This window comes from Buteo buteo, chromosome 12, assembly GCF_964188355.1.
Source record: "Buteo buteo chromosome 12, bButBut1.hap1.1, whole genome shotgun sequence".
In the NCBI taxonomy this organism is placed as follows: domain Eukaryota; kingdom Metazoa; phylum Chordata; class Aves; order Accipitriformes; family Accipitridae; genus Buteo; species Buteo buteo.
The window spans coordinates 34,461,986-34,744,812 of NC_134182.1; the positions used below are offsets into that span (position 1 = coordinate 34,461,986).

The following is a 282,827-nucleotide window of genomic DNA, read 5'->3' on the forward strand; positions in this document are numbered from 1 at the left end:
AAATGAGCAACTGCTTCATTATATGTGAGTGCTCCTGAGCAGGAAGAACTGCTTTGAGCTTGAAAGGGGGAACACTCACATGTTCTCAAGTGTCCCCGAGTAATCTATTAACAAATCTTCTAGTTCAAGTATGTGGTATTAAAAATATCAAACACCTCAGCTACTCCCTGTTGTTAAAAGTGAACAAGTGCAGTCAATTACATTCCATTATCACTATTTCACTAACAGAGCAGTTAATCGGTGACACCATGAGGCTAACTTCATAAAACACAAGTGTCACACAAACCTGTGTGTTCTAAACATGGTTAATGAGTAATGTACTTTTATAACATGTCCCAAATTTCTGTTGCCTTCATTTTCCTGTGTCTTTCTTGACATGCTGAAATAAGTATTTAGGGCCCTTTATTTACATGATTCTTGCAAAATCAAATCGCTAACTGTTTTTGAAAGCTATGGCCTATAGTCTGATTTCCTTTAAAATCTTTTTTTTTCCTATTCTGCACATTTCTTTTAAAAATATAGGGCTTCTATATGGCTTTATGCTAGTAAAAATGCATTAATATGTTTCCCTGGACAAAACACCTAAAAATGTCATATAGGGTTCTGCAAGACACAAAGAGATGGTACTTAATCCCAAATCAGGGCAAATTTGTACTTCTGCATTACAGCATAAAGCTATCCTAAAATGAGCTTATCCCAGCTTCTGGTGATTCTTCACAAATACCAGGTTGCACAGTGTGGCTGCCTTCTCCCTACTACTAGTGAAGAGAGCATGATAAAAGAAAAAACCAGATAGCTAGCATACAGCATGTCAGACTGGAGCCATCACTGGCTGCCAGTACAGTAGTGTAGCTTGTGGGCTTCATATTTATTCTTGGAAAAGTTCACTATGGGTCAAGATAAAGGAGTTCAATTAGAGCTCCAATGTCCCTTTGCATCACCTTCTTCACCAGCTCCCATCACTGTGGGCTAACAGCTGAGGGATGAGCCCATGATTGTAGAAGTATCCAACCCATAAATTTCCATGCATAACTGCAATTACATTAATTGACAACCATGTTCACAGGTTGAGGGCAGCTTCGGTGGAAGCTGAAGATGACAGTGTTCAGATGATGTCAGTTCTTTTCAGATGAAGTCAGCTGGGCAATGACACTGCATACAAGGAGGTCATGGAAATCACAGAGGCTTCTCAGAGCATCAATCTCCTATCTTCATGTTTCATTCGGGTTGATGGAGCCAAATTCATTGCTGCTTCAAATCGAGCTGAAGCCTGCAGCTTCCACATACACTGGGTTGCTTTCCACATCCAGCACACAAGGAACAGGAAAGTGCGGCAGAATATATTATTCCCCGTTTTACCTGGGTCTCTCCGGTTGGACTGCGTTTCACACAGCCAAAACTAACACAGAAAACACAGAGTAGTGTTAGGCTACTGTAGTGCCTTTCACATACGGCCTTGTAGTGCCACCTTCAGACCACAGCAAGACTTGGAATGCTAGGTCATTAAAAGCTGTGTCCAAATCTGCAAAGTCCTAGGTCAGGTTATTTTATTTTGGAAGAAAGAGCTTTCACAGAATACCCCATCCTGAGTCTGGCTCTGAGGAGATCTTGTGGGTCCTCTTGCATTCCTAAGGTGTCAGGCACTAATATTATGGTACACTGGTTAGTAAAAACTGGTAAAAAATTAGATTAGCATTTTTAGAGAAATCTTAACGTGACCTTCTGAGCAACAATTTTACAACCACAGCCAATTATAAGCACAATAATTCTGGTGAAACTAATCTGAGGAACAAATGATAGCATTTAAATGCCTGATCTGCAGATACAATTTGACTTAATATATCTGTTTTTACATGAGCCAGAAGTTTCTAGCAGATGTAAACAACAGAAACCATAAATCAGAAGATGAACTAAACATTTGGCTTTTGGTTTTTTTCACCCTCATACTCAAGATGGACACCGATGAGGTCAATTCTAGCTGTTTATTTTTTGATTACTCAGAAAGAATGATTTTATTAATACACAGGACCCTATATTCTCAAATTACTGAGGTATCAGCTATACATTTTCTAACCTAGTGCAATCTTTCTTAATTATTTCTGAATTTTACTCTTTGTTCTAATTTCCTCTTCAAAGCAGAAACACTGAAACACCAAGCCCTGTTCATCTCTCATGTTCTCCTGTCTTTGCTTTACTATTCTTCCAACCTGCCTTTTCCTCTTCAGTATTACTAATAGCTTTTATAGAGAGCTTTACAGTTTTAATGTATTTTATTGGCATGTGCATGTAAACTAATTGGCAGTGGTTGGAGGCAGAGGAGTTGGCATTAGCACAGTGACATATTTATCAAATTATAACCTCCATATAAGCAAGCTCATCTTGCAAGATACTCATAATAAAAAACAAGATCTGACAAGACTAATTTGTCTCTTAGCCTAAAGTACTGCTTATACAGTGCAAGGTGTCTAAATCTCCATGTTCTCTTATTGATATAGCATGACATATTTTCAGTAATCTAGTAAAATCTGTCTAATTCTGTGTTAACTGATCTTTGGGGATTTTTTTGCTAACACTTTTGGTTGGGATTTTTTGAATTTTGGGTTTTGTTTTTGGGGTTGTTTTTTTTTTTTGGAGCAAAAATAACTAACATCTATCAGGGATTTGGTGGCGTTACACCAAACTTCTTTAAGGCCCAACCTAAGCCTGAAAATGTACCATTTTGGGGGACAGCTTTCAGCCACAAAGCTCTCGTCTGTGGTGTACTGGGATCCATTCAGCTCACGTGAAGACCCCTCAGCTTCCTCCAGTGTTCTGGAGAGCAGATACCCCAGAGAAATGCTCAGGTGTGACATTTTAGACCTCAATATCCTCTGTGCATCAGGACTATGATAACTTTGGGAACCTGTGTATACAACCTCTAATTACTGTTAATACTATGAATTCATTAAGTAGTTGGTTCTTTGAAAACTGTAGCAAGTTTCTTTGCCTATATCTCTCCACAACATGAAGAATAATCAGCAGATTCTCTGAGGGGTTCTTGGTGCTGGCTCAGTGTGTATTGTTTCACTGATTAGAGATGGGAACTTAAAAGCTGACCTCTGTCCAGCAAAAGACACGGTGAAGAGGTGGCTGGGATGGGCTGAGGCAGTTTTTCCTACAGCTTGGGAGACCATGGAGAAGTAGAAAGAATGGGAAGTTGTGAGCAACAAGATTAAAAAGCCAGAAATGACGGAAGTGGAATTTTTAAAAGGACTGGCAGAAAGGAGAATGCAGAGGACACATAAGGAAGTATGGTCTGGGGAAGGAAAAGATGGACAGGCTGCTGTGGTGGAGTCTTAGTGCTCCTTGCTGCCAGACTAACTAGTATCACAGGGGAGTTAATAACACATCAGATAAAGAATAATATAAATGAGCTGCTATTGCACTCAGGAAGTTTATTCAACAATCTGACTTTCCTTGGGGTTTATCTCGGAGCTAAGAAAAGCAATGGTGAAGTCAGGAGCTCTGCAAAAAAAAAAAGCCCAAGTCCCTGTCTGTTAGCTTATAGATACCATGTCCCTCAAAGCAATTTGCAGCAAAAAGCTCAGCCTTTGGCAGAAATGCTGGCAACTGGGGGACAGGCGACATGGATGGTATTTCAAAGAATCTGGGGTAGACATTTAGGACTAAAGGTGGACAGTGGGATACAGTTTCCAGGAGGGACTGTGACAGGGAGGTTCTGCACCAGGGAAGAAACGTTTGCGTGCTCACTAGCAGGAAAGTCACCTGGAATCAGCTCAGATTCGAGACAATCAAAACGTGCCAGAATTGAGGAACTATTCCTCACGAAGCGCCCCGCTCCCTGCAGCCGCCTCCCCAGCTGCTGTCCCTTCCAGGAAGAGCGGAGGGCAACTTCTTAATCGCACAAACACCGCCAACTGCCCAAGGCAGACATCAGAGCGGCAGGGGCTACTTCTGGATGAGGGAGGTTTTTGTGAACGCGCAGACAGCCGCCATGGCCGCGCACCTCACAGCCCCTTCCCGCCTTGGCCCGGGGCGGGGTGTGGCGTGCGTGCGTACGTGCGTGCGTGGGGTCACGCAGGCCGCGCTCGCGCCCTCGCCCCAACGGCTCCACAGCCCTGCACGTGCGCCGTGTTTTGGTGACGGCCACTGCGCGGGAGGGGGGGAGGCGGGGCCTCCGGCCGCCAGCCCGCCGCGCCTGCGCGGGGAGGCGGGGCTTACGCTCCACCCCGCCCCACTCCCGCCGCCGCCGGCCGAGGGCGAGGCGGCTCGGGCGCGCGTGCGCAGCTGCGGCCGTTGGCGGCGGGGGCTGAGGCGGGCCGGGGCGCCGGTGGCCTGTCCGCTTCCCTCCCGGCCCGCTCGGCTCTGCCGGGCCGCGAGCCTCCGCCGGTCAGCAGCGGTCCCCGGGCGGGTGACGCCCCTGAAATGTCGCAGACTGCCATGTCCGAGACGTACGGTAGGAACCGGGGGTGGGAACCCTCCTCTTCTTTCTCCCCCCTCGCCACCTCCGGGGGAGCGGGCCGGGGCCCGGGCAGTCACCTCCTGAGGAGTGGGGAGGCGGCGGCGGAGCGGGGTCTGAGGCGGTGTGGGGCGAGGAGCGCGGTTGCAGGCGGCGGTTCTGCGGGCTGAGGCGGGTGTGTCTGCCCCGGGTCAGGTGTGCTTGTCTTTTTTTGCCTGTTCTTGTGAGCTGCGTGCGCTGCAGCTGCCTTTGTTGCCCGGGCTGACATGGCAGCGAGCGTTCAGAATTATCTTTCGTGGTGTGGAGGTGTTGACTCGAAACGTAAGTGAAATCTAGGCGAGGGAGCTACTTGTTAAGTGAATTCGGAAGGAAAGTTGCGGTGTGTGTCCTCTGGGAGAAGCTGCACGTATCTGTCATTGGAGTTGTGTTCTTTTGAGGGGCAAGTTAGGATTTCGGTCCTGTTGTCTTAGGTGTGCAAGCATCAAAAAGAACTGATTGTGAGAGTGAGTTGGGGAGGGGGAAGATCAGTGAGTATGTTCGTACGTCCCTGTGTTGGCATGGATGTCTAACTACTGCTGGTAGAAGAACACCTGAAGGAGTAAGTCGGAGTGCAGGCACTGACACAATGTATCTTCACTTCAAAGAGAAGTGAGGAGCTGAAAAAGTAAGCAGAGCTAGTGTTGCTGCTAGTATTGCTGGCTAGGTGGAGGAGGTGGGAAGCAACTGAATAAGTATTCATTTCTCTTCTTTATAACTTTGCTTGAAACTACTCAGCTTGAATCAATTTCGTTTTTCTCCCCTTCCCATAACATACAGTTCTGTAATATTTTGTAGTATAAAAATGCCATCATACATGTAAATGTATTCAAAGCCAAATGTGGTAGGTTGTTGGAGAGTAAGATCAGAATTGAATACTGTGACAAACCCTTTCACTTGACGTTTTCTAGTTTTTTTCTGTTGCAACATCTTATATTCGTTAGCTGTTCAGACTTTAGAGCTGGACTTGCATCCTCTTGCTCTTAGAGCAGAGTCTTGAAAATAAGGAATAGTTTGGATAATTAAAGCAAAATTGGACACAACAACTCTGCTAACTGTGAGGGAGGCTGGCATGGGCATCAGGAGTTCTTACTAGTAGGCTGACCCAATTGTTTCTGCTACGTAATTCAGTTTATTTTCAATTCCCTAGTCATCAGTGCTTAAGATGTTTTGTCCCACTTGTCAGTGCTTCAGTGTACAGCAAATGCACAGAACTAAGGGGCAAAATGAGGCAAGACTGTGGGGCAGCCCTTGAAGTGCAAACCTTAGGATTTTAAGACCCTGCTTCTTTTTTCCATACTTTCTTGGAGCATGTAAAACCTATATGTAGAAACCAGAGGGGTCTGCTTTGTAAATCTAGATTTGAGTTTGGATTAATTCTTCATGCTCTGAACTCTTGTGTTGAAGAACTGGGATTGCTTTGGCTGTGCCTGTAGTGGGATTAGTGGTCTCTAAGCAAATGGGTTGGTAGACAACCAGAGATGACAGAGGGACTTTCAGCAGTGCTCCTCTTTTGATGCTGTAATAGTAAGCAAGCTAAATAGATGATTGTATCTTAAAGAAGTACATTACAACTTTTTTTGCATTGTGCCAGAGACACAAAATATCGATTGTAAGCCCACTATAGCTGTTGATACTTACAGATTGTTTTGGTGTCCTAGAAAACAAGCCCTTAAAATTGAAGTTTTGCAGTTGTGGGTATTTCCTTCTATTTGCTTAATTCTTGTTTGGTGTATCTCTCTTTTGAGCTTCAGTGTTTGTTTTATTCATACATATGCTACAAAAATTTGAAGCTAGAATAATTGAGAATGTCAAGGTTTAGAGTAGATAGAAGAACAAAAACTAAGTTATAACATAAAATTTAACAATGGCTATACTATCTCTGACCATAACAGTAATCAGTATCTAATTTTGCAGTGTCCTGTCCACATATGTAGCAGCCCAATTGACAGTTCAAAGTAAACAGTATGATGTGATAAAATTGTGGATCTTCTGTGCTGGATGAACTCTCTGGGATTTAATGTGCTCACTGTCCTAACAAAGCATGGTTTGTTTCTGACCAGCTGTTACAGTGATTGTCAAGGATGATGGAATTATTAGGGCAGTATCCCCCTGGTGACTGAGATCAGTGGCCACTGTATTGCCTCAGTGCTGGTATCCCTGTAGCTTCTGCCCTTGTAAATGCTTATTCATGAATTGGATTTTTCTTCTTACCGCCTGGATTATGACCCATTCTAATTATGTAACCTCAAGCTTTTCATCCCATAGAGAGAGGCTCAGGAAAGTGCTTGGTGGTTTTGTTTGGGGTTTTTTTTATGTCATTTTGCTGTCTGACTTCTATGTGACTAATTTTGCTGTGAGGTTTCATTTTATCTTCCCTTTGAAAGGGGGGGTATTTTTGTTGATATTTTTCTCAATCCATGAGAAATAAAGAGCCTTTCCTGTGGTCTGTCCTTTCTGCCTATCATACTTCATTATACACCTCAGTTAATTTATGTGTCTCTTCCTGTTGTGGGATTTTTTTTTCCTCCCTGAGTTCTTTTCTCTGTGTCAAATTCTGTCTGCTTTGAAGCTTTTCTGTTCACCCAGTTTTCCCTACTGTTTCTGTACCTTACTGTCATTCCTGTCTCTTCCCTCTTTTCAAACCGAGGTCTGTAGCCTCTTACAGTCTTGGCTCTAAATTCCCTGTTCGCAATGCATATTTTCTCTCCTATAGATCTATTTCATCAGTTGTATATCTTCTGTTCTTAGCTTTCTAATCTGTTTATCTGTTTCCTATGTGATCAATTTATTTCCCTTACAAAGTGCCAAAACCAAAACAATCACGAATACAAGAAAACTCCATGAATTTTGAGTCTAAGCTTAGAAAGAACATTTTACTGCTGCTTTTGGGAGAGGAGGGTCATTCTTGACAAAGTTTATTTTATAACATTGGAAACAAATCTCTTATAGAAAAATTATTTTAACTCGAGTTTTCTGAGATGCAATGGCCTCTCTGTATATAGTTACTATGTAACAACACATGCCTTCTCCTGCTTCCGAGTGCAAAGTGTACATGGCTTTGTGTTATCGTAGACATAGACTGACATAAAAATAGCTTAGCCTTAATGGGTAAATGCAAAACAGCCTTTGGATTTTAAATAGTAGAAAGATGGAAAAAGGTTGTACTACCGTTGAGTAAATGTGATATGTAAGATTCCAGTCAAATCTCTTCAGTACCTACTTCCCTGTGTTTTCTGCTCCAATATCTACTATTCCCAGTCTGGTCACATAAGTGTATAGATCTCTGTCATCGTCAGAGAATAGATAGTCTTTTTGTCCATTCAAAAATACTCCTTTTTCATCTGGACAATTTGATTCATCCTTTTCTCCCCATCCCATCCCCTTCCACTTATCTGATGGCCTCTGCATTTATCACCCTGGCCTTCAGTTTATTTCAAATTGATTTTATTGTTTAGAGGGCATAGCTCTTTTGCTTGTAAGGAAGAAGATCTTCCCTATTCCAAGTGTTCGTTATGCAGATTGGAATAGAGCCAGGTTTATCTGTTCTACCTGTTTGTCTTGTTAACTCTTACTGCTAGAGAAAGGAGTAAGCAGGGAGAATAGCTCTTCTTTTCTCTCATTTAGAGGCAGCATATGCCAGTAGAAATGCTTCAGAACACTCTCTCCTTATGCAGACTTCTGCAAAATAGAAGATGTCTAACTACTAGAAGACTCTTTTTTTTAGGGTGTGAATGAGAGAGTTTCCAAAGGGTCAGCCTTAGTGAATATAAGTTCTACTCTTTATCAAGGAGTTGGAAGAAGACTGAGTTGAGAATGAGGATATAATTGGGTCTTCCCCCCCCCCCCTTCTGTATTAGCAAGCATATAAGAAACAATTTAATTCTCATTACATTTTAAAGACCAAGCTGCAATAGCTCAGAAGCTGTTCAATTGTTCCTTCTGCTGGCATAAACTTCAGTCAAAGGAGGAGGTTGGATGTCTGGAGATGGTTTCCACATCAGCCATGTGGTTTTGCTGGTACTTGAGTCAAAGCCCACAATTGTCTCCCTTCTCCCTTCCCCTCAGCTCCCCCTCCTTCCCACCCACCCCCCAACCACGTAGTTTAGCTGCTGGTGCATCTTGGGGGTGGAGCCACACCTTTTCCCTTATGCTAGAAAATAAGTTTTGTTCCCTGTACCCCCTACCCAGTTTGGGATCAGGTGATGCATGTAGCTCGCAGAGGGGAGTAAGTTGATTCTTTATATTGCCTTATTTCCTTTAACAGCCATGCTATGCTATCTTTCATCTCTTTATGCTTTCTCTAGTGCATGTCTTGTAACCCTTTTTCCTTTTGGCACAGAGTTCAGTTTTCGTCCTAAATCCTTTCTGTATATAATGATCTTATTTACAGGCACAGTACTTTAACTTTTCTAGACCTTTTCAGTAGCCAGCATGGTAGCAAGCATTTGTAACATCTGAATGATGCTGCTTTTCAGCTTTCCCATGAAGGAGGAATAACAAAATTCAAAAGAAAAACTTCTCTAGGGTGACAGCCTTGGCAGCTAACTGGAATGTTGGAGCTCAGAGCTGCTTTGTCAGTCGCAAAAAAAAAAAAAAAAAAAAAGCCTATGAAATGAAGTGACTTAACTCTTCTGGGAAGAGGACACAAAAAAAAAAAAACTAGAGCAATTAAGCAGTAGCGCAAACACCAGAATAGGAGTTGTGTTGGGTGAAATTGCAAATAATTAATATATAAAAGTTCTTCCCGAGTGTGAGTACACAGTGATGTTACAGTTGGGCTGAAAGAAGCTATCTGTCCAATCTCATTCAGTTTCTGTGTTTCTGAACTGTGCTAAATTTTCAGATACATCTGTACAGTTCAAAGAGAAGATATTTCATGTCCTAAATCAAGCAATAAAATAAGTTATAAAAATGTAATTCATGTGGTTCCTCTTATCATACAGAATGACATTATAAGAAGGAAGATCCAGAATAACAAAATGAAAAATGTTCTCCCTGTTCTTACCTGGTATTACCTTACTCACTAATATGCTAGGCTGTGAACCTAAAAATTTGTTAAATATGTATATTTGTGATTTTTAGCATTGGCAAATCCCTTTTCTTGTCCTTCCTTGCAGTTGATTAAATGTGCAAAGTATTCCATATTTTCTGAAATGTGTTATCCAGTGCTTGTGGATAAACTGTTAACGTAAGCCTAAAAGCCTTTTGCTATTTTGAACAATTTACATAAAATTGGCATTTAAACTGATAGAAGCACAGTTACATTTGTGAATGTAACTTGAAAGTGTTGTTTACTCTACGAGTCTACATGTGTTTGGAAACATTGCTGCAGCCTTTAGTGCAGAAAGGTTTTGATTTTTTTATTAAAAGACTTTGATATTTCCGTTCTATGGTAGAATAAAACACATTTCTCTTACTTTCATACTGTAAACAAGTGAATTGTAACTGCAGTTTAAAGTTTCACCTTAGAAAAATTGTTTGCTATTTTGCCAGAGGGAAATATATTTTTTGTCTACAAAGTAAGCAGGTATTGAATTGGCATCTAAGTGATTTATTTGTAGGAAAGACACCCTTTTAAAGTTGTCTGGCACAATAGAATCTTGATAGGAATTGGGAGTCTATTATAAAGTGCTGATAGAATGTTATCAGTGTGAAAACATTAATATAAAATCCCCAAATATTGCTCTTGCTTTCAGAGCAAAATATAAAACACCTCAACGTAAAACACCTCTGGAAAAATACACTGCTGTTCTGAAGCTATTCCAGATCAGTCCCTGACAGGAACACCATTCTCTCAAATCTCTCGCTGGCCTGCAGCCTGTCTGCACAGAACGGAGCAGTGTGTTAAATTTGCTGTTCAGCATGGTTTTTGGGGTTGTAGCAGTATGGGTTCATGAACCACATTTAACAACCAGTGCTTAAAATCAGAGAGCAAATTAGTGTAGGAATACAGTTTTGGTTTTATTCTTTTCCTGGTTTAGTTTTACTGTAGCTGTTATACTACTGTCAATAATAGGAGTCTTCCATGGAAAAAAGGAAGGCGGACTTAAATGTTGTAGTTTTTAACATGAAAAATCTGACAAACAGCATTCACCAGATACATAGGAGAACCAGTTTTAACTGGATTTCAGATTTATTTTTGGAAAAACTGCAGAGACCAGAAACAGATTATTTTAATTCTGACTATGTCTCAGAACATCTCGCATTTTGAGGAACTCTCTGAAAGTGGTAAAAACAGTGAGATTACACACACCCACAGTAGTTTAAATATACAAAAAGGTACACAAGGCAGATAACTAGTGGTATTTGGACCATAAAAGGAGAACTTGGCTTTCTTTTAGAGATGAATTTTTTCTTAACCTAACACTTTGGGGCTATTTATGATACCTACATTTCATTCTAACGGTGAAGATTTGCTAGAATAAAGCATTCTCAGCTTCAGCGTGTTTTGCAGTTGAGGTGACATGAAGGGCCCTTCTTTACAGGAGATAACATGCAAGATTTTCACAACCTGAAGTAAAATCCTTTTTGTAACTATTTTTTTTGCCCAGAAAGCATGAGCAGCTGGGTGGGGGCGGGAAGAATAAGAGGCGTTTGGAACAGAATGTCTCAAGTGTGTAAATGGTCATATTTGTGAGCACGAAACAGCAGTCTCTTTCTGAGGAGGGTAGAATACAGAATCTATACCAAGCCTGTTACAACATTTGAAACAAGAAAAATCATGCAAAGGTAAAATGTAAAAAAGAAAAATCCTCAGTAAAACACTACCTCATTTTAGATATGAATAAAATTTGGAAGACAGGTGAAGACAACGGATGGTGGACATTCTCAGGGCTCATACTCCTCTGTTTTGCTACTGACTTCTCAACAGGGGGAATTTTCTTACCATATGAGAAACTTGCTTATTGCTTTTACTGTTGCTAGGGCTTGTTTATGATGTAACGTAACAAATAACAATTCCTGCGTAAAGGGAGTGAGCATGGAGATTTGTGTGCATGTTAAATTCAATTTGTAAAACTAAAGACTCAAAGTTCTGACAGAGTAATGTATCAGTGCTTTGACTTGCTTAACATAGTTTTATTAATTTTTTTATTCTGCCACCCCCTCGGCCAATATCTGTGTAACCCATTTGGCAGCTCTGAACCCTGTTAATGAAACTGATGTTAAGTTTTTATTTTTGTTGATATTGCAAACTTAATCCTTTTCACTGCATGCTTACCTGATGTCTTCTAGAGACCTGCTATATTTATAAGAAGCTGTGCAATAAAGTGGTAAAGATGACTGTAAAAAAAGCTGCTGCTGGTATAAGAATAAATACTGAATCTTGCACAATCTGTAAAGGTTGCCTTGATGGCTATATATTGGGGGAAGCAGTTGTAAACTTTCTAATCACAGTTTATCAGTGCATATGTTTGAGAGTGGTAAGACAAGGAAGCTCTCTTCAGTCTTTAGCCAAACTGAAAGCAGATCTGGGGAGGTAGTATTAGAGCATTATATGTAACTGTTAAAGCAATACAAATGGACCATAAATCTTGAATTACTAATGAACACTAATGTAAATGGCTCATAAATAGGTAAAGTGCCAGAAGTACCTGTTTCTTAATTTGCCACATGGAGGAAATGTGAAAGCAGGCATCCCAGAATAAAAATTATTTCTTGCCTGTAAATTTTGTAGAAAAATACTGTAGTTGTTCCAGCTTTACAAGTATTAAAACAAAGTATGAGTATTAAGCAGTTAATGTAGAGAAGTTCAAATGAATATGAATAAAATAAAATTTTTAAAAATTCTTAAAAGTACAAAACCATAGATTTTAAGAAGCGGCATCATTATATAGGACATTTGTACTGACTATAGTTAATAGCTTACTCTTAAAACAGGTTGCTGGAATACATGCCAGCCATATGCCTGTAATTCAGCCTATTTTAACTGAATTCAAATTCAGCCATTTCCATCTCTTCTTGTCATTCTTGTATCGCCATAAACAAATAACATTCTTAGCTCTTACTTTGCAACATCACTATTGACTACATTGGGTTATTCTTCAGATTTATTGTTATTTTGCTAATTTTGTCATCTATTCCCTTCTCTTTGGAATAACAGCTAGTAGAGAATAGCTGGCTTGTGTACTTGGACTTGTGACAAAAATATGAGTGCATACTAAAATTTAGCTTTGGGATTTTTTTTTTTGTCTTTGACTCTTCAGATTTCCTGTTTAAGTTCTTGGTCATAGGAAATGCTGGAACTGGAAAATCCTGTTTACTACACCAGTTTATTGAAAAGAAATGTAAGTACATGTCAGCGCAGTAAGAGTTCTCCATTGCTTTACCACAGATGAAGGCTCTGCCTACATAAGTATCTATCATTTGTATGGAAGTTCCAGTAATTCTCTTATTTATATAGATTAAGATTTTGACTGAGAATTATGTTCAGAACCATGCTGTAAATCTGTATTGCTCACTGTTTGCCTCTGATCAAAAGCCTGATATTGAGCAGTATTCGCTATTACACTCAAATAAATATAAAGGGATGTTGATGAAAATACAGACTTACATTTTTAAGAATTATATCTTGCAGCTATAAGCTTCCCTAGATATATAGTAGAGACTTGGATCTTTTTTCTAAAATACTGAGCAGATAAAAGAAAAGTTGAATTGCTTGAGTAGATTTAGAAAGCCTGTAGTCTCTAAATACATAGATACTTCGTGTTCTTTAAGGACAGTGTTCTATGATAAATACTGGTAGAGACTCCATTGTAAATGTTATTTAGAGATGAACAGATGATATAAAAGAAAATTTCCTGTCGGGTAGTGCATTTATCATCATGATTAAACAAAGATAATATGCATTTAGAAACCTTTGTAAATCTAAGGTGACTGTTATCTTTCTTAACCAAACAGTAATTCACCTTATCTCTTGAGGAATAGCTCTAGGCTAGTAATGTGTAATCACTAAGGAACATAGCATGGTTCTATGATTGAACTTGAGCCCTGACCTTGTTTCTAGTAAGGGCAGTTGTATATTGCTGAGAATCTTTGATATCGACAGTGTACACAGAGCAAGTATCTTAACTTTGTGCTTTAAAGAAGTAGCTCTTGCTTATTTATGGGCAAGACTGTGTCTTTTTGTGTTCTGCACTTTTCCATGAATTTTAATTTTAAATTGCATCAAAGTATTAGAAAACACAGTTGGGGAAGAAAAGGCATACAAAAGTTATCTTGGTGTTTATGAATGTGAACTGGGAATGATTTGATTAAGGCAGGGCCTTTCTAGTAGTAATTTTGAATTGAATAAGCTGTTCAGAAATTGTAAGAATGTTTATTTCTGCATGGTGGCAGTAGACTTATGAGTGGCACTGAATTTGATGGTTCAGGAAGTAGTTTGTAATTTGAACACTGAGGAGTTTTGATAATACCTAAATTGGATTATGTAAAAACTAATTATTCACTCTAAATATTCTCCAAGTAAGTCTGGTTTTATTTCTCTTTTTGTAGTCAAAGATGACTCAAATCATACTATAGGAGTGGAATTTGGTTCAAAGATCATAAATGTTGGTGGAAAATATGTAAAATTGCAGATATGGGATACAGCAGGACAAGAGAGATTCAGGTACCCTTTTCAATCATTTTCTTAAGTGTTTGTTATGAAATTGTTGCTGTGGGTGTTGGGTATTATTTATCCCTGCTTATAAATAGGCTTAGTTTCTTGGTCAGTGGAATTGTTTGTCCAGTTTCATATTATTAACTAGGCCAGATCTTCCAATTTGGACATAGTGACATAGATAAATGTTGATTTCAATAAAGCAATGCTGCCGTGCAGGATCAGAGGTTCTGCCCTTTCTTTCATTGGGTATTTTCTGTGATAGTTAAGGTATACAAGTAGAATATTTGGCTAAAAGTTTGTTCACCAGCCAAACTCAGAATAGGTTTTTAACTATGTGTGCTTAACTCTGTGTTTAGAAGACTTTCTATTGTTTGGAATAAGTAAATGCCAGGAAGTTGTAAGCTGTTCAAAATCTGCGTGAGAACAATTTCATAGTATAATATTATTTTATTGGGGGGGGGATCAGTTGTCAAGTTCACTTGGCTAAATACACTTCTAGAAAGTCTGAGATCTCTTAAGTTTATTAAAGAAAGAGTAATTTATTTGTTGGCTTAGAACCACCAATGTACTTTTAATGCTGTATTTTAGCTGTGTCATACATCTGAGGCATAGATCAAACTCACTAAAGAACTAATGGATTCCTAAGTATGTTCACTGTCAAATAGGACATAATTTTTTATTTTTGGGGGGGTTGTGTGGGGGAGGTTTCTTTGGTTTGGGAGGGGTGGGCCAGTGGTTAACAAAGGTGAGCATGGTGGTAGAAGTCTGAGTAATGGGCAGCAATCCAGGTAAATGTCCTCTGTTAGACAAGTTCTTTGGATACATCCGTGACTAGGTAAAGCTGGGTAGTGCTGTGTAGTCTCTGTTAATGAGATCTCTTCAGTGTGTTGGCCAAATATCCTGGGATTCTGAGGAGCTTGGAGGCTCTGTACTTTCAGAGGCTTGTGCAAATTCTGCTCTTTCAAGTTCAAAGTGTTAACAGGCTTGCAGGTCCTTTTTTTCTTGTTGCTTTTTGTAATCTATCTGATTCTTTTTTTTTAAGGCTGATCACACTTCTGCGTACTTAGCAGTTTTTCTCTTCTTCCTCTACCTTTTGAAGGATGCTTTTCTTTGCTTTCCTTGCCTCCTCCTCTTCAACTTAAGGAGTCTTAAATTGTTCAGTTACAGCTACTTTGGTCGTTCTCACTGCTGAGAGTTCAAACATAAGTTAATTATGCTGTTTTCATGCCACAGATGTCACCATCAGCTCCCAGTTCTGTATCAGGCCATATAGTATGATGATATGTGTAGCTTCAGCAGCACACAGGTCATAAGGGACTTTGAGAATCCCTGTACAGCTATATTTAGTGAAAGTGCTTCATCAAAAGTCTAGTTGTAAATAGTGTGCTGCTGCACAGCTGATAATCTAAAAACCACATTTTATTTTAAATATGTAAATGAGAATTCAGTTCCATAATATAGATTGCATTATATTAACCCAGATTTGAAACAATGAAGATATTGCAGAAATGTACATCTGTAATTCTATTTCAGGTCTGTAACAAGGAGTTACTATAGAGGAGCTGCAGGTGCTTTGCTTGTCTATGATATAACCAGGTAAGAAAGCTAGCAACTCTTTTGCTTATAGACTACCAGATACAATTAATGCATAATGATTCCTCCCCAAGTACCTAATCCTCTGATGGAAAATGAGCAGGAAGAAAAGAAAATAAGTATAAAAAGTACTTCTGGTTTAGTGCATATGTAAGTTTTGGAACTTGCTTACATGAGATATTGTGAATGTCATAAATGTAAACAATCTCAAAGGATTAGACAAATACATGGGAATTGGCCCACCAGTAGCTGTTGTAATCATGGTGGACTACATGCAACCACTGGCTCAGGAAACCTTGCAACAGACACTAAGAGCAGACTTTAGTCACTTTTAACCAAGGTGGTACACCCCTGTCTGTGGAAACTGCTTATTAGTATGCTGGTGTAACAGGTGATCCTCTGGAGAAGCTAGGTCTACCTACAAATTCCTTAACTATAGCCCAAAATTCTGTTCGTCTCTGCATCTTTTAACATTTTAACATTATAGGCAGCCAATAGGAATACCTTACCATTACACATTTCCACTTTTTTTCCTGGCCACCGTTGATGGATATTTGTCAGATAAGTTTTGTGTTGATTAATGATGATTCACTAGATCTGTTGCTTTTTGTCCTGTGAGTGGACTGTTCTCCTCTGAGCAGTCTTTGAAATCTGTGGTTTGTGCTTAAGGTCAGTTGGACTCATATGTCAGTCTTACCGCTTGAAGGCTTTATCTGTGACCACCACTACAATGACTAATGGTGTGTGCAGGGTAACTCCCTGCGGTATTATTGGTCTTGACACAAATGTGAAAGTTCAGGAATGTGATTCTCCACAAGTTTAGTAAATTCTTACAATCTCACCTGAAACTTAAGTATCAGTTGAATTCCATGTTAAACAATAACTCATTTTGTTACCCCAAAATTTCATATGCAAAAGGCTGAAACTAGATTAGTGCTTAAAATTTTAGCTTTTCACATTAACAGGGTATTCTAGAATTGTGTGTATTTAATTATATTTTGTGGTTGATTTAGTTTTGCTTTTGAAAAACTTGAAGCTTTTAAATAGTTTCATGAAGGAACTTGATACTCTTCTCAGTTCATAGCTGGCATACTGAGATGTGTAGGTGACTTGCCTGACTAGCAGCAATTTGTTGTTTGCCGCAAATAGAGATTTGCCTTCTGAGTTTTAGTTTGGTGATCTGTTCATGAGAACTGAGTGTGTTCTAATAAAGGATGTCATTTTCTACATAGTCGGGAAACCTACAATGCGCTTACTAATTGGTTGACGGATGCAAGAATGTTAGCAAGTCAAAATATTGTGATAATACTCTGTGGAAACAAAAAGGATCTTGATGCAGATCGTGAAGTTACTTTTTTAGAAGCATCCCGGTTTGCACAAGAAAACGGTAAGTAGTACAAAATCTTCATGTAGCATTCAAAGATACTTAATACTTAAAATAATTTAATTTTTGTGCAGTTAGGGAGTACTTTGGCCACTGTACCTTGTCAAGTATCTACAGAGAAGAAACTTCTGTCAGTACATGAGGCAGAGAGAGAGGACAGTGCCTGCAGTGAAAACTACATGTACTATTTAAGTCTTATTACCAGTGATTCTTTCAGTCGCAGCTGCTACTTAAAGAATACCTTTTATGTGGAGATATATTCCCTAGGGAATGTAATACAACTTCAGGTATTGCCTTGCCTCTAAAGGACTGAGGAGAAAATGAAGAGCATGATTTCCTAGTTTTCAGCATCTTATAGAATCTATAGATCATAGGCAAGGTTGGATGGGGTGTGCTGCAGTTGGAAGCAGTGAGTTTTACTCATGGGAAACTGAGTTCAGTGCATGGCATGGATCCAGAGGACTGCTACCTAGTCTGTAGCATTCAGAGTTTCCCATCTGAGGACACATTTCTGTTGCAGCTAAAGCCACTCTCAGTCTGAGCTTCTGTGCTGCAGTCCTGCCATCAGTAAAATCTGGTTTTGCTTTTATAAATAGTCTTTTCTACCAACTATGGCTAATGGCTGTCCTTTTGCATATAACTTTATATTAATGGGTGACTATGTGAAGTTCTTTGGTTTCATGCACAGCCTGGGTTATTATCTTTGGATCCCAACTTTCTAGGGTTAATGTATAAATTCCAGAGGAAGTTTTTTGTGGTTTTGCCATCAAAAGCTGATTTTTCCCAACCATACTATTTGACAATAGTTCTCCTTAAGAAAATTTTTATTGTTCCTAGCTTTAATGCTTTGAATTACTACATCAGATATTCCAGACTTGTTTTGAGATTGTTTGTTTTTCTGGTGTCAAATGCAGAGCTGATGTTCTTGGAAACAAGTGCACTAACGGGGGAAAATGTTGAAGAGGCCTTTGTACAGTGTGCAAGAAAAATACTCAATAAAATTGAATCAGGTAAATTGAGATTTATTTTCTTTTAATGTTTTGGGGTTTATTTTTTCCCTTGAAAACTAAAAGTACACATGGAAGTACCGCCATTCGAAGTTCTCCAACAGAATTAACCCAAAGAACCAAAATTTCATGGTGGTAGAATAACCCATTTGGTTTATACCTGCTTCCCATATGTTTTAATAGGAATGGATGTCTAATTCAGATCTGTATATCTAAAAGGGGGGGTGCTGTGAATTATGGATGTTTTTACACAGTGTTTACCTTAACAGTTAACTTGGTGTAGGTTCTGCATTCTGTGGGTTGCTGTGTCCCTACAAACATCAAGCCTGACATTAGGCAGCTTTAGCAATGCAAAATAAAACCTAGTATCAGGGCGGACATAACTTTTAATCCTGCTTCTCATACATAGCAGGAAATAACAGTCAAGAGAATTTGAACAGTGATACTGAAAATTTCAGAGATGTTTCCTAGCAACCATGTTTCTTTGAAGTGACCTTCCTGCCTCTTGGTTGAAACCATTTTTACTTTTGCAGATCTAGAAATATACCAGAACCTTCTCAGCGCAAGTGGGCAGGTTTCTATTGGAGGCAGGCTCCTAAGTGTTAGGTGTCATTACAGCTAATTTGCATTTCAGTTTTCCTCTCATATTCTAGCTGTTTGATATCTTCAAAGTTTTAAGTATTGGCTATATTGAAAAGTCTGTCTCAGACTCTAATTACATATTTTGAATGCCAAACACAATTTTTTAGATTAAAAGAATATGGTATTTTCATAGGAATTTCCTGATTGCTACATCAAATCAATGGCAAACAGAAGCTTTAATTTTAAACAAAACAAAAAAAAAGCAAACAAAAAATCAAACCAAACCAAAAAGCAAAGTATAGCTAGTTTCTCATGATACTGTAGTGCCATGACTGATTTAAAGAGGTATTACCACAACAGAGGTAAGTCCTACTTTCAGTGAGGTCCTCCTGTTTTCTTTGTGCCAGCACACATGCATTGAATCATGGAAAAATTGAGACTGGAAAGAACCTATGGAGGTCTCTAGTCCAGCCTCCTGTTTAAAGTACATTCAGGTTCAGAGTGAGAGCAAGTTGCCTGGGGCTTGTTGAGGCACATTTTTATATGCTCCAGGAATGGAGATTCCACAGCCCCTCTGGGCAGTATGTCGCAGTGCTAGCCAATTGCTGCTATCTACCTAGTCAGCCCCCAGCCTGTACCAATGCTTGGGCTTGTTCCATCACAGATGCAGAGCTCTGTATGTGTAGTTGCTCAATTTCATGAGGTTCCTGCTAACCTGTTCCCTTGGCTTAGCCAAGGTCTTTCCTGAATGGCAGCCCTACTCTTGAGCTATCAACTGGTCCCCTCAATGTGGTGTCATCCGCTAACTTACAAAGCGCTCACATGTGTGTGATGAACCTGAATAAGTGATCTGAATTATTCACAGGGATTCTTTTTTTATTGTTGTTTGGTGGTTGGTGGTTTGGGTTTTTGGGGTTTTTTTTAAGACTAAATGCTTCTAATCTTGGCCAGTTTACCATACAGCCATAAGAACATTTCTGTAGGCACAGGGAATGGAGTAGGCAGAAATGGATACCAGAAGTAGGGAAGGTTGAGATCGTTGAGATAATTTCCTCTGGGGGCAGTGCTTTATGGAGTCCTACTGTCAGATTGATCCATTTTTGTTTGGCTTGTTGTCTACAGTACTCCTTTCTTTGCACATTAGTCTCTGAAAGCAGGTCTCTTTTAAACAGTGTTCACAGGAAACATTTCGAACATTTCCTTTGTTAGAAGCAGTTAGTGCAAATACAGTTCTTGTTGCAGCTTAACTTGGAGACAAACCGCTTTGTCATGATTAAGGGCACACAGTTGAAATTACAGGAGAAAATGATACAGGTTTGGAATTGCCCAAAAGTAAACAGAATTGCAATAGATCTCTCTAACTAAAGCAGAATATCATTATGCATTTTTTTTTAATCTAATGTTGTCAGTTAAACTGGAATGTATTATTTACACGTGATCAATCTTCTTGTGACCGTTTTGTTTCTCATCAGGAGAATTGGATCCAGAAAGAATGGGCTCAGGTATTCAGTATGGAGATGCTGCCTTGAGACAGCTGAGATCACCACGTAGAGCACAAGCAGAAAGTGCTCAAGAATGTGGGTGTTAAAGAAACAAAACACAAAATCCCAAATACTTACTTTAGATACAGAAGGTAAGGTTACAAAAATCTCAGGGTGTTGGGTAAATTACCATATTTCATATAAGTGCTGTATTGAGTGCTTGGCTTTTTCACAGTTAGCCTGTAAAGTAACATAGAATCTAGTGAAATAATGCCCAGTAGAATGGATTATTTTTTTTATACTCTGATTTTTCTTCTACCATCTGCCCCCTAAAGCAAGACTAGTGTTCTTACTGAAGTATTTCTAGATCTTTGCTTACTCTGAGTAATGCTGTGGAAAACGTTTTAAAATTCTATATTTCTGAAATGCGTTATAGCCCTAATAGTTACTTAATGCACTGTAGAGAAGGTGAATCATTTCTGTTGTATCGTGGGCAAATATTACTAGAAATGCAAATTCACAAAACATATGGTGCAATATTTTCTCCAAAGCTATTATGTAGCCTTTTCTGAAAATAGGAATTTTAAAGACTGAGACTTGAAAATTAAAGGAAATACTGGATTTCAAAATTCCACTGACTTTTTTTTCCTGCTACCTAAAAGCAGCCTGAAGTCGTTCTGATTCCTGTCTGCTATGAGCAGAAATGTAAACGAGAGAAGAGTAGTAGTTGCTGCTTAAGCAGTGTTGTCATCTAAAGTAGCTCTTCTAGGACTGTTTCAGCCTATGAAGGGGTGTACAGTCTTCTAAAAGTCTTCCAAAGACATTATTCAGAGAAAGTGAGATTTTTCCCTTTAGCAGTGGCAGGGGAAGAGACATAAAAGTCACATAACCTACTCCTAAGAACAGCTTGGTGGTTAGTCTTTCTTATAAACAGTTGTCTTTAAGACACTTCTCAATAGCCGTGGATTTTACTTAATTCCTTGCAGTATGTAAGTGACCCTTTCTCCCTGTGTAGTTAATTATTCTGACATAATTAATCCTTATTTCTGTAATACGAGGACAGTGATATCAAATTAAACAAGTACTGCAGGCATAGTTACTGCATCATTTTTACAGTATTCATTTTTTATCTGTTTGAGCCGTGCATACCAGCAGAACCTTTAGAGAACGTTAAATAAGGCAGCATACAATTCTACAGTCTCCTGTTTTGTTCTGTGTTCTGGGAGCTTAGCTCCCAATTAAAGCTCAGAATTTTAAATAAATGGATCAGAATTGTTGAACTGCTTTCCTCCCTTATTTTCCTCCTATAAAATATCATCCTTCAACTAAGAGACTGCTGGAAAAGGGCATTATTTTAGTCCAACTTTGGTATGGCTCTACAGGAGTGCATATTTATTGATCTTATTTCAAGTGTTGAGTTTTCAGAGTGATCAGATGTAGATAATTGATGGAGTTCTTGTGTATTTTACAGCTGTCCTTGCAAATGGTGTTTGAAGAAACAGAAAAGCTTGAAGGCTATGCAGTTTTTAAAAACATCCTTCCACTAGCTACAAACAGAGCAGACCACTGCTGAGAGAAAGGTGTACCGTGTGGTGTGGGGCAGGAATGTTCACATGACATGAAAGTCTGCAAAGCGAACTTGATAATTTGGTGGACAATATTAAGACTTATACCTGTATGTAAACATTTTCCATTACCTATTTTTGTTCTTTCACCTCTAGTTTAAAGCATTGCTATATACTGTAAATAATGTAACAGTAAATTTACAAAGCATGGTATACTTATGTATGCTGATAGAATGTTGCACTACAAGCAGTTTAATATTTTATTTTTTTATCATATAAACAAATCTAACTGAGGTAGGCTTTGTCATGTTTGTTTGTTGCACAATAGTTTATATTTATGACCTGGATTATAAAACCACTGGCACTGTCAGTGAAGGGTGGTTGTTTTATTTTTTCCTACTTAGTTTGCCACATTCTAACAAGCTGTTGACATGACTGATTCTCAACATATGCTTAGGACCCATACTTATGTTTACTAGTATGTCAAGTTGGAAGAGTAATTTTTATTGATGTTCACATATCCTGTTTTATCACAGTTCTTAACTTCTGAAGCTCTTTTATCGAATTTCAGAAGTTTAGAAAAAATACTTTTTAAGTCTCTCAAATGGCTGTTGACTGACTTGGATTTTTTTTTTTCTTGGTCCTGATGTTTTGTATAGCACTGACATCATGAAGGTGGAATGTATATGTGAACAGAACTGTGCATCTTCTGTGTGTGTTGCAATTCTAGGGCAGGGGCATGGGCTTATGGAGAATTATCACAGCAGGAATTCTGACCTCTTAGCACAAACAGAGCAATCAGCTGTGCAAATATGATCTCTGTTGAAGCATACATGGTGAGGTACAAACTGAACCCAAATGGGTGGTTCTAAAATACACTGAATGTATGAAATCTAAAATACTAATTTCTTTCTCTGAAACATTCATAAAGTACAGTTAAGAGCTTGAACTTTAAAATTAGACTTTAAAATTGGGAACTTAATCTGTCTTGCTGGAGCTCTACCTTTGAACTTCATGTGAGTGCACTGCTATATGCAATGCTGTCCCCATTGCCCCCAGGAGACTTGTGTGATGGAAAAAAACCAAGCATACTACTTCAGTAGTTTTTTCTTCCTGTGAAACTCATGAAGGGGAATTTCAGCCTTGGTACTGATTTTTTTTTTTTTTTCCCCCTATGTTAAAACACAATTCAGACTTTCTTTCCTGCCCTTTTTTTATTGTGGGGAAGAGGCATGGGGCAAGAGATTAGGAATCCTGTCCTCATTCCTCAGCTGGAGACAGAAGAGGAAGAGACTTGCACAGGGTCCAGGAGGGAGGACCAAACCACAAGTATTGCGTATCACTCTTACAGTGCCATGACAACTGACCAGGTAAGAGACCTGTGGCTTTTCCTTTGCCAGATAAGGAGCTGCAGAACTATGCTAGTGTTTCTGGAGGTAGCTGAATTCAACCAATTCAGTGGGGCAATTTCACATGCACTGGTGGGAAGCACTGGTGACGTTTTAACTCAGTTAGTTGTATAACTAGAAATGGGATGTCTCCTTGGAAGTGCAAATTGACACAAAATAATTAATTTGATCAGAACCCAGTATTGAAATTCCAAGGTCAAACATGCTGTATTATTTTCTATATATGAATCTTTTCTATTTAAGGGTTATTTGTCAAATGCATGTTTAAAAACTAAACCAGAAAACAGAACTGATGCTGTAGTTTAGAGGGCAGTTAAAGCACAAGAGCAAAGCAAGAATGCTACACAAAGGTATACCATCTTTCATGGAATTAGAATTGTGTTTAAAACTATTCCCTTTGCTGCGACGTTTTTGGTTCAAATGGATGCTTATCTGAAAACTATATACCTTAGGTCATCTCTGAATTAAAAGGAATTAAGTTTGCTTTGTACTTGAAAAGCCTAGGTTTAGTTTTAAAAAGGCTGTTAGATCTAAAGAGTTTTATGTTTTATCTCTCTCCTATGTATCTTGTTATGTTTAGGACTGGATTTGTTATGTAACTGGTAACAATTATTCCCAAGGAGTATTCTCTTCCTGGTAAAAGTGTATTTTTGAAGCAGCTTAAGTGTGCATTTACAAGAACTCCAAAGAAACTTACCTGTCTTAATCCTCAATCAATTTATTTTGGCTTCCAATACTCAGAGCTGGAAGTAATTTCTGAAAGCAAGTCCTCTGAAGTAGATGTTGGATGTAGTTGCCTCTTCCACCAGTCCAAATGGCAGATTATTAACTGGGATGTGTTGTTTCTGCCAGAGATGGGGAGGGGAGAGTGTTGGTTCCAAAACCCCAAACCAGTTCTGGAATGCTGGGAAGAGATGAGGTATTGGGGAGTCTGTTTCCTCCCCCTTAGCACAATCTAATCAGTTTTCTTGGTACACTGACAAAAGTGAAACTAAGCATGCACTTACTAGCTGTGACATCATAGCACAAGTAAAGCTAAAGGTCTTTCCTGTTGCTGTTAAAACAGTTGAAGTGATGTTGGTGGTGGTTGATCAAAACTTCTTTCCGTTACTACAGTAGCAGTTGAAGGGAGTGGGGGACTGTTACTTAATTCTGTTGCTTTTAAATAGAAATTTTAGGGGTTTGGCAGGGATTTTCTTATACTTCTTCCTGTCCTTTTCCCTTTACATACAAGACTGGCCTCTTTTGTATACTTGGTTCTTATGATCATTTTGGTCAACTGTCTGTGGTTAAGAAGCAGTAAACACAGTTTTATTCTTTCTGTAACCAACTGTCTTAAGCTCTCCCCCTTCCTACCTGGAAGGAAAGAATAGTATCACTATAATGAGTTTTGACAGGTTTTTACCATTTTTTTTAATGTATACTCTTACTATATACACATTAACCAGGTTAATGTGCATGTTTTGTAGTATCGCAACCTTTTATGCTGCATATCTCGCTGACATTTTAAAAAGAAACTTTCTAAAATGGCAACTCCTGAGGGAAATACTGTTGGAAGCAATAGCTCTTACCAGTACAAGCTATGTTGTTTACTTTTTTTCCTCTGAGGGCTTCTTATTTCTAAAAATAAACATCATGCCAATAATAGCCCTGGAGTAGATTTTAAGCTTTTTAGCATTATAGTTCACACAGCAAACCAAACCTAGCTCACCCAAACAGTAAGTAATAAATAGGTTAAATTATGTATGGTTTTAGTGTAAAATTCTTACTGTACCAAAGCAAGATGGCTTGGAGTTTTACATGAAATAATACTGGATACCTATATCCTAGGATTTATTGGATGTGGAGCTTTAGCTGTTCAGACCTTTACAAGATTTAAATGTCTTATTAAAGCCTGTGTCTTGCCTTTTAATGAGTCTGTTGGCCTACACTATTTCATTTAATGCTTGTATCTAGCACCAAATAAAGAATCTTTCTTGATTTTCTAGGTGTCTTACAGCACATTCTATTTACTTGTACAAGTTTTGCCTGCTAAGTGAAGTCTATGACATGACAAACCTTAGATGCTCTTGAAAAAACACAGAGTCAGTATACTGCTGGGAAAGCAGCAGCAGATGCTGAAGGAGCTGGAGTGCTTCAGTGTATTTCCCAGGAGCCAGGGCCCTTATTCCCATCTCTGGTGGCAGCTTTGCCCTGCAGCTGCTTCTGCCTGTTAGAGAAGAACAATACCTTGTTTCCCTTCTGTGTCTTCTATGGCTGCAAAGGTGCACTTTGCTTCCTTGTGTCTTTCTGCACTAATGATTAGGGATGAAATGGATCCCGTCTAGGTCTCAGAGAATGTGGCTGCAGAAGTTTAGCTTTTTTAAAGCATTAAGCAGAGGGGAAGATACTTCTCCACACTATTAGGCAACTCACATCATTGAACTCACAGCTGACCCATCTCATCCATTCATTGTATTCAACTAGGTACCTTATGGCTCAAAAGTACACAGCTCCCTCAAGACCTTAAAAAATGAATGCTATAAAAAAACCCCAATTACTCTGCAACTCACTCATTTGCATTATATTCTATATGCTGAAAAAATTAACACTATAAAAATCTCAAGAAATAGATTGTAAATCCAGAGTAAAAACACCAGGTCTCTTTCATTTACAGTAGAACCAGCAGCATATAGAACTTAAGTCTAGCCATCCTTTCATAGCTTAACTAACTCCTCCTTTTTGCAAGATTGTCCTTGTTCTTAGTGATGCAGCTTCCTGTTTTTTTCCCCATGTAACCCTTTTTCCAAAGTTCTAAATTAAGATTCCCAAAGGCTTCAGCATGCATAGCACTTTGGACAGCTATTATATTTTACACTGTGTTTGTTTTCTCCTTGTTAGTGGTAGAAAAAGCCAGGCACATTAGGAAAGGGTACTAAGAATCTGTGGGAGAGTTACAGGAGGAACATAGGAGACAAGCTCAGCTCTTCAGCTGGACTTGTAACTGTAATCCAACCCTTTACCCCAACACCAGACATTACAGAAGCCTGTCACTCACTTTACATTCCAGGAGAGAATATATGGAACAAGCAGAAGCCAGAGTTTGCGTGCAGAGGCTGAAGCACCCTGTACTAGAAAACCTGAGACCCCAAAAAACACAGTACAAGCAGTCAAAGCACTTAGTGTTACTCATTTTATTCACATATACAAGTTGACGCTACACTATTAAATACAGACAATACGGAAGCATTAAAAACAAATACTGTTTAAAAACTTTAAAAAACACATATTGCTTCAAGCTTAAATGGTGTTTCCCTATGGTTTTTAAAGTGAATTCAGTGCTAACAATAGCTGAGGCAACTTCCTATTCACTTGTACCCCTAATGTTATAGGGGCTACTGTCAAGGTGTTGAGTCAGGCTCCATATGGCTTTGCTGCTGAGTGCACTAACTGAGCTGGAAAATAAACTGGAACATCCAGGTTACCACACAAGGCCCTCAGTTTGCTAGCTTTTGGTCCCTATCACAGTCAAAAACAAAAGAGTCAGTGAGGCCTTTATAGTTCAGTGGCACTGCATTATACCATCAAATAAAAATGAGAACAGATACACACACCTATATGTTAAAAACTTGATTAAAATGTGCATTTGCTACCTGGATAAAATTCTTACCAAAAATTCAGGTCTGCCCCTTAGTTTTGTTAAGTTTGGCTCTAAGCTTAGCTATTACCTTGACTATCTCTCTCAGCTTCCAGTGAAAGAATCTGTAATTCATAGTTGCAAAGATGTGACAGCAGTGACTGAACAGGCATGCTACTGTATTGTACAGGGACATTCTTATGCAGTTTTCATTGTAACATTTTACATTGTAAACACTAGTCTTCACAACACTATAGTTAAATTGCAGCATTACACATTGTAAAAATCTTCTTTCACTTAGCTAAGTACTTTCAGAAACAAAAAGGAATAAACAGTTATTTTAATGAAGATTTTGGACAACTGAATATTTACTGTGTTCTTGCAAACAAAGTTTTACTTTTAAAACAGGACTAAGAAGTGTTCATCACTTGGCTGAATTCAAGAGTCCATACAAGACAAAGTTCAGAACTTCCTTAATTGATAGGGTGACATTCACTAGGTTTTCCATTTTTTAGTGAGTCCAATTTGATGCAAAACAGCCACCTCTTGTTAGAATCTACAGAATATAGTTAAAGCTTTTACACTTGAAAAGTTCTGCTTTCCAAGTCAATTGGCTTTTCATTAGTTAACATCAAAACACTAAAATAATGTTTTTTCAGACTTTAGCCTGCCACATGCCAAATATTTTGCATATACAACTTGCAGTGATCAGAACTATACTATTTCACATAGTCTAAGCAAACCTGCTAGCCTTTTTTTAGTCAAATAATGCCCAAATGCAGGAAGGCTACCTGATTTGCAGAATAATTTACCCCTCACTTCAGCCATTATATTACTTAAACCAAGATAGTACCAACATAGCACCCAGGACAATTTTTAGCTACAGACCATTTGAAAAAGCATGGTAGTGACTCACATGACCCAATTAGTGTCACTACTGTCTTCTAGCAGATTGTTTTTGTGAGGAACAGCTCTTGACCAGACAAGGATAAAAACTAGATCATTTCCTCAGTACACAGCAGCCTTGATGCTGTTGAAGATTCTCATGCTCTGTAGAACACCTGAACAAGCCTGTTTGAAACGTTTTCAGTTTAGTACCCAGTATCCAAGGCAGAGGATATTTAAGCCTTCTATAATTATTGGAAAACCAACATCTAATGGGAAATCCATCTTAACCAAAAATGGGTACTTCAGGCAGACACATAGTCATCTTGGCTCCTCCATTCTCTGTGGGAAGAGAGAACTGTAGAAGCCCTCTTTGAAAGCATGGCAAGATGAGTCTTGCCCTACCCAATCAAGGAAACTCTTTAATAGGACAAAATGCACTGAGGGCACAGTCCCATCTGCTGTAGTTACATAAAGCCTACAAAGCCTGTGGGCAACAGGGACAGGCCGAGTTTTTATTGAATAAGGCTGTTAAACACTACTGAGCTAGTGCTTTGATACTGTTGTTCAAAGCTAGGGTGGATTTCTGAGTTGAAACAGCATCAGAAGCAACTTAAGCGTATTTACAGCAGCTATTTGAAGAACACACAGCATAAAAGGAAATTAAAAGAATTTCATATTGAATAAAGGCATCCTCTGGAATAGTTTGCCTCAGTTTTGGGCACTGTTCTGAAGTTTTAGAAAGTTCTAGCCTGTGGTTTACTTAGAAGTTGGAATACAGTAATTTTGCTGTGTATAAAACATAATCATACTTTGCATTCCCAGACTTAAAAGCTATAAGATCTCTAGTAGGTAGCCTGAACAACAGTTGTCAGTATTTTTATAGCTTTATACTTAAAAGGCAGGTAAAAAAATCAGATTATGATTCTAGGACATCTTGGTAAGATAAAAATTGAGAGTAATAAAACCTTTACTGATGTAATGTACTTAACACTAGGAGGCAGCAGTGCTTGGTCCCTTTGCATGATTACTGTCTATCAGTAACACTTGCAATCAGGCTTTCCACTAAGCCTGTAACTCCGTGTTGCAGTAGTAATTCTAGAGTCCTGCCTACTCACTGAGATTGTGGCATGAAGCTAAGACTAGTGCAGGTTTCTGCTGCAGAAGTGCAAGTGTGCTTCCTGTGAGAAGGTGTCCAGTTGGTAAAACACAAACTTCAAAACAATTAAACTGAGATAGCCCAACATACATAACTAACACACAACACATCTGAACAAAACTTTGAAGCTCACAACTACAGCAATAATCTGCCTAAAGCTTAGTTACCAAACTGAAAAAAATAATTTACAGCAGCTTGAGGGAAAAAAACCAAACAAACCACTGAGGATCTCACAAACAATGACTGTCTTACTATGTAGAAGTAGGACCTACAAAGCAAGAGTCTTCAAACTCCATTATATGTTCTTGTTTACTGGAGGGTACACCTCTCCTTCTTCCCCTAGCCCTCACCCCCCTATAGTGAGGAGTTCTGCACCCATTTTGAGAGGCAGAAAGCTGCTCAGGAATTCATCTGCAAGTTTTATCAACATGATTTTCAAGGTTACAATCTTTAACAGTATACTTGTACAATACCACCAAATGGAATGCATATTGCACTCTGACCCCCACTGAGCATAATAGATATTCTTAAGCATTAATAATAGACTTCACGAGACAGGAGCCAGCCCTCTCCTTCAATAAACTGGCATTTACATGATTAAGCCTAGAGTGTGTCCACAAGCTTAATACAGTGGTACAACGTGATACTGGTAGAACAAGCAACTGCTTATTAGGCAGCAGCTATCAGGTAATGATTGTCTACATCAGTTATTTGGTACAACAGGCACAGCAACAGCAAAACAATCCTGTAGCTGTTTCTTGCCCTGAAAATTAGTAGTTTAGTCTGATGACCTTAGAAACAGCAATAAAAGTTATCAGCAGATTCACTAATCAAACAAGGTTTTTTGAAAGTTTCTATATACAGACAATACTTGGTATTTGCCTGCCTAAAGCATCTACATTTATTAGTGCTGTTTACTGGCTTTCCTGTTGCCTGTCTTAATACACTTATTTTGGTAGAAGTATTAAATCAAATAGTCCTATAAATGCAAAGGCACCTCCATCACACCTTTAAAGTCTTTCCCCAACACCACCTCCCCTTGACTCGGATTTTTAAAATATGGGACAACAGATTATTTGTAACGAAGTTCAAAAAAGTGTTTGCTTTGACTCCCTGTATGCTAAGGTTCCCCCCTCCTCCCCCCAAAACAAGTCAACTGAAGCATTAGAAAAATTCCCAAAAGAGGAATTGTTTAAAAGTTTGGGTAGCTATATCTAAAAGCCTCTTCAAGTGTTATGGCTCCAACAATACACCCCACTGTGAGGTAGGTAGCCAAGATAAAAATATCATAACAAATATCTTAACAGCTGGAAACTCCCTATAAAAACCTTGCATAAGTAGTTTGGTTCCTTGCACCAGTGTCCTGATATGCGTAACTTCTTTTGAAGATGCCTAAGGAAATCCAAATTCACCGAGCTCGTGCTGAGTAGCATCTCATATACTCTGTCATCCAAGGGTTATCTGGTGGGGAGGGCTTTATTCGCCAAGTTTTCTCTGCTTCTGCTGATCGCACTCGCCTCTGAGAAAGCTTCCTTTTCTCCACTTGTCTCCTGTTCTTTGCTCGCAGAGCAGATTCATGAATCTAAAAGACCAGAGTTAGAATTACAGCAGGAAAACAGCCTAGGAACCCCCCCAGGAAAGCCAAGGATCACTTTGTATTTGTCCCAGTCCCCATCCTGAAGAATCAGGGTTTGCTAGCAAGATTGTATTTTCTTCTGTAATTTGTACCACTAACAGAAGTGAAGCACAGAAATTTTTTATAAAAAACGCCTTAAATTCTATTCTGCATTATCTTTCCCACTTCACACTATTAAACAACTCCAAAAGTCTTGAATGTTTCTCAATCTTACTCTGACATATTCTAAAAACCTTGACTTTCCTATTTCTGCCATTTAAAATTCTTAAACATCCCTCAAATATGCCCAAGCATCCCTTAAAACCTAAGCCGTAATAGTAAGACCAATCCCTAGAGATTCCTTACTAGAGACTGAAGAATTTAATTTTGACAACATGCTGCAGGCACACCTACATACATTTTTATATTAATAAATTATCATATGTTCCCCAAATTTAATGTTAAGAGCCAGATTCTATGTTTGCTTGCTTCTATCTCCAGATTTAAAACCCTGTCTCTCATCTCAATTAGGGGAAAGTAACACCTTTCAAACATTCAAGAAAAGTGACCTAGCCAGGCAGTACATAGCCAGTTCCCACTTAAGGAGACACCCTTAGTGACAAAGCACTACATAATTGGAAGTGTTTCAGAAGCATCCCACTCATTCACTCCAAACTCAAGACCTGATCTTAGGGGTTCTGTAACTGTTTCCAGCATAGGAGATGTTAGAAGTCTTAGAAAGTATAAATATCTCTGCTCAACTCAGGCATCAGCCTGTTAGGCTTCAATATAAAGCACTGGTCAGCTATTTCCACCACTAACCAAAGTTTATCAATCCAGTGACAGTGTCCATTATCGGGAAGGGCAGCTTCTTGCAAGAGCTGCAAGGCCCAAGTTCCTCATTTCCCCTCAAAGGATTGAGCTGTCCAGGAAGGAAAAGACTATGCTTCAACCACCTTCCAAAACAGCCCATCAGAAGTCAGCTCTATCTTATACACCAAGAACACCACCCACCTTAATCCTCAGGTACCTTGGGTGATAGATTCAGACTCTGCATTAGTAGTAAGGTAAAGACAAGACACTGGCAGGGATATATTAATGATTATGTTTTACCAGCCTAGGAGAGTTATAGAAAAGAAAGAAATGGATCTGTTGCAACACTCCAACCTTAGCGTTTCTTGCCAAGCCAGGAAACAGACCCCACTACAGCAGAATCCTGGTGCTGTCCATGACCATATGAATTTTATTTGGTGCTATTTTCCTAATATTTACATCAACCCTGCAATCCATCAGCCATCCAATAGACCATTCTGCTGTCAGAAAAATGTTCCCTGTTGGCAACCCGCTGAAACAGGCTGCTAGACAGACATTTTAGCAGCAAAGCATTCGTACCTTCTCAGTGAGGCTCCCATTCCTAGGGAGTACCCCAGGAAAAGTCACTCTTTCACAGCACAAGCACTACCTCAGTGTTTATATACCTGCCTGCTGTGGGATGCCTGGTGCTAACTGCCTGCTGCTTTTCTCTTGTTTTCATGAAGTTCAGAATGCAGAAATAAATATATAACAGCCAGTTTTGCTGGTAGCGCTGTAACAGCCAGAAACAAGACAGCCAAGTTTTAATCAGAACTTGCAAGTATTAGTCAAACATGGGAAGTTTCAAAACTGATTAACAGTTAAGAGCTATTTGATTTGAACACATCAAACCTCCTCAGGTTTATTGCTAGAATTTTTTTTTATTTTTTTTTTTAGAATTTATTGCTATAATCTCCATGCACTCAAATAAAGGCAACGCTGAGAAGTTTTACCTAGATAATAGACATACGTCTTATCCAAGCATTGAGTCACTGCCCTTTAATGAAACAGAAGCTTTTACTTACTTCACTCGCTGAAGCAGAAGCACAGACGTTGTGAGTTTTCTGGCTTCCAGTATCTGTCTGTCTTTCTCCCCACCCATACAGAGCAAATGGATGTTTATTCTCCTTTGGTGCATCTGTCTTTTGAGGACTTTTGGCTGATCTTCGATCATTACGACTGGACAAGGCACTTCGACTCGGACGTCGTCCTGAACGGCTGGTTTTGTCGGCTTCCTTTATAGAAGTGTGTTCTACAGTTTTTTCTTGCTCTTCCCTCTGCTGCTTTTCTTGATCTTCTTTTTCTTTCTCTAAAGAAAAAAAAAGTTATGCTTTAAGCTCCCAATGACAACATATCAATGTCTCATTTGCACAGCCTCTCAATACAGCATTGAAGCTGTGCTTTTTTTAGAAGGGGAAGGATTAACTTCCTTTGCAACAGATATATACCTTCATTAAATGCTTTCATTCTTTCTTTAGTGACTACAGTATTTCTAAGCCCATCCCTCTGTACATCAGCTTTCACATACTTAAACATGCCTGTTGCTCCAGGCAGTATTTTAAAGACTGTTTCCAGTGGTCTTCTGTCTTCACTATTTCATCCTTCCATCTTTCAGACAGCAAACAGATGGACTGCTGAATGCCATGTAGATGCTGGCAGCCAGTCAGAGATGAAGTCTGATAAGAGTATGTGCAATACTAAATCCCTCATATTATCAGCTTCCACTGAAAGAAAAAAGTGGTTTGTTTTCAGGCTCCCTGATTATACATACATCTTGATTATGGTTTTCTGTTTATGGAGGAGAGGGGAGTATGAAGCAAAGGCTTACAAAGTGATAGACATCACCCTTGCTATCTGTTCTGTGAAGTATGTTTACATTTAAAGTACCACACTCTACAGGCAATACTCTCCAAGGCTCATTTCCCCCACACATGATTTTTAAACCTTCCATAACAAGGGTCCAGCATTTGTCCTCCAGGCAGTGGATATTTTAGAGTAAGGTTTGAGAGGGAGAATTTAAAGTCTGTATCATTTGCACCATAATTTGCAGATGTAGACCAACACTGAAGGCTGAATCAGCATTATATAAGACATTAAATAATAAAAACACAGGGAAACAACTGTTCATAAGATCCAATCTTCTTGCATTATAGAGCTATGGAGGAACTAGTTATCCTTTGTTTGTGGTGCCTCACAGCTAGCAGTTCTTGACCTTTCCTGCATACTACTTTTTGTATACAAAAGTTTGGGTCTTAGACTTGAGATGAAGGAAGCCAATGACCGGTATAGCACTGCAATACTTCATAAATGTAAGAGAAAGGCTGGTAAGAAAGGCTGTAAGCCTTACAATAAGGTTATAAGTTGTTTTGAACAAGTCTGTTTTATAACATCATTAAATGCAGTCAAGTGAACGCCCATGGATAACAATTACTGACTGGAAAAGAATGACCAAAGATTTTTCCCCACCTTTGAGATCTGTAAGGTGTTACAAACTGATGACAAGGCCTTGAACTATTCTGTTAATACTAATCTAAAATCTTTATCAACGATCTAGACGAGGGGATTGAGTAAGTTTGCAGACACCAAGTTGGGCAGGAGTATTGATCTGCCCAAGGATAGGAAGGCTCTACAGATGGATCTGGACAGGCTGGATTGATGAGCCAAGGCCAACTGTATGAGGTTCAACAAGGCTTAGTGCTGGGTCCTCCACTTAGGTCATGACAACCCCATGCAATGCAACAGGCTTGGGGAAGAGTGGCTGGAAAGCTGCCTGGCAGAGAAAGACCTGGGGGTGCTGGTTGACAGCCAGCTGAATATGAGCCAGCAGCATGCCCAGGTGGGCAAGAAGGCCAACAGCATCCTGGCCTGTATCAGAAATAGCATGGCCAGCAGGAGCAGGGAAGTGACTGTTCCCCTGTACTCAGCACTGGTGAGGCCGCACCTCGAGTCCTGTGTTCAATTTTGGGCCCCTCACTACAGGAAAGACATTGAGGTGCTGGAGCATGTCCAGAGAAGGGCAGCAAAGCTGGTGAAGGGTCTAGAGCACAAGTCTTTTGAGGAGCAGCTGAGGGAACTGGGATGGTTTAGTCTGGAGAAAAGGAGGCTGAGGGGAGACCTCATCGCTCTCTACAACTACCTGAAAGGAGGTTGTAGTGAGGTGGGTGCTGGTCTCTTCTGTCAAGTAGCCAGTGATAGGACAAGAGGAAATGGCCTCAAGTTGCAGCAGGGGAGGTTTAGGTTTGATATTAGGAAAAATTTCTTTACTGAAAGGGTTGTCAGGTATTGGAACAGGCTGCCCAGGGAAGTGGTTGAGTCACCATCCCTGGAGGTATTTAAAAGACATGCAGATGTGGTGCTTAGGGACATGGTTTAGTGCTGGACTTGGCAGTGTTAGGTTTACAGTTGGACTCGATCTTAAAGGTCTTTTCCAACCTAAACAATTCTATGATTCTAATCAAATATACTGCTTACAGTAGGTTAGTAAAATATGACTTTGGAAAAAAGTAAAATAAACAGAACCCTGTTTTAGCTCTCCATCCTGCAAATCTTCATCAGTAGTGTGGACAAGTTGGAGGTGTGTGCTAGACACTGAGCATGACCCCTAAGCATTGTGGGCACAAGCAGATATTGTGATCTGAAGTCTCTGTGACTTTTAGGCCAACTGTGCCTTTTATATAAAAGGCATCTAAAGCCTTTTATTAACCTAACAGCAGTCCACTAGTAAGTGATTCTCTTCAAGTGTCTACCTTTGAGCATTAGATGCTGCCTTCTGTTAGACACACACAGTGTGGTACATTCAAACTCTGCTGACATAAACATGCTGAACTTGCAAGTTTTCTGCCACACCATCTATTTCTGGTTGTGGTAGGGACCAGCTGCCAGCTACCTCTGTTCCAAGTCTCAGCACTTTCAGCCACCACCAGTGTACACTGGTGCATATGGAGGGAATGCCTCCACTGGTGTAAGGAGTTCATCTAGTTTAAGGCTTGTTTGCAGATTGATAGGCTGACCACAAACAGCTAGAACAAATTTTACCTAAGCATCTTCATTAAAAGCAGAAGTGCTTGCCAATCCTGTGACACAATATCAGTCATTCTTGCTAATTGCTATGATTTAGCTAGTCAGGCAAGTACATGCCCAGTCTGACACTGCTTTAGTTTAATTTCATTCTGCATCCATCCAGCTCTGATGAAATGGAAGTTGCCTGCCTGGCACACAGGTTAAGCATCCATTTACTCTTGCACTCCCTTTGCAGTTGTAGGGTAAAGACATGCCACATGCCCCAGCATTCCCATAAGGCAAGCCTCATGCTCTCTCTTGCTAGCTGTTAGTCTTGCCAGCACATTTTCTACTTGCTGCCAACCAGCACAGAGGCCCCGGTGCTGGGCCCTGTTCAGGCTAGCCTATACACACATGCCTTCCAAGCTGTGCAGGTGCAGCATTCAGCTACAGATGATACTGCAGTACAGCCGAGTATCTGGTTAGTAGCAGCCAGCAGCATTAAAGTATTGGGAGCTGTATTTGTTAAGAATTCAGTTGAGTGTCCCCACAAAACAACCAAGAGTAGTAGTCAAGGCCAAAGGAGCAACAGAGTGAGAACAAAAAAAGGCCAGACAAATTTCACATATCTAAATATTGGCTGCACAAAGTTTCAGTCATTATAGCCAAGGCTGGATAAAAAGCACGCAGCAGTGATCTCAATGTGGTAAAAGACCTGCTCTGCACAGTGTCCTGGGCTCTGGGACACACAGCTTCACCTCTAGCAAGGCAGCTCATCCATCACAGCTGCAACAGGTAGCAGAGCTATCCCCTTGCAAAACATTATCCATGCATCTCTCTACACAGCTGGCTAGGTCCCCTTCTTTGTAAGGGAGGCCATTATCAGAAGGAAGCACTGTTTTGAGAAAATAAAACATTGAAGAGTGACATTGCTGTCAATTCCAAAACAGGAGTGCTTTTATTTCGGGAAACTGTTTCATCCTCCATTCAAGAGAAAATGGCATCTTCCTTCTCTACAAAGGAGAATGGAGCAACACTGAGTTCATGAACAGCAGAGGTGGCATTTAGAGACTTAAAATTACAGGAGAGAGAGGACTCTGCAATTGCATGGGCACTCTAGCTTTAAGATACTACTTCAAGGCAACAGCCATGCCTGGGGATGCTGCTCACTAGGATATAGTTCCAGCTGGTGCAGAAATGATTGAGCCAGCTTGTCCCAAAATAGCAATAAAAGCATATGGGTAAATGGCACACAGAGTCCTGCGCACAGTCTTACAGTAAATGCTGTATGCCGGAGCATACTATAGCACCTTAAGAGCACCTGCTATTAGAGCAGGTATTTCAATGAATTCACTCCTACAGCACATTTATACAGAACTCAGCTGGTGAAGGCACAAGGCTGGTATCTTTAACAGTTATTTAAGGCTTTTATTTAGAACTATAGTTTATATCCAAGCCATTTTGTTAGGCATCCCTGTTCACAGGAAGGTAGAAAAGCAGCAGCTGATAGCAGGCAAGGAGTAAGACCCAGGTGCTCAGGGAGCCCAACCACCAGCAATACCTACAAATCTCCTTCCCATGCAGTGTGCCAGCTCCAGCAGACACAGGAAACTGAACTGACTGGCTGCAGCATTACAGGGATTAAACAGGAGAGGGAAAAAGCTAGGAACATTTAAAACTGCCTCATGGATGCTAAGCAGAGCACACTGGACAGGAGGGGATTAAGTGCTTAGCAGGCAGAACAAGGCTGCCAGGCCCACCCAATATGGCTGTTGAAAGCTCCTGCCCAGAAGGTCACTTAACCCTGCTGCATCGCCCAGCTTGCATAACAGCTCCTCTCCAGGGCTCAAGCAGAAAAAGCTGAAATGGAGCTTCTCACCCTCCCACAGCACTGCATGCTCTATGGGGCAGGACAGAATCCCATTTCAAGAGCTCTGCTGACTTACTAGAAGCATCAACAACCTTCTGATTAGACCCACAGGTCCTAGCGATCAACGGTATTAACCTCTGTATAGAGAGATTTGCTCCTTATAGTACTACCTCAGGTTCAGGAGGAACACTTTGCACTTAAACTGCCATGGGCAGAACTCAAGAGTTTCCTGCTTTAGTACAAACTCCTCTCCAAACAGGTCAGGCCTCCTGAGGGGGACATCCACTCAGTTGTGGGTATGAACTGACTACAGCTGGGTAGAAAGTAGTTACTACAGCTGAAACATTGCAGCATCATTGCTTCAAGACACCCCTCGTACGAGGCAGTATCAGAGCTACCAGCAGCACAGCAGTTCAGAGTTAATGAGATTCACACAAGCTTCATCTGCAGCAGAGTTCAGAAAGCAATGACTGGCTCAGCTTGTTAGCAAAGCTTGTTTCCAACCAAAAAATTAGAGCAACTTGGAATCACAGTACTATAAACCCCTAAACTGACACTGTTGCATTCTTCCCCCACCACCAGCTACTCCTTCCCATGTGCTTGGGCCAGCAAATACACCTGCAGACAAGATCAGGGAACAAGTTTGAAATTGGATCTTCTGCCAAGTTGCACTAATGCAGATCAGTTGCTTTCCAACTACTGTGTGGCAACTGCTTTGATACCAGCTTATCACTGCTGTCATTTAAGACCTCTGCACAAAAATGCTGAAGGCGAAATGGCAATAAGGATTGAAAGATGCCTTCATCCTGCACATGTCTACAGCAGTATCATTTCACAAGCAACAGGTCTGACAGCAGTGCTGCTGCCAAGAGCTCCTGTCTTTCACTTACCAGCCCACTGGGTTCTGCTGACAGTTTTGAGGACATGTCAACTAGACCAGTTGATTTAGGTCAAGATTTTGTTGGATTATGTTTAAAGCACATCTGTGCCTGGGCACATTCTACAGAACAGTCCCACAAACAGTTGCTGCAAGTGAAGGGCCAGAAGGAATTAACCCAAAGTTGCCACCAAGCATGCCTTCCTATCACTCAGCTACAGCTTAAGTGTGAGATACAGTGACAAAACACATTTGTCCTACATGCCATCTCAGGTGTTCACATTGGTAGTACTTTACACCAACACCACTAAACCTTAAAGTCAAGCTGCATACATCAGCTTTCTCTGCACATACCAGAAGCATTTACAAACTGCTTTACAAACACACAGAGGCTCATCTTAGCAAGGAAAAGGAGAAACCATGGCCACACACACCATTATGAATCGGCTTTACCTTGGATACTAGGCAACATTAGTGCTGGCCAAACATACTTGGCCACAAGCGCAGTGGATACCACTCAGCCAGAAGTCGGGTTCCCCACAGAACAGAGGGAAGCAGCAGTAGCCAGGTAACAGCCAGGATGCTGCAGCATGTGGGTGGATGTCAGAAGACAAAGGATGTCATCAACATGAGCACACTGAGCTGCCCCCACAGCACTTCAGTGTAATTAAGTTCTTCCAGAAAAAAAGCAGGTGAATAATAGAAGATTCACAGAGTGGTAGTTTCTGTGCTATCTCCTCCACATGTTTTAATTAGCCAGCCACTAAGCAAAAGAAAAATACATCCTTTTAATTGTCCAGTACTGAATGAGTTGCTTGCTTACATGTTCATGTACACACTAATATACAATAAATCTCCGTTTAATCCAGCTGCCCAAGCAGAGTTGTTTTCAGTCCTTTTGCTAAGGACTTGCAAAGCTCTTAAATACTGGCAGAATTTGGGAAAACATTTATCCTAAGCCACTTGCCAAAGAAATGCATGTTAGGTACAGATTTTTCTCCCATTGTAAGTGTAAAATTGCAAGGACCTAATAGCACGTTAAGTATTCCCTTACAGCAGCCATGGCAGAGTTGCATCAGCTAAAGAGGCACAATTGCCCCAAACGCCATGGTTTGGCAGGCTGCTGTTGCTCTGCAGTCCCTTTGCCACTGGGATAAAGTGAGGACACAGCTATGTGTGTACTGGATAGTCACACACACCATCACCGACCACAGAAAGTGCCTGCATGAGCAGCACATCCACAGCTATCAAGCTCTTATCCACTGCCAAAACTGACTCAACCAGAATCAGGCTACCAAGCAACTCCAGCCCCATCTCCCCCCAGAGAGGAGTGATGGAAAGCAGCAGGGAGCAAGGCAAGGACTGAGCAGAGTGCCCTGGCCAGCAGCCTCTAGCCTTGGCAACTGCCAGTCCCACCTAGACTGTAGCAGGCTGCCTGCTCCACCCTGCTGGCTCAATGAGCAGGCAAATGAAATTCTGGTCCCTGCCACAACTGCCCAAGATTGGCATGTGTTCAAACTGCACCAGAAAAGGTGTAAGTGCCAAGCTCCGAGTACAGCTTCAACAGCTTCCACCCTCCTCTCACTAGAAGCCAAGCCTTTAAACTGCCCATCAGGACACATCATGTTTTCCCATGCAAGCGCTCCCTGCTCTTTTGCAACTCCTTAGTGCTTCATCTCACTGAGATGCTCCCTACTTCGTCCACATGTACTCCCCAGTCTTAACTTCCTCAAAGCCTGCTTGAGGCCAGCAAGATTAAGCCTGCTAATACTTTGTTACATACTGGTTAACTGGGGTGCTTTGGGGAGGTGGAATACACTACCCTGGCAGCCAGCAGCTGTGTGCACCCCCATACGGGGGCTGGGTACCACGGGCCCACCCAGCCACAAGGACTACAGCTCCCTGCAAAACCCCGCATCTCTCGTGCTCCTTAACACCGAGCCTCTTGGACAGGTGACACCATAGCTAAAGCTTTTGTGTAACACGGTATTCCCAAGGAGAATGAATGCAGTTTAGCCTTGAATAGCAGAATACAGATCATTCTGGTAAGCTCAGGCCCCAAGGGGCATTGAAACAGATTAGTCTCCCCACTCCAAACAAGCACATCTAGCCCCAGAAAAGCCCCCAGGCAGCTTGAGGCTTAACTGAACAATTCTCAAGGATTTTTCCCTGCTGCTGTACAACAGGTATACACCCAATTCAAAATACATTGCAAAACACCAGTCAATGGCTCCAGATAAAGTTTTCTTTCATTATAGGTAAGAGATAATAGCCTATGGGATTAAAAAATGCCAATTTGGGAAGCTTGACAGTGCTGTTACACATCTACCCACTCTGCACAGTTAATTCTCAAGACATCAAAAAGCAAGATACCCCAGAAGAGAGCAAAACGTTATCAGCCCCGCACCTGCCTAGGCCTACAGAGCTGTCAGCACTCGGCTGCAAACCCCAGACCAAACCTGGGGCAGCATCAAGAACCAAGCGCTCAGCCGAGGCGGATTACGTGTGCAGATGCAGGAAAGCAAGCGCGTCAAGCGCGCTGGCACACGGTCCAACTCGACGCTGTTGGTTTTTTTTTTTTTTTTTTATTTTGCCAGAGAACCTGCTTATATAATGGCAGAGATGCTCCGCTCCCATGGCAACAGTTGACATAAGCGGCTGTGACTCAGGATGAAGAGTTACCACCGCTCGGCTCTTTGCAAGCGACGCCTCCGATGCCGCAGCTACGGCTTCTCCGCCGGCCTAGCGAGGATCCGCCCGGTTAACGGCGCCTCACTGCCTTCGGTCGGGAACAGCGGGCACTGGGGGACAGCCGCCGGGGTCCCAGCTGACGAGAGGTGTCACCCCACACCCCCCCGAGACCCCAGCCGCTCCGGCTTCCCCTCGTTGCGGGGGGGACACCGTCTGACGCCAGCGGCGGTGCCTGCTTTCCTCAGAAAACGCCATCGTCCTCCCGCGGGGACCGCCCGGCCCGGGGCCCTGCGGACGCCCCCGCACCCGAGGGCGGCCAAGACGAGCTAGCCGGTGCCCCCCGCCCCCCGGTCGGAGCCATCTTGGACGTCCCCCGAGCTCACCGGAGACACACGCAGACACCCCCCCCCCCCACTCCCGGCCGCCATTACCCCCGCTCCCTACCGGGGCTCGCCCGTCCCGCCTCGCTCGGCGCCGCCGCCTCCTCCTCGTCCTGCGCGGCCGCGGGGCTGCCGGCGCCCGGCGGGGAGGGAGACCCGGCGGTGCTGCCGCTGCCGCCGCCGCCGCTGTCCTCCTCCCAGCCGTCCCACAGCCAGGGCCGGTGCGCCTGCTCCAGGAGGCGGCGGCTGAGGCGGTAGCGCAGCAGCTCCAGGTAGCAGGCGCCGCACGACTCCCACTTGGGCTCCTTGAAACGCTTCATGTACTCCGTCTTCACCCGTCGCGCCGGCACCACCATGGCGGGGCCGCGAACCGCCGCCGCCGCCGCCACCGGGAACCGCCGCCGGCCGGGCCCGCCCCCTCCCGCTGCAACGTTTAAATCCAAACAGCGGCGCTCGGCCCCGCCCCCGCCCGCCCCGCGCCAATGGCGGCGCGCCGCCCCGCCCCCCTCCTCCCCCCCCCCCCCACGCCCCAGCCTTGCGGGCGTCACGGCACGCGCGGGGCGGGAGCGGGGAGCGAGTGAGCGGGGCGGGGGGGGGGGTAAAGCGAATGAAAGAATGAAGTGGAAATTAGAATAGAATAGATTCAAATGAATAGAATAGGATAGGATAGAATAGAATAAAATAGAATAGATTCAAAGAAAGAGAATAGATTCAAAGAAAGAGAATAGATTCAAAGAAATAGAATAGAATAAATAGATTCAAAGAATAGATACAAAGAAATAGAACAGATACAAAGAAATAGACTAGAACAGAATAGATTCGAATAGAATAGATTCAAAGAAATAGAATAGAATAGATACAAAGAAATAGAACAGATACAAAGAAATAGAACAGATACAAAGAAATAGACTAGAATAGAATAGATTCAAAGAAATAGAATAAAAAGAATATAATAAATAGGTTCAAAAAATAGAATAGAATAGATTTAGATAAGTAGAATAGAATAAAGTGGAATAGAATAAATAGTATAGAATAAAATAAGGTAAAATAAAATTGAAATAGAAAAAATAAATAGGATAGAATAGAATAAAAAAAATAAGATAGAATAAAATAAATAGAATAAAATAAAGTAAAAAGTAGAATAAAAATAAAATAAACCAAAATAAAATAAACCAAAATTAAAATAAAATAAAATAAACCAAAATTTAAAAAAAAATTTATAAAATAAAATAAACCAAAGCACTGCAGCACAGCCAAAACCCCCTTGCCCACACTTCAGGAGCAGGACCCAGCGCCAGGCTTGGGGCTCAGCCGCAGCGAGACCCTCCACACTACCCCAGCACCAAACACCCCCCCCCATGCACAGCAGCCCCCTCCTTCCCCCAGCCCGCACCAGAGCGAGCCGTGACCGGGCCCCAACGGGACGAGGGTGCCCATAAAACCGGGGTGCCCCCGGCAGCGCTGGAGCCCCCGTTGAGGCGGGAGACCCGTCCTGCCTCGCTGCTGAGGAGGCGGCCGTGGTGGCACAGCCCCGCTCCTGCCAGCGGAGATCTAAAACCACGGGGTGCGAATTAAGGCATTTGCAACCACAGTTCCTTTTTTCCAACACCGCGGCAGGGGTGATGGCCGACGTACGCTCCGTTTCTGCGAGGCAAAAAAAAAAAAACCAAGGGACGGGGAGCAGCCGTCGGCCTGCCGAGGGGACGCAAAGGCGGCTGCGACGACAGGGACTTCTCTCCGTTTTGCGTCAATCTGCTTTAAAAATCCCATCTCCGGTGAGCGCCGGCGTAGGATTCGCCTAACCCAGGCCTGCGTGAGGTCACCGCTCCCGCTCGGGAAGAGGAAACCCTTCGGAGATAAAACAGCGAGGCCTCTCCTGGGCGCCCGCGCCACGCCGGCACGGCCGGTTCTCCCCCAGACGGCTGCACCGCGAGCGATGGCTGGAGATTTCCTCCGCTCTCTCGCGCGCTCCGGATTTAAGGCTTCGCACCCAAATCCCGCTGTCCTGGGGACGGTTTCTGCGATGCCATCGCCACCGCATCGCCCGAGCATCCCAACACCCCTCGGAGAGCAGCCGGTGGGTCCCCCTCGTCCAGCCCCAACCCTCTGGCCGGTGGGTTACAAAAAACCCCATTTTGGGTAGCCCCAAACCCTATTTCCCCCTGCCATGCGCAAGGCTCTGCAAAGCGGCTCTCCGGCCGCCTCTCCAGCCACTGCTCCAACACACGGGGGCACTGACGGATTTTCAGAAACGGTCCTAGGAAACGACTTTTTTTTTTTTTTTTCTTAATAAGGAGGCAAGCGGTATTTTTCCCTTGCCTTGCCTTGTGCCTCCCCTAACTGGCACAAATGAAAAAATGCAAGCTGACGCGGGCACCTGGGATGGAAAACACCGGCGTAACAAAAGTGCTGCGGGCTTTAACGTGAGGGGCCGGTGGTTATACACAGCGTCTCTGCCTGTGCAACACATTGATGCAATCCCCAATACAGCTGATATAACCAAATTCGGTCGAAACGATGCTCAGACCGAGCAGAATGTAGCTCTCAGTTTTTACACGGACAGCTTGAGGCTTTGCAACCCCGTGGTGCCCTGGTGTGAGTGATGCTGCCTGACCTTTGCAGAAGCCCTGGGCTATTCCCCTCCAGCCCTCGCAGCCCCCCCAGCCCTTACAGTTACGGCAACGGCCCCGTGGCAGCAGGATCTTGGGCAAATCCAGGGTCCCCCTCTGCGATTCGGGAAAATGCCATCGGGAGAGAGTCCAACCACACTGGCGTCCGGAGCCTGGGGCTGCAGGTGGGCACATTGTACAGCGGCGTTCATAAACCTATTAAGCGCCGTTTTAAAACCAGTTAGAGCTTCTCTGGCTCCCTTCGGCTCCGCCGGCTGCTCTCAGGGGCAGGCGGCGATGGAGCTACAAGGGAGCGGAGCCTGGGCAGCCTATCTACCAGGAAAACGGGCACAGAAATAGCACTCCAGAAGTGCCTACCGTCACACAAACGGCTTCAAAAATGAGCGAGGAGCAACTTCTGAGCGCGACTTCTCGCCGTGCCGTGCCGTGCGTGGTGCCTTTCCCAAGGCAGGACATACAGGAGCCTTGCCTACACTCTTCGCTGGAAGACGCAGCGGTTTTCCCCCTCTCCGTGCTGTCCTGGGGATCGCATTTGGGAACTGCCTCGCTTATTCGTTATCCCCACCGAGGGCTTGGGTGGCAGCTGGGTGGGTTGTCCTCGCTACTTTCTCCCGTTGCCCTTACTGGTACCTCTGCAATCCCACTGCAGTCCAGCCATGCCCTCAGCACCACCTGCTCTAATGGAGGGTGTTTCCTGGAAAATAACAGGGGACAATTGGTATAAAAATACCTGTAACTGAAGACAGCACTAAAGAAGACTGCCGTAGAGGCGCAGGCTAGAGAGCGGAGCTGATCCCTCCTCAATTAACCAGGGCTCTGGTTCATTACTCTGATATTCTGCTCAGTCTATATGAGTGGATTTCATATAAATGGGCAAGGTCTGGGGTTTGCAGCATTTGCTTTCCATCTAGAAAATGTTATTTTGTACAAAATGTCATTTTTTGAGCCAACCGGCACAGTTTAGCTTGGCAGTTGTGGTTACGAAAAGGTTACTGCTGTTCCTAGGTATGATTTTAGAGCAACAACTGTTCGCAGCTTTTCCTTCCCAAAGAACCTCTGTCCCCAGTTTAGGAAGACGCAGCTGTATCAGAGGTACAGATACTCTCTGGTGCCTTCCCTTCCTGACAGAGAAGAAAGGGTTCACCTTTTGCTGGGCCAAACTTCTCCTTGGGTGCCCATAAACTGCTGCCCAGTCATTAACCCCTGCCTCAGCCACTGCCACACATGAAACGCCAGAACAACAAACAGCAGATCCTGGCACGCAGTCTGTCAGTTCCCATTTTCTGCATTTTTTTCCCTTAAACTCCGCACACTCCAGAGCAGGCACCTACTCTTCTTATCAGCCTGCAAGATATCAGCACTTCGTGAATAACATATTGTTAGTAGCTGCCTCCACCCATCCTCTCCATCGTACCGTGCTGGTTTTAGGGCCTCTATCCCTTGCTGGCACGAAAACGAGCCCCCAGCCGCACGTGTGCTAGGAGGTAAGTTGCACCTTCACCCTCCCGCTCCAGTTTTTCCTTTGCAGCTCAACCCTCCCATCCGACGGTTTGCACATACATCCCACAGTGCCTGGCGGATGGGCAGCAGCTAGGCTTGGGAAATGACGGGGGACCATTTGTATAAAACGACCTGTAACAGAAGCACGCAGGGACTCCCAGCAACGCTGATGCTGCAAATCACACCTTACCTAAGGCTGATGCAAGCAGCAGCGGTGGCTGCCGGGCACGTTCCCCACGGCCTGCCACAATCAATCTCAGGTTTACAGTGGAGAGACCGCCAGGCAACAGGGCCCAGTGTCCCTGCAGGCCTCCCACCATCCCAAACCAGCTCCGGAGACATTCGGCAGCTCTGGGGGAGGATGCTGAGACTGTCCTGGGTGAAGGACAACTCCTCCCTCACCCCTCCAGTTAGAGCCAAGCAGCTCCGTCTGTGCCGGACAAGAATCATTCCCCGTCCTCAACACAAGAGCTCTGGATGTTCTCAGCGTAGCTGTATAAACATCATTATTTTTTTAATCCTCAAGAGTTTTGGCTTCGATACCTCATGACAGAGATGTCCATGGGCTGAGAGTAGCCAGTTATTAAATGATTCCTGAATGAGGAACTACAATATTTATGAAGCTGATACTAAGACTAGAATTTCCTCCCTTGCATATTTTCCTGGGTTTTTCCCTTCATTAAAAAGCAAAATCAAGACACTATAAGACTGAAATTCTAAACATGCTTTTTCCTTTTAAAGCGCTTTTCCCCTGAGGATCTTAGTTATGCCTCTTAATCCTTATTATTGCTTTCCTACAGGTAGCAAACCAGGTGGCCAGGTAGGTCTAGAGTTTCAAACCAGATCCATGGCAGATGACTGATCGATGCCAAACCCCAGGAGTCCCGGTTCCCTCTGCTACCTCTGTTCGAATGGGAGCACCAGCACTTCTCACCAGGGAGGACAGCAGCTTTACTTCTGTCTGAAAGAACCACAGCAAAGTCAACAGCAGAGAGATAACCTGATTTTTATGCAAAAAGTAGTGGGTAACGAAAAACGAGCATGGATTTTATTTTGCAGAGTGTGGTCACAGAAAGACACAGGGTAATCGCATGGGTGGTTCGGACTTGCAGTCTTTTGCCATTGAACCTCTCTGTGGCTCTGGGCAATAAGGGGGGATAGTGGACAGTTTGTATGTAGTAGGAGTGGAAAATTACATGTCAACACATCTTTCAGATTGGCAGACTGGCTGCCAGCCGAAGCGGGAGCTGTCATGATCTGAAATGGGGCTGCCGAGGTATTGCTTGGGTGAAGTCCGGAGGAGAGAGAAAACAGGGAAAAGAAAGAAGCTGTTTCTCGTAGGGAACCATATTTTTAAAGTATTTAACAACATCAAATCCAAACCAGCGAGAATATTTTGCCAGTCAGGGAAAAAGCACAGACTTCCTAGACCTGTGAAACTCTGCCTTCACCTAGATCAGTGAAACTCTGCCAAATACTAGGGGTAGCTGTCCCAATCGCTTCACAAAACAAGCCATCGCGCTGTTAATAGAAGCCTGGTTAATCCCGCAGATGTGGGTTCTTTGGTTTCATGGGCTATTATCCCTTTTAGGTCTGCACCAGCTGCCCACAGGGTAACACTGTCATGAGAGAAGGATCAGAAGAGCTGGTTCAAATGCTCTCTGTGGGGCAGCAGTAGTGCACTTGGCTGCAAAAGTCCCCCAGAACTGCCTGATGCTGTTATCCAGAGCTCTGGGAAATTTGCTCGTGGCCAGCATGGGCTGTGACTGGCCAGGGAAGCCCTGCAACCCCTCTTCCAGAAGCTCTGGGCACAAATCCTGTTACTTGTGCAAATCGCACATTTTTCTTGGAGCAACTTGAAACTTTTTGCCATTAGAGCTCAGAGCAGCACTCACAGCAGCACAGTTTACAGCTCCTCTCAGCCTTGATGAAGGTCCACACTTTCCATCCACCTTTCTAAGAGATGGAAAAAGAGATGTAGTTCCTCAGGCTGTGTGCTAGAGATGTGGGCCCAGGAGCAGGGAGAGACATCTCCCGCCGCTGAGTGTCCTCCGGCTGCTGCAGCTCTGAGTCCTGGACTGGGCACCCACCTCGGTGCTGCCTCTTCACCACGTGGTGTGAACGCAGCTCAGCTCCCAGCTTAAAAACTGTTAGCACGGGCAAAGAACAAGGTCCTTACCGGTATCAGCCTTTTTTTCCCCTTTCTTTTCTTCCTGGCTCCTACTCCTTAAGGTTGCACACCATTGCTGACAGGTCAAGGGGGTCCCAGCAAGAGAAGAGATCTCACGGCCAGCAGTAACAGGGTGCTTGTCAAGGCGCTGCCCCCCGCAACACATTTGCAGGTTGCCGACTCAGCCTGAGAAAACTCCAAGTTTACATGCCGGCCAAGGAAGAGGCAGGAGAATCCAAGGAGATTTCCCCGCCTGCTCTCTTTTTATCTCCTGCTTGAGCAGCCCCAGTGACCAGCAGGCTGGCTGGGGAGACTGGGTCGCTGCCCGTCCCACGGCCGAGGCGAGGAACCGGGTCCCAGTTTTGCAGCCCCCCATGGGCAGTGGAGGGGACCCCGCTCTCGGTCGCATGCCTGAGTGTTTTCTGTGATGAATTTGGGTTTCCCTGGAGGTGGGCATGGCTCCTTAGGAGCAGCGGGGCATGGGCAGGGGTGGAGGTGGCTGCGTGCAGACAGCAGTGCTCGCCCTGCACCGACCCATCACATCCCTTCTTCCCAAGCGGCCAGTGAATGGGGTTTAAATCCAGATTCATCTGCTCCCTGAAAATCCACATGTATTCACTTGCTGTCTCCAACCTAGGGCTCTTCTAAAGGCTTGGGGCCGCTTTTCCCAGCACAGCTGGGTGGCTTTGTGAACGCACCCCCTCACTCACTGCCTTCCCAGTTCCCAACAGTCCAGCCTCTCCCCCTCCAGCAAATTAACCCTTGTTCCCCCATGTGGTCCATCAGATTTGCTTGCGTCCCCCTGGTCTGTGCAGGCTGCCCGCTTGCCTTTCTTTCTACAGAGCAAAATGTGTTTCTTCACAGCTGGACTATCGCAGGCAGACCTGGGAACTGTCACCTCTCATGGATTTCCTGGGTCCAGTCCTGCCCTGGAAAACCATCTCTGGGCTTTTTCATGCCTCTGGGCCTTTCTAGCTTGTTCCTGCATCTCTCTCCCTCCGAGGTGCAGCACAGGGGCAAGCAGGAGGAGCCTGCCCAGCACTGGTGGGGATGTGCTGATTTACTCCTGCAGGAAGAAGTTTTCTTTCCTCCTCTCCCCCTTACCAGCTCTGCTCTGCACTGTCAGCCTGGCCACATCTCCACCGGCAACTGGGAGAGAAGCTGGAGAAGGGATGGGAGGTGTAACGCTGCGGGAACCTGCAGCCACCTCTCCTTCTCTGTGCTTAAAGGGGATAGTTCAAAACAAAGAAACCCAGGCTGGGAATGTCTGGGTTCTTAATATCTGTCAGAAATAACCAAAGTTCCCCTGAAAGAAAGGATAAGCAGGGATCGAGGCAGTTGTCCCTGTGGAGGGATCTCACTTCCACAAAAAATCATCAAGATAGAACTGGATCATGTTCCAAGTGGCAGAGCCCAACACATTCACTTGCAGTTTGCAAGACGTTGTCAAGTTCATGGTCTCAGTAACACCTCCAGGATGCCACCTCCATGAGCTGAGGCAGGAGTCAGCTTGTGTGCACCCACTCAGGGAGAGGCAAGAGGTGGAGAAGTATCTGAGCCCACACGCTTTCCTCCAACATTATCCCTCAAGGTCATAATGCTGCACAAAGCTGTTCTCCGCTCATACTCCCTTGCCTCTGGAGCTCTGGGAGGGCAATCTGGCCCCTGGTCAGGATTACTTTTACTCTTGCTCCTGTTCATCTTCCTTTTTCAATCCCAGACACATCTTCCTCTCCTCCTTTTGCCCCTGGACCACAGCACAGCACCCAAGAGGCTGGTACAACATTTGCCACAAGCAAGGGATTACAAATCTCCAGCACGGGCTGGCCACCTCTGAGACCCAATCTGTCACTGGGGGAACACAAATTTTGGGGGGAGAAACGGAGATGCCTGTGCTGTAACCTGCTCCCCATCTCACAGCGGTAAGGGAGTGCTGCTGAAATGATCAGCTCTGAAAGATCAGCGCTTCAGACCATCACTGTGGGCTAGCGTCAGCCTCTAGGTGATGGGGACAGAAGATGTTCCTACGGCTTTGGGCTTGTTTTTTCCAGCATAGGAACCCACATTTCTCACCATTCCCCATGTGCAAACCTGGCACCTGCCTGTCATGTGGCCCAGTGCCAGTCCTGAATCTAATTCCAGCCTGTACAGTGATGGGCCTCAGTTTCCCAAGCAGTAAACTGAAGGGTAATAATAAATGCATTGTGGAAAATAATTTAATGCTTGAAAAAAACTTCACAGAATTTGCAGTGAGAGGGCTGAGGAACCAGCCCAGCTCAAGTGCATATTCCTGAATCTGATTTTAAACACCAGAAATTAGTGGCAGCTCAGTGCTGACTCTTGGCTGATTTCACCGTCAGTTTGTGAAACCTGTGTAACCTAATCTCATTGTTCCTCCCCCTGGAAACGGTGGGCCTTCAACACAGAATAAACCTCATCCCAAGGCAAACTCCATTTATGGACCTCGGTGGCACAACCGTGTGCTTTGAGATCGTCCATTGAAGATTGCCACAGCCGTCTACCTTTTCTCCGAAGCCCCTCCAGCACCAGCTCACAAAAGCCTGCGTATTAAAAGCTCTTCCCCAGCCCACCTAGAGAAGCAGCCCCAAGGGACCTGCTGGCTCCAGCTGAGGATGAGGGGTGGAGGAAGGCACCGCGATGGGGCAGGACAAAGGCTATATGGGGATGTGGGGAGCTCCCCGAGAAGGGTTTTCCCTGCCCTCGGCGGTACCCGGCGTTGTGCAGGGGTCCCAGCCTCTTGACGGAGCAGTGCTGCACCCTGCCAAGGTTCAGTCCCAAATAAAGCCAGTTGCATCGAGGGCTTGGCTCTGAACAGGGACAGGGCTCAGCTGCTGAGCTAAGCTGCTAAATTGCTTCCAAAATTGCACAGGGGCAGCAGGAAAAAAATGGGAAAAGGTGGTGGGGAAGGTGAAGGCAGGCTTGGGAACCACGAGCAGTAGGCTGGCGGCTCCCGCTTCCCTCCTCCCCGCTGGCACCTTGGCTCGTCCTCACTTCTACCCGTTTGGGAAGAGCACTGGCTTGGAGGATGAGCAGCCAGGTCCCATCCTCCCTGCCTCTCACCCAGAAGCCGCTGCCTTTGCTGACTTTTTAAGTCAGGGTAGGGGGGACCTCGCGGGGAGCCTTCTTATGGGGAACGTGATGGTGCGTGCAGTCTGGACTCAGGGAACGGCGTCCCTAATATGGTCTCAGCCACGCTGACTGGCTGGGGGCTCCTGGGGGAGGAATGGAGCCCCTTATAAAAGCACCCAGGTCCTCCCACGAAGGCAAACCTCCCCGGGCTTTAGCAGAGTTAGAGTGAGGCTTGCTTGATATGGGAATTTTATCCGCCCTTTGGAGATTATCCAGGCTTTCTTGGGTTTCACACGGCGCGAGGTGGTGGCCTGGGCTGTTCGTGACCTGGTGGATGCCAGCAGAGAAAGCCCCTTTTCAAGCGGCGCGCGGCTCCTGCCAGCATCGCTCTGCGGAGGAAATCTGCCGGCACCCCCCTGCAGCGGGCACCCTGCCTCGCTCCCCGCTCCCGGCCACCGCAGTGGCATCGCGCGCCTCAAAGTGTGCAGCCCGGCGCCACCGAGCCGGCCCCCACCTCGTTCCTCCCCTCCATGGCAGGACCCGCAGCGACTCTGCTTTGGTTTTCCTTCTTCTAAAAGCTGCCCGAGTGCCCGTTGGTGTACTACACCCATCACTTCATCCCATCCGCATCCCAAGCAGCCCCCTTGACCTGGGGGAGCCGTGCGTGGGAACCCCCCTGCCCTGCAGCACTGGTTGGGGCTGGACCCGACCTGCACCGGGGCTGTGGTGTGCCCAGTACACACCATTTCTCCCCTGCCTTACCAGTGGTGGGGAAGTGGCAGCACTGGGGGACCCAACCCCAGCAGCCCCGATGAGGCCGGGGAGGATGCCGGGCCAGGGATGGGTCACACATGAACTGGGGTGACTGGGGCACCCAGGTCCAGCCCCAGCTGTTTCCGAGAGCGTGCGCATGGCGGATGCTTGGAGGAACCTTTGTGCCTGGTACCTGCTGGGACGTCCACCCCAAAACTGGTACCACCATCCCACACGGCCAACGCGAACAAGTGGCAGAAAAGATGGCACTCTTCTAACCAGTCTTCCCTGCCCTGGTACATCAAAAGAAAGAAAGAAAAATGAAGGAAAGCACTTTATTCATTTACAAAGCGAATCCCTGCCTTGCTCAGAAATATAAACTCATTAGCTGCCGACTACGTGTTGGGGCAGCCACCACCTCGGCAGCAGCGGAGAGCACCACGAACATGCTGGCAATCGTGCTGCAGTTCCCCGTTTAGAACAGGGCAGTCAGGGGTGAATGCAGCCTCCCCTGAAATAGCGCTTCGAAGGGGAGCTAGCCCGGGCAGCCACAGTTTTAAAAAAAAAAAAAGGCCTTGAACAAAATGCCACCACCATGAAGGCATTTTCTCAGGTCTCACAGAGGAATGCCAGGATGCAAACAGATGAAAAGCATGGCACACCTTTAAATGGACATAAAATGTGCCATCGGCGGGGTGGGATCTATTTTTAACCCTTTGGAGTCCGCAGATGTGCAAACCCCATGTATGCAGGTCTCCACAGCTAGCGAGAGGCGTGCGATCAGCCATTTGGTTATCAGACCGGGAAACGCCAGTGTAGTCAGGGTTCATTTAGCCTTTGACAAGGAGGGAGATCAAAGTCTTACCGTGCCCCTTCCTTTGGCTCGGTAGCAACCCCAGCTCACAGCCTAAGCACACGCATACGTGCTAAGCGCTACTGAACGGACACCAGCTTTGCAGTTTTCCTTTTGGAAAGGGCCACGCTGGGTCCGGGTTTCTAACCTCGGCGTCCTGCCTGGCTCTGCCCGTGGGAGAGAACTGGCAGCGGTGATGCAAGGCAAAGGCAAAGCAAGGCAAGGCAGCCTGGGGAGGGTGAGATGCACACCGGTGACCCGCCGGTAGCCACCGGCAGTAGGAGAGCATCTGCGGCGGAGGCTCAGCCCGTCTGTCAGCATCGCTGCGAAGCCGTCGGGGCTGGATGCCAGCCAGCCTGGCCTGTGGTCTGGCATTGCCCTGAGCCCCACCGTCCCTTCTGCACCGGCAGCAGGTGACATACACCCGCCAACATGGGCCTCCTCTGTTTCTGTAATTAAACCACCAGCCTAATTTGGGGTGGGGGGTTGTCTGCAGCCCCTTACGCCACCCAGAATTTTGTAGAATCTCCTATCATGTCTTAAAGGCTTCCTCATCGCTTCCTGGGAGAAAACCTAGTTGTTCAGCAAAACTCAGTACTGATTTAAAGTACAGAAAAGCAAACACTACAGCCATTCCCCCAGGCCTTTCCAGATGAAAATTTTAATACATTTGTCTCCAGACACCTGTTTGTCCCCTCTGGTGCTCTCCATCCCAAAACACTCCAGCAAAGCAGCCTGCTCACAAGGACAGTCACCAAAAAGGCCAGCTGCTCTCCAATGGCAGCTACGGACCCTGCGGCATCCTTACAAAAAGGATACTTCAAATCCACCGTCACACGGCGGGGTGCCGGGATTTCATTTCGCAGACGGCAGGGAGCAAGCGCAACCCGTGCACGGCAGGAAAAGCCCCAGCCTGAAACACCACATCCCCCCCGAGGCACCAGAAATTATCTTGAGAATGGTTTTGACAAATGGATGCCCTTGAAAAAAACCTGTGCACCACTTGTGAGCAGCTCCCCTAGAGAGTGCTGACATCTGTGTATATTGTTTATAATGAATTATCTACTCGGCACAGGAAACCTGTTGGCTCTGGAGAGTGGTGTTAGGCTGACTTTCATCTCCCCAGCTTGCTGGTGTGAATCCAGCCCGAGCCGCCTGGGAACCAGACCTTTCCCTGCGTGACCCACTGTGGTGTCCCGAGCCCACGGCGGCACGGAGAGGGGAAGGCAGCTGGACCCCCTTGTCCCCACCACCCCATGCAAAATGAACCATCGGTGTCCAGAAACACGGCTGTAAGTGTCAGCCGGGCTGCACGTGGAGAAGTACGTGCTGGTTTCCCCTCCGAGGGGGCCAAGGGCGCTGCAGGGGGCTGGTTTTGGAGCAGCGAAGGAGCTGGCTGTGCAGCTCGCTGGCTCCTGCCCCAGCACCGACACTCGTCGGCTGCCCCGGCAAGAAAGAAATGACTCCTGCTGCACCCGCCGCTCGCCCTGGATCGGGGCGATGGACAACGTGAGGAAATTCGGGGGATACAGAACTGAAAAACTGCGCTGAGCTGAGCTCGCCGGAGAAGCTCGGTACCAGCTACGTGCTCGCTGAGAGGAAACACAAATTACCCACGAGCACGCTCGAGCTGGGCATTTTGCTAGCAACGGCTGACGAGGCGGGTGGCTTTACTCCTGAGAGAGGAGACCGCGAGTTTGGGACTCTGGCACTCCCACAGCCGTGTGGGCATCCCTGCTGTCCCCACGCTCCCGCTCCCCGACCCGCGCAAGGGCAGAGCATCTTCCTCTGGCTGTGAAATACTAATTAATTTGTAGTTGTACACCTGTCTGAAGAGCCCTATGTGATTGCTTTCGTATGCTGTCCCTGTGGCGCTCAGACCAACTGAGTGCCCCAAGAACTCTGCGGAGAAAGGTGCTCAGCAAAGCTGAATGAAAGCTACAGCAGCCCAGCCTTGCTAAGCTGGGCAGGAAAGAAATTGCCTTCCTGTGAAGTCCTTCAGAGTCAAACAACGTCCACCAGAAAGCGGTTAGCTCCAGGAGGCACACAGAAAGAAGCAAGCAGGAATAAAACCAGTACCTTCCATCACTAAAGTCTCAGAAACGGGCAACTCTGCAACCCCACCAATCTGCTTTCCAAGGAAGATTACGAATGTGCTGGACTTGCCTACCTCGATATTTGTAATTTTACAGCTACGCCCTAAGGTTCCAAGGAAGATAGAGAAGTAGGTCTCCTGCAGAAATCGCCCTCCATCCCTCCCCTATCAAACCTCTCCATGGAGAGGAGCAAGACCACACGAACCCAGGATTCTCCCTGGACATTGCTCAGGGGACAAGTCTGGCCAAGAGGTACAGGTAGAAAGAGCCTTCATTAAATGTAGTGAACATTGAGCAATTTTGTTTCCCAAGATACGGCAGCTGTGCCAACACAGGGCTCTGCGGTCAGCTGAGGCAGAGGGGCACCATGCCTGGCTACTTTTGCACAGTCCTTCTAGACGCTTTGCCTGTCCCATTGAGTCCAAATACCGATTTATGTGTAGGGAACTTTGTGTATGTCCGTGTACGCTACCAAACCGTGTTTTATTAAAGATCTTTGGGGCTACAGGCTGCTCCTGAAGCACACTGACTGCACCACCCTTCCTTCTGCGAAGGCCAACATGGCCCTCAGGCCCCAGGGTAGCTCCGAAGATGAGGATGGACATGTGTCCCACGTTCAGCCCTCGTCTCTCATTTGCCCGGTGACTGGCAGATAACCACCATGGAAAAATGACTGACAGAAAAAAGATGATCATGCATTCATCCAAACCACCCTTCAAAAACCCTTTGCATGTCTTTGTCCCTCTTTGCCTGTTGCCTGTGGAGAGGAGATGGGGAAAACAGGCCAGGACTCTTCCTTCTGCATTTAGTGGCACCGCTGCTGTGCTCCCCGGTACAATTCCCACATCAGACCCCACGCACTTTTGCCTCATCACCCCTGCCCTCCGCCCGCTTGACGGGGAGATGCGCATCACCGCATGAGTCATGGATTTGGGCGTTTGAAGAAAACACCAAAGGGGACTCCCTGCAGAAGGCAGAAGGTGCGCAGGAGGGGTCTGGATGGGGCCGGGGGGGGGCCCGTCTCTGCCCCCCAGAAGGCAGCGGCAGGCAGGGCACAGGGAGCCTTTCCCTCCCAGTTGCAGGGAGCAACACAGACAGTGTTGTGGACGCTGTTGGCGGTGGACACTGACGCAGTGTCCGGGAGGGCTTCTGCAGCCCAGCTTTTGGTAACACGCTCTTTTCCCTGGCTCCAGCTGGAGCCCCAGCTCTAAAGATGTGTCTGTCCCCCCCTCCTGCACATCTAAGCCCTGTCAGCACCAAGGCACCCCACGGCTGGCAGCCGGCCGGCAAGCAGCGACCCAAAAAGTCACTCTCGTGTGTAGCAGAGCCCTGGAGAGATGCCGGTGGGGACCCCCCCAAGACTCCAGTGGTCCCCACTAGCAGGGGTAGGGACCAGCTCCAGCAGCTCTCCACCCTCCCTACAGGCAGCGTGCACGGAGAGTGAACCACCGGCTTGATCGCAGCTGGGTTTGTGGGCACGTTTCCCTGGGATAACATCACCCTGCTCTTCCACACGTCCTAAAACACAGCCAGGGCTCAGGCGAACCCTCGCTCTGCCCTTCTTTCCCCACCTTGTGCCCAGCAGACTCGACGGCCCCTGCCTCCAGGGGTTTTTCACGGTGAAAAAGCCAAATAGCACATTAGCTCTGCTCTTCAGAAGGCGGCAGGCATTTGGAGATTTGCCGTGCCCTTTCTAACTTCCCCTACTCTTCTGAATTATTCCCCGTGTCCCATAATACGCCACCAGAATCCCTTCCGCAATTTGGAAGGCTTATTTAGCGAGTCAGATATAGCAAGGCATGACTTTATAAATAGAGAGGGGCATGGCTGGGGACTGTGCAACGTGACTCACAAGTCAAACTGCCAGTGAAGAACTTATCAGACATTCGCTTTAAATATTCATTTAGCAATACCAAACCCTGCTCACGGTTACACTTACCATATAAAAACACTGTTCCCATATGCAGTCAGTATATTTATGGCGATTTCTCCAAAACTACTCAGAAGCCACTTACTGTCTCACTGGCCAGAGATAAACCAGGGTTGGAAAGGAAAATACTTCCTCGGAGCTTGAGCCTGTCCTCACTTCCAGCTCTGCAACTCAATGCTCTTTCCCCCCACAAAGCTGATGGGGTCACGGTTATGTCATAAAACATTTTCTCCCTAAATGTTTTTTTTTCCATCCATGTATCTTATTTGTCAAAGCTGCTACTCCTACAGAATACCTGTGGTCCAGACTTGGGTCTTACTGCTTTTCAGTTTTCTTCTATACCCTCATTTGCTCAACTGGTCCTTAATTCAGACTGATTCTTCCACAGAAAATGGAGAAAAATAGATGTGAATTATGAGATCAGCAATAAAATCTTTACAGAACAGGCAATAGATTAAATGCATACATCTTACACATTACAGGAAAATAATATTTTTTTAATCTTTTTCTTCCAGATGACCATTTCATGGCCTCAAGCCATGCCAGGTTCTGGACTTGCAGCAACAAAATTAATTATTCCCTCTTCCTCCCTCTTCCTCATGTGATTGCTTTTATTGCTATGGCTTTGTTTCTTAATCTGGAACCTGATCATGCAAGCACTTAAATATTAACCAAATCCGTTGTCCTCTCAGCGGCTTCAGAGAGGATTACTTGCGTGAATCAATGCCAGCAGGTTTGCAAATCGTTAAATCAAGGGTTTGTCCAACCCAGCAGAAGGTATCTGAGACTGGATAAATGGGCTGAAAATTTTTCTGAAATAGGCCACATCTAACTCGCACAAATAATAAAAATTGATACTGAGTGTAGTGTCAATACAGGACCGCTGGGAGCCCTCTCCATCATTCCTGCGCTGCAGATCATCTCAGACGCCTTCTCCTTACGTGGCCATGCCTCCGTGTCCACGGCTCCCAGTATCTGTCCTGTCCTTGCCCAGACCCCCCTGCCCAGGCACGAGCCCTCCCCACGCCGTCTGCTGACCTTGCAATATTTTCCATGTTATTCTTTGCTCTCCCCTTTTTATTTTTAAACAATGATGCACGTTCAGCAGGTGCGCTCCCTGGGCTGCCCGCAGTCCTGCTGCAGCCTTTGCCGTGGGAAGCCGCGGCTGACGAAGAAACCGATCACCTCCAGTTTGGGCAGAGCTACACCTGGTTTCTGCATCCCGGTCGAGATGTGGCAGGGGTTACGTCGAGTTGCTTCTCCACACAGGAGCACGTGCAGCATGCACATAGGAATAATAAAGCAAGGTGTCAGCAGAGGTTAAGCACCTCAAGGATTAACAGGCACCCTTTTTAACTTGGACTTTGGATTTTAGCACCAAGTTCCACTTAATGCCATATTTTGCTGTCTAAGCAGATCAATCTTCTTTATTAACCTGTCTGGCATTTAACCCCTCACATGTGAGCAGGGGGATCATAACCCCTCGACCATGCAGTCTCAGCCAGGATGGGCTGTCTTCAGCGGGCTGACACAAATAAAGGGAAGAGGGAGTAAATCTCAGAGAAGTAGGTCTAAAATCGATTGCCATGTTTTTCCTAAAACATTTATCCCAAGAGAGATTTCTCATATTCTCCCTGAGTTGACTGGATTGAATACTGCAATCCTCCTAAATTTGCCACTTTTATTAGGGTTGAAGAATAAACTTATCCCGCAGGGCTCTTGCAGGCCAAGTATGGAGGCATCACACCCAGAGCGAGGACAGAAACCTCTGGTGTTTCGGGTTGCTGGCGTGAACAGCTCAGGAAGAAGAGGGTGGTCTGGTCTCTCAGCAAGATGAAGGACTCTCCGAAGGCACAGCCGGAGATCCCTGGCACCATCGGTGGCTACTGCAGCCTCTGGCTTTTGGCTGCTCTTGGAAAACGTTCAGATTTCAAGACTTTCTCTGGTATTTGTGCCAGGAAACTGGGCTGCATGACTTTTGGAGCTAAATTTAGGATTGCAAGTATTTCACAATCCCCAAACACCTTCTATGAACAACATCTCAAAACCCTTCATGAACATTAGCTATTCCTCATTATCTTCCTTTGAGATGGAAAACAGAAAAGCCACTTTGCTGGCAACAAACAGAGCCATGGGCATTGACTTGCTCATGGTCACAGAGGAAAACCATGATGGGCTTGGTATGGGAAAGGAGAAAAGGGAAAGAAAACCAACCTCCCAATGTAAACTGCTTGTTCCTGCCGTCACAGAAACATGGCACATCACCTGCAGTAGTGCTGCTGGGATTAGGTAGGAACACCACCAACACTACTTCAAAATAATTGGGGTTAGGGAGCTCTGGTAGCGTTTTTTGGGGGTTAGGTGTTTCCAGGACAAAAAAATCCTTATGGAGGAAATACCCTGCTCTATAGCCTTTTGAAAAGTGCCTCAATCCCCACACAACCACTCTGAATAACCGATGGCAAGAAAGTGGACGGCCTCAGCGCCTGGACCACACTTCATTTCCAGCCCGGGATGTAGTGAGGAGCACACAGAGCTCCCTCCCCGCCGCAGCTTTTGGCTGGACTCCACAGGCGGATAGCCCAGTCACACCACCGTTCATCACCGGTGAACTCAAACCGGTTTAGATCCCCATGCCTCTGTTATTTTAACCATTCCTTGTGATTATGGTTGCTAAAGGGAATTAAAAAACCTTACGGAAGCGGATACAGTTGCCCTGGGAAACCTTGTCGGCTTCTTTTGGGTTGAGCTGCTTCAGACCTCCTCGCTCTTGCACGGCCCCCATCCCTCCCTCTGCGGACAGCCATCTCCCCAGACAGCCATCTCCCCGCAGCCACAGGGAGGTTTGGGAAGGGCAGGACTGTCCCGTCATCGTCTGCTCCCCCAGCACGGCTGGCAGTGCTGTGGGTCTTGCACTGCACCGGCGACCAGCCCTTCCTCTGCAATCTGGGTGTCCCCTTCCCACCCCGTCCTGGCCAATGCAACACCAGCAACTTAAGCTCAGCACCGGCCGCTGTTAATGGCAATGTAAAGTAATTTTCTTTTGCATTTAGCTGGGTTAGGTGACGTCTGTGTCTGAGGGAGCAGTAGGTGTGAGAGGAAGGGTCACTATCTCCTGTCACCACCGCAGCGCTGCCTGTGGGAGCACCCTTGTCCCTGCCTGCGTGCGCCGGGTACCAGGGCAGCTCTTCCCCTGGGAAAAGGACAGACCTGCATCCACACGGAGGTCCCCTTACACTCAGGTACCTGAACCCCTGCTCGCAGCACTCCTGCTCTGGTGAAAGAGGACAACCTGACCAGAGGAGCTACGAGGCATGACCTCCCTTGCAAATACAACTCAGGTCCTCATGCCTCTGTGAGCCAGGGTCAAGGACTGATGCCTGTTGCCACGGGCTTTAGGCTGCTCATCTCTGAATAGGTGTGAGAGCCCTTTTATAAGGCAGTCCTCCCCCTTTTCCCTCCAGCAGTGAGATTTCTCAGCTTTAAAGCCTTGTTTTCCCTGGGAGAGAAGCTGCTGGAAGCCGAGCAGCGAGGGCACAGCGGGGCAGGGAGAGCATGTTTGGAGGGTGTTACGGGTGGGAGGGATGTGCCAAGGAAGAAAGCTGCTTCCAGGGATCTATATATACGCAGCTCCCTGAGGTGGGGTTACAGAGAAGCTCATTCCCGGGCTGCCTGCGGCAATCCCTGAACAACGGTGGCCAGAGCTGCCTCCGAGCCACACGCTTTAGTTTCAGAACATGGCCTCGAGCAGCCGAGACAAGACGGGGTTCGACCGTGGTCCCTGCAAGCACAAGAGGATAACCTGCCCAGGGTCACCGCCGTGCTGGAGGTTTGCACGCTCCTGGCCTCGGTTCTGCACCGGAGGGTGTCGTTTCAAGGTTGACAGGATGTCCTGGAGGGGGGAAGAAGGAGACCCCCTGGGTGATAAAAGTTTTCTCCATCATCTGCTCATCTCCATCACACCCAGCGCACATCCACGGTGGGAGCCAGCAATACTCCCACCTTTCTCCTCCACACAGCAGTCAGAGGCTGCTTTGTTTTTCAGGTCCCGAACAAATAATAAACAGAGCCTTTGCCAGCTGCAATTACAACTAATTCCCCAGGCATCAAGCCGGACCCTTTTGGTCCTCTCAAAGGCTCTTCTGCCCCTGCGGGACTGAAGAGGATTCCCAAAGCTGCCAGCAGTTCCCGGGACAGAGCGTGAGGCCGGGGAATGCTCCTAAGGGCCCTGTCGCTAAAGCTGCCCACCCTGCGTGACGGCATCTGTCCCACGTGGGAGCCCTCCACAAGCAGCACTGCCTGCAGTTATCCATCGGTTGATCAATAGGTTACAGTCACCCTCATGTGCTCCTTTGTCCAGCCCCAGGAGGTGCACCATGGAAATCTATACATCCGAATAGCTCTTTTAATTATTTTTTAAAGAAAAAAAATGCCTGTTTGGTTCAAAAAGAAAGAAAGAAAGAAACCCTAACAAGCAATGTTCCTTTTGATTAATTTTTTTTTGTGGATTAATGACATAGAAACGGCAAAATTTTTTCCTATAAAATAAAAGCTTTTGAAGTTTTGAACAACTGTGCTTTGAAGGGCTTCGTTTTAATGCTTCGCTTTCAAAAATAAAGATTGCCACAGAATTTGTTACTTAGGAGTTTCCTGTGAAAACTCATGGTAATTTTCAAGTAGCCTCTATTTTGCCCTTTTACTAAACCTCACTGAATAAATATTATTGGCCAAATGCCCACGGAGATTCACAGTCAACGGAGTACGTAGTAGAGCTGCACTGGTGTTGGCACTGAGGGGTTGTTAGGTCCTCTCAGCAAAGCCAAGCCTAATACATACTGTAGGTCAAAGTGCTTTTTGTTTCTGCAGTTTTGGAGCCCGAGGGGAGAACCATGTTGGGGTGCCAGTTCCCTTCCCAAACTGGGGACAGGGCCGTGACGTTCTGTGGGAGGTAGCCCATCCTGGGCCATGTTCTGCTCTCAGTGCAATGCAGATTATCACATTAGCAAAAGCTCTATTAAAATAAAATTAGAAAGCACCTTCAGTACCCTCATCTTCTCCAGGATTCCCTTTGTTCTTCTGCTCAGAGGCTCTCTCAAGCCTGTCTCTCAGAACCCAGGGTTTCCCTGCTATTTAGCTTCTTAAATAATTTTGCTAATGGCCCAGACATCTGCAGACCCTGGAGAAGCTTACATCGAAACCCAGTCATGGCTGTGCCTTTCAACCTCATTTAAACAGCCCCACATAATGTTTGTCCCCTCAAGGACTCTTTCTTTCTCAAGATTTTCCATCCCTTGGTGATATTTGCATCCAGGGCAGCTTCTCGTGTTGCCCACTGGGTGCGACTGAGGGTTGTCCGTCATTGGTCCAGCCCCAGGTGTAGCAGGCTGTGGAGCAAGCAGTCTGCTACAGCCCCAGAGGATGCTGTTGGTGCAGGCGAGAGCCATTCTGCCATTACCCTCCCTCCCGCGGCACGTCGGTGAAAATTAAATTTAATAAATTTAATTGAAATTAAAACCTGAACAGGTTTGGTTTGGTAGGCTGTAAAATTTGTTGCATCTCAGCTCATTGGTTGAGCGACCAAAACAACAAAACAAACCAGACCTTTTATTCAGCTGTAAAAATGCACTTTTTGGCACTTCAACAGGATGAAACTGGCACTAAGACTATCGAGAATACCTGATGCTGTGGGTTAGTGTGAGAAAAAACGCTGCTGTTAGAGACAGCAGACAACGAGATGCCAGTGGCAGCACCAGCTTCCCTGCGTGAGGCAGTGCCCGTGCAGTGCCCTGGCTGCCGGAGGATTACCCTCTGCCCATGGCTGCGCTTGTGAGCAGTCCTAAACCCAAGTTTGGCACTGCAAAATCCAGGTCTTGATTCAGAGGGAGCGAGCATCCCTTGCTCCCACTGATTTTGATCAGGTTGGAGGGAGGGTGGCTGGCTCAGCATCACTCCCCCCCAAAAAAAAATCAGCCCCTTCTGTTGTGGGTTTGGGACCCTAACTTTAATCACACAGGTGGAAAAAACGAGTCTGCACTGGTACCCCACAGCGAGTGCTGTCTAATCCATGAGGCTGCTTTTCTAACTTAACTCTTATCTGTGCTTCTTAAACAGCCTTTTAATCAAATAACAGAAGCAGGTCCTAAAATCCATCTCGTAACACCACTTAAGCCACAACTGAACCTGAGATCAGGGGTCAAGCACCGATGACTTAACGTTAGTTAAGCAGCTCCCCAAATCCCAACACAGAGCTGTCAGATTAAATATGTGTCACTACGCAATAACTTCCACACATGGCAAGTAAAAACTTGTGTTTGGTTTTTAAGAAGCAACCGTGTTCCTGCTTTATGGTCCAACCCCAGTCACTCAGAGCGATCTCGGCTCAGGAGCTCTTAGGGCTGCCTGGGGCCCTCCCTGCCCCCAGATTCCAGGGAAGGATCGGGCCAACTCCTCCCGCAGGCTTTTCCTTTGGGATAGAGCTACAAAAATGTATACTCAAGTATGGATCTCTCTTTAATGCAGGTAAAACCAGCCAAAATACAAAAGAAGTGCACCCTTAGCATAGTTGCAGCAGAGCAAAAAAACCTTCCTGGGCTGGAAGTTTAGCTGAAAATCATCTTTTTTTTTTCCCAGCACTGCTGTCTCCCACAGCAAAGGGACACCCCAAATGTCAAGCACTGCTTTCCTGCCAGGTCCCTGTGTTCCAGGAGGAGTCTTTCTCCAAAGGCTGCCTGCTCCTGCACATGTGCCCTGACCCGGGGGAGCTGTGCCAAGCCTGGCAGGGCTTTAGGGTGGCTCCCTGAGGGAGCCGAGCACGTGGTGGGGTGGAAGCAAAGAGGGACCCCAGACCCCCCCCACCCCCCCAGTAAAAAAGAAGTGAGACAAGCAGGGGCAGCTTCCCCACCTCCCACCCTGCTCTGCCTCCTCATAGGCAAAAAAGGCAGGCAAATCCCTGCGGCAGGGGGAAGCCCCTGGGGTTTTCCTTCGGGCTCCCAGGGAGTCCCTGCGTGAAGGATCTGGCCCTGGGAGGGGGTGGTCCCTTCGCCGGCAGCCCCTCATCCGTGACCACTGGCAAGGGCAAGCGAGTCAGGCAGGGTGAGGAAGTGGCCCTGCCTGCCCTCGGCCCCCCAGGGACAGCATGATGGCAGGCGGGTTTCCCATAAGCGGAGTGGAAAGCTCTTTATTTAACCTGCACCCGCCACCTGCCCTCAGCCCCAGCCTTGCCTCCGTCCATCACGCCTTGGAGCTGCATGAGCATGCCAGGGCTACTTTTTTGGCAGGCTGAGCCAAATAAAATCCTTTGCAAGCCAAGGTTCCAGGTAACCCTTTCCTTTCCCCTCCCCGGGTCTAGGAGAAGCACGTTGCAGAGTGGCAGGCACCCACCTTGCAGCGGCAGGATGCAACACAGAGCCACCCCCGGGCTGCTCTCAGCACCGCTGAGCTGCCTGCAACCCAAGCAAGTCACACAGAGCTGGTTCCTCCGGCTGGGGTCCTGTCCCCTCCCCAGTCCTCCTCCTGTCTGGGGAGGTCCAGCCCCACCACCCACAGCCCTCACTGTTTGGTGACGCGCCACGTCAGCGAGTGATGGAAGAACCCAGGCAAATGACGACAAACAAACGCATTAGGGGTGTGACAGAATGACTGATGATTTAATGCTTCTTGAAGTTTTTTGTTTCCTTCCACAGGGCATTGGTTTTAAAAACAAACAAAACGAGGTAAAATAAATTAATTTATGTACACTTTACATACACTGTGTCACATGGAGCTTTGCAGCAACAGTAACCAGAAACCGTTACAAAATAGAAAGTTACATGGCTGTTGCAGGTCCTTGGCAGCCTGCAACCTAGAAGGCTGTCATCCTGAGTGTGGCTGGCAAAACGATCATGTAAACGTGTTTAGAAGCATTTACGGTGGACAATGGATGGGCCAGCTTCATCGTATTCCTGCTTTGTGATCCACATCTGCTGGAAGGTGGACAGGGAGGCCAGGATAGAGCCACCGATCCAGACAGAGTACTTACGCTCAGGTGGGGCAATGATCTAGAAAAAGCCGAGAGAGCCGAGATCAGTAAACAAGCAACTGCTGCGGGTGGCAGGCATCGGGGTGCGCACAGCCCTGCACGCTGTTTGCGGGAGGGCAAAAGAAGGCAGCTCCTGCGCCTGGGTCCTTCATGCTCCAGCCTTACCTTGATCTTCATTGTGCTGGGGGCCAGGGCAGTGATCTCCTTTTGCATGCGGTCAGCAATACCTGGGTACATGGTGGTACCCCCAGACATGACATTGTTGGCATACAGGTCCTTCCTGATGTCAATGTCACACTTCATGATGCTGTTGTAGGTGGTCTCATGGATCCCTGCGGACTCCATACCTGGGGGCAGGGAAGGGGAGAAGAGCAGACACAAGTTAAGCACAAAGCGAGAGCTCTATGGGAGGACTCAGGAGACAGAGCTGGGGGGGGGGGGGAGAGAGGGAGGGGGGCACACACACCAATGAAGGAAGGCTGGAAGAGGGTTTCTGGGCAGCGGAAACGTTCGTTGCCGATGGTGATGACCTGCCCATCAGGCAGCTCGTAGCTCTTTTCAAGGGAGGAGGAAGAGGCAGCGGTGGCCATCTCGTTCTCAAAGTCCAGCGCCACATAGCACAGCTTCTCCTTGATGTCACGGACAATCTCACGTTCAGCTGTCAGGGGGGAGCAAAGGCATCAGCGATTGCAAAGGAGGAACAGGGAACGCTTGTATCTCCTCCATAGGTCTGCTGGGACTCCAGAGCCCCAACCACACGCAAACTCCCAACAGGGAGCCCTCACGGGGCTCGCCATGAGGCGAGAGGCTGCAGCACCCCGGAGGTGCAAGGTTTGGAAGCGAGGGGGGACGTTTTGGGGGAGGGAATAGTGCTTACCTGTGGTGACGAAGGAATAGCCACGCTCAGTCAGGATCTTCATCAGGTAGTCGGTGAGGTCCCGGCCAGCCAGATCCAAGCGCATGATGGCATGGGGCAGGGCATACCCTTCATAGATGGGGACATTGTGTGTCACACCATCGCCGGAGTCCAGCACGATACCTGGGGAAACAAGAAGCAGTCACCTGAGACGCAGCCCACAAAGGGCCCAGCCCTGGGGGGCAGAGCACTTGTCATCTGTGGGGGACCAGTCCTGGGCGTCCTTGCTTGTGGAAGAGGGACCAGCGGGACACTTGCACTCACCAGTGGTACGGCCAGAGGCATACAGGGACAGCACAGCCTGGATGGCCACGTACATGGCGGGGACGTTGAAGGTCTCAAACATGATTTGGGTCATCTTTTCACGGTTGGCTTTGGGGTTAAGGGGGGCCTCGGTGAGCAGGGTGGGGTGCTCCTCAGGGGCGACGCGCAGCTCGTTGTAGAAGGTGTGGTGCCAGATCTTCTCCATGTCGTCCCAGTTTGTGATGATGCCATGTTCAATGGGGTACTTCAGGGTCAGGATACCTCTCTTGCTCTGGGCTTCGTCTCCTACGTAGGAGTCCTTCTGACCCATACCCACCATGACGCCCTGCAGGGGAGGAAAGGGGGGGGGCTCAGCGACCTCTCCACGGGGCTCCCCAGCAGTCCGGGCGTCCTCCCTCCACACGGAGGGCTGGGAGGCGGCGTGGACCCGTGACCGTGGCCGGGCTCGGGGGGAGGCTCGGAGGGAGACGGTGCCGTACCTGGTGGCGGGGGCGGCCCACGATGGAGGGGAACACGGCCCTCGGGGCGTCATCCCCGGCGAAGCCGGCCTTCACCAGGCCGGAGCCGTTGTCGCACACGAGCGCGGTGGTCTCGTCCTCGTCGCACATGGTGTCGGTTGTCTGTGGGGGCACAGGCTGAGCCTGACGGGGACGGCGGACGGCCGCAGGCAGAGGGAGGAGGAGGAGGAGGAGGACGAGAAGGACGAGGCGGCGGGGCCGGGAACTTACCTGGGCTGGCTGCGGGCTCTACGCGTCGGGCCGCTGGCAGACAGGCCTCCCCGCTCCTCGCCGGGTAGCTCGTGGAGCCGCCGCCGGCCACCGAGCCTTTTATCGGGCCGGGCGGCGGCAACGGCCGGCCCCCAGGAATGCGGCCCCGGCCGTCGCCATATTTGGGCGTCGGGCCCGGCGCGGCCCCGGCCCGGCGCTGCCCAAAGAAGGCGCTCCTGGCCGCGGCCCAGGTGAGACAGGCCCGGCCGTATATGGAGCGTCTGACGGGGTCGGTCCCCCCCCGCCGCCCCGCTCCACCACCGGCGGCCGGGCACGGAATAATCCCCCCCGGCACCGCCGGGGCCGATGAGGGCGAGGCCGGGGGAGTGTGTGTGTGTGTGGATGAGGGGGGGGCGCAGGGCCGGAGCGGGCCCGGGCCCGGCGGGGTGTGAGGGCGGAGCGGGCCCCGGGGCTCGGTGGGGGTCGTTTGGGGCTGTGAAGGGAAATAACGGCCCTCGCCTGTAGGTGTAGGTGAGGGGCTGGGGGGGAGAGGGGGAGCTGGGGGAGAAGGGGAGGCGAGGAGGCAGATCTGGGGTCGGCGCAGAAGGCCGACAGGCCGCGTAAAAGCCACAGCTTTACGCGCCCAGTTAGGCCACGCGTTGTTTTCTGGCTTTGCCGGGGTTTAAAAATGGAAAACAAACGCAGGGGATAACATCTGTTAGGCAAACGCCTGAAGAGAAACCCGGCGAAGCATTAATCCCTCCGATGGCAGGAGCCTGACGCGGCCGCCAGTGCTGGTGCCATTACCCAGTGCCCTCGGCTGGCCGGGGAGCTCGGCCGGGCAACTGGGCATCCTCCGGCTATCCCTGCGGCTCACCCGTTCCAAAAGGGCTCCAGCCTCACGGGCAAGACATCTCCGACGAGCGGAAGGTACCGTGCGAGTGAAGAGGAACAGGTCACCTCCTTCAGCTACGGATATTTGAGCAGAGATTCCCCAGGGGACACGCGGGAAGGTTTTATACAGAAATTCTGGTTACTGGTGGAAAGAAGAGGCAGTGACGCAAGCGGATTCGCAGCCCTGCCGATGAGTCGATGCATAGAATTGTATCGACCTTCAAGATCTTCTCTAAAGGCACAACTGGCCACGGGTAAATCCTTTTAAAATTTAGCAGAAGGGAGTCAGGAGAGGAGGAGGAAGAAATTAAGCTGGAAGCGCTCACGCTGTGAGGAGTCTCCTGCAAGTGAAGGCATTTCTGCAGCTGATTTCCTCCACTGCACAGCAGAGCAGACGAGTCAAGAGAGAGGCAGACAACTTTTCTTCTCTATTTCACTTCTGCAGCCTCCAGTTTGGCAGCGTTCCTCTTTACCTCTGGCAGCCCTCTATTTCATTCTGCTATAGATTTTCAATTCCTGTCAAGTTATTGTATTAAAGTATGCTGGGGATAAAACATGCTATTCTCTCATACTGTTCTTCAACTTCTCGTATTATTCTTCAGTTCTGTCATCGACAACTGGCAGTACAAGAATCGGAAGCCTGAAAGCACTTAAAGGCATCACAGCCATCAAATCTGTTTACAGAACTGTAACACTCCATCGTGGTTTCCAAAATATAGTCAGTTGTGTGGAATCAGAAATCAAGTAACAACAAAGCCTAAGCTTGCTGAAAGATAAACATTCTTAATCCTTCAGTGAAACCTGACACAAGCATAAACCCACTCTATCCCTTCTATTTCTTCTAATTTTCTCTCTGCCCCATCTACTTTACAGTAAAATGCCCAATGGCAATGTTAAATTCTTAACAGTTCTGCGTAAAAGATCATTTCCTGATATTTAAGTAGACTCATGAAATGAATTTGGTTTTGGTCCCAAGTCAGAAAACACTGGAAGCTAGTGTCCGGAACAGAGCTGGGCACAAAGGAGACCACTATCCACAACCCATAGCTTCCGAAATTGATGACAAATGACAACTGATAAGCTTTCCTGCTACTCTGGCAACAACGGAGGATAGAAGCGCAGACATCCCGTACCGTGTGTGTTTTCTATTATTGAGAAAACAACTATTTAAGAAACAGCGTATACTTCCTTATTCAAAAGGAGCTATCCATACTCCTTAAGCCATTTTAACCAAAACCCCAAATCTTTTTGTCCCAAGTTTATTTGTTTACGTTACACTTGGAAACAACCTAGAGATGTGGCATGACATGCCACCATATGTAGTGGTAAATGAAGGCATCCTCCCCGTCCAGTAATCTGAGACAGGAGTTCTGCACCAGAACAGCTTATTACATAATGAAACGGCGGACGGAGAGGCGGAATAGCCCCAAATCCCAGCCTCTGCATGCTTCCCAAGAGAACAGTGAAGTGGCTCAACATTCTTAATACAAGAACATTAAACTTCAGTTTAGACACGGAAGTTATTTTAATGAGGTTTTATTTAAGTAAACTCATTGCTTGTAGCCTTCTGTTTTGGCAATAGTCGGATGGAAAGCCGTTGTACAAATGCCAAATGCCTCCCAACCCAGTAACAGAATAAAACATGAGTTGCGAAGCCTACACGGCTGATCCTGAGAACCTGCGGAGTGCTTTTATACCAACCGGAATAAACCCATCCCAGCAGAGAAGCCAGGCACTTTGAAACAGATGGACAGCTAAGGAGGAACAGAAACGCCTGCTCCTGGAGCAAGCTTTCCGGGACTCACCCTGCCTCTCCTGACAGAATACAGCTGCTCGACAGTCTAGGAAGAGATGAGATAATCCCCAAAGTGTTTTACTGTGGACAGTCAATTAGAGAGATTCCTCTTCAAGCAAAATTCAGGAGTCTAGTAAAAGTCTGGGTAAAACATATTTCGGCAAGGGGTGGCAATCATTCGTTAGATTATTCCCTTTCTCCCAAAATGTTTAAGTTTATCAATAATGTGAAACCACTGTTAAAGTGACATTTAAGCAAGCACATGGCATTCTTCTAAGGCTTTAAACGACCCACTCCTTTGAAGCCGCAGCTGGGAGTTATACCTGCACTTCTTTCTCTCAGCCATGCAAGGCTGCAGAAGAGCAAAGTTGGCTTCTTAGAACAATCTTAGAAGATGACTGCTAGTGCATTTCTTTCCCATATTAGTTAGAACCTCTCTAGATAAATCTATTCTTCCAAACATGTTCAGACTCACAGCCCAGCTTACTGTATTAGTACAGGGAGGAGGGGAAGCCACGGAAAGGGAGCTGTGCTTTTAAAACTAGAAACTGGATTCTCTTCAACCAATTTAACTTCTGACCTTCTCAGCTGTTGGATCAAGTTGTTGCAGCAGGCATCGAGCCAGACAAGTAAAACATAAGGGCATGCAAGTTGCTCTGCATTCACTCTCTGGCTGTCAAGCTACTTGCAGAAGAAAGGTGCAACATGTCAGATTGAAGTAACTTTTATTTAAAGATTAAAATCTGCTGCCAATCAGAGTAATGAAAAGTGAAAACTTAAATGGATTTTTTTTTTTTTTTATTCCTATGTCAGAGATAACTAAATGGGGCAGTGGGCTAAAAAAAAAAAGTTAGCAGCATCAACTAGCAGAACAAGTCATCGAGTAAGGAAGATCGTGCTGGACTCCTACACTTTCATAACTGCTTTCTAGGTTCAAGCAGTTGCTGTGAATGACTGCATGGTGAGCTGTTAATCTCATTTTTATATGTGTTCTAGAAATCTGGATATAACTTAAATGAAAATTAAGTAGATACAATGTTAAAATGTTTTGAAAAAGTTTAATCTTACAGACATAAAATGAAAGAAAGGTATATTTACTGGACCAGAGGGCTTTGAATGAGAACTGTGCTTTATTCCTTTCTGTCACAGACAAGCTGCATGACCAGGTATGCAAGCCAGGTATGCCTTTTGTGGCAGTAATCTTTCACGCAAAATTGAAATTACCTATTTTCTACAGCAAAAAGTGTTGTACAAAGAGGGACTAGAGTTATCTTATAGAGTAATCATTTGTTTCTTCAGTAAGCTACACAGTCACCCACCATTCATGTTTTCAGTATGTTCTCTGAATTGAAATCACAGCGCCAGTGAAGTGAGAGCAAAAAATTCCACCTTCTGCAGTGGGTCCCACATTTCACCCTGTGTGTCTGTGTATCTTTGAGTCTCAAGCAGCACTCATACTAATGAAGACATAAAACAAAACAGCAAGTTTATGAAAGGCACAGAAAATGAAAACTTTATTTTTCTTTTGCCTGAAAACACACCTCTGCCTCCCCTGACTAAAGTGTCAATGTCTATAAATTCAAGACCAAGTATATTACTCATATAGATTTTATTACAAAGTTTTAGCAAAACCCCTAACGGAACGTAAAAAAGTATACAAAAATTTAACAGTTCTTTAGAAAAAATATTTTAAAAAATAGCGAGAATCATGCTTGTCCCTGAACATAGAGTTCATAGTTTGCCTTTAACACAAATTCGAAGTAGGCACTGTATTTCAAGCTGCCAAGTTCGTTCGCTTGTAGGAAGTCCTTCACCTCTGGTAAATACTCACTTAACTGAACTCCTACAACACAAAACATTTTATTACAGCACTTATAAAAAAAGTACTTTGCGTTAGCAGCTAAGATCATTTTTAAGTAAACACTGGTGCCTGCCTCATAGTTTAATTACTCTTTTGGAGTTGAGAAGATCTAATTCTATTATACATGTCAAGAAATACAATAAAGCTTAAGTAGCCTGTAAAACCAAGATAAAAACAAAATAAAAATTTCCTACCCAAACACAGCTTCTCAGTGAACTTATTAAACCTAAAATCCTTAAACCTAAAATCCAAGTCTTCACATAACATGTCACCAAAATAAATAAATAAATAAGAAAAGAAAGATCAACAGATCAGTCATATAATAAATATTTATATCATCAGTTGCAACACTTCAGTCTGGGGTGTGAAAATCTTACAAAAGGAAAGAAATTGACAGGATTGAACACACAAAACTATGACTGTTCTGAAGAACTTCACTTTTGTATTTTCGACATGCAGCTTTCTTTGTTCTGGAAAAAGTTCATATGCAGTAATATTTAAAACAGATTTTGACTCTAAATTGCTTCTCTCCCCTCCCCAGCTATAACTTCCATGGCAATAACTTCCCATCATCAGCTTTAACTTGGGGGGTGGGGTGTGTGCGTGGGGGGGTGTTCATTATTTTTTTTGTTTTTAGGGAGGGAAAACAAAAACAAAAAAACATTTAAGCTAAAATAGATTAAGATCTTCTGAATGACAGATAAATAGTTAGTAATCCCTTGTTTTACAGAAGATATGTATTTAACTCCAGAAGACATACTTTACTGTACAGTAAGGAACTTCTAAAAATCTGACAGCTGCCCTACTGAGCAAATAATTTGAGGGTACTAAGATTATAACCAAGAAATCTGCTCCTCTCTCATCCCCTCAATATTTTACAGAGACAGAATTAGCTCTATATGATTGTAATTGTCTAGTGGAAGATATATATGGAAGTTTTTATTACTCTGAGAATTTATTAATGCTACTTTTATATAGTAGTGTTCATCTTAAGCAGCTTTTGAAACAACCGAACAATTTCAAGAAGTTCAATTATATTTAAGCACACTTTACCTTCTTTCAATAGTTTTTGTAGTATTTTCACAAATATACTATCTTTAGATGCTTCAATTGGATCATCTTTACCATCTGAACTGGACCATCTGCAAGTCAAAGAATAATTTGTTGAAAGAATTGCACAGATGAAATCAAATGAAAACTAACAAGAAAAAACACACAGGAAATTTGATAAATTACCAAAGGTGACTAATACATGTTCACACATAAGTGTAATGTGCTTGGCTACAGCTCAAAGCAAGAAGTTTTTTTCTATCTTGTGTTAATTATTCCAGGAGTAAAACTGCAATACAATTGCACTACTATAACATAGTCTAGTTAAGAAGACAATAGAAATGCTTCCCATCTTCTAAACTGTAAAAGAAAACATTTCTTCAATAAAATAAAAAAATGTTATCCATCAAGATAAGAATTACTATTGTCAGTAATTATATTTTACAATTGAGATGATGCACGTATAGATTTATTTTCTGGTAGAATAAACCAAGAGCAGCAATTTGCTAACATATGTGAAAAAAACCTCCCCACAAACAAAAAAGCAAACACTGAGAAAAGGAAGAAGGAGAAAAAAAAGTGTAAAATATAAGGTGCAGGCCTGTAACAGCACACAGAGACACAAACTAAATACAGTTTGTCTCATTTGTGAAGGTGAAGACTAATGAATGCAAGTCCCATCTGTGATAAAAAAATCCCAAACAGATTTTTCTAAGAGAAAGATTATCTTAAAGGACAATTTTTCATCCTTGCAGAGCTTTATATGTAGTAGTTTTAAGTCAACATCAACATAACTTCTGTTGTTGTGGTTCTAACCTTTCAGCTGTTAGAATTTCCTGGTTCCATATGTCAAACTGCCAGTTCTCGTATCACTCCCTAAACCAACACGAACTTCCTTGGGCCAACGGGACATGCTTGCAACAGATCTGGACCTGGCTCCCAGAAGCCATTACTGACAAATCCTCTGTACTTCACTGAAACCACAGTTTTACCCTGGATGACACTTGGATGCCTAAACTTCTAGAATTTCATCTTTAACTCTACTGGGAAGAATATGAGGGAAGGGGTGGGGGGCTTTAAGGAAACAAATCACTCTTAGGCACAGAGGAGAACAGTGATGGCCCTACCAGAACGCCAGGAGCACACTCAGCAAGGCTCTCCATTCTACCCAAGAACTTTACCACCATTTGTAGCTGTTAATCTAGAAACCAGATGCCATCCTTAAAAGTAGGTACTGTAACATGTCAAATGCTTACTTTTGCACGCAGATGAAAGTTAACACTACGATCAACCACTTTGTAAGCCTTCGAGCCTTGCTGGACTGGAAACTCAACTGGGACATCAAGTTTTCTAAACACCATTCAGTGCAAAGTTCTATTCAAATTGCATCTGGTTAGCTAGTGGAGTGGCCACAATCTTGCCAGCATTATATATGATTTGAATGGTTTAAATATTATGTCCAAAACTCTATTCTTGGCCCATGGTAGACAGGACATAAACTAATTATTGGACTGGTGCCATGTAGGAGTTTCTGGATTCTTCTGACTTGAAAATAATAAGAAGGGAAGGAAACACTTGGAATAGTGTGAACCTGTTTCTGCATATTATTTATGTCATATGTGACAATAACTTAGTCATGCAACTAGGAATTTATTTTCTACAGACCACCGTCCTTTGGAATCTATCCTATGCATAAATGTGAATCCAAATGCTGCTTATTTGCATTTTAATCACAAATGGCACAGTCTATTTGGAATCTATTCTCTCCTCATCTTTTCTTCCTTAGGTCCTCTTGGAACATGGATGGGAGTTACAAAAGCTGGATAACTTCTGAAAATTAGAAAGGGCAGGGAGGAAATGCCATTTGAGTTATTTAACCTAGGAGAGAACAGTAGCACTGCTTGATGAGACGATTCTTCTGACCAACTGAATTCAGCCTGTATTTGGTGTTGAACATCCCTAAGAGTGGCTCTCTTAAGCAGTATTTAAGGCTTTGATCGCTTACAGTCAGGAATGCAGCTTTAACTCAAAGAGGTCATGAACTTGTCAGTGTGGTTCAATGGCCAAAAATTAGTGAAATAAAAATTTGCAGGAGTGACCTCTGCACATGTTGCTCTTCAAAAGCTTCTACCTTGAGATGCTTCAAAGGAAAAAAAAAAAAGTTTCGGCACTGGTCATTCTTTTTACCTTAGCGAAGGGTTCAAGAATGAAAGCTGCATGGCTACACTTCTGTCTCAGGTGCTGAGAATGCATAGTAGGTTGCCAGTGAGCTAAGCGAACAAAGTACTACAGGGTTTTTTTTTTGTTGAGGTTTCACTTCACAAATAAAAAGACACATTCAGATCACACACTTTATACTTTACTAACCTTATACTATGAAATTCAATCTTTTCTGTGAGCTAGAGAATAGTATACTAATATGTAATTCTGGAAAAGCTATGTCACAAATACTCCCAGTAATTTATATTTATATTGGACTTACCCATCTCTTTGGAGAGCCTTACAGAGAATTTTAAGTTTCAGATCATTTACATCCACTTCCTCTTCCTTCAATTCATAAAAGGAGAAGAGACAGGTAAGTTAAAAATTATTTTTTTTTAAAGAAATAATCACTCCGTCACACAGATTATACCAATGAATTAGATCCTTCAATTACTGAACATTGTTTTTAACACATGCTATTTTAACAGATGACCTGATCAGACTGTTGAAACACCAAAGACTGTTCACTTCCATTTGAAAACATGGCTCAGACTTTCTACATCACCACACGAAGTCAAGGCTCTTTTTTCAGCATGGCCAAGCTAACTGGCATGCATTAGTGTCCACATTAGGATGTATGTTTTATGAATATATTAGTAAATGTCTTCAAAAATACATATTTGTCTTGGAAAGGGCAGTCCCTTCATTGCACAGAAACTTTGAGATAATTGGTGTGAGAGCCCTTTTAAAAATATGTCAGAAAAAAGACCCTATATTTTTTCTACCTCTCAGTGTCCCAAAGCATCACATCTACTTTAAATTCCCCTCATAAGAGATAACAGAAACCATGAACACTTGAATTTAGAAGCCTGGAAGCAAGAGGATGGGTCTCAACTTTATGCTATGCTTTTGCAAGAGAAAAGCAGGGAAAACTAGGGAACAGCTAGTTTTTAGACTCTAAACCACCATCTCTAATTTGTGCTGAATGGTTCTACACAAGTTGTTAGAGACTCAAATATCTGAGCAAAAAGTAATTTTGAAATCTCATGTTTTTAGAGTGACATTTCTTTTATTTAGATGTAAAAAAAAATATAGTTGTCTCTGTTCATGAATTGTGTTGACAAAATTTAAGAGGAAATGAATTTAAAAGAGACAACCAAATGAGTTCACTCAAGTTTATTTTACTGCAAAATATTATTATTTGGACTATTTATGTTGTACAAATTAAGGTGGAAGTTAGGAAAAAAAAGCATTGAATTTTCTTTTTAAACTAAAGAGAACTAACTCAGAGTAACATGCTACTCTAAGTAGTAATACTCTCCTCAGTACACAAAATATAATATAGTACTAAACACAGGACAAGTAAACATATTCATACATAAAGCAAAAAAAAATACTAGTTAATAACAGTAATGTTATTCAAAAGAAAGTTTGGTAAAAGAAATGCAATTAAAACCAATTTAAAATCAATTTACATTTTAAAAACAATTTAATTATAAAGTTATTTGTAGTTATCAAACCAAAGTTAGTGAAGACCAACAAAACGGCACAATGGTGTTCGCAAAGCAATACTACAGAGAGGATTTTAACTTGAAGCCCTACCCAGACTAAGAGGAATTGGGATAATCAGAAAAGAGCTCTCATTTTCAATTGATAAGGAATACTTCTGCTAAAATAATACAACTTTAGCTTTTTAGCAAAGACTGTTGCTAATTTAGGTTTGATGCTCCGCAGAAGTTGATTTATTCATGCTTAGTGAAAGTTACTCCTGACAAGATACTAGCTCATAGAATGAGATGCAGTGAGAAAGCAGACAGCAAATCTGTGGTTCAATGCTATTTACATATTAAAAAACTGGTGACTATCCCACCTTATCTCATGACAATAGGAGAATCTGCCAATAGGAAAGATACAAGAACTAAACTACTGAAAACAGATGATCTTTGTCCTGTTTGTTGCTTCCCCCCCCCTGTAGGGAAGCAAGGCTCTAAAAAAGAAACCATAGACTATAAATGGGAAGTAAAGATGAGGAGCGTCATTTTTCTTAAATTATCTAAACCACATTTGGCAGTAAGTCTCCAGTGACTTAAAAACAAACTGAAAAAAAACCACATCAGGAGTTTTTTTAATTACCGTACACTAAGCTAATATGTTAACTAACTACAGATGCATCATCCTAGCTTAAATAATAATAAGTAAAAAAGTAAGTGTCTGGGTTAGAAATCCTTCAAAAACTTTTCCTACCTCATCAATATATTCCAGCAGATCAAGTGCTTTCTTGAAGTCATACTCATTGGCCCTTCTGTTCTCATCACATATGTACATCTATGATACGAGAGATTAACGTAGAAAATTATTTTTAGCCTACAAACTAATGTAACTGATATCATGGACAACTCATTGTGGGAAGACCACCATGTATTTTCCACTTACATGACCTTCTCATGAAAATATGTCTTGATTCAACTGCAAGTATTTTTATAGTAAGGAATATACTTAAGGTTTTAGAGCAGCATTCCACCTACATGACAATGGTCTGTGGACAAATGATATTGGATATAAGGCTGCTAGGTTTCAAATTTAAATGCCATTTAAGGCTGTAACATTCCTGGACTATTGTAGCCAGAGCTCAGCTCCACAAATAAGATCTCTGAATTATTTCGGTAATTAAGCTCAAAGCAATGCTTAAGCACACGTACTGCCTTTCACCTTTTAAAAACAGATGAGTTTGCTATCAATATTTCATCCCCTCCCGCCTCCCACTTCTAAATTAGTACTTCAAAGGAAAATTAACATTAATGCTCTTTTTATTTACACTTTCCAAGTTTCATTCTCGCATTTCAAGTAGCAAGCATGAACATTTGTTTGACAATAGAGACAATTCAGAAGGAAAACTGTCATGGTGCCAGTGCTTGCCAAGTCATGAGTGACACTTCCTACTCTTCCCTAATCCCACAAATAGCCTCACTTAAAGATACAGGTAATGATTTCAGAATCTGCTATGAGCGTTATTCTAAGAAATTGCGGAGAATGTAAACAAGCACACTATCAGCTTTTGATTTTCCACAAGATTACAGAAAAGTAAGGAGTTGCAAAACTGACAACCAGACAGGAACTGATTTGTCTTAAAATGTATTCTTGTTACTCATTGAATATCTTTTGTATGCATCACTGGATGGTAAAAATATGCTGCCAACAAGGCAGAAACAGTAAGGCTACTGGTTACTGGCTACCACCAGAAAGGGGTGCAGAAAAGGACTCAACGCTGTTAGTGATCCCAGTACTGGAACAGTTCATGTTTTTGTTTTGGTATGGGTTGGGGTTTTTTTTGTTTTTGAAAAAGGAAAAAAAAGTAGAGAGGCTTTGGGTGCCTCTTTGCAATAGGTGACCAAAAGCCTCTTCCTGCTTCTAGCCCTTTCTTTTTCTAGATAGCAGCATCCTTTCTCCACTAAGGTGGAATTCTTTGGTCCATCTACCTTCCAAGTTCTGCCCTACTGAGAATGTAACAGAAGGTAGAAATTGTCTAAGCCAGTTTTTGAATCTGAGACCAGTAAATCAACTTCTAGCACTGATTTGCTTTTTCTCCTAGCAGCACTCTAAAGCACACATTCAACAGGAAGAAATTTGAATGAAAAGCAGCATTCTGAAGTTTGGTGCTGGTAGAAACTAAGCAAAGATAAACCAATTCATCATATATCAGATATTAAGGTGCTTAGCAAGTCATATAAGGGATAAAGACAGCTGTGATCTTCTCATTTATTTTATCACACAGAGGCAGAAAACATACTGGAACTTTACCTGTGTAATGAAGAAAACACGAGATACTTACATCAATGAGCTGAGATGCAGACAACACTGGCATATCATTGAGGTTCAACTGTTTTTCTGCCAGTAATTGTTCAGGAAGTGTCTCCTGATGTAACAGAAAGCGTTCCTGTTCTGATATTTCTTGTAGTCATTTAAGGAAATGAATGTTTCATGTTATTATGGCAGAGTAGTAACTGTCAAGTCACAATATTATTCAGGTCTACAAGTGTTTATTATGAAGCATTCTATTCGGACACTCATCTATGTTCCTGAAGCACAGAAATACTTACACTTCAGTATTACCATCCTGGTGAACTAGTTCTTACTTTCCACTCAGGTTCCCTGCATAATGCAGACTGATAACTCTTCTTTTTTTCTCAAAACCACAAAATGGAGGGATTGGAGGGAGGCTGTTGCACTATGCAGCAAAGTAAGTTGCTTGCAATTTTAGGAGCTACCTTTTGGCTGAAGACCTGTGCCATGGACCTGCTCCATCTCATGAATTATTCCATTTTTGATTGTTTTATTTTTCAGTATGATCTGCTTCAGGGTTAGAAACTTATTAGGCTGAAACAATCAAAAAGGAATAATTTCAGCCACACTATGTGAACCCTGCCCTGCCCACCCAGTTCCATTGCATGGTAGAAAGGGGAAAATAATTCTAAGGAGCACTTTATCTGTTTAAATGGATAAGCAAAATGTGGTAGAAATAATTGTTCTTTCTTTATCAATAGGAAACTGATAAACAAAGAGCATAGTTTTAAAAGCTGTGTCATGTGTCAATATAGAAACGTGTAGCAAAGTCCAGACCAAATTTTGAGAGTACATTAGTCTACTGAAATAAAGCTTTGATTTCCTCATTTTTCTACAGTTTTCTTATTTAAAGATGAGATTCTTCACATCGGCATAGGCTTTTTTTTTTCCACAGTGGTGAGAAAAACAAATGGAAAATTTAAGATTTTATGCAACGTTTTATAATTTAAAAGGCAGATAACATATTATTATTACAAACTAAAAATAATTTGTAAAGGCTACTTAGTTATCATAATTATCCCTGGGCTTTTTCAACAGGATTTCTTTTAAGAATCGTACATAACATACACGGATAAACTCGCAGACAAATATAAGTAAGCTTGAGTAGTAACCTTGAGTAGTATTTCAAAGCTACCCCCTGGTGGCCAGAACCAGCTTAACTATTAGTGTAGAACTGCTTTTTCACAAACTCACAGAACCACGTGCTGCACAAACAGTATTGGGAAAAGGGTATTTTCCAAAGTGATAGGAATGGCAGAGCAGTGGACCCATTGCATTTGGTAAAGAAGCAAAATAGGTATTCCTACTTTACCCGTTAACATCCTTTCAGTTAGAGCATAATGAAACGCTGTCACTGTAACCTTTCTCGATACAGAGCAAGATGCTGAGAAAGCACTTCTTGATCACAAATGTATATATTTGCAGGTATATTATTACAATACAGCACAGTTACTGGAGTTCCTTCTACAGCCTAAGAGTCTCAGGACTTGAGAAGAATTCAGAATTGAGAGCCATTCAATAAACAGACTTTATGAAATTAAATCATTTTTACCTTGCACCTGAAACATAAAATGCAGCTTCATGAAAACACATTCAGTGAGAATGGTTTACAAGTTTCAGCCACTTCAGAACTGTCTATGTCTATGACATCTCAAAATACTGTGCAGCTTGTTATGTATGCCAATATTTTGCACGTTATTAGAAGTGAAAAGGTACAAATTTCCCATGCTCATAGTCCTAACTCACAGGTGAAAGTGAACACTGAGGTTACTGCCTCACACCATCTTCCTTATCGTTCCTGCAATGAGCAAAATCATCTGCCCATTTATCCTTACCACATTAACTTAGAGCCCTCAACCTAATAAATTAAGAATCTGCAAAATTAACGTGATACTAATTCAATAGACTAATGAAGTTATTATTCTTCATTTGCTCTGTTTTTATTTCTTACCTTCTATTTTCTCTTGCAGTATGTCTTCTGAGAAGTCAGATGCCAGTGCAGCCAATTTGCTCAAGCCAAGTAGCGTTTTCTTCTTTGCAAAATATCGGGTCTCCATATTTGCTAAAGTCTGCAACGTTCTGTGAGCCTGAAATTTATAAAGATATTAGAAATCAGTTTTATAAGTTAACATCAGAAGGTTAACAGATAAGGATTTAATCTGAACTGCAGTCTCACAGCTATTTATCATTTGTAATACTATAACCCTTATTTTTAAAAGTCGTACAACTTGCTCATTACAACTTTGCATTACACTCTTCAGGAAGAGACACAGATCTTTACTCCAATTATATAAAAAAAATCTTTCCATTACTAATCAGGACAAACTATCTTATGATCAAGGAAAAACTGCAACTTTGCATATTGTACCTCTGGGATCTTATTCAAGATATTCAAGACAAGGTGGCTTTGCCATAAAAGCCAGGCAAATATGCTTTGACAGAACAGTTGTGCATGCAGTTTGATTTACTTGTTAATTCAGGAATTTGAAAAAACAGAATTGTATGTATAACTGCTGCAGTAACCAAACATATAGGTAAGAATTTGTTTGTCTATCAAAGGAACAGAAAGTTTCTGAGCACTTACTCAGAAATAAACTATCCAGACTGAATTACTTGTATATTTTAGAGTCCTTGCCCCCTCTTCATAGTGCTTTGCTATAACAGAGAAAATCTCAGTTGACACAAATAGAATATTACAATATTCTCAGGGTGGGTTTTTTTGTTCTTGTTGGTTTTTGTTTTGGTTTGTGTTTTGGTGATGTTTTTTTTTAAGGGGCATACGGTATTATCAACCTATAATTTGCAATAGGGTACACGTTTCCCTGCTCTGCATACTTAATAAATGTGCACATGGACTGAAAGAAGCCATTTTTGTTTAGAAATAGTTGATTTGCTAAAGTGAAATACATTCATAAGTCTTGCAGAAGGAAGGAAAGACTGACCAGCTGGAAGTGGGGAAAGAATAACTGGACAGCCTACAAGGCAACAAAGGATCAAGTTTAAAAACAATGTCACGTTAATCTATCCACATGCACATCTGCTATTAAAAAAAACCCAACACTTTTAAACTATGCAAGTAAGTATTAAAGTAATCAATACCTTTTTTACTTTTGTGATATCTCCAAATTCCTTTGCTTTAAATAGTAACTCTTGAAATAAAAGTTTCAGTTTTTCCATCACTGGATAATCTGATAATGTTATTGATATTCACTGTAAACCCCCACAATTCCATCAAAGTAGTGATCACATAGCCAAACAAAACTTCCTTGATAAAAATATTAGTCACCACAAGGGATGAAAAGCAGCCCTAACTTCCATTACATGGTGCAGTGGCTTATATGATATACCAGATGGTGCCCAGAGGGAGGTTATTGGTAGTCCATTAATAATCTCTGTCATCTCTCCCCTAACTCATCTAGATAAGCTGTCTTTTGATGAAGAAGAGTCATAACTAGATTATTTGCCTACTTGAATATGTACTTGACCTGTTTAACATGTGATATTTCAGTTTGGTTGTATTTAAGAAACTCTACCTTTTGCAAATCCTGACTATTGATTTCATGTAACCAGCTCAGATGCTCGTGAGCTTGCAAGAAATTGGCCAGCTGTCCGTGCTGAGCAATAGGCTGAGACAACAGCTTCCCTCGCTTTCCTTTTTCTAGATACCAGCGAAACAGGAAATCTGAAAAATTCTGAAGATAACAGGAATATGAATACGTTTTAAAAGTTACATTTAAATATTTTGTTTGTCTTCTAAGGCAAAATGCTTCATGAAATACAATTGGGAAGAACATGGTAAGAACCTGCTTAACAAAACAAGACATACACACACATAAGCACAAAAATATAGTGTTGATGAAAAAACTTAAGAGTCCTGATAGAAACAGTGTTTAAAGAATTCATGAGCTACTCTGCAACAGATGCTGATAGACACAGCATCCTTCAATGGAAGAGAAGGAAGTGCCAAATGTAAATTCTTCATGTTAACCCACAAGAATGGAAACAGATTTTGCATCAGTCACAGTTCTAGTCTTATTTTCTTACTTGTTCCTTTGCCCCCCCTCGGAACTCTGTGCTTACTATTTCCTTTCATATATGTTTACTTTTACTGTCACTGTTTTTGAAACATTCCCTCCTATCTCCAAGTGAATGTACAACCTTAATTCTCTCAGTCATTGTTAAAAAACAATGTATTTAAAAAAAACAAAACAACAAAACTATCCTCAAAAACTTCAATGTGAAATAACTAATCAGGATTTGTGTTTGAGATTTAATTTAGTCTTTTCAGAGTAATTTACAATAATGCTAAATTTTAATTGCATTAACAATTTAAAAAATAAAGTTTAAAGAGGCCACTGGTCTGATATTCTATCCATTAGACTTGATCTATTCAGCTCTACATTTGCCACAGTAACTTCTTTTCAGAAAGTGTTCCATTTTTCCTTTAAAATAAAGCATGTAAAGAGGAAAGAAAAAAAAAAAAAGATAATTTATCCCCTTCTTTGGCAGTGAGTATTTAAGCCTCACTATTAAAAACGTTTACTATAATTTCTGTCCGTTACTGATACTTTGTTTTTTCTTATTAAAACAACCTTTCTGTACTCTCCTTATTAGGAAACCTGTAGACTGCAGGATTTCTCTTTCCATAGTTGTTGTGGAAAGCTAAACAAATTGATCTCACCAACTCTCAAATTAGGAAACTTTTGTCCCAGTCCCCCTCACTTCAAGTAGTGTCTACTGCCTTTTCCTAAAGCTTTGCAATTTTTTAGCACACTTCAAAGTTTTTACACCAGATTTTAATTGACACTGGAAAAACTGTCCAAGTACCTAGCAGGACAACAAAAAAGACCACAGCAAGACCCCTACCTTCCTACTCTTCTTAACTACTTTTCTGTTTACACATTTAACAATCTCATCTTCTCTTTTGGAAATTATCCTTAAATTTCTATTGTATTAGTTTAATAAAACAGCAGTACACTGACTACAGCACCTCAGTGAACAAGTCACAAAATGCTGAAAGCTGTTAAGAGTGAGACAATGTGTTTGAGGCACAAAAAAGGACACATGAAAAGCCACTGTCCATACAGCTAGCACCCGTATTTCTGCTGACTTGCTTTGCAGGGTCAGGGTAGAATACTCAATTGAGTTCTGCACAGTGAATGTTGACTTCAATTTTCCACATTACCCCTGTATGTATATGTAAATACATGCACATTAAAAACAAACCCAGAAAAAAAAAAGCCCCAAAAGAAATCATAACTTTTGCAACATTTCAGGTGCAAACTTATTATAAAACACTATCTGAAGGAAATAGACAAAAGAGTTACCTGATCTGCAAACTGACTCATGTAACGCTGTAATCTGGCCTGGTTGTCTGTCTGCTCACACATTTGCACCAGGATATCAAAGTCACAGTACTTCTCTGCTAAAGCAGCTGCCATCTGATACTGTCCCAGGGAAACTAAGTAACCAAGAAAAAGACATTATATCAAACAAGCTCGTCTTTGACCGTAAGAGGATGACCGAGGGCAGAGACCAGAAAAACGAAAACAACTTTCAAGTGTTCACATCAAGGAGATACTTACACATTCCCAAAGAAACATTCACCTACTGTATACATATCCTGTGCATGTGCAAGTTCACATACCTACCACCTGTATCCCCCAACACAAGAGGGAAGAAGAGAAGTTTAGAATACTAAAAGGCCAGTATACATCCTATTTTCTCTGAAAGTTGGTATCATCTGCTATTTGTGCTGGGTGGGACAGGGGGGAGGATTCAACCCATGACTTATTATCTGTAATAATAGCCACTTAATTACACAAAGTGAAAAAAAGCAGCAGGCAAAGGCTTTTGATAAAAAAATAGAACAAGTAAAGACAATGGGGTTTGTGTTAAAAATATATTATTTAAACTCTTTTGGGTTCAGTTAAATATGTAAAAGTTGTTAGACTACTCAATTTTGTTTGTAAGGAAATACGAAGTTTAGATTGAACATAATGATATCAAATGTATTTACAAGCAAACGGAGCCCAGAAATGTCAGTAACACTGAGAATGATAGTTTAAGAGACTCTTCTTAAGAATGTTTAAGAATGTTAGGAAGCAGTGATTATTAGATTGTTCTATTTATATAATTAATTTTTCATCTAAAAAAATTTAAACTTTATTAAGTAACTAAAATGTATTTACTCCAAGTTATTTCCACTTCAAAAGCGGGCTTTGCTGTCAAGTACTCATTAAAGACGTGACCACATCTGACACGTTAAACAACAGGTTTGATTATTAAATAATCAAGATTCAAAAAGTAACTTTTCCCTGATAAACACTAAACAAGCTTTCAGGCAGGTAAGTTTATGTCAACTTGCAACAATATAAACATTTAGAAATCCATGTATAAGTTATTTTCAGCCAAGTGGCATGGGATAAATTACTGCCAGAAAAATGTAACAAGTTAGCAAAAGAAAAAACTTCAAGCAACAATGTGTCTTATTACAGGTATGGGCATGGATGCAGTCCTGGATGCAATTCTGTAATCTGTTTTTATTTTGCAAATATCTCATTAAATCTTAAAACCAGTCGTTTATACTCTGAAGGCAAACATGTAGAACAAATAGAAATCATACACAGATGCCATTTACTCTATCAGATTTGCATAATTTCCTCATCAAATGGAACATTTAATCCTTGCATTAAGGAAAACGGACACTACTTACGGAGAGGAGACAAGAGTTCTGATCTTTTCTGCACATACTCCATTTCCAGACTGCTGTATCGCTCTTGATCAGCAGGGCGGTCCACAGATTTCAGCTGAGAAACATAGCCATCGAGAAAACAATCCAGTAGTGCCACCAACTGTTCAGCCACAATGCTACGGAGGTTACTGTCCACTTGGGGATACACCATCTTCAGAATGATTCCATGCTGACGTATTATTGCTGTACGAAGGCCACTAGATGCTTGAGAAAACAACACAGAAAACAATAACCCTGTCACCACAGGAATCTATGCTGAAGTATAACAAAAACATTACTATGTATAATGAAAAAACAATAGAAAGAAAAAAGCTAATAAACATTTTAATTTTAAAAATCAAAGCAATATTATAAAAAAACCCCGAACAAACCAAACACATACTCCCATCTACCTTTACATATTAAATTTGGCCAAAATGTAGTAAACAAAAAAGAACAGAAATAGAACCACCCCCTGACACAACACAGATCTACACCGTCAACTATCAGTACCAGCTATGTTTCAGAAGAAAAGAATCACTTGCATGATCTGTAAGCAAAGTAGAGAATACACGAGGAAAAGGCAACTTCTGTTAACCTGATTTAAATACTTGAATGTAGTCATCAAGATATAACACACCAAAATAGCTTGCATGGGTCCTGCTTTTCAAAAGATTTTTATCTTGGGAGCACTAAACAAGTGTGTTTTATAAGTAGAGGCCACAGGGAAGCTTAAGCACCAACTGGAAAGTGCTTGCTTCTGCAAACACTTGTACTGATAATTTTTCATGTTATTAAACCATCAAAACAAAACACAATTAAGGAAGTGGAGAATCATGAGTTCTTTCAAAACAGTTATAGATCACCTTTTATGATTCATTTTAATGTTACATATCCCATAGGTCTGCCAACCAGAACCAGTGCACACAAAACAAAACAACAAAAAATTAGTGTTGTTTCCCAAACTTTGGGTTTGTAGTCAAATCTGCAATGCAAGTTTTAAAGAATTATCATCAATACTGGACAAAATAAATGTTCATTGGTTCATTCCCCAAATGAAACCTTTAGCTTTTCCTATTCTTACTGACAGCCTTGTAGCAGCATTTAACAGCAAGTTTAACATTCAGATTGAAATTAATGTGTTCTGAAACTCATGAAAAGTACTTTTTGTTTAGGATAGATAATTAATAAACTAAGTAATAATAATTTCTCACCTGTCCATGGAATATATTCAGGTTCTCTTTCTGGAAGCTCTCCTGTTTTATATAAAGAAGCTTTCGATTGACGGTACTGACAGGCAGCTTGTAGCATGTCCTATTTAAAGGCAAGTACGTAAGTATTTTTTAAAGCCTACCCGCATATACACAGACCATAAAAGACATTGTCTTTTACAATTCCAAAATGTTCTTTTAATATTGCCTTCTTTCTACGTCACTTTCTCAGCTGTGCCGAAGAGCACATACTGACTGAGCAAGACACCTCAGTGCTCCAGCACAAGCTCTTCGCTCTTTGTTACGTACTCATGCTTTCAAAACTCCTAACAATGCTGCAACTTCTCAAACTCTCTTTAGCAGTGGCTCAAGAGGAAAAGGAATGTCCCTAATTCCACGTGAGACCATCTTTTCCTTCCTAATATATCTGGACATGTGAAAAGTGCATTCACTTTTGTTCTTGTGTCAGTAACTCAAATGTGCTGCACTCAACTTGTTGATTGCTCTTCAAGATTTACCTTCCCCTCCCACAAATATTTTAGTTAATGCAGTTCTATACCTTAATGATGTTGTTCACGTTGACAACTATCTGGGCCCACTCAATTGATTCAATAGGCATATCTTTCAGGATTTGTTCCTCTTCTTCCAGTAAGCATTCAAAGATGGAATCTATCTGGGACACCTTAAAGATAGAAAGAAAAACTGCACTAAACACAAACATATCCATTACCAGCTGATACATGAAAGCCAAGTTATGAGAGTTTGTCACGGTTTTGGCTGGGATGGAGTTAATTTTCTTTCTAGTAGCTGGTAGAGTGTTATGTTTTGGATTCACTACCAGAAGAAGGTTGATAACACACTGATGTTTTCAGTTGTTGCTAAGTAGCATTTAGACCAAGTCAAGGATTTTTCAGCTTCTCGTGCCCAGCCAGCAAGAACGCTGGAGGGGCACAAAGAGTTGGGAGGGCACACAGCCAGGACAGCTGACCCAAACTGGCCAAAGGGGTATTCCATATCACGGGATGTCATGCCCAGTATATAAACTGGGGGAGAGTTGGCCTGGGGCGGGGGGGGGGGGGGCAGTGCAGATTGCTGCTCAGGAACTAACTGGGCATAGGTCAGGGAGTGGTGAGCAATTGCACTGTGCATCACTTGCTTTGTATATTCCAATCCTTTTATTATTATTGTCATTTTATTATTGTTATTATTATCATTATTAGTTTCTTCCTCTCTGTTCTATTAAACTGTTCTTATCTCAACCCACAAGTTTTACTTCCCCCCCCGCCCCGATTCTCTCCCCCATCCCACTGGGTGGGAGGCAAAGTGAGTGAGTGGCTGCATGGTGCTTAGTTGCTGGCTGGGGTTAAACTATGACAGAGTTATACAGAAAATAAACAAACGCTAGTAGAAACCACATCAATAACCAAAAATATTAAAAGGTGTCAACTACCTAAATGGATAATGATATCACCAGCTTATGGTTCATACAATTCTTAGAATACAAGAATGGCCTTCTGTCTGGACTTAAATCTTGGGGGGGTTGGAGGGGGGGAAATCTCACTTTTGAAGGCAACCCCATAAACTTTCATTAAGCATATTCCTCTGCCTTCTGAAACGTTTGGCAGTAGAACCTTTGTTAGATAAAGTATACTGGATAACATACCTGCTTTAAAATAGTAGACAATTATTTCTATTGTCTTTTATATTTATTTTTCTCCATTAGCAACTACTGTCCTCTACAGGAAAAAAAATTCCTAAGAATAAATGTTTTGTGCATAGTTCTTCTCAAGAAGGAAGAAAGAAAGAAAGACTGGGTGCTTGACTGGAATGCAGCATAAACTGAGAACTAGCTTAGATGCACTAAAGTTAGAGAAGACAAAAAATTATGAGAGACTGAATTGATACAATTCCATCCAGGACAGCTCATCAAAGCAGCCCTCCTATCTGGAAAGCTTCATATTCTGTAATTCACCCCTTAACAATGATAATTTAGCACACATTTTCTGATGTGCCAGAGCATTTCACTTGTCTCTTTCATTACTCATCCATGTTGGTTAGTTGGAAATCATAACAACTTTATTTCTGCTACATGAAATTTGTCAGAATTCATGTTTCAGCTGCAGACATAAAAAAGTATGTACACTAAAGTGAGGAAAATACTACCACACCATCCCTATTCAAAGAGAAATTGTATAAAGTTTAATTGATTTTTAAAGGGAAAAATTTCAAAGTATACATTAAAGTATACAAATCAAATACAAATCATCAAAGTATACATTGCAACTTTTACTACATGCGATACTATACAACGATTCAGAAATAACAGGTTTCTTACCTCTCGAAAGAACACATCTGCAGGCGTAAGACTTGGTGGAATGTCACACTCCCTTTTGTTTAATGCGATCAGTATAGCAGCATTCACTAGATCAGGCAGCCTGGAGTGGTGATTCTTGAGAACAATAGTTGCTGCTAGTTTCTCTGCATGCTCACAGAGCAACAATCGAGTTGCCATCGGCATCCCTCGTACTGGAAAACTGCCCAGACGTTCAAATGCACCAACCTTTTATTAGAAAAAAAAACAACATCACATGCACTTTAAACAATGTTCTAGAAGAATTACTTTAAGACAAAACAATACTCTACTGTGTGTGCTAGTACCAAAAGAACAGGAAAATTTTACCTGGTGAAGAAACTCAATGAAGAAGGAATGTGCTTTTGTCTTATCCTCTAGCTGATGAAGAAGAATGAGAGATGTGTTGCTGAAGCCAGCTGCTTCTGAAAAGAGAAAAAACTTAGATCAGAGCACTTGATGTCTTCATTTCTTTGATAACTATTTTTTTTTGCCTCTGAGGTAAACATATTTCTATAAATTTCTATAGTGTTACTGCACTGGTACTTTAAGTATGTGCACACACATTTATATATTGCTTACCATGCTATTTTTAATGTGGCTTTTGAACTCTATCATAGCTGAAGTAAAGCCTTTGAAAGAAATAAAGTATCTTTAGATCAGTACAACCATTCTGAAGCACTCAATTCATTATGCTGCTAAAATAGCAGCTCACCAGCTTGTTAAAGTTTTAGTAAGATTCAGATTCAAACTACCAAGATACAAAAACTCAGAACTATCACTACAAACAAAATTAGCAAGACTGTTTCCAAGAAGCTATCAATTTTCACTTCTTGCTTTAGCCAGGCCTAAATGCAGATAAGCCGCCGAACTAAAAATAAAATTGATCCAGAAAATACTAAGGATCTGATGTCTGACAATTTCTAACTGGCTGCCATGCAGAAACAACAGCAGGAAGCATCATCCATATGTAACTATTTACCACATGAATTTTCAAACTAAGTCTCTGCTCAGTAACTGGCAACTGCTGCCTAGAGGTCCTGGGGACAGTTTCAAATTAACACTGTGCATAAGAGACAGGGAAGTGTGAACAAAGAAGTTTCTTCCTCAGAACATGTCTGCTTCAATCCTTCATGTACAACAAATACTCCAAAATAAATTTCTCTAGTCCTCTTTTAGGCAGACATAAATACCAATGTCCCAGAGAGATACGAGCTCACTCTACCCAGGACCCAAGCCTCCCAGAAGCTGTGTAGCCACACTGACAAAGAGCGAAGCATAAGCAAATAGACTCTTTCTCTCAACATATCTGTTTGTGGAAAATAATTTAGATCTATCCAAGGAAACACTAAAGTGACATCACCTGCTCCTTGCATAAAGTACCCTTCTCAGAAATGTTTTCTTTGCTGTTTGTGTTTAGTATATGAAGTCAAGAACTAACCACAGTAGACTGCAAGTTTATCTGGTGGTCTCATAGGATGCATCTTTTAGCCTTTCTGGAAATACATCTAGTGGTAGAAGAGGGCAAGGGACATCTGTGCCTTTTTTGCAGAGCTCAAAATATAATTTTATCTAGAGTACTATAGAGAGTTTTTTCACAACAAAACCCCAAAACAAAACCCCAAGAAAAAATCCCCACACCATTATGTTTACCTTCAGGTACAGATTCAGCCCATCTTGGATCGGAGGCAGGATAATCATCCATTAAGTCCACACTGATCTGAGTCACTGCCCTATCCAATTCAGCATCAGAATCCAGCTCCGCATTACTTGGAAAGAGCTCCACTACCATGCTTTGTGCATTGACTATATCTTTTCTGAAATGAAGGAAATACAAAGTATGTGAAATAAAAACAATAGATAGGATTATAGGAACTTAGTAGGATTTTCTGATATGCTTTTTGTACAGTGCTTTAAATTATATGCATCAAGCACTGTTTGGGATATCTTTAAACTAATTATGGATAAAAGGTATTCTGACTCTACGGATAAAAGGTATTCCGATTCTTTTAAAGCAAGGGGGCTGCACAATCTATAAAACAAAAAAGTACAAACCAGGAAGTGATTCAAGTCACTTTTTATTTTATTATCCCTATCACTGTTATTTAAGAGAAAAGATTCATCATACAGAGCTAAGTCTGGATGTCTCTGGTAGCTAAGTCACCAAATTTCTATTCCTTGCATTAAAATCCTCTCTTGAGTACATGTAATCACTCCCACAAATGGCGGTAGAGTAAAAGCTCTCAGGAAAATGCTTCAGCAAATATAATGCATTATTCTTATTTGCTATAATTTCAGAGAACCCTCTTCTATTCGGGTCAATAAGTAAAAGAGTAAGAAGAATCCAAATGCTTAAACCTCCAGTGTATGAAGTTGTACTGAAGAACTCTATGTAAGAAGTATGCAATATTCACAAAAAGCACTGATTTGATTTTGTGACTAAAAATTATAGTATTCTGACTGAGAAGGGATACTGTGATTCCAATATATCATCTGCTTTTGGAAATACTTAAAATTTTTCATGAGACTTTCATTCTGAATGTTTATGTAACCAAGATATCTTGAAATAAAAACCATCAGTGCATCCAGAAATTGCACAAAGGTTTACTAAAGCAAACTATATTTTTAAAAACTAGAATATACTGAATCTTCTATTAAACAACCTTCCATTATTTGCTCTGCATCAACTGCTTGGCTATTTAGACAGGCCATTGCTACATCTGTTCTGTGGACAATTTCTCCATTCATTTTACCACACTATTTTTCTGGAAAAAATCTGAATCAATACTATACACATCGTATTATTAATTTCTTCTCATTTCATAAATACAACCCAAATTTTCATCAAAACAACATTAAACTTTCATACTGTTCCACACCGTTTTCCTTACTACCTCCTACTTTCTTCTGACCCTGTTTCTAACCCCCTTGTTCACATCTTCAGTGATACCAACTTTCATATTTGTTATCTGTGCTCTCAGACCGTAGCTACTTCAGTCACCTCAGGACCATCTGCAGCAACAGTTCTGTTTACTGACATGTCCACTTGTGAATACATGCAGATTTTCTTTCTAAAATCTGTGCATGTTTACAGATCTTGTTTTGGTATCCTTTATTATATGTGCCTAACCTCCCTTATAATCTTCTAACTCACATGCAGCTCTATGTCAAAAGCACTCCTACTTCCTGTTATCTTAAATCTGTGCTTTCCAAGTTTTAAGACTCTTTAAGGAGATTAGTCCTAAGAGGTTTGTGGGTTGGTTTGTTTTGTTTTTTAAATAAATATATATTGAAAACAATCCCCTCTAAATATAATTAATCTAAGTCTACAGCTCTGTTTATCTTATCTCTCCTCTTCCTCCTTTGTTTACATAACTTAGCTCAATATCAAACCTTTCAGAGGCATTGCATGCCCCCCAACAGCCAGGTTGCTTTTGATCAGGATAGTTTGATGAACAGTGTATTTCCTTCCATTCCCACTCCCCCTACATCAGTCAGTCTAAAAAAAGGTATCATCTTGCCACAGAATCTGCCATGCTAGTTATTCTTCATGGCCACATAAATAGTAATTAAATATATTCAAAAGTACTACTGAAAACAGCTATGCAAATAAAAATGAAAAAGAAAAGGAAAGAATGTTTTTTTAACAACAAAACACCATTTACTAAAAGAATAAAGAAGTCAAACCAACAAAGTTTAAAGTTGTTTCACTGGCAGTAATGTAACATCACAGAGTTTATGCAAAGTAATCAAAAAGTCATTGAGATTATAGAAGCCTGCTCCTTTCTAGCATGTATTACTTCTTCACTAGCTCAAGACGTATCTAACACTTTCCTAATAAAGATGTGCATGTGTCATTAAAAAAGCTTTAATTAACACAGCACAAGAGTATCTTTACCACGACAATCTCTCACTCAAATATCAGAGTGCCTTCAAGAATAACAAACAAACAAAGCCTCAAAAATTAAGTGCAATTTCTACCTGCAGTACTGTAGAAAAGCAGTTTTCAGTAATTTAGTCTTATCTTCTTGAGCTATAATTTCCAGCCTACTGGTTGCATCAAATGCAGGACTCTGAAAATGCAAAGTAAAAACTTCAGCTGAAACACAAATACCAATCTCATTATGAAATGAAAACAATTTTTCTAAGTAGCAACAACAAAGATTTAAAATAGAAATGCCAGCTGGAAGCAGTTATGTTTATTAAGCCAAACATAAGCCCGCAAGATTCATTGTAATGCAAGTCATGCTTACACCAATTTATTTCACCAGTCAAACTTTTAATGGTAATTTTAAGTATTTTAACATTCAAACCCAACATTTTAGACAGAATTTAAAAGGTATTCATGAGTACTATCACCCACAAAAACAATATAAGTGCAGACAAGTCTAACTAGAGATTAATCCAATAAGAAAAATACAGTTCCATCTGAGCAATCACCACAAAGGTCTTCCACTAAATTACTAGTTAATAATAACTGATTTTAAAAGTGATTTAATTGGAATAAGGATTGAAACTCACTATTACCACAAAGAAATAGTCTCTAATTATATTGTAACAGCTTTTGTATTCTTCCCTCCCACCCCAGGGACACCTCCACGGCACATACATTTTAAACAAAACATGTCTGATATAAAAGCTTAATAAATGCACATTGCCCAAAATATCAATAAAAATACTTCAACATAGTTTTGTAAGACTATATTAAAAATATATATAAAACAAGGCAGAAATAAAATTCAGCCACCATACAGCCCTTCTCAGCTTAGCCTCTAAGCTTTTCACGGCATGATAAGAAAAAATTGTCTCTTACATGCACAAAGGAACAGACACAAAAGACTGAGGAAACTATCCTGATCGAAAAGTGAGAACAAAGTCTGAGTCTCTGCTGTAGTGTTATATCAGGCCTAGTGACATACAGTAATACATCCACATGGAAAAAAAAATAATTCATAGAAAACTTGACTTCAAAAAAACAGGAAAACAAAAAAGTTATCCAAACTGGCAGATGTTGTAAAGTTTCTTGGGTTTTGAAAACTGCCTTTGTTACAAGTGTTTGAGTCTCTATTTAAAAAAACCCCACCACTTTAAAACTCAAAACAAGCTAGGATTTCCACAATGAAAAGTCAAAACTGCCAGAAAAACATTTTATTTCTACCCTCAGTTTTCAACCAGCCAAGCAAACAACCATTACCTCACTTCTTGGTCCAGCAACAGAAGAGGACAGGGAATCTTCAAGGTCTTCAGGAAGCACAGAAATGTTTTCCCGGGACAAGATGGTGATAAGTCCACTTTTTTTGGTAAAGAAGATGGGGAAGCTAGTACAGGAACCTGCTCCCAAAATGCTATCTCCTAAGATAAGGGGAGAGGGGGGAAAAAAGAGGAAGAAAAAAGAAAAAAGACACACATAAATGTCACTTTAATTCAAGAACAAAATGTAACAGTTTCATAGACAATTATTGAATTTTGTCATGAACCAACCAACAGCAGTTGACAACTGCACCTGATTTACAGAAGTTGTGGATACTATTTGCTACTAAAGATGCAGATTTCCAGATACTGCAAGTTTAGGGGGGGGGGGGGAGGAGAAGAAAGGAGGGGAAAGAAGAGAAAAAGGAGGAGAAAAAAAAAAGAGGACTAAAGAGAAATAAAAAGAAAAGGAGGGAAAAAAGAAAAAAAAGAAAGAAATCAAGATTCAGGTGGTTCAAGTTCTACCTAAGGACTGATGTGCACATCCTACTTGAAAACACCTCTGAAAATCAAGGATGACATACTTAGAGACATCTGACACAGGCACCTAGTATGTATTTTAGACTGAGCCTTGACCCAAAGTTAACTTCAAGAAAAAAAAAAAAGTCTATAGTGAATGTTGGAAGAAAAGAAAACCAAAAAGGGCAAATAATCCCACAAACAAAACTCCCACCCTTTCATATACCACGAGTGGGGATCTACTTCATTTTTGTCCAAAACACTGTAGAGAAAGCAATAACAATACTGAATTTCACGTCAGTGCTTTCTCCATACTCTCATGAGAAACTCCCAACTTGAAAGATTTAATAAAGAGAAAAAGGAGCGTAAATATGATTCTGCTCTCCAAGAAATCTAAATACTGTAAAAACATTCAATTAGAAAGTATCAACAAAATGTGATTATTTTTTTTTCCCCTGCATGTTACCTTGTATGCCAAATACGATTTTCTCCTGTGGTAAAGAAATTCTTCCAGTTCCAGTGGAACAAGCAAACACTTCATCTTCCTTATAGAGGTAAGCTGCATGGCTAAAGTAATCTGGGACTACCAGACAGCACAACACTTCCTCTTCTGACTGAAAGTGTTACATAAGAACAATATCACATATATAATCAAAACCTTAAACAAACATCTAACATTTTAAAGGCTGATCTGAGTTGCCTGAATTTGTTTTCATCTTTAACAAGAAGATATGGATATAACTTACAACCTAAAAAAACAAACAAAACCACTTTTAATTTGCCCTAAAACTTAAGATCCTGGGGTTTTTTTGTTCCATATATATTAAATTCTTGCTAATTTCACATGAAGAGATAAGTAAACATAATTATTCCCCAGTTTTCACACTCTCCTTCCATCTTAAGATTCAATTTTAAGATGCCACTACAGGCAGGGGGGAGAGGGGGAAGAGTGGAAGAAGTTTACCAAAGAAAGTTAATGCCCAAGTTTATGCTTCCAGAAGAGATAGCACAAACGAGGAACACTAAGGACAACCAGTGTGTCCTCCCCTCCCAGCAAGCCAACTGTCTAGCAAGGCCCAAAATACAAGCCTCTTCACTCCTTGTCCTGCTACAAGAGTCTCAACAGAGTCTGAGATCTGTTCTAAATGGATTGCATGAGTATACCATAAAATTACGCTGCAGAGACTTTCACACACAGGACAAAAATTAAAATAAACCAGTAATAATCAAATTTAGACTTCTATTTTTGAGGCTTTTTTTATGTTATACTTTAAAATGCAAAGCATAAACTTTACATACAGTTACTATTAAACATTAAAAGATGCTAGTACCCATTTTCCTCAGAATACTACAAATACATACTTCCAAGAACAACCCTAAAACAGAGAACTTGATTTTCCTTTAGACAAAAATCTGATAGCTGATTTATGTACAGGAATATTCTGAAACATTGTGCTTTTTTAACTCAGTTTCAGAACCTTCATTTATGTACCTGAAAAGATGGATTATACTGTGTGACCTCCACAACAACGTCATCAGACATCTGGTAGCCTTTATCTTCTACTGTTATCAGAGTGTAGTAGACAAGACATGGACGATCTCTGGGATGCCATGCTGCAGCAAGTATCACCAGTCCATCACTATTCAACAACAGATATCACACCATTGAGAGATGATTATTACATATGTCACTTGCTCAAACTGTACCACTCAAAGACAGGTATTTAAGTACAATCACAAATAAATATTTTCTAGTACTGTATAGTACTCCTTTTTTTTTTATAAAGAAAGACATACTATTTGTTCTTTCAAGCTGTTTTATTAGAAGTATTCATATTTCAGTACAAAACTGAACCAAGGCAGTTGTGATTTATGTAATTAAATTAAATACAAGAGATACTGAATTCTCTGCATTTTCTGGAACATGTTACAATTGCTTACTTGCTGTCTTTGTAATATCAAGGCAAAACAAACACCCAAACCTGATAAAATGACACTAAAAAAAGTGAAAGGAATTATTCTTAGGTAATTTGTAATGCTACAGAGATAATGATAACATGAAGTATAGGATAACTTAAAGTTATCTACTATGACATGCTTATTTTATCAACAGTGGCACGTCACTCAAGTAAAATTAAATTGCAATTACTCATATAAAGTTTTTGCAAGAAAACAGAATGCATTTATCTCATTAATGTTAAGTCTTACCAGATGCAACTGTACTTCCTTACCGATTCTGTTGCAAATCCATGTATTGTATATTTACTCCTCCTTTAATATCTTCATAGTTACTTTCAGAACCCTAAAAAACAATACAGCTGACATAACTATATATAAATAGGCCCTTAATTAAACAAACACACAAACACTTTCCAGGTGAGCTGGCTCTTACCCAAATTGCATCTGTAATATGTTCTTTCAGGATCCTGTTGACATCCCAGCTGAGAATATAACGTTCTGATGAATCATCGATGTCCCATTTGTTTAGATTTGAACTTGTCAGCATATAAAAGCTTGACCTCTCTTTATCCCAAAGAACGCTAGAAATCTGCATTTAAAAAAGAAAAAGCTAAAAAGGTTAAAGCACAGCCTTAATATTTGGATACAACAATCTACACCACTCTCAGTCCACAAAAAAAAAATCACTTCCTTGGGCAACCTACACAAGTTATATTACAAGATGAGAGTATTACAATAATTTCCAAGAGAAGTCTTATTTTATAGATGTAAGAACATCTGTACTAAGTATGTTTCTCTTCCAGTTTCTGTGGAGTTCGTTGACAAAGCTCAACCCAATCACCAACCCCTGGCAACCCTAAATCAGAAAAGTAAAATTACAGGTTACTGTTAGTTTCTCCAAGTAGTAATGAGGCTATTACTAGAAAGAGGCAAGACTTTGAATCATTGCATATTCCCCAGGAAGCATTACTACTTTAAAGTCTCCTTTCATTCAGATCTAAAGAGCATTCTTCTTCACAAAGCATACAGATTTATTTGGTTTCTGTCTTTCTTTCAAATTTCAAAGACATATAAGTAACATAAATGAGTTGAGTCTTGCCTCTTTTTTTTGGTCATCATACATCTTTACACAGTCCTTTTATTTTTTCTTTCTTAAACATTGAGGCTTGAAATTACAGAAAGAAACTAAAGCAGATTACTATATGAATGTTTTTCATGCTTACCACAGCATCATGTCCAGGAGACAATATACCCAGAAGAGAAGAAACCTTTCTACCAATTCCAGAAAACATGCCCTGACCCTGTGGCAGGGCATGCTGATGAATCTTGCCAGAACTATCTGGTATCAATCGAACTAGCTGGCCTCTGGAAGATGATAAAATAAAGCTTCCTCCCTAACAAAAAGAAAAGCAACTATGTTAAAAAAATAAAAATCACACTGCTTAAACAATTCTATTGTCAAATAAAATTCTTTATGTCCACTCATAAGGGTAAACACTAAACAAGAACAAGACATAAGGCATCCACAGTACTTGAGAGCTAACAAAGGAAAAAAAAAAAAAGCATTTATCAGATAAAAAGACTGTTTAAACAAATTTTCCACATTGTTGTCTATGCTTGAATCAGTGCAAGGTACAGCTCACAGTAAACTTTTTTTTTATTTTAAACCACGTTTTTAAAAAATATGAAAAGAAAATATATTTAATCAATCTCTACAGGCACTATTACATGTAACATTCATATGTTGAATTATCAATTAAATAAATGCACACATGGAAGTTGAATGTTAAAATTTGAAGTGTTATTAGGCACACCATAACTTTTTTTTTTTTAGTGGCATCCTATCCTACAGGCCACTAATCAAAATGAACTGCATAACCAGTCTTCCATCTTGTTATGTCAAAAAAGTCTGGGATAGGCAATGAAAAAATGAATAGTGCATTAGTCAATGTGTAACTGAGAAAAGATATCACAATGCTAGTGTCAGACCAGGAAAGAAAACAATACACGGATACAAAGAAATAAGTTGTTTTCTGTTGGGGTTTTATTGTTGGGGTTTTTTGGTGGTGGTTTTGATTTTTGTTTTGTTTTTTTTTAAGAAATAATAAACACTAGTGCTAAGTCAGACATCTGACTGGTACTTAGCGCTGTCAGAGACTCATTTTCTTACCATTGCATGACATTTTTATCCATGAAACTCCATTTCAGTTTAACAATGTGTCCTGGTTTTGGCTGGGATGGAGTTAATTTTCTTCCTAGTAGCTACCAGAAGAAGGTTGATAACACACTGATGTTTTCAGTTGTTGCTAAGTAGCATTTAGACCAAGTCAAGGATTTTTCAGCTTCTCATGCCCAGCCAGCAAGAACGCTGGAGGGGCACAAAGAGTTGGGAGGGCACACAGCCAGGACAGCTGACCCAAACTGGCCAAAGGGGTATTCCATATCACGGGATGTCATGCCCAGTATATAAACTGGGGGAGAGTTGGCCTGGGGGGGGGGGGGGGGGGGGGGGGCGGTGCAGATTGCTGCTCAGGAACTAACTGGGCATAGGTTGGCGAGTGATGAGCAATTGCATTGTGCATCACTTGCTTTGTATATTCCAATCCTTTTATTATTATTATTGTCATTTTATTATTGTTATTATTATCATTATTAGTTTCTTCTTCTCTGTTCTATTAAACTGTTCTTATCTCAACCCACAAGTTTTACTTTTTTTTTTCCCCTCGATTCTCTCCCCCATCCCACTGGGTGGGAGGCAAAGTGAGTGGCTGGCTGCATGGTGCTTAGTCGCTCGGTGGGGTTAAACTACAACACAACAGAACTAAAATCTCATGTAATCCTAATGATGAAAAATAGTGTTACCTTTGCACTAAGAAAATGTGAAAAGTCTTGTGCATTATGCAAAATATGCACTCTATTGTAGGTGCTTATATAGCTCATTTAGGAGACAGAGACTTCTGTTAGTGCATCTCTTGCCTGTCCTAATGGGTGCACTTACATTAGCACTTTAATTAGTATCAAAAGCCTGCTTCTGAAGTGACCTTCTCTGAGTCCCCACATACTACCTGCTGGATCACATCACATAGCAGTCTGAGTGTACCAGCTGTATACCCTTTGAATGAAACTGAACTGAAAGATGGGCTCTGACCACTAACAGACATTAATTTCATGCAGCTAGGCTGGAACTAGTTTAAAATAACAACCTCCTCCCCCAGATGACCAGTGTAGATAGTGGCACTGCCTCAGCACTAACCTTTTTACTTTATAGATTGTAAACTATTGCCTTTCGCTACTTGCTAACAGACATAGCCTTCATGTCCCCCACCACCAAGGCATTAACAAAAGGGTGCCTTCAATTCAAAACTGATCAAAGTTTGTACGTTACAGGGAACAAACAAGGCCTGTTAGGTGTACAGCAACTTTTCAAAAAAATGAATGCTAAGGGCCTGGAGGTTGCTGAAAGGATGAACTGTTTACCTGTACAGGGAACATTCACAGAACAAAATTTTTAAAAAAATTAAAAAACAAACCAAACAACCAACCAAAACACAACAAAAAAAAACCCAAACCAATCAAAAAAACCAGCGCCATTTTCATCATCATTATACTATACAAAAATTTTGCTAAAGGTTAAAACTGCCCAGTGACAGGATGACTAATGAAGTATAGTAGTCATATACATAATAGTGCAGCTTTAAGAACACTGATTAATAAAAGGGTTCTGCTCTGAAAAAAAAAAAAAAAAGTTCCTCTAGCTCTGAATTCACATTGATGTCAATGTTGCAACTACAGGTGTGATAAGACCTTGCTTTCCTCATCTTGAACCTGAAACTTGGGCACAATTCAACTCTAATAGGGTAGATACAAGTTAGTGTTTCTTACCATCTTGCAACTCTTAAGAAATTTGTCATTAAGATCACTGTCTTCTGATTAGGTTTACAAATGTTTATGACACACTGATGTCCTAAAATAATATTTATAATACAGGATATGAACAGTAAATGTTGAAAAGGCCATGAGATAAAATGTAATTTAATTGATAATACCTAGTTTTGAAGATAAAAAAAATTGTAACACACTGAATTTTTTTATGTATTCCATTTTGAGAGTTCTCCCCATTTAGGCACACCAACAGCAGAAAACAGAATTTTTAAGAATAATTCATAATATACTTGTTCATTACTTTCATACAGAAATCTCTCAAATTCAGTCACTGGTAAGCTACACCACAAGATGCCAAGTGTGTGGTCTGCAGATTCAGATGAAATAGTTCTCTGTTTTTGTGATAGCAGGGTTTTTACGTAATCACAGTAGTTAATACTGACACTCCTTATAAGCTGAGGTACCAAACCAGTCCTGTTAACTTTACGGTTGAATCCTGCATGCTTCCCCAACTTTAACTTTATTATTTATGACTACCAGTCATCTCTGCTACTTAAGATCATCACACTCATCAACAATCTCTGAAATTACTCCTCAGAATATTTGATAGTTCGCTGTGCAACATTTATTGGAGATTTAGGACTGATAATGTGGAACATGTTTTTTAATTCTTAAAACAGGAATTAGTGCAGTATTTTAATATAAATCATACTGTACTGTACCTTTACTGCTGTTAGGAAACTGCACAGAGAGCCTCCAAAGTCTGTAAAAGTCTCAATATAGGAACCTTCATGTGCAAGATTGGGCCAGTAGCGCACAGAACCTTCGCTGGTAGCAACCATTATTGCCAGAGACTTGAAGTGAGAAAATAATTAATAGAACATGCAAAACAATAATAATCAGACCGCAGCTTTAACTAAAACATGTTATTTTACATATCAAGGTTGTGGGTGACAAACACACAAAATTAGTAAATACATATGGATGCACACTGACAAACCTAGAACCGAATTGCAAAATGATTCTGTAGCATAACTTAGTACATGCATGGAATGTTACACTCACTTATTTTGCTAACCATAATATTTTCTACGGGTTCTTGTTCCTGATAGTTCAGTGTCTGCTACTGAAATGCAAACAAAACTTACAGTTGCAAGACAGAAGAGAGGCTGTGGAGAATTCCAGATGCTGAGAGTTATAAGCTACTATGGAAGACCTAAAATGCAGGCTGCAATTTAACAAAGAAACTGCTCTAGTGTCATTAAGAGAAATATCAAATCGCATGGTGGCTCTTCTCTTCATAAAGACACAAGCCCACAGTGTGCCTACATTAGGGTTTCTGACTCAGGAAATCACTGAGAGACCAAATTCAAAGCATGAAGCAAGAGACTGTGGTCAAGTAGAGATTTAGACAGAAAGCATCATACCTAATGTACTGGTTATTGAAAAAAAATCACAGAACAATGGAAGAACTGTAGCTGAGAGCTCTTATTGATCCTGGAGTTTTCTAACCGATTTTTGACTAGACACAGATCTTCACAAAGGAAAGCAGTTGGCTAATGAACATCATAACTATTAAAAAAACACCACAGAATGCAGTCCTTTGTGATTCCTGCCCATTATTTAATAATTTTCATTGTAGTGAAATATTTTCTACCACTAATATTTCTACTTCGCTCTATACAATCATAGTATCCATGTATAGCTCACAAGCTGAAGAAAGATGAAATTAAAAAAAAAAATAAAAACTTGGTTTAGGTGTATTACTTCCTCTTAAACTTCTTTGGATATGACTAAGTCATAGAGTATTTAGAGTTTTATGAGCTAATCACGAGATACTAAGATTGCTTTTCATCATCTGGAAGCGTAACAAAATAACAAGTCAAAAGAAAAGATCCTATTACATATTCTGTGCTGCTTCTTCCTTCCAAAGACAACTGCTTATCCAGTTTTATTAGAGCACCACATATATTAATTGAAAACTACACCCAAGCTGAAAATGAGAGCTTCTTTTCTTCATGAATGATAGTAACACACATATTAACATACTTTCAGAAAACTTAACTGATCTTCAGACCTCACCCTCTAGCACAGTATGTTACGAAAAGGCACTTAGGAAAGTAATCAGTCAAGACAGATTGAATCATCTGTCCTCCCAGTGCCAGCTTCCTCGTAAAGACCAGCCAAGGGAGGGTGCTGTTGTTTGCTTCTCATCCATCTATACTCAGAATTAAACCACTGCTGAACAACTTTTTCTGCCAGCATGCATTTAAACTGCACTTGCTTAGACTGAGTATTTGATTGCCCTGGTGTTTGTTAATGCAATACTACTTAGCTTACTGTATTTTTGTTATGAAAGCATACCAATTAATCCTTAGCAAAACTATTATTTAATCTGATCCTATAACATGTAAATGGTGTAATTTGAAAAGACGAGTTTATTTCAAACATATTTATTGCAAACTATCAACCCTGACCTTTTGAATAGATAGTACACCACCAAATGCAGTTTTCAAATAAGTACTTGATAAAATAGGATATATTCAAAGTTACTCTGAAAGTATTTTTTAAACACTAAAACTTAAAAGTTGATCACCTGCAGAGAAGATGCTTCACCTGAGGAACTGAGACAAGATATAGCTGCTAAACTAGAACTCCACTGGAAGTCACTGGGTGGCAGCTGCAGTTCTTTGCACAGAGATAACTGTAAGAAAGAAAGAGATGCCATAATAAATATGAGACTGGAAGAACTTATTCCTCTGCCACAAAGTCTTTAGACTTTTTGACCCTGCTAAAAATTAATTTTCAACTAGTCCCAGACACTGTGTATGGGAACCAAAAGAATGTTATTAGACATTTTCAGCAAGGTTCCAAACAGCTAAAAAACCACCTACTTGTACATTTTCAAACGTTACTGTTTTTCTTTAGTTATTTCTGAGTGTTTCTCACAACACTACAATATGAATTATTTCTTTCAGAGGTGCAATTATTTGACCATTCCTTAATACAACATGCTAACAAGGCAGCAAAACAAAATTAAACTAGAAGTGCTTGAGAAAGCTCACTAACAGAGTGGACTCCCCTCCCCCAAGTTAAACAATCAGGAAAATTTTAATCACTTGAGAAATCTCTACAAGTACCAGAATGCATATACCTGACTCTCCGCTGTAAGTGCAGAATCTGTACAATGAACATACATCACACTAATTGAAAGATACTGATTTTGTAACTACAGGTTTCCTCTGACCATACTTGCTATTCACTGAAATGATGCTGAAAGAAACACTGCCCAAAGGGAAAAAAAAATCCTTGACATAAACCTAGATGAAACATATGTTCAGCACAGCTGAAACTAACTTTTTTTTTTTGAGACCTTGAAAATCAGTGCCAGAATAATCTAAACCAATCAGTAGCATATCAACTAGTTTTTAACTATCAAAATAAGCTTTACCAAGATTATCTAACACAAGAGACATACCTATTAAAATGTAAAGAATTAACCTTAGTGTTAAGGTGACAATTAAAAATGAAGAGAGGAATATAAAAATGTTAAGCTCTCTCAAAACCTTGAGTTTCAGTTACTGTTGTTAGTATGACTTCATACCAACCCTGCTGCTTTTGGGGGAAACAAGACAAACTCCAGTTTATAAAGAAACTCTTGCTTTAAAAAAAACACAACTGAATAACTTGTTCAACTAGCATAAAATACAGTTTTTCCATCTTGATCTTTCAGTTACCTTAGCTACTGGAGACTGACCAATCTTCCAAATAATCAACCTTTCTTTATGGACTAGCCAGGCCCATCCACTTTCATCCACTTGAACGCTCAGCTGGTCATCGGCTACATAACAAGTAATTTTTTTTAAAGCATTCAGATTTTTAAAACACTGCAGAGTAACCTTAAAAACAATAAACTTTCATTCTCATATGAAAATAAGAAATATATTTTCTATTAAATTAATTTCCATGTTACAATTTCCATGTATTTAATTAAGATATCAAGCTACTACATATTGTTTAAAAATCCATTTGACAAACACTCAACTTTTATGAATGAAAAGCAAGACAATCCCAGGAGCTATTTCCATCAACTTACAGCAGATTACAATAGCTTTGTAAATTGCTCAACAATTTTTAGGATTATTTTTAAGTATGCATTTTTGTTTCCTCTTATATCTACTATAAAAAGAAAACATGCACAGGGAAAAACTCTTAGGAGACCAATTTATTGAACTCAGGGAAAGGTTTGTATCACTGGGGCTTTTAGAAGTGATAACAAATGTGGATTAAAAATATATTAAAAAAAATTTAGAGCATCCACTCTAGGACACAACAGAATCAAAACAAGTGAAAACGGTGAGAAAGAAGCAATAAGCAAAAGTTACTACAAAACTACTACTGGCTTTCTTGATAACCTTGGATTTTACGATCTACTGGTTAAGACAGCACCTGAAGGATATTTACATGCATCTATACCCACATGGGTGTTATTACAATTACAGTTACATAGTTAACCAAGTTGGATTCAAACCAATGCACAAACATTTCCATTTCCACTCTAAAGTCAGCATTTAAATGGCATCAACAACATGGTAACACTTTTCTTGCCTGTCAATTTTCATGAGAAAAATAACGGATAAAATCAGTTCTTACCATCAGCCTTCTTCAGGGCTTCCATAACCTTAACAGGCAGAGAGGATCCAAAAGCCTTAACATCATAATTAATAGTCTCACTTGCTGAGGGATGCTGGATAACCCTAGTAGGAGTTGCCCTTAAACAAAAAGTTATAGTTAGTTTTTTGTTGTTTCTTCATCAGTTTCAACAGACATTTACTTCATTAGTATCTGTTTAGAAATAATGTGATGAAATGGGTTTCTGTAAAATAAACATGCTCCCTCTGGGAGCACCATCTAAAGCAGTAATTTGGTGTCTTCCTTACAAGTTGTCAGCTGTCAGCAAATTCCTTTATTTTTTAAAGGACTGGTTTCAAACATGCATTCCTCTGCCCGCAACAAAATCACTGTTCAACTTCTCTACATTCTGGTTATCTGTAGAATAAAGCTATCCACAATGCCAGGAGAAGCTCAACAGAAGTTCTTCCCCAACTGCAGGGCCAGTTCTGACACTGCTGGGCAGTATGTACTGTGCAACACTTTGAACACCTGTGGCAGCTCAGATCAGCTAGCACTTCTACTGACCTTGTTTTACTGTGGAGACTGCAGTTCTTATCTGTTTCAATCATTATTTGTTTCACAATATAATTTATAAAAGCTGCTTTGCACCTTCCCCTACCTTCTCTCTCTGGAACAGCATAGGTCTGTCTTGTCTTTTGAATGTGATTAAGTGGGTAAATTTCTCTCCTTTTAGAAAATACTGCCCTCTTTTTATTTCTCCTCGCAAGGAAAATGATGTCACAGACCTCCCCAATGTGAAATGCCAAAAGATGATGACACATAGCTAGAACACAAGCCTGACACCTGGTTTGGGAAAATACCGTATTAAACAGACCTGAAGTAAAAGTTCCCTGAAACTGGAAATGGACATGGAAATGTTTATCTCAACAAGAAAAAGCTGCTCCTGAGAAAAGAGATTCTGAACCCTTGAAATTGATCTGAGGCTCATGTTAAATCTCATTTTTTGATTCATATGGAAAGGAGAAGGGGGGAAGCTGGGGTGAGGCGGGAATGCCTAAACTTTTACTATTTTATCTTCTTTTTAAATACAGAGGTTCTTACTATTTTCATATTTTTCCTTTACCAGGGATACATCTGAGGAACCCTGGAATTCAAATGCTAGTAAGAGATTACAACACTGGTATTGTATATTTATAATGTACAATACCACTTTTAAAGAACTTTAAAACTGTTCAACTATAAAATGTTTCAGTCAGAATTTGTTACCATGAGAACAGAGTGTATCAAATATCCTACAAAGAATCTGAGAGCACCTGAGAAACCACAGACTTATAGTGTCTTAACTAGTGTAGGAAAGTAAATGAGCAAAATGAATAAACGTAGATTACCAACTCTCATATTTTTTTCTTTTTCATACAGAAAAGTCATACCTAACAGTTGAATCAGAATTTTCTGAAAAAAGTCAGCGAATATAATCCAGACAATATTAAGTACTTAAATTTCAAAAAATCTTTCAAGAAGATCTCTTATCAAAGTTTCCTAAAGAAATCAAGCTGGGAGATATGAGGAAAAGTCTTACTGTAGACCTAACCCTGTATAAAAGAAAGCAATAAGCAAAAATAATACAGAGGAATGAAAGGCTAATTCATACACTGCAGGAAAGTTTCCATGCTATAAATCTGTACTGGTGTCTCAAATCTTCAGCACAGTCATAAAAGAAACCAACTACCAGAGTGACAGTGTCCTGACAGTACAATATTATTTAGGACAGTCAAACAGCAAACAGAATATCTGAGTTACTAAATACAGAATAAAAAGCAAAACAGAAAACATGACAACTCCACATACAGCTTCTTGCGTACTAGGATGACCTAGCATGCACACATCTCAAAGGGATATTGTAGAAAAGCTACTGAAAAGAGATTTAAGGATGACCAGAGATAAAGAATATCTTACAATACATCCCAACAGAAAAACAAATGGTAACACTGCATTTGTGAAACAGCAATGTTGTAACCTACAATGGCTTCAGCATGTAAAAATGAGGCAGGGTTTGCAAAGACAGAGGCAAAATATTTTTTTAAACCTTCTTGTATAGATAGTGGAAAGCAAGAGCTTTCAGGCAGAGCCCTCTCATTAGGCTCATTTAGAAGTATGCCTTAATACATCTACTGAGGCACAGGACCAATATGATCTAACTGCTGACTATTACACATGACCAAACGACACTTTTTTCCCCTCCTTTTACTCAGTAAGGTCAAATGATTTTATCTAACCAAAAGCCTCCATGTCTGCATCTGGATTTTGGTTGTGTTCCTAAGACTCAACGAAGAGATTCAGACGGGCAAGCACTTGGAACACTTGTCTTTTTTTTTTTTTTTTAATTATGATACTTTTTTTTGCTACTTTTTTAAATCACTAGCCTAACTTCCCATTAGCTCTCTCAACAATTACTGCTACTTCAGCAAAGAAAGAGCGAGTCTCTTCAGATCCTCAGCATCAGCGATTCCGTGTGTGACAGACCCTTTCCCCAAGCAACAAACGAGCAACACTCCCCTCAACAACGAGGCAGACGACGGGAATTGCAGTCGAATCTCCTGCAGCAAGAGGTAACGCCGCTCGCTGCTGGCCGCTGGGGAAGGGGCGGCCGGAGAGAGCCCAGCGGGGGAGCTGAGGGGGCCCGGGGGACACTCCCTCGCCCTCCCCTCAGCGGGCCGGGAGGGGGCTGACCCTACGGGCAGCGGTCCCCGCCAGGCCCCGGCTGCGGTGCCTGCCACCGAACCCCGGCAACGGAGGGCTCGGGGTTCATTCCAGAAGCGGGAAAGGAAAAGGAGAAGGGAAAACCCCTCGGGGTCCGAGCGGCGCGGCCTGAGGCAGGCGGGCGGGAGGGGCGGGGGCCGGGCCCGGGCCCAGGCGGCGGCCGGGCGGGAAAAGGCGGCTGGCGCCCCCGGGCCCCTGCCCGGGCGGGACTCACCGGGCGGAGAGGGAGCCGCTCCTCCGCGCCACCGGGGAGAACAGCACCGGGGAGCCGGCTGCCGCCACGACGGCCAGGTTCTTCCTGCCGCCCGGGCGGGAGAGAGGGCTGGGGGCGGCGGCGGCGCTGCCGAGGTTCCTGCGGGCCGACCCGCCGGGGGTCCGCGGGGAGGCGGGAGCCGAAGGGAACATGGCTGGGGGAGAGAGGAGAGGAGCGATACCGGCCCTGGGCTCCCGCCGGGCGCCGGCTGACTGCGTCACTCCGGGGCGGGGAGCAGCCCCTGCTGGGGAGCGGCGGAGACCCCGCAGCCGCCCGGCCGCTTTCCCGCCTTTCCTTCATTCAACCCAGCAGCGGGAAGCGTCCAGTTTTTACCTCAGGTGCAGCAGCGCTCCCGCCGCGCCGCAAAAGAGGATTTTTCCTCTCCGGAGCGGGGGGAGCCGAAGGAGACTGCTCCGGGCCCGCTGGCACGTCGTGACCTGCGGAGGATGGCTGCTTTACCGTGCCCTCCCGCCCGGCCCAGGAGCCTGAGCGGCCGCTTTCCTCACTCTGAGGCTTGGGCTGCCAGCTGTGGCGGGTGGTCTGGCAAAAACAGGGGTCCCCTCGCTGGGATCTTTCTGAGGAAGGGTGGGTGCGCTCGGTCCTTCAGGACGGTGCCGGTGGGATTCGCGAGGCTGGATTTGGGAACCGTTTTTCGCTGGCTTCGTGTAGTTCTGGCGCTAACCGACTTGGGCGGAGAAAGGCGACAGCACACACTCAAAAAACTGCCATCAAAAGACCGTTGCGAACCGCTGTTTGGGACTTTAGGAAGGACACGTATTCCAGTAATGGAGTTGCCTAATCTTTAAAATAGCCTGTGCTGTAACCTGTGCTTGTCCCCAAATTCCTACTAAAAAACAAAACAAAACAAAAAAAGAAAACACGTTCCATGCAAATCTGGGTATGTTTCACATCTATGGTAAATGACAATCATGCGCTACAACTATCTGATGGTATAGAATTAGATTTTAGTCTTAAAGGGGAGCTAAATGTTCCCATTGAAAGAAAATACTCAACTGCATTGGTTTGTATGAAAAAAAGAGTTTCCAGAAGGTACATATGTACCATCTCTCTGGGAAGAAGTTGAGTTATATGTACATTATCAGCGGAGCTAATTAGTTAAGATAAAATTAACTAAAAATAGAATATTCAAAAACTGCCCATCATTTGCTAAAACCACATTCTTTCATTAAAAGACTTACGACAGTTATGCTTTCTATGCGGATTGTGGTCCCACAGGACTGAACCTGAAATGCAGAGGAGAGAAACTTGAGATACTTCATCTGGCAGTACTGAAGTATGAGGCAACTGTCTGAATGTTTCAAGGCTTTGACTTTTAACTTCACTTCATCTCCCTTTTACTTTGATTTTTATGGGAAAGGCCAGATACGAACGTTTAGTGGAACATCACTATACTATTACATTAATGTAGTATCCTTCTATACAACCTTCTCTATTTTACTCCATGCAGTGATGCTAAATCATCATGTTACTGTTGTTTCATCAAGAAAAAACAAACCATCCAAACCAGAAAAAGCATGCACAAAACACGCAAATGGGGAAAAAACTGAGTAAAATTCAAGCTGCTGTCCACATTGCCCAACATCCATGAACGGTGACATTCAAATTATTTTAAAAACTGAAAGCTCCCCTTCACGTGTCGTTTCTAAAATATTTAAGATGATGCAGTGTGAGGCACTAGTTTTTTGCTGATTGGATCCTGCACACACTGTTACACTTCCTGAGGGAACTACTTGGCTTCCTTTTGCTGTCCCAGTCCTGTGTTAAGAGCTCCATCTTCAGGAGAGAGGATACAACTCAACCTTTACATCTCATTTTTGACGGAGAAAGCTGGCTTATGCTAACTATATCGGTTAAAGACTTAAACAGTTCTTGAACTGGGACTCATGTGATACTTGTTTTTCACATGAAAAGGTGACTGTCCGGCAAGCAATTTCGACAATACTGACCTAGTGGCAACTTGAACTGAGAGAATGGAAATAGTGGACTTACTTACATTAAAGCCACAACTTCAAAATATATGGGATTGATAATCTTTTTATACTTCTGGTTTTGATTTATTGATTGATGGATTGAAAACCAGGGTAGATTATCTTGCTTGGGTAGACTAGCCACAGATAACTGCCTACTTTTTTAGAAAGAAAATTAGTTTGAAAGGATAGCAGCGATCAAACCCCATCATCTACAGAGCAAAACAAAATTGCCATGTATTGGTTAACTGATTGTGCCTTATTGGGACTATGCAGATGTTTAAACAAAGATGTGTATAAAAGATCAGTAACATTTTCTTCTTCATACCATATGTAATGTCTTGCTCATCAGAATACAGAATTCCCTAAGAGGTCAGAGTATTAATCCATTGGATCACTGCATCATGAATTTAAGACCTCTTACGCAACTGGAAATACTTGTCCCCATTCAAGACAGCTGAAAATGTTGAGCTGTGGAAATGTGAAGACAATTAATTGGAGAGACCACAAAGGCAGCATGTTGTCTTCTATTACTCCCCTAACTGGAGTCCATTCCCTTTTCAAAGATTAAAGTATTGAGGGAAAAGAGGCTCTCTGTATCAGAAGATCAAAGCAAAAAGTTGCATTAACTACTTGAAAGCTGAGCCGAAAGAACTTTAGCTCTTTCAGAGATGCCGACCATTCACTGCATTGATGATGCTGTGACTGATACTCTATTTAAGCATTAAAATAAATAGTTTAATAGGTAGTTTAAGTAATAAAGTTATTCAAGACACTTTATTTTCAGTATGTTATTTCTCTCAGGAAAACATTCATGCTGTCAAGAATCAGAAAACTAATTAGGAACACAGTAAAGGGATTAAGCGTACATTGAGAGCTGACCTGTTATTTGGTCTCCAAATACTCAACCCTAACTAATACATTCAATTTAGCAAGGTAGTTTTGAAAGCCATTAGATACAGTATTTAAACCCCAGAAGTCATGACTGAGTAGCAGAAGTTAAGGAAGGAAATAGTTCTGGCCTCCAAGGCAAGAAAGGCAGTATTACTAAAAGACTTCAAAATGATGCCCATAGGTACCAACTAAAATATGGCAACTAGTGATGGAAACTGAAAAATGTTTATATTACATATTTGATATACATGTGTGCACGTAAAGTTAATTACATTTATTTTTGAGTGTCTGGGAAATCATCTTTATTACTTTTCTACACAGAGAAGATATGTTTAGGCCAAAGTTGAAGACTAGTGTGTGTGGCATAAAAGAGACATGGTCTTATATAAATGTGCTGCACCAGGGCTACACGGACACTTTGAAACCTCTAACAACTTTGAATAAGGTCTGGCCTTTCCTTCGGGAAATGTTGGATAAGTTTCATTTGATTTAAATCATATTTACCTGCAATCAAAAGAATTTCTGAGTACCTTTTGGCCTCTGGAATACACTAGGAGTAGCACAGCTGTGCTTTGAGCTGTTAATACCATCCCTCATGGAACTGAACCTCTTTGTACTGACAGTAGCTTAAACAAAACAAATAGCAGATTTGCAGTATTACTAAAAACTGAAGAAGGCAATGATGGAAAATAGGAGTCAGTGCCTCTGAGAAAGTTTGGTTTATACTTCTTTCTGATGCACAGTCAGATATTCTCATGTTAAGTCTTTTCTACGTTGCATAGCCCATTATTGTCCTATGGACCATGGTATGCAAGGCTGCAGCATGAAATAGTGGTCCTTAGCAAAAGATGCCTATCAGGTTTGTTAATAATACACCAACAGTTTCCACCTTAGACAGGAAGGTCTTCAACTCTTGTAACAAAAAGAATGCAATAGTTTAATTTTTCTTTCTCACACCTTTTTCCTCATTAATCTACTAGGGCTCCTACAGTTAAAAAATGCAACCATACCCAGTGTTGATTAGCACTGCTGTGGAAGTATACAGCATGCCACATGCACACATCATATACATCGCAGGTGCGTAAACCACAAATCTGTAGTTGTCCAGCAAAGCTTTCTACTTGCAGATTACTAAGAAACTCTGTTTTCTCACCTCGTTCAGGTCTGTGGTTTGGTCTAAGGAGTATTTGGAGTAGTTCTAACCTGAATAAAGTCTGTTATCCAATGTACCTGTTATGACAGACATTCACCTTTCAGTGGACTAGAGCTTTTCTGTAGCTTTTCACACTTTTCTGTAGACTGCAACCCTGCCAGAACAACTAATGAAAAAAGAGATAAAACATTAATTCAGTTTGGCTGCAAGTAATTCCTGTAACCTGTGTAAACACATGAATAAAGGGGTTCATTGCATCTCAGATAAGGAGCAATTACATGAGTAAAGATTAAAGTTCAAGCCCCTCTAAATACATTATAAAGAGAATAATTGGTAGTCAACACTGAAATTAAACACTGGGTCAGTGGTATTTTTGGCATATCTTTAGTACAATATCTGCTTCTAGTAAAACTATATCGGAAGATAAAATTACATCTGGATGTAATTTTCTTTTCATTCCCTAGCACAGGCATCTCTTTAGCGTTTTCACTATGTTCCAGAAAACACCATTAATGGCACATTAGATAAACATTTTAAGCTTGCCCAACACTAGGTATCTCACCTATTGCCAATAAAGTTTTCCAGCAACAAGTTTTCCTAGCATAGGTGATTTTTAATGTGACCTGGAAAGTTTCTAGATTTTTTAAATTACCTTGTGGGGTTTTGCATCTTCAGAAGTTTAGAGAGATTCTGTTGGAAAAGATTCTTCAATTAGAAATGTGAAGCCTACTCTTTACTGCCAAATGTACCCTCCTGCAGTTAATCAAATCAATGTAAAGCTCTTATTTTACTAGTTGTCCTTGAGAAGGTAGTTTCCTGGTTGTCCCTAACAAGGCAGTTAGGCCAAACTCGGGATTTCTATGAATGAAATTTTAAGCAACAATAAAAAACTTACATAGGCCTTAAAAAAGGATAAAAACTTACATATGTAAGAGTGCATTCTTTTGAATGTCATCTTAGAAAGGAAGTAAACCTAAAGGACTGGGAAAATAGGGATGGGAAGAAAATGCATGCAAATTTTAGATTTTCCTATGCTGACTTAGTGTACTAATACACTTCCTTTGTCCTTATGTAAAGTCAGTTAGGTTTTTCGTTTGGTTAGGGTTTTTTTGTTGTTTGTTTGTTTCTTTAAAGAACTTTCCTCCAGCTCATGCTTCCATACTTGCTAAAATGTGTTCTCATATGTAATTCTCTACAGTAACTGTAGATGGTGATCATAATCAGCTTTTACATTTCAGAACAAATGGTAACTGAAAGGACAGTGCAGTGGAAGTCAGAACTTTCAGAGTACGTTAGTGTCACGCATTTTTGAATTCCAGCATTTTAAGACTATTGACAAGCACAGAAAGCAAAAGTTCCTTGAAAAGGGAAGAGACAATGATATGAAAATGATAAGATTGTCCTTTAATTACCCTTAAAATACTGAACTTACTTGAGAATGCAGCACACCATCGTACAGTGCATTTCAGCAAACCAGATTCTAAATGGTCTCAATTAACATTAACACAAAGGAGAAAAATCTATACACTGAAATTATCTCAATGTGATAGACATTTTAAAAAGTTGCAATAATTATTAAAAAGCTTTCAATAAAAAGTTTAAACACATTTAAGTTTCAAAAGAATATTTTGTACATTTTGGAAAAATATAACATTTACTTTACATAACTGAAACATAAGTTATATTCTTTGTAGTTTGTAAGCTTCTGTTATTCATACATTCTCATATATTTTCTTTTAATACGTGCTTTTCTCTGGATTGTAAATCTAATGCAAAAGTATCATTATTCTGAAGAAAAGCTTGTTTCTGCATTAGTTTCCTGAAAAGTCCATTTGGATTTGCAAGTAGTTCCTCATGTTTTCCACATTCAAGAATTTTACCCTGGCCAAGGACTGCAACAAAATCAGCATTCTGAATAGTAGACAGACGATGAGCAATAATTAGGACTGTCCTCCCTTCCATCAGCCGGTCCAGAGCTTCTTGCACTAGATATTCATTTTCAGCATCCAAAGCACTAATAAGAAATGGGAAGCAGGGAGGGGAGAGAGGGGATATTTGTTATTTTAAGACAGGTTAGTTTTGTATGCATTAGGCTTATTCTGCTAAAACTGCAAACCCTTGCTATCGTTGGTGAATATGAACCAATGGAACTGCAGGAAAGTTTCAAGAATATGCTTAGTGCACACATCCAAGTTATAGGCATTGCATATTCTCATATGCAAAAACGTGCATGGAGAAATAACACTAAATTAATTCTGTGAAAAAAATTAAGTTATACTGCAGTATAATCATCTCTTTTACACTAAGATCTTCATTTAACTAAAGATAGAAAAAAGCTTTAAGTAGCTGTTTCAAAATCAATTTACATATAACAAATTTAACTCCATGAAAAATTACAAAACAGTGTACCAGCTATCCTTTCCACTTTGCATAAACAGCTTTTATCACAGGTCTCCTAACCAATTCATGCTTTCTAGAAAGCACATTCTTTTTGTGGGTAGAGAAGAATAAGGGGCTAGATAATTTTTGCAAGGGCATGCAGAGAAAGAAAGAAGAGAGAACACCTCCCAAATCTGTGTTTTACAAATACATGATTTCTAAGTTTCTACTTCTTTTCTTTCTTACCTCGTTGCTTCATCTAACAGAAGAATTTTAGGATTCTGAAGAAGAAAGTAAAATTGGTTATAATAAAAATTAAACAAGATCTGAATATTTATATCAATAGAGAACTGGATTCATACAGCTTAAAATCCCAAGTAAGTGTACTTACTTCATCAAAAGAACTGAGTGTCATTCAAAGCATTACTTTTAAGAAGTCTAAATGCTAAGAGGACAAAACAGAAACAACACTCTTCCACCTTCAAATTTTCCAAACTAAAGTAACAGAATACTATCACCTGATAACTATTTGAAAGATACAAACTAAAGTGGGACATGTTTTTTAATGCATACTTGGCAGCACTGTGGTCAAAAGTTCAATTTCCTATTTACTGCTCTTATGTGGATCTTTCACAGAGGCTCAGCTACCTTCCACTTGCAGTCTGCTATATATAACTGTCTAGTAACAAAAAATAACAAAAACCTACCAACAAACAGTATTTAACCGACAGATGAAATACGTAGTACTTAAGAACTAGCATTTAAGAAGTCTTCCCAATTAAATAAAAAAAGAAGAAATAGCTAGTGCTCAAATCCCTAACATGCTACTTCTGAATTACAGTGCATAACCCAAACTTCCTTGATAAAGTTGAGAGTAAAAGCTTTAGACTTTATCTGGAAGAGAAGGGACTCCATTGAACCTCAATCACATATATATCAACTACTCACTTATTTTTTAAAACTTTTTTTTTCCCCTCAAATAAAGTCTCTGCTCCCATGAACTGTACTTGACATGAAATGCAATCAGCTTTTCAGCATTTGCGGGAAAAGAGAACTGGTATAATGAAAAATTCCCAGGAATCTAGCAGAACTGGGCATGGTAGGATGCTATAGAGACCCATGTGGCTTAAGGTGAATGTAAGCTGGGTTCAGCTAGGGTCAAAACTTCCAGCTGAGCATCAGCACCAAAACTCCTCCCTGCGAGGCCCCATGGCTGTCCCTGAACTAAACTCCCTGTCCTTCTGATCCTCAGAAGCCTCCTCAAATTTGTGCAGCACAGAGCCCACCCTAAAGCTAGACCCGCACCAGCCCTTGAAGAAAAAAATGACACAACATCGTGCCTGAAATAGTATCTTGTCTCAAATCCAGAGCAGCTCCCCTCAAAGCCAAGACAGGGCATCTATAGTGCTAGTAAGCTGCAACCCAGAAAAATCAACCCATGAATGACAGAGGTCTGAACACAGAGACAGAGCTGTCATATATGAGTTTACTAGCACCATATTCTTAAAGTCTTCCTTCATCCTAGACCTGATCTTATGAAAGTGAGCCATTATACAATGATTTACCATCTGTCTTGGCAAGAACTATGAAAAAACATGACTGAAAGATAGGAAGAAGTACTTACATAAGTAAATTGTCTTTAGTTAAACCACTCAGCCCTTTCAAACTTCCTCATTAACATAAAAGATATAATTTTCTTTTTAAAAATCTTTTTCTACCTCTCCCATTGAAAGACCTCCTCCTTTTTAACCCTTCCCACGTCCCCACAAAGTAGTTATATAGCTATTTGGGTACTGGCTTACCTTGAGCAGAGCTCGAGCAATTGCAATTCGTTGCTTCTGTCCACCTGGGGGAAAAAGCTCAGTAAATTGAAGTAGGAAAACATATGTAAAGTAATTTTAACTGAATGCCTGGGCTGAGCAGAATTACACACATGTACTTTAGAGGGTGGGATGGAGATGAAGGAGGGATTTTTTTAATACTTATGGCAGACTATGACTTGGAGAAAAAACTAGTAACAAAAAATAATACAATTTTTACTTCACTCTATAGCATGCAGATTTTTAAAATAAGCAATATAAAGATGTACCTGAAAGCAAAATGCCTTTTTCTCCAACTAGAGTGTCAAACCCTTTTGGAAAATCTCTGATAAAACTAGCAGCATTAGCTATTTCAGCAACTTTCTGAATCTCCTCTGCAGTCACAGTAGAAGGATCCTCTGCACCATAGGCAATATTTTCAGCAATAGAACAGGAGAACAGAATTGGTTCCTAATAAATTCAAAAACATAACTAATATGATAGAGATCTGTAATCACATGCATGTATTGTCTATATCTCAAATAACATAAATCCCACTTACAAGAGCCAGCATTAATTTCTTTTATATCCATACAAAAGAATATGTAAGCTAGAGTTAATTGAATTAGAAACAAAAAAACAGAGAAGAGGACTGGCAGATAGGACAAGTGATGTACAATGGGAGAATGTCTGAAACAAGGTAAGTCTGCTCTGTTTATAAAATAGAGACATGCTATAGTATGAATACCAGTATGAATCTCCTACTGGTAACTCAAGGGGAATACATACATTCAAAAAGAAAAATGGTAATGTGTCCACAGGAAAATAATTTTTGCACAAAAGGTTTTGGTGGCATTATTACATAAAGTAGATGTTTTGAAATGCAACATGTGCTCAGTTATCCTCATGCTTTTAATCAGAACATCAACCTAACAGTTAATTGCACTGTGAAGCACCTGGGGAGAAGAGGGAAGGAACATACATATTCTAATTGTCAAATAGTTTATTTTTAAGAGACCATTGAACATCTCTCTGTATTTGCAGAGTTTAGGGGGTTGCTAGGGAGGGGGCACTACAAGATTAAGTGCCAACAGTGCTGTATTTTCATGCTTTCCTAATGGAATTGTGTTTGCCTGGAAACAACACAGAGCACAGGTGGTCAGTTTTCAAATGGTTGTGTAAAATATGATTGTGTAACTGTCATTAACACAAAACGTGATTAAATGTTAAGCCTTGTGTTACTTTCTTCAACAAATCATAGCAAACATCAAGATGGTCATACCTACACAATTTGCAACAATGTACTTTCCAGTCTCCACATGCACACTTTTCTTCTAAGCTAACACTTTGAATCTCTATAATTATGTAAAAACAGACTACAGAATAATGGGACTAGTTCTGAATACTTATTTTTAGAACAAAGCGTGCACAACAGCAGTTATGGTGACATGGAGGGATTTCACTGAGAAGCAAGATTATATAGTTTTAAAAAGAAGAGAAGTGAGGCACAGCTAATTGATCACACAAATTTATTTAATTCACTTAGAACTTTTTTTTCTTCCTTACCTGACTCACTGTTCCAATCTTTGTCCTGAACCACAGTGGATTTAACTGACGGATATCAAAGCCATCAACGGTGATAGTACCTTAAATTAAGAAACAGTAAAGTCAAATGTGTTTGACAAGTACTGAAAAGAGGCAGAAAGAACGGTTGAGAATAACAACCCCTGAGGAATCACATACTGGTGGATCAGAAATGCAAAGCTATACAGGCACCACCACAAGGTAATGAACGATACACCCCAGCAGGAAGCACGGTTCATCAGTGGAACAGTCACATCAAGACGTCAAGCACAGGAAGCCCGACTGTTTGTAAGGTGTATCTGAGATGCAAAGCACCAATTGTCATGAATGAGAGCAACACACAAAACATACCTGAGATAGGATCATACAGCCTCAGCAGAAGGGATACGATAGTTGATTTCCCTGTACCACTTGGGCCAACCAGAGCCATAACAGAGCCAGCTGGAATGGAAAGGCTAAAATCTTTGAAAATGGATGTTTCTGGGCGTGTTGGATATGCAAACTCGACATCCTTGAATTCCAAAGCACCTTTGAACGTGTCTTTGCCTAGTGTGATTCCCTCTATGAGAAAGAACAAAATACAGAAACATGAACAGAAACAAAAATCAGCTCAGCCCTCCTAGAACTTGCTTTACAGAAACCCAATAGAAATATCTATCTCCATGATAGCTGCAGGCCACAATTCAGGACCACAGGGGTTATATTTCAGCCATGACTGAATCAGTGTGGTACACCACTGGTTCCTGAATGTAATTTCACGTTGCTCACCAGCAGTGAAGCTGTAGGCTACCTACAGCAAGAGGGAGAATTTGCATCATGCTAATACCTAACAATGAACAATGTTCATTTCTGGTAGAATTATCTGAATTTTTAAACATATTACGAATGATTTAAGTTTTGTCAATTAGGAGCAATGAAATGAAATGGCATTGTTGAAGGCCAAAGTCCCGTTGCCATAGAACACATGCAAAAAGATAAACATTGCAAATCATTTACTGCCCTTTCATCAAGCCACAAAAGTCACCTGAAACACCCTCCTCTTTGGATAAGAGCAGTTCCCTCTCCACCACCTGTTAACTGGGTAGCTTTTAAGCTATCACTGGAATAAAGTTGCTGCTAGGTTTGTTGCATTAATGGCCATTTTTTAGGGTGTTTTTTTTAAGTGGAAAGTATATTTAATAAATTCAGGACAACAGTATATTCAAAGACCAATCAGAGGCATAACTCCTAGGCAACAGTTCACTGAAACTAAAATTTCAGTTTGTGAAATACCATAACAAACCATCATGAATGAACAACTGCCAAAGTTAAATAAAACCAGCTTCTTTCTGGAGCACAGCACTGGATTTAGACAATTATCTTAAAAGAATATCAGTACTAGAAAAAGCTTATAAATAGGTAAGACAAAGAAACACAATTTCTTCAAGCCTTGTGAAATCCCAGCAACACATATCCATACAAAGCAAACTACGTGGACAGTGGTGCTGCATTCCCAAAGGATAGAGTCTCACTGACAAAGTTCCTACCAGTTTTGTGAAAAATGGCAGCACCAGAGCAATAACCGAGCAGTGTTTGTTCATGCTGAAGACATGCAACTCAAACCCCTTAATTCTGTTCAGATGCAGCACATAGGTAACCCCCAACTCGCCACAGCATATGGTAGCACATGCCCGTGTTTCATTAAACAGTAACTGTGGATAGGAAACACAGACACCCATCAGCTGCAATCAAGATTTCACTACTCCTGCAGTTCCTAGACCAAATAATTTATTTTGCTTTTCTTTTTCCCCGATTCCCTCCTCTTCTCCAGTCTTTCAGTTTAATGGTAGTAGCACAGCAATGGCAAAGGCAAGAACATACAATTTCAGACTCCTTCCTTGACTTTAGTCCATGGACATACACATTGTAACTTCTTTGTTAGGTAAAAGCACAATGGCCTGTAAACTTCCCTTTGGGAAAAGAAATGTATTTGCTAAATTCTGTGCTAGCAGCATAATCTTTACTACTACCAAAGTAACAAGTAATCGCTTATCTTTATTCTCAGTTCCAGTTATTGCACAGGCTATTCTGTGCCCTGAAACACTGAAATCTACTGCAATACAGGAAGTCTGGTACCACAAGTCCTTCCTCTATATATTACTGTAAAAATATCCGAAAGCTATATACAGGATTGTGCTTGTTTCTTGTTTGGATTCTAGATACAGGAAAAAAATACATTATAATTTGTTCCTGAGATATCTGTTGTCACCAACAACAGCTGGAGTTCCATGAAAATAAAACCTAAGTAGCCAAGAGAATAGATGTTTCAGGTGGGTTTGGACAGTAGAGAAATAGTCTCTTGGCTTTATTGTCTGATGTGCCAGAAATCAACTATAATTGGGTTCTGAGACTAAGGTTTATATCCTTTCCTATTTATTTAGTTTATTCTGAAAGGCAACTTAAAAGAAGCTTTCTGTAAGCCTATGCTACGTGGACATCTGAAACTTTGTCTGACTTATGTTCTGTCTATAAAATAAAGATTGTTTTCTGGATGTCACTATTGGTGTGATTAAACAATTCAATACCTGCAGTGGGAAAGACAACTTCTGTCCCAATACTGCTGCTTACTCTGCACTGGTATCACTGTAAAGGTGAAGACCACTGAAATAATCTAGGTTAAAAATAAAAAAAATCCCACTCTGCAGTGTGGCACTGGATGTCATGGCAGGAAGTTTAAGCCAGCTTCATTGGAAAAGAGAAGAATTTGTAACTATCCATCAGTCAGTTGGTGGTTACCTTTTGGACAAAGGACCATTCTATTCTAAGTCTGCCTCCATCCACAGGAGACAATATTACTTTTCAGCGCTTAAGTCAAGTCTATGCACATTGAAAAGCATCCTACAGACAGGCTTGCAGCTGTGAAGAGAAATGAGACAGAGGCCAACTGTGACTTGGTGTCCATCAGATTAAGAATCTGAGGAATTCCAGCACAGGGAGACAGAAGCAGAACAGAAATTTGAAGCACAGCATTTCAAAAGAACCCCTCTGTACTAACCAACTCAAAAGATAAAACTCCATTCTTTCTGTGCTGCTGTGGCAAAGAAAGCCAACAGGATGCTGGGTTGCATCAACAAGGGCACCACAAGCAGAGACAAAGAAGTCATTATCCCACTCTACTCCACGCTTGCCAGACCACACCTGGAGTACTGGGTTCAGTTTTGGTCCCTGCTGTACAAAAAAGATGTGGACAGGCTGGAGGGGGTCCAGAGAAGGGCCACAAAGACGATCCAAGGACTGGGAAGCCTGCCATATGAGGAAAGGCTGAGAGAACTGGGTTTGTTCAGCCTTGAGAAAAGCAGGCGTAGGGGAGACCTTATCATGATGTTCCAGTATTTAATGGGTGGCTACAAAGAAGATGGAGACTCTCTTTTTACAAGGAGTCAGCTGGAAAAGACAAAGGGTGGGATGGGGGGGAGGGGGCAGGTAATGGGTACAACAATGCAAACAACCAGCCACTGGAACAATCTCCCCAAGGAAGTGGTGTATTCCTGTATTCCCCAACATTGGACACTTTCAAGATTTGGCTGGACAGGGTGCTGGACCATCTTGTCTAGACAGTGCTTTTGCCAAGAAAGATTGGACCCAGTGATCCTTGAGGTTCCTTCCAACATGGTATTCTATTATTCTTTACAGCCAGAGCTCACTCAAAAAACCTGTTAGGTCTGTTGGGTGTTCTTTTCTGACTCTGACTCTTAGAACAGCCCTTGCAAAGTTTCCAAATCAGAGGACCATATAAAACTCAGAGAGAAACGAGTGTTGACAGCTCACCTGGACTCTGCTATATTGCATTTCTCAACAACATACAGAGCTGGTGAACACTGATGTATGACTTTTGCTAAGTGGGATGCAGGCAATTAAATAAAACAGCAACTCACACAGAAAGTATCTTCTACAAGCAGCTTATTGAACTACTTTGATGGATACAGGCAAACGCTGTTTATACAAAATACGGTCAGTACTAGAGGGCGTTGTCTAGCTTCCAAACAATAAAACTGTAAATAAGGTGTTGCTGGCAATGTATTTTTATTTACTATATTTAAATATTATTAGGTATTAAAAATATTTGCTTCTATTTACATAATTAAATATTATTAAATATTATTTTAATTAGTAGTATTTATTTTTTATATTTGTTTAAATGTTACTATGTTTAAATACTTATTTAAAAGGCAGATTTATAGAGGAAGTTTGCATATCTTCTTTTGGGGATTTGACTAGTACCTCAGTAAGCTTCCATAAAAAGCAAAGTCTAATACGTCTCAAAAGTGAGCACATTCTTCTATAAACATACTGATAAAAATGGATGTGATTTCAGATTCACAAACCTATCTTTAGGCCTAAAGCAGCCCATGAAAAGAATTCAGGTGTGAATGACTGATTTGCTACAAAAATTGGTTGTTTCTCCTCACACAACCAATAATGTCAAACTTGATTAATAAAGGACATTACCTCCTCTTCAAAACTTCCTTGTTCATACCTAAAGAAGGGAGAAATGTGGGTAGTGCTACTGGGAAGAGAGGGGTGCAAATCATTCCAAAAGCAACACCTGCTGTACTTGCACATCCACACTCTCCCAAGAAGCTGGACTCTCCACCCCAGCTCCACCCCTTCCTTCCTTTCATTTCCCAGTCATGCCTCAGTCCCGCTATGGCTGAAGAACTCAAAAATTCAGTTTGGCATGTGCTGCTGAAAGGCCTCAAACTTGTGCTTGCAAATTAGGTTTCACATCAACATGTCTCACTAAGGAACTGTTTTCACTGGATCAGTATGAACCGTTTAAACTTGAGACACTCTTAATGAAAAACACCTGGTTTTGAAAGCATCTCTTTTCAGACTGCTAATTTCTTAGCCATTAGAGATGAGCGTCGTAAACCGTTTAGTGGAAATATGAGATACAACCATCTCGGAGCTCCTCCCTCCCCTCCTTTTTCTTCCTTCCACTCTTTTCACTCTAAAGCTGATCCAAGAGACAGTGGTGATGACATCAAAGACATATTCCAAGAAGCTAGAAATGAGCATGTCCTCAGTTACACTTTCAAAGTAATATATTTTAAAACCATATTCTGAATTAATTAAAGAAAAAAAAACACCAAATTTTCAGCTTCTAAAATTTCTGATTAAAGGAAATTTTCATCATCTGTTTCATAGTTAGGAAAATTCACAAGAATTACCACTGTATCTAGTTTCTTTCAAAAGAATGTAAGTCAGTACTACCTTTAAGTACAGCACACATCCTTCTGAAATACTGGTGACCAATACAAGAAAAATCAACCTATGAACAGTAACAAAGCAGGGACCCACCATTAAACGGAAGTTGGGGCTTCCTTTCAATAAGTTCCCAAAGACGTCCACCAGCACCTAGTCCTTTCATTAGCTCAGAATAAAAGGAACTTAGACCTAAATAAAAAGCAGAACAGTATTATGCATCCATAAGGAGTGGAAGACACAGGAGACATAAAATTTGCATTATATTTTTTGTCACCAGCACTGAAGCATCAAATGTGTAGGGGATCTTTTACTACAACACACTATCAAACATGTTGATTTAAATCCTATCTAGTCTCACTTCAGAGCTACCAATAACCCTTATTCACCATTCTTACTTGTATCTGTAAAAGAAATCATTCTGAAGAAAAAAGAAGAAAATGTTAATACACTTAAGCTTGCATATACTCAAAAGCAAAGCAACTCTTTTATCATTCATCTGTCAGGAAGAACAGCATCCAACTTTAGAGAAATAGCCTTGCATGCAACCAACTAGGACAATTTTTAAAATCATTCAGCAGAACGGAACACTCTGAATGCCCTTCTTTGTTAGACAGGGTTATACTACTACAGGGGAGCCTGGCTGAGTCAGCCACAGGGGAGGGAGGGCACAAAACCTAAGGCTGAACTGACGCTTGAGAAGCTATGTGGAGAATGAACAATGTAAAGAAATATATCTCCCAAGTCAGCATGCTTCAAACATTACTGGAGAAAGCAAAAGCTAAGGACAAGGCCTGCATATAGCACTGGGTCCCAGCTCTTAGCAGCTGTGTGAATCATCTTGGAGCTGGCTTCGCTGAAGGGCTTTCCAGCTGAAATAAACACAGAAACCAACCTAGAACCAAAAATGGAGTAAGACATAAATATAAAATGTTTTATTTCTCCAGTGTTTCTGTGTCTTTCAAAACAGAGTAACCAATTTAAAAAACTCTGAATTCCAAGGGAATAAACATACAGAAGAAACCACTTCCATCTTAAAATGCATATAGTGTTAAAAGTGATTTCAGGAGGGAAGAAAACCCAAGGTATATTAAAATAGGTTTACTGGTTTATTCTTGCAGAGCAACAAGCCCAGCACAAGGTCATGACTCTGTAAGTGTAGACAGGGCATTTCATCATGCTGCTGCTGAGGACTATCTGAAAGCTTGCAACACAAAGCACCAGCCGTGGTGAGAAGCTGTCTGCTTGGAAAAAAGAGCCAAAGCTCCTACATCCTAGAGCAGAGCACAGGGGAGAAGGCGTGAGCCTCACAGAGCACCTTGAAACTGAGACACTGAGGTTTGCAAATTCACAACCACTCTTAAAAAGCATTATATAATAAGGACAGCAAATACTACTTAGAAAATGTTTTTTTAATTTTCATAACCTGTGTTCACAGTGTTTGGTAGAAAACACAGAAAACTGTTACAACAAAAAGGGGCAAAGTCCCAAATTACACAGTGAACTTCACAGTTCATTGCATGAACTTCCGTATGTATTGATGATGACATAGCAAGCAGACTTAGCACTTTGATGATTTACATGCCTTGTAGGTGTCAAGGAAGGCAGGCTTCTTGTGGCAAGACACCTTTACTTCAGAGTCCCCATGAGAATAAGCTCTGTACAGAACTATATTCTTCAATAATCTTAAGTAGAATTTAACAAGATGTTTTTATAGCAAATAGAAATTAATTCAATGATATTTTATCAGTGCTTCTAAACTTATTCTTCGTTTATTTTACATTAATTTGTCCCATGTTTTCACAGTGCCAGGTATCTGTCTGTTGACCAAACTTGGATGACTTAACCAGAGATGAAAGGGTTTTGGTAGTTGGTATGGGTGCCACTGGAATTTTGATATTCGAGGAAGCAAGTTTTGTAAATTTTGCCTTCAGGCACATCTTTGTGCTTCCCACAATATCAGGCTTAGTCTTAGAAGAGTACAGATGAGCTGCATTGCCCTGCCAGTCTATCAGACATAGCAGACTCATTTTAAAGAGCAACCCTTCCAATCAGTTGTCAAACTTCAAAGTACTTTATCTTCACTTTTGCCTGTATGCAGTAGTAAAGACTGTTCTGTCAAAAAGATGAACAGTTTGTTTCTGGGCCAGTAGATTACAGAGCCTGAGCTTCAAAGGAGGAGCCAGTCAGTAAGGAAAAACAAAAGGTTAGCACCAGAGTGTAGTGTTCTGCTGGCACATTGTTTACTCTTCCAGCTCAAGACACTCTATACTGAGTTACAGCTAAATTCTACATGTCTTTCTAAATAGAGTAAGTTTAACACAGACCCACATATTTTGTAAAAATTATAATACCAGTATTTCTTCTTTACACAATATACCAAGTATCTTAATTTAGACCCAAAGAAAATTAAAGTAATATGTATCTGTCACATACACACATCGAAAAAAATAACTTCTGTATTCCTTTGGGAAAATGGAAGGCTTATATTAAGATTAAGTAATAAATTATTATTTTCATTAACTCTTCAGAAAAAAAAATTATGTATAATTTCTTGGGAAGATCATTTGGAAGAAACTTTTTAAGAAAGCCAGATCTTTTAAGAGCTTCTTCCCTCCCGCCCCCATACTGACTGTAATGCTTTGAAGTGAAGAAAATCTAATTTCTCATTCCATACCTCCAACGCTTATTCCAACCCAGAAAGCATACATTAGGAAAGATGAGAGTTCACCAACTGTCATGTAGGCACTGCCCATTAATAATCCTCCTTTATATAAGACTGAGAGGACAATTAAGTTTCCAGAAAGGCCAGTCTAAGGAAAAAGAGGAAAAGGCAGATTTTGTCACATATATCTTAAATTTCAACCTCTAAAATGTTGCTTCAGAATTTTCCTTCTAATAAAAGAATTCCCATATTATGGTTATCTAGATTTTTAGAAGACTGATTTAAATTTAAACAAAACCAATTTGAAAGCAAACCAAGCCAACAGCCAGCCAGACATCCACTGGCACTGCACTGTGCTATCCAACAAGTGCTCAAAAAGCAAGCAACTCTTTTCCCGTGCCCGCCCCCCCCAAATGGAAAGAACACCAAACATTATTCTCAACCATCATTAAAGGAGAAGAGTTGATAGTCTGCAGTTACATTGCAGTTTTAGAATACTGTTAAGCAAACTCACTGCAAACTGTTATGGAAAAATGTAATCCCACCCTCCCTCCCCGACCTGCGCACTCCCCAGCTTCCTTTGCATTGATGCTCATCTCATCAGGAACACAAACCTGTAAAACACTAAGGGTGGGGGGAAAGGTTTCCACTAGTTTAGTTCCCCGAATAGGAGGTATGGGCTCAGATAAATACTACCAAGCTAAGGGTGTGGGGCAGAAAAGAGGCTTAAACTGGCTTTATCATACCACTGTATCTTGAAGTGCAGTTTCACAGCAATTTAGACTGATTTAAGTCCAGTCTTCCCACAGTTTTATGTAGGTTCAATTTACACTCAATTCATTTATTTGCGGATTTATAAGTACCTTCATGAATTTTAAAATAATCGACACTTGGCAAAACATGGTTGGTTTACTTTCATCAAAATATACTTACTGCTCCAAAGAAGCCTGCCCGAGCTAGTGCCTCTTTTTTAGCCAGTTGTAGTACATAATCAACTTTATTTGTATACTTTCCCACTTCAGCCACTTCTTGTCCAAAAGCTCGAACTGTTCTTATGTTTCCAATACGCTCTTCAGCTAACTACATTAAAGCAAAGAACAAAACAAATATATGCAGACACACAATTTGGAATGTTCATATTACAGAACATTTAAAAGCTAAACAAGTATCACTACACTAATCTCCAAATACATTCCTTTGGACACCACTGGAAAATTTCTTATGTCCTCCTCTCTCCACCCCCCCTCCTTTTTTTTTTATTTATTCTATTAAGTTGAAAGTAAACTGCATGCCCAGACAGTTTAAAAAGAACTTCAAGATTGCCTTAAGTGCTAGCAGAGATAGAAAAATATAAAAGTAGCATTAAAAAAAACAACTTAATTTGATGTGAACAACACACATTAGAAAATTACTATTCACAATAACTTGCAATAACAATGTGGGGAGGGGAAAAATAAAGAATATTCTATCCTACACTAAATCATGCAAGAAAGCCTGCTGTTATTTCCTGAAACAATTCCACTCATTTGATCAAAGCAACATTGGGAATTAATTTAGCCCAACTACTAATGTCTCATTTCAATTCAGTATTTTATTTTAACTTCTAAACAGCAAAGTATTAATTCTAAAATTACCTCAATTGTAACCAATTACACTAAGTTGTTAACAGACACTGTGATGGTCTTACAAAAAACAGGGCTCCCTTTTGTGAGTAAAAATATGTTATAAAAATATAATTCTCCTTCTTCCATCCTCCATTCAACCTGAAAATTCAAATGGAACTCTAAAATTGCTTGTTCATGTGAAGTCCCACACCTGGTTTGCAAAGGCATGAGCTTCCCTTCAACACAGGATGAGGAAGATAAACAGAAGAGGGATAATCTTCCTTCTGCACAGTCAATTTGTAGAAGTTCTACAAAGGACATGCCAAGTTTAAAACAGCTGACAATGGTGGTTATTTTAACTGGATCTTTCCTAATTATATTTCTATGCTTTTTAATGATATGAGGAAAAGGTCACTATCACTACTCCTCTCTGATAGTGCTTTGCAATATTTCAGTGCAGTCAGCAAACACAATGAAAGCCCCTCTACAACAGCCTCTTTAGAAACAACAGCTTCCTCTACTTTCCTCCCAAATATCTGGATATGTGCTGAGATGCCCAGAAAAGCTTAAGAAATGTAAAACCTCATAAACTTTAAAGAGCTGACAATAAGGTCAAACGTCAAGGATTCATTTCAGAGAAGGACTTGCTAGCAAAGTTTTCTTAAAAGGCAGAACCATCTAGGATGCTTCTGATGGCTTCAAACTCATAACCATAGTCCAAGAAAAGTGTTTTTCAAACCCAGGTACCAAATTACACAGGACTTCAAAGGCTGATTTTTTTATGCTCTCACAAAGCTAAAGCCTAACCTCTTTATCCTTTCCTACATTTCCAAATTCTCAAGGCCTGCTACCTCCACATTATATTGTTATGGACAACCAAATCACCGTTGCTTTTGACATCTATGAATAAGTGTTACTGATGTTTACCTTTCATACTATTCAGGTGCAAAACTAGAGGCTCAGCATGGCTTAGGGCAATGAACAGTACAATTATCTTCAGAAGTTCTTTAACTTCAGAGATATTAACCTAAATACCCTAGAGCAACTTTGAAGTTAACTAGAAAGCATCTGTTAAAAGATTACCTGTGTTGCTTCTGCGAGAGAATCTTGGGTCATTTTAGTTAGTTTTCGCAAGTATCTTCCATAAATCACAGCCAGGACAGCCAAGGGTGGCACAACGCTCAGAACAAATGCAGCAAGGCTAGGAGACACAAAAAACTAGAAGAAAAAGGTATGTGTCAGGGGTGGTGAGTGTTCAGATTAAAAAAAAATACTAGAGTACTGCAGTGCAACTTGCCTCACTAGAGTTTTCCAAAACTAGTAGGACTGTAATTTAGTGCTGCCGTGCTTTCATTTATCATGTTTTATTTCTTCCAGACAAAATATCCATTCCTCCACAGCATTTGGGATGTATCCCATGGTTAGAACAAAGGATTATAAGCAAAGCGGTCTGGATTTCATTTCTTGCTTTCTCACTGGTTTGCTGTGTGGTCTTAACCAAATATCTTAACCTGCCAGTAAACAGGCCTACTTGGAAATCTCTTGGGGATGCTGAAAGACATAAACTACTATATAGTTTCTAAAGCACTCACACAACTTTTAAATAGACAGTGTAATGCAGGAAGTTTGAGTAGAGAAATATCGTACACTGCTTCTGGGTAACTGAGGAACAGGTGGAGTCACCAGTGCTCCCTAGCACCCACGAATGTTCATAACCTGGAATACTGGATTTAATTTACTGTTGCAAAACCTTATCACTTGTAACAATCATCATCAAAGCTCCTAAATGAGTTCTTTTAATAGGATTTATTGAAAATTGATCTAATGTGCTTTCATTTAATCTTGCTTTCAGTATTGAAAACAAAAAACTCCAGAAAAATTCAAAATCAACTTAACTGACAGGCTTTATAATTATTTCATAATAATCTCTTCTTTCTGGGCAAGCTTTTATAGTCCACCTTTTAACACTGTAGCATGGAAGCATTTTGAGCAGAATGCCGTACATAAAGTTATTCTATTTTATCTATGGTAAGATAAAACCTTAGACTCTATTTGCTTAGATAAATACAGAAAGCCATAATTCTTATCAGTGACAAAGTATTAAAGCTTTAAAGCTTCATAATGGAAACTCTTAACAGTTTCTAATAATATCAATATTGGAAACTTATTTTTATTTTGCTATCTAATTTTAACTCCGCGTAGACAGCAGAAATTACCACACCTTCATTTAAGATAATTGCCACCAACGTATCTTTTCTCAGATAAACCTAACAAAATTAATGCCACCAAAAACTTCAAGGGAACTGATGCACTGCACTGAAGCCTTCATTAACATGCTTCCTACCTAAATATATTCTTTACCAATGGACTAAAGCAGAAAGACTAACACTTATAAAAATCCTTGGCAGTAGTTTGATATTCGGTGTTGCCTTTGCTCACCTAGGCCTTAACCAGAATCAATCAACACCAATGACTTTTACATCAGTCCCTTCACACCCTATTTTACCTACAAGCATGGGAACATTATCACTGATTTTAATATCTTCAGTAAGAACAGAGTTAAGCTATTTGCCTACTACACTTTGCTTGATAAATTTGGGCAGCAACAGTAGTTCATTTCAAACCTTCATTCTCCATATTTTGGCCTGTGAGTAAACATCAAGCGGCTACAGGCACATCATCTATTGCAAGGCAGTACTTAAAAGTTATTGTAGATAACCAGTGAAATACACTTGTATCCAAGAACACACATTCAGTTTCTGGACTGAATCACATTCACACATTACCTAACAGAACTGAAACAAACTTGAAACTACAAGAAGTGACAAGCAGGGAAGAGACCACCATACCATCATTCCAACCCCCACAGATGCCTGTGCTCCTGCCCGGAGCCCATCTGAAAGGTTTTCAGTCACTGAACGGCCCAAGAGGGCTGTATCCGAAGATAAGCGGTTTATCAGCTCTCCTGTTCTGGTCTTGTCAAAGAAAGCTGTTTCTTGCTTCAGAATAGAGGAGAACATGGTTGTTCTCAAACGCTTCACTATTCTTTGTCCTGTCAGAAACAGAAGTCAGTGAAGCATGGCACACAAGACTTTACACAGACACCAACAATATAAAAATCACAGGATTACGCAGCACTGAACAAGTCACATTACAGAGTTTTAATATACCAGAAGAGAGTGAGCTTTAAGATGTCACGTAACAGTAAATAAAAATGAACAATTATTCCAGCATACTTATCTTTGCACTATTAGTTTACCTTTGATCTGGTTATAAAAGCTACTGATTCCAAGAGGATCTCTCAGCCAGTGCCAAGAATTTATTTCAGATCATTAGATATCCTGACTCTGTGAAAAAAGGTGACTCTCAGTACCACTTTTTGCTTCTGTTTTTACCTGCAGTCTGCATGAGGTAGACACGAGTAGCATTAGCAGCAGCACCACATAGAAAGATTCCACTCAGCAAGGCACACAGGCTGGTCAGGCTGTCAGTGAATTCTTCACTGGGATTTGTATAAATAATGTCAATAACTTTCCCCAGAAAGAAAGGGGCTGACATGGTAATGACACTGGAAACTGTCAGAAAGCCAACAGCAGCTGCAAATCAACAAGGAAAAGGATAGGAAAATTATTCTGCATTTGCAGGATCATTAATGGTACATATGAAATAATTTTTCACTTGAAATTTCTATTAAGCTTGCGAGTGCCAGTATTAAATAATCAGCGTTCTTTTAGGCCTAGTTCTGAATGGGCTATTTTAAGTCACTGTATAAATTAACTTGGGCAAGGCACATTTTAAGATCCTGAAAGCCTCTGTATACAATCAGTCCTGGAATTGCTTCTCTTGTCTAACCTTACATAGCACCATCCAACAAGGTTAACTTTTCACAGATGTCATCCTTAGAAAGCATTAACAGTTACCAAATTTTCCATATCTCACATATAATCCTTCAACTCCTGTTTGGTTTGGGTTTTATTATTCATGCTTGTTACTGTATTAAAGCTTCCAATGGTCTATTTCTGGGATAGCAATGGACTGAAGTAAAGATCTGATCTGAGAACCATCTAAAACATGCTATTTTATTGGGGGGAAAAAAACAACAAAAAAGCATTTGATTTACTCTTGACTGGAAAATTTATATACATTTGTTTTGTTTTACTCTTCACTATTGTTGGTCTAAAAGAAACATAACATAAATTTGAATTAGAAGTACATTTGCTGATGAACAGAGCTCTTGAATTCCAGTTGCAAGGTCAGCTGTGGAACAACCTGTGTAACTTGGTTTGACACTGTATCACAGAGAGTATGAAAATCTCACTGGACCAAGACTTAGCCTTTTGAACGTTAATCTGCAAAGAAATTTCTTGAGCTAAGGACACAGCTTGATTCTGAAAAGGCAATCCAGGCTGAGAGCTAGGAAAAACCCCATCTTAGATGAAAACTGAACAAACTTGATATGAGAACCACTGAACCACAACAAACAATGCCATTTATACAGTACAATCTTCCAACAGCCAACCCCACACTTAAAGCAACCATTCATAGGATTGCTACAAAACTACTAGCAGATAATGTCTTTAAAGGCAAAAAGACACTGTACTGAAAATCCTGAAGTTGTCTGAGTTTTAGTATCACTTCCGTGATGCAGACAGCAAAGCCTCCCAGCAGCGCGTGGCTGTAAAACAATATTTCTAACATCTGTCATTTGATACCTTTTACCACCTCCACACACAAGTGGAAAGCTTTCAGTTTTTACTTGAAGTGTAAATACAGCTGTGCATTTATCTGGGGTACAAAAAAATGCATACCTGCCACCACCTGAAGCAAACACTTCTCTGCACCTTCATTGCAGTGCCCCAGAGCAGTCCTGGGAGAGCTCCACACACTGCCCAGACAAGCTTTATCCTTACTGTTGCATCCAACCTGCAGCCTGTCAAGATTTCTTCGTGATCTTTCCGTTATGTTACACTCAGGCCAGCAAGCATATGAAAGATAAAGGACTCAGGTCCTTAACTTGAAGCTATAGAAACCATAAGAAGCCACAGCAGAAAGGGAAAGACTTCCTGCTGCCATCCTGCTTTCTGATGCCATCAACACATCTCATAAGCATATTATTTACTAGCTGAAACTTTAAGAATGAGTGACCTTATTAACAGGCTGGCTGCACTGATGTATTCAAGCTGTGAAGCAGCAGGGAAAAATCCAACAAAAGCCAGGTCATCTCCTTTCAGGAAAAGCTGGTCTATAAGGCAGCTGGAGATGGTCAAAACATTGCTTATAACCACAGTGCTGCACAGCAGCTCAGTCTCCACTAGTCCAGACAATTTCTCAGTTATGGATGGAACTGGACATATGAACTGCATATATAAATGTTCGCTGAACAAGAGGACTGTATGGCTAAAAATCCCTTATGTCTCTGTTTAGTGGTATAGCCTTCCTGGCTTGGATTTACCTTCAGCTCTTCTTCATGGATTTCACTGTAATTACTTCCAACAGCCTTATACTGAACTAAAAGCAAATACTAGTACATAAACCAAACTGAAGACTACTAAACTACTTAAACATTTGACAAAGTGTCAATAATATATTGGAACAATGCAGTCCTGAAGATGAAAGCTTATTTCATCCAGATGTCACTTAATTTTCCCCTTAAGCAATATACCTGTCTTTATTAATTTAATCACAAATCACATGCAAAATAAGGTTCCCTAATTGAAACTCTCACTTTGATTATACCAGAACAACTAGAAAATAGCACAGATGCCAAGCTGTTGCTCTTTTTTTTTTTTTAAACTGTTGATTAATTGAAGAAATAGGAATCAGCAAATACTTGTTCTATCTTCTCGTTCAAAGAAGAGCTGTCATTGTGATAACTGGCTAAAGGGAGGAGTATGATGTGTTCAGCAACCAGATATGAAGACATTTCAGTGACACTGAACGCTGTTACTGACAGAAAAAAGGTCAGAGTAAACTTTATAGTATTAGTTTCACATAGCTTACTCTGTTACCCAGAAAACTATGTCAAACAAAAGAGTATATTTTGGAAGCTTTATTTTTTAGAGTAAATCTGTTTTGTAGGCTATAAGATGAAAATAAAGTGGAACTTAAAAAAACAGGGCTACATCAAAGTGGCAACAGAAGGAAAGACAAGGCAAGCTGGCTGCAGCAGCAGCTGAGCAGTCCTCCTGGAAACATTAGGCAAACAATTTGCTTGTCTGCCTGCACAGAAATCCAGATCGCTGCACAGACAAAGTGATGTCTTTATCACTATTAAGATCAACATGCTCTCTGCTAAGGCTAATGTGGGCTTGTTTCTTGACAGCAGATCTGCAACTTCATTTCATAGTAGATGTATTCGGGTGCAAGGAATTGGTTACCAACTGATAAATCAGGACGTTTACAAGCAGTAACTGGGCAGACCTATCGGAAACCTCTCTTCAGAACATGGACTAAGTGACTCCAGAGAGTCGTAAACCAATTTTCTACATGCAAGAACACCACCACGTGAATGAAAATTTCTAATTTTGCTGGATCTTACCAGAGCATACTTCTCCCCCAGTACAGTATGTGGAAGTGTTCAAAGCAAAAAAAACTGCTTGCAAGCCTGTTGGGGGAAGGGCTATTTTAAACACAAATACATAAAAATTTGACCTCAGATGAATTAAGATCGTTCAAGCCAATGAAGGATGAAGGACAGAAAAATAAGGTAATGATGATGTTTGGCAGTGCATGGTAACACAGCATAGTTTTTACTATTCAGTAAGGTTATGAATGCTACCTCCCAGAATCTTGTAAGTATTTTACCAGTTTCATTTGAAGATCAGGGCTGGCAGGTCACAAAACAAGCTTTGGATTTGTGAGAAGTACCCTTCTACTGGTAACCAAGAATGCCTGTCCTTTACCAGTTATCTGTGTAGTTTTATTCTAATACACAGTGACTTTTTTAGCTTAACACAGAATTTCCACAAAGGCATTTGAAGTGATGAATAAAGTCTACTGCATTCTATCATATGCATGCACAGGGATCGGGCTCTTCAGTTGTTCTTTTGTGGGAGAAAGATGCACTGATAAATTTTATATTTATTAGTTAGGTAAAGTCCATTTCCACTATGTGAACCCTGGCCCACAAGGAATTTGTTTTGGAATAATATAGGGAGGTTGAAGGACTGGTATCAACCCTGCAAAGCCACAGTTCTGCAAATATTTATTTCAAGAGAGAATCTTCTTCCAGAGTATACTGTAAGCACTTAAGGATGTTCTGTATAGTTCTACATTAGGTATGACTGGTGTGGTTTTCTTTCCGTCTTAAATTCATACATGAAATCTGGACTGCACCTATTATTATGCAAGAAGAACCTTTTAGAATTGTCCTCCTTACATTATTAAGAACAACTGTAATACTGTGCTCAGAAAAAAAAAATACAGTTCGTGTCTGATGGCATGGTTGTATACTGCATTCCTGGTGCATTCTGGAAAGCTGCTAGCTTTCTGAGTGGAGTTGTCTTAATTTGCAGGTATTGTCAATATACTGAATCTTGCAAGTTACTATTTCCAGTGATGATCACAGTTTTTAGAAAATGTTTATAGGAGTATTCTATAGACAGTCTGATGTGGTTATTGAATCTGTGGTGCTTTTTCTTTTGTTATTTTTTTTAAGCATGGAAAAGCAGTTTGGGTTTTCAAATGGCAAAGACTGTTTTCTTTGGTACAATAATAATACAGTTGCACAACTTACTGAAAATATCTTCAAGACAGCTCATGAAAAGGCTGGCATACTGTGGGTCATCTGACTGACCAGGATTATACAACAGTTTGGAGAAATACAACAGTTGCAGAAAATGGCCGTGGGACAGAATTAAACAAGAGAGACAAACAATACCTTTGAGATAATATCTCAAGAACAAGACTAGTGTCCAGGGTTTGGAGGGCACAGCGAGATACCAGCACAGGAGCGAGCTCCAGAGTATTGACTGGTGACATCTCTCATGCTCAGAACATTCACAATGCAACTTACTGAAGTCTATCACCTTGAAGAAAGCCTGCTCTTTGAATGATGAGGTGTTCAGGATTGACAGAGATCACCCTCGGTAGCTCCTCAGTGAGGGTCCTATGATCAAACAGGACAGACCTGCCAGGAGTCCTTTGCTATTGAGCAAACAAAATATCAAGGAGCCTTTACGGAGTAGGCTATAGAGGGTTTGTCAGAAGAGCTTTCAGAGAAGATATTTAATAAGTGCCCTTCCAGGCAGAGCAGAAAACAGTGATTTGAGGAAGCCCAAGAAAGGGAAGAGCAAACAAGACTGTTGCTTTGCACAGGAGAGAAGAAGGAAGAGGTGGCAAGGCACACAGCCTGACGGAAGGCCTACACAGAGCTGTGCAAAACCTCTGCTTGAAAGCAAAGATGGAGGCTTGACTCACTTTTTCTTAAGAAAGATGGTATCTCTATTTTACAAATTGTTATTATCAATACAAACAGTACCACAAGCTAGTCTTTTTAAGACACTCAAAACCATCTCGTCACAAACAGGCCTGTTTAAGAACCCATTGAAATTTTTCTTTTTCACTTTTTCTTTTTTGCCATTGTGGAAAAATATTTGGAAAACTCATCACCCACACCCAAAATGTAAAAGCAGTTCAGGGTGGGGGGAAGGGGAATGCTATAATTTTTATTTCTAAAAGCTTACTATCCTGCAAAAACCCACAATAAAAGGATGGCTCAAATAGCCAGGCCAGAATCCTCTGAATGTTTTCAGCAGCTTCCCTGGACTACTGTTTCAGGACAATGCACCAGTCTGTAGTTCAGATACAGCAGAAGTATAGGGCTTACTCAGAAAAGTAAGAAAATCCTAGTAATTTCTGTGTTTTATCACAACATGTTAAAATAGCATAAACCATTAATTGTGCACTCATAGAATTCAGTTGGAGATATTTAGAAACCAGAATTCCTTTCAAAGACAAAGTATTTTAAAATGTCTGTTGTATTTTCTCATTATATTGATTTTCCTCACCCATAAAAATCAGCCGTTTCTAATCACTAAATGTTAGAAAGTAATAAAATAACTCTAGGTTTGCAGGAGAGAGGGTAGCTTTTTTTTTTACCGTGCATTTAAAATTAAAACATTTAACTTGTTCACATCTATTTTGTGTAGAATACAGTCTTTATGTCACACCAATCTAGCTATGATTCCTTCTATCTTCACAATTTACACAAATAATGCAGCAAAAATATTCCGCAGAGAAATTAAGTTGTAAGCACCTAACGGATCACAGTGGTCAGCAGCCTCCATTTCTGCAATGTCTTACATAAGCAGTTTCATTAACAGTTCACCACCAATTTAAAATAAGGAACTGTCACCAGCTAGCCACAGAAAAGCAAACTTTTTGTGATAAAGCTACAAGGTTGCTTGGACCTTTTGTGAGTTTCATACCAAACATTGACAAAATCAGAAGAAAAACTAGGGGGGAAACAACAAAAAAACTTGTAGCCTATTTCATTTCTACAAAAGGCACACTGCACATGAGAAAACAATGAGTAAGTTACCCTTGTATATACCACACATGTAGGAATTATGATCTTAAAACCACAAGAATTGCCTTCAGAAAATTCAAGTTAAGTGTGGTTGTTGAGTTGCTTTCAGATGATCAGAACCACTTCACAGTAACTAAATACAGTAACAAAAAAACAGTGGCCACGTACGTGGACTTGAGAGGTGAACCCAAATTTTGGCCAGGAATTTCCCAGCTACAGGGTGACAGCACAGGAACAGCAAGATTTACAAGACTGGGGTTCAATCCAGGTTCCAAAGAGAAGGGTATTCTCGTGCTTGTAAGCCCTGCCTCTGCTCCCACTGGCTTCCTTCCCATTGTGCACACTACAATTAATTTGACTCACTGTCAAGGTTGGAATGGGTGTATGAAAACTGATTTTTCAGAGAGATGCCACTTGTCTGACTTTAATAAACTTTTAAATGGAGGTGGGAAAAGTATATCCTTAACAGTGTGTGGCTTGCCTGTTGATGTTCAGACTCATGCTACAGAGCAAAAGTTTCAAAATTAAGCCATTCAAATGTTACTACAAACTAAATACATAGTATCTGCCCAATTTAATTTCCTAACATAACTGAAGTTTTCAAAGATACTCCTACTCAAGTACTTGACATAAGAAATGTCAGCTTATACAAGTATAAATAACCGAAAACATGACTTTATAGTAGCAATACTCACAGCTGATGCATTCTACATTTCTAGGTGCATCTTGCACAAAAAAAATTGAAGTTGTTCACTTCCTCAATCATTCCCAATCAAATGAATTATTAAAATTGTTTCTGAACTCCATTACAAAGAATACACCTAAAAAATTCAGGTAGTCTTAGGTAAAACATTTTGATTTTTTTAAAATGCATTTCTTTAAGAATTGTTTTTATACACATTTATTCCTATTAGAAACTACAAAAGATAATTCTACAGCAATCCAGTCTTTCTTGTTCAAGGATAAGAAAGTGCATCACTTGGTGTAACTTTAAAGCACAGAAAAATCAGATTATGAATAAGGCAGTGCACTTCTGATTTAACGGCAAATTTTAACCTATAGGAAAACAGCTATTAGAAATTACGCCCAAAATTCTAAAATTACTGAAATAACACTTCTTGCACATCTCTAGAGAAGACCTGTGTACAAAACAAGCCTTCTTACTCAGTGTGCAGGAAGTGTTATACAGGAAAAGGGCACACTTTGCTATTGGATTAAAAATTTCAGAGTTCCTTGTGCTTACTTTACAATTCAATAGAACTATTGTTTCCTTTGAGTGTGGTTTGGATAAAGTGCAACAGACAGATTCTCACAGGGAAAAACAAGGAGGCTGGAGGAAATAAAAGGAATCATTTTGAAAAGGCATTTTTGTAGCCTCGCACACACAGCAGGATTTAATAATGTCAACAATGGCCCTGTCCTCTTCCCTGGGAATGGAATTGAACTGAAGACACAGGTTTACCTGATCTGACTGCACAGGATCAGCCAAAGAATTCATGAAAATTACTTCTCTCCTTTGTTAAACCTGGGAGGTATTACAGAATTTACAAACTCCTAATTACAAACTACACAAAATTGTGGCCACTAACAGTGAATTCCCATCATAGCATTTAGCCAGCTTTTTTACCACTTTAAGTAAGAACAACAAAATTTAACACATATGTCCTGTTCACAACGTATTCGCAACTCTACCCAGCTCTAGAAGTAACTGGACGTGAAACATGGAACATATTAAACTGATTTTTTTTTTTTTGGTGGGGGGGTGACAGTATGATATTTGGTACATTTATTTTCATTCCTAAGAGTCTCTGGAGGGTCAGAACCTCCTTCTGCAAGGAGAGTATTGCAAGGGGTGCTGCATGCTGGAGGTGCTGGAACTCCTGGCCAAACTGCTTCTTCCTGAGCCAGCAGATGGTGAAGAGGCCCTGCGTAAAACAAGATGTGACTGTCTCTTTTGGTGTCAGACACAACAGGAGCAGGTCATCTTCACCTCTGTACCTGTACCTCCTCAGCTGACACCATTTCCCCACCACACCAAGATGGGTGAACCTAGTCTCGCTCAACCTCCTCACAAATCATCCTCTGCTCCCCAGGACTCCACTGTCATCACTGTAACTACTTCACCTTCTGTGACCGTGAATTTCAAGGTACAACTGCAATGAGCAGATTATCACGACCTGTGCCACGTGGAATCACAGAAAAGGCACATATCACTTCACAGCGGTAATGCTATACACCTATGTTACCAACTACTACCAATGCAAAAGATCTGGAAGAGCTCAACTTTCTCGCAGAATGAAACAGCACCTGTAAGCCTCTGAAGAGATCCCACAGCATTTGTTTTACCGGTTACATGAACTTGAAGAGGATATTAAATGTTTGACCCTTGGTTCATTGTTTCATACAGTGAAACCATTAACCTTCCTCCTTCTTTGAATGCAGGGAAAACAGAGATACTGAGTTTTTAAGGACTAGTTTCTTAGTACAAAGATGCAACAGGAACAAAACACAACATATTTTAACATATTTTAGACACAATGGGTAGATGTGATTTCCCTACAACCACCTACAAGGCATTTTACCCACATTTGTTATTCCTGCACTCTATAATGACCCAAAGTATTTTCCTTGTTAGCTTTTCCATTCTCCCACTTAATTACAACTTAACAACACAAGTTCTCCCTTAAGTACGATGTCAATAAAGAAGAAAAATTTCATGTAAATTCACAGAACCAAGACCAACAGAACATTGAAAAGCAGTTATTACATTTGCATATTTTTTCCATCCTCATGATTTGATATCATCAAGTTGTTGTGTTGTGGGGTTTTTAAACTTCAATTCAGGCCATTTTGTTATCTCAAAAGACAAAACTGCATGTAGCTGATTTTTAGTAACCATGATAGTCGACTTACTTAGATAAAACCATGAGCAGACTGCACAGATTAAGGATACTTAGCACTATTTTGAAACATAGTTACAACCAAGTATACCTACCCTGCCTGTGATAAACAAGTTGACAGCAAGTGCCCATTAAAGGGAACTAAATTAAGCTCATAGTTAGTTAGGAGCCTTTGGCTCCTAAAAACCATCCTTAAAATAACCGATTTATTTATTTGTTTCAATTTCAATGGAAAAAGCAAAGAACTTCACCATAAAATCAGAAGGTAATCTATCTGATCAGATACTCACTTCACCAAAATCTGAATAGATGGAACGTTAGTTACTGGCAAAGGGCTTTTTACTTTTTAGTCCACAAGCCAGTGAAGAAAAATAATCCTGAGCAAGACTGAAACCTTACTGAACATTGTACCTTTTCCCTCCTCCATCCAGCCTCATCCCATCAATTTCCCCCCACTTTTGTTCTGCACACCCAAGACAGTGGTATTAGCTGCATAAAACAGGTGTTCACAACATAGAAATAATTCTAATTTCTTACAAAAATTCATTTGGATCCAAATTATTTTGGTTACATAATGCCAACATGTAATGAAGCTCTGTAACTATCCACTGTGAATAAAATCTTGTACAAAGTATCTCCTATTTTCCCAAAACCACCTCTTTATGAAAGCCTACCTACTTCACCTCTGATCTCTCGAACACCATTTACTCACTCCATGGGAACTACCCAAGTTTTTGCAAAGGCCTACAGGCCTCACACTGCCATGATAGCACATGTGCTGTCCACTCATAAAGGTGTTTTTTTAAAAAACCAAACCGTGTAGTAATTTGTCAGTGTTTTCTTACTAGCAACTATTATCCCCACAAGAAGCGACGTCAAGAAAAGTTTGTTTCTACTCTTTGTAGATGATATCACGTTAAGGGCACAATTTATACAACGTGGTGTTTGACTTCACCATATAGATGCTAAAAAAAATAATAATAAATCAATCGTTTTCAAAACATCTTACAAAAGTGTTAGGCAAGAAATTCTTGGAAGACAGAACTCCAATTTATTTTTTTTTAAAAAGCTCAGGATTCCCACTTTTACTTTGTTCCGTATATTCTCAGGCCTGAGTTCATTGCCGGCTGCTTGTGAAGCCAGCATTGAACAGCACAGAGGCACTAACCAACACTTACTAGCAAAATGGGAGAGTCCTCTAACCTCCCAAACTTTTGCCTTCCCTTCAAAACAACGACAAATTAAGAGGTGGCAAGAGGAGAGCGGGACAGAATGCACGTTTGTAGCTTTTTACAGGCATCAAAACGCTCGAAGACTCCACGTCGTGCTCCGATGCTACCAGATGGCTCCGGTTCGGGAGGGAAATACGACCTCCTCCTCCTTCACCCCGGCCGCGGGCCGCTCCGGGCCGTCCCCCCCCCGTCCCCCAGGCGGTTGGGCGGCGGGGCAAGGACCCCCCACTCAGGCCGCTTACCTCGGCCCCGGGAGACCCTCCCGGGCGGGGAGCGGGGGCGAGAGGAGCCCAGCGCGGCCGCGGCGCCCCGCCGCCCCCTCCCCGCTCGGACAAAGCCCCAGGGCGGCCCCCGGCGCGGCGGCCCCGGGCCGCGGCCGGTACCTGTCAGTCTCCAGCGCTCGGGGTGGGCCAGGGCCAGCAGCCTGCCAGCCTCGAAGCGCGGCGGGCCGCCCGCAGCCCCCCGCGGCGGCGGTGGCGGCCCTTCCGCGCCCCCGGAGGCGCTCAGCGAGCGCGGGGCGCTGCTCGCCGCCGCGGGCGGGAGGAGGAGGAGGCGGCGGCGGCCTGACGGTAGCAGCGGCGGCGGCGGCGGCGGGAGAGGGGGGGACGTCCCGCACCTGCTGGCCGGGCGCGGCGGGGCGCGGAGGCCGGCGGTGCCGCCGGCGGCCCGAGCCCAGGGTGGAGGCGGCGCCGCCCGCCGCAGCAGCGGCAGCAGCCAGGGCAGGCGCGGCGGGTAGCCCGCCATGCGGCCGGTGCGGCGGAGCTGCTGCTGCTGCCGGTCCCCGCCGCGCGGGTCTTGCGGCAGGAGGAGGAGGAGGAGGCGCCTCCGAGCCGCCGCCGCCGCCGCCGCCCATGGGCCGGCAACCGGGGACCCGCGGCAGCCCGGGGCCCAGCCGGCCTGCAGAGCGCTGATAAGGCTGCGGTTGTCGGCCTCCTCCCGGACACCAGACAGCGCCCGGGCCCGGGGAGGGGATGGGGCCGGGGCCTGCCGAAATGGCGTCCGAGTCTGTCCCGGCCTGCCCGGTGACAGCAGAGTCCCGGCCGGGAGGGGGCCGGGGGCTGAGGCACGCCGACCCCGGGAGAAGGAAGCGGTGACTCTGCCCCCTTCCCCTGTGCCTCCCACCCAGGCCTGTGCAGGTCACGCCGGGGGAGGCCATCTCTGGCCGGCCATCAGGCCTTGTCGGCCTGTGTCCACCGCGCGTCCTGCCTCTGTCCATGCGTTTGGTCTTGGTCTGGACAAGAGAAAATCTCCAGCCAGGGCAGAGCTGCCTTTCAGAGACACCACGTGCCTGACTACGTGCCCGGACTAGAGCCTGCGGGATCCATACGAACAGCCCTTCCTTGTTACCATTTTCTTCGTGTATTACTGCTCGGGGTACAAGCCGTCTTCCAAAGAATCTGCTGCCTCCAACCCTGATTTAAGACAAGGAAACTGAGTCACCAGAGATGCAGCTTTGCTGTGGCTGTGCGGTACTGGAAGCCAGAGCAGGGGACTGACCCCGGTGTCCTGTTTTCCCCTCTGGGGAGCCCGGTATAGGGATACCTAAGCTTTACTTTTAAAATTTTGACTCAAGCTTCATTGTGAATTAGTTAACGTCAGCTTGTGAGATTTGGTTTGCTAGAGCACTGTTTCAACAACCACGCTTTAAAGTCTGCCAAGGGGTAAAATTGTGTGGAAAGAGCAGGAGAAAACACAAATACAGCCTTTCGCTACCACAAATGATATAGCCAAGTTCCCAGTATTTAGGGAAATTGAGGGGTTAGCACACCCAGCGAGCGTGCTGAGGGATGGAGCCTCATCCTGGGAAAACCACCACCTTGCCAGAGCTGTTCCCCTTGATATTTGAGTAAATTAGCGTAAACCTTCCTCACAGCCCTCAGGTAACGGCTGAAACGTTTTGAGACCCATGCTGCGAGGGCAGCAGCATGGCAACCTCACCCAAAATGTTTGTTTTTCCTCCTTTCTCACACCCGACCTCCCTGCCTTTTACCATGCCGTCCTTTGAGCCTGCGAGGAGGAACTGTACATTTAAACCAAATCCCGTCTTCATTTTCCAGCACCTGGGGCACCTCACAGAACCAAAACGAACAAAGCCCCACGACAGCGGAGCACCACGGCCAGCTTTCGGCTGCCGAGGCGCGGGGTGACACAGGGGGACCGGTGTCAGCCGTAGGCCCGCCAGCGGGTGTTTAGGCCATCGCCGACCCCCACTCCACACCGAGGCCTCTGGCAGCAGTGCCCGTGTGGGAGCTCACCCCTACCCACTCCACGGGTGCCAGGGGAGAAGCTTCGCCGGCTCCCGCCGACCAGCGCCTACGCTTTTAATGAACGCTTCGCCCAACGTTTCCGTTAAGGCCGGGCCGCCGCGCTTTTCCCTCAGCGCCCTGCGCCGCGGCGGCCCGCCAGGGGGCAGGCCACCGCCCGGCTCCCGCGCCAGGCGGAGCGTGAGGCGATTTTTCACGCCTCTTCCTCCGCGGGGAACACCTGGGGGACGTTTCTGGCGCTCGCCGCTTCCCCGAGGTTCAATCGAAATAGAGGCTCAACCAATCGATCCCCCGGGCGAGGAGCGAGACTGGCGGGACGGGGCGGGGTGGAGCTTCTCCGGGCCGGGCCGAGCCGCCCTGGGCCCGCCCGGCGCGGCCTGAGGGGGGGAGAGACCTCGGCCTCGGCCTGCGCGGAGCCGCCCCGGCCGCCGCCTCGTGAGGGGGCGGAGGGGGAATCTGGACCTGAACTTCCCCCCGTCCGCAGTTTTAGGGCGGTTTCGCTGCTTTTGGTTAATTCGTTCCTCCTTTGGAGAGGCAGCGCAGCGCGTTGCCGCTTCCCGCGGGTGAGGGAGAGGGCCCGGTCAGCGCCCTTACGCGGCCTTGGACCCACCAAACCCGCCTTTCCTGAGCAAAGGAGCTTTTTGGAGCAAAGCTGTGTGGGATAGTCTGTAAAAGGGGGAAAGACCCAATAAAATAAGATAGTTTTAATAGGAGGGATGGGTTAGTTGAGCCTGTTGTGGCCTGTGAGGAGCCTCACGAAGTGCCATAGTGCTCCCCAGAGGGGGCCAGCGCCATTCCCTGTGGCTGCAGGGACACCACGCCAGCCCCAGGCTGACCGCCCCACATCTCCAGGGGCTGGGGGTGAATTGGAGTCTGGGCTGCTGGACAGAGAGCAAACCTTCGGCCTGGGGGCAGTAGCGGGGCTCTTGCCAAACCTGCCACAGCCCGGGCCCCCTTCCCCTGTGGGGTGCTGGATGGTGTGTGGGGGGAAAGCTGGTGAATGCAGGGGAGGATACAGGTGAAAGGGAGGCAGGTGCAAGCACTGCAAGAAGGGCACGCTCAGGAAAGTTTGCAGAGATGTGAGTTTATGTCTTCCGGAAAAGCTTCAGGTGCTGTGGGCTGTCCTGCCCAGCCTGTGCTGTCCCCAGGTTATCTGGGTGTATGAAAGCTGATGGGGTTACATGTTGTACATTAAACGGCAAATGCTAAATTTATATTTGGTTATAGTTTTCTAGCCTGTTCTGCATCTGCAAGGAGAAACAACCAGGCACTGCAGGGCAAAAGCCTTTGCATTGAGTAAAGCAAGCAGTACAAAAGCAACACAGAGCATTGAAATCCCACAATACATGTTCTTTTGCAGTGCCATTTGAAGGCAAATGAAACATCTCCATCGTTAAATTAAACCTTGTTGAAGCATGCAGTTCCCATCGCCAGGTGCACAGTCCACACGAGCCAGGGCAGCGCACACAGCTCGAGCAGCAAGGCGCCCAGGGTGGGGCTCTGGCATCCTCATACGTAGATGTCACCAAGATGCGTGAGGTGATCTCTTGACAAAATTTTGCAGGTAAAGCAGCACCACATGCTCGCAGTAAAACAATCCATATGGACATAAACAGTGCTTCAGGAAGGCGGGTTCTCTGCACTGGGGTGTTTCCTGCGCTGGCTGCAGGATGAGAGCTGTTGGAGAACACAGGATTTTTTCTCGAGAGACTTTGGAGAAGTGATAAATAACTATGGATAAATAATTTAAAAAGAAAAGAGAAAGCCAAGCACCCCCTGCCTCCTCCAGGACAAGGAGATCTGACTGGCAAAGGTGACAGGAAGTTTACATGCAGCAGAGCTTTATATTCAATTTTTTAGGCTTTGCTTCTGAGGAAAAAAAAATAACGTAAAAAACCACAACCACCCCCAAACTCACCGATGGTTATAGAGTCATCCCAAGTGGCCATGAAATATTTGCGCTAGTGGAACGGAGTTGCCAGGAGGGAAGAGAGCGCCTAAAATTCTGGCTATTCTTCTCCAGTTTGTTTACCACATGCAGATTGCTCTGCTATTGCCTTAAGCAAAAATGGCAAAAGCAACAGCAGTCCAGCACAGAAGTCTCCAGCTAAGCTGCTCACCAGTACAAAAAAAATGAGCAAAAGCTGTGCAAACATGCCTCGTTTCAACTCCAGCAATGGGTTGAGGTTGTGTTAACCTAAAATACTACCAAGTCGCCTATGCACTCACAACTCCAGACCTTGGGATGCCTGAGCATCCCGAGGTTTGGGCTTGGCTGCTTTCTGGTGTTGAACTACGTGCAGCTCTGGAAGGATTTGTGCTAGTTCTAAAGGGCAACTTGTCTTTACACGAGTTTTGCTGTGCTTTTATGGATGCCAGACAAATGGCCGTCCTCCAGATGCGGTTGGCACTAGTTTGTCTGGAGTTGTCTTACAGCATGACCCCAGTTTATCACTGCAGCAAGCACACAGCTTGCACTGTCCTTTCCCTCTCCGTGAACTACAAAGCATCACTTGCTATTGCAAAGCCAGGTCCAGGGCTGACCTGAGGCAGACATCAGAGTGGACAGGTACTATTGCTGCTGTCCAGAGATCATGAAACTCCTGGCAAGACTGGTTTGTTACCTAGTGGCCTTTTTCCCCCTTAGTGTCCATCTACCTCTCCTCTACCCATCGCTTTTAGGAACTTCCCAAGACTCATGTGCAACCCAGCCTTTCGACGCTTCATTGGGAGCATTGCTGTGTTGCTGAATAGAGTTATGGCACTCACTGCTGTCTAGGTAGCCCACTTGCCTAAGTGTAAAAGCAAAAGTAAAGTCTGAACTGGCACCTTCCAAATTAGGGGTGAGGGATTCAGGATATTCCCCGAATATCCCAAAGAAAATCACAAGACCAAAGACTTCTCATGGATGGAAACAGGTGGTTCAGTATGCTGCAGCTTACCTCTGTTAAACAATTTTAAGCCACAGGAACAAAAAAATCCCAAACCACCCCAAAACAAAACCCAGGCTTGATGAAGGAAATATTTACAGGCAATTTACGAGCAAGGAAGGCAGCTTGATTATTTCAACAAGCTGCCTGACCCGCCCTGCTACCCTACCAAAGCTGCTGGAGTTGGTGGTGTTGCATGATGTGTAGCAGTGTGAACAGAAGCATTGCTACTGGGTGTGGGGGGGGGGAAGAAGTGGCAGCAAAGAAATAGAAGTGGACACCATTATGATCCTGGTCTTGTGCCCTGACACTCACAGCTTCTGCGCCACCTCCCATCCCCTTCTCCAGAACTAGATACCAGTACGCCTCCTCCCTTTGACAGCAGGGTAGAGGGATTCAGGTGGGGTTTCTTCCTCCTGTTCTCAGACAAAGTATCAGAGGAGCACTGCCCATGTGCTGATATGCTTGTACAGCACCAAATCCCATCAGTCTTGTTATTAGCTGATCCCGTGGCTGTATAGGCTAAAATATTTTTGTTATCAGGCTTGTCATAAACAGAGGATCATGACTTCACTGAAGATCACAAACCTATGCAAAGAGAAGAGAATTTTATCCTAAATGGAGCTGCAAAGATCTGGAGTAGGTAGGAAAGCAGGGCTACTGATAAAGCAGTCTTCAGAAGAAGTCTTCTTAGGAAAGCAGGGCTACTGATAAAGTAGTCTTCTGAAGAAGTCTTTTTCCTTGTCTAACCCTCATCAGCTTAATGCAGTTGATCCCTTCTCCTGTTTAAAAACAGGATGCATGTTTTAGTCATAGAGTAACACCTATGATATCAAGTTATAGAAATAGCTTCCACAGCTGCCTTGTTCAAGAATTTCACTGTCCCAGGAGAGTATTTCTGCAGGATGAGAGACACAGTGGATGATGCCTTGTCTTAAACTGGGCACTTGGAATATACCACCTTCTTTGTACAACCGCTGCTCAGTGCTGTTGTATAGCAGTGTCCAGGAAACAGAAAGCCCGATGCGTGTTTAAAATTGTTAAAAAGATTACCAGTCTGGAGACAAATTTTACCAGTATTTTGTACTTGAAATACATTGAGCGTGGTGAGCATTGTTGAGTTATTTCAGTCAGTTTGGGCTCCCATCCAGTACTTTTAAAAAAAACCCCACAGCTAACATGCAGCATGACGGGATAGTCTTTGGCGAGGGACATCCAGGCAGTTAATTTAACTGTCACATCGGTGTCTTGTAATGGTACAGTTTTAGAGCCTGGCTCACCGCGAGCAACCAGACACCACTCAGAAGGAAGGCCATTTCAGGACTTTGTTGAAGAACCCGCTGAGCCTGGAAGACTAACAAAGTCAGCAACAGTTGAAATAAGGTTAGCAAAATGGCCTGAAGTTCTTTTTATTTTTCTTGGCAAACCCGAAGGATCTGTTAATGGAAATATCATTTCTGTAAGATGTTTTTACACTTGAAAGTCACTTGTAAGAGACCGCTTCTTCACAAAGGAACCAGAATGGGAAGGAATAGGATGAACTTCACTGTTGGGAAAGTCAAGATGTTTAGACTGAACAGCGTGGCAGCATGCTGCTCAGGAGATGCCAGTGTTAAAAGTGGGAAGGGCAACTTTAACACAGACCTGTGAATGGGTGTAGCAGTTTATTAGAGCAAATACCCTTTCCTTTCATCAGTATTCAGTGACTAAGCATGGATTGTACCTCAGCTTTGTCTATATTTACCTGACACCTTTTGAATGGGTGTTTTGCTGTTCATTGCCTTTATCAATTCAAGAGGTTAGGGAACAGAACAAAATTATCAGGTAACAGATGTCAAAAACAAGGAAATACTTTTCCCCCTCATAAAATCAGAGTGTAAAACTTGCTGCAGCAAACTGTGGAAGCTACAAATATAGAGATGATTAATAAAAGGGATGAGACAAAATTAACGGAAACTAAATCCATCAGCGGCTATTGCAGATACATAGCCTGCAGCTCTGGAGGTCTACTTAAAAAAAAACCCCAACCACCAAAACCCAAAAAACCAAACCCTGCAAAACCAAACAGTAACCAAGAGGATAGGAGTGTGTAAACCATGGAATGATCACCATCTATATGCCCTCTTTCTCCAAGCATCTCCTGTTAGCCCCTGGCTGATACCATGCAGTGCCTGGTGTACTGTGCATTGTCCAGGAGGCGCATGAAGTGAGTAGAGCTTTGCAGGGGAAGGAGTACCCAGTAACATGACTGGGAACCGCGTTACACACAGACTGACAAGCAGCAACAGTCCCTGCTATGACACTTACTAATATTTGAGAGCTTACCTATGCCAACTTACATGCTTTTGTGTTTTTTTATGATATATACTTAGAATAAGGAAGGGGTCTCTGCAAATGCAGACTTATTTCTGAACTACACAGTTAATTGAGATTACGGTCCAAATTTTGCTAGACTTAATGGTACTCCTTCCTCCCACTCATACTTTCCTCCCAGTTCTGCCTTGAAATGCAGCCTGTCAATCAACGGCAGACATTTCTTATAGTCTAGATTATTTCCTGGTTTCCTGCCTTCAAACGTTTACATTCCATGAGCACCAAAAACTGTCCACACAGTACATAAAGTTTATAGGTTTGAAGCGCATTGTTATGATATTGTTTTTGCAACACCTCGGAAATAATTTTTACATCTTTTGGCCTATGTACATATAATAGGATTTGCTTCCTAAGCCTCTTTACTCCTGTCAGTTTTGTATGCAAAATACTTCAGAATAACCCAACTAATAAAAAGCCCAATTCCACTGCAGAAGATGTTAAAGGGAAACTTTGTTCTCTGCCCATCTCGCCTTTATTCCCACCCCCCGCCCTCCAGCTTTCAGTTGCCGTTTGCTCTACTTCAGTACCAAAAGTCCAGCTGTTCAACATCTAAACACTGCTCAGGACATATGGCAACAAACAGAAAATGAGTTCCAGTCAACACTGGTGAGCCATATCCTTTCTAGGTATTCACACAGGCATTCAGCCAAGCACTTCGATACTTTGCTATGATACAAGAGCAGCCATTTCACAATGAAATCTTTGGGCTAGAATCTGCGTAATCGAGCAAAACCACTCAAAACAACCATAGACATTACTGCAGGTTGAAGAATACAGTGCATTTAGTCTGCTAAGCAGTTATCAGCTCAGTAGATATGAAGGAGAAGGTCTCTCTAGAGACCTGCATAGCACAAAGCATCAGCAATACAACCACCTCTTGCACTGTTTTTTTTCAAAATACCTGATCCTGGTCTGGGATTGTTGAGCTGCTTCACACTTCTGATATCCAGCCATCAGAAGATTAGCAGTGCCATTCAATTCCAAGCATACAGAGGGTTTTCTGGTGCTCAGAGAGCTGAGCCACAGCACACACCGTTACTAATCTCAGAAAGGTCAAACACTTTTCTGATAAAAGGTTTTGGTCGTTTACCAACTTCAGTAGACAAAAAAAAACCCCAAACCAATTGCGAGCTGTCATCTAAACTCTTAAGATTGTTTGGATGTTCTCAAGAGAATTCTCTCATGAAAGTCCAGAAGCCCTGAGGGAAGCTGAAGGGAATTATTATTTAATATTGACAGCCTGTCTAGAAGACATTAGGACTGGGCCTCTGCTCGAAAGAGGCATTTTAGAACATGAAACCACCAAGTAAAGGTCATGCAGCACTACAGAATGAGGCCTTCTGGTGCACCATGTCAACCTCAGGGGGTACCCAGATCCTCCGCGTGCATTTCAGCTGATCTACAAAGCTGTGTCAATACCCTACTCCATGACCTGCCAAGTCAGCTCTGTGGAAAGCAAGTAGGGGGACATCAAAACAGCATGCACCAAGGGAGCGAGACCACCAGATCCAGCCTCCCAGTGCCAAGCGGGCTCTGGCTCAAGCAGCGTAGGAGACGCATGCTCCTGCCCTCTCCTACCCCTGCAAGCCAGAGCAAGTTTCCCAGAAAGGGACCAAACCATTTTTTTTTTTTTAAACTAAATGCTTTTAATAGAAAACAAAATACAAAATAACTCTTTCCAGAAAGCAGAAATATTTAATCTCTCCAAATGACAAACTAGAACGTGCTTTTTTCGCAGATCCTTGTTGTAAATGCTGATGATTTATCTCACAAAGCGTTCATGAAACTGATATTGCAACATTTTGAGAAAAATCCAACACTGGCAGAGCTGCCTCTGTGTACGCACAATAATTTAGTAATACTATTTTTTCCCATGTCACTTTGTGTTTGTCTCTCTCCCCCTTCCCCTCTCCCTAGACTGCCAACTTCCATTTACGGAAATATTTCTGTGAGGTGCAGTGGTGGACCGACATGCCCCGTTTCCATGAGGAGTCCAAACTTAGCCACTTCAGTTCTATAGTGCCCTCCCTCCAGACAAGGCAAGTCGTTTATTACCCTTAAAGCCACCGCTCTACCCCCACTGTCCTCCCATCCTCAAAACACAGTGCAAGCAGATTCAGAAAGATTCCTAATAAATGGAACATAAATACAAATATCACAGCTAGTACCAGGAACCAAACCCAAGTGACAATGCAGAGATGGGCCCCAACTGAGGTCAGATTTCCATCCCCTTACTAAAAAAGAAAGATGGTATTTTCTACTTAGCTAGTCCAAAATATTCCAGAAGTGCTACAGGGAGCTGTAATATTTAGGACCACTATCACTGTAGAAAATGCATAATGTTCTTTTAATAGAAGGGTCTTAAAATGCTGGTCCTCTGCAATAACAGGAAAACAAAAGCAAAACAAAACAAAAAACACTGGGCCAGTAGTTCTCCACACACTCAAGCCTCAGTTAACAGTAGGTAAGATGTGCCCATCAATCAATGCAGGATATTTAAGTGCAGGTCAGCAGCTTATCTGGTTGGCAGTTTCACTTGTCTGGACCAGGCTTTTGGTTTCCCCAAGCTACTGGATTTACTCCCCTTTTCCCCATCCCTACAAGTACAAGATTAGAATGTATATGTATTTTCATCACTCCTCCTTTTTTCCTTACTCCGTTCAACAGCACAGGCCTTTTTGTGGGCAAGACATTTTAAAGCATTTGCATCACTCTGAATGAACGTGCCTTTCAAGGGGGCAGAGGAAGAAAAGTGTTTCACAGTCAGTACTCTCAGCTTGCAATGGACTCTGACGTTCAATACACCCACCCGCTTCCCTAAGAAAAAAAAAAATTAAAGTTCCTGATTTTCTTGTGCAATTCCAGTCACTAGAAGAAGATTACAGGCCATAAACTGTACGCTCAGTACATTATTCATTTGTCCGGTATATACACCAACCAGTTCACTGGAAGACCCATCTGCAGGGGCGTTGCAGTAAGTGTTCCGAATGTCCCAGACCCGGACTGAATTGTCCATCGACGCTGAAGCAATTAAACTACTGTCGGGGCTAAAAGTAAGGCTGGTTATGTTGTCCGTGTGGCCCCTCAGTTCTTTGTAAAGAGTTCCTGATGCCAAGTCCCACAGCTTTAGCCGCTGGTCTTCACCTGCTGATGCCAGGTACTTACCGTTGGGAGAAAACGCAAGCGCGAGTACGGGGCCACGGTGCCCGGTGAAAAGACGCACCGAGTTGCCTTGCTGAGTGCTCCACAAGCGCACAGTTTTGTCTGTGGAGCCCGTCGCTAAGTAGTTGGAATTGGGGTGGAACTTCACACAGTCTACATCCGCCAAATGGCCTGCGTATATTCGCAGCGGGTACGTCCGATCAAATGACCAGAGTCTTGCAGTGCGATCGTGGGAACCACTGGCAAAGTACAGGCTGCAGGGGCTAATATCCAAATCCCAGACAGGATAGGCATGTCCTTGGTACAACACAGTGTTTGTAAAACTTCCGAGGTCCCAGTATCTGATGGACATGTCCTCAGAACAAGATAAGAGTCCCGAACTGTCTGAAAGGAACCTCGTGCTATACACAGGTCCACAGTGTCCTCTCAGGATCTTCATTTCTGTGCCTGCGCTGTCATCCTCTTCCTCCTGGTCAGGGAGGAGAAAAAGAAGCAAGAAAGAAAAGCATGTTTATCTGTTCAACAAATACAGGAACCACCATGAGGAAAACAGGGGGGTGTTAATACAGAAGAAGTTATTTTAGACGTGGCACACTTTGTGCAACTCTGAGACACAAACATTGTTAGCACTTTTGCTACACCTAAGTTAACGCTGGAAGAGGTGGCAAGATAAGGCTTTATATAAAGGTTTTATCTTCATTTTGGGTAGCTTCATGCTTACTCCAGAAGGCACCTTAACCTGGAACTGTACGCAAACAGGAGAAAAGCCCCAATATCTTATGACATTCTTCCACTTGCTAAAAACATATGCTTATTCCCTATCCACTCTCTGCTAAACTTTTGGCTAAGATGTTGAAACAGAACTTGGCATCTGCTCTTTTGGTGTGGTCATTATTGGAAGTGAATCTCACAGTAGAGAAAAAGAAACACAGATGTCTTAAAAGGCAGGAGATGGGCAAGACAAAGCATATTTGATAAACTGTCTGCTGGACATTATTTCTTAGCCCCACAAGTGAACAGAAACGCAGTAAGGCCATAATACCTCTTTCTCCATGCAAGCCCCATCAGGATGCTTTCACATCCTCACCCTTCAAGAACAGCAAACGTATGCAGCTTATTTAGGTCAAAGGATCTATTTTGGGGTAGGAGAAGATGAATAACCACAAAAATGATGGCACTGGAAACCCTTTTATCGTGTAATTCTCCAATTCAAGTAGCAGGGCAGATAGTCAACAAGTAAAGGCTTTTACGTTTAAAGACTGTTCAGTGAGCTGTGCTAATGGAATCTCCCAATGGAGGGTAAGAGTCTCTGAAAGTCTATGCCAGTAGCACCTCTTGACACTCAAAGGCTACAGACTGCACAAGTTTCAACAAATCTCACCTCGAGAGAGCGTCCTTGCCTGACAAGCTGGGGTCTCACTGACAGAGTACAAGATAACCACAGCTTGGGGTGCACCAGTGTAGTAGCTCGAGACTGCCCTTCCTCAGGGCTGTCAGGCAGACACTCTTCCTCAATACTGAATCAGTAACACTCATCCACAGACAATCTCAGCACATCAAATTCAACACACACCCTTTTGTTTGTGAGCAGCCCCTTTAACTTTTATCATCGCAAACTGGCCCGTTTCCTGCAGAAGGAACACTTCCTGCCCTGAGAGGAAACCCAGTTCCCCAGGGCTGCTGGACTGCTGAAAACCAGCAGAAGTCAGTGCATCGTGAGCAGCTCTCTTGGCTGACACGACATCTCCCATCCCTCTGACCTCAGGACCCACAGACGGTTTTGCTTCAGACTTAGCAAGAGCCCTGAAAGCCCTTTTCCTCCAGCGGTTTCACATCTCATGTCAGAGGTGAGCAAACTCTGACTTAGCTAGCTCACTGCCTTTCTCTCTCTCAGCTGCGTGTTCAGTAGTAGGCAGCAAGCCGTGTTTAGCAATGCTAATTCTCTTCAGAGTAGTCAGTGCCCATGGGAGTTTTATGATGGGGCTGTGAGCCAACTTCATCTCTACAATGGAGGTGAGGCAGAGAGAAATTGCAGGCTCTAGCAGGAAAAGCCCCATTCTTATTCAAATTGCTTTTTCTACCTCAGATAGAGTATTGCTTGCTGGAATCCACAGCATCTCTAGGCTATGTTACCACATTAAAGGAGAGAAGCTGATACCTGCAGCATTTTATACTACTTAATTATGACCATAAGATTCCTGACAAGTTACCAGTGGAAGCCCATTCAAGTTACCCACGTTGTACTATAGTTTCTGTGAATTCTGCAGGTCCAGATACTTAATTTTATGCCTTCAAATTCAAGCAGGGCTACTTAGGCTGTCTGCAAGCACATGCTCTTTCTCTCTTACAAGCACCTACTCTTTTCTTGTATTACAGTAGCAGCTTATTTGACAATGCCTTCTGCAGCATTCAAAACCACACTCCTGTATGGTCACAGGTAGCAAATCTTATCTTTGACTTCTGTTTGACACCCACTTAGCGTAACAACTGCACACTGCTGTTATAGCTCACCAAAAACAGTATACCTATAATGCTTTCGAGTCACTAAATTTTTCCATTTCTCTCCATCCAAGTTAGTCTGCTGACCGCATTAACAAAGCGGCTGGAAGTACAGCCACTGTATTACTGCCTCGCAGAACCAAGCTTCATTTCTTTGGCAGATCAAGCACACTCTTCCTTGCATCCCTCAGCTACTACCACGCAGGTGAGCATTTGCAGCAGCTACAGAAACACTGCAACCTGTGTTATAAACCAGCAGGAAGGCAGTGAATCCCTCTTCACAATATTTTTTCAGGATTCCCATTTCACACGCTGAGTATGTTTCCTGGATATAACATATCCCTGGGCACTACCCAGACATCCATTAGCTCCTTCTTAAGTGGTTGCTGCTGCAGGTTAACATAAACCGATTTGTATTTCCTTGGGATGGACAAGAAATTAAGTTATATATGCCTATTTTAATCAATAACCTACACACACACACTAAAAGCTACCTTTTATTATTTGAGCTATCCATTTTGAAAAGAACTATGAAAACAGATTTTAAGTAATAGGATAGAACTGGAAAACCTACCAACAGTACTAAAATGGGCTGAAAAAAAAAATTTCCGCTTCAACAGTGAACAGGAAATCTTCCTGAGCAAATACAAGACTCCCCAAAATTATATTACTAAGAAACTGAAAAGAACAAAAACGTTGGCATGTTTTGTTACACAGGACACCTTCCACATGATACACCTGTGGACAGACTGTCCAACTCCTCGGCTATTACTTAAATCTGTAATGGATTTTGCATGACAGTCATTTGGACGCCAAAAAAATTACTGATGATGAATTTAACCATGTGAGCAGCAAATGTTATCTAGCTGACAAAAATTATCTTGATCTTCTACCCAGCATAAGCCTCAAAGGAATGAGTGAGCTTCAAAAAGCAACAATAACCTCAAAAACCCAAAACATCCCCCCTGCTTTTTTCCCCCCCCTTCTAACCAGTAACAGGTTTCCCTGGGTGTTGTCATCTCTCATCCTGAAGTGCTCTTAAGATGTCAAAAGGAAGGATCTCTTACCTGCCTACAGTAGGGATGTCCTAGCAGGAAAAGATGAGGGAGCAAATACCACAGCTCTCTTTGCAGGACATTTCTTCCTGCTCCTTCCAAAATTCCCTCCCACCTGCCATCCACCAAAGTGTCAGCATCATGCCTGCTGATTACCACTTGAAGGACTACTGCCACTTAAAAACAGAACCTTAGAAGCAAAGCTGAAAGACTGAAGTCTTAAGTCTTCACAGAATTTCAAGGCTGCCACTCTTGCAGCTTGGAACAGAAAGCGTTTTATGATTTATGTAGTATCAGTGATGAGCATGGCAAAATTGCAGAGACAAACAATACATCCATTTGCACAGCTGCAAAAATGCATTTTTATACTGGACCTTAAGTAAGAGAGACTATAAAGTGGCATTTGTGAGATGCTACTATGAAGAAAACAGAATTACTTTATCCCAAATTAGTAAGGCTCTCCTATTTCCAAGAAGCAAGACAACACTGGTAAAGTGCACTGGGGCATCACACTGATGAAAATTCACTAAAACTACAACTAGTTGATGATTTTGACCTTAGTGGCACAAAGGTTTTACATGAACTAGCAAAAAATGTCGTTCTCTAATGCTTTTGACAAGTCTCAACCTCATTTTTTATATACATATATACAAAAAGAGTTAAACCCAATACCATAGTTTTAGTGCCACCTTGAACAAGATCCACTGAAACTAGCACAGTTTTAGACTTCTGTATCTTCATACACAGAAGGACCCACTTGCTTGCAGCAAATCAGAAACCAAGCTGAAGATTAATTATTTCAGGCACTACTATTTAAATACTGTATCCAAAGCTAATTACGCAATACAGAAATCAACCAAACCAAACAAAATTTAGAAACCTTACAAAACCCAGCCAAGTTTAACATCCTCACATCCTCTATTCTATAGAACTCACTGAAGTAATGTCAAAGCACATTCAGAATTTTTGTTCATCAGATTTATCGCTGTGAATTGTTGCTGATCAGACTGCAGTGACAGTCTGAAGCACAGCCCCCGTTCACCCTGAGCTGCATTACTGATGACTGCAGCCTGGTCAGGGTGGTCTTGTCTTGTTTGTCTTAGTATCTGTGGCTTCCACCCCTGTGGCACCCAAGCAGGTGCTGGTCTGTTCCCACCTGCAACCCCATGGGAGCCTGTGTATTTTCACTTAGGGCTCCCAGACACTGGAATTTATTTCCTTTGTAGTCAATAGGCTTTCATTTGCATTTGGGACCCATAACCAGCAGTGCACTCAGGCTGGTATCCTCCCTTAACTTTGAACTCCTGATCAGGTCACTGTTTGTTTTGTCAGTGATGGAAGTTATTCAGGGCAATGATGACTTTGATCTGTGCTGGTCTTTGACCAGTTTTTGGTTTTAGACCTGTGCACAAATACTGCAGGATACACAAAATATTAAACGGCCAACAAGGGCCATTTGTACTCAAGCTTCCATTGCTGTTTCATAATACACTTATAACATGCAAGTATGTGCCTACGTGCAAAAAAAAAAGCCAAAACACACTCCTGATAACCTGGCAGTATCTCACTTTTCTATAGTCTGGAGCCAAAGGAGGTGACCTGCTGATTTACCAGAGAAATTCTCCTCTGTTGTAGGTTATTGACATTTGGTTTCCATGACAGGCAACACAGTCACATGCCCTATGAACTCTTGCAGCTTATAATGAAAACAAGTCAGTCCATAGCTCCATCTTGGGCTAGTCTGGCCCACTTACCTGCTCACTCTGCAGAAAGGGTTAGCCTGGGAAGCAGTGAGCATGCCACTGTGCTATCTCACCTGGATGCCTGCCTCTAGCTCTCAAGCTGACTAACAAAGCAATCCCTAACCATAGATCTCTGCATACAGCAAGCTCTCTGCGCTCGTCCAAAATAAACAGAACCCTGCCACTAGATATTTTTTATAAGAAAAAGCAGTGGAAAAAAGGATGTTTTTCCTGCTAAACACTCAACACAAGAACAAATGAGGCTTCCCCCCCCTCCCCCCCTTCAAGAGAGGAGTGATTAAACAAAGGAAGAGTCACAAATTCTGATCTCTAACCAGATATAAGATGCTACGTGGGCAGCTGTGGTGAGAGAGAAGGAAGGGCGTGACTAGAAGGCAAAAGAGAGTAAACTAGAAGATGCTATGTAGCCTGGCATGTGAAGGCACACACATCCCTGTTCTTGTCTCCAGCACTCCAGAGTGGGAAGCCGCTGAAGTTTCTACACTGCAGATTCCTTAACAGAGACATTTTGCATAATTTTTCCATGCTAACTCTTCACCTCTGGTTAAGGCGATTCCTGAAATACAGTTTTGCACTTGGGCATCCCTCCTTCTTCCTGAGACCTCAGACCAGCCTCCTTTAGCGCTCTCCTTACTTTGTCTTTATTTTCCCTCTTCCTGCATCTCTCCCCTTCTCTCCACCCTCCGACTGCTTGTTCTGAGCCACTTTCCTTCTAGTTTTCATTCATCACAGTGTGTTTTTACTGCCTGCATCTCCTCATTCCATCTTCCCATCCATAAGCAGACTCCACGCTCCTCAGGGAAGGGAGCCTTCTCTAGTCACCCGTCCTTACTGGGCTGCCTGTGTAGTGCTGTCTGTTCAAGCACAGCTGGAGGAGGGAGATCAGCACCTAGGACTAACAAACTATGACCCGAGCACAAACTCATTGCAGCATTTACAGCCACTGCAGGAAAGAACAAGGATCAGAGTAGGCTATAAAATTTGTGCATCAAGGCAGACAGGTTGTGGAACAGCCTTACAGTCCCCTAAGACGTTACTAGATACTCCACAACGCATGCCCAAAATACCTTGGCAGAAAGGGTAGGGGGGGGGGGGAAATGGGTATCCAGACCTCCTCATCCAGGATGTCACAAGCCAGACGGATGTGGGACACATCAACGAGGTGGGGCTCAGATTTTAACTTCCTGGAACGCAGGCTCCACAGCTTCACACACGAATTATCAAACCCAGCAGCGAGCAGCTTGCTATTTGGTGAAATCTCTGCAGTGTTCAGCAACTGCTCCGTGTTATAGAAGGCATAGAAACAGATGGTTGTTAAGGAAGGGGGCCCGTCCTTGACACGTTTAATGCTGTCCTGCAGTAAATCCAGTGCCGCCTCGTTCTGCAGAATGGAAGCCGGCACATCGCTGGGTTCCAGGCCGTTGCTCTCGCTGCGTGAGGAGCTTCCACCGGCGTAGAGCTGGTAGTCAGTCCTCTTGGCGGGCTGCACATCCAGGTGAATGTGCAAGGTCAGGACTTTGCACAGGGCGTTGTTGTTGTCACTTTGGAGGTAGCGAAGAAGGTAGTTGTAGCTGTCCTCTTGAAGGCGGATGACGTACTTGTTGTCCAGAAAAGCCCGGAGCTTCAAGTTGGACAGGATATCTTGAATAGTCATGGTAGTCTGCAACTGCTCAATGATATCCTTCTGGCTGGCATTCTGCAAGAACATGCCATGGAAGCGGCTGTAAAAACTGTCCACTGTGCTTTTTAGGCCATTCTGGACCATGTTCAGATGGAGGTAGACAAAAAGGGGATACAGAAGAGGCATCACTTCATGGCTGTGCTGAGAATCTGAATCTATATGAAAAACAGCAACAAACTTTGAATGATTTCTCAATCCACCTTCTACTGGGAATAAAACAGAGCAAGGACAATTACTGCAAAAAGCCTTGACAGTGGCATCAGAGAGCAAGCAAGAGGAGACTTTTGTTGGCGCACCTAAGTGAACCTCTTCTGTCACCTAAAGGGGATACACAATACCTATTAGAGATCTGAACAGAGCTTTTCAAGTCAGTGAACAGTCAGAACAAAATGCAGAGATTTCAAAACTCTTTTTAGGTGTGGGTCAGCTTTAAAATACCACCTCATAAAATACATGACAGCTGAATTTTTACCATGTTTATTTAAGGAGAAAAACTATGCCCTCTGCTTATTGTAATAAATGGACTTCAAACTTTACTTATTATATTTAAAATAGTATTTAACATGTTTAAGTCAAAATTATTTACCTAGCTTGTGTGGGCCTGAACTTTGGTGGCTTTTTTTTCCTCTCAGCTTCAATAAAACTTGCATGTGATGCTTTGGATGAAACTGATTTGTCTTCAGGGGAAAGGAAGCTGCAGCTTCCAAATGTACTGCAATATGCTGTGCTCTGGTGTTATTTCTGTGCCTGCTCATGTGCATGCTTTCTCTCTCTCCCCCGCTCTCTCTGCCAAGGCAAATCCCAGCAGTAATTCCTAGTACACAGTGTAACGAACTCCTGATTAGGCTGTGCTGTACCTTGCAGAGACTAATCTGTGCCACAGCTCCACCCCTCCTTCACCAGCTTCTTGGGGTTGTTTCCCTCCCACGTTCAGCCAGTTGCAGGGAGCTGGAAGGAGCAGAGCCCTGCCACAGAACACCATGGCAACATACAGGGCCACAACAACGAGCTACCGGAGGACCAAATGGTCCAAATTACTGGAACAAAATAGGCATTGCTGATCCTCAAACATCATTGCTTCTTTTCAGCTTGTTCTTTCCTCCTGCCACTCACCAATCCATATTCTTTTTTTCCCCTTCCCATTAGGTTATTTCTCCTCTCCTGTTGAGCACCCTTCAGACTTTCTCTGGTCCATACTGTGCCTCTTCCATTTCTACATGAGTAACTAGAATGTGTGTGGTGTGCAGTGTATGCGTACGTATTTGGATACTTAGGCATCATTCTCCCTTCTGTCCCACTGAAGCTGGGCCAAAGCCAGTGAAACCAGTGGTCTGTATGTAGTAAAAGCTCTAAGCAGCCAGCAGCTGCTCTTTTCTCTGCAGGTGCTCTAGTCCAGAAATGCAACAAGGGGAAGGACCTCACTCTGCAGTGGGGGAAAAAGGGAAGACATAGGAAGTTGTCAGAAACAGGAACAAAGAAAACGTTCCCCAGGAACATACGAAGAAGAGAGGTTACAGAAGCTGGGTCTGTCTAGCCTGGAGAAGAATAAGGGGATATCCAATTGCTGCCTTCAGTATCCAGTGGGACATTATGGAGGAAAAGGAGCTAGCCTCTTCCCTGAGGTGCTCAAAGGACAACAGGCAAGCTGCTGCAAGGGAAATTCGCACCAAATCACTCAGCCCTGCAGCCGGGGCCCAGAGGTGCCAAGCAATCACCACACTTTTTGATTTTCAAAACCTGGCTGGACAAGGCCCTGAGCAACCTGATTGAACTCCGATCTTGCCCTGCTTTGAGCAGCTGGTTGAACTAGAGACCTCTAGAGCAATTCCTAAATTATTCAGTGGTCCTAGTCCCCTGCCCAGACCTCAGCACCCCTGGAGGCAGGCATCACAGAAATGGGAATTGTTCTGCTGTGCCTTGTGGCTGGCTGGCAAGTTACTCCCTTGCAGAAACAGAAGCAGTTCATGTGTGTAAAAAATCGAAACTGAGCAAGGGGGGGGGGGGGGAAGAAAAAAGAAAACAGTTGACATGAACACCAAAGCGATACCTAGCACTTCCCCAAGCAATATTTAAGCCACTGAACAGAGCAATGGTACTTCTCAAAAATCTATCAAACAATAAGGATTTACCTCCAATACTGAAGTGCAATGGTGTTGAACTGCTCTAGACGGCAAGTCTAAGACTTCACTGTTTTCTGCCTCTGCTTGCCTCCCTCCCTTTTCTTTCAACAACTATCAGGAATATTAATCCCAGTGTTATGCACACTGGGATCAAATCCCTACACTGGACAAATGTAGATGTGCCCAAAGATGGGAGGAGTGGCAACTTCGCTTTCCCTGGTACTGTTCTCTAAAAATCCTATCTGCTTTCTTCTTCCTACATTTGGGACTCATAGAATAAGGACATTCCCAGGAATACCTTTTTTTTTTTAATTATTAAAAAGTCATTAAAAAAAAAGAAAAAACATTATAGTCTTCTGCATCACACTACAGAATGAGAATTTTTTAACTTTGTCATATACCTCCAGTCTCAAAGCCAGTACAGAAAAATTTAAGGGAACAAATTCTCCCCTAAAAGGCCAGACTATCATAAAAATAAGCCAATTATGAATAAAATTAAAAACCCTAAACTAGGAGACAGCAGAGAACTATACTAATTTCTAAGTTACCTGCCTTTCACATAAAACACTAATCTTCCTTCTTGTCCTATATATGTATGCTGTTGTCTAGAAGATATACAAAGGCCAAATGCTTGAACAAGAAAAGCCAAACAGTCAGGTATCTACAAAAACCAAAGGTACTCAGCACTTGGACAACAACAAAAAAAAAAGAAAGAAAAATTAAGTATTTCTAATTGTAGTAACAGAAATCTCAAAACTAGAAATCAAAAGATTATTAGAGACATGATTTTAAATTTTATTATGTTGCCTTTTACTCATTGAAATGACAAAAAAAAAATCAGCTACTTTCTTCTTCCTTGCTTCCTGATATTTACCTGTAAGAAAATTGCGTAATCGTCCAAATTGTACTTCATATTGCTGTGGCTCCGCCAGGCAGGGAGCTGCAGACACAACGTTGGCGCAACCAGATTCAGATTGGACTGTGAAATAAAATAAGTAAAAATTAAAAAGGGATATAAGGAGTTTTGCATGTGTCTGGAAACAAAGCTTCTCATAAAATCCAAGGTAATGCAGCCATCAAGATGACGTTTCATCTTTCAAACCATCCAGGGATGACATAGTCCGAAGCATCTAAACATGGCAGTAACAACCTAGACAGATCATGAATGAGAAAGTATACTGAAAGCTTAAAAAAAACCCCACCCTAAAAATCTCAGCAACTCACCTGCTCCTCCCAGAATACATTTTTAATTTCAGAAACAACCTTATTTTCCCAAGAGATTCAGAGTAACACCGTCACAAGTCCCTTAACAGTTTTATGAGATACTCAGTGGTTTTACTACTTTGCACTCAGAAAAGATGCAGAAAGCAACCCACAACTTTCTCCAAAACAAAGTTTCTTTTTCAGGGGGACCCACCAACTATCCTGGACAGATGGCCTGCAGTGACACTACCTCAGTCTCAAATTCCTTGTCCCAGTCATTACCATTTACAACAAATGATAATCATTAGCATTTACTAGTCTCCTGGAGGTGGTGGTGAAAACACAATGCATCTCTAAGCAAGCACTTTTTAAATCAAAACATCTCCTCCCTGAGGATTTTAGGTTAAAGGGCAGCTGGTATCTGACCAAAAACCCAGTTGTATTGGTCTCCTGAGGTGGTGAACTGGTATCAACTCTGGTAAAAGTGGTTCTGAACTATTTAGAAAGGGAATTGGCTTTTCTTTCTCTGGCACCAAACCTTTGCTCTTCAGTTAACCTCTCAGAATCCAACAGGGGACTCTGCAAGTTTACAGACACCCACCAACATACCCTAAGCATATACAAGTACCAGTGATTAGAAACACAAGTTACAAAATTATAACTAATATGTTTATCTGTCTGCTCTTCTAAGAGCAGCACTAAAAGGCAAGGAGTTTCACTGTTTTCCTTTCCTAATTTTTTTTCAATTCATAACCATTTTCCCCTCCACAAAACCTGTTTTCACTACTCTCACTTTCAACTCCTTCAACTTCTTTCAGTCTCCCCTGCCCCCCACCGCCTTCCATCCTTTCTCTTTGCCTTCCTACTCCCGATTCATCGCTTTTTGTTCCAACATTTGGCTCACACACAGAGGCACAACTCTGACAGCCCTGGAAATCTATAAACAACATCATCGAATGTTCACATGCTAAAGAGAGATAGGCCAGCCTCCAGCTCATCTAAATGCTTCTAATTAGAAAGAGATCAGCACATGGTGTACAGGCAGCCTGTCGCTATTCTCGCTCTCTCTCCTTGGTAAGACACAGGTCTATCTGCCTGGAGCTTACAGAAATACAGAAGGTATGTTTACCAACTCTCCAGGGCAAGCTGAATTCAGCTTTGGAAACCGAGAGCTGGGCTGTGCTTATTATCCCCGCATGGGAAAAAACAGATTCCAGCACCAATGCCATATCTTCTCTCAAATCAATTTAGAAATAAACAAATACAACCTCTTGAAACGTACAGATACACTGCACTTCCTACAGCCTGGCTGCTCGATAAACTCAAAGCTGGCTCATATACTGGTATTACTTAACAACTGAAGTAAAAACTCTGCTATTCAGACTTAAAATTTAATATAATCAATATTCAGCATGGGAAAGTAAACTGCATGCACATACCTGTAGTAACTGAACAACGCTTAGTGACAGTTTTCAATGTCACCCATACTCCTTTATTGTAAAAGCAAAGAAAAACAGAAGTAGGACAGCCTGTCTTTTACGCTGTCACAGGGTTACATACAAGGGTCAATTCTTCACAGAGTTCTCGTGGCCTCATTTCAGCAGGAATGGGAATGACTTTCCACCTTGCTCATACCATGCAAGCACAACTTACTATCCTTGGCTTTATGAAGTGCTCCCTCCGTGCCACCTATTCAACTTTCTCTGCATAGCAACTTAATTCCAAAATTAAGACGTACGTCATGCTTCAGAAAGAGGATCATCATCTTTGGCTACCTATCCCAGAACAGTCTGGCTGGGCAATCATTATGCCCTGCTCTTTCAGTCATGATGCTAGAGCTTGTCCCCATCAAATGTTAAACAAACCCTACATACTAGACAGTTATACCAAGTTCAAATTCTAATTCTTTTCCTTCCCAAAACTTCACACCAACCAGAACTGCAAAAAGGATCAAGAGCTCAACTGATTCCAAAACAAGAGTAAAATTTTCAGGCATATTTTTCTCCTGGTGGAAATAAAACAGTGGCCATATCCTTTTCATACATTAATAAATATACCATAGTTTCTTTTCCACCTTCTCCAGTGGTGATAAGAACATCTATTGGAAACATCTGCTCCTTGACGTCACTTCCAGTAATTGCAGCCAGCTATGCAACCTGATAGCAAATTCAAAGGAACTCGCTCCTAATTCAGGGATATGGACAGTACCCTCCTGGTCTTGTGTGTTGGCTACGAGCAGCTTTCCTTCCAGCTAACAAATGCAGGGCTACTGTAAGTGCTGTTTAACAGTAACTGATTCCTCTTTTACGTGAGTGTATGATTTACATATGATTTTACATTATTTCAGATAGTCCTATGTGTCAATAGTATACTATGGACAATATTAGAGCAACCTGTTCCTTAGTCACTCATTCTGTCTTCAAATATTCTTCTAGTTTTCTACAGAAATACAGGGTAGTCACGAGGAAGCTCTGTGCTGTATTGTACTGCAGATGTGATCAGGTATAGCAAGTATATGAAGCAATGGAGAAAGGCTGAACTGAAAAGACTATGGATGAAGACAAAAAGAAATGCTGAGGTAAAACTGAGACACAAAACTACTTAAAACCAAAACCAGAGGACACTTTTCACTGTGAAAGAAGAAATCACAGAATTGAAGACAGAAGTAAGCAACTCTTCCATTTATACAGGCTGGTTAATTTAGAAGTCAAACAAAATAGAAGAGCTGAACAGAAAAAGCAAGGTGAATTTTGTTAAGGAATGAGCAAAAACATCTTCAACAAAAAATATTTGATTGCTTTCCTCAAAATAAAAGCAATTAAGGCTTTAGAATCTGGTCAGTTTTGCAAACTGAATAAAAACTAAGATGACTGCAGCAGAAAGTATTTTCAGCCTCTGTTGTCAGAGTAAGTTCAAGCTGGGTTTTTCCTTTTTGACAGTCATTCATGGAACTGCAGCATACTCACTGACAGCTTACTACAAGCATGTTTGACAAGAAGTAGTAAGCAGCTGAATACATAAGAGCAGACCATTTTCAGTTCTAATGAAAATTTATGACTAAGTTCTCAATCACTAGCCACAAAACCCTCGCACTGGCAAGAGCATACAGACTAATAAAAAATTTAGTAATAACATTTGGTGGAAGATTAGTAAAAGACAAGACCCAATCACACACTTATTCACACACTTTACTGAAACATTTTTTTCTGCACAATGCCATATGTGAATGCAAGGGCTTGCAATCCAATTCATCTCTCTTACTTCAGATACTCTTGTGTCCTCCTGGTATGGACTGATTCCAAGTTCTAATCCCATTTCAACACTGGCCTTTCTACCCACCTCTCCCATAAGATCTCCCATCAAAAACAATTTAGTATTTTACTTTGGTTTAATACCTTCCCCATCTCCCCCAGTATTATTTCAGGGAGTTGCAACAAACTTCCGATAGTTACTCTGAAAACAGCAAGGAAACGAAAAGTACTAAGATGCAAGTCACTTCTAATAATGAAATATTACCCAATTTCCTTCAGGGCCCTGAAAGAGTTAGCCTGGACAGTTACCCACAAGTAACTCATCTTTGGATTGTAACTACGGCAAAATACTCTAGAGGTGGGAAGAGCTATTTTGGCATCCAATTGTATCGACCTAGGAGCAGAGGAGTTATACAGTAACTAATGTTCTGTCAAATCAAGTTGTATCAGGAGTAAATAAGGTATCCACCATTCTTAGCCTGGGATACTGTCACAATCTAAGCAGTTTCTTTAACAGAAAACATTTCCTCCTTTCATTTTCACCCAAAGGTGATCCCAGGATTTTCTATTACTTTTACAAGTAAATTGAATCTTTATAACCTCCACATGGCTCGCATCCTTTCAATATTTGTACATGCTCAAGCAGCAGCGTAGTTTGTTGTAACAAAAATAATAATTACAATGAAGACTGTCACATACAGGATTTGAAAAGCAGGTATTGTAACAGGATTCAGAAGCCTTTAAGGAAGAGGTGAAAGGACATGCAGGCAAATAACTGTCTCATCCGCTGAAGGGTTTGTTTCCCCCCTCCGCCCAAGTGACAGAGCGGAGGTTTCACAACTAGAAAGCTGACTAGGCCAGTGAAAGAAACAGCCTGTATCACTTCTATTTCACACGATACAGCTCTCCTGGAGTACAAAGGTACAACAGATTTTCCTGCTTCTTAATTCCTCATCTAGGTTCTTCTCACCTCCGTCCCAAAGCATCACTACTCACCAGACTTCATGCTCTTTGGGATACAACATCTACATTTTCCACTGCCCTGACCTGATTATTTCAGTCTGCTGTTGCACTGACCATGAATCTCACCTTGTTACAATTTCATCCACATTTTCATTCTTCAAAAGTTCCTAACTCCAACTTCACACTGGAAAATTTATTTATTTCAAAAGGAGAGTTGTCTGTACGTGCTGACAAATTCACGTAGTTACCAACATACATACTTACACTTGTCACAGCTCTGCCAAGAAGCATGCATGGAAAATAGGATAGGATTACCTGTGAGATTAGCTGCCATCTCTTCAGCAGTCTGACACAGCCTCAGCCCTTGTTTTAGGGGACCTTCCGAGTCCACATACTGACGGCGCTTGAGGTAGCAGGACACTGCCATCTGAATCTGTTCTGTGCGTACGCGTTTCATGACCTCAAAAGAAAGGAAAGAGATGATGAGGCTCTTACTGTGTAGGTATACGCCAAGATCAATGTACACCATAGCTGTATTAAAACTGATGGAAGACAAATGGCTCAGTATTTTCATTGCTGAAGTCAAACAACTTCATTACTGAAATACGAAAGCAACAGAGAGCATTTGCCTCTCGGTACTAAGGCATAACTAGACACGTTGAATCAGATCCCTGAAGATATTTCACTACCTAATCCTACTAATTTCACCAAGGAATCAAAAATACTTTTCCGGAATCTGGGCTAAAACTGCAGTGGTGAGCTGAAGCATTTGTTTTTGTTAAAAATAACTCATAAAAAGGGAACATTTCTCCTCCTTGCTTTTACAATAGCAGTTGGGTATTCTTCAGTCATTTTCTGATTCCTCTGCTTGACCAACCAATAAAACAATTCCAGAAGAGTCAAGGGAATGAGAAAATAATATACAAAGAAGGAAATTTCAGAATCATAATGCTTTAAAAAGTACACCTATTTGGGGAGTCCAAGAAGCAATAGTTTATCACCTAAACTTAAAAGTTTAGAGCCAGACTTCTGGCACTTCAGTCAGGTAAGTCTCCAGGAAAAAAAAAAACAACAACCAAAAAACAACAGGGAAATTAAAACAAAAGCAGAGTCTTCTGCCTTCTTCACCTGCCCTCATCTATCTAGACCTCCCTCTTACAAAAGTAAAAAAAAAAAAAAAGAATGCTTTGAGGTTTCCTTTATATAAATTTTGAAATCCATCCTCACAAACACCACTTGGTAGTATCTCAAAACCAAAAAGAGCCCAACGCTAGCTTTTAGACTCTGGCTTGTAATAAAAGAATCTCAGTAAGACGAATGCAATAGCTCTCTTGCTATTTGATTAGTCCCTGACTGCCACCAATCCTTCGCAATACCCATCGATTTTACACAGAAGTTTAGATAACCTAAAAGGCTTTAAATAAAGCAGAACTAAGCGACAGTTTTATTCTAGCAGATTAACAGGTAAAGCCTGCCTCAAGATAGTTCTACACCTTACAGCCCCACTATCAACGACCTGTGTAAGTTTTACAAATGCACATCCTTTCCAGTTTGAGCAGCTAAATGTAATGAAACACAGCTTCTCAGAGAGACAGACAAGGATGCCCTTCCCCCCCTTGTAAGAACCGTATTTCTAACAAACTGACAGCTTTAAAAACATGATCATAAATGAGCCTTTTCTAATAGCCATGCACACTTCAGTGCTTATCCCAGTTGTTAGAACAATAAGCCCTCTGTGAAGTTCCAAGCGGACGGGGATGCAAGGTTTCAGCAAAAGTTACTTTAAACAGATATGTGGAATTGCAAACCCATATGCTTCGGCGAAAACCTTAAAATGACTTCCATTTGTTCTCCCAGGTGAAGTAACTGTTGAGGGTGGGGAAGGGGCATCAACAGGTGTGGAGTTTTCACAGCATTTCCAGACAGACCTATTAAAATCGTGAGTTTCAACCACAACTTTCCCACTCCAAAAGCAAACTTCCTTTTCATCTTCCTTGCAATTAAAGAAATCATATCTGAAATGTGCACGGTCTCAAATAGAACACTTATTCTGCTTCACAAAAGTGTAGGAAAGACAATTCTAATGAAGACCATGAAGAAGGGTGGACACAGAGATGGACCAGCATCTTGGCACCCTCCCAAAAACACACCCTTAACCAAGCTTTGCAATGTATTACATTTACCATGCTGCGTTTCAGCTAGCAGCATGGACTCACGTACAAGTGACTTGCCCAGGTCCACACTAACGCCTCTGCATCCAGTCTGCCATACAGCTTCGGTTTGGGTAGAAACTTAATTATATTTGAGATGCTCTCATAGATGCTTATTTCAGGTCTAGAAACCACTTTGGAGATTTTGCATCTAGACTGTTGTATTTAGCTTATAATCCAAAAGAAACTCACTCCCAAAACGGCATGCAACAGATTCAACTAAATGTTTCTGAAGCGGTTTAGCCAGTCAGAACTGCGCAAATCAGCCTCAGGTCTGTGGTTCAATTGCAAAGAGAGAGCATCCAGAAAGATCCTTGCCCATACTTTTTTGCTTCAGTTACAGGATCAATCTGCACTAGGTTAGATTTGGTGAGAAAACCCTTATTCTTTACGGCAGAGCATGCATGTACAGATAATTCCTCATAAACTCATAATGGATCGGAGAAACTGAAAACTGGTGTGTGAAAGACGCAGAACTCCAGAGGACCCTTTGAAATAACACTGACAAACAAGAGGAGTACCAAGATCAGCCTTTTCAAGTTGCTAAACAAGCACATGACCAATAGAGAAAATGGTAAATTTTAAATGATAGGCAAAAAAGGCAGTAGGTTATCCAGTAATCTCAAATTCTAACATCAGGATCAGACATTTTAGCAGCAATAGAGAAGGACCTGGGAAAGGAGCAGTCGCTGGCAGCTGATCCAAATTCCAGCTTTTTCAGAGCTCTAGGGCAATAGGGAAGCCCCAGTTTCTTCAGCCAAGATTAGCAAGGTGGCATTTGCAGCTGCTTTATGCAATCTGTACAGTTTCTTGCTCCCTTTGCATACTCTTCCCAGCAGCCACAGTAGTGGTTGTTACTAGCGGTATCTCAAGGAGATCTTTTTCCCTACTCCCAGGTGACAGAACAGGAACTACCTTACAGGAAATGCGTCTTCATGAAGAAACACCCATGGGCATCAGACACACTATCACCCCTACTTTCATTTCAGATCTTTGTTTCTTTGTTCACTTTGCCTTTATACTTCACCCTCAGCATTACAAAGAGCAATGTCACAGGAGCAGGCAAAGCGCTCATGAAAAGTGCAAGAGCAAAACCAACGTTCCTACAAATATTCTTCATCAAGCCCTCAAAATTAGACTACATCATAAAATAAACATAAGGATGGCCTGCCAAAATACCTTTAGCTGGGTTCAAGCTGAGCCAGCGCACAACAGGTCAATGATGCAGAATTTAAAGGCAAAAAAGGACAAGCCTGCCAGTTTAACCTCCAATCATTTTTAAGACTCTAGCTCCCATTGCTAAACATAATCTCCAAAATATGAAACAAACTGAAGGCATATAGCAATCCCCGTCCATGCCTGCAGAAAGCTTGAAACAATCGTTTGGAAGTCCCAGCTGCCTCGTTCTTCTCAAACAGCCAGAGAGAACAATAAATACTAATGCCATTAACTATTTTTACTGATAAGCAAAACACATAAGGAAAGAGAGAAGAAAGATCACATCAGGAGTCTGCACAGCTACTATGCAGCCTCTTCCGAAGTGTCACAAATTGGAGCACAAAAAAATAATAAAAAAAAGAATATTAGGTTAATTTTCTTTAGGAACCAAAACTACTGAAGAAACCCAGAGGAGTTGCTGCTCATACAAAACGCATCACAAGTTCCCCTTTCATAGAAAAGTTGGAAATTAGCTGTGTACTAAGCACTGGACCCAGGACATTAATTTCCTGCCTATGCTACATCTCACGTACAGGTTTAGACAGATTCCACAGCCTTGAAATTTTACCAGTACAGACGTAAGGAAAACAGCTTGAAAACTAGCATTGGAAATGCTGCTTCTAAATTACTCTGCATTCCCATCCTGATGCTGGGACAGCAGCCTCTTCCTTCCAACAGACTGAGGGAAGACCTGCGAGCGTCAGAGAAGAACCAAGGACAATCAATCCTTAAAAAAACCCCAAAAAGTAGTCAAACATCCCACAAAAGCACATTTTGAATATTCTCTACTGAGAACTGTGTCTCAGGCCTCAGTTGTGGACAGAGAAGTATCATCTTTTATCCCTTATCGCTACAACTGAAATTTGGAGCCTACCAACAATACTAAATCACCCAATTTTCAATTTTGTGACATTCACTTAACTTAAGATTTACAATATTTCAGAGTAAACAAGGATAAACCGACACGAAGATAACTGTGAACCTAGAGCCAAGGGACTTCACACACGCAGTGGCTGGAATTCAGAAAGACAGGCAAGTAAACACGACAAGTCGACAGGGAGATGCAGCGTGGTGGTGGTGGTGGAAAATCGGAAAAAAAGTGCCGCAGATCGCAGGAACTACGGAGAAGGCTTTTGCCTGGGCAGTGGCGTTCACGGGAAGAGGCAGAGGGGAAACAGCTGTGATTTTAGAAGAGCCTGCATCCATTTGCGGTGGACCTACATTTGGCTCACCGTCCGCAGATTTAAGTTTTGCCAATTCCACAATGGTTTGGTTCTTTTTCCTGCCCCCTCCCCCCAAAAAAACCACAAAGCCAAACAGCATGCTTCGCCCCTTCGATCTCCTCTGCACTACCTGGGCAGGACACGCTTTCCTCCTGCCCACGCCACGCCACCTTACGCCTTCAGCCTCCACCGCCGATGCCTTCCTCCTTCTCGGAGCAGAGGTGCCGGACCAAGCGCCACTCGCCTTTTAGGCCCCAGGGACAGTAAACCCGGGCTAACGCCAAGAGTCCTACCGAGCCCCGAGCCCGTCCCAAACGCGTCCCGGGCTGCTGCCGCCCGGGCAGCGCTGGCCAGTGGGAAAACCGAAGGCGCTGGCTGAAGGGACGCGAAAGTGAAAGTCTTCCCCTATCAGGATTAAAAATAAAAATAAAAAAAAGAAAAAGGGAAGAGAAACGCTGCGATAAGGAGCAGCTAATTAAACCCACGCGCTTTTCAAGGGGGGAAAAAAAAATAATACGAATGAAGACAACCCACCCCGCGACCCACGGGCGCAGGGCAAGCGCCCGGCCCTGTCCTCACCCGGGGCTCACCCCGTGCCCGAGGCCCGCCCCGGGGCCCGCCGGCCTCCCGGGAGCCGCCCGCCGGGCCGCGCCGCGCCGGGCCGGGCCGGGCCTGCGGGCCTCCGCCACGAGGCGGCCCGGCGGGACAACCGGGGCCCGCCCCGCCCTCCCTCACGCCGGCCCGGTGCGGGCCTCGGCCCCGCGGCCCCCTACCCCCCCGCCGCCGCTCCCCGTTACTCACTGAGCATCGCAGAGCGGCGGCGGTGGCGGCGGGAGGCGGGGGCCGGCGGGGCCGGGGCGGGGGAGCCGGGGGCGCTGTCACTGCGCCCAGCGGCACCAGGCGCTGCCGGCGGGCTCGCCGCCGCTGCCGCCTCCCCTGGGTGCCGGTGGTGGTGGTGGTGGTGGTGGTGGCGTAGCCGGTGCTGCCCGGGGGCCGGCGGCGGCTGGCGGCGGCCGCTCCATGGCCGGCTGACACACGCCGCAGCGGGCGGGCGGGCGGAGGGGGGGGTACGGGGAAGGGAGGGGGGGGGGGGAGGAAGCGGGGCTGGGGCCGCCCCGTGCGCAGGCGCCCTGCGGCCGCCAATGGGCGCGAGCTCCCGCCTCTCCCCGCGCCTGCCGGGCTCGGCGATCGGCTGGCGCTGCCTGGCGGGGACCAGAGGTGGGCGGGGGAGGAGAGGGAGGTGTGGGGAGTGCGGCGTGGGCCCGGCGGGACGGTGAGGGCCGGGCCGGGCCGGGCCGGGCCGGGAGTGGGATCCCTGCGAGGGGGACTGGGGGTCGGGGAGAGGTGGGAGCGGGGGTGCGCGGGGGCCTGGTGTGCCCCCGGTGAGGGGGAGGCCCTGAGCGGGGGGTGCGGGGCCGCCTTCCCGTCCGACTGCCTTCTCCTCCTCCGACGTTTCTTTCAGGGGTGCTGTCCCCATGGCAGCGATCTACTCTGGGATTTACCTGAAGCTGAAAAGCGCCAAGACTTCTTGGGAAGAGAAACTCAAACTAGCCCATTTTGCGTGGATTTCTCACCAGTGTGTTCTTCCTAATAAGGAGCAAGTAAGTACTTTTCAATGGTAGGCAGCGAAAGGAAAAAAAAATCCCAATAGTTAATTGGTGCTGAGGGCGAATTGATTCATCAAATCCAGGTCTAGTTGCTTAAGCAATTGAGCCTAGGTAGTAGTGCAGATACAGCTCTGATGTGGAATTGTTGGTGATTCTTGATTTCTGCGTGGTTATATGAAATGTTTTCACAACATCAGCTTTCAGGTAGCTTCAGCAGAAAGATCTGCATCAGGGCAGGAAGGAAGAGTCTTTCTTATAGAGAGGACAGTGCGTGTGTTATGTCTCCTGGGTCGACGAGAAACCACCCCCTTCAGAGCTGTCATTAGCACTGGTTATTATATCCTTGTCCTTGGTTTCAGCTGGGATAGAGTTAATTTTCTTCCTAGTAGCTGGTATAGTGTTATGGTTTGGGTTCAGTACCAGAAGAATGTTGATATCACACTGAAGTTTTCAGCTGTTGCCAAGTATAAGTCAAGGATTTTTCAGTTTCTCATGCCCAGCCATCAAGAAGGCTGGAGGAGCACAAGGAGTTGGGACGGGACACAGCCAGGACAGCTGACCCAAACTGGCCAAGGTGATATTCCATACCATGGGACATCATGCCCAGTATATAAACTGGCGGGAGTTGACCTGGGGGGGGGGGGGGGCGGCAGATGGCTGCTTGGGAACTAACTGGGTATCGGTTGGCAAGTGGTAAGCAATTGCATTGTGCATCACTTGTTTTGTATATTCCAATCCTTTTATTATTATTATTGTCATTTTAGTATTGTTATTATTATCATTAGTAGTTTCTTCTTCTTTGTTCTATTAAACTGTTCTTATCTCAACCCATGAGTTATATTTGTTTTTCCAATTTTCTCCCCCATCCCACTGGGGGGGGGGGGGAAGTGAGCGAGCAGCTGCGTGGTGCTTAGTTGCTGGCTGAAGTTAAACCATGACAGTCCTATACAGGAACACTCTAAAGTCTGATGCTTCTGGTCATAGTTAAGAACAAAAACTTCAGGGTGGGAGAACTGACTGTAGCTAGACACATGTTTTCGGGTGCTCTAAACTTGTGCACATGAAAGAGTGCACTGTGGATTCATGGGCTTCTCCTTAGAAGGTGTTTTGGTGTTCTCTGCTTGGAACCCACCCTCTCCCCTCAATCCTTTTGTTTTGACCCTGTTTCCTGAAGGTCTGCTCAGTGTTTCCCTGAGGGAGGGGTGTCTTGTGCTGCTCCTCCAGCCGAGCTGTTTTGTGGGGTCTAGGGTTTGCACCATCCGAGATCCATGTTTTGAGTTCTTGCTGCTTCAGGTACTTAGAATATTAAACCTAGCCATACACCATCCTTTTCTTTTTAAATCAATAATTTAAATTAGTAGGTTTCAACCTTTTCCAGTTTGCACACATCTAAATTCCTAGGCCTGAACTTCTGGGTAGTAAATCTAAATATACAAAGAGGAGGATGTGAAAGGAATACCAATTGTCAGAAAGTGAAAAACGATCTGATTCTTTAAGTTTTGATTTAAAAGACTACATTCGTTAGTCAGTATCGACTGTCAGAATTATGCCCTGATGAAAGGGCCTTAGGGTGTTGACTCCTGAAAGCTGTTTTAGGATGGTACAGGGGAGCACAGGGCCAACGCTGGGTTTAGAATGAAAGCTTTTAGGAATTGAAACCTGCAAGGGTGGACTTCTCTGCTCGTTCAGAGCCTATTCTGCTTGGACATAGAGCAGTTCTCAAGGCACAAGTGCTGTAATTATGAAGAGGTACTACTTTTGTCTTGTTTTCGTGTGGGTGTTACTAAAGATTATTTCTGTTCCCTGTTGTTAACAGGTATTACTCGATTGGGTGAGCCATGCGTTGGTTTCATACTACAATAAGAAATCTGAACTGGAGGATGAAGTTGTTGAGAAACTCTGGGCGTATCTAGACAACGTTATCCATAGTAGAAGACTACAGAATCTCTTAAAGGGTGGGAAGACAATCGGTCTCAGTTTTTCAATTGCACAGGTGACTAAAACTGTGGGTATTTTGTCACATGCTGGATAGCAGTGCGTGTCTTCTACAGTATGTGACTCTTTCTCACAGTGTAGGATGTTACATGAAGTATATAATAATTAATCTGATGGCTTTTAGGACCACTACTAAAAACTCCTCTTATTTCTGTTCTGCAATACATTTGTATTTGTGCAGCACTAAGGCTGAAAATGGCAGAGCATTCTAATAACAATCTTCCTCTCTGTCTTTAACTTCTTCAAACTATCAGAGAGTGAACTGGTTTAAGTATTTAAGTAAAGGCTCAGTTCCATACGTTGCTCTTCTAAATTATTTACTGCTTATATTGCCATTTTACCTGGGAGTCTTAGAGAGAGAGAGATTTTCCCTCACTGAGGGGCTCATCAGTGTGTTTGGCTTGAGTACTTGTGCACTGTGATGTGCTGTTCAGCAGACCCTGCAGCTTCTTATGATGACTCTGAACAGTGGTGGCACCAAATCATTGCTGATCTTAATCGTATCATTATTTTAGCCTCAGCTGGAAGTGAATGGGGGAGACTGCAGTTACAGTTTAGAACTGAATGAGAAAATGTAACTTCTTATTCAGCTTCCTGGTTACAGAAATAGCAGAATTAGTGGATGGCTGCAAAGGCAGTCAAAATGACTGGAAGAATGACCTTTTTAGTTGTGATCTGGTTGGAAGGAAGCAAGTCAAGATTGTCTTTACCTGCAGAAATTGAGTTGTGAAGTACAGAGAATTGATTGGATGAAAACTGTGCTTCAGAGATGATACATAGAAATTGTGCCAAATTTGAGTGTGGTCTGGGTGTGAAAAGCTGTCTGGCTGAAGATTAGGTGAGAGGTACAGGCCAGAGTACCCTGAAGGCCAAGGACAGAGGTGGTAGAGGGTCCAGTGGAAAGAATTTAAGGTTCTGTTTTAGTCCAATGGGGCTTGAGCTGAGGAGGTGAACCATCCACTACAAGGTGTAAGGAGACAGGTGCAGTTTTTAACTCTGGAACGGAGGCAGATTTGTAAATTGCTGCTGAACTTTTTTGCTTCCGGATTATCCAGAGGTGAAAAAAGGGAGCAAATAAAAAGGGGATCAAAGGAGAAAACCATAGGGAAATCAACACAAAGTTTGGGAAGAGGAAGCAAAATGCAAGTTCAAGTAAACTTTAATTCTTTAGAACTGTATATCCCTCAAAGAGGAGATAGAGTGTTCTTCACATTCCAGATATCAGCACAGGAAACTGGCTCTTTTTAAAATATAAATATGATATTTAGTCACAGACATTCTTACAGAATGAGCTTCCTGGATCAAAGTTGTGATGTGTGTTGTGTGTGGGGTTTGTTGTTGTTTGTTTGGAGCATAATTTTGGGGACCTTGCAAGAAGGGAGGAAATTCACCCCTACTCCCTTTCTGTAGGATCAACTATTCGGATCAAGTATGGATAGTCTTATGTTGTTGCCAGTAGCACACATACTGAATGAGGGCTTCCTCACGCATCCTGTGGTGCAAACAAAAGCAGGGACACAGTTCTGGCCAGAGGACCTTCTAGTTTGAGACCTACGATGTGAGAGGCCCAGCAGCAGCTGTTGGCAGGTCCCTGTCGCTTCCTTCTTGCAGCCAGAGCTGACAGAAGGTGTTGTTGGCTCATTATGATGAGCTTTATCTTTGTGTGCAAAATTGACTGTTTTTTTTTCTCTTCCCCCAACCCCTCACCCCCAATTTTCAGGTCATAAATGAAAGGTTATCAGAGGCCTGTTCTCAAAAAACACAGCAAAACATTGGCACAGTGCTGAGTTGCTCCAGTGGCATCCTTTCTACTCCTTCGCTCTCCATCATTTACACAGCAAAGTGTGAGCTCTTGGTCGATCTCCTCAGCAAGCTGTCCAAGCTGGCATGTCAGCAGCTGGCTTCTGACGATGCTGTGGGCTCCCAGTTGTTCAGCGTCCTCCAGCTTACCTTTGCTCAGTACCTCCTGATCCAGAGGCAGCAAACCAACCCGAATCGTGTGTTTGGGCAAGTGACAAGTCACTTGCTCCAGCCATGTCTGCTCCTGAGGCACTTGCTAAGTGTGAGGAGCTGGACACAAGCAGATGACAACCATGTTCGTCAGCATCTGAGCAGGGAAATCCGAAACCAAGTAGAAACTTTGCTGCAGGCTGGGTTATTTCAGCCTGAACTTTTCTCATCCTACAAAGAGGAGCTGCTGCCGGAACAGGAACTCCAGGAGAAGAAGAAAGGAGCTTTGAAAAGTCTTTTGTTACCAGTCAACACAGTGCAGACCAAGCTGGGCAGTGGCTTTTGTGAACCTGCCCTCCACGGAGCTGTTGTAGCTGGTTCAGTGTCCCTGCTATATAAGCTGTTTCTGGACTCGTACTGTAAGGCAGAAAACCACCTTGTGTGTTTCCACATGCTCAGCAGGCTTTTTGGCTGTCTCAGGCTCTCTGGCTTACAGCAGGGTATGAGGGAGGATACGCTCTCCTCTGCAGACTGGAGCACGGACCTGCTTGCTTTGGAACAACTCCTGAACTTGGTGCTTAGCAGTGATATCTATAATGTTGCCAGTGACCGTATCCGGCACAAGGAGGTACAGTTTGGGTTTTACCGCAAGCTAGCCCAGATGTTGATGAGGCACTCCCAAGCTTCCATCCCAGCTTGGTTCAGGTGTCTCAAACTCTTGATGTCATTAAACCACCTTATAGTAGAGCCAGACCTGGATGACTTAGTGGCTTCAGCTTGGATTGATGCCAAGGTCTCTGAGCCACGTACGAACAAGCCCCAGGAGGCTCTCATCAACACCGTGTTTCAGACTTATTCCAAGCTGCGACAGTTCCCACGGCTCTTTGAGGAAGTGCTGACAGTCATTTGCTGGCCAGCTGCTGATGAACTGAGGCCGCCTGTCTTCTCTGCTGGCCTGACAGTAAAGCTTCATGAGTGCCTCCTTGAACTGCCACCCAGCCAGATTCTGGACATTTTGTGCCTCTTCGTGGAGAAGTGCCAGACCCTTATTATTCCTGCTGTTGAAGGGTCAGCCGACATGGCCTTGAAGCTGCTCTCAGTGAGCTCAGTGCTGCATGCCTTTCTGTTCAACATGAGGAGCCTAGATGATGTCACTCCTTCACCTGTGGTCCTTCGCACTCAGAGTCTGCTGGCAAAGATGCAGAAGGGGGTAATTCAGCCACTGATGGAGCTGCTGCAGGCTCCTAGAGGAGAGGAAGAGAAGTCAGACCTTTGGCTAAGGAAGGCCAGTGACTCTGCTCTCCTCCTTGTTTACACTTGGGTTGAGGTAGACACTTTGTTTGGTGTTAGCTGCAGTAAATATGTGTCTCCAACAGCTGAAATTGCTGCTGCTGTTACTGAACCTGCTGCAAGGCACTGGGGCATTTCAGCTTTCCTCCCGGGTGTGGAGGAGCAGTGCTGGGAGAGAGTCATGGAACTTGCAGATAGTTTTCCCTCCACTAGCAAATATTGCTTAGAACTGCTCACACTTCAGAAAATGAAGATGATCTTAATGCAGACCAAAGCTGACCTACAGGCCTTGCAGCATGCTGCAGCTTTCATCCTGGAGTCTGGGAGATCCAGCATGAGCAGGGGAGAATCTGAACCATGGGATGGAGATATCAGTGCAATAAGCAATCTTACCTACCCTACAGCACATTGGCACCTTGTCATCTCCAACCTGACTATCCTATTGCCATATATTTCCTTGAAAGATGTGGAGTACATTGCAAATGTGCTTCTAGAGACCTTAGTATTGGCCAAAGCTCAGGAAGCTGCCACAGACCAGGAGCCTTCCATCAGCATTGGAAAGATATCTCTTGGTTTGATGCATAGCTCCTTTCTCCCAGAAATGAAGGTCCTGCACTGTGCTTTTCTGACCAGTCTTATTCATCAGATCGCTAGGGTGCTGCCCACTGCTGCCAGGGATTCAGTAGATCTGCCACTTCAATTGCTGGCTGCAGGTAATATCCCTTGGCATGAAGAAATCCTGGCTCCTTGCAGACCTGTTGACCCGTTGGAAGAACCATCCGAAAACAAACTGCTAAAGGATGAGCTCAGCTTGTCTTGGAAAACGCTGGAGAAAGTTGCCCAATGTATAGTATTGTTAGCAAAAAATGACTGCCCTGTCATCGTGAAAGAAAGTCAGCTAGAAAACTGCTTGGGTTTGCTAGAAATTGCTTCTCTTCTGAAACTAGACAGTCTTCTTCCCTCTGACTGTACCCGGTGTTTTCTGGTGCTGCTGTCCCTGTTAGTCAATACCAGGGCTAGTGTCTCTTGCAGCAAGCTGTTATTGCTGAAGTTTTTAAGTACCTGCTTCCACCTCCTGAGGTGCCTGCAAGCTGGCAGGAATGCCAACTCTGTTTTTAAGGTGTTTCATGCCAGTGATGTTCTTGAGGCTGTCATGACCTCCCAGCTTACAGCTAGCAAAAATTTCACTGATGTCTTGACGGTTCCTGTTTGGGCGCAGTATCTCCAGGAAGTCCAAGCCTTTTTGGAAAATTTTCTTCAGATGATTATTGAAAGAAGGCAAAGTGTGAGGCTAAACTTGGAGAAGTTCATGTCTTTCCTGGTGAGCTGCAAGCCGGATGTTGGTGCAGCCAAAAGCAAAGACTCGAATGCTGCAGCTGGGCAGTTACTGCTCATGGCATTCACCACACTGTGTCATGTCGTCACACTCTACCTTCAGCAGCTGCCAGAAAAGAAGCTGCAGTCTGCAGATGTACTGTCTGCTCTGTTGGAGCCAGTAGTTCTGCAGATGGTCAGAACTGTTGAACACGGTCTTCAGAGTAACACCCAAAACCAGCCTTTGCCTGTAGCATTCATACCATCTGTCACTACTCTTCTCAAAGCAGATCTGAGCCATGGTGTCAAGAAGGGCTGGCAGAAGGAGCCCAGTGGGTTTTTGGAGCAACCCCGTATTAAACTGTACCAAAAGTTTTACTCTCAGATACTGAGAGAGCTGCCCTTCGCTGGGGGTAATCTGCAGTTCCTTCAGTCTGCGTTGCAGTTCCTGACGGTCTTCTGCTCAGTGCCAGAGCTGTATCCTGGAAAAGAAGCTGCGGTCATGGTTGTTTTTACTATAAAAAAGCTTCTCACTGGTATGAAAAACCCTTTCTCCACTTCCTTTGCTAATTTTGCAGCACAGAGGCGAGTTAAAAGCCATTTAGCAAAACATACATGTTTTTGAAAAGTCTGTATCTATTTACTTGCATTAAAGCAGTAGGCTATCCTTTTATAAATGCGTAACAGGAAAATTTTCAAGGAGGCAGTGTTGTGGTACTAGGACCACAGCCACCATCTAATTTGGTAATGACCTTCTGGAAGATGTAAACATCTTAACAAAGTTGAGGTCCTAAGTTACTCATCCCTGGACAGCATTTTGACAGTAACTGGAACATGGTAATACTTCTGGTTGTAGGGCTGAAGGTGCAGTGTCCTACTCATGTCATCGGTATGGTAGGCACCACTGCAGCAGCAGGTGTGCGCCAGGTCAGATCTGGTATGTCTTATCTGAGGATCTCGGAGGACCTTGCAGTAAAATACTTATCTGTTTTTGTATCTGATAGGTGAGGTTATAGAACAATGGAAGTCGCCTGTTAAGGGTGCTGAACACCTGTAATTCTGATAAAGTCTGTGGGAGAGTGGCAGATCAGTCCCTTTTTCCCCATCAAATAAAGAGCCAGGGCTAGAAATGACATGAAAAACCTCTCTTGCCAGCTGTATGACCTAATGGCTCCTTTAAATTGGCTCATTCAGAAAGAGGAACAAAACACAGCACAGGCATAACTGTTCTCTTTGACTTCTTCAAACAGTTGGAATTTGTCAAACTTGCTACTAACATGCTCTAGTGCAGTGGTCTCCAAACTTTTTTAATTGTGCATACTTATCAGTTGAAGAAAAAAAAGGAGTTTATTTACAAATTAGCATGTGCTACTCTACTAGTATACTAGGTACATTACAAAGCATACACAAAAAAAGTTTAAAAAGCATGAGATAAAGATGAAATAAACACTATTTTAACGTATTTATTAAAGATATTTTATTTATAATTCCTACACCCCAATGGATTGTCTTGTGCGCACCCTGGGGTGTGCGCACCCCACTTTGGATGCTACTGCTTAAGTGAACTACAGTCATGATCTCAATGTTTTTATTGGCATTAGGTAGTTAAGAACAGAGCACAGCTTTCCATGGAAAATCTGATCTTGAATTTGCGCAGTTGAATTTGAGCTAGAACTTACATATAGATACAGGCTTAGTCTGTCTCTTCCCTGGCCTGCATTTTAATCCTTCAGTGTTGTGGGGTTCAGTAAGGGCACTGGGAGCAGGGATTTCATGTTAGAACTAGGAGCCAGGAGGATATGTCAATTGTTGTAATTTTTCTGCTGGCTTTTCTCTCTCTCCTGTGCCTCACTTCACTAGTCTAAGATTGGTAAAGTGCTTTAGCCAGGAGACATAATTAATCACTGTGAAAATCTGTAAGAATTTCTGATGAATAAGTAAAGTATTCAATAAGATAAAATGTGGATTCCTGTTGAAAAAGACTTTCAGCATTGCCACAGATCCTGTGGGTACTCATGGAACTAAAAAACAAGCCTTCAGAATCAATTAAGACAGAAGCTAGTCTAGGACTGTCTACGTAGTAATAATTGAGTAAGGGGGGAGTGTGACTTATGATCAGCAGAGACCTAAACTTTGTCAGTTTAATGCTTTTGTGATTTGTGATGGCTCTCTGGTCATCATTTGTAGTAAAGCCCTGTGGTTTGTTTAGCCTGCTCCCTTGGCTTGTGCACACACTTTGTTGCAGTACTTCATACTACTGAAGGCTTTTCATTGGTATGATGACTGCTCTGTGAACCCTCAGATAGGAAATACTTGAGAACAGCAATTCATTGTGCTGGAGGGGAGGGAGGTAAAGGGAAAGCGTGGGGCCCTCTATGCATTTGAGCGTTAAAAAGGTACCCATAGAGCTGTTTTAAGGTTCAATTTGCCTTGTTCTTACTTGTGGAAGGTCCTGTCTTGGGAATTGGTTAAGACATGCTTGTGTCTCTTGAATGTGCAGGTCCTGCAATCACAACCCAGGTAATCCAAAGTATGGAGAGGGAGCTGACGGAGGTGCTTGTCCAGCTGCTGGGAAACTGCTCTGCTGAGGAGTTTTATACCATAATGAGGCTGGTGCTGCAGGGACTTGAAATGAAGAATGTTTGGCAACAAAAGGCTAAAGTAAGGCATGAGTTTAGTTTATTGTCAACTTCTTTCTTCAGTCTTCTGCTGCATCTTGAAAAAATTTTGTTGGCTGAATGACATCTGATAAATATTTTTTTCCTCTTCCTGGTTTATGTTCAGTGGTGAGTTCAAATTAATTTACATGGTTAAGAGCTTGGTGACTGTGCTATGTTCCGGATATAAATTGAGGGAGGTGGAAAGATCATGGAAACCTACTGGAAAAACTTTCTGTCCAGTTTAAGGACACAGCAGTCTTAATTCTATGTGTTGTCAACAGAAACTACACAGTTGTGATGTTACAGGCCATGCTGAATTTTTTTTTCTACTTGCTTATCAGAGCTCTTGCACAACAGATGCTAGCAGTTAGTGAGTTTACCACTGTTTGTCTGTGGCTCTTCTTAACAGGGTTAAAGGCACTTTTGGAAATGCTGGCATTAAGTAAAACCAAAACTGCACCTGTGCTTTTGGGTTTTGTCTATATAAAGACTTTTACTCTATAATAACCAGATATCACTCAGTAGCTTTTTAAATACTATGCCTTTCTCCAGAGCAGCTTAAGCAGCAGTGGTGACATATGGAACACTTGCCAAAAAAGCCAGCTGTACCCTCTGTAGAAAGCTCAGTGACTTGAGAATGAAACTTGGGGGTTTGTCTGGTTCTGTCTTATTTGTCAGAAATAGACACAGATATGCTGGATCAATTCTTGATATGGCTTTTTGAAAGTGTATCTGGAATTGCTGTACTGTGCATGTAATTCCTGCCACCTCAGTATAGCTTGTAATGTTTCTTTTATTAGTCTGTCATAACAGCCAGCAAGTAAAAAAACCCCTGCTGCCAAATGCAGCATTCTTAGTGTATAGTGTGCTGGTGTCTCTGTATTACCCTTGCTTCCCTCTGTTATCTAGTGGCAGTTGAAGGAGAAGGCTTTCCTTTCTTAAGAATCACGTAAGCGTTTTTGTACAGTAAGTTGATTCTAAAATAAATGTAGCATGCAGTACATTTGGGCCAGAGCTGCTCAGCATATTGAATTTTGTTGAGCTGCTGCTTACTTCACAGTTTCCAAAGAGATGTGTTGGTGGGAGGACTTTCATGTGTCAAGGAGCTCTGGTAATGCTCAAAACTGCCGCTGCCCTTGAAAAAGCTCTTCCGCACTTGAAAGGAGCCAGTGCATCTTGTACCCGTGACTGATCATCAATCTGCTTTCTGCAGGAAGTATTGTCAGCTGTTACGCTAACCAAATTGTTGCTCAGCTGCCCATTGAGTGGAGACAAAGAGAAAGCTTTCTGGTTTGCCAGCCCACAGATAATCACAGCTTTAGCTGTAAGTATCTATTGTAACTTCATTACCTATCCCTTTTATTTGTTGGAGTCTGTAGGCGTTACATCTAACATGCACAGAAGCATACAGGAACAAAAAAATTGTGCATACTAGACAAATCCATACCAGATTCACCTGCACTTTTTTGTCTAGACCCTTTCTCTCCTCCTTCCTCAAGTAAATCTCCTTCTGTGAGTGCAGCGTGTAGGTCATCCATTTCTTATTATCAGTAATTTGCTGGGACTGCACCATGTAATCTGGAGCTTGGGAGAAACTTGTTAGGCTGCAGAGAAGAGAGTCTGAGTCTCCTGTCCTTCCTCCTGTCCAAAGGAGAAGGTAACTGTCAGCCACATGTCGCAGCAGAAGCCAATGGCAGCAAAACAAAAAGAAGTGCTCATATTAAAAAAATAATAATATAAATTCACTGAATTATGAATGGGAAACTTAACTGAAAGTAACCAAACCCAGGTTTCCTGTCCTTCCTGTACAGCATACAAACCTAGTGATTTAAGTTTTTCTTCGCTCATGGTGATGGTGTCTCTAGACCAGAATTTGTCAGAGTCTGGCTCTGCAATGCCTGGGAATTGTGAGCATGCAACTTCTGCCCTTTTTTGGTAGGTCTGCATGCTTGTAAAAGAGAGAACTGCATCAATGCATTCATGTGAAGAGGTGCTGGTTGTCAGGGGACCGGGGACCAGCTGCAATTCCACACTCACAGCAGTGCTTGCTTGAAATGCGTCATATGCATCTTCGCCCAGGGTGCAGTTGCACAAAAATGGCTAAAGTGCAGGAGTCTCCCTGCCAGTCCAGCTTGCACCAGTCTAGTTGCAGTGACTCAAGTCAGAGCATTATGGTTCCGTGGTGTGTGAATTCTAGTGATAGGTGGCTAATGCACTCCTCCTTATCTGTTTCCTGTCTTCTTGTAGATGCAAACCAAAGAGGCCTGTCAGGACCAGTCACTGATTTCCACCATAGTTGTACCTATTCTAGAGACTGTAGCAGCTCTGCTAAGGCAAGGAGAAGGGGTTCTCTTGAATCCACACCATGTGTCATTGGCATTCAGCATTCTCCTAACAGTCCCTCTGGATCGTCTGAAGACAGAAGACTATCGCAATGTCTTCCTGGGAGTCCATGAAGTGCTCTTCTCTATTGTGCAGTGTCATCCGAAGGTATATCTGTGAGGGGGTGGGAGAAGGGGAAAGAGGTAGAAAGAACCAACACAGAGGCCAGTGATGAGAATTTTTTTTTTTAATAGTGTTTTTGAAATAATTTGTCCTGATAGTATGAAAGTGCTTTGTACCACTTGTCATTTAAAAGGCTGGGTATCTCAAAATTACATCATTTATGTTGCTCTTCTCCTTTGTTTTATGCCTCCATTGTTGGTCTTTGGCAGCAAATTGCTTATCAACATCTGATGCTGGATTAGAATAAAGCTTTCCCTTTTTTCATGATTGATTTCTGGAAGCACAAATGGCTCAGGCTCTAGGACCTCATTCTCACTGGAGATCAAGATTTTGCAGGCCTTTGAAAACAGTGCTTAGACATGTTAGAAGTTGATGACCTTCAAACATTGTACCATCCTGGTGTCCTTGTCAGCTTTCTGGCATGGGAAAGTGAAGATGTGCCAGGACTTGCACAGGGTTGGAGATACTCCTACGTGGAATATGTAGGCAGAGGTAGAATAAAAAGGAAAGGGGCCTCATGCATTTGTGTTAGGACTGAGAGTGAAGAGAGTTAAAGGTGGGGAAATGGAAAGTTCTAAAAGCAAGGCAGTACACATTGCTAAAATGCCCTTACAAAAACCCTGTGGTAGAAAGCTGCCTATCCAGACTGTTTTCACAGGGTGATCTGTAGTGTTATTGGACCCTGCATTTTGTGAATCTGTCTGGCTACACAGGTTCTCTACGAGCAAGAACAAATTCCCTAGACATTAGGACACTAAATGAAATGCTGGTTTGGAGAGATGAAGTAACTCTAATGTGATGTTTACTTGTTATTTATATTTGAATATGGCCAGGACTGCAGTCCTGCTCCAAGATTCTCTTGTGCTAGATTCTGTATGGATGCAGAGTGAAAAGATAGTCTCTGCTCCTGACAGCTCTAAAAGCTATACTGTTTCCTTCACAGGAATTAATTTCCCTCAGACTATGGGGTGGTGTATGTCTATCCTCTCCATTCCTTTTGCTACATAATCTCAGATGTTTTTATTTCATATCTTTGCAGGTGCTGTTGAAAGCAGCACCATCTTTTCTGAACAGTTTCCATCGTCTGGTTGTTTCTGTCATGCATGAAGGACGTCAGAAAGGAGACAGAGGTACCATATTTTTTCCACATTTGCATTATACATGCACACTGTAATTCTGTATATTCTAGAAGAGGAGATGCAGAACAGGGCAGTCTGACACCAGGACCAAAGTCCTCAAAACCTAGCTGTGGCATTGAAACCGTTAGCCCTATCTGTCCTTTATGTAAAATTGAGGATGAGCTTTGTAGTATTGTGGGCTTATGAAGATAAGTGGGGCTCCTGAGGAGCTGCATGCAAACAGCACTTCTTTAAGTGGATAAGGTATTCTTCACTGACAGGCTGGCAAGTAGACAGGAGCTGGTAAGGTTTGCTGTGCCCAATTTCTATCAACCCCTGTGCCTGAAAGTATGGTGGCTGTGAACTCTGGTGATATAGACTAATATGCCTGAGTTATGGCTGCAAATCGATCCTAGTAAATGGAGCTTCTTGAGACTGGAACTATGGTTACTACAGACCTGAATTGTCACCATTCTATGCTAAGCATAAACCCTGAACATTACACATATCTGAAGCATCAACTGAGATTAGATGGTATGTCTGCATGGTCAAGGATTTGGGATTAGTGTAGTTCATTATCTCAAAAGGAAGAAAAAAAAAAAAAGACTTATTACTTCAAGTTATTAAAGAATTTGCATTGTTAAAGTAGCCAAGTCAAAGATGTTCACAGTAATTAAGGTAGTCATCTTGTGCTTTATGCTGGTCAGGACAAAAATACCCTGTCATTAATAGTGGTGACTTTTTGAGACAAGTTGACCTCATGGCCTGCAACTGACTGTATCCCAGCTTTCCACTGATGTCCTACAGCTTATGCCATGATCAGATTTATCTTAGGTGATATGTTGCACACAACTGTGGGCAAATGTAAGTGTATGTATGCATCGTGGAGGAATATACTAACAAAGGCTCAGTGATAGAGGAAAAGGTATGTTAAACTGGTGCCAAACTTTGAGAATTTGCTTCATTCTGCAATACGTTTACACAAGGCAAGGGTCACAGGAAACTTACAGGTACGTGGCATCCTCAAGTTGAAAAACATGCTGTTTATCTTTGCAGAATTGTTCTATTTTCCTAACAGATAACATGAAAGTAATTTCTAAATTTCTCTTCTCCTTTGTTTGTGTTAGTTGTCTTCATTCACTGCCTACTGAGTAAATTCTCAGGTGATCTCTCCAGTCGCACTTTAAGTATCTCCAGTTATGTGGCTTCTGCTGCTATCTTCCACATAACAGATCTCATCAGAAAGCTCTCTTACTCTGCTGTTTCTAAGAGATGTCTTCTGATTTTCTGTAGATAAAGAATATTATTTTTCTGTCTCCTTGTTCTCATGTCCAGAGTGCTAGTTGGGACTGAATCATGGGAGGGACCATAGCTGCTGCTTTTAGCACTTCAGCACCTGTAACAAATACTTTTTTGCCTTGCAGTGTACATGGAGTTGGAATCAGTGTGCTCTTACAAAATAACTATTGTAAGAGATGCATATGGTGTTGTGGGGGTGTGGGGGGCCTCTCAGCGGTGGCTTGATAAGAAAAGAAGTTAAAATGGGCAAGCTGGTGTTGGCTTCATGTAGTTCAAGGATCATGGAAGACTGGGTGATTCTTTGGGTTTTTTTCCCTAGTGTTTTTAAGCCTCAGATGCCAGGCTGCAACTCACTTTCTGTTTTAGGCAGCACAGATGAGTTTGAAGATATACTGAAGTGTGCACACTTGGTGGAACGGATGTATACTCATATTGCTGCAGAAATGGAGGACTTTACAGTGTTTTCTGCTTTCATTGTGGCTCAGTATGTGACTGAATTGCAGAAGGTAACATGTTCTCATCCATCTTGAAAGTGCCATGGTATTGTGTGGGCTTTGGAGTTCCTGTTCCAAAGGCAACTGTGTTTTAAGTTTTGTAAAATCTGTGAAGTTGTAAAAGTTGCTATGCCTCATGGGGATACAGGTTTGATCCAGACTCTCTGTTATTTTGAGCAAGAGTTCCTAAGAATCTTTCTTACCCAGCTCCTGAAAACTTTCTAAAGGTGTAGGCTGTGGGTTTTTTAAGGCAAAACAATGCAGTGCCTATTTACAGAACTGTTTTGCTTTTCTGTCATGTTGGGTGTTGCTTTTTCTTCATGTGGTAGTTAGGTACTTCTCCCAGCTAGTCTCAGTTGTCCAGGACTGATAGCAGTTAGGGCCCCATCTAGCAAAGTAATGGAGAAAAATTCTCCTGGAAAATATCTTTTAATCTGGTCTAAATGAGTAAGTGAATGGAAAAAGTGTTACCAAGCTGGAGAATTGTTAGCTTTTCAGTAATTCTCCTTCCGAACCAAAGATATAATTCCAATCCTTACTGAAAACAGCTACTCCTGCTATTACAGATGCCAGAGCCAGGTCAGTAGCTTCTCACACCCAGACCTAAGTTCAAATTGTCATTCTATTGAGCCTGATGGATTTAAGTTTCACCAGGGTTTGAATGCTGCTTGTGTTGCAAGTACCTGCAAATTGATTATTTGTGGCTCTGGCCTGGGCATGGGCTGAAATACAGAAAGGAATTTTAGGCTTTGGTTTTAGGCTTTCTTACCACAGAAATATCCTAACTGGTGATACGTTTCTGAAGGATTATGGTGTAACCGGTGGCACTAACCATGAAGGTTGTTATGGAGCTTAAACTCAGCTGCCTTCTCTGTTCCCCAGCTTTTTTCCAAGGTTTGAGAGCAAAACAATGGGATATATCAGTTTTTAGCCATGTTATTTAGTGTTCTGGGTAAGTTAGTTATTGTTTACATAGTAAACATAGTAGTTCAGCAAATACTAGGGACAAATTACTGTTAAGACTACTTCTGCTCTATTTAACTATCTCTGAACTCTGTAATCTGTTCATCGCTGAATGTAAGTCAGAAAGCCTGACTTGAATTGTCAAATGACCTTTTCAAGTTGAAAGGGCACTTACCTCAGTATTAGCAGGAGTACAAAGTCTCATGAGACTTCTAGGAAAGTTTTGTGCAACACTTTCACTGGGAAGTGGAAGGTGATAGATGATAGCTGAAACCACAGATCACTAATGTGTGCATGGAACCTTTGGGCATGAAAAGGGGAATTGGTTTAGCGAGCCACCAGACGCTGTGACAAAGGGGTGTTTTCTGTCTGACAGAATAGATAGATCACAAGTAGGTGATGATTTATTTGCTCATTAGACTGGTGAGAATTGATGGATATCGGAGGAAGGGGAGGCCACAGCATGCCTGTCTTAAGGGGGGCACATACCCATCTTTCATGTTGCTCTGCAGAGGGAGAGAAAAACTCCTTTAACCATTCATCTCTTCTGAGTCCAGATCAGTGGCTTTCAGCCTGTGATCTGAAGACCCTGGGGGTCCGTCCAGGGTAACTGAGAAAAAAGTGTTGGTAGATGTAAGTCTTTATATGGGCATCTGCAGACTTACTGGAACCCTTTTAAGGGTCTGCAAACTAAAACTGATGAAAGCTACTGGCCTAAACAGTCACTTACTCCTAAAGTAGTTGTGTAACAGTTCCCTCAGTGCTCCTTTTTATACCAGGAAATAAAATATTTTGTGAATTATGTTGTGTTAATCTAGAAAGATTCCTTGCTGAGGTGGGTAGCATCTAAGCATCTATAGCCTCTTTCATACTGTTGGCAGCGCTTTTCCCTTGTTGTCTATGAGCTGTTGCTTAATTCAGCAATAGTGAAATACCTCTTCACACATTTAATGTCTCACATCAAGAGCTCTGTAATGCTTGACAAATTGGTAGTGCTAACTATATAGACCATAAAACTCTTACAAGCATAATTAACTGTCAGCCAGTTGTGGCAGCTGTTTAAATCTTTGGTTCTGCTTCCCATAGTGTTATTGGAGGGTGTTTATAGGAAACTGCACTGCAAAGCAAGAATGGCCCAAATAAGGCATGGGTCCAGAATAATTTGTGATGTGAGAGATGCAGTTCCAGTAACTGCAGCTCTGAGGTATCTGCTTATCCCAGGTGGGACATCTTGTCAATAGCTGTGGGTTTTCCTGTCCTTGTTCTCTGCAGTCATTTCTCTGCCCTAGGACGGGAGAGCCCAGCCCAGTGCATTCACTGGGAGTTCTGTTACTTTAGTGCATGGTGTAGGGAGAAATAACATCTGTTATAAACCAGCCAATAGATCAACTGACATAGAGGGGAAAAAATGACAACCTTCTGGACGTGCAAACTCTTCAGGGTCACAAATCCGAAGAGGCTTATGTGCCTTAATGCCTGCTATATGTTTTTCCCAGCTATGTTAGCAGGTCCAATAAAATATATTAGCTGTTTTACATTTAGGGCAGAAAGAGAGCAGGAGCCTGTCACAGTGATTAGGAGTGCACTTCATTAGCGGAAAGTTTATTAGTTGCCTCAGGAAGAAAGAAGTCTGAATTTTAATGACAGCTTTTTATGTAATTTTCATTAGACCTGGAGTGCGGAGGCTTAGGTCTGGAGGCATAAAGCTAATTTTGGGATTCAGCAAAGATAAGACAGGGTTCTGCGGCAAAAATAATGTGATTATGCCAGAGGCCAGCACCGCCTCAGGCACTGAAGTATTTAGCAAGTGATTTGTGAGCACAGGACAAATTTCAGTTAGCCTGGAGCACTAGCGGACTCCAAAGTCAGTACTGATGTTCCTGGTTGTAGCGGGGGTTCTGCTGGTTGTGGGGTTGAGCAGGGGTAATGGCAGGAGCAGGTCACTGAGTCCTGAGTCATTCCTTGTATTCCTTCAACTTTCTGCATGACTTCAGGCAAGGTACCTGATTCCTGATGTTAGAACAGATCAAGGAAACGCACATCTCCTGAGCTTTTTGAAGGTTTCTTTTATTAAGGCTTGAAGTCCTTAGATACAAATTGTTAGATAAATATCAAGTTGTTAAGTGATCAGTTAAAATTGATTGACTACCCAATGTAAATGGTAGAGTAGCCTAAAGGAAGTGCTCATTTGAAACTGAGACTTAGCATACAGCTAACACGAGACATACAGAATCTGCTGAAATGTGTAATCCAGTTTTCTTGCCTTTTTGTCTTCAAGTTTAATGCAGTTTTGTTCTTCTTGTAGGTGACTTTGCACCCGGCTGTGAAGAGCCATCTCACAGAAGGGATATATCACATCCTTGACCTTTGCATTGAACGTGACATCAAGTTCTTAAATGCGTCGCTACCAGCAGGTGTAAGGGAAGTCTTTAAGGATCTGTATAATGATTACAACCACTACCACAAAACAAAAAAACAGGGGGAGGAAAAGTATACTGCATGATGAATCCTGCCCGGTGCTACATAGTCAGTTATGAATTGATCTTGCAGTGCTCAGAAAATCCTCCGTTGCTGTTTGGTTTGGGATGACTAGCAAGATCAAATCTGAAAAGGGTCCGCTAAACATGGATTCCATCTATCTCTATACAGCCAGCCCTCATAATGGGGAAAAGGGGAACGGGGAGGGAGGGTGTGCTGTTAGGTCTGGTCCTGCCGTGTGCCACAAATGGCACAAGTGCTGCACCTGTGCTGACCCCCAGTGAACTCACTGGGAGCCCCGGGGAGCTTGCTGCAGTCTGGCAGCAGATGTCAGGCTTCAGGCTTTGGCACATCATGGTGCTTTTTTTATGGAATCAATAGTCTGGTGTAAAAGCCAGTGAGGGTTATAACTCCTGCTCTTGCTTACACAGTAAGCAGAATTAAAGCAGTTAAAGTGCTTATTTTTGTACCCTGTTATTTTACATTTTGTTACTGAAGAAATTTGTGAATGTTACACAGCTGTGCGGTAGGTTACTGTGCAAAACTCTGGAAATACAGTAAAAATTTGAAAGTTTGTATCTCTTTGCTTGATTGGTTTTGCTCTTGAGTCCAGCCCTGGGCAACATGGTCTGACCTATTGAATTTCCTTCCCAACCGTATTATCTTGTGATCTCATGATAATCAAAAAGACTGACTACTTAGAGCTCTGGTCGATTTACTGTCATTAAGCAATTACACTTAGTCATCTGAGCTGTGGTCGGTCTCAGTGTACATTTTTAGCTTGTGATAAATGTTAAGTACCAAGACCTATCTGAGACCTTTTTGGTCTAAGCTGAGCCTTGTTGCTTTGCATTCACTCTAGGTTAAGAGCAAGCCCTGGACTTAGTGCAACTCAGCTGACAGTAATTTAATAAGCTGTGGTAAATTAATCTCATTTGAGCCTGTAAGAAGCTTTATCAAATAGCTCCCTTTCATTAGCTAAACTACAGAGGTTTATTTTCTTGAAAATGATAGAGACTAAAGATTTAAACTTTTATGTAAGTGGTAAAACAATCTTCACACATGTACGCAGTTAGTAACAACTCGATACTCTCACATGATTATCTGCTTTAATCGATAGGTAGGGGTTGGGCAGAGGAAGGCTGGAATGTGGCTTACCACTTTTACTGGGTCCGTCTGCCTCATAGCAGAGTCCAAAGGCTGAAGTTTGGCTGGGGCAGGAGACTCCACATGGCACAGACGGGAGAGGTGAGCAGGGCTGTGGGCGACCCGAGGCAAGTGGAACTGCACCTCGGGGCAGGCAGGGCAGGGGCATGGCATGGCATGGCATGGCATGGCATGGCAGCCGCTGTCTGTCATAAAACCCTAGATGCTCCCCCTGCACCGTCCCGCTGGCTGTGGCCCTGTCAGGGCGCTCCTGGCACATCGCAGACCTCCACTGGGACCTTGGTTAGGCTGTGCCATCAGGTCCCTGGCAGATGTGCCCACGGGTGGGCAGTCCCTGCCCCTGGCCCTGGGGCAGCTACCTCTGCAACTCACACTGGTGCCTGCTCACCTCCTCCATCTTTGCCATGCAGAGCCTCCTGTGCTGGGTAAACTTCATCCTTTGGACTGGAGATGATCCTCCTCACGTCCTGAACAAGAAGCTTGGAGAAAAAGCTTTGATACCATGCAAGGCCTGTTCAGAAGTAGCAACAACAGTGGCATGTCACCAACACTGTTCGAGCCACAGTGCAAAGCACAGCACCATATGGGCTGCTACGAAGCAAGTTAACTCCATCCAAGCTGGACCCTGTGTTTTTATTTCAAAGCTGAAATGCTGATGTGAGCCAGCGTTGGGAGGGACAATTACTGCTGCCTCACCAGGCAGTGGGACAGTGAACTAGGTCCCAGAAGGGCAACATGTATGAGCTGTGTGCAGCCAAAGGGGCACCGAAGGAAGGAGGTCTCCAAGGTGAAGACAGTTAATATGCTAGTAAAATAAAGGAAGGTTATGAGCGCTGGGAGAGGGTCTGGAAAGAACAGTTTAAAAAGGAGAGCTAGGTTTGGAGCGGGGGAGGAAGGAAATGAGGTAGCATCTCTGGCATGTAAGTGTCAAGACTCCCCTGATGTAGCTAGCCATATGGTTGCAAGCCACACACATAGCTCAAAAGCTTCTGAGTGTAGACCACAGAGTAAATAACATCTTACTCATCGCTTTGAAGGAGGTAAACCACTTGAAGTGATGTCAGTTTTATTTCATTAATATTAACTTTTAAGATTTTACCAATTTTAACTTTTTGGCTTGAAAATGAAAATCTGTAACTGACTGACATGGACAGGGGTGATGGAAATAACAGACTCCTACTATAAAAAGAACTCAGTGCTTGAATGAATGAAAACTTGAAACCCTGCCACAATTAAACCATCCTTTCAAACACGCTGTGCAACTGCCACTTATCCCACATCCCTCCTCCTTCTCCAGGCTAAGCAGGGGAGTTCTGAAACAGAAGGCAGCATTTCTGTGTAGAAGTTACAAAGGGGTTAAAAAGAAGGCTGTATTTCACTTGCTAATCCTAGGTCTTTGTCCAAGAACTGCTCGGAGTTTTTTTAGCTAGAATAAATTAAGTCACTGGCAGAGGACCACCTGCTGAGAAAGCAGGCTTTGTTTTATTGAGTACATTCCCATGTGGGTGCAGTGTTCCTCTTTTGTCACACGATGGAGCCATCCTGCAAGGGTACAAAAGCACCATCTGAAATCACAGTTTTGGAGTCCTTTCTCCTGGGCTGGGTTAGTTTATGAGCTCTGAGCAGCAGGAAGGTAAAGGCTTTGGAAGAAGCACCATCTCAGGGCTAAAGGACAGGATTGCGACCTTTGTTTCACTTGAGCTTACAGGCTTCTGCAACAGTTAATCTTGGCCAAATTTCCAACTGTTGATGCAGTGCATCTCTTCTGAGGGCTTCTCTTGCTGCTGCTGCTGCACTAACAGAAATATGTCCCACAGCCAGAGCTCGCAGGCTGGGATTTCAGGGTCCTGCTGGCTGTGCTGCAGGCTCAGCCTGTGACTCTGCCTGTGGCGTTCATTAGCCGTGCCCAGGCAGTGCCCAAGTCTGCTGTGCCAAAACTAGCCCAGATATAAAGTAAGAGACAGGATGGGCAAGACGAACAGTCATGACCAGCAAAAATCACGTTGGTTTTATTTATCCCTTGGTTTTGTGTAGCTGCTGTGAAAATCAGCTGATTTTTCTGCTTATCTGGGGGTGGGGCTTGATGCTTGATTTATCTTGCTATTGTGGATAGAAATGCAGAAGAAGATGATGGTGTAAGATGGTAGAAATTATTTTGCTAGTTTAGAAAGAAGTTATTTTTCCTGTTCTTACTTGCTGTGAGGAGTCAACATACTGAGTACTTTCCTTTGAGTTTGAAATGGATTAGTAACTTCCTATTTGTTTACTTCTTGAGGTGGGTCAGGGGCTGCTGGATAACAGAAGACTCCTTCCAAAGCTTCTTATGGGTTAAAACAAAATAGCATGAATAAAGGAGTACTTTGAGAGATTCCTATATCATAATTACTGAACCATTAAGTGTCTACAGTGATAATAGTTTGCTGATTATACCAAACTGAATAGGGAGGTGGACACTTTGGAAGGGAGAGCCACCCTGCAGGAACCTGGGTAGGCTGGAAGAGTGGGCTAACAAAAACCTTATGAAGTTCAACAGGATGCTGAGTTGCATCAACAAGGGCATCACCAGCAGAGATAAAGAAGTCATTATCCCACTCTACTCAGCGCTTGTCAGGCCACACCAGGAGTACTGGGTTCAGTTTTGGTCCCTGCTGTACAAAAAAGATGTGGACAGGCTGGAGGGGGTCCAGAGAAGGGCCACAAAGATGATCCAAGGACTGGGAAGCCTGCCATATGAGGAAAGGCTGAGAGAACTGGGTTTGTTCAGCCTTGAGAAAAGCAGGCATAGGGGAGACCTTATCATGATGTTCCAGTATTTAGTGGGTGGCTACAAAGAAGATGGAGACTCCCTTTTTACAAGGAGTCACATGGAAAAGATGAGGGGTAATGGGTACAAGTTACTCCTGGGAAGATACCAATTGGACACAAGAAGAAAATGTTTCATAATGAGAACAATCAGCCACTGGAATAATCTCCCCAAGGAAGTGGTGTATTCCCCAACATTGGACACTTTCAAGATTTGGCTGGACAGGGTGCTGGGCCATCTTGTCTAGACCGTGCTTTTGCCAAGAAAGGTTGGACCAGGTGATCCTTCAGATTCCTTCCAACCCAGTATTCTATGATTCTGTGATAATAGCTATACTGGGATTCTATCATCTTTGTGTGTTACAGACTTGTAAGGACACTTGCCTTGAGGTGTAACAATTGCTTTTCTATTTGAAGTAGATTCTAGCCTTTCAGGTGGAGAACTGTATTTGTGCAAACACAAACTAAATGGTGTTTGCAAGCATGGAGAAATGATTTTTTTTTTCTTATTTTTTTCAGCGAAGTGACTGCTTGATTTTTTTTCAATAAGAAACATACAAAACTGCCATTGTATCACTCTTGACAGTGCTGACATTTGCTGCTGTATGATCAGTGAAGTACTCTGCAAATGGTTAAAGTTTCCAAAATGCAAGATGCTGCTGTTAATGTATCTATCCTGTAAGATTTATGTCACAGGCAAGTCAAAGTGAAACCCGACTTGCTATAGATTAGTACTCTTTTGTATTCACATACTTTTTTTAAAGTATGAAAGGGTTGGGGTGTGTGTGTGACTTTAAAGCCTGGAAAATTTGTGAAAGAAAGTGTGTCCCTGTGACCTTCTCAGAGCTTTTAGTCTAGGAGAGCCCTCTAGCAAACCCCTTGACAGTTCTTCAAGAGAATTTGTGAAAAATAAATAAAGGCACTCCAAGTGCCTAAGCTGTATTGCCATCCCTTTCCTCCTCAAGCAGGACGCTGACTTTTTTGTACTTATTTCTAAAGATGGTAACTAACGAATGTGGCAAAATCCATTTTGTCTTTTGTAGGCATGTTCTAATGCAAGCATAGAGTGGCAAGAGGTACAGCCCTGCAATGACTTTCCAGCAGTGGCTGCTTGGTCCTTTCTAGGTATAGAGCTGTTTGTGTCAGAAGAGCCTTGTTCTGACACATAGTTCTGGGTCTTTTCTTTTAAGATTGATGGAGACCAACTTCTGCCCCAAAGCAATTGTCATTGGCTTGATTACTTTTTGTAGAAGTTGGATTCAGAATTGCTTCTTGAAGGGAGAAGTTCCACAGATGATCTGCTCTGAACTAGACATCTTCTTGTGGAGGCTGCTGCAGAGCCTGGTCTCTCTTTTTCCAGCAGGGAAGTCACTGTAATGCCTTTTCAGCTCTTCCCCACAACCAGAGGACAGGGCTCTTCCTCCTGATAGCTGGTGGAGAGGATTTGGAAAGCAAGCAAAGAATACAAGGAGAGGGAAATCGGGGACATGTCCCCTGTTAAGTTGTTCAGCAGCTGAGTTTTCTGTTAGGTTCAGGCACCCCTGCTTTTATTTCTACAGCCTCTACTTGAGGGATTGGTTCTGCAGATTTTCACAGGGCTGTGCTGGGGCTTCTCAGGAACGTGCACAAAGCTGAACATTGCTGTCCCGAGGATGAGAACCGTGAGCTGCTTCTGCTGTAGGAAAGGAGAGAAGAAAAAGAGCAGGAATGGAGGTCTGGGATGCAGTCAGACTACTGCCAGGGCTCTTTGTTGATGAGATGACTTCGTTAACGATCTGAGTTTGGGTAGGAATCAGCAGCTTACAAGAAGGAAAGAAACTCCTGGTAGCTGAAAGCAGAGCAGCTTTGAAAATCAGGCTGTTCCTGGTTTTCAGTGCATCTTAAACATCCGTTGCTTTATTTGATGTACTACAAGCACCTAGAAACCTCTTTCAGTGGCGGTCCTCCCTGTGTGCAGCAGTGTGAACTGCGAGCGAGCACTCGCTGTCCTAACACACTGCCAGGTGTGAGAGACGGTGGGTGGGAGAAGAAACAACACTGCAGGATTGATTTCTATTTAGTTTTTCATGCTGGTTTTAGAGCAGCGTGTGCGAGTTCCTCTTGGTAACCTCAGGGAATACTATTGTTGGGTTTGGGTTTTGTTAATATCCCAGGAAAAGAAAGGAAGAGTAAATGACCATGTTATAAAAAAATCAAATTTTCATGTTGGGGCACAAACAGACAAATCCATAAAAGACAATTTGATCAACTACCTGCCAGCGGTAAATTACGTGGCCTGCGCAAACAAAGCCTCAGCTTTATCGGACAGTGTATTCACTAGTGGAGGGAAGGCTGATTTATTACTCCATCCAGTCAGTAATTGTCAGCCCATAATCCCCTGAAGGGAAAGTAGCCATCCGTGCTTATCACTTGAGAAGAGACTCTAGAACAAAATGATGCTGATTTTAGCCTGGCAAAAACCATTGCCACTTGAGCACAGCTGGTCTGTCCGAACGCAAGTGGCTGCTGCTTGTTCCTGTTCACGAGACTCGGGGGTGCAGTTGATTCTGAGCACGCGCGGCGGGGAGTAAAGCTCGGGGCTTTTTTGGTGCGGCTTTGTTCTTGCATCTGCTGCAGGTCACCTGTGTGCTTTGCTTGCCGAGGCCTTACCTTCCTTGGCCTCTGACACAGACATGAGTCTTCCCTGTAGGGGATTCGTGAGGTTTGCACGATGTTTAATGCTCTGTGGGTATCTAGGTGAACGGAGATGATTTTTTTTTTAATGCTACAGAGGTGAGCGATACAGCATTATTTGATTTATTCACAATATTTCAAGTGATAACCAGAAAATACGTAGACTGTCAGCATCATTTCTGTCCCTTTTGCCCTCCCACCAGACGTATGTGAAACTTGCTGTTGTTTTAGTGTGCATTTTACTTTATTTTCTAAGATTTGTTGAGATTGCTCAGTGCTTTCAGGAGACAGCTATGCAAATGTGAGCTGCTAGCACCTGATTTCTTCAGACTGACATTTTAAAGTATGTTCATTAAAGTTTTCATAACCTAAACACATAATAATGAGAGCCTAGAGTATGTGCCTCCTGGTACCACATGTGAAGGAAATGTGTGTCTAAGAAACCTGTTATTAGCAGCTCGTATTTTGTTTGTGCAGTGACATCTAAGAGACTTTCTAAGCAACTTATTTTCCCTTGCTGTAAAGGCAGATTTCTTACTGCAGCAAGGGGCAAATCTGTTCTTCAGATCTCAGCCTGCACTGTATTGTCTGGATGAGGAGAAACCTGGAGAGGAGAAATACTTCAGTTCCTGAGCCATGGAAACTTCACCAAATGGAAATCTCCTTTGACCCACGTGCCCTTTCCCTGCAATAGCTAGGGATTATCATCTGTCACGGTACTTCTGCCCGCACTTCTGCCCTAAGCTGCTATTTCTCTAAAAGCATCACCAGACCTGTTGCATCTCGTCTATTAGCAAGGGGACTGTCCCAGCAGCTCTTGTTTGAAGGGAGACTCTTAGCATACTGAGAGTTGGGAAAACCCATTAGTGTGAGTGGTAAGAAATGGTAGCGTTCAACTTCCAAGGCGTGAAGTTTCAATCTGTTCTTTCTAAGTAAACATAATGGTATTATAGCTGGGCCATCTATCCACAGAGCATGGATGAACTGCATTAAGTGTTTCCTCCTGGCACTCCTCCATTCCTGGTTTTGGAGGAGAATATGTAGCTGTGTTGTCTTAACACAGGTGGTATGTGGAAGATGGGTTAACCTCGGCATGCAGATCCGGGGTGTTGAGGAGTAGTTGTGGTATGTGCATCTTTCTCCTTGCCACACCGTAGTAGTGGTAATGTTTAGAATTAGCTTCTGCACACGATTCCACAGGACTTTGGAGGGCAGAAACGTGCCCTTAGAGCTCACGGCACTTTTCATCTTCAAAGTGCATTATAATCATTAATACATTAATTAGGCATTCTCCCCTTCCTTCCTGCTAACAAGGTTTATTAAGCTGAATGTATTTATCTTTGGGCAGCTTCTACAAGCAATTGAATGAATAATTTTCCTAATAACTTTAATAGCGAAGACATGAAAGGGAACAGGGATGATGAGAAGAACAAGAGACCGAGGTAAATAAAGCTGCACTATGAAAGGAGAGGAGCAATTTCATTCGAGGTGTAACTCCACCTACCCCTGCAACTCCCAGCTGGCAGCTGTGCAGCCTTTGTTGCTTCTGTCTCCCCTAACCTACATGTAATCGCACATCTATGCAGTGTCTATGCAACATTTATGCTAGCACACACAAATGCAAAAAAAGGATGTCATGGATGACTGGGACCTGCGGGAAAGGAGAACATGAAAATAGCTTGCAATTGCAAGGTGAAGAAAGCCTATATGAAAGTTTGACTTTTACATACGCTTACAATGTCCTAGGTGTTTCTATGAGAAGCAGTATAATCTAGCAGAGTATTTCACAGTGGGTGAGTTGCTGGACCCAGGAGGTGGAGGAAGGTCATGAATGGCTATGTCAGGGAGTTTAAGGCATTGAAAACTGTAGTCTAAAGCAAATTAAAATCGTGCTTTCCTTCTCCATCTTTACCCCTCAAGCATTGTCTGTTGTGCCCTCAAAGCACACATAAATACACGGTGTGTGGATGTTACCATACGTATGCTGGTTTGCTCCTACTCTCACAGTAAATGTTGGTGGAAAGACATAAAATGTTTTCTCTGAATAAGGACATGCCCCCAAAAAAGCTCTGAGACTGGATGACTTAGTGGCTGGGATGCTGCACTGTGAATTTAGTGATTTGCATCTTAGGCAGTGCTCTGCCGTTTGCTAAGTGATTTCACCTCTGTCTTCTTCCTGTCTAGTTTATTTAGATTCACAAGCTTAAGACCAGGAGGGACTACTAGATCATCTGGCCAGACCTCTTGCGTATCACATCACAGTCCATTGAGCTTGATATAGTTACTGCTGTAGCGAACCCAATAACCTGTGGGTAGTTGCAATATATCTTCCACAAAGCCAAATTTTTGACATTAAGCTCTTCAGGGCAGGAGTTGTGTTCTAACCATGCTTTAAGCAGAGCTTCTCAGCAGTGTTATTAACCAAGAAAAACAACAACAAGGGTAATACCAATAATGTTAATTATAATAAAATCTATTAATATTTTATTGGGTAAGCTTGCAAAGATTTCTTTTTTTAAACTGTGAAACCAGCCGCTATATATGAACTGTAGCCTTCAGAAAGGAGATTGAGAGGTGGTTTTTCAATTCTGATATGCAAATACTTCTGCAGGGCAACAGACCAGCTATTGGGAGGGCTCTTTAATGCAGTGGAGGAGGTTGTAAAAAAAAAAACAAACCAACATAGCTAGGAGCTGTTCTCTGGCCACGCAGATTTGCATTAAGTTGCAAATAGTTATGTTATTGAGCTCCATACATCAGTAAGGGAGTAAAATGTTACAGCTGATGGCATACAGGATAAATGCTATGAATCTGAAATGTAGATTTTATTAAACATGGAGAATCAGCCCTGTTCTTATATCTCTTAATTCCTAATTTAAAGTTCAAGTAGTCTGCCCATGCCATTTTGATGGAAAGTGGCTTGCCAAATGGAGCAAATATTTTTTTTTTTGGTAAGAATTCTTTCAGCTAAGGTGGATTTGATACTCCCACAGCTTTGCTCAAACTCCGTCAGACCGGGAAGATGTTTGTCAGCATCCTCTTTTACTGAAAAAGCTAACCTAGCCTGAAATCTTAAAGGAAGAAAACCTTGACTTAAAATAGAAGTGTTTGTGACAGGACGGGGTCATAGGAATGGAAAGATCCTTCCTATCCACCTGCCTGGTTGTCAGAGGAGCTCATCTCTTCCCCTTGGCACTTTGGCTGTGCAGAGTTTGCCACGGACTGCCTGCAGGCTGCGAAGACAGCGCGGGAGATGAACACGTCCGCTGAGAAGTGACCGGGATTTATTTGCTGCAATAGGAGCAGTGCCCACCACCACCACAACTGGCAGTCCCTTCTTACAGCCCTCGGATGGAGGAGCTTCAGCTGGTGTAACTGGCGCAGTGGAGGGTTTTATCAATCTCACTGCACCCTCTTTGAAGTTACTTTCCCCACAGCAGCATCAGCAGAGCAGAGCTGTGGTCTCGCCTCAGACCCTGCAGCTCCGAGCCTGATCCATCACCCCAAACCACCGGTGAGGATGCCTTAAAATAAAATACCGAGTTGCAGAGAAGCTAACATGCTTCTGCTCTCTCTGGTCCCTGCTGTGGGGCAGTGGTCTTTGGCACACAGGCAGGACAAATGTGGCTGGTGAAACTCAAGGGAGTACCTGAAAGGGATGCAGCTAAGTCTGACAGCGTTGCCCCTGAAGTCCAGGGCACTGCTGGTCCTGCACGCTCAGGATGGAGCTCAACCCTGTCCCGAAGCTCCCACCCTGCCCAGTGGTATGGCTGTGCTGCACACGGAGGCACTCACAGCACCAGCGGGGAAACTACCTCTCAGCTGGCTTCCCACGGGTGCCAGAGCTCAAAAGTCAGGCTTCAGTCCTGGCTACTAATTGCCTTGCATGGGGCTACTGTCTTCCCTTTAGCCCTTATTACCCTGGCACCACAGGTACTGCCATCACAACTACCTTGATTAAAGCTGGCCGAAGCATAGCGAGAAGCACTGCAGTCATGCCTCTGATGGCAAAGCAGACATGCCTTGGCTTTAAAGCCTTGCCTTGGGCTTCAGCAAAAGAATGGATTCTCTTTGTTACAGCAGCATGGGAGTTGTTCAGACTCTGCAGCAAGAAAGAGAAAGGAGGGAGTGAAACTGGACTGGAGCAAAATGAAGTTTATGGTTGCAGGGCTTGTGATGCAGTTTCCTCTCTGTAGCCAGAACTGAGCTTTCAACCTGGTTCAGTGGACGAGATGAGCCACTAAGGCTTCATTACTTTAAGGTGCAGTGATAACACCCAGTTGTTTGGGAACCAAACAGCTTGGGAGTCCATCCTTTTGGGACAATCTTAAAAAGAAACGTTCCCAGGTTCAGATGCAAGTCTGTTTCACGGTGTTGTTTCAAAGCTAGTAGGAAATGTTCAAGTGGAAAGCATGCAGGAAGACAGCAAAGTAGAAATCCCCAGTGCAACTCAGTTCAAAGCAAGGTCTGCCCTGCTGTTTCTATTTAGAGTACCTCGAGAATGTGTTTATTTTGTTATTACAAGAGGCAGCTGGGATGGGAATTGCAGCATGGAACAGGACAGGTTAAGACAAAAAAGCACTGCGGTGGTAGCCCCTCCTTCCTTTTCTTTTGGAGCCAGTGTAGACTGCAGGTGAACAAGGCCACAATGAGAGTTATTTGCAGCTGACAGATGTTAGCTGGAGTGGTGGATTGCCAGAGCCGTGGAAAGCAGATCTTGAAGACTGTGTGGCATGTGTTACAGGGTGGGTGGTTCCATTCTCCTTGCCTTGGATTCCCACGGGAATGGCCTGTTAGCAATGGCAGAATAGGCTGGGATGGGGTAAGTGCGGGCTCCTCGTGTTGTAGCCATTATTAAAGGTAATGTCTTCCACTGCTCTTTGACTGATCAAAGGTTGAGGTGGCTTTGTGCTCAGCTTTTGTGGATACCTAGGCTCACGAGCCTTCATCTTGCCCAGGTTGTAATCCTCGGTGCTGGGCAGGGTCATCTCTGTCAGGCTGCTTATCCTCCTTGCTAAGTGCTGTATCCCAGCATCTGCAGTATTTCACCCCCTCATGCACTTCCTCTGTTTGCGTAATGATTACAGAAATAATTTTTGCCTGCTGTACAACATTCCTTAGGTTCCAGAAATGCAGGCTATTATTGTGATTGTTAAAGAAAAGCAAAGCTGCAGCTCAGTACTGAGTGTGAAATATTCCCTCAGTCAGATGTGGTAACTATGTCCATAACTCTCAGGCTTCTGAGATGTTAAACTGGTCTGAGAAATGAATGTGGTGCATAAGACCACTTGAGGGGAAGCCAGCCTCTATAGCAGATGACTGAGCAGCTTCACTTGCTCTAAACGTTTCAATTTTTTTCAACTCTTCTTTTCAATGTGCATCTTCTGAAATGCCTTCTCTTTCTCTGATTCTGCTGACAACAGTTTCCAGGGGTCTTCTGCAACAGCATGAAAATCATAAGCCCTGACACTTGTCAGTCTAATGACTGCTTTTCTTTTATGTGCCATCTGCATGAAGCCATGCTACTGTGTTGACCTTTTTGCTCCTCCTTTCTTGGGTTGGATATTTCTACAGCTAAGAATTGATCAAATGGGCTCATCTACATTTTGTGGCAAAGGAACAGTTCTCAACATCTGCAGGAACCCTGCCCTTATGGCGAGGGAGGGGAACCCCAACATTTTGTTGCCATATGGTTTTGGCTGATCTGTGGCTTTAATCATTTTATCTTGGCAGAGAACTACCCAGCTCTGTGCTCTCTACCAGGAACTGACTCATAGAAATGGAGTTTTCCCTCAGTGCATTGGGAGAGCAAATATCTGTGTGTGTTTGAGGAAACTAGTGAGCTAATGTGCAGATGATGAAGATTTCTAAATGTGGGGGGGAAACCCATATTTAGCTATTTTACATAAAGCTTCTCATTTTATGCATCAGCCGACTGGAGGGTCATCTATTTTAAATCAGAGATTTGTCTGCCTCATTGCTCACAAATTGCAAAGCTAGAGACCTGAATGTTGTTGCTTTGTAGAGGTAAGTCATGGCTGGTAGTGGATAGAGCTGATCAGATGCCATGGTGATAAGCCTGATATAAAATACAAACCTTAGTCTTGCTGTCAGCTCTGTGCAGATCTTGTATCCTGTGTTGATGTAACATCATGGCTGTAGGCATCATCATCATCATCTAGGCTTGAACCTGGGATTTGTGGATCTAAAAGCACAAACTGCTATGAGCTGGAGACTCAGGCAGGCAAAGTGCACTGTGACCAAACCTGAGGTAAAGCGTATTTGCGTAAGCTGCAATGAAAAAGATTTAAGCAAATACATTTTTATCTCACTTTTGTGATAGGCTAAGTGTGTATGCGGTCCGTCGCTGCAGCTCGGCAGATAAGCAGTGTCTTCTTGAGCTGTAGCAACTAATCAAGTATCTGAACTGTAAGCTGAGGGGCCCATCCTTCTTATTAGGAGACTGAACTGTCTCAGTAGTATTTGTGATCCAGCCACAAGAAGGAGACAGAACTGCAGTAGGCAGGGGTTCGGACTGTGTTTGCAGGAAATCCAGTTGATCATAGTGGAGCTCGGGGGGGGGCCCAGGGATCTGCGTATTCAGGGGCCTCACAGGATGGGTGCTTCTGGTACGTTAGAAGTGTCTTGGCAAGCCAAGCTCATTAAATGATGTGGTGTGTCACCTGTACTGTCAAAAAGTTGGGGTTTTTTCATGCTGTTTGTTTTCTTCTGTCATAGGATTAAGCACTCCAAACAATGGAGCCTTCTCAGTATCCTCGGGAAGTTATTTCCTACCTTTAAAGATTAATGTCATGGAAATTTTTCTTTGATCTCAAGCCTGGCTTTCATTGGCTCAGTTTTATCCTCTTAGTCCTGGATACAAGGGACAAAGGCAGGAGAAGTAGGATTTCTTGCATCAAGGTTTGGAGGCACGGTATCGCTGTTGCCGCAGCTGTGGAGGAGCTGTGGACGGCCAGGCTTCGGAGTGGCGATGCCTTTCCCTTACGAGCAGGCAACCTGCTGCGTTTTAGCTGTGTTGCCTGCTGACCCACTGACTGATCTCCGACGTTTTTATTTTGAAACACATCTCACTGTGCACGATATATGCGTAGCTACGGCCCTGAAAGATTATCTGTATGCTGTTGCACACGAGCAGCCTGTGCCCAAAGCTAAATCCCGCAGCCTAGCCGGGTATTAGCTGACAAGCAGGTGATGGGCAGAGAACAAACGGGGAGCACAGAGGGTGTTTGTTAGGCTCCTGGGGCTGAAGAAACGGGGGTCTGTGCTCAGGAACAAAGGCAATTTGCATTTAATTTCTCTGGGGCTGCAGCGCTGGCAACAATGGTAGATGTTCATCCGTAGCGCTGAAGCGCTGCACGGGCTGGGCTGAATGGCGGTCTTTGTTCAGGGCTGGAGCAGCGGGAGCGCTGCGAATCGGGACCGAAGCACTGCGTGGCCACAAGCGTGAGTGGGGGAGGAAGGGAGAGAAGCTGGCTGCTGGTAAAGCCTGCCCCATCCCTCCTCCTGTCCCAGGGGAGGCGTCCGCTAAAGGGAAGATGGTGCCATCCTCCAGTGGCTCCCCTGCGGGGTTACGGTCAATGCCCGTCCGCGGTGGTGTCCACCTCTGCTCTGCACCGAGAAGGGGAGGAAGGCTTGGATGGTGCTTATCCCAGAGGACTGTCGTGGAGGGTCAGGCAGGAGCAAGCCAGGCCATGCACGAGGTGCGTCCTGCTCCTGCAGCTCCACGCAAGAGATTGAACAGCCCAAAGTCCTGCCTGGCTGGGACAGGGTCTCCTCCCTAGATGAGGCCGTCAGAAGGGGATGGAGACGGAGTGTGAAGTGTGGTGCAGAGCCCTGTTCCTCTAGCAGACACCCGAGTTCAGCCAGGTGCTACGTGGTGGCTGGCATTCCCCTTCCAGGCTCTGCGGGACAGGCTTAGCGCTGGACCTGTCATTCAGCTTAAGGGCCTTTTGCAGGGGCCTGAGGCTTGGGAAGCCCTTCCCCAGGGAACTCCAGGCGCTCACTGGGCTGGGAGAAGCACGTCCCCTCAGCCTGGCAGCTAGCAGCCACAGAACACGTCGCTGTGGCCACCAGCGGCGTTATCTTCCCCACAGTCCCTCACCTCCTTGCTCGTCGCCGTAGTTCTGGTACAAGTAGCAAAGCCGTGGAAGTTCAGCTGAGACCACCACCAGGCAGCAGGTGACTGGTGGGGTCTTCTCCTTGGTCTCTCACCAGGAGTGATTTGCAGTCTGCTGTTGACAGCAACAGCCAGGAGAAAAGTATGAGAAATAGGATCCTATTCTCTAGCCCCACAGAGAAATGGTGTTCGGCTCGGGGATTGACTGTGCCGAATACCGTCATGGAAACCTGAGCTTCTCCCGCCTCACCTACCCCGGTGTACAGTGCTCGCCATGCCAGCTAAATGAGAAGTCGTGTTAATTGCGCTGTGTGCTCCTAAGCTTCTTTCCATGGCTTTCTGGAGGCTGATTAAGAGAGAGAAAGTAAAGTGGGGATTATTGGGATCCTGGTGGAGGCTGGGGGGGGGGGGGGGAAGGAAATTCCTTGGAGGGAGAAAAAAGAGGGATTTGAACAGCTGACGGCAAGCCTCTGCAAACAAACTGGGAGAGTTAGGCAGCAGATGGACTAACACTCCCTGGGCTTGTGCCAATGCATCAGATTGATTTTAAAGATGAAGAACCCACTGCCTGGGAAAGCAAGCCAGTAGCCCTGCGAGTAGGAGCGCTTCCTGGCAGCTGTTCAAACACTAGCTGCTTTACAGCTCGCTTTCGGTGCACCGGGAGCCAGTGAGAAGCACTGGGGACTTGAGCTATGAAATATGACCAGTGGGGACTACAGACCAATAAAGGGATTATTTTTGTAGGGAGGATTGCGTGGAAAATCATGTCCAGTTGCTCAGAAACTCACGGTGCACAATTAAAGGACCAGAAGAGATCAAAGGGCCATCAAGTCAAACTCTGAGCCTCCCAGCACAGCGAGTGCTGCATCTTTTGAAGCAAAGGTATAGGCTTCTCTGGAGTTCAGTTCCAGAAGGGGATTTTTTTTGCTGGACCTCAGCTGTAGACCTTGCTCTCGATCAGCTTATGTCCTGAGGTATGACTGCTGTCCCAAATGACATTAGCTGTGTTACAGACATCTACCGTAAAGTGTTTGAGCTGAACTCACAGGGTACCTCAGTGATGGGTTTGGATACGTACACTGACAAATACCTCCTACTCCCACACCATCCCTTTCCTTCTACAGAAACGATGTGAGCTGGAGTGGTTTATTTTTCCCTCCTGCACTTTTCTCAAAATGAAATGAAATGAACCCCCCCTGTTGATGAAATAAAACCACTGAATAATAAAACACATGAAGACTCTTCAGTAAAATAAGCATTTTCCCAGCAGTTCATTCCATCGGATTATACATACATATGTATGTATATCTAACATAGCCTGATGGCCCACCTGATTTATGAAGGCTGTTCCATGGTTCTTCCTCTTAATTTCCCATTCTATATTATAATTTGGTCCTCTTTCAAGTATGCCGTACACTGTTTTTACGGTGTGCATGGCAAAGAGACACAGACTCAGACCCTGAGCTGGTGCCAACTCCCACATCTTGAATTGCCCCTTGAACATAAGCTTATATAAAAGTTAATCAGTCTTTAGGCTGATTGTACAACATGTGCAGTTGTGATTAGAGTCTATATTTAAGACTCGGCTGCCAAAAAGACTTCAGCAATGACAAGCTTACAAGTATTTCAGCAAAAGGCTGACATGAATGTAGGGTGGGCTGGGAGTGACACGCAATTTACTCTCTGCCCCGAGGAAATGCCACCCCCCTACCCCGGCACGGCACCTTCCTCCGCCTCTGTTGGTGTTGCAGCGAAAGGTGCTCGCGTTTGTCATCCTGCCTCCTCCTCCGTCACGGGATTTCTGATGCAATAGGACCGGAGTGCGAAAACAAGTATGATGCAGCAGGCGTGGCAAAGCACGGCCGTGGCAAATGGAGAAAGCGCTGGGAGGGTGGCGACAGGTCTGATAGCAGAGGTTTCAGGGGCAGAGGTATGGAAGGGTAAAGACAGAGCAGCATCAGCTGCTAGTTCACATTGATGAAGAGTTCCCTCTTCCCCTCGCTGTGCTGCAGGTTGTTTGCAGGCAGAGTAGTTTGGAGAAAACCAATATCCAGCTGTCACTCAGAGCTCGGACGGGTTGCGTCCTGATGTTTGCAATAGTGTGTCCTGACTTTTGAGTAGCTGGGTTCTTGCTGAAGCCAGAGAACCTGATCGGAAAGGATTTTCAGTCAGATTTTCAGCTTTAAGTTAAGACAGACTCTTATCTGCCTGCTTAGCTGACAGCCGTGGGTCTGGAGGCCGGTGACTTGGCCTTTCACTGCTGGGGCATTTGTTCGGGTGTACTCCACACAAAAAGCGTGACAGGCTCTGACAGGCTCTACCAGCTGCTTGGCCATTTACGACCTTGTGTAAAATAGATGTGGTGGTCCCTAGAAAGCCAGCAGGAATTCCGCACAAGGACCACTAGGCTCAGATGAGTGTCACTTAAGCATTCACTAAATGGGCATGTATTCAGATTTGTCCAGTTCAATGGGAGAGCCGCCTTCTAGTTCCCAAAAATAGCATCCCATCAGGTGAAGGCCTCTCCTGGTCTGCTTTACTACAAGACTGTTGTTAAAATATTAAATCAAAAGTTATTTCCCCCTGGTGCAGTCTTCTGTTGTATCCCGCCAGTTTTACACCGCTGACTTTAGTGGAGCGATGCTGGCATGGAGCTCAGACAGCCTGATGGTGAGTCTAGTCCTGCATTTGCTTTAGCAAACTCATTTAATAGATTTCTAAAAGTGGGACTGTCATGGTAACTGATGGGAAATGCATCACGTAAGAAATGACAGGTTTCTGACTGATAGCCAGGCACGTTAAAGATATGGGTGTTTACTGGCAGGGAGAGTTACTGGAACAAACCATTTTATGATTCATGGAAAATAAATGTAAACATAAAATTATTTTGTTTTACTTTCTCCTTTCCCGGTCACTGAGGACACCTGATTTTAAATGTTACCTACCTGCTTAGAGAACAGAAATGTTTTCTGGGCAGATTCGGAGTTTGGTAACACCAAAGTCAACCTGGAGTCATGCCCCAGTGCAGCCTGTGGAGTTCCTCTGCATTTACACCAGCGTCATAGATGAGCTTCTGGCTCACGAGAGCAATCAAAGCTAATCGACGTAGCTAGAATTTGAAATTTCAAATGCTTCTGCTGAATGGTTCGTGAGCAATCTACAGGCTAGGAGTTATTTGCGGAAAGTATCCAGCAGTTAATTTCAAATCCCATATACATTTGAGATGTTCATAAGCTACTTGCAGACAATTTGCAAACAGAAAAAGAGGCTAAAATTCATCAAAATAAATGATCTGCCATGAATTATTCATTTGGCTCCCATCAATCATGCCAAATGTCTCCCTTGTTGTTAGTCTCTGCAAAGAGATCAGGGATTGAATTTAGCTTAGAGACAGAAGTATGCTTTCACCCCTAGAGGTGCTTCTTCAAAGCAGACTAGCGGCATGTAGGTGATGAGAATAAGAAAGCTTCGGCAGCACAAAACGTTCCCACTCTGTGGATAAACAGCAGATTTTAGCCAGCAGGGCTGTCAGGCAGGCTGCTTCCACAAGGACCATTTTTACAAAAAAAACCCGCAACCACCAAAACAAACCCTGAACTTGAAGGGGAGAGGAAAGAGAGAATTTGGGGTGTTTGTTGTAAACAGGAAAGGTGTCTTTCAGCCCATCCTGGCAGCTGCCTGAGGGTAGCTTTGCCTTTGAAGGTAGGAAGGAAGAGTATGGGTGAAGTGAAGCCTGGATCACTGAGAAATAAAAGCAGGTATCGTGACCTGAGAGTGTTTCAGGCAGCAGCATGGCTTCCCTTCCTTGCATACCTAATTCATTTCTGGTCATAGGCATATTCCTGTAACAAGCAGAAAGGGGATGGCCAGAATTAAAGACGTAAGTGGTGTCCATGCAACATCTTGGAGAGAGGGGCTGCAGGGGGAAGGTGCTGTACTACTTGGTTAATAGAGTGGAAACCCTGTCCAGATACAGCTTTTTGGGGGAGCAAAGGTGGCTAATTAAAGGGAAGGGGCCTCATTCACTGCTGTTTTGCTCAGGTTGACAGCAGAGAAATGCAGCTGACACCAACTGCATTTTGATAAATGACAGTGGCATAGCACAAATAAGAGCACTAAGAGTAAATAAGCTGTCTTATGTTGAAAAAAAAAAGCTGAATTTGATTCAAAGGCAATACATGTAGCAGCATAAGCCCTTAGCACTCAACAGACCCTCATATGTGGCTCTTATAACCTGGATTTACTTGCAGCATGGACATATTATCCCTGCTTTTTCAATAAAGGCATTGCCATGGCTGCGTGCGCAGTGACAAACCAGACTCAACTCTCCAAAGCCTCAGCCCAGCGCCTGAGGTGCTAGGTTACAGCTTTTACAGTTCAGAAAATGGAAATAAATAGGGCATAATAGAGTTTGGGGAACTGAAATGCCACATACCTGAAAGAGGGGCATCTAACAGCAAAACTGATAAGAACGTATATTGAAGCAATCTCTTTGGACTTGAATTTACATCTTACTCTTTGCCGCGAGCCCTTTACTTGAGAACCACTCAGCAACATTTAATTTAGACAAGTGTACCTGTCATCTTTGGCCTGTTGCTTCTAACATTGCTATAACACAGATTGCTTGCTGGGGGGGAGCGAGAGGGGCTGGTCTCCCGCAGTGGGAGAGCCTGGGCTGCTGGCAGCTGGCTGCCTGCCTCCGCATGGTGGTGGGGACCCGGACAGTTTCTCATTCGAGCCCTGGTTTGGAAAGGAAGGTCTTGTATGTCTGTCCTGGTTTCAGGTGGGATAGAGTTAATTGTCTTCCTAGTAGCTGGTACAGTGCTGTGTTTTGGGTTCAGTATGAGAAGAATGTTGGTAACACTGATGTTTTCAGTTGTTGCTAAGTAGTGTTTAGTCTAAAGTCAAGGATTTTTCAGCTTCTCAAGCCCAGCCAGCGAGAAAGCTGGAGGGGCACAAGAAGCTGACACAGGACACAGCCAGGGCAGCTGACCCAAACTGGCCAACAGGGTATTCCATACCATGGGACATCACATCCAGTATAGGAACTGGGGCAGCAGGGGCGGGGGGAATTGCTGCCTGGGGACTGGCTGGGTGTCGATCGGCGGGTGGTGAGCAATTGCCCTGAGCATCATTTGTACATTACAATCCTTTTATTATTACTGTTGTCATTTTATTAGCGTTATCATTATCATTAGTAGTTTCTTCTTTTCTGTTCTATTAAACCGTTCTTATCTCAACCCATGAGTTTTACTTCTTTTCCCGATTTTCTCCCCCATCCCACTGGAGGCGGGGGGGGGAGTGAGTCAGCGGCTGTGTGGTACTTAGTTGCTGGATAGGGTTAAACCACGACAATGTCTCCAGGAGAGAGCAGCCAGGGTCTATGAGAGAGGTCATGTGGAGGAAATGCTGATTTCTTTTTTAATAATATCGCCTTCCTTGCACAGATTAGAAACAGGCTTATCAGCCAGGTAGCTGTATTTGAGTTCGTTTCCCCCTTTTTTAAGCTCTTATTTCAGTCTATTTGACATAAAAATTAATTCTAATTTACCATAAACAAAGTAATGCGTTTTATTTTACAGTATATTATGCACACAGCTTGAAGGTCTTAACAAGCCCATGTCACCAAGCTAAGGGGAGGGCTCAACGGGGCACGGGTGAGCTGACGACACCAGGGTCGTGAGAGGGGGGGCAGCTCATGTCTGCAATGGGGCTACCTCGAGTGCCTGTCCTTGCCTGCCCCGGCACGCTACCCCTTTCCAGAAAGGCTCCCCGGCCCTGGAGACGAGGTGCAGGCAGCAGCAGAAAGAGAGGAGAAACCCCACCACGAGCATCACTGCCTTCCCACGATGTCCCCGGTTCAGCGCTGACCGAGGCAGGCAAACCCCGTCCTGTCCCCTGCCTCCTCTTAAGGTCTCTGCTTCAGAAGGGGATCTGGCAGGTCTTTCCCTTTCCTCGGTCTAAGTGACCCCTTTCCAGGTCCCTTCCCCAGATTCACACCTCCCTGCCAAAAACCTGTCATCGGCTGGGAGGCCGACAGTCCCGAGAGGAGCCCAAGTCCCACGCGGAGGCCGGCCCCGTCCCGCGTGGTGGATGGAGTCGGGCAGACAGGCCTGGCTGAAGCTGCCCTGTTGACACCCCGGTACCCCCACGCAGTCTGGGGGCTGTGGGGATACTGGGGCGGCGCTGGGGGGGAAGCGGGAGCAGGGCAGCGTGGCTTTTCCCAGCAAGGATCGGCCGCCGCGCTCTCCGGGGCCTCCTGCGTTGGGTGGCCGTGCGCCGGTGGGAAGGGGCAGCCCTGCCACCCGAGCGGTGCTCCCTGGTCGCTGAGGGGGGACACGAGCCCCGCAGAAGGTCCCCGACACCGAAATCTGGGGCAGTGCTCTCACCAGTTGCAACTGGTGGTGATGGTGGGGGGTGCTGGAGTCCCGATGCTGCTAAATTGCTTTGCCATTAGTGACACAGACTCTGTTACCTCAGTTACCTCATGTTTCATTTTAAATACATTTGCTTGCAGACAGCAGTTTTGCAGTCTTACTTACATTGCCATAGAAACAATCTTTTGCATTCCTCTATTTGTTGTGCATTTTTGTTAGAGGCTCTTTCTTCTTTACTTATCCACTCCATCTTTTCATTTGCTGCCGCTCTCTTCATTATGTCCTTCTAATTCCCTCGCCTTCTAGCTTGCCGTGCTACAGCTAAATATTTTTCTCGGTAAAGATACCTGTATAGCTGTCAAAAGCTGCCAGCGATATGCCACATGGATAAGGAAATTGGGCTAAGTGTGTGCAAGCGTGCACGTGCCTATGCCCACAGGTGCTGGGATGAGGAGAGGAGAAGGAGGTGGGAAGAACTGTGATAATCTGGTATCAGACTGGTTGCCCTTGACAGTAATGAAACCAATTTTAACTTCTGCTTTGTGACCAGGGAATGAGGCTGCCCAGCAGATAAGGGGCTGTGGGACTCTAAGGGATTTCTTGCCTGGTTCATTTATGCTGGGAAGAAGTGCTGCTTAAAACTTCTGTGCTCCACGTAATTATAAGAAGACAAAAATCTTTTTGGGCATGCTGATTAGACAGAGAGATTTTATGATGAATCACTCTCCCCAGTGGATTGCGTTTGATTGTTTGCTTTAGAAGAGAAAAGAAAGAAAAAGGAAAAGGTAGAATTTAGGGCTTTTATGATTGCAAGGGGTGACTTTGCTAACACCCTGATTATATCTTGTTTCCCTTCTCCTCTGCTCTGGCTGGCAGGAAGTGCCCAAGAAGAAATAAGAGCTATTCATGGGGGGAAAAAAAAAAAAGGCACAAATATATTCAGTGACTGATCGCACGTAAACAAATACGTCTTTTTTCCCCCATTCCTCATGGGAGGCTGCTCTACTGCTGGCGGAGGGACAGGCAATGATGCATCCAGGATCACCTTGCATTGCAAGTGCTGGGCAGGGCTGGGGCCAGAGCCCTCTCTCCTGGGACGCAGGGCAGGGCTCTGCATGCCAGGCTGGATGCTTCTCCTGAGCTGCTGGAACAGCTGCTGCCAGCAGTGAGCTGGCATCACCGGCTGCAGAACTTGGGGGATGTTTTGTCCAGTCTTTGCCGTGCTGCGCAGTGGGTGAGGGAACGGAGAGGCTGTCACCTCTGCACTACCACTGGCTATTTTCCTTTTTTAAAGATTTTGTATTCAAGAGAAGGGTTAACTGCTTTGCACTTACTCTTCAGCGATACCTCTTATTTAAATTCCCCTTCCTCAGAGATGGAGCCATTCTGTATGTCCAGGCAATGAAACTGTGACAAGTGGCTGGAGCGTATAGGAATCCTAAAGCCCTGCTTGTCTTGCACGACAGCCAAGGATAAACAAAACCAGAATTTCTCCTGTAAACAGGGCAGGAGAAGAAGAATTAACAGCCGTAAGTGTTTGGATTCAACATCAGGAAGCCACATGCAGCGCAGATTCAGTTCCTTCCTTCCCTTGCCTTTAGCAAATCCTTTAGGAGCACTTAGTGCAGTGATGATGGGGTGGACAGAGAGGACAAAAGAGGGAAAGCAGGACAAGATTTAGCTTGATTCTTCCCACCCTTCAAAGTCAACGGGAAGCATGCTCAGGAGAGTTTTTGATTCTTGCTGGGTGGCTTTTCATTTTTTCCCTTGAAGCAGCCATGCACCAAAATCTGTTTATAGTACATAGTTATTAAGATCAAATGTAGCAGTAATAGCACGTGGCAGTCTTCTCTTTTCTGAATCAATTTGTACCATGTATGAGTCTTAGTCCTGTCAGATGAAGTGAACTGTGACAATGTCTATCCATCCATCAGGACAAATCAAGTTATTCATACATATACTCTGAGGACATCTTACTGCATTTAAGATTTTTTCCTGTGGCAGAGTCTCTCTGTTTTGTAATGCCAAATGTAAGAACTGTGGTGTCACCAGGTCCTTCAAAACTGTGACAACTGCATTGGCCATGTTGTTGTCATCTAATCACTTGTATTTCTCATATTTGGCTTCCCTCCAGTATTGTTTTCTTTTTCTTATTTTTTTTTTTTTTTTAATTTCGTGTACAGGGAGCTCCTTTCCTCATGTCATGTATGGATGTCATGCACAAACTCACAGGTGTCCCATAGAGAGGCTCCAGGTGCTATTAGCTAATGGCAGCTATTAGTGCTGCTGGCCTACTGGTGTGGAAGAGCAGAGGCTTTTAGGATAGAAATGCACTCTTTTTCAGTCTGGTGATGATGCAGTGCAAGTTCATTATTAGCAGTGAGTTACAGTAGTGGGAAACTGAGAGAGGCCCCAGAACTTTTGCTTGGAGGGTCCGAAATGTGTGTTAGTGCTAGAGCAGAGCACCTTTGCCCTTCCCAGGAGAGCAGGGCCAGCCATGGGCTGCTGTACCCAGTATATCCCCAGGAGAACTTGTTATTTATAAAGATATGTCCAAAGGCTAAACTCCAGGGTGCGAATTCCTCCCTTTTATAACCCCCATTTGAAGTGGCAGTTACCATGGTCTGACTCCCAGGTGGTTTTTTGTGTAAGAACGTCACTTCTCTACTAGAGAAGCTCGTGGTGATTGTTCCAGCATCCTGAATCCATAAAACTCTTCAGAACCTCAGCTGCAGCTATTGATACTTTTTGTTTCCTAAGTTATTTTTCTCCCCTATCCTCTCTAGAGACTTAATTACACAAGAAGCAGCTATATGAAGGATCGATAACTGACTCGGAGCAAGTGATGCTTCCATGTAGCAGCACAGTGGCTATCAGTACTTTCTGATACTCGGACCATGAGGGGAGCATCCTGACCAGCTCTAACCTCCATTTCCATTTGCACTGGGCTCCTCTAGAGCATGCTGGCTTATCAACAGGTTTATCGATATGGTGAACTACAACTTTCTCCTGCTTTATGTATCCCTCCCTGCAATGAGAGCAGTCATGCCCAGTAAGATGACTGCTGTCGCTGCAGGAGAGAGCTGTTTCTTGCTATCACATCCATGCAAAAAAATACAAAGAGCTGTCTTTACTCAGCAGCCAAACAGGTTTGGCTGGACAGAAGAGAGCACAATAAATCCCTTTGATGAGTCCCTGGATGGTGGGTGACAGGTTGTGGTTCAAGTCTTACAACAAAGTTTTGTTTTCACACCACTTTGGCCACACTAGGGCAGCTGTAGGGAGTTGTTGCTCCTTCAGAGGTAAACAATGTTTTGGCTGCAGAGTAAATGCGTAGTCCTTTTGCACCTCCCTGCTGGAGAAGTGGCTCTGCTGGAAAGGAAAGAGATGACCTCAGTTTTTAACTGAGCATTTGTTATTTTTTTAATAAAAGAGGTTCCATTGCTTAGGCCAAAGATGCTACGTGACACATAGCAATGATGCCCTCACCAACACAGACACTGCTGCCCTTGAAGGACCAGCCCTGTGACTAAAGACTGCTGAGTGAAGCCTTTCCTTCCCCGAGCAGACTTAGTGGGGCTATCGTGGACCTCCTGGAAATAGTGACTGAGGTCTGGGTTTGTAACTGGGTAATAACGCAGAGAAGATTGCATGTGCTGTTAAGTCCTGCAGTGTGTTGAAATAGACCGTAGGCTTGATCTCTTACTCGCACTTACTTAAAATGTTCTCCTCTAACTAAGCAATAAGCTGTGGTAAATCACCCTTTTATATCCTGATGCTTTAGTTAAAATGTTTCATTAAACAGCTCAAATTGAATGTCTGGAAAAGTTTACACCTCCCACAAATTCTCTTCTGCTAATGGAAAAGTCATGTAAACAAGCATCACTTTATTATATCCATTGTTCCAATAATGCCCCTTCCAAATGGGAAAGACTTGAATCAGAGCAATTTAGTCCTTGTCTCAGTGTAGTTTGTCTTCTGGCCACTTTTATTGGGGGGAAAAATAAAAGACACCCTGAAAATACGTTTGTGTGAAAAATGGTGGCAGCTTGCATGCTGCGTGGTCTCAGCAAGCCTTTTGAATGGCTTATTTAAAAACCAGTTGCAGAGTACACATCACCTCCTGGGGCTGATGTGGCCACTGAACTTTCTGCCCCAGTGCCTGTTGTGCCAGAGTGCGGTCGATGTGCTGGCAGCGTGGGAGTCAATCGATACCCCAACGGGATGTGAGGCAACCAGAATCTGAATTGCCTTCCAGCCGTTGAGGCGCTGCGGTCTTCAGCAGGGTTGTTCCCAATTTGTCCTGACTTGTAAGGTGTTTCAGGCCTCTAGTTTGGGTCCACGTATTCAGTGAGAGCCAAAGTTAACCCCATAAGGTAAAAAATAAGGTAGTTTACCCTTGCATGAAAGCCTATAGAGAAGGTAATTTATAATCACAAAAAATTGTGTCCCCGTTACATTCCTTCTTTCCCGTCATTTCTGGTGGATTTGTGCAGTGGTTCTTCTCTGTTCGTACCTAGTGGGCAAGGCTGGGTGGATCTTCTGGGGACACACCAATGCACAGCAGTTCCCTGCAGTTGCTTTTAGAGGTTTTGACCGTATAGAGCTCAAATCCTCTCTGATGACTGGCCTGAGCTTTTCACAGCAGAACTTGCAGGTCCCAGGTGGGTAAAGTCTTCCAGCCCAAATGGTGCTGTTTCTCTGGTGCTTTTATTCCAGCCTTCGCTTTAGGGTAGCCCTTGTACTGACTTGCACCTCCAGTGGGGGATGCTTGAGCACCTCTCCTTTGAAGCTACACTTGGACAGCAGGACCTGTGCCTGGACCAAAGGCACAGGCCCTTCTTTGCATGTCAAGGGAGGGCAAAAGGCTTGAGCAAGCATCACTCTCCCTTCACTTGTCTGAACCGTAAAAACTTGCAGGCAATTTCCTAGCAGAGCCTTGCACTCAGAACTTTAAAACTCCATCCCCAGCTCTTCTGTTTGGTTTTCTCAAGGACCTTGCATGAATCACTCAGCTACCTGCATCCTCAAGTGACTTCACTGTAAGAGCAGCAACAATATGACCCCGCAAGCTTGGTGGTTTTGGCACCACAGCTGGGAGCCTCTGGGGTGCCCCATCCTACACATGTGTCCCTGTTTCCTACAGATCACTAGGCAAAACTCTTGCAAAAGACAGCGTGAGCACCCCTTTCTGTGTCTTTGATCACCGACTCAAGTCTGACACAGGGTAAGGAGAACCAGGTGCTGTATCGCATGGGATACTTTGAATTCTCTAGTCTGTTTTGGGGAGGGAAGGAGGAAAATGAGATCAAGGCAGTTACTGAAGGCAAGCTGGGCTCAGACTGTAACTGTGCTATGTTTAAAATATTTAATTCCACAGTATGAGTCACTATGACTAGGCTGCTATTGACCTGGGTAACCTGAGTGAATATTGCATAAAAGGCCCTCTCGTTTTGTCACTATAAATAAAATCTGTGATTATTCATAGGGAATGCTGAGTTTCTATTACCATAAGCAGCCTTACAAGAGCGTTATGCTCCAAGATGGGGCTGCGTTCATAGAGCTTGCGGGTCATGTGGAGCTGCCTTCATGGGTGACCGGCTTGAAAGGGGCAGCGCTTCTGCCCTCGAGCATTTCTGCCCCTGCTTGGCAGAAGGAGATGCCTGCATCCATCAAGAACCAAAACCACTGAAAATAGACTGTGAAAAAATTGTGCAATGATTGAAAAAAAAACAACAAAAGAAGCTGAGGGAGAGAAAGCGAAAAGAACTAAACATTGGGAAAGAAAAAAAGAAAAGGAAGACTTAAGGTCTCTCCCTCCCTGTCTCCCCCCCAGGCTAATTTTCATTATTGTCTGCTGTTTTATGGCACCGTCCCCTCCTGCTCCATGCGTTGTAATTGGGCTGGCACACGCCATACACATCCTAAAGGGACATGGTAATTATTTGTTGGATAACCAGAAAGTCTGTGCGGGGATCTGTGTTTGCGTTGAGCCCTGCGGTGCCATCTGGCCCTGCCTGGGACCAGTCCCATGCCAAACCTACCTGTGATCCCAGCCCATCCTACACAGCTGAAGCCCATCCTCCCTCCTCTGAAGAGTATATAAATGCTTAGTGGACGGCACCGGGAGCCTCTGCAGGGGCATGAGTTAGCTGAGCTGCACTCACCGTGTGCTTCAGGGGGAGATTTCAGTAAGCCCGGCAATGATGTGGGCTGCCGCCTGTGTTGGTGGCTGCGTGGACCAGGCTCAGGAGCAGCTCTAGGCAGCGGAGGATGAGGGTGCGTGAGGTTCTGTGCCCTAAAAGAGGAGGTGACACCTTGAACAAGGCGAGGGAACAGCAAAGGGACTGGTGTACCAGACACCAGAGCAGGGAGCTATTTGGGTATATCAGAGCTGTCCTTTCTAATGTTTTATTCCTGTATTTACTGATGATTAAGCACCATGCAAGAAAAAAGCAATTAGATACTTAGAGTGAAGTGTGGCCTCTTGATTTTTGCCTGAGTCGTGGCACTGGAAGGCAGTCCTTAATTGGCTCTGTGATCGTCAGGGGAGCAGCACAGATCTGCTCCCTGCCCTTACCCTGGGAGACACAGGAGAGAGATGTCCCTGTCGTGCAAGAAGCATCAGCTGCGAGCAGCCACGGGTAGAGAGGTGCTTAGAGGTTGGATTACGGTGCTTGTGTTGCAGCTTGACCAGAGACTCTGCGATGGAGGCATTTTTCATGTTGGTTTAATGGTGTTGAGATAGGAGAGTGACTTGTCCTTCAACACAAACTTCTGGTCTGCTTCCCCGTTGCATGGCCTGCCCTGCATCAAGCCTTCTCCCAAATTCTGGTGCTGGTGCTGGAGAGAGGGGCTGTTCCCACCACTGCATCCCATCCACCTCCTCCTTTTGTCCCACACAGCAGATGTCCCATTGACCCGCAGTGCCTTTCAACAGGTGCCTTCTGCCTGCGGTCGACTCAGTTGTCTGTATAAATCAGGCTATCAGATATCTCAGCTGCCCAACTTGATCTTCACGCTATGTCCTCACACAGATGGTGAACCTTGTGGCAGACAGAAAAGTCTTCTTCATTAATTACTTCACTCAAGTCCTTTACTGCAGACATCTCTATCCACAAACCAGGTAAGTAGATATTGTTGGCTCATTTTATGCCTGGGAAAATTAAGTCCATGGGGTGATCAGCGGGGTTTAAATAGAAAAAGGCAGATGTTAAATGACTTTCCAAGAACATTAAGGTGTTCACTGTCCCCAGAGTCCTTGGTTTAGATTCACTAGCAGAGAACATTATTATAATAGAGTGGCAGTGGGTTGCTTTTAAAAGATTTTCATGTCTGAATTGAAAGACCCACCTTACAGAAGGTGCCTGGATATGTGTGTGTCATGACAAATACAAGCACCCAGGTAACAGAGCATCACAGCACTGAGCTTGGAAAATGCTTGCTCCTGTTATTTACCAGATGTTCTGGGACTGGGACTAAAATACAGGCTAGACCACTCACAATCCTTTTACTCATCCATACAAGATTTACTGTACATGTTAATTGTCACCCACCAAAGTTACTATTTTCCCAGAAAGCTGGAAATAATGTTAAGTTTTGAGGCATGAGTAGCCAATGGAAATTTGCTAGGGCAATATGATACCACTAAATAGGTAATCTTGCTGGGAGCTCGGATACAGCTGGAATCCCTCTCTGCTGCTTGCACAGTCCCAGCTAAGCCCTGTTGAAGTAACCTCTTCCCCTGGATTGCTCATCTGATAGATATATTTCTAACTCACCTTTGGACTCTTAAATATTTTTACACCAAATACTCCACTGTACTCTGCAAGCATTTACAAAGCGCTCACCTGATTGATACTCCAGTGTACGCAGAGGTGTAGGGAGACGCGTTTTTGGAAAGTGTGTGTTGAGTATATGTTTAAAGATAAAAGCAGTGCAATAAAATTAGGAGCAGTTTCAGGTGTGAGGGGGGCAACAAGCCCATGGCAGGAGGGATTTGGGAGAGCAAGGTACTGACCCCAGCAATCCCGGGTCCGGCTGAAAGGTTTTGCCAAGGCAAGTCCTTCTGCGGTGCCTCCTTCCCCCAGCTTGTAAAACAGTGCCAGCACCTAGCACCTGACTTGCTGTCCTAGGGTGCTCTGAGGTCTTCCTCAAGAAGCTACAAGTGCTGTCTGAGATACCATATGCAGCTAGAAAGACTTGTGTAAAATACTGCGTACCTCGGTTGAAAACCCTCCAGTGGCCCATGTTGGTTGTTGTCATTTTTTCAAAGAGCTAGAGGAGGTTTTGTGCTCTTTGCCATGCTCTGAATCAGCAGTCCTCGATGCCCATTAACATACATGTTTCCACCAAATTTTGCTTGCATTTGCACTAGGTAAGCTGCAGCTAACATTTCCTTTCCTCTTTTTCCTAGCAAATTTTGTAGCAAAGAGAAGCCTTATCAATAAGCAGAAGCTTTTTCCAAATGAAAATTGAAGGGGTTTTTTTTCCCTTTCCCTTCTCTCTTGATTTCTAATGGTTGTTTTGATTTCTAATGGTTGTCTTAGAAATACTCAGTCTTCACAGAGAGACCAAAAGCAAACTCCATCCCTGAGTAAATAAAAAAGCATATTCATGTGTATGTACATGTGTATGTACATATATACACCTGAACACATAAAAAACCAAACACATGGCATTGCTTGGAGTTATGTAGACAGTTTTGGCTGCCTATTTTATTTATTGTACTTCTATTTGGAGAGGAAAATTGGATTTGGAGCTGTGTCTGTCTCTGAGAGTGCATTATTTGACTTTTAATCTACATCAGACTGTAACAAAGCACATCCCATATCACAACTTCTGTTGCTTCTGATACAAATTCTGTATTTCAAGAATATTTATGCATGCAGGATTATTTAGTTTGGTGGCAGAGGTGTTGCATTCTGCGTTTTTCTTCTGAAGGGTATTACTGGTTGTTACTGATTAAGTGGACTGTTCACATAAATTCAATCTATGGAGTGTGTGGTTTTGCATATGGGCTAGTGAATACTGCATGTCCCCAGAAAACAAAGGGTTAACTTTGCATCCCTTTTCCTCTGCTGGGGGAAGGCTGCCAGGGATGGAGAGAAGAAGAAATGGAGGCTCCCCCTCAAATTTTTGAGGAGAGGATGAGCCCTAGCAGGGAGGGGATCCCCGGTCATTTTGCAGTGGTGGTGGCTCCTGTGGGTTTGCCCTGGGTTACAAAACACGAGTTGCTCCTGACAAACCTTGCTAGTTTCTGCTGTGACCTGACTGGGAGGAAGGACAATAAAATCTGTTTTGCGTAAGTTATTATGTCTTTATTTACCTGCCTCGGACCAGTCAGGTTTCAACACGGGCTTGTCTAAAACTTCTGTGTTCAACTGTGGTTGCCGTACCTAATTTTTCCACTTGTCTTGTCTCCCCAAGCCCAGTTCCTGCAAATACATAGGCCCATCCTAGACTGAAAAAAAAAAAGGAGCAGCAGTGCTGAGCTCTGTCAAATTCCCTTGATGACAGTGTTTTTTCCCTTGTGCCCCAGACAGTCCCGTCAACTGCTGTGCTCCCGTGACAAGGTGGCTGCATTTCACAGCAAATGAGATGCTTTCTCAGTGCACGGCTGTAAAATATTTTGAAACCCTAGTGGATGAATAACGTTGTACCATAAATATAAAATGAATATTGTTTTACAGTTCCTGAAATATTAATTTGTGCATGGAGCCACTCTTGGAATGTTTTTTTACTAAATGTAAAGATCCTTTCGAGTCCTGAATGTCCTTGCTTAGTTTTTTATTATTAATATTCCCTCCAGGAGACACTGACTTTCCCTTCCCCTAGACATGCTGACTCCTGCCTGCCAGAGTGATTCAGCAGCTTGCCACTCACTTTTACAGAAGGGAAGTTTTCTCCTGGCTTCTTCCACTGGCCTGGTGTGACCATGGCTGCGATCGAGGGACGTATTTGTGTGGCTGGTTGATTTTTCACACCGAGTCACTGTCGAGCAGCCAGGTAGCCCTGAGCTCTCTGCCTAGCTGGTGGCTCTGTCCTTTATGTGGGGAAGGAGATCCCCGTGGAGAGCATCGGGGCTCTCTCCTTCACAGTTTTCCCCTTTCCAGGCAGGATCACGTTAAGTAACCAAAAGTTATTTATAATTGAGGCTGGTTGCTGACTGTCTGTCACAGTCATCCAGGTCTATAGAGGAAAGTCTATAGAAAAATGCTGCTCGTTTGTTTAACTGCAACAAATGCCCATAAAAAATGCAAGGGATGAGGAATGATTAACGCTTCCTTCTCTTTCTTTCCCATGCGAAAAATGGGGGCAGGCCATTATTTTTAACTGAAGCTGAGGAGAGGAGACTCACATTCCAATACTTTAATTACGTTTTGGTTTTCCTAATAAAGTGTTAAATAGCTGTCAGAGCTTAAAAGCACAAAGCCTAACATAAACCAAACCAGAGACATAGACGTATATACCTGTGTGCAAACCGACTGACTGGTATGCCTTATTTTATTAAAGCATGGTATATGAAGCTAAATTATGTGGGTTTTATGGATCCCTAAATTACATGTTTTTATCGATCTCTTGTCACTCTTAAAAATATATTACGAAGAAAAAGAATGCAGTCTTTGATATTGAAAAAGAAATTCAACTGCAACACATAAAAGATCTGGGAAACTATAATTCAATGTGTGAGGCTGACAGAAATGTAAAACACTTAATCGTAGCTAATTAGTTTTAAAAATTCCCAGTCGCATGCCTTTAGGGACTGGCCGGAGAACCAGTGCTGTAGTCATTCATGGGACAACTTTCCTGGTCACCTTGAGGTAGACAATTTGAAGCAGATATCTTCACACAAAGCTTTGAAATTCCCCAAACCACTCAAAGAGTGTTGCTGCCCCTCACCTTCCTCCAGACCTGGGAAACAGGGACGTGGGGTTTGAGAGTGAGGTTTCCACAGCAGCATCATTTCTGGAAACCTGGTTTCCATCTTGGTCCCAACCTGGGGGGATAACGATGAGCTGCCAGCTCTGTGTGTGGCCTTCCATGCTTGGACACCGAACAATTTGGGAAGCGGTAATGTGGAAAGAGCTCAGGCACGAGGGGCAGGGGTCTGGCTTACCCTCTTGCAGCACCCGTCGTCAGAGTGGGACTAAACCTCGGCAGCGCTTACGGCACACGGCAAAGCGCTGCCGGAGAGATTGAGTGATTCAGAGCAGTCATTTTTCTGTTTTTTTTTTTCAGAAATTGGTCTGTTTCTCTAGTGGCCTCTTGCAGTTGCTGGAATTCAGCTGCTAGCCCCAAAATGGGCATCTCCTTTAATATTGCTTGATTTTGTGATGCAAAACAAACCAGATGCTCAGGTCCGATAGACCTGAACATAACCTTGGTGCCATCTTTTCTTACAATAGAGAAATCCCATCATTTAATCTGTCTCTGAATCTGGATTTTTGTGCTCAAATAAAGACAAATATGAAATATGTACTCATATCCCGGGACTTGTTTCTGGTACTCAGCTACTAAAAATTCAGCCGTGGCCTTCATAAGTTGTTACTAATGTTTGAAGTTGCTTTTTTACCTTATCTGCAAGGAGCACCTGCTCTGCTGTATTTACGAAGAGCAAGAGTATTTCTTTTGTTTCTGCAGAAAGATTTAAAAGAAGGGACATGGCCAGTTCATATGCTAATGGAGGTACCAGCAGAATGTTAATAGCTGAGATGATAAACAATAACAAAAGGAAAAATAAAAGTACTTTTGTGGGTAGTTTTGAGTCTGAGGGCTGGGTTTGAGGGCATTTTCACCCCAACTTGCCTGTCTGACAACTGGATTTCATTCTAATACAACTTTCAGTGGAGGAAAGTTGTGAGTTTGTCTTGAGCACTAAGTCTGCTTTGAAAGCCCATTGAAATTCAAAAATCCTGTTTTCCAACAGCCTTCCCCTGGCACTTTACAATTCATGCCTCTAAATGGGGTTGTTTGCAAGGAACTGAACTGTGAAAGAATAACATGTGAAGACTTTAGAAATGTTGTGGTGAGCGTTTCACGGGGGGCCTTGCTACCACTTTGACCCTGCTCTCAGCGAGGGCTCTGACCTGTGAGTGAGGACAGTGTCCTTGGGACATCTGGTTCCCTCTTCTACCTTCCACTGCAGTCGTTTCCAAGGAGGTTCCCAACTCAATTTACACTCTGATGCCCATTTCGTTTCTCCTCTGTGCTTTGCTGTGCAGATTATGGTGGTCTAGGACCCACCTCGGGGCCACCTGAGATACCTGCAGTGGGGTCACGGACCTCCCAGAGAGGAGCAAGGCAACCGTCTGAGCGCAAAACCCACCGCACCATCCTGCTTTTTTGAGTCAGAGCCGCCGGGCTCAGTCCTGCTCTGTGCAAAGCCACTGACGAGCCTTCGAGCGTCCCACTTTGAACCCACACACCGAGTTATTTGTTTCCAAAGAGAGGAAGTGGTGTCGCACGTTGAGGGTTGTTTGTGAAGCCGGGAATGTTCTGTGCTAACGAGAACCTGAGCCATGGCTGGCTGACAGGGTGGAAACGTGCCCGCAGAGGGCCTGGCGACTCGTCCTGGATGCGAGTGATGTGGAACCAGGTCGGACCTTGCTGGCACAGCCTGGCGGGAGGATGCTTCTGAGGACGTGGCACACTTGGCCAGAAGAATCTGGATGGGTAATTCCCTTTATTGTATGCCTTCCCTCCCTTCACCCCAAAGGAGAAAAGAGACATCGCGCCGGGGTACGGCCATGCTCGCTACCTCTGAGTTTGTTCTGCGCAGAGGCTGTTGGTTTGTGCTTCAGGGAGAGTGAGAAAAACTGCTGCGTTCGCAAAGTTCAGCACATTATAGCCAATGATGACAGTTGTGCTGCTATGCCGGTCCAGCCTACCACTGTGCAGTTAAAGTAGGGCTGTAAATGAGCCTCTGAGGCATTAACTCAATATATGTAATATTTCACATTTTCTTCTGGCATAAGGATCATAAGGTGTTTCTTCCAAGAGCTTTATGGAGAGGGTAAGGCCTCTTCACAGTCAAGGAGCTGAAATAACAGCGGTCATTCATTGCCCAAAATGGAGGGTAAGCTCAGGACACAGTGTGAGCAAGGGGAGTTTGTGTGCCTGGGAGAGGAGAGCAGGAAGCCCACAGAAACTGGGAACAGAGGCAGCGGAGACAGTCTTCAGCTTTGCTTGAAAAGGAGGTGGGAGCCTGGCACTGAAAGAAATGGCAGAGATGGGGGACTTCGCAGTCAAGGCTGTGGACAGAGGGCAATCTCCTGTTGTTTGAGTCCTACGGTATCCAGGAAAGCCAGACATTTCTGTGGCCTTAGTCGATGAGCAGGGATCCATCAAAGACACAGAAGACTGCCACAGCTTCCCCTAAGAACCGAAACAACCTGCAGGGCCCTGAGCTTTGGCTCGTTGCTCATGCCAGGGGTAATACCAACTTCAGAGAACAAGCACCACCTAATTCTGTTTTCTTCTTGCTCCTGCCATAGCAATGGAGAGGGCTTTCCTTCCTCCCTCCTTTGGCCAATGGCTCTTCAGAGATTGAGGCATGAGTGAGGAAATGTGCCCGCTGTGGAAACTGGCACCTCCGCCATACCCCCTCCCATATTGTGCATGCCAGGAGAAGGGCTTCCACCTGTGGGGAGAAGACTGGCTAACGCTGACAGGCCCAAATCTTGTGTAGGTGCAGGCGTGCTGCACTAAAACAACGAGGGATGATGGGGTGATGATGTTTGCTCAAGCACATACCAGTCCCCCTGCGCTGGCTTCCCCTCTGTTCCCAAGGCAGAAGGCATGGGATGGCACCACAGGCTGATGGTGTGGGACAGGACCACGAGTTCAGGTCCCCCCAAAACAAGTGCTAGAAACAGGGTTCTGCCATGCATCCCTCTCCATCTTCAGGTGGCAATGATAAAACCCCTGGATGTTTTGTTCTTCGCTGCGGATATCTAGCAGCAATCCTCCTGGGGCAAAGCCAGGGTCTCTGTGAGCCAGCCCACCCCACAGATACACCGAGGTGGGAGCCAATACGTCCCACAGCAGCAGCCTCAGGGTTCCTGCTGGGAGTGATGCTGGCATGGTGGTCTCAGGAGCAGATGCTGAACCTGGGTCCCACTTCCCAGGGGCAGAATTTCACCTGCAGCCCATTGCTGTTCCCAGCGTATTCTGGCAGATGTTTCACTGGGGCTGACCCTGTCTCAGCATGCCAATCTGAAACACTTGCTCTTCTGAACATGAGGTTGGCTGGGAAAAGCGCAAGTGTTTTTCTGATATCGTCTGCTGGGTGGCAGGAGGTCGGGAGGGTGGTGCACATGGGATGGAAAGGATTTGAAGGGGAGCTGAAGAAGCAGGGAGCATTCAAGCAGCACTGCTCAAAGCATACACATACTTCTAGGAACGCTCTGCAAGTTATGTCATTACTACTGTAACGTCCACCGACAGAAACCAGCTACAAGCAAATGCTGTTTTCAGTCTTGCACCAGAATCCAGCATCAGCATGAGTCGACAGGGGACATTAAAATCGAAGTGGAGTTGTATTTACATTCTGGGCATGAACTAAGCCTATACCACTGGAGAGAATATGTACCCTCCCCACCACCTACCTTCAGGGATTTTAAGCCTCCTTCTGCCAGTCTGACTCCCACTTGGGCAGTGGTTACTTACAATGCCATGGCATGAGCTGGAGGTTGCCTTTGAAATACAGCCTTTCCCAGTCAAAGGCCTTTGGAACAGGGCACTGTCTCTTTATTCTGGAATTACGGCATTTATATTAGCAAGGCTGCTAAGGAATTCATGTTCAGAAAATATGCACTCTGCAGAAATGTTTCATGGAATTTAGATTTCAAGAGGCAAAAATAGCACAGTACTCTCAGATTGCAGAAGGTGGAGATCCTTTTCTTCCCCCATTCCCTCAGTAATTAATTTCTCCTCTGGCATGATTTGAGGAAAAGACTTTCTTTCATTAATGCACCCTCTACCTGTTAGGGAGCATTCTTTCAATGGATTTTTTTAAGTATGCACAACTTTGATCGAGTGCTCATCATAGATCTGGCAGAGCAATTTAATGCTGCTGAGCGTTTTCTTTGTAGGACATCAATGTTTCGTGCACTTAGTCAAATCTGCATCTGGGGTAGGTAGGTTTCATCTCAGTGAAGCCATTTGGACTGCATCTACTTCTGCATGAGCTCTGCTTGGCCATTTGTTTGCACAATGGAATTGGCTGTGACTCATAAAGTCAGATTGTATCTAGCTAAACAATAATATCTGTGGAAACACAATTCGGTGTGTTCCAGTCCTGCTTGTTTGTAGTCATTTTCTTAGCAGACTTTTATCTTGGAGGCTAGTGAGTCTCTGCTGATTTAGGCCATGAGTGTTTCTCCCAACCTTTTACCTCTAGAAAACTGGAAAGAACAATATTCACCTTTCATCTGACTTGTCCAGATAGTTCCCTCATGTCAAAAGTCAACTGAAGCCTTACCTGGACACAGCCTACACTGACAGACATACGTGGTCAGGCTCAGCAGATGGGGAACTGAGCAGAATCCATAGCCCATGATGGGCAGGAGGTTCGGCTGGAAGAGTCCCTTCCAACCTTAAACTCTAGGAGATGATGGAAAACCCCTTTCTTCCTTTCCACAAGTAAGATTATGTAGGACATCCCCTTGGCTTAGATCAAGATCCTCCACTGTTTGGGGTTCAGATCCATCAAGAACGAGATTGTGTCTGGACGTTTCTATTCAAAACTCCTCTCTGTTCCCGGAGAAAACACATTACCACAGAGTCTGTTCCCTAGTGACAGTCACTTGCACAAGTGTCCTTTACTGTTAAAGATTGGTGCAGGGTGTCTTGGGCCTTTCCCCTCCTCAGCTTGATGTAATGATAATTGAACTGAGATAGATGGTTCACCTCAACTAGAGGGTTATGTGGTGAAGCCGCACTCATACATGTCCCACAATTTTGTCTTGACCTAAAATGGCATGTCTTGCTTTCAAGGTTTTGAGGGTAGTCACCTTTTCCATGTCTGCAGGTTGATTTTGTTCTCAATTCTCAGCAGCTGCGAGATTCTTGGACAAACTCCAACTTTCATTGCATCTTCCACATTGTCCAATGCATGGGGGACTGAGCCAGCAGCTTCCAGAGCTGCTGTTCACAACCTTTTCTCCTCACAGAACTGCATTTGAGGCCACAGTCTTCCTTCAATTGGCACTTCTAGGCTCAAAGACCCAGGAAGAGCCACAGTTTATTGCACAGAAACCTCTGCTCAGGAGCTAGGCTGAGTCTTCTCCATGAGCGGAAGGGAAGCAATGGATACTGCAGTCAGTCAAATGGATTCTTTGGGCATTACAGCTTTTGTGTGGGTGATTATTTTTTTTTTCCTTAATGCGAAAAAATAAATAAAACCACTTGAGTCCAAATGGTCCATATGAGTCATGAAGAAACCGTTCTTCCTCCCCCTGAGACAGTTATTCACCCTATCACTACCAGAAAGGCAGAATTAGGATTGTGCTGACTGCACAGGAGGCATTTAGGAAAGTTCCTCATAACCTGTGTGGAGTCTTCATAGCGTGCTCATACTTGGAGTATAGGAATCCCGTCCAAGTCCTGCCTTGCCATTGACTGTTGCTTTGGAGAAAGTATCCAACACCTGTGCCTCAGCTTCCCACCTATGAAATGGGAATTGCAAGGGGAATCACAGCCATCCTGTGCCACTGTCTTATTCTGTGGCTGAACTAGTCAGTGTTTGGAAATCACTTTCAGGCAGTAAAGTGCTATCTTTTTAATAGTAAAGTTGCCCTTTTCCCCAGGAGTCCTATTCAGAACCTCTCAACCTTGACAATAAATTGAAATGGAAATCTTTTGAGTACTGTAATGAATACATTATCTTAATTTCAGAGGATTTTTTGAAGGGATAAGATTTTGTGCAGAAGGTGATCTTGAATATTTAGCAACACAGCCTTAGCTAAAGCTTTTTGCTTCCATAATTATGTTTTTTAATACAATTCTCTTAGTATTTTAGATTCAAAATGAGGAAATATCCTTTGGCTCAAGTCCAAAGTTTCCTCTTTTTTTTGATATTCTTTCAAAAGATAAGGGTCTAATTCTTCCTTCCCTGCTGTACTTTATAGTCATTTACACATGTAAAATGCTATTATTCTTTCTTGGAAACATATACCAAAATGCAAATTACTCTACAAATGAGCAAGCATCAAACCCAAGGACCCAGAGGATAAGGGCAAATGAGCATCCTACCAGGAACAAGCTGGAGAGTCAACTTAAAGCCCGTCAGCTACTTTGTGGCCGTAATCCACATTCACACCCTTACTCCTTGGCGAAAGGAAGGTCAGATAAATACCTCACACCCACCACAGTCTGAAAGCACACACATGACTGTAACTTCATATCTGATCTTATGGGTTGGCATCATCTCTGGGGGTCTGTGTCCTCAGACCAACCCACTGTGAAAGTTGTCTAAATATAAAACTGTAGCTGGCAGTGTACATTTACGGCGTATGTGGCCCTGTCTATATTCTAAATTAAATGATGGCTGAGCGTGGCTGGCAGTTGGGTTAGCAGGACGGGTGACCAAGCACGCTCCAGCTGCAAGCAGAGCTGAGGGTACCCTCAAACCAGCTCTGAGCAACGTGTCCTTCTGTCCGCTTGCCGTCTGTCTCTGGGCAAGCCTGAGGAGCTGGGCTGAAGGAACAACTTGCTGCTGCCTAACTGCAGCCGGATCGGACGGTTTGGGGCTGGTCTAAGCTTTTGCAGCTCCTTCCCTCCGGTGTTGCTCCGGTTAAGCCCGTGCATTTAAGGGCAGCGGCAGGCTGCTGCTGGATCCAGTTCTGCTCTACCCCGTCCTTTGGGCAGGCAGCCTCTGGAGGCAGGGCTTTTGCTTGAAAGGCAGCCTGGCTGGGCTTTATTTTCCTTTGAAAGCAGTCAATAAGCCCTGAGCTCTACGCTGTCAGAAAACATCAGGCTGACGGTCTCCTCCACGTACTCCTCTTTCAGCCTGGAGGAGGGGATGGACCTGAAGAAGCAATTTGGCATGAAAATGAGAAACAGGCCAAGCTGCTTGCAAATCTGGCCTCTGAAAAAGAGATAGGGAGAGAGAACAGAAAAGCAATTACTTCAGAAAGCCAGGTTAGACACCTTACTCCAAATTAGTACAGCTGCTTGGAAAATCCCTGACAAACCTTTTTGTAGCTCAGCTGATAGGTTGGCTAAAGGTTCTCTGTCACCACTGAAGCAGTAATTTTGAAATCTGGAGGAGACCACCATTTCCACTTACTGAAATCCTCCCTGAAGTGGAACGACCCGTCTCTGATCAGAGATTTGAGACCCTCATCTGAACAAAGCTTGGTGCAAGAGTTATGGCGAAAGAAGTATAGGTTTATAAAGGATTCCAGGTGCCTAAGCGGTTGTCAAAATTCCCAGGTAACACAGTTAAGTCACTGACCATCTATATTTCTTTCTGAAGTTTGTTGAAGTTATTGGTAGGAACTCAACAGCTTTCAGAGTCAGGCTTGTGATCCTTGCTTGAGCAGTGGCTGTGGTATCTAGCAAGAATTAATATATGTATCATAAATGCACTTGGTCTCTTCTTGATGTATGTTCAAAGAAGTATTTTTGTGATGTGGCTCATTGCCAGTGTTCCTGAGAAAGTCACATATGTAATTTTTCCTCTATAAGTTGATAAAATACTATAATTAGTTTTTGAAATATTTCTAAACCTCTTTTTGCAGTATTTAACCCTTATTTGTTGAGAAAAAGGAAAAGCCAACATTTCCCTTCTTCCTTTGAAGTCCCAAACAAAGAGCTTCTCTCACAGTTGCAGTGACAGTCATACATTATCAAGCACCAAAAGCTGCCTGCCTCCTCCTCTCAGGCCACTCATATGAAAAGTTAGCTGAAGGGACTTGGTCAGTGAATTTCCTGACTTGCTTTGCAGTTTTCATTCCTGATTTTAATGCTATGTTAGAATAAATGTTTCTCATTTAATGTTAAAATCTCTGGATGATTTCTGATCCCACTAGATTATTTCCAACTTCCTGTCCCTCGATAGCTGATTTGGATATATCAAATTATGTTCTGTCCATTCTGGCAGCTGCCCAAAGTAGCTGGTAATCCTAATTTGCCACTAGTCATGCCCATCTCTCAAAGAAGAAATTAAAACATAACTCTCTCATATGTCAATTAAGGCCTTATATCTTTCTGCCCCCCGCCTTGATTGATAGGATTTTTTTTCCCTTTTCTTTGTTGTGCTCACGAAGGCCACTAGATTTACAACTCTTGAAGTCAAAGGCCTTTACCTACAGATCAAGCACAGCAAAGAGAGCAGCAGTTTTCAGATTATCCTGCCCATCCATCTCAGTCCTGGAGGAGGCCAATTTATGAAATGAGAATTGGACATTCTCTCTGTCTGTTTCATCTTCTGCTGAAACCAGGGACGGGGAACAAATCACTGGCTATTTCAGGGTCTAAGGGTGCCAGAATGAAGACCTGGCCTCAAAAAAAAAGCAGATTTCAGCAAATTCAGGAAACAGGCAGAGTCTCTTGGGAAGAAATTCTAAATGAAGAAGTGCAGAGAGCTGGTGGCTACAGTACAAGTAAATCAGCAGCTTGTCTCAGTGCAGACAAGCAACAGAGTTTACAGTAAACCCTATATAGGTGCATCAGGAGCACTTCATTACTTGAAATCCAAAAAAAGGAGTCTTGCAAAGAGTGAAAACAAGGCAACAAGGCAACATAAACAGTTCTTCTGAATGCATGAGGAGCAGGAGTAAGGCAAAGGGAATTGTAACTCCGCTACTTAATGGACACAGAGAACAAATAAAGCATGACAAAGAGGTGTTTGAAGTATTCAATGCTTTTTTGGGTGAATCTTCATTAGAAAGGAAATCACCCTGAAGTCGTGTTCAAGTGGTTGAAAAAATTTACTGACTGGTTTGCAATGGTCTCTTGTCAAAATGAGAAGGCATTTCAAGTTGGATTCTACAGGGGATTTTTTTCCTTGGGACTATTTCTGTTCACTGTCTTCATTATCAGGGTGGATGATGGAAAAGGCTTCATGTGCAGCAGACATCAAGCTGGGAAGGAGCTATAATGAGTTTGGAGGACATAATCAGAAAAAGAGTGATCTCAATGAGCTGGAGAAATGATCTGGACCCAGTGAGACGGAATTATTTTGAGACAAGTTGGAAGCATTACACATAGAAATCAAATGCATAAAAACAGATTGCACAATAAATGCTGAGACAGCAGCACTGAAGAACAGGAGCTGAGGTTTTGGCGTACCACAAACTGAGCAAGCCAATAATATGTTGGTGTTTTGAAGAAGGTGAATCTTTGGGTAGGAGGTGTTAGCAGGCAGGCAGTATGAGAGCTACTTATGCCACTCCACCCAGCGCTGCTGAAATCCCACCTGGCGCAATGTGTCCAGATTTGGATATCATGTCAGAGACAATCTGGTCAAAGCAGCAAAAATAGGAGAAGTTTCAGAATGCATGGGTTAAGTGGGACTTTGATGTTGTCTAGAAAGCAGATGACTGAGGGGAATCACAAACCTTTCAATACATAGAGAACTGTTCATATACCAACGTACCCTTAGACTAGGTGTAACAAAAGCCTGTCGAGAGCTGTAAGCCCTGGGCGTGGGGAGAGGAAGAATATTGCAGAATTGCCTTCAGTGAAAATTCTCCAGAGCAGGTGAGAGGGTGTAGGGGATGGAGTCAACCACCTCGCAAGGTCCCTCTGATCTCTTTCTCAGGCTAGGCTATGGGACTGGGGAGAGATTTTGGGAGACTACATAGTCCATTCCTCCTCCGCAAAGCGCAGTTAACTACAAAGCATTAGTGTGTTTGAGGTAACAAGACAACAGTGCTTAAAATAACCCCACAAAATAGGAAGTAATACTTTTCATTTCTGCTGTCCCCCAGCAGTGTCCCAAGGTCCGTCTGTCCCTGGCAGAGGTGGCAGTGGCAGCCCTGGGCTGCGAAGGGCTCTGCCCTGCAGTCTTGGCACGGGTGTTGTGGGGTTATGTGCAATATAGTTTACAACCAGCAGATGCTCTGTAGGTCACTGCTTTGTTTATATTAACCTGCCCGTGAGGAGTTACGTCCAAAGAGCCGGTGGAGGAAGAAACATGCTGGGATGAAGCTGCATCGAAGGTGAAGCTGTTTGCCAGGATAAGGTGGTGACTTCCCCGGCTTCCCAGCCTCCCTTCCCACAAGGCTGGGCACTTAGGCCCTGACATTGGAAAGAAGTTGATCTTGGAAAAGAGGAGGGCACAAGCGACTCATCTGCTGCTGGAGACGATTCCCCTGTCCGACTGTAGCAGCAGGGATGGTGTTTTATGCAGGGAGAGCCTAGGTGGATTTTGTCAGAGAGGATGCTGAATGCAGAGGGCCAGAGTTTATTGACTGTGAGATGTAAACTGTTAGCTCTTGGGGCTGGGGACGGTTCCCCAGTCCCTACAAACCCGTGCACAACCAGACCTCTGATCTCGGATGAAAGCTGCTGCACTGGAGCAGCCGTGGTGTGGGCACGGGGAGGCTCAGTGGGACAGCGTGAACTTCTCTCCTTGCGCAGAGGACGGGAAGCTGGCCCCGGCCCTATGTCGCAGTTGCACCTTTTTCTCATGGTCTGTGTTGAAAAGAAAAATAGGCTTTGTCTGTCCTAAGGTAGTGGGATGTATGTCACTCCAGAATGAAGTATTCACATACGACTGGAGCTGCAAAGCTGCTCTCACTTTTTTTTGAGCTGTGGAGGAGAAGGAAGTCCCAAGGAAACTTGAGCATGAGTTTTGAGCTTGAAAAAATGAGTTTCTTAATCTCTCCTCACCTTGCTGGAGTTATGCCCATAAAATAATCATTGCTTTTGAAGCCAGCCCTACTTTTCTCCCATGCTTGAAAAGCTGCTCCCCCCAGCTCTGTGTACAGGCACCGACTGGCTCTTCTCCAAGTAATACTCAGTGAAGAAACGCCTGCTCGCGTACCTGCTGCAAACTATTTACATTTTGCTCTCTTTGGCAATAAATTAGCTCCGCAGAGGAGGTCTGAGCAACAGTTGTTCTGAGCAGAGAGGGAATCTGGATCCTGCGACAACATTTAAACAGCCAGGCCTTATCATCATGAATATAAGAGAGCAGGGAGCTTGTTGATGCAAACTAACACCAAGTGAACTGTGGTTGCCAGCAGAGCAGCTTCCCATGCGAAAACCCTGATTCCCTTCTTCTTGACAAGGCCATGGCAAAGCCAAGTCAAGGACAGAGCCTCTTTTTTTTTTTTTTTTCCCCAAACCAACTGTTAATGGAATAAGTAATTCCGCAGACCTGTCTTTCACATCTCACTCACTTTATATGCAGTTTAATTAATTCTGTCGGGGAAAATAATTGGCTCAGAACAGGTCGATCTGACTGAAGTTCTAAATAACTTTGGTTGAGTGGTATTTATATTTCAGCAACTAGTCTTGGGTGAAGCACTCATATGCGCAGAATACTAAGCCTGTGCTAACTTGGCACAAAAATAGTGCTGTGGTCCATCAAGTGACATTAAGTCCCATCTATAAAAGCCATACAGCTGCCTCTGAAATGCGGCTATCTCGGGAGAGACGGAGGGGAGCAGACCAACTTGTGTGGGTGCTGAGCGGCAGGCAGCATGGATGCGCTACCCATCAGTGGGAGGGTGGAATAAAATGCTTCTCAGCCACGGAAGAGTGATAGGAATGACCCTGCGTGGACACAGGAGCTGGTGAGGAAAGATTTTGAGGATGCACTCACGTCAGGAGGGTGCAGAGGCAAGGAGCAGTCAGTGGTGGGAAAGGACAAGGGTTTCAGAAGATCTGATGTATGGGAGGAGGCAGGGACGGGGGGAATGGGGCATCACAGACAAATAAAATGCTGGTATATCTGTAAGCTGTGACTGTCCTCACCTGAGGGATAAACCTGGTCAGAAAGGATGTGCCTGAGTGCTGGCAGGAAGATGTTCTGACAGCTGGACTGCCATGGTCAGTAAGTGAGTACCATCCTCTCACCGTAATGTGAGGTGGGCTGTTCCCATCTGTGTTTCTTTAAGGCACGAGCATCTTGACTTCAGAAACACACAAACGGAAGGCAGGTGTTACTGTGCTGAGGGTCAGCGCTACACTAAAAGTACCTTTAGTTTTCTTCATCCTACTGTTTCCCTGTGAACATTTGGGCCAGCGCTTCTCTCCCCCTCCACCCAACAAATTTTAGATCTGCAGCCAGATCCTCACTCTCCAACTCAGCCTTCATCTCCGCTTGCAACAGCGTCAGCCCACTCTCTTGGATCCTAGAAAAGGAAATTCATCTTTCCATCTGGTCCTCTTCATCTCCTTGTTGAATAGGTAGCGTTTGCCTGAGATAGCTCGCCCCGTACTGAAGAACAACATGTTTCATGCTGCACTGAGTGCCACAAAAGGCCTTCTTTCTGTAAGCAAATTGTGTAAACTGGCTGTCCTACTGCAAACCTTCTCTACTAGCCTGTGTTGGCTGCCGGTCTCTCTGGGGGAAGCCTGGGTAAATGAACAAGTGTGAAGAACAGTGTCACAGCCTTCTGCACTTCCTTTCTCCCCAATGCTAAAAATAACATCTCATTTGTAAATAAACCATCTCCTAGTCTATTTTTATAGTGCTTTTGAGATGTGCTGGATTAACAAGTCCACATCCTGACTTCCTCTTCAACCACAGCTCACATCCAGCCCGGGCAGTAGTTGTGTTTACTGTGTCAAATCACAGCATGCCGCCGGTGTATTTCCATCCTGTTCTATCTTTCCGTCCTCTTGCAGAGGAGAGTGTTTTTCGTTCCAACTGAGTTTCTGATTTCTCTCCCGGGATTACCAACATGACATGCACACTGGCAGTTTCTGATCATTGTAATGAGGACACCAGTCTGCAAGAGCTACCAGCTCGTTCACAGGTAGTAACTGAAAGGTGCAGAGCACTCAGGCAAGTGTTGCTGTCACACTCACTCCCCTGCTCCGTTCGGGGCCAAGAGCTGCCTGCTGACTGACAGCGTTTGCCAACACTGTCACAATACTTGCTACTGCTAAAGAGTCTTGTCTCCTTTCCCAGCCCTTCAAAAGAGCACACCGACATGAATGTTTCTTTCAACCAGCTCTCATGTTGATCCTGCAGTTAAATCCCCGCAGAAGTCAATAGCCCTGAAATGAATTGGCGAACAGAAATATGGGAGTGTGGGGGTGCTTAACACCCAGCCTACAAACTACACGCTGGGCTGCCATTCTCCAGCTCTCCTTAATGTATCTGAATGAGGTCAAGTTGTGAGGCAGCATGGAGAAAGGCTACTCAGAGCGGGTAGCTCTCCTTTCTCATTGCTGATCTAAAGGAGCAAAAAGGATCGTTGCAAAGCTACTGGACTGCAATTGCGGCCATCAGTGTGGAGCTAGTCTTAATGCAGCTAATTTGTGCACCACCAGCAACAAAATCATGGCAGCTTAGAGCCCAGGATGCCATGTAAAAATGTGCCTGGAACCGTAGTACTTACTGCAGCCTGGACCACCGCTGTTTCATCCCGATCTTTACTGGAGCCAACTTTGTTGAAGCTATCCTGAGTGCATGTAAAGACACTGGTAGTTAGCCTGTATTCGGTGGGATGGGACCTCCAGCTCTGAGGAAGCACCAAGGGATTGCAGTCTGTCCAGCTGCACCCCAGCACCCATCAGGTCTTTCCCAGCACAGCGCTGAAGTCAACAGGTACCCTGACTGGGGGACTCCGACTCTTCCATCAGCTCCCAGAGCCTCCAACCCCAAAAAGGATTCTGGCTGTGTTGATTCACTGCTGAGGAACAAACCGAATAAGAAACCTCTGGTGGTGACTTAGGATGGATCCAAGTTGGTGGGACGGCACAGAAATCCTGCTGCCTGCCCCAGGGATCCTCCTCATCCCACCTCTCTGGGCAGCTGGAGCTGTGGTTACTGGCCTGTGGTCGGTTCGCCACTCTCAGGTATGGTCCAAAAGCAGGACCAGCTGGATGAAATCCTATGACCTATGTTACGAACGAGATCAGGCACCTTCTGTTTTTAAATCTGCGAGTCCAGGAAAATAACCCAGCATTAAATAATGCCCTGCCTTAGGAAATTTCTGTGAGAGTGTTACCTATTTCTCAATGTACCTTGAAGTATTTTCCCCCATCCCTCCCTGCCCCCACTTAAAGATTTATTTGGTTTCCTTTCTCTCCAGGCTCAATCCAATTAAACAAAAAAAATTGCTTTATTCATGTGAGTGTTCTGTGAACTTTACTCAGGAAAAGTGCTGAATATACCAAAAGTAAAGAATAGTTTTTATGTGACTAGGGTTTTTTCTGGGATTTTTTTTTTCTATCTTGCTCAGCAAAGACCTTTTTCTCTTAAGTAAAGAAATGGCTGAAGCCCCACACTTCAATATACAGACAAGTGAAACTTCAATAAAATGACAAAACCATGAAATGCTATTTTATTGGTCACTGAATTCCTTTTCCATGTTGGGAGCATTTCCATACAAGCGATTAACAAAATAAGGCCTTGATCCTCTGAATGTAAGAGGATTTTAAAACAGCAAAATTAAGCTCTTGGAATATAAGAATGGTTAGACTTAGGATTGTCTGGGCAATATTCATTTGTTTCCCATTTCCATATGTATTATGATACCATCTTTCATCTTGTACCTACGTACTTGCATACTAATTTTTCCCAGGGAACCTCTCCTACATTCACCGTCCAAAATAAATTGTGATCTCATGATCAGCTATTTCATACTTTTTATCATTTCTCTTCATTATTCAGAGTGCGTGTCATGCCTTATTTACAATCCGTGATTCAAACTGTGCCGTGGAGGAAATGGATGGCAATTTCCTGATTAACTTTCCTGCCCAACCTCCTGTGGTAGCATCCAAGCGCTCCCCAAGTTTTCATGAATTTGTCTAGACAGCTTCTGTGGGAGGTGGACAGGGCCGCTGGAGGCAGGGGTGTCGGAAAAAGACCTGGGAAACGGGAACGGTAAGAACAGGCATTTGCAAGGCAGCGTGGTAAAGAAGGAGAAATGAGACACCGATTAGTCATGGTGCTGTGAACAGAAGGACAACTAGGAGCCCAAGGGAGGGCAAAAGTGTCGGTGGGTAAGCAGGGGCACTGGGTGCAGGTGTCCGACGAGGGAGGCAAAAACAACCGCGGCAAGGTTACTAACGAGACATCGCATCGCGTTCACCCCCAATCCGTCGCACTCCGGCTGGCTGCGCGTCGCAGCCCAGGCTGGGAGGCAAGGGCTGAGTCCAACAGAATAAAAGGTCTTCTTCCCAGGGATGGGATCGCCAGAACGAGGGGCTTCTTGCTGGGTCTGACCTTTGGGGTGAACACAAAGAGCAGGAGTCGCTCGCTGAGAATTTCTGACGTGCGGCTGAAAAGGGCAAGTGGGATTTTCCCCTGGCAGGAGAGCGAGCCCCTGGTCCCGTCCTCAGGTGCCCCTTCAGCTCTTCTCCTGAAGCGCCCACCTCTTCCCCCTCCAAACCCGACTGTGTGTTTTCTGGTGTATTCCTAGCTGTTCTGCTCAAGGGTGCTTCAGCTGGGAGGTGCGAGTGTGGGTATGCCAACGTGCTCAAAAAAGCAGGGATGAGCAGGAAGGTTTCTCAACGTTTACGCTGCTCACACCGCTGGCGATTGCATGGCATGCTTTGAAATCTCGGGGGGATATAACTCTGGGTTTGCCATTCCCCAGTGAGACTGTTTCTCAATTAAAAAGCAATCTCATTTTCTTAAGAGGAAAGAAAAATGGCTCTAAGAACTAATATTAACAGAGCCACACAGGTGGATTACAATATAAATTGAATGTAATTGAATATTCTGTATGGGAGGAAACTTTTGATGTGAATTTATGGATTAGGTGATTTTGTTTGTGTACTGGGCGAGGGAGGTGTATATATATATATGTCTGTATTTTAGATGTGATGCATGTAGTTAACTCTTGAAGTGATAACAGAATGTGATTATTCCTGCTTTTCTGATTTTCTGGCCTCATTACTGCTCTTCTGGATGTGGAACCTGCAAATACGTTAAAGATTGAACCTTAGCCCGTAAGCTGTCAAACAACTGTGTTTCAGCAAAACTTAGTGTCATGCCTGGGTGACTCTGTCCCAAAGCTAAGCTCCATGCCATTGAAATAGTGTGGCAGAAAATAGCATATTGAACCACGCAAAGGTATGGATCAATGAAGTCATTAACAAAGTGACCTTACGGATAGGGGAGACAATGCAGAGGCTCCGTGCAATGATGCCCAAGAGTCTTCTTTAAGAGCAGGCTATAGAGTAATGACTGGTAATGCGGAGAGCGGCAACATATTACAGAGGCCCTTTATGGCCCCCCCCATAATTGAATTTCCAGGAACAAAAGAACTTTTCTCTCTCTCTCTCTCTCTCGTGCCAAGGCTCGTTTGATCTGACACATTGGCAATGTCAGGAGGCTTATTCGGGGAAGACAGCCCTGTTGCCGTCCCCATCAGCGCTGGTGCCCTTTCGCCTCTTGCTCCCCTGCCCTTGCCTCTCGCCAGCCTCGGGTGAGCCCTCCTTGGAGGAGAGGCAGAGAAAGGCAACTGCAAGTTTCCAGAGAGGACCTGGCACTATGAAGCTGTAAGTGAGGCTTTATCGTCAAGCCATAAACTGCCCCCCACAACATCACTTGGCTGGCTAATATCACGCATAATAAATTGAATGAGCACACAAACATTTACCGGCTTGAGCATCTCTGTCCGTATTATGAATTCACCAAGTGGAATAAGGTAGGAGCCAAGTCTCCGTGAGGCAAAGTAAATAAAATAAAATTAAAATCTAGTTTTCTCTAGATTCCTACAAGCCTTTGGGAGGATGAGAGGTTCACAACGGGTATTTGTTTTCCTATAGATTTCCAATCATACTTTTGTTCCCTCATTTTACCTACACATACACAGTGCCTGTTTATTTCTTCCCCATTCCATAAAAAGTGGAAAATAAACTGGGGGGAGTCCAATTACTGAAACTTAATTAAAACAATTTAAAAATGACTTAAGCAATTATCTAACAAGTGATCTTTTTGGTAACAGCTGTACACAGGCAATTTATTAGTTAGTGAAGCCAACCCTGTTTTTTAATATAAACAGACTAATTAATCAGTGGTTAACTCTTGTAATGACCAGCTCTGGCATTTAATTATTGCTGCTGTCATGAAGCATAATAGCTTATTTCCCAGGGTTATTATGCAAATTGCCAACAGTGACCACTCTGTGTGAAGTTTAAAGCACTTTCCGTGATTATCTCTCATTTCCACATTCTCACGACTATTTGGAGCACACGCTTTTCCTGATGTGAAGAGTTTCATGCAGCTTTTCAGCTCAGTAGCAAATTTCTGGGAACGCTGAGGCAAAACATCCCAGTTCTTTATCTTCATCCCAGGTTTTAGTTGCTGGAGGAGAAAGGAGGAGGAAAAAAATATTTATTTCCCATATTAGAAACCCACTCTATGCACACATTTTTGAATGGGGCTGTGGCAAAAAGGACCAAAAGATCTGCAACAGGCAGACATTGGAGATGATATATTTATTTAAGCATTAAACTCAGTTTGGCGGTGAGGTCCTGCGCATCCAGCAAAGCGAGGCAAACCCCCGCAGAGGAGACCTGAGAGCTCTCCACAGCTCAGCAGAAGGCAGAAGTCTAAGTGCAGGCAGATAAGAAAAAAAGTTCAATGTGAGACCAACGGGAGAAGGCAAGAAACCTCCTGGAGTCCCCAGAGCTCATGAACAGTGGACCAAGAGCTGCTGTGGTTAGAAGAAAGGGACAAGAAGAAACCACAGAGATGACCTAGTCCTCACCTTAACCTTGGCCTTTCAAAGGCTTTGGGAACAATGACTAAGATAAGAGTAGTACATTGAATAATGACACTTAAAAGGAGGCACGGGCATTAAGTAAGAAAGACATCAAAATCTCCGAGATGAGCAGACATATCTGGAGCGTGTATCCGTGGACATGGCAAGGACACAGAGGAAGGTAGGTGGATGGATGTGTGCGTACAGCCAGCCTCTAAATCACTGCCCTGCCCCTCCTCCTGCTCACCCCTGGGAATTGCCCCGCAGTACTGGGTACCGAACCAGTGTAAACTGGGAGTGCACAGGGAACCTGGCCCCCCCCCCTTCTGCTTCCCTGCTGTTACCCAGTCCTGCGCACGTTACAGAGTTAAAAGATTTTTTAACAGATTTAATAAACTTGAAATGTCCAGCAACAGATGCCAAATGTGATCATCTCACCGGAGCTGACAATAAAGAGGTTCACATAAACGCAGTGGGAAGGAAAGCAGAGAGAGCAGAGGAGCCGTTAGAGAAGAGGCTAGCGTGAAGCAATTGCAGGCAGCAGTCAGTAGGGCAGTAAAAGCTAATAAAACCTTGATGTACAAACCACCCTAATCAAAGAACAGGTCTCATATTCTTGTCTCCCATCTCCTCAGCCTCCACACAACAGCTGGTGGGAATAGCTTGATCGTTCTTGTGGATAAACAGATCCCAAGTAAGCTATACCTGAGCATCTCTGTCTGCCCACTGAAGTGCAACAAGCCTTCAAAATCCATAAAATGAAGCCACGAACTTCCACAAATTTTCACACCGCCAGCTCTCCCCAGCCTTGTGGTAGAGAAAAGGCTCAGGGCTGGCTCTGAAGGTCCAAGTCAGCGTGGGGAAGGGAGGGAGGGAGAGGCAGCCTTTTTCCAGAGCCTGTTTCTGGCCTATTAGACAACTTGCATTAACCTCCTGAATGCAAAGAAAGAACCGAACCCATTTTGAGAACTCTAGCACTGTTCCACCACTGGCGAAGGCAGAACAGGCGGTTTTGAAGCACTTTAAACTCTGACCATTATTCTTGGCAATGGAAGAGTTTTCTAGTGGCTCAGCATCCAGAGCTGGGGTTAACCCAGCTTCTACTTAATTCAAACAGCAAATCCAGAAGGAAACAGAAGAGCAGCTTTGCTGGCTGGAAATGCACCATGGAGGCAGTTGGTTTTGTCTTGGCTGCTCAGACCGCAATAAAGCAATGTATGGCCCGACAGCACAGGCATTTACCCGCCTGCGCTGCAAGCATGCATGGGTTGTAAACAGGCTGCACATGTGCCAGTAAATGCTCTCCTCGCTGGGGAAGAATTGAAGGCCAGACCTTTTTCGGGGGCCACGTCTGCCCTCACGCTGTCACCGAAGACAAGAAGGACCTTGCTGGCATCAGGGGTTTTCTGCGGGCGTAAAAGCAGCTTCCTTCTGCAAGGGCAGAAAGAAACTCGCACAGCGATGGGTCAGACACCCGAATGTTGCATCTCCCAAGCACCAGAAAGCAGCTGAGGTGTGTGGTCTGTGTGCTGCTGTCCCCGGGGAGCAGAGAAGGCAGCCTGCCCGCCTGCCAGGCAGGACAACAGGAGGTGTGCTCGACTCGCTGAGCTGGGCACGGCCCTCTGCCTGTATTTCTCGGTTATCTCAAAAGTTTGATGACTCAGAAGTTTGTTTTCATTGGTGGGGAAAAGGGAAATTATTGCGTTATTTCTTGATTGCACACCACGGCGTGTCTCCAGGAGCACAGATGCTCTTACAGCTCTTGATACCAACCGAGCAGAGATTAGTCTGGTCCAAAGCATCACATTTTTACTGAGCGTCAGGGGGTACCACTCGCCCCAGGTGCTGGCAGTACCAAGCGGTTTTGTAACTGATGTTCACATCTCCCATCAGAAAGCACATGGAAATAGGGAAGCCATATATTTCCTCCAATTTGGCGTTGAACCGGAGGCATAGAACAAGCGTAATTTCCACGCCAGGCTGGAGATGTAATAGGAAAGCTATCTAACAGGTGAAAAATGAAGTGGCCCCTGACACAGGCAGCTACTCCCTCCTGCCTGTCACAGCTTTCCCCACTGCTCCCTGATGTCTCTCTGTAATATAAACTGTGCTCATTTTGCAAGCTCACTGCAGGCCAAATGGCTGTTAATCGCACTCGACTGTGCTTCTGTAATCATCTGCAGGCTTTCGGCTCCTACACGGGGTATCTGCACGCTGCAGCTGGAATACAGCGTCGTAGAATGTGTCGCAATACCCAGACTGCTTGTAATCCAGGGTGGGCTGCACAGCCTGATGCTGCAGAAGCACAGGCTTCATTGCAGGCTGTCAAAACTTGCTGGCAGTCTGTGTACCTCCCTGTGCTTTCACAACTGATCACGACCAGCTCGGTTGTGTCTACGTGCATCACGGTCCCACCTCCTGGCTGTGGGGTGGATGTTCCTGAGACGGCAAGCGCTTGGAGGTGGACCATCTTCTTGTTTCACGGTGATGGTCCAGCAGGGCCCTTGGAGTTTGGCCAGGCAGGAGGGAGCACTCCGGCCCCTGCCGTGGCCTGGCCTCATTGCCTGGGAGCTGATGCCGCGCGTCCCGGTAGTGGAGCTCTGCAGACGGAGGTGCGGGCAGCTGCGCACGCTGGAGGGGGAGGCAGATGGGTAACAAGTACAGGTTGCCAAAGCTTGGTAGTAAAAGCCTTGTCCAGAACGTGCGTTGTGTGCCACATGTGCCTAAAGAACAGCCACTTCTTTGCTTTTGCTGTGCCTTCCCTTTGTGGTCCAGTGTCACCGGCATGACTTGCTGGCTCTGCGGTCCTGGAGGAGTCTTCTTCTTTCCACGGTGGACCGCTCTCAGATGTGTCTCATCACCACCAGGGATGTCTTTCCGTGGTCCTAAAATCATTTGAATGGGTTTCATTAGCAAAAGAGGATCTGCTTTGAAAGAGATTTCTTTCTTTAACAGATGTGCCTCTTTGTGATTATCCTATCTTAATACTCCAGTCTTGTTTTTGTAATATTTAACTGCCACCCGAGTGAGTTGCCCCTGCTCTTGTTTTGTCTCCCAGTATGTCATACTCCCATGGTTATCGACCTGCATTAAGTGAAAGAGGTCTTTTTTTAATACCCAGTATCTTGAGTATTTGCTTTTTCGATTACTTTAGCCCCTAGAAGGACCTCACTGTACTACCTACTGTATAAGCAAATGGCTAGGGAATTTGTTCATTTTCGAAACGAAATGCATTCTTAGACCTAGACCTGGATGACTGATGAGCAAAATAATGTTGTGACTATGGCTTGATTAGACCTTAGCATTTAAAATAAATGAATCCGCTTTAGTGATGCTTACACAGTTTTTCTGCTACTCCTCAGTAGCCATGACATGGTGGAGCTTGATTAAAGGAACATGGATTTCAAAATCATGTTCGTACACATGTTCACTCGAACTGAATTTGAAATGTTTAAATATGCCTGTCTGCTTTGCCTTCATGCTAATCAATCACAGTGGTGAACTGGCACATTACCCGTTAGCTGGCCAATTAGGCAGCACAGCTCACAAATTCTAAGTAAAATATTGGGCAAGATAGCTGTCCATCACACTTGAAAAATAGATTTGAGGAGTTAATGGTCTGTTCCCAGATATGTTATGAGCAAAAAACTAGCCTAAATATATAGAATCAGTTATTCACTGAGAACCATTCTCCCAATTTTTCTCATTCAAAACACAAGATAGTTAAATATGTGCCATTATCCCCACTCTTCTAGATTCATGGATCTTAAGGCCAAGGAGGTAATTAAGATCGTTTAGGTTGACCTCTAGCTTAATACAGGCTAAAAACTCTCTTCTGATTATTTCTGCATGGAGACCATAATTTCTGCTTGAGCAACAGCACATCTTTTTAAAAGACAGCTAATTATGGTTTGAAAACATCATGTGTTACAGAATCCGGTACACCCCTTTGAGCTGTTTGGATAATTACTCTTGTTGCTAACATTTTTGTCTTGTTTCTAATCTGAATTTGTCCTGCTTCAGCTTTCAGCCACAGCATCTTACTACGCCTTTACACCACCAGATTACAGATCCATCTGCCATCAGAAATCCCTTTCATAATGGTGTTTGTAAGTCAGGATCAAGTCACCTTTTATCTTCTCTTGAATGAGCTAGAAACATTAAGCTTCGTTAGTCTTTTGCTATACAGCCAGGTTGTCCCATTTCGGATTATAACTGCAGCTTCCATCGGAACCTTTTCTGGTTTTTGCTTTTACTCATAAAACAGACACAAAATTTCCTTAGAATTGCCAAGACCCATAGCTGGCAATTCCCTGCCTGAGGACTGCATCCAGCCTCACATAGCTCCAAATTAGGCATTAACTCAGAAAGAAGGTTGCATCGGGCACAGAGCTGAAACTTGCCACTTGCTGGAGCTCAGTGATGGTGGCTTCAGTGTCTCTATTATATTCAAAGAAGCTACAGTCTGAGTCAGTAATGGAGAAAAACTTTGTAGTTTAAAAGCCCAGCTTCAGGAAGTTGAAAACCTTTAAAAGACAAGTCATGCTGGAGAAAGAATTCTAAATGCAAGACATCGCAGTAGTTCGCACAGTTTTGTTTCCCTGCATCTTGAAAAGCGTAAAGGAGAAGTAGAAAGGTTCAGAGCAGCACAAGAAGAGTGATCACAGATACAGTAAAAATAATTTCATTCAAGGAGTGATTAACTAGACTAGACTTTGTCAGCTTGGAAAGGAGTTGATTGAGGAAGGAAGGCGACAGAATACAACTGAAAATGATGCAGAAAAGGTGAATGGCAATGACTGAGTGCAATGATGAGGAGGCATCGAAAGAAAAGACAAAGTGAACAAAAAGAGGCTCTTCTTTATCCATCCTCTAATCAAATTCGGATCTTTCCTGTCATGTGGGCTGTGTGGCTGCTAAAAGTCCAGATGGATTCCAAAAGCGACTGGGCAAGGGAAGCGAAGAAAGATCCAGCAAGACCTGGGGGATGCCAAGGCCCCCACCGCCAGCTCAGACCCCTCTGGGGGACACACAGGGGCTGGGGGGGGATGGAGGGGACATACGGGGAGGTGCTGGCTCTGTTCGTGTTGCTCGGTTGGTTGTACTTCAGGCAAGCTGGCCGCTGCTGGAGGGTCACTGGATGGGCCCGTCCAGCTGTTCTCATGGTCTTAAAATGGGAAGCGTAATTGGGAATTTTATATGATCGCTTATTGCATGCCCCAAAGCCACACGGCTGCCCAAGTAAGACAGAAAAAGTTGTGCTGGTAAAAAGAACCAGGCTGGCTTGAAATAGGCAAATGTAGCTGAATACAAATGCACACAGAGAGAGAGGAAAAAGAGATAGTAATGAATATAAATTAGAAGGGTGGAAAACCAGAAAATGTCTTAGTGAAGTGACAGGACACAAGGAAAAAACTGAAGGCAAGAGAGCGAATGGCAGTAAACCAAAGTTTTTAGTATGTCTCTTCATAAAAAAAATCCTAACAATGATACTAGTCTGTAAAAACATGTTTTTAATGTAGAAATGTCAAATAGTTTCAATATATCTTGTTGTTCCAAGCGTTTTTTTGAAAAGTCTGCATGAAGAATTCACTGAGGGCGAAGATGAAATCTGTTCCCTTCCAACAGTAACTTGGCAATATGCGAAGCAAGAGCTAATAAGCTGGCTGTTTTTAACCAGTAGGTCTGGCTGCAGCAAGAGCTTTAAAGAGCTGGATGAGGAGATGTGTGGGCTATTAAAGTTGGTAAATTATGGGAACACTAGAAAGACTTGCTTGCCTCGAGAAACAGAAGATACAGATATTGGTAATTATAGGCATATCAGCCTGACATAGACAGTGAGCCTAAGCAAAATAATATGATTTCATTAACAACAAGGCAAAAAAAGAACTATGCTTAATAGCAATCAGTTTAGGCTTAAGGGAAACAAATTGTTCAATACCAGCATGGTACCACATGTATTTTTTTGGTGGCAGAGGTGTTGGGGGTAATGTATTCATATTTCTCTAAGGTATTTGTTATCGTAATGAAATTTTTTTATTGAGAATTATTCAAAATAACATGGCATATTAAATGGGATTAAAAATATATTAGCTGACTGGGCCCCAAACCTGCTGTTATGTATAGGACCATCTTCAGTAGGGAACTGCTGGCTTTCTTGACCTGTGCTGTTTAACCCTTGGCTGTATGAATGACCTAAAAGCAAATCTACAAGTATTGCCGAAGACTGGGGAGTGAGGGTAATGAAGAAGACATGCCACTGAGCTGAATTACTTCTTAAAACTGGGAACCTGCAAATTCTGTGTACTTCAGCACAGCCAAAACTGCCGTGATACCTGTAGGAGGAAGATGAGTAGGCTGCACTTGCAGAAAGGGGGATGCTGCCTTGGGTAGCAGCAACCCCAGAAAAGACTTGACCGAAGCTTATGTAGCTACACCAAGAACAGAAATCTGATCCTAGAGGGCTCTTCACCCTATGGGCTTAACAAGATCCAACAGTTTAGAGCTGAAGCTACAAAGCTCCATTCTGAGATAAGATTCACTCTTTTTAACACCCGGAGTTCCTAGCCATCTAACTGCTTCCCAAGGTCTCTAGCAGATTCTTTGTCACCTTAAATCTTTTGTTCGCGAGAGTATATAAAGGTCTTTTATACCGAAGGTCAAACCAGAACAGAAATTTTCACCTTTTTCAGTAAGTGGACTCTTAAAAATTTCCATACGCCTACTGCTTTTTTTGTGCTCTTTTACAGACCTTCCAGAAGTAGCCGACGGACACCTCAGGAGACCAAACTGGCCCACTGATCCCTTCTGCATACCTAACCAACACACTTACAAGTAAGTCTCTGTAACAGGCACAGTATTACTGTGATAGGTTCACTGGCTTTATATAGACGATTCCTCCACCTCCTTGATATTTGTTTGTGTCCTCCACAGAACTGTACTATTGCAGGGGATGCTCAGCTGTGTGTGCAGGCTGATCACCCCCATCCTTTTCAGTATCCTGTAGTCCAGCTTTTAACAGTCACCATGTTCTTTGTTCCTATGGATGTGATCTCACTCCTACACTAGAAACTGCCCAGATTGGTATGTATAAATGAGTTGTCTCCCTCACTGCTTCGTAGTCCCTTATTTTTAGGCTCAGACAAAAACTTCATCACCAATGATTTTCATATTTTATTTCAGGTAAAAGTATTAAACGTGGCTAGCTTGCAGACTGATAGTAAGCTAGATTATTGTCCAGCCTAATTCCTGACCATCTAGGAAGACTCTTTGACTTCAGTAGGAGCCGGATTAAGATTTGACCAAGCAAATTATGTTAGGATTAGGAATACAATTTTGTAATTATTTTGCTTTTCCTGCTTGGACTGCTAGACAACACTTCTGTCTCAGTTATTTCTATAACAGCAATAAGGGACAAAGCCAGGATTCAATTAAGTCAAAGAAGAAATGATCTTCAGTGGTGCAGGATTGTTTCTTTCTGCAGAAGCACACAAAGTGCCTGTTTGTTGTCTGTGCGTTTGCCAAGCTGAGAAGTTATAGACAATATTGATTTGGGCTCCCAGCTCTTTGGAAGCAGGCACTGGGTGGAGGCCAAGAAGCCTGAAGTCTAAATGCAAAGTTGGCCTCAATAAGCCGTTCTTTGAGAGAGGGGTCCCTTCTTTTCAGTGGTTGCACCTGTGCGGGTTGCATGCGTGCATGTGCGGAGCTAACAGGAGGCAGCACTGTCCGGAGACCGCAGCAGGGAAACCAAGGGAAGGATGCTCCACGCCAGCCCATGGTTTCGAGCTCTCTTGCTGCGATGGCAGGCAGTCCACGGGAACTCTTCCCTTGCCTAAATCTAAGCGCTGTGAAATGGGGATAACAGGACGCATGGCGTGTTGAAGGTGGTTGGAGGGCTCTAGATGAAAGCTGAAAAGTAAACAAGTACTAAGTTTCATTATGAAATTTCATAAATCCTTTTCCTGAATTTTGATGGTTATTAGCTTTTCATATCGCTTCATGACTGTGTAAACCAGGAACTGAGACGACTTAATCCAAATTGATTTGATTTTTATTTTTTCAGGTAAGCCCTACAAGATTCCACAATAATTGCTCAGTGGTGGCTTCACACAGGTAGGAAGAAATACAGCTTCACTAGCCCTTCTGGGCAGAGTGCTTGGACTAGGTGTGGAAGGTGAAGTCTCCATAATTACAGAGTTTTCTACCATTTGAAATCTTTCTGCCATGTTTTCTTCCAGCTGGGGGGAGTTTGACAACAGATCCGGCATTTCTCTGTCACAAACCTGGTTGGAAAATGTGAATTTGAATTCTCTTTTCCCCTTTTATAAACAATATAATTTATATAATAACATATACAAAGCTTATGCCTCTATCTGATTTTTATGGCCTGTAAATATGGAAAACGTGTGCCAAAGAAGGGCAAAAGCACTCCCAGAAATCAATATAATACGAATGGCCCCGCACAGCCAGCCTGCAAGAAAAATGTGATAGCTGACAAATTCTTTGCTCCCTGCAGTACTCTGGGTTCTTGGCTAACCTCAAACGTGCATCAGTTAAAGCTCCATGTGGGCAGCAGGATTTTGCTCACATTGGCATTGTCTGACCTCTCCATTTCTGCTGAATATCTGTGTCACCTCCCGATTGCTCTCTCTGTAAAATAATCCTCCTTAAATTATTTAGATACATATTCTGCCTTCCCCTCGGCTGGTGTTCTAATTCTGGTGAGTGAAATGACCTCAATTAGAAATTCTTGCTTAAACATACAACATCACTAAGAGGCTTGCAGTTTGTCTTGTCCCTTCTTGCTTTTCTTCAAGCCCCATTTTGTATGTTTTTGCTTGTCTGCAACTCATTAGCTCCTGTCATTACCTTCCCTTAAAACAAAACTCACTAGAAGATCATTATTCAGTTTGCAAAAAGGAATTAAAAAATGCCATAATTAAGGTTACAGTTTTCCTTCTTATATCCTTGGGGGGATACTATGTTCTCTAATTATATAATCATAAAAAACCAGGCCCCATATACGCATATGTGAATGTTTTATATCAACATAATTTTTTTGGTTTCATTAGAAATACTTCCAATTTATGGCAGCAAAAGTGAGACTGGTGTTATGGCTATTCATTTGTAACTCAGAGCCTTTTATTATTGCTCAGGTTACTATACTAATTAAGATGTACAGCATTGTATGTCTCTTAACTACTCTGTTATAGTACCATTTCCAAATATGTTTTGCACATCATTCTTATGTCAAAATCAGTAATAACGTGGCTCTAAAAGTAGTTGTTTTCTGACCGACAGTGAGAGGACTTCAGCTTTACCAATTCTTGCAAAGAAAATTGAATTTCATCCCAGCATCCACTTACCTACAATTTTTTTTTGTTTCTTAGAAATGATCTGGCACTTACTCTGAAATTTAATTCTGTGGTGCACCAAAAATTTTATCACGTTTTTATTTTTTAATTCATCCATAGTAATCTTCCAGTGCTTCCTCATTCATTCCATATTACTCCTGAGAAAATCAGGAGTAGTAGTATTGAACCGTGACCTTCACGTGAGCCAAGGCTCCCTCGGTCAGGACAAGCTTTTCAAGGTCACCCCTGGCTGTCACATCCACATGATTTGAAGTTTATTGAGGATCCAGTTCAATTTTTACCTCATCTTTCCGAAAGCAAGTTATTTTGTGGAGAAAACACACATCTGTCTGACATGATTTGCCTTTCAAAAACTCTTCTGGCTCATGATTAATAAATAATTATCTCAGAATGTACAGTTTATGGTCCAACTGTTTGATCCCTAATCTCCAATATTAACTGTGGATTAACTCATACTTGCCTAGCATTTTGTATCTGTATCCTACATGAGTGGGTCTTTTGCATTCTTTCATTAATCTCAGTAATGTCTGGTTCGCACTCATTAGTATCCACACATGTCCTCCACAGGTTTATTGTTAATATATTTTCTTAACTAATTCAGAGGCAAGGAAAACATTTAGTTCCTTTGTCACTTTCCCCCCCCCAGAGCTCTATTTATTGACCCATTATTTTTCTGGAGTTTTCATTCCTCACTATATTGATGACATTTCCTTTCTTTAAATATTTATATGCTTTCTTCTTGGTTGTTTTTTCCCCCCTTTTGCTCTTCATGTCCTAATGTTACTCATGTTTCTTCCCATAAACTCCTAAGATTGCTGTGCTGAGGTTTTTTTCCGTACCCGCAGTTAGAACATGGCTTCTTTACTGGAATACTGTAAGTATGGCCAAATTCCACCCTGATAGGATTTGTTGGATTTGGCAGATGAAAACCAAACAAGCCACATCCGGCATCGGTTTCATAGGCAGATAGATTGCGAAATTAATCTTAAATTTACTTCAAATATTTACTGACATCAAAAGACACCTTTCTTCTTCCTCCTCCCTTTTCCCCCTCCTTTCCCCCATACGTTTTTTTCTACCTGCCTTCTCGCTCCTGACACCGACTATAGCTCCGACACTCGTGTTGAAGGTTGCTGGATGAGCGTGGAGGGTTGCTGCTTTCCTCTCAAGCCACTGGCCAGGAGGAGGAAAAAGAGGGAGGACTGGGCACAGAGCTGTTTGGCTCTGCAAAAGGCAAGCAACACATTTTCTGCTTCTGGAAGATGTTTACGCTACAGCTTTTTTTTTTTTTTGCATCATCTGGTATCTCGATGAAAACCTTACAAAAGTATAATTTAATGGGAAAAGGGGGTTGGTTAAGAAAAGTGGTTGTGGTATAATCCAGTAAAATGAAAAGAAGTTTTTGAGGAAAAAGAAGAGCTCCATTTCAAACTCAGTCAAATGGACGTGACTTTGCTCTATTTTGTAAAACAACATCACTGTTTTTCCATCATTTCTAGCAAGTATGCAGGAAGAGTGCTGACGGGAAAAGAGATTTATCATGGAAAAGTATAGTATAGAGAAAGGGTAGGCTTTCTCACTGACAACAACCTTAGGAAGGCATTTCAGCTGATACAAACCCAGCTGCCTGCAGCCTGTTGAATATAGCTATCAGAGAGGTACCTGGTGGGTTTTTTAATCTGTGTAAATTTATTATGCAGGTAAGTGTAGAGATACCAGACCTGGCGGCTGGTACACAAGTATCCAGTATCTTGACATCCCCGCTCCTGGTTACTATGGTTGTAAGTCTGAAATCTCCTCACTGGCAAGAGCATTGTCAGTCAGTTTTGACCGCCTGTGTGAGAGCAGGAGAGACAAACTAGATCAGGCTAGTTACACCTACTGCCAGTTTTGGTGTATTTATCATTTTGTCACTTTGATTAGCGACAGCGCTTTGAGACTCTCGCTGTGGACTGGAGCCCCACTGTGCTACGTGCTGTGCAAGGACAAAGCAAAAAGATAGTCCTCTCCCTGAATACTTTACTTTTCCAAGATAAAAACCCATCCAGAGAGCAGAATGAGATAAAGGAACAATAGTTGTCAGAGAAATAGTGAAGCTTCAGGGTTACGAGCTAGGGATGTGGGTCTCTGCAGCGGTAGCCTTACGAAAGGATGAGGACAGGATTGCTTCAGTCAGGTCAAAGCCAGAGAAATGGATGTCAGGCCAACAGAGATGGGAGATGATGAGGAAGAGGGTAAGATTCTCACTGGGTGATTGCATCATATTCTGGAAAATAATTGATGCAGAAAGAAAAGAGGGTGGAACCAATGGCAGAGCCTTGAAGCCCCAAAAGCTGGAGGAAGGACACAGAAGACCTCCTAGTTGAAGGGATGGGAAAGAAACACGCAGGGGAGACAAAAAGAGTGTGGTTGCCTGCATTGAGAGTGATGGACAGGCCAAGATAAAGGAGGAGGAGGAGGATGGAGTCCTGTAGTCTGATTTAGAACAGATCATTAAGGACTTGCCTGTAAATCCTTTGCCAACTCCTGTCCCTAGTGATACCTCAACACCGAAAATATATAATTTCCATGTCCTCAGTTCCCACGTGTGAAGAAGAAAAGGCTATTCACAGGCAGGTAGACTAAGCAGACATCTGCAGGGAAAGCAGCATCCCTGACTGAGAGCTGTGACTCTGCAGGAAAGACGGAAAGGAGGGATGAGAAGCAGGTTATTCCCAGTTGCCCGGTGCAGGAAGGAGGGAGCTGCGGGGAGCTCTCCCAGAAGCCAAAAGCAGCAGCAGTAATTGAAAGAGGAAAGAGTGGGAGTCCAGGCATGACGCTGAGGTCACCAAAAGCACGTGGAAGCAGAAACGCGAGGAAAACAATCGAGATGCCAATAATATCATTGGCAAGGGAGCTGCTGAAATCCACCAAGAGCTCAAGAACATCAGGACGAGGAGGGAAAGGAAGCGGGAAAACAAAAGCTAAAGAGCGGGATCGTGCCAATGCATCCCTGCGGGAGTGTGGGCAGCAGCCCCTGGTTCCTGTGCCATGTCCAACAATATCGTCTTCTCCAAGGAGGCCGGGCAGAGCGGACTCTGGATGCAGACGTTGGCCAGGACCTGAAGCTGCGGGGCTGGTGTCCAGCCAAAGGCTTGATTCTGCTGTGATTTTCCCCCTCTGCTCATCACCCACCCCTGCCCCGAAGCACACACCTGAAACAGGCCATTTTCTAGCTGTTGTGCTTTTTTTTAACCTCGTCCTACGTTTTCCGCCGATGGCTAGTGACGGAGGCCTGGTGGCATTTATATCCGGTTTTATTTCTTTTCTCTGTTTCTTCACGTTTGGATTTACACCACTGCTTTGTGGTGTGTGAGATGGGGAGAGCCGTTACGTAATATATGGCAGGCGATGTTTATTAAAAAAAGAGGGAGAAAACAGAGAAGTGAATGATTTGGTACAGCAACTCAATAAGCCAAAACATATTTTACAAAAAAACATCGGCAGTTGTGTAGTATAATATCACACACCAAGCGAAATAAGTTAGTGCAGTACCTTGACAGATAAAAAGATTAATGAAATCTTCCCTCTCTGCTCACAGAAAAATGGGTCTCACAGACACCCTTAAATCTCTTGTCATTGCCAAACTCCCATTTTCCTTCTCCATGAACTCAAAAGCCGGGGATGAAAAGGCATAGAGAAATTTTGCCAACCTCCAGCTTCATATTTTCTGGCATAGACATTTAATTATCTCTGCAGGCATGTGGCAGACAAGTCTGTTGCCGTACATTTTTTATATACCAAGGGTGAAATTTTGTGTGGTGATTAGAAGGTGGTACCTGAGGTGGGGTGAGGAGGTTCATTGGCTTTTAAAACGATTGTCTGTGAATCAGCAAAAATGCGTAGGGCACTTTACACATGAAATAAGAAAATTTAGCTCACAGCGGGAGCAAAATACCTCCAGCCCCAGCTCTGCATTTACATATGCGCTCAACTTAACCTGCCTGTGCTGCTGGAAGGGACTGGGAAGTGCTGGGCTTGATCCAGTAAGCCCCACGTGGATGTTTAGAGCCAACTGAGATGCCCTTGGATAACAAGCTGGTGACCTGGAGGGGCCCAGGGTCTTGGGAACTGGAGGGCACCTCGGGCAGCACGAGGAAAGACCTGGTCCCTGGGGGGCTTTCGGAGCCTTGCTGGGTGCCGTTGAGCTCCCACTGAGGTCGGAGGTTTTAGATGCCCACGTGGGCTCCAGGTGCCTGGGCCAGGCGATGGTTGGGGCAACCGGGGGGGACTGAGGTGGGCAAGAGGGTCAGGCTTTCCTCTTGGCACTGCTTTACCTTCCAGGCCGCTTTCTTCACCCAGGGAACAATGATGGAGAGGGCTGAAAAGTGAACTTGACACCCGTTGCTTTCCCTCAGACAGGACCCAGCTGCAGCCCAGACAGCTGTGGTGTTTGTATTCTTGCTGGTTATGTTTTCCTAAACTGCTCATTATTTTAGGTGCCCTGAGTTGTTTAAGCCCTGTCCTCCTTCACAGCTGCCTTTTTAGCAGCTCTATGGATTGGCAATTGGTTTTTCTTCGCTTTTTTCCCTGTGCGAGAATAAAAATTGGAGTATTGAACAGTTCATTTTCATATTTACAAGACAGATGCATGCTGGCAGAATGAGTAGCTCGCACCTTATCTATTCCTCCTTGAGCATTTTCTGCCCCTCTTCCCAGGCCCAGCCCATGGTCTCTGCTCTGTCATGTCTTTCTCTATGCAGGTGAAAAGGTGTCTCTTGTGAGGTTTGATACATCTAATCCAGAAGATCCAGCTGATGAATGAGTCTGTGGCTACCACGAAGCAGCATCTGTAGTTATGAATGTCACACAGAGACAAGTAAGTGTGCTTTGGCAAATAAAACCCAAATAGGGAATTTTTTTCCTTTTTTCTTTTTTTTTTATTTTTGTTTTTGATTTTTAAAAAATCATTCTGCTTTACTTGAATGCCCTTCTACCAGTAGTCTTCCCCCCTTTGGAGGAAAAAAAAAGTGAAAGAAAAGATGTAAAAATGCAAAATGATGTATTTTTCCCTCATGGAACAAGCCAGAGCTGAACATTTTTAACCAATTCCCCTAACTCACATGACTTTACAATAAGCAAAGAGTGTAAAAACACTTAACAGCCTCTTGCCTAGACAAATACAAAGCAGTGAGCCCAAACTTTCCAGCTGGGTGGGTCACGCTGTTATTCTGGTGTGGGGGTGGGCTGGATGCCAGAACCATTTCTCTTCTACCCGCCCGGATCTCCTGCCCATGCGCCATATGGTCCATCGCCGTAAATCCCAACCCCTTGTCAATGCATCGCACCAGCGCGGGTCGTTTGCGGTGCGTGCTGCATGGGGACGGTGCACAGCCCTCAGCCCTGGGGGTCTGTAAGAGCGGATTAAGCGAACATCTGTCAGGAGGGCTGTAGGTTGAGGGTCCGATGACGCTCGATGGGCTTGATGGTTCACAGGATCCCTTCAACCCTATGGTTGTGGGTGCTATGCATGATGTTTTTGCTGTTCCTGGGGAGCCCCCAGGAGGTGACCATCACGAGGACAACTAATGGTGCCTGGTCCCCACCACCCTCTTTCCGAGAAGTGCCTTCAGAGCGGGCGGGCAGCAGGGCACTGTTTGCTGTAGCTGCCTTAACTCTGCTGGGACAACTCCTCCATGGCCATTCCCAAGAGGAAAGGTCCCAGGAGCAGGCTGTGGACCAGGTAAATAGTCCTGGTGGCCTGTGTTTGGTCTATATATGAGCTATGAGTTTGGTAATCCAGATGTGGATGCCTCAGGACCTCTCCAGGCATCACACTGAGGTGCAAGTAAAAGCAATGCAGAATAATGAGAGTGGAAAATACCCATAACAGTGAGACATATGGAGGAAGACATACTTTGCTGGTGGATGTTAGGGTTTTCTTGCCATTCCCCTAAGGAGTTAGCTGAATTAGTAGGTAGTGACGAAGCTGCTCCAGAGGGAGGAGGTGACTGGACAGATAGCACCAAGGTGGAGTGGGCAGCAGCATCCCAGTGTGCTTCTGGAAAAGCAGCAAGGGAAAGCATTTAGGAGGAATGGGGCAGATGTGTAGGGAAAAGCAGAGCCAGTGGGAACCACAAGGAGCTTTGGGATGTGATACAGGAAAGAAAGAAAAGTGGTGCATAAGGTCCAGGCCTGGAGAGGATAGGGAAATGTTAAAAAGCCAGGAAAGGAGGTTATCCATTATACTGGCTTATATGTGTGATGGCTGGGGGAAGGATTACGGTTACTCTGTGGGGATGAGGGTGAGGTGACAGTAACAGCCCAGCAAGTGTGTGGCCCAGTATGAAATTGCAAGCTGCGTCCCTGGATTTAATCACTCTGAGAAACATCTGGCTAAGATTAGCACGTCCATGGCCAGCACAGCTCCATTAGCTGCCCCTTCAGGGCAGGCTAGCCGGCGGGCTGGCAGTGGCTGGCACGCAGGGAGGGGCAGGGACGGTGACTGAAACCAGTAACTTGAAGTGGGGTCGTCCCTCAGGACCTCCAAGCAGCACTTTGGAGGACCTCCCTGCTCTGCATGGACCGCAGGGGCAGGCCGGGGAGAGTCGCCTCCTGCCTCCAGCATCGCGGCATCTTCCACCGGCAGCGCGGTCCCAGGCAGCGGGGAGGGCAGGCGGGCAGGGTGCCCCACACCACCCTACCCCATCCCACCTGCCTCAGCCATGGATGGCCTTGCCCCATCAGCACAAGTGGCTGGAATTCTTGGTCCCCTCACAGTTTTATTCACCCTCACGGTTTGCAGAGAAAGGGCAACACAAGTGTCACCAGCGGGTCTGTTGACCCCAGCTTGGTCCGAGCAGTGCTCGAGTTTGCAGGGTGCTGGGTGAGTGCATAATGTGGGAGCCAGTAAATGGTTTCCATATGCTATTCATGTTCGTATTGTTCTTCTGACAGGTGATACCTTTTTTCCATTGAAATGGTATCCCCTCATTGGCAGGCTGCGGGTCAGCGAGGGGGAGATGTGGTCTGTTCCAGTTAATTCTGTAATTGCCATCTAACTGCTGACAGAAAGCATTTGGGAAGCTTCTTAAGCAGCCTAATGATTTTACATTGTGTACACCTAGAGGAGCGCTCAGCCTTTCCAGCTCTGTTGGTGTGTTAACATGTCATGTAATGAAACTATTCAGCTGAGATTAGAGCGGGCAGTGGGGAATTGGTTGGAGTCACAACTGTGTCTTCCTGACACTTGTATTGCCAGGGTCACAGAAACAGGCGGAGTGGAGCGTGAAATGACTACATTGCTGATAATTTATTAAACAAAACAAATTGGTATTAAGCCATCTAACAGAAAGGGTACAATTCCCCTCCAAAAGCCAGCTATCGCAACACCACCCGCATGTTGCTATAAAGCACTTTTTGTCCCAAGATCTCGAAGCACGTCCTGGTCTGAGCATTTGCAGTTTGCAAATGGGAGTCAGGAGCTCAAGGATGGCGAGGTTCAGTTGTCCACTGCCTGTGTCCACAACCTGAGAGCAAAGCTGGGCCTTCAGCAAGATTTTTGTGTGCTGGTTCAGTGCTGTAACTCAGAGTCCACACTGCCTCACTTGCCAAATGAGCAACAAATCTTCTACTTTAAAGCACCCCCTATTCAATGTCGTCCTTTCATTTTGGACAAGGGTTAACCTTTCTGTACAGTGTTCTTCAAAAAAGCCTGTAGCTCGATGAATTGCAGTGGAATTAGATGGCAATTTCTTTTCCACGACAGAAGCTCCCCCATGCCTCGTTATTTATAGTTTTCAAATGTTGAAGTTAAGTCAACAAAATTGCAATTGTTTTTCCCCTAATCTTCCAGCCAAGGGAGGGAGTATTTATGCAGATATTGCTCAGAGTACTTGAGAAAATGTTTGTTTGTGGCTTTAAGTAAAGGACTGCAAATTTCCAGCAGAGCCCCCCATGGATTATTTCACAGTCCTCTGCTTGGGGAACGCAGCCACAGTAGAGGAGCACAGCCTTCTGCAACCCTCGCAAGTGCTGGGCTGCTTGTGCTCCTGTGAGTAGCTCCCAGTAGATTCAAGGGACTACCTTTGTAAGCACCATTAAAAATTCATGTGGGTTTCGGAATTTGCCCTGGAAAGTCTGGTAGGGAAAACTCATCAGAGTTTCTCAGTGCTCCAAACAGAAGAAATCGTCTTTCTTTTGTTCTCTCATGCCTCCATTTCCTTCCTTCCCTCCTGCCTTCCCGTCCTCCCTGGCTTGCTTTCTCTTCTTTCTCCCTCTTCTTCAACACAGATAATTGAAAAACTGTCATTCTGGAATTCCTTTGTCCCTGCAGAAGGCACTGAGTAGTGATTCCAAAATAGCCCAGCCTTTTCTTTTAATTCATAATTCATCATCCTAAATTGTTGTTCACTCACTGAAACCCTGAACAAAATGTCACAGACGCACCATAAAGAAAAGAAATCAAGCAAATGTAAAAGGGACAAAAGGAAAAGCAGCAAACCCCAAGGGTATCTGCAAAGAGAAATAATTTAATCCAAAAGGCTCCTCAGCTCTCATATAGGAAACTTGACTTGTGCCATGTGTGTCACCACATATTAGGGGAACGCAGGACCGATCTTATCCCGAGATGTGCTGTAGGGCAACTTATTGGGTGGAATAAAATGGAGACAGGACAGAGAAAGACACTAGAAAATAACTTTCTCCACCACCTGTACTTTCACAAGCAGGACTGCAGTGAGCAGCCAGGCCTGGCTCTGTCAAGACTTTCTCTATCCCATAGCAGATTCTCACCTGACTGCGATTTGCTCCAGCCAGCACCAAGAGCTGGCACTGACTGAGCCCGATGACTCTGCCCTCATCCCCGTGAAATATTGTAGCAGCCATGGAAATGCCGGGAGAGTGGGACAGCAAAGCGGGATAGGATCCAGTGGGATCGTTTTCAGGCTTCTGAGACCTGTACCCAGAGCAAAACTCATCAAACCTCCCCAACACGCGGCGCGTCTCGCAGTGCTACGCACGCCAACCTGAATGTCACATTAATATGGCATTTCTTGAAAACACCTTCATCTGGAAGGAATCCAGAGAGAGAGTTTTGTGGCTTGCCACCCGTAATCTGTCTTCAGCTCTAAGCACAGCACGTTCTGGCAGCGGTCGCCTGGATTCGGCTGCCCTCTGTACCCCGTGAAGTGCCACCAGCTTCAGGACGAGGAGCAGACAGTTCGGACAGGGTTGCGAGACGAGACAGGTACAAAGCCAGTCAGGCAAGAAAGGATCCTGAGAGCTGGAATAATTGAATTAACACGTACAAGTCTTCCTGCTCCTTCTGCCATTGATGTCAGTGGGGAATTTTACTATGACCTTCAGGGGAAACAGGATCAGGCTCACTTCTGGGAAGAGCTCATCAAAACTGGGGAAAAAAAACACTTGTACGTGGGATTGCGCTGTGATTTGAGTCCTGTTTGTTTTCCTGAGATGCCCGTGCAAGGATGTTGGAGAAATCAGATTAAAAAAGAAGATTTTAAGGTCCCCCTGACCAGAGGAATGGAATGGAGAAAGCCATGGCTTTAGTAAATGTAGTTATTATCCATTCATCCTACTTATCCCCTCAGGCTTGTGGCATTCACATTAGAGTTTCCTTTATATACACTGGTTTAAGTTAGTCTTGATGCTCCAAATAATGCCAGAAAAAAAAAAAAAAGACGATAAACATATTCAAAGCCTTTTAAAACTTGCTCAGCTGTGAGAAAGAGGGGTTAAGTCCTTGATCCAGCAAGGTGTTTAAACATGTGCCCTTATTTTAAGCATGTGAGCGGTCCCATTGATTTACACTTAAGAATTCTGCTGAAGAGGGGTCTTTGGCCTCTGGCTGGGCAACGCAATTACACACGTGCTTCGCTTTTGGCGTGTGTAGTCCTGTGACTTTCCTGTGGAAATTCACGTGCTTGGCCAGCTTGGGGCTGAGAGAGAGTCTTCAGGAGGTGGCCAGCATTGCGGCATGGCCAGGGTTAGAGGGAAAAATGTCCCAGATCTGTGTCTCTGGCTCGGTCACCACCTCTGTCTCAGCTGTTAAACTTTGTTCAACTGCTCGTAGCTTTGGGATAAGTGGTAGTGGTGAGGGAGTTTCTCAGGAAAAAAACAAACTTTCACTCAACATTTTGGCACTTACAGTCCTGACCTTTGCCAGACATGGAAAAGAAAAGATGTAGCCAAAAAGTTTAGAGTCTTGAAGAAAAAGATACTATAAAAGTTTGGTTTTAATCAGGGAGAGGAATTTCGGGAAGCAGAGAGGAAGCAACAATTTGGGTCTAATTCTGCTCCTTCTGGCAAAATACCACCCCTCGTGCATGAGATCACGAGTGTGGCTTTTCTCCAAGCTGATAACCAAAGTACCTGGCTTGTATGCCTTGCTCACATGCTCAGATAAACCCGTTGCCAGTTTTGAGGCTAAAAGGGATTTCTCCCTCAGGTCAGCTGCACCAATTTGGTTTCATGTTCCTCTTGAGGGAAAGGGATGGTCTGTTCCCCCAGACCACTTGGGATGGTCTGCCAGCCCTCCTCCTGGGGCCGTCGGTGGGAATAGCTTTTGGTCTTTTACTACAAGACTTGAGCTTATAATGGGACATTGGGAAGTATTGTGGAGGGGGTGGACTGTCCTTGTGCCCTAGGTCCCACTCCCCATTGCCTGCGATGCCGGGGTCTGGGCTCAGCAGCCCCAAAGTGGTCCCTTCCCACCCCTAAAATCCAGCTAATGTGTGCGTCGTAGGGAGGGACACCCGTCACAAGCAGTAGCTGCTGGTGTGTTGGCATGTAAATATTATCCCAGTAAGGGGATAAGGTGGATACATACAGGGCGTACGGTTTGTCGATTCATTTTGACAGCTGGAATACCTTCTGACGCGCTGTCAATGCACAACCTCAGCTTTACTTCCAAAGCGGAACGAAGCCTCTGTACCAGGCTCGCTGCTAAAGCTTTGGTGGGAGCTGAGCAGCACAGGCAGCTTGAGCAAACCACACGGAGAAATATCTGAGCACTCTGGGACGCAGGAATGCTGGGGAAAGGATGATGGAGTTGTCTGGGATTCCAGCTCCCTGGGCCTGGCCCAAGACTTTACACTTTGTTTATACAATAGTAATCCCGAGCACTTCACGTGATAGAACCCGATGATACATTTCAGGGGAGTTACACTGATTTACGCTGCTCGAGGCCTTGGCCTATATTTTCCAAAGGATTTTCCAAATTTTGCTAATGAAAAATACCAGACTGGTCTAATCAGCAGAGGGTTACGTTACCCCGGACCGCGGGCTGGGCAGTGCGGGGACCCCCTCTCCCAAGTCCCCCAGGGAAGCCCTGGGTGCAAACCCTTGCAGCCTGCTGAGGGGTGCAGGACGAGGTCTGTAGGCATCGGGATACCGGGGGTTTATCTGCTGGCTCTCATCCCCCCTGGAAGGCTGTCTGTAATGCACTCAGCTCCCACTTTCAAAAGCTGTGGGTCACTCCTCGCAGGGCGTTAAGCTTTAAAAGTCTCGACGCCGATTAAGTCCTTCAGCCCCAAAGGGCACCCCAGAGATAGTCTCCTGCCTTTGCCTAAATGGAGCTCTGGGAGTGGCAGAAATGAGCTGACAGTGCATTAGAGCCTGCAAAATCCCATTCCCCAAGTAAGAGGAAATAACAGTTGGGTCTTGACTTACTCTGCACGCTTCTGCTGCTGTACAGCTCGGAAACAGAGCACTGCCCTTGCCAGTGCCTACTGGGGGGAACAAGTTGGCAGGAGATAGGAAGGAGAGCAGGCATGACCAGAGAGGTCAGGAGATGTCTTCTGCACTGCTGGAGCCTCAGACTCATCTTTAGATATGAACAGCCCCAGTAAGTCAGTCGCAGGCTCCATCTTGCCCAGGCTCTTGTTTCCAGCAGCGGCCCTGGGAGGACATCATGCATACGACCCTCATCACTCTCCATCCCCTTGTCCAGAGCTTCCCCGCAGGGCGTTGTGTTCCTTTGAGGTAAGGACCAGGACAAATGTAGGTATCAACTGAGGACTGCTATCCAGGTAGAAGGAATTTACTCCTGCTGTGTTTATGGATCAGTGGAGAAATGGTGTAGGAGGAGAGAAGGGCTGATAAGAACACGGTAAGCAATCTAAACCAGATTGTTTGTCAGGTTTTCAAAGTCTGTGTAAACCGTATTATTAATACCTAAACAAGGCTTGCTTTTTTATTTTCTTTTTTTTTTTTCCCCCCCTTCCTGTCTTCCTGTTACAGGATTGCAAATCTCATTTCCAAACAGGCTTATTTCTTTCCTGTTACTAATAGCAGCAGAAGTGATTTATATGCACAGTGGGGGAAGAAGCATATCTGAAAAGAAAAACCATCCATCCTTTCTTCCACCTGTATCCAAACCTACTCTCTTCATCCTTCCCTCAGGGCTGAAACACACGATGGAGTTACTGTGGTTTCTGGAGCTGCCATGGTAACTTGATAGCGTGTCCAGGCCCAAGAACAGCCCTGCTTTGCATTGTTCAAAGCAAAAAGTCCCCTTTTTTGTTTCAGGGGCTGGGAAAGGCTGAGATGCTGAATTAAGAATATTGCCTGCCTACGGGCAGTGAGGTTTGGTCTGAAATTCACTGCTCCGGTAAGAATTTGTGTTGCAGGTTTTCACCTGGAATTCATTTTAATCATGACATCATGCAAGCTCTGGCAAAACGGAGTTTATACTGGAAACACTGGCTTCACTTTAATGGGAGCGATAAGAGAGCAATATCAATGCCTGTGATTATTTAAGCTTGTTTGGGCTATTTTGGTGCTGGAAATGTGCAAGTCTTCCTCAGGGGCCAAAACCCGGGCTCAGGCTGAAGCGTGGTGGCCGGGCTGTGGGTAGCGCCTGTCCCTGTGATACGGCCGCTGCAGACCGTGGCCGAACAAGCCCTGCAAAGGCAGTAGCCTTGCCCAAACGCTTTTCTGTGGAAGCAGTTTACAAACCAGTACAGAAGAGCTCATCACTAGCGCCGTGTCCACAGTGTGGGAAAAGGATCAGACTTAAATGAAAAAGGAGTTTCGGAGGTGAAACAAGTGGCTAGGGAAGGGCTTTGGCAGGTCGGAATGCAAGAAGTTAACAGCAAATGCTGCACCTGATTTTGGTGGGAGGATTTTCTGTGCGAGCTTGGCAAGGGTATGTTAATGAGTATCATTAGAATTGGGTAACAGTGCACTTCCATGTAGGGTTGCCTAACTCTCTTGCTGTGCTTTCAAGCTGAACATATGTTTTCAATTATTAACATGATTAATGGGAATGAGGTGACTTGAATCCCAATGAGCTCTATCTTGCCATCACATGCAAAATCCACAATACGGGAATGTTTATGCAGTGTGGAAGTGCATGATTTCCTTCACCAGGAGGGGTCTTAGGAGGTCCAGGTGTCTCACTCTTAGCAAGTTTAGAGAACTACAATTAGAGCCACTTACTGAATTAAGTCCCTGGGTCCCCTGTGTCTCCAGCAGCACGGGGTGTGGAAACTGCTGTGCAGGAGCCAATTCATAGTGTGCTGTCCCAGCTTGGCATGGTTTTTTGTCAGGAGTCCGAGAAGGGCTGGGAAACATGAAACCACCTTATTCCCATCGTCATCTGGAACAACCTCCAGGATGCATAAATCTCCAGTTCAGCTGAGACTCTTCCACTATTTTGTGGGGGCTGTAAACCTCCCTTTCCATTTGTGCTGGGCAAAATTTGCTAAGGTGTGCATCATTTTCATCCTGCCCAATGTCTTTGGGAAGGGAATAAGGTTCAGGATTTGGAACAAAAAAAAACCAGACTTGGAAATTCTTTTCGTGTTTAATTCCTCTCCAGCTGCCAGACTCAGAAATCATCATTATACTCAGACCCTTTTTCCCTCATCAGTTAAGTCCTGCTCTAATTCCTTCTGATGTAAGTATACGTCACTCACCCCAAATCTGAAATCATATCTCTGGAATTGAGTCATTCAGCCCTTTAACAAACGGGAAAATGTTAGAACGGGAAATGTTAGGGTGAAGCAAAATTGTACAGAATGAGCGTATTTGCTGAAGGTCCAATCTAGAAATGGATAAAGGAACACCCTCCTTCAGATCAACAGAAACAACGTAGCGACATGACCAGAACTAATGAAGCCAGCCTTCCCATCGGCTCAGGTCTGGTGGTTGAATGAAAGTTCGCATTTAAATTTTCCTAGAGTTGCTAGACTTTCAAATTTGCTGTCTCTTACAGATTCTGTGGGTTAAAGTGAGGGTAAGTTCATATTATAGCTTTTACCTCAGTCATGATACTGATCGAGGCTTTCTCCTCTGTCTGGATGCATATTTTCATTGATTCTGTAAGAAATTAGCTGTCTCCAGGTAAGCTTGGAGCTGATAAAAAGGTTTGGGATTGCAAGGAGAGCAAGCAGGCAGAAGGAGAATGATTTCATAAATCATTATTTCCATGGGAAATGTGACTAAAATTGTTATACAGTGCAAGCACAGATGGTTTTTACAGTACCAGCAGTGTGTGCACATGTGTGTATGCAGATAGACATATAGCATCCATTAGCATCAAGAAGCTGTGTGACTAAATCTCCTTTTTAGTTTTGAAATATTCTATATATATATGTACATATGCATATATACACACATACATATAGATGACATCTTCCTGTCTGTCTCTACACGTATATACGCGTGTGTTTTTCTGCCTAAGCATTCTCTATATATTCAGACAGAGTATATAACATTGTTGAATAGGCTGGTATACAAGTATTTGTCTTACTGCACTTCAGGCATATACTGATGCTTTTCAGGTTTATCAAATCAAACAAATAAATAGGTTGCATATTAGGACTCCTGAATTCAGCCACGCAAAAGGGGGGGGGGGGTGTTAGTGTCTGTGGGTATGTGTGTATAATAGGTGATGTACAGCGATACAAAGGTTGCACTCACTCAGGTGAGAGACAGCTACATAATATAAAAGCAGTAAGGTCACGCCAAATAAGCACCTATTGCCACCATGACTGCCACAGCCCGAGCGTCTGTATGCTAGCGAATGGTCCCAAATCACCCGTTCATTCTCCATCTTTCTGCGAGTAATTTTTCTGTTAGCAAAATGGAAATTCATGTCACAGGAATAATCTGCAAATGGTTATGGGTGGTATTTCCATGTGTGACTGTAGCTGGGATCTGTACAAATAAAAACTTGCCTAGTAATAAACTACAAGTTCCCGGGCTGTAAAATACTTATAATTGGATCTGCACGCAACTGATGTTTTGCTTGGGTGAGCTGCAGTGGAGGAGCATGGAGCATTACCAGTTAACTAATGACACTTCAGTTGAATGCATGGAATAGGCTCAACACCGTTGCTGCTATGGGTGTACAATCACACAGAAGTTGCCGTCAAACAGTAACAATTTTTGGTAATTGCCAAGCACGGCGAGAAGCAGCAATCCTCTATATTCCATTACCCATTCTCCCAGACATCCACTTTTGCTGAGGAAGGGATTTTAGAAACAGAACCTATATTTAAGGTCAATTGAAGTCTGAAGAGATTCCAATTTTTTTTAAGTTGCCATTATTCAGCGTAATGCACTGCTGCGAGCATCTGGAAAAGGCGAGGCAGGGGGGTGAGCAGCTCTTGTGCTTGGAGCACAGGCAGGCATCCGAAAGCGGAGCAGCTGCTTTTCAGCTGGGGCAAGGCAAGCCCAAACTGAGGACCTTAAATAAAAGCAAACTGCCGTCCGTGAGAGAGTGCGTGCCAGGCCGCGAGCCACTTGCCGCACGACTCTTCGTTGGCATCGGCTGGGCTAAAGCGGTTATTTATGGCAGGTCATGGGATTTCAAAGGGAAAAGAGGAACTGCTTTAGCAAAGGGTGCTGGAGTGTCTCAAGCTGAAGGGCATGCTTTTACGGCTGGTGGGATAGGTCCCAAAAGAGATCTTCCCCTCCTGCCTCCCCACCTGCCTCCACTCAGGAGAATGCCATGCGTGTGCTATAGCCCGGCCTGACGAGGAGGGCTGGCTCTCTCACCCTCTGTTTTTCTGTATGTAGCATGAAGTAAATAAAACACGGCAGCCTGGGTTTTAATAACAAATGCTCATCATTCCTGGGAGACGGGAGGCGAGCAGGAGGAGTCCACCGCGGGTCGTGCAGCAGTGCTAGCTGGTGCCTACGCAGGTTGCAGGGTTTGTCACCTTATTTGGGTACCCTTTTTTTTGCTGGCAAACTTTCAAAAACCTTGGTGCCGTTAATGCCAAATCTTTGTATTTCATTCTCGGCATCAGACTAATCTGGCAGTTGGACTTTTCTTTGACCTTGCCAGAACTTCAGTTCTTGAAATAGCTAAAGAGGATGGAGAAAGGAGGATTTCCAAAGATAGGTCTGGGGACTCATCAGCCGGGCCAGGACACAGTATGCAGAGGTGGGGGGGACCGCTGAGACCCCAAACCACCCTACCTGGGACCCAGTGCCCCGAGATGTGGGCTGTGAGCTCTGGCAGCAAGGAGGGAGCGGAGGCTTGCTTTCTCCCACCCCTCCTTCCCCAACTCTTTGTGTGGGCTGGCAGCCCCTGCCGAGCGGCTGGGGGGGAGCGGGGGGAGCACGGTGGCTGCTGCACCCGCGCCTGCCTTCCCCGCGCTTCGGTTGCAGCCCTAATTCACTTCTGGAGTGAATTAAGATAAACTGAATTAGGGGCGCTCTGTTTCTGCATAAGAGTGTTTAATCTGCCTCTGTTTATGTGTCAGCACGTAATCCACTTCCAAAGATAAATCAATTTAATTCTCCTAAATGTCCCCGTATCAGCAAGCCCTGAAAGCGACTGAGATGAAACCTATCTTTCATGCCTAAGGTGGCTGGACAGATACCGAGTTTAAGGACATTTGGAGCACCTGATGACCCAAGGCAGACGTGAGGCATGGCAGTAACCTACTTCCCGAAAATCCCATGAAGAATTCCCTGTGAAAACCCCTGTGTCGGTGTCAGCGGAGGCATCCGGCGGCTTCAACAGGGGAGCGAGCCAGAAACCCGCGGGTGCTGGTGCTGGCTCATGCTCAGCTCCGTCACTTTGCACGCCCAGAGCATGTTCTTCCAGCTGAAGGCAACACCACGAACAAAACCACATTCTTCTGCCCACATTGTTTCCAGCTGGAGTTAGTTTTAAGCAAAATCAGATATTGTTTAATGAGGAAGGTTTACTTTTTTTTTTTGCTTCGTCTTGCAGGTTTCAGTTTGTAAACAGTACTTAAACTTCTGGATGAGAGTATTTTACAACTACGATGTGGTAAAGCGTCAGCACAGCAAGTAGCACTTTGATGAATCCCAGTAGAGACATAGTGACCTGGAAGCATAAAAAAGATGTCAGATTCAGTTCTGAAAGAACTGTGCAGATTTGACTAAAATATAGTTGTATATCGATACTAATGTAAAACTGACAATATTGTATTTGGTTTTTTGAGATAGAATGACACTGACAATACAGTGGTTTTTACTGCCGTGCTGCTATTTATAAGGAAGGGTCAAACCCAGCCAATTCAGACAGAAGAAAGCACTGCAGAGTGTTAGGAGGGTGATAACAAAAAAAATGACAGTTTTGCTGTTGGAAACCATAGGTCTAGAACACGACAGCAGGGGACCTGTGTCGTATTTTAAGTACTTTTAAATTAAATGTTTGTTTGAGACTGCTGAATTCTGTGGGAAATCACCCTTATCTGCGGCAGGAGCAAGTCATCAGTACCACCCTTCAAGGCGTATACCAAGGGGCTCAGAGGTCCTGCTAGCTCAGGGCAGAGCTCAGCTGCCTGGATGAATTTGCAGGGTTGTCTTGTGATTTGTGCTGCGCCGGTCACAGCTGGAGACCAGAAGCCGAGCTGGAGGGGTGGCCGGTTCCTACCTCCAAAGCAGCAATGCTTCTGGTCGCACTAGGTCAGGTAGTGGCTCTTAAATGTTTGCCTGAAGTGCCTGAATGTGAATAGCTGAGATGTCTATTGACAGCAAGTAGCTTCCAATCCAAGACACCCATTTGCAATATGAGATGCAGTTAATACCAGCTTGAACCAGCTGGTGTTCATCTGCTTGTCCATAGCCCTGAATTATTTATCTATTACCCATTGCACAGCATTTTATTGCTGCAGCTTACTCTTTTGTGCCTTGCACTCATTCTCAAAAGAATAGTACAGATCCACAGAAAAATCTCCCGTGTCAGTCTCCTGCGACTAGAAATCCCTTGTTTCACCGCAGCGGTTCTGAACAACATGAGAAGAAAGGACAATTTCTGAGATAGATGTTGTTCCATCAACATACACTTTTGTGCCTTCTGCACTCATCCAACCTTTTTATTTTCCCCCAGTCCTCTCTCACAAATAACAAGTTTGGCAGGTCATCAAGATGCAAAGGTTGGACCGTATGTTAAGAGAAGAATTCAGATAACTTTAACGCTTCAGTCATTATTCCCAGAACACCATCCTTTTGGTTTATGGACCTGCAATATAATCTGCCTGATAATTTATATACTTTTTGACCTACCACAGTCTCAGATTATTGTTTTTATCACCCTGGCTGGAATAACTGGTGAAAAGTAACAGTTACTTTACTGTAAGCTTCCAATGGAAGTGTATTTCCCTGTGCTGAAGGCAATGTGCCATTTCTAAGGGAATTCCCCACACAAGTAATTTCTGTGCATCCTGTTGGTTATGCTTCAGATTTTGCTATCATTATTTATTTATTGAGCATTGCCAATGAACTCAGTTTTGTACACTGTGTAGGAAAAGCACACAGAGCCTGACTCTCAGCCAAGTTAAACTGGCGTGTTGTCCTCTGGTGAGTCTGGCTTTCACTGGCTTATCTTCAGGGCTTACCATCAAAGGGTTTCACACGGGTGCATTAGGTACCAAGCTCTTCTTTGTTTCATTTGCTAGCTGTACATTCAAACACCTTTGGGGATCTGGCCTTGCGGAGAAACTGGGACTTAAATCAGCTGCAGTGGGAATTCCAGTACCTCATTCCTAAATCACACCGGTCTGCTTTTCCTTTTATTTTCTCTCTCTTATTTCTTTTATCCCCCTTCTTGCATGCTGATAAAGTGCTGTATGTTATCGGAAGCAAATACCACAAGGCTTCTCTTATTCCTTTGAACACAAAAGCAAAATTCTCCTGGACGTGAATAGCACACAAGCAGGGCACTTGGTGATGTGAGGTGTTGCACAACCAAAAAATTAACCTGCATTACCTTCTTCCCTGCTTGGACCCCTGAACGTTGCTCACTGAGGGGCTACAAAAGGTCCCACTCCTCTGGGGGAAGATTATTTCCCTGTGAGCCCTGCAGGGAGCATCCACAAGGCTATATTCCTGGGCATTAGGCAAACTCTGGGCAGAGATGTGCTGGGGTATCATGAGTTGTGGGGAAGGGGTACATAAGGAAAAGGGGGGCAGCTTTCTCCTCTGCCATTTCTAGGCAGGACCATTTCTTCTGGCAAAGCCCTGGGAACATCCCCTGTTGGACTCCGGCAGAGTTTCTGGAGCAACACTCAGAGTGTTCTGGGGCAATACAGGACAGGGTAACCTACAGGTAGCTAAAGGCTGCCGTGCCCTGACCGGGGAGGTTGTGAGCTCCGAGCTGTGCCTCTTACAGCTACTTTACTACGCAAGGATGTGCTTACAGCTGGCATGGGCCTCGTGTAGCTGTCGCAGCATAGAGCAGAGCCACAGCTAAGCCCCCATGTATTTATTAAAATCCTGGACAGACTTTGCAGTCTATACTAATCCCTGCATAGCTATAGTCCTACTGGTTTTAATACTGAGCTAACGTAAACCTAGGTGTTCTATCGGCTGCAATTGTTGTGTACCCATAGCTGGAGGGGTGGAGTACAGAAACGTACCCCAGCTGCGGGGGACATGAGCCAAAACTGGGAGCTGATGGGAAATGTGAAAAATGTGAGGGCTTCTGTGAGGCCAACAGCCAAAAGCAATAAATATATAAGTAAATAAATCAGTAAATGGCTGAGGAAACATATCTCTGGGTGTAGTAAGAGAAGTAAGTGGAAGAAAGAATAGAATTAGAGAAAAGGACTGGAAGACAACAAAAGGAGAAGAGATGGGGGAAAAAAAGATAATTTTACAGGGTGTTTATTTTTCTTAGGGGGAGTTGGGAGAGGGAATTGGGGAATGAGAAGAAAGAAGATAGAAAAATTAAGAGCTGTGAAAGGAAGGAGAAAAAGGAAGATGCGGAAGGATGTAAAAAATGTTAAAAATAACATGTTGAAGTTATGGGATGGGAAAACATAGGCTGTGAATGGAAGTAAAAAGCAAGTAGAACCAGACTTTACTGTCCTTACACACAACATCCTGCTGTTCAGTGTGAGTAAGCCAGTGGACCCAGGGGGATGCTCTGCAGAGTAAAGGGCCTGTCTGCGTGAGAGAAATCATCAGAATCTGGCAGGAGGGTGAGGTAGATGGAGAATTGGATGGCTGAGAAAGTGTAAGAGAAAAAAGAAAAATCGATGTTGCTGTGGAAAGGCTGATGCCAGAATGTTGTGGAAACAAAATTTGATTTTTCACTTTCTGCAATGCATGACTGCTGAGAGACTGCAGAAGAACCAGGCAGGTCTGGCGGTGGCTGAATGGTGTGCACATGAGCCCCTGCATTTTGGGGGCAACTGGGAATCTCCCTTTTCAGAAGTTTTTTTGAGCTTTTCTGTGGTGGCTAGGACCCACATGAGTGCATCCATGCAGTGACTTTTCTTGGTGCGCACTGATGTATCAGAAGCTCAACAGCTTGTTATGAGCAAGTCAGAGTTCCACCAGGAGCCTTCCTTTATTCTGACTTAAAATCTTTCTTGAACAAGAAAAGTCTTCTGAAAATACAGGCGATTGCACTTTTTTTATACTTTCCAAGAAAAAAATTACTTGCATGAAAGCATCTACATTTTGCTTTACTACCTCTTCACACAGGTTTGGTTGTCTGTTGGAGCAGGGGGGGAGGATATTCTCCAACCATAATGAAAGCACCGCAGGGTGATGCAAGGGAGATCTCTAGTAAGTTTACCTGCACAGGTCTCAATCCTGAGGTTGCCATTCAGCTTTCCTCTCTGTGCTAATTGCATTGCTAGGGTTTTCAGGCTGTGAACGGAATAATTTGTAAGAAAGAGCCACTGCGAAGCAGGGCAAATCAGCCTGCGTGGTGCTCCATCCTCCTGCAGCTAAACCATTTCTTGTAATTTCAAGTTATCGTCTCACACATGTTGATGCTGGAGCACAAAAGAGAGCAGAGACCCAGACGAACATTGCCCATACTGCTCCCCACCACTAAGACAAGAAGCAAGTGAGGTGATGGTGGTATTTTCATTTTCTTGCTGCGCAGGCACTCTCTTGTGCTCTATTACAAACCTGCATGGAGGAAAGAGTCTGGTCCTTTCCTCCACGTCCCTGGATGGTAAAGCTGTTGCAGGTCTTTGGTGCACTGGGAGAGGGAAGATTTGCGAGGGGTGCTGCGCTTTCAGGCTCTGGAGGTGACCTTTGTTTTACGGGACCCCTTGTGAAGCAGCATGCAGGGGGTCAACTGGAACAATGCTGTGGATTCCCCATTTTCTGGGCTCTGGCGGGCAGGGATGCAGGACTCGCAGCAGTTCAGGGCTCTCACAGCACCTGCACAGCAGCCCACAGGTCAGGTTGGGGGGCTGTGGCATCCCACAGCTCAGGCTTTGCCTTCAGTGGGGTTGATGCTGGGGTAGGGTTTGGAGCCTGGGGGTCTTCATGGACAGCTGAACACTGAATAAACCTTCCCTGCTTTCAACCTCAGTGAGGACAAAAATTCAGGGTGACCTAGAAAATATCATGAGTAGATCTAGGAGTGATTGGAAAGGGGGCACGCGTGACCACGCGAGTGCACCGTGCATGTAGCTGGGAACATATGCAGTGTGCTGGGGAGGGAAGGGGGAGTGCAACCCCCTCAGGACTCTCACTAGTGGAAAACCCACGTGTGCAAGCAGGGGGCAGAGTTTGATGATGAGAATGGTCCCTGCTTGTCCAACAAAAGCATGAGAAAGGAAAGGTGTCTGATCCTGAATTTGTAACTGCCAAAGTGTTGAAGCGACTGAAAAGCACTTGCAGCTCAGGTTCAATTCTGTGCTGTTGCAAACAAAAAAGAACTGGATGGAGCTGTTGATAAAATAGGATTGAGAATGTTGGGAAGCTATATGAAACCACTGAGATAATTTCCCTGCTCCAAATGGGATCAAATATACCTGTAGCACTGCCAGATCTATTCCTAAAATCCTCTGCTAGCACAGAGTCCCGAGTCTCCCTATGAATTATTAGCCAGCCTTGGATTTTCCTCTAGTATCTAACTGCCATTCTGCAGGATCTAGTGGATTGTTTCCTGAAAACTGGGGAAAGGGAATAAGTGATTGTTGTCCTTTCTTGGACAGTCTTTCACATACTGGAAAACTATTATGAAATCTTCCTTTGGAGCTTCTGGAGTGACCAACCTCATTATCTGAGCTCTTTCTGGTAGGCCACATTCTCTAATTGTCTTATATTCTTGTTGCGCTTTTTAAAAGCCACCCAGAACTAGATCCAATACGCCAGGTGGGTCTTCACCAGCTCCTTGCAGAGCTGAATAATTCCCTATTGCATATGACACTCCTGTAATAATACATCTCAGTACGAGATTTGCCTTTCAGGAGATTTACCTGCTTTGCTGATATTTGCTTTGAGTTGTACTGTAGCTCTCACATCCTTTTTTTTTAGCCCTTCCACCTCTCCTATGATTCCTCACTTTGTATTTGTGCATTTGATCTTTCATTTCTTCATGTAGTGCTTTGTACGTGTTGTTACTAAATTCTGTCTTGATAGTTTTAGACTGTTTCTCCAATGTATCAAGATAATTTTGAATTCTGATCCCATCCTCTGAAGTGCTTCCATCCACTCCCACCTTGGTGTCATCCGCAAATTTTATAAGTGCACTCTCCACTCCATCATCTCTGAGGATGGCAAGAAGATACTGAGCTAGGTAATAAAACATTCTTTTTAAACCTTGCAAAGATAAATAGTGAGTTAAGCTCTGATAAAGAACATTTCAGGATGAAAAAGGTGTGAATATATCTCAGCTCTAGGACTTCTAAACCCGGTTTGTGTGAATAGTTCGCATGTGCTACATACTTGAGTAAAGATTGAAAAAACGCAATCCTAATTTTTGTGAGGGGCTTTCTTCCTCTACCAGCCTAACTGCAAATGAAGAAGGATGCTAGTAAACTGAAGCATAAAAAGAGCCATATTGTATAGCACAAGATAGTACCAGGAAGAAGTTTAGTATTCAGGGAATGTACAGCACTAAAATACTTGTCAATGTTGCAGTATTTTGACGTATAAGTGGGACACATCTGAAGCCTTATCTTTGCCCTCCATTGCCTAGCGCTAAGAATTGGCACAGTGACAGAATTCATCTTGCTCAGGAGTCAAGATGTTACAAGAGCCATCTCTAGCAAAAAAAAAAAAAAAAAAAAAGAAAAAGAAAATGGCAACACCTATAGAAGTCTTACAGCCCTGAGTTGGCAATTGCAGCATCTATACTCTTGACAAGCCTGGGAGGTTTTTTCTGAACTCAGAAATGCACAATTTGCACATTTGCTTTCTGAGGAAATGTCAAGAAGCATTGGAGGAAAAGAATACTTTCCTTAGCCTTTGGGTTGTTGCCAGTTCTCCTAAACTGCTGTCAACTTTGCCACTGCTTGTATGATTTTCCCATCTGTCTAATCAATTGACAAAATACACCTTTTTGCTTCCAGAAGGTATTTATCCTGCCTTCACTTGAAGCTGTTTTTTCCTATGTAGTGCTGTTTTCAGGCCTGGAGATCTAACTGGAACAATGAGCTGAAAAACGCAATAAACACCAGTTGTATCTGTTCTTTTTGTTCGGTTGGTTTTAGCGAATTTAATGGTTCTGAACGGTGCCGGATCAACAGCCTCTGTACCGATGTTCCCTTTCTTTTCCATAGAGCAGGTAAAGGACCAGTGCTGGCTTTACTAAGGCTTCCTTACTGGGGTTTATCTCAGCCCAGTAGAACCGAGAGCAGTGTACTCGCACGGCTGTGGTCCCTGCAACAACCCCCAACACAGGTACCTATTACAAGTGCAAACGTTAATCGTAACCTGTGCTGTGGACTCTGATCCACTACGAGTGGCCCGAGACCAGGCCATTTCACGGACAGCTATTGAATGGCTTCGCGGGACTGAGGAGCCCGGCCAGTTCTCTCTGACGGAGTCTGGGAGCTCTGCGTGCTGTTACCGGCTGCCTGAGACTGCCAGCTCTCCCAGCAGACACGGGGAGAGCCTGCTTGTGGCAGGACCAGTCTGAATGCTTCTGGGCTTTTCTCAAGGAAGCAGAGGAAAATCTCAGCAGGGTGATTTACATGGGAAGGGGGGAACTGGTTTACACACTGAAAAGAGGCCTTGGCTCAGCTGACTTGTTTATTCAAACTTTTCTCAGCTCTAGGTAATGTCACTCCCCATGGGGCGTGCAAAAAAAAGGACTTCTCTGGCAGGGTTTCCTACATTGAAGAGTTTGCTCTCTGAAGACTTTATTCTTCTTGGAAGGAGAAACTTCTCCACCTGGTAAATCCTGCAATAAAAAACTGCAGACCTCTGTTGTGTTTGTAGGTGTGAGCCCTTTGGGTCTGCATTTCTTGGGATGTCAGAAGCACATCAACTCCTCTCCGACAGGTATCAACTACTGCCTTGAGTTCCCACCAGGACCTTGCTTCCTTGGCTGGAGGGCTGGGGTGTGGGAGTCCTGTCAGGATCTCTTCTGGCTCTTGGAGACACCTTTATTTCAAGGTTGTTTTTTTTTTTCCTGTCCAGCAGCACAGTACAATTTTTCAAGAACTAAAAGAATGACACGTGCTGACTGACCCTAACAAGCGCTCGAGATCTGAATCTGTTCAGGTCCTTCAAACGCAAACTCCCCATTCTTCCTGTCTCTCTCTCTCTCTTCATGAGCGATGATATGAGCTCATGGTTGATCAAATTCAGCAGCTGAAGTACCAGTGGGATCCTGAACTAATTTGGTGTCCCATCAAATTCTTTGATATAGCTATACAACAGCTCAATGTTTTAGTGAGTAGAGGGAAAAAACAGCTCTCCTGAGTGTATTTGGCCTGCTGATGTTTTTTTTGCTTTTAGAACAGAAAATCTAACTAAAATAATAATCTTATGAACTGCCTCATTTTTCCTGTTTATTATTGTTACTCAAGCACATGGTATGCCTGAAAGTAACCTAGCCAAGAAAGCAATGTAGACAGCAAGCAAACGCTGTGGAAAACCAGCACAGAGCATCCTGATTCAACCCAGGGAAACTCCAGCTGCCAGGCTAATTACTGTTATTTAGCCACATGCCAGAAAACATGTGATCGATTGCAACAAGAAAATGCCCTGCCCTTTGTTGAATTTAAAAGAAGTCTGCCTGCCAGGAAGACAGACAAAATCTGTGAAGATGATAAACTGAAAATGAAGCAGGAAAGAGAAAGATGAAAGCTAACAGCGGTCCAGCAGCAGGTGAGGCTTCCCGTTGCATCCAGCCTCTAGCAGGGTCCCATCAGGAAGCAGGGAAAACCATGACACCCAAGCACAGAGGATGTCGCTTTTATCCTGGCCGAAATCCTGTACCGGTGACTTGACAGAGCCCTGGGGAAGTGTGGGAGCACAGGGAGATGTTTCTCAAGTACAGGGTTTCTCTGCAGCGCGTAGGCATGTGCCTGGCAAACGTGCAGTGACATGGCCCTCTTCTTGATGGGATCCTTGCCGTCAGGTGCGATGGTGTCTGCAGTGTCGAGCCACCATCCGCCTTGCACTCTCGTCAGCAAGAGCTCTTGAGTCTCAACGGCTCCGGGGCATGCAGCATGCAGGATCCTGAAAGGGCGGATGACTCAGACTAATAATGGTTTAGTTGAGGCACTGCTAGGCTTGGCAGGGGCTGTGCTGGTTAAAGGCAGGATTTCTGCTGATGCTCCGCGTGGTGTACGACCGCCAAGGTCAATATCGTGTATGTACATTTGTCTCGCCGCTGTCACGCTGTGCCTCTGCGGGTACATCTGTGTCCCTAGGCAAGTATTTAGTGACCTCTTCTGTAACAAGGACGCACAGAGAATAGCTGGTAAATGTTTTGTACTGTGTGGTACAGTCAAGGATGTTTGCTCCTGTAAGATTGTCCTGGGACATCCATCTAGAGGGGACGACTCAGACAGTTCAAAAGAAAAATAAGTATACAGTAGAAGTGCCACTTACAAAGATGCCATACCAGAAATAGTGTTTTTCTTGTTCATCATCACAGAGTTTTCTACTCCCAGCATCACAGCCAGAAGCGTTTCCTAAAATGTAGGGGTTTTCCCCTCCTTAACAAGTGACGTCTGAGAGGCTACAGTGTGAAGGCACGTCCCTCATGCTGGGCTTCCTGACACAACCAGTATATACAGCCTGTACATAACCAAGCAGAGGGTCTTTTCCGATTCTCCTCTCTCTTCCTCTTCCCATGCCTTCCTTACAATTGCCTCCCTGCACACAAGCCTTTGGGGCTGACAGTGGCCCCATGAGCATTTCCATGCACAAGGTCTCCTCTGGTGATAGTTTTCAGGACTGTTCTGTGCAAAGTACACGTAGAGGTGCAGTACTCTGTGCAAATGCCTTTTTTTCCCCCCACTGTATATTACCACCTTTCTGTGAGAGAAGGAGCTGTATCGGAAATCTGATTCTTTTTCTCAACTTACATCAGTTTTTCCCTGTTGTAGTGACATGGCCTTCTACAGAGTTACTCCCAATTTACACCAGTGCATGTGAGATGACAATCAGACAAAGTACCTCTCTCTTGGACTTTTGGAAGGAATGACCTTGCTGGGGAATTCCTGAGGCCAAAAATTTTATTTCAGTAGGGAAGGCCTTATTTACACCTGTATGCACTGGAAGAGACGAATTTACAAGTAGAAGTAAAAATCATTATTTGACCACTTCTCCACGAGGTGCATGTTTCTCTCAGTTCAGAAATAGTTTTGAAAGCCGGAGAAAACAGTGAGCGATGGTCTGGTAGAATGAGAGAGGAAAAAGGGTCTTAACTGCAGTTCACAAACCCACAGACCTTCAGCTTACAGAAACAGGACAGAAAGTTCTTTTATTTGCCGTTTGACTTCTTGGAAGAAAACATTTGCTCCTCTACCTGAAAATCCTGAAAGAACCAAGGGGATGAAAAATACATGGTCTCTGCAGGGCAATCCCAGTTTCTCTTTCAAATTATTTTGTTTGTGTGATAGGCACCGGCGCCAAGTTCATTGTAGTTCAGTCATGTTACACAGAGGGTGGATCTGGCTACTTTTGTTGGAAGAGGAACGGCGTAAAACTAATTTCTCCAGGTTTGCTGGTTTTGGCCCTGTTTTCAGAAACAATGTCTTTCATGATTTCAACAGATGATGATAAGGGTTTGAAGCCAAAAGGGTCATGAAGGCTACAAACGGGGTCAATTTTCATCCTCTGTGGTAAGTGAGCCTATTTACTGTCTGTTCCAAAGTACTGAAAGATTAAATTTGGGAGAAATCAATATATGACTTCTAGAGGGTATGTGAAGTGAAATAGCTGTGAGCATCTCTTTTCCCTCTTCCATGAAATACACTCTTGAGTGCGATATGGAAGACCTGTGTAATTTGTTATAATGATTGTGGGATTCAAACACCAAATTTTGCAAATTGGCAAATATGCAAATGAACATGATAAAGCAACATATTTATTGATGATATGTGCTGTGTGAAAAGACTACTTTTAATTGCACAGTGCAAAATTTTCTTGAGCAATATCCGGGAGTACAATCTATAGCATTGATAAAAATATATCACCGGGGTTTATATGTTTAGCTGCAGTTGTAATGCAAAAAGCAGCCATGGTGCTAGGGCAGGTGTGTGGGGATTGGTATCCTTCACCTGGCGCAGAGGAGTCTCTGGGGATGTACAGCACTGCTGACTGTCAGATTGTACCGTGTCCAGGAGGAATTGTGCGAATAGGATTCTATGGACAGCATATCGCTTTTGAGGCATGGGCTCCACTGTGTGCATCTCAGTGGGAGCCAACAGGATGAAGATGGAAAATGACAGTTAAAAAAAAAAAAAAAAAAAAGATTCATCAAAGACATCTGAGCTGTATTCAGCCTGTCCACTACGGCATCTCTGGAAGTTACTTGTCATTGTCAGTGATTAGGATGCTTCTCCACAAAACTGGCGCCCTGCTTTCTATGTCTCAGACTGAAAGCACTTTCTTTAACACCTACTGTAAGGGAAGTGAGGAAGAAGTAAGGAGATGCTTTCCATTACCCAGCTGAAACTAAAATATTGTATAGCAAGGAGAGGTATTGTCTCTCTACCCCTCCAAATCATACACAGTCACCGAAGAGAAGCATTTTCAATACCTAGGTTGAGCACTCACTAAGCATCAGGTTCTCCCTGCTGGCTGTATAAGAAGTCAGGGTCTGACATCCTAGGGAGTTGGCGATCTGAGTCACTTATCAGTCTTTTCATTCAGACACTGCAGAGACTCTAAATTTGGTGCAGTAACTTTGAAAGGGAAAGGCCTATGTTGCTTCCTTGTACTCTCACCTCTCCTCCTACCACACCTCCTTCAGTCCTCTTTACATTTTTTTCTTTCTTTTTCCCTTATTCTCTCACATTCCCTGTGGTGAGCTGATGATGGTGCAATTCGCTAGGGAAGACTTTATTTAAAGAGATAAGCAAAACCTGCTTCTGGTAGAACACTTTGACTCTGGGAAACCTTTTTCTTGATCTCCAGGAATCTTATTGTAGGGTAATTTAGCTGCATTTTCTATGCTTTGCTGTAGCAAAGCTGTATCATAGATGGATCGCCTCAAATTACTTGGTGATCTGGATTATGAGTTTGAATAGACAAAGCACCAGTTGAGATTACAGCACCATTGTGTGATGTGTGCACATTTGTCTTTGTTGCTCAAAAACAGGCTTTTGTGTTATGCATTAGCATGTAGTGTTCACCCCTAGCCTCAAAAGACTTACAGTACTACAGCTGCACACCACTGCAACGTAGTCTTGCTCGAGAGGAAAGGATGGAATTTCCTGCCCGGTCTCAGACCGTAGATCATCAGTCTTTACCACTTCTGGCAGCTATGAAGCATCCAGCATGACCCTCAGAATTCAGATAAATGCAATGAAAGGGGATCAAATTACCTCAGTCAAAGGTGAGGTCATTGTTCCAGCAAGTCTCTCTCCACGGCCGATTTTCTCTTTCATCTATCATCACTCTCCTATGAGGGATGCTTCTGAGTTGTATCACATTTTGGTATCTGATCGTCAGCCTACAGAATGCTGCAAGAGGTTTGTTTTGTGCTGCTCAAGTTCAGTCCAACATGCTAAGTGACTCAGCTCAGGGAGAATAGCTGGCAATGGGACTGCAGTTTGTACTGGCTTCTGCCATCTTTAGTGGGAGGCCTACCAAAGGCTAAGTTGTTCTTTCTTTGTCTTCACCACCCATAGGAAAAGAATCTGTTTCCTCTCTTTGTAGAACTGAACAACTCCAAGGAATGTTGAACCTTAAACTTTATTTAATAGGGAGGAAGGGCTTCCAGATTTGGATCCTTTACCTTGGAAGCACGAGGGCTTAAGCTGATACTGCAAACCCGTCTGAGAAAATGCAGCATTTACAGTATCTGCATCGCATGATGTAATGTTTTGATCAATCTCTAATGGGGAAACAGCATTAAAAAACTGCTATCAGAGGAAATAGCCATTGCTTTATGCTTTAAAAGTGAAGATACTGCCTTCTCGACATCAAAGTCTAGGACGAGAGAGCTTTAGTTCTGAAAGACCTGAATGTATTCAGACCTTTCACAGCAAACCCTGTAGTCAGGCAGGGTGACACACTGTTTTCAAGGTAAAATGTGAATGATACGATATTTGTTACTTGGGGTTTTAATATCTCAAAAAACATTCTTGGAGGGTAACAAGATTTTCTGGAAGTGAGCCACTTTCGAATGCTATTGCCAGCACGTCTGCCTACTCTGGGTAGCATCAGAAACTGTGCTGAAAAATTAAACAAACATAGTTCTTGGCATCTAAACAGATGGGAAAGGACATGTTGACTCCCAAGCCTTTAGCTGAGGAGGTAGTCTGTTTCTCATTGTTACCACTGTGCAGTGAGGAATTGCAAAACACCCACATAGATTTTCAGACCTGCTAGCTGCACTTAACCTTTAATCCTGCAAGTACTCAGCCATGAGCATATAATTTTAAACGTCTGAGTAGTCCAACTGACTCCAATGGGAATACGCACTGAATGAAGTTAAACATTTGCATAAACGTTTGCAGGATCAGGATCTTTCACTACAAACACAATTCTTGCACTACAAACACAAACTCGGCTCGGTCTGAGTACTCAGCTCAAGCTCTCAAGGCATTAATAGACCTATATCCTCTACAGATGTATTTTAAATTTCACGTTAATGTGTGATTTCTATGTTATAAATAGTCTTACATTAGGCTAATGAGTAACCTTTCTCATGAGAGAGGAGGAACAACACACTTTCTGACATAACTGCATAGGTTTGAAAGAAAGTAAGCCGAACTGGATCAGCAACATACTAGCTTCCGTGTATCAAAGAGGTTCAGGCATCTCGATCAGATTTTTGGCCTTTTAAAGTTTGTAAAACTTATTTTCTGTGTCTTAGACCTGATCTGAAAATCCTTCCTGTCTTTGCAAGGACAAGATTGCTTGCATGAGTGACTCACCTATTCCTAAAGGTGAGGACTGCTTTTCATTCACACTGTCGGAGAATTCGTTCACATCTGATCAGGTCATTTAACTCCGGAAAAGGATGAGCAACTTTTGTGGTCTTTAGTTACAAGAAGATGAACACTAACACTCTGAATTAGACTCTGGTCATGGTTGTGTCTGGTTTTATACCCGCTCTCAAATAAACTTGGTGAAATTCCCTCTGGTTTACGCCCTAGCTAACTACATCACCATTTGACTCATCGAATCTAGGTGTCTGCATTACAGATCTAAGGCAAAGTTTTGATGATTCCTTCTGCAAATTTCACTCCTATTTGTACTCTCACATGCTTGATCTCTCTTTTGTTTAAAGGGCTGTGGTTGATACAGAGGCATTTATATTCTGTGAATCATTCTAGCAATGCTGCTCTTAAAATATGCTAATATTTTCTTTTGAAATGCACTGGAAAAATCATTAAAAAATATCTTACGTTTTTCTTGAATTCTTTGCTTTAATTGAAGTGCTTTTTTTTTTCAGTTTTGCTTTGCTGACTAAACACGTTAGGACTTTTGAGGCAAAGAGGTATGTGCATGCGAATGCGTTGTAATAGAACAGGCAGCCTTTCCTAGAGTTAAAGCGACGTAACATTTTCCATTCTAAACCTCTGTGTTTTCTGTGGTCTCTGAAATATAAATGATTCAGGATGAAATCTGCCAGATTGGGACTTTGTCCAAATGTGAATATTTTGGAAAGATTTGAACAAAACTGGTTCAGCCAGTTCAGAATATCAGGAGAATGAAAAAAAAAAAAAAAAAGTGTTTCTTGAGCTAAATAGGTTCCTACAGCCTTTTTTGAGCATTTCTGTAACTTTATCAGCAGAAGGCTGAAAAATGAACTCTGACATGGAAGTAGCCTTCCTCGAAGTAGACATGTATTTGCTTGTTTGAGAAGAAATTAGTTTTGATTTGACTGAGTTATAAACCTTTGAAAACTGTGATTGAGCATGTGCAGTGGATTATTTCGGTAAGCTTGTGAAGCGTGCAGCTACAGAAGGATTTTCTGTACATGCACGGCTGGCTAATTTTGCTGGAAAGGGAAAAATCTATCTAAGCACATTGCTAAAATCAGTGAAAATACCTGGGGCTGCAGGGAGACCTTTGAAGATTGTCCCAAGTTCTTTTAGACTATGAAAAGGGCAAGAAAAGGTGCTGTAGGCTTTGCAAGGTGTTTAAAGAGTAAGTGGCCTGCAGATTTTGTAAAGTTAAATGGGATTATGGCTCCAGAATGGAGCGCTTTACACACGTAAGTATATGATGTTTTCTGTGGGGAAGCAAGCCATGCACAGCACCCTCTCCCTCAGCAGATCTGCCCAGTGGAGGAATCCCCCAGCAGCAGGGAAGCTGCTTCTTCATCTCATGTCTAGCTGATTGTAGAGCTTAAGCGGCAGGAGTTTATCAGGATGTTCACAATCTTGGCCTGTTGAGAGTGCTCTGAATTATACAGAAAATCTTGCTAATTAAAATTTAGCCTTTGGGGTGGTGTGTGTGTGTGTGTCTTTTTAGACGCAGGCACAATCAGTGCTTTTGCAGGAACTGCACTCACTTGCATCAAACACACTTTGGATAAATCAAAAACTCTCATCCCGAACATCTGCGTGTCTCCTGGCAGCCCATACTCTCCAGTGTACCTCACTGCAATAGATGCCAGTTATTTGATTCCAAAACTTGTATTTGGCTCAAATTGGGTGTCTCTCTGCAACTCCCTCCAAAACCGAGAATCGTAATGCTGTGTTTATTGAAAGAGTCATTTACTCTGAAGAAAGAGATCTCTTTATTTTACACTCCCCGAATGAATACTTATTTGGGATTTCTTCCTTTGTCTTTTCCCCCATCCTATCTCTCCATCAGGGTTCTGGCAGGTGGGAAGGTGTGCTTTTATTCACCAAAATCTTTGCATGCCAGACAACTTCTGCCCTGGCGGTGCCAACACTGGCACAAATCCCCTCCCCGACAAGACTGTCAGTGGAGTGACTGTGAGCAGGTGAGCTTTTGATGCCGTTTCTTTTGGCTGCTGGATCTTTTCCTGCTCATGCAACAGAATTTCTGCCAGACCCCTGCCACATCCTGGCACGGCTTGGTGAGCAGTCTTCTGCGGAGGCTCCGTAGCCGCCAGTGCGGCTAGACTGGCAGAGGTCCGACACCAGTATAGACAGAAGGAGGACAGAAATGTGGGATACAGTCAGAATGGGTGGTAGTAAAACAGCCTATTGAAAAAATGTGGCGAGATGTCAGAGAACACCTTTAAAAACCGGGGATGTTCTGCTCTGAGTGGATACTGTGGCTCTGAAATAGACGGGCTTTTTAATTGTTAGGGAATGTGTCTCTTCCCTTCTTAGTTTTGCGTTCTCATTTCTTGATGTCTCACAGTGGGACGAGATAGCAGCAAATGCCGAACAACGGGAAACTCGGCGGCATGGAAAAACAGCAGCATGAGCTGCACACACGCAAGTCAGTGAACCACAGTGAGAGCTAGCAGCAGCATAGCGTCTGTCCTGAGGTGTTTAAGGGTGGAACTGGGTAAGCAGAAAGAAAGGTAATTTTACCAGGCAATGACCCCATATCAACAGACCAGCCTCTAAGAGCGGAGCCCCGCTTGGGTCAACCTGCCGGGGAGATCCAGGCAGAGTCCCCCACGGCTCCCTTCAGGCCTGCGGAGGGGCGACCATGCTTCCAGGCTGGGCACTGCTGCAGCGCAGCGACCCCAGAAGTGCAAAGGGGAGCAGGTGCGTGACCTCGGTGGGATGGCGGGGCTGGCGGGACCTTGACGTCTCCTGTAAAGGCCACGGAAGAATCTCTTCAATAACATAAGGCAGAGACTTATCGAATGAGGTGTGGATAGCTGTCACGCAGACGACGCTGGACATCCCCCAGCGTGACTTTGCTTTCTCACCTTTGAGGTTTAATAAAGACCTCCCTCAGGCGACTTCGAGGACAACACCTTCCCAAAAAGCGGGTTCTCCCTTCCCTTCAGCGGG

At 43.5% G+C, this 282,827-nt stretch overlaps 7 protein-coding genes and 1 long non-coding RNA gene across 15 annotated transcripts; 3 read left to right on the plus strand and 5 right to left on the minus strand.

The window, feature by feature from the left end:
• The first annotated feature begins 4,236 nt into the window (after positions 1 to 4,236).
• RAB4A (RAB4A, member RAS oncogene family) lies at positions 4,237 to 25,100 on the plus strand. The gene is made up of 8 exons (XM_075043292.1): positions 4,237 to 4,456; positions 12,703 to 12,783; positions 13,991 to 14,105; positions 15,633 to 15,695; positions 16,925 to 17,079; positions 17,991 to 18,086; positions 20,138 to 20,298; positions 21,618 to 25,100. Exons 1-7 carry the CDS (start codon positions 4,426 to 4,428, stop codon positions 20,251 to 20,253), a joined length of 657 nt encoding a protein of 218 aa, XP_074899393.1. The 5' UTR covers positions 4,237 to 4,425; the 3' UTR covers positions 20,254 to 20,298; positions 21,618 to 25,100.
• Positions 25,101 to 26,257: 1,157 nt separating this feature from the next.
• On the minus strand, positions 26,258 to 41,460 carry CCSAP (centriole, cilia and spindle associated protein). 2 transcript variants are annotated; one of them, XM_075043293.1, is made up of 3 exons: positions 41,129 to 41,460; positions 32,273 to 32,556; positions 26,258 to 30,362 (listed from the first exon to the last, which is right to left on the minus strand). In XM_075043293.1, exons 1-3 carry the CDS (start codon positions 41,418 to 41,420, stop codon positions 30,189 to 30,191), a joined length of 750 nt encoding a protein of 249 aa, XP_074899394.1. In that variant the 5' UTR covers positions 41,421 to 41,460; the 3' UTR covers positions 26,258 to 30,188. The 2 variants fall into 2 exon arrangements, with proteins under 2 accessions (XP_074899394.1, XP_074899395.1); XM_075043294.1 differs by lacking the exon at positions 26,258 to 30,362 and adding an exon at positions 30,372 to 31,980.
• Positions 41,461 to 63,704: 22,244 nt separating this feature from the next.
• ACTA1 (actin alpha 1, skeletal muscle) lies at positions 63,705 to 66,170 on the minus strand. Its single transcript, XM_075043296.1, has 7 exons — positions 66,012 to 66,170; positions 65,763 to 65,903; positions 65,284 to 65,608; positions 64,981 to 65,142; positions 64,570 to 64,761; positions 64,269 to 64,450; positions 63,705 to 64,122 (listed from the first exon to the last, which is right to left on the minus strand). Exons 2-7 carry the CDS (start codon positions 65,889 to 65,891, stop codon positions 63,979 to 63,981), a joined length of 1,134 nt encoding a protein of 377 aa, XP_074899397.1. The 5' UTR covers positions 65,892 to 65,903; positions 66,012 to 66,170; the 3' UTR covers positions 63,705 to 63,978.
• A 3,330-nt stretch (positions 66,171 to 69,500) lies between these two features.
• LOC142038171 (uncharacterized) lies at positions 69,501 to 79,738 on the plus strand. The gene is made up of 3 exons (XR_012652535.1): positions 69,501 to 69,640; positions 73,377 to 74,165; positions 79,603 to 79,738. It is a non-coding gene; the product is annotated as an uncharacterized LOC142038171 (long non-coding RNA).
• Positions 69,634 to 112,323, minus strand: NUP133 (nucleoporin 133). 4 transcript variants are annotated; one of them, XM_075043298.1, is made up of 29 exons: positions 111,257 to 112,323; positions 109,441 to 109,583; positions 108,324 to 108,368; positions 107,458 to 107,971; positions 104,130 to 104,248; positions 103,214 to 103,317; positions 102,073 to 102,180; positions 100,199 to 100,330; positions 96,818 to 96,988; positions 96,028 to 96,183; positions 95,867 to 95,937; positions 95,128 to 95,275; positions 94,102 to 94,249; positions 93,121 to 93,278; positions 91,908 to 91,999; positions 89,580 to 89,743; positions 88,257 to 88,351; positions 87,912 to 88,136; positions 86,136 to 86,258; positions 85,580 to 85,679; positions 84,348 to 84,590; positions 82,960 to 83,093; positions 81,166 to 81,324; positions 79,584 to 79,719; positions 77,622 to 77,740; positions 76,037 to 76,117; positions 74,073 to 74,137; positions 71,594 to 71,682; positions 69,634 to 70,522 (listed from the first exon to the last, which is right to left on the minus strand). In XM_075043298.1, the coding sequence occupies exons 5-29, from the start codon at positions 104,152 to 104,154 to the stop codon at positions 70,386 to 70,388; spliced, it is 3,183 nt and encodes a 1,060-aa protein (XP_074899399.1). In that variant the 5' UTR covers positions 104,155 to 104,248; positions 107,458 to 107,971; positions 108,324 to 108,368; positions 109,441 to 109,583; positions 111,257 to 112,323; the 3' UTR covers positions 69,634 to 70,385. The 4 variants fall into 4 exon arrangements, with proteins under 4 accessions (XP_074899399.1, XP_074899398.1, XP_074899400.1 ...); XM_075043297.1 differs by having other exon boundaries at positions 111,160 to 112,323; XM_075043299.1 differs by lacking the exon at positions 109,441 to 109,583.
• A 219-nt stretch (positions 112,324 to 112,542) lies between these two features.
• Positions 112,543 to 140,955, minus strand: ABCB10 (ATP binding cassette subfamily B member 10). Of its 2 annotated transcripts, none has more exons than XM_075043301.1 (13): positions 140,479 to 140,955; positions 129,830 to 130,030; positions 129,284 to 129,486; positions 127,518 to 127,652; positions 125,764 to 125,910; positions 124,843 to 124,978; positions 122,262 to 122,357; positions 117,273 to 117,482; positions 116,904 to 116,983; positions 115,628 to 115,808; positions 115,341 to 115,384; positions 113,785 to 113,819; positions 112,543 to 113,173 (listed from the first exon to the last, which is right to left on the minus strand). In XM_075043301.1, the coding sequence occupies exons 1-13, from the start codon at positions 140,837 to 140,839 to the stop codon at positions 112,882 to 112,884; spliced, it is 2,121 nt and encodes a 706-aa protein (XP_074899402.1). In that variant the 5' UTR covers positions 140,840 to 140,955; the 3' UTR covers positions 112,543 to 112,881. The 2 variants fall into 2 exon arrangements, with proteins under 2 accessions (XP_074899402.1, XP_074899403.1); XM_075043302.1 differs by lacking the exon at positions 140,479 to 140,955 and adding an exon at positions 140,042 to 140,267.
• A 2,448-nt stretch (positions 140,956 to 143,403) lies between these two features.
• TAF5L (TATA-box binding protein associated factor 5 like) lies at positions 143,404 to 171,065 on the minus strand. The gene is given in 6 exon segments (XM_075043304.1): positions 143,404 to 151,293; positions 157,209 to 157,237; positions 157,240 to 157,977; positions 160,817 to 160,921; positions 165,675 to 165,819; positions 170,812 to 171,065. Coding segments are annotated over 5 exon segments (1,812 nt in total). The 5' UTR covers positions 165,817 to 165,819; positions 170,812 to 171,065; the 3' UTR covers positions 143,404 to 150,495.
• Positions 171,066 to 171,144: 79 nt separating this feature from the next.
• URB2 (URB2 ribosome biogenesis homolog) lies at positions 171,145 to 199,000 on the plus strand. Of its 3 annotated transcripts, none has more exons than XM_075043306.1 (10): positions 171,145 to 171,228; positions 171,473 to 171,611; positions 173,434 to 173,610; positions 175,333 to 178,702; positions 180,667 to 180,827; positions 182,040 to 182,150; positions 183,074 to 183,316; positions 184,371 to 184,461; positions 186,115 to 186,254; positions 189,511 to 198,998. In XM_075043306.1, exons 2-10 carry the CDS (start codon positions 171,486 to 171,488, stop codon positions 189,706 to 189,708), a joined length of 4,617 nt encoding a protein of 1,538 aa, XP_074899407.1. In that variant the 5' UTR covers positions 171,145 to 171,228; positions 171,473 to 171,485; the 3' UTR covers positions 189,709 to 198,998. The 3 variants fall into 3 exon arrangements, 2 of the variants coding, with proteins under 2 accessions (XP_074899407.1, XP_074899406.1); XM_075043305.1 differs by lacking the exon at positions 171,145 to 171,228 and adding an exon at positions 171,231 to 171,283; XR_012652536.1 differs by lacking the exons at positions 171,145 to 171,228; positions 184,371 to 184,461 and adding an exon at positions 171,231 to 171,283 and having other exon boundaries at positions 189,511 to 199,000.
• Positions 199,001 to 282,827: the final 83,827 nt, after the last annotated feature.

Coding starts and splice junctions, on each gene's coding strand:
- RAB4A (XM_075043292.1), top strand. CDS start 4,426: ATGTCGCAGACTGCCATGTCCGAGACGTACG. Junction 12,784..13,990: donor CCAGTTTATTGAAAAGAAAT/GTAAGTACATGT, acceptor CTCTTTTTGTAG/TCAAAGATGACTCAAATCAT. Junction 18,087..20,137: donor ACTCAATAAAATTGAATCAG/GTAAATTGAGAT, acceptor GTTTCTCATCAG/GAGAATTGGATCCAGAAAGA.
- CCSAP (XM_075043293.1), bottom strand. CDS start 41,420: ATGGTGGTGCCGGCGCGACGGGTGAAGACGGAGTACATGAAGCGTTTC. Junction 32,557..41,128: donor GGCGGGACGGGCGAGCCCCG/GTAGGGAGCGGG, acceptor TTTTTTCTTTAG/AGAAAGAAAAAGAAGATCAA. Junction 30,363..32,272: donor CTTCTGCTTCAGCGAGTGAA/GTAAGTAAAAGC, acceptor CTGGTCTTTTAG/ATTCATGAATCTGCTCTGCG.
- ACTA1 (XM_075043296.1), bottom strand. CDS start 65,891: ATGTGCGACGAGGACGAGACCACCGCGCTCGTGTGCGACAACGGCTCC. Junction 64,762..64,980: donor CTATTCCTTCGTCACCACAG/GTAAGCACTATT, acceptor CCCCCCTGACAG/CTGAACGTGAGATTGTCCGT. Junction 64,123..64,268: donor CCAGCACAATGAAGATCAAG/GTAAGGCTGGAG, acceptor GGCTTTTTCTAG/ATCATTGCCCCACCTGAGCG.
- NUP133 (XM_075043300.1), bottom strand. CDS start 107,276: ATGTTCCCTTCGGCTCCCGCCTCCCCGCGGACCCCCGGCGGGTCGGCC. Junction 95,276..95,866: donor ATGGATTTGCAACAGAATCG/GTAAGGAAGTAC, acceptor GTTGTTGAATAG/TGATGGACTGGTGATACTTG. Junction 84,591..85,579: donor TGAATATATTCCATGGACAG/GTGAGAAATTAT, acceptor TGTTTTCTCAAG/CATCTAGTGGCCTTCGTACA.
- ABCB10 (XM_075043301.1), bottom strand. CDS start 140,839: ATGGCGGGCTACCCGCCGCGCCTGCCCTGGCTGCTGCCGCTGCTGCGG. Junction 124,979..125,763: donor GGGCAGGCTTCTTTGGAGCA/GTAAGTATATTT, acceptor CTTTTTCCTTAG/ACTGGCCTTTCTGGAAACTT. Junction 115,809..116,903: donor AGATTGGAACAGTGAGTCAG/GTAAGGAAGAAA, acceptor TGAATTTATTAG/GAACCAATTCTGTTCTCCTG.
- URB2 (XM_075043306.1), top strand. CDS start 171,486: ATGGCAGCGATCTACTCTGGGATTTACCTGAAGCTGAAAAGCGCCAAG. Junction 171,612..173,433: donor TTCTTCCTAATAAGGAGCAA/GTAAGTACTTTT, acceptor TGTTGTTAACAG/GTATTACTCGATTGGGTGAG. Junction 173,611..175,332: donor TCAGTTTTTCAATTGCACAG/GTGACTAAAACT, acceptor CCCAATTTTCAG/GTCATAAATGAAAGGTTATC.